This window comes from Neovison vison, chromosome 10 (assembly GCF_020171115.1).
Source record: "Neovison vison isolate M4711 chromosome 10, ASM_NN_V1, whole genome shotgun sequence".
Classification (NCBI taxonomy): Eukaryota; Metazoa; Chordata; class Mammalia; order Carnivora; family Mustelidae; genus Neogale; species Neogale vison.
Window position 1 is genome coordinate 12,831,026 of NC_058100.1, and position 288,358 is coordinate 13,119,383.

Sequence of the window (288,358 nt, forward strand, 5' to 3'; positions counted from 1 at the left end):
TTAGTTTTTTGCATTGCTATTCACACACGATACTGACTTTTCACTTTCTTTTTTAGTGCAGTCTTTGTCATAATTTTGAAATCAATGTTCTTTTCATTTTATAAAATGAATTTAGAAGATTTTCCTCTCTTCCTGTCCTCTGGAATAGTTTAAGTAGAATTGAAATTTTCTGTTCTTTAAAAGTTAGACTGAATTTCCCTGTGAGTCCTTCTGGGCCTGTTCTTTATTCCTTCTTGTTCATTTCTCATGATTGTTTAAGATTAAACTTTCTGTTTCAACTGGAGACTATTTGGGCAAGCTATGATCTTTTAAAACAACAAAAAAAAATCATTTCATCTACATCTCCTCCTCTACATTTTCTCCTAAGCTAGAAACTTTCCAAAGGCAATTTTTTGATACTGATTTGGTATCCAACCATATCAATTCAATTCTAAAAATAACACTATATTGTAAACAGCTACCTGGAGTTAGCACAGACTCACAGGTGAAAGGGCTCAGTCCTCTGACTCTCCCCATTTGAGATGCCAGCTACAAGTTCTGTATACTCAGGCTACTTGTAATTCTGACCAATTGTTTTGACTACAAATTCACAGGAACCTATGACCCCTCTTCTGGTTTGATAATTCTCTAGAACCATTCACAGAACTGACCAAAAGTTGTACACTTAATGCTTACGGTTTTATTATAAAAGATACAGCCAAGTGGAAGATGGAGCTGAGAAGACAACTTTGCCTTCTCCAGGCCTGTCATCTTTCTAGCACATTCATGTGCCCACTATCAAAGAGGCTCCTGGAGCCTCATTATTTTAGTTTTTATCCAACCTCTAATCAGGCTCTTGGTGTTATTTCTAGGGTGGCCAGCCCCTCCCTAGAAACTATTTAAGAGCCCACCATGAGTCACCTTCAACATAAGCGCAGGTATGATAAAAAGGAGCTCAAGATGTATAACAAAAGATACTTCTATCTCTCAGGAAATTCCAAGGGTTTTAAGAGCTCTGTGCCAAGAACTGGGAACAGTGACCAAATGCATTATTTATTGTTATCACAGGGAACATACTCTGTATTTCTTTAGTTCCTAGCTAGTATGGTTAGCACCCGTAGTAAGTATACAATAGTTGTATATTAAAGTAATGAATACAAAAGTGAATGAACTATGCAAGCACCATTAGTAAGCCTGTGTTTTATTGCAGGAAGGAACTTGAAGCATCCTTTGTACATGATAATGCTAATTCACTGAATTCCCTTATGGACCTCCCAAAAGTGCAGGTCTCTCCAAAGCCCTGCAGCCTATGGACCTGAAATCCTAATTTTAGAATCACCAATGTGATCTTTTGATCACAGCTTTATTTCTTTCTCTTTTTTTCATATTTTTAAAAATAATTTCTTTTCAGTGTAACAGAGTTCATTGTTTATGCACCACACCCAGTGCTCCATGCAATATGTGCCCTCCATAATACCCACCACCAGGCTCCCCCAACCTCCCACCCCCCTCCCTTTTAAAACCCTCAGGTTGTTTTTCAGAGTCCATAGTCTCCCATGGTTCATCTCCTCCTCCAGTTTCCCTCAACTCCTTTCTCTCCATCTCTCCATGTCCTCCGTGTTATCCCTTATGCTCCACAAATAAGTGAAACCATATGATAATTGGTTCTCTCTGCTTGACTTATTTCACTCAGCATCATCTCTTCCAGTCCCGTCCATGTTGATACAAAAGTTGGGTATTAATCCTTTCTGATGGAGGCATAATACTCCAGAGTATATATGGACCACATCTTCCTTATCTATTCGTCCGTTGAAGGATGTCTTGGCTCTTTCCACAGTTTGGTGACCATGGCCTTGCTGCTATGAACATTGGGGTACAGATGACCCTTGTTTTCACTACCTCTGTATCTTTAGGGTAAATACCCAGCAGTGCAATTGCAGGGTCATAGGGAAACTCTATTTTTAATTTCTTAAGGAATCTTTATAACTTACCAAGACTACAGCATGAAAGCATGCATCCTGCATTGTCTCAAGTGAGAGAACATCTGGGATAACATCCAAACACCATTTTCTTTATCACTTTTTTAAAAAGACAGGTACATTTTGAGAATTTTTAATTATGTTTTCCCTAAAGATTTTAAAGTCTAATTACAAATGTGTGTTTGTGTGTGTGTGCGCGTGTGCACACCCATGTGTGAGCCCTCATATAGTTCAATGGGAGAAGTGCTAGTGTACAGTTAGGCACACTTGAGAATAGGAGCGGATTCAATTTGACAATCATACCCTATACTCAGTTAATCCTCAACATTGTAATCATGTGGATTTTGTAACTCTGTTGTGTTTTGCAGGACAAGCATCTGTGTTATGTGAGAGATGAAACTTTGTATTTTTCTCATGTTTTTTTTTTTTTTTAAGTCTGTCTTAGAATTTTTCCAGCTGGATGACTAATGCAGAGGGATTTTTTTCTTCCATTGCTATCATCCTTATGTGAATTATTAATATATATTTTTATTTATAATTCATTACCTTTAAAAAAGAATCATGGATGAGCAAAACCCAGCTGCACTCGGGCTCATCAAATGTCCCCAACTATTTTTCAAAGTTTGAGCATATTTCCAAACATGTTTCCATGAACATGTTCCCTTTATTTACAATCCCTTGTGTGTTTAAGGGAAATGTAAGCCTTATGTTTCTTTTTCATTTATACTTAAGTCATCAAAATGTTTTGTAAAGCAATTTAAATGTCCAAGAAGATTTTTATTATTGATTTTCTTAAAAACAGAAAGTCCTATTTTGCCAATAGTAGGAGAGAAAAAACAATATAAGCCCAATGACTAACATTTAGTTTAGAACTTGAAACCGACAAAATTTGAGTGGTTCTGAACTTGGCAAATCTCGCCCTAAATCACTTGTAGGAAATCTTCATTTGCTAACTACAGATAAGCAGTTACATTTTAGAACTGGTAATTACAAGCCTTCCTGCCCAATTTCCTTCTGCTCAGATCTAGCTGTGGGCCAAACTATAATGTTTCAGAAAAAGTAAAAGAGAGGGACAAACCATGTGGGCCTGTTACAGGAATGCATTTATCAGCTAAACTGGGATGGAGAAGATTTAATTTCTGCTTTGTGAAGAAACATTAAGAAACTGATTTATTCTGTGTCCTTAAAGAGTTTTCCCTGGTAGTTAATTAAAAGAATAGGATTGAGGTGAGTTTTAGAGATGTTTCATTCATTTAAAAGTTCAAGAATTGCTTTTAAAAAGTAGGCAATCATAACAGCAACTCAGATTAATCCTAGACTAGTCATTAAAGTAAGCAAATTAAGACCTCAGTTTGGGGCGCCTGGGTGGCTCAGTGGGTTAAGCCGCTGCCTTCGGCTCAGGTCATGATCTCAGGGTCCTGGGATCGAGTCCCGCATCGGGCTCTCTGCTCAGCAGGAAGCCTGCTTCCCTCTCTCTCTCTGCCTGCCTCTCCATCTACTTGTGAATTCTCTCTGTCAAATAAATAAATAAAATCTTAAAAAAAAAAAAAAAAAAGACCTCAGTTTGGCTACAATGTTAATAGAGCAAATGAGTATACTGGGGAGTAACATAGAGATACACCCTGAGCTTCTAGGGGGGAAAATGATACTTTCTATGAAACACCCTTGATTTACCCTTTAGTTTATTCAAATTAGTGACAATTATTATGATTTATTAAACAAGGAATTTAAACAAGTAGGTCTATTTCATAAATTTTCAGGTCTGGGTTTGTGGTAAGGCTGAGATTTATGACATCACAAAAAGAAAAAATAGATCTATAATGATATAGATGTATATGATTTCAAATCCTGGCTCATTTGTTTAACTCTTTGATTTTCCCAACTGTAAATAGGGGGGAAAAATCATCTTTGCAGGGTTGCTGTGTAAGGGGTCTAGCCTAATACCTGAAAATTGACCGGTGTTCAACAAATGCAAGTTCTCTGACAGCACGAGAGCCCCCACGGATGGTGGTACTCATGCCTCAGGGAGACCATTATCTGGGGGAAGTATTGTAAAATGGCCTCAGCATCACCTGGGTTGGTTGGGCTTCATGATTTCAAGTCTCCTTTCAACACCAGTCTTTTTTTTTTTTCCATCCAGGGATGAGTCTGTAACTATTTTTTTAAGTTGAGGTGTCCTAGACCCCCCATGCCATCATTTTGACAATAGGATCTATAATAAACCCCTTATACAGCTGCTAAGTTCAACTGAGAAACTGCAGTTGGCTCTTTTTTTTTTTTTTTTAAGATTTTATTTATTTATTTGACAGAGAGAGATCACAAGTAGGCAGAGAGGCAGGCAGAGGGAGAGAGGAGGAAGCAGGCTCCCTGCCGAGCAGAGAGCCCGATGCGGGACTCGATCCCAGGACCCTGAGATCATAACCCGAGCCGAAGGCAGTGGCCCAACCCACTGAGCCACCCAGGCGCCCCTGCAGTTGGCTCTTTGACACAGGTGAACACTCCAAGTAAAGGAGTTTCTATTTTAATAAAACCTGAAAAGAGTTTGTAAGGAGGCTTGGTGAAGTGTGTTCCTCTCTAAAAGACACATTTTGGGGCGCCTGGGTGGCTCAATGGGTTAGAGCCTCTGCCTTCTGCTCAGGTCATGATCCCGGGGTCCTGGGATCGAGTCTCGCATCGGGCTCTCTGCTCAGCGGGGAGCCTGCTTCTTTTTCTCTCTCTCTCTCTCTGCCTGTCTCACTGCCTACTTGTGATCTGTCTGTCAAGTAAATAATGAATAAAATATTTAAAAATTAAATAAAAGACACATTTTGACTATTGCAGTGCTGGTTGGAGATGTTTCTAGCTCCCTGAGAAATGTGTATTTGTTTCTTCGGTTGGCTTTGGCTAGGATTTTTAAAAGCATGCGTTCATTAAAAATAAAACAGAACGACTTTCTTTATAAAGTCATAGAAATAGAAGATCCCCTCAGGGGAACGGATACCAGGGTATCTGTTCTGAACACACAATGCTCCTTTACTCATCTCCCCCCACCACCAGGCAGGCTTTACAAGTCAGCCAGTCATGGTCCTTTCTCCCAATGAGCTTTGCTAAAAGCCTTGAAGTACTTCAACTAAGCACCTCATGCCATGAGGCTACTACAAATCTATGGGTGCTTACAAGTAGACTTTGTTTTTTGTTTTGGTTTGGTTTGGTTTTTTGGGACTTTTGTTTTTAATCTTGGCTATTCTTCGACTCACAATCTATTCTAAGTCACCTTTTTATCAACTTCATCCCCAGGATTATCAGAAAAATAAATTTGTATTACCAGCTCTCTTTATAATGAAAATTTTCAAATGAGAAGTTCTGCAAAGAAATTCATCTCTGACAGTTGGCATAATTTACTCAAATTGGATGCCATGATGTGTCCATAGCATGAAGATACGTGATTAGAGAAATTATGGATCAGTCTTGGCAACTATCCACTTGCTAACAAAAATGTATACTTTCTCTTTTATATTATAATAAGAATTTTTTTCAGTGCTATACTTGCTATGTGAGATACACAACATGGCACTGACATATTGTGGTGACTGTTTTTGCTAAGTGCCTAAAAATGTTTGATGAACAATACCGAACATTGAACATGAACAATAACAAGAAACCGGGAAGGAAAAAAAATGGCAAGTTTTAACTGCCTGAAAATTTAAAACTCATTACCTCAAAAAAGACCAAAATCAAAGTTCAAAGACAAAAAGTACGGAAAGAAATATTTATAATATTTAATTAAAAAAATTAGAAATATTCTTTTAAAATAGTTCTTACCAATCAATAAGATAAAACATAACGTGTCCCCCCATGAGCCAAAAACATGAATGAACAATTCACAAAATAATGGATAGAAATGGACTTTGAGGGCGCCTGGGTGGCTCAGTGGGTTAAGCCGCAGCCTTCGGCTCAGGTCATGATCTCAGGGTCCTGGGATCGAGTCCCGCATCGGGTTCTCTGCTCTCCGTCTACTTGTGATTTCTCTCTGTGAAATAAATAAATAAAATCTTAAAAAAAAAAAAAAAAGAAATGGACTTTGAAGTCATTTGAAGTGTTCAGCTTCTTTAATAAAATAACTTCCAATTGAATGAACAATGAGATCCGTTTTCTCACACATTCAATCAATAACAATTTTGAAAATATGGCAGTCACCCGTGTTGGTGAATGTGTCACTAACTGCAGACAGCCACACCCTGCTTGGAGGGAGGGAGGAAGGGCAGCCTCCCAAACTTCTGAGAGTCAGTTGTGAGACTATGTGCCAAGGACCTTTAAAAGTTCAGTCATTTTGACTCAGTCTTTAAAAATCTCAACAAGTCTCCTTAGAAATAATCAGAGATAATAACAAATGGAGTTCCCAACAGCACTATCCACGATGGTGAAAAATTGGAAGCTCTCTCCATGCGCAATAATAAGGGAATTCTGCAACAGCGTATGCCCACGTGATAGAAGATCTTAACTTATGTAAAGGGAGGATTTTGATACTTTAGTTGCAGAGACAATGAAAATAAGTTTTTTAAAGGGGAAAAATTGGTTAAAAAGACATTTAACTAAAAAATTGGTTTAAAAGACTAACTGACATTTACTGAATACTTACTACATGCCATATACTTATCTCATTTAATCTCCAAAATTACTGCAAGAAGTATGTGCTCTCGTTTGCACTGTTGTGCCGCTAAAGAAACTGAGGGTCGCAGAGGTTGGGTAACTCACCCCAAGGCGCACCTGCAGAAAGAGACACAGGCAAGATTCTGTCCCAGGCAGCCTGGCTGTGGGAGAGCCTGCATGCTAATATTAACTCTCAGCCCTGTCTCTGGTCAATATTCTAGCCACTGACAAAACTACATCTGCATGTTTACTAAAAATAAATGTAAATATAGAGAGGGGAGTGAAAGGAAACACACAGGACTGATCAGAGTGGTTATCTCCTGTGGCAAGGTTTTTAACTTCTTTTTATATCTTTTGTATTTTCCAGAAGTTCTAATTTAAATAGGTATGACTTCTAAAATTAAGTATAGACAGAAAAGTGTAATTCTAGTATAACGTGGTTGGATATGTGCAGAATTCTGAAGAGCACATCCTCCTTCTACTTTGATTTCAGAGTGGAGAAGAAACAGCTTTGCCATTTCCTTGCACTGAATGGAGTCAGGTTGATGGCCGGATTGCAGAAGGTAGGCAGACGGGGTCGAAGCAGGCAGGGTTTTAAATCACTGCTATCTGTTCGTCATTACGAATTGTTTTTCTTTCCCCCTAAGACCTAAACGTCTTTTAATTATAGGTCAACTGATTCTGTAACTGAAAAGTTGAGTAGCAGATTAAATGCAGCCTGCTGTTCCTGTAATGAGGACTGATTAGGATCTGAAACCGTTTCTCCCTTGCATGGAAAAAAAGCACCAATTAGTATTAATGAATCACTGCTTGTAGGAGGCAGCCAGGTTTCTATTTTTCCCCAAATATGAGAATGACTTAATTTTGGCCGAGATACTTTTTTTCCTTCTTTTTACTTTATTTGTATTATTTTTTAATAGTCTGTGTATAAGGAGATTCTGAAGTTTGGGGGATGCTCTTTAGAAATGATGATTAAGAGGAGGTTTAAATCTCTCACATTGAATACAAATGTACTGAGGCTAGAAACTAAGAGGTTTTTGTCTGGTTGGTTGGTTGTTTTTTTTGTTTTTTGGGTTTTTTTCTTTTTGGCTACACATCTGGAATAACCTCTGTACTTTTATTCTGCTAAGATTGGTTAAAGGTGAGTTTCATCTTAATCAATGAAGATACTGTTTGGCAGGGAGTGTCAAAATGGTCATGCTTGTTTATTTGTAGTGTGTGATATGAATTCTGTGGGCCTTTTGGAAGGTAATTTAGTATTTTTGTCAAAAAACAAAAGCTTAAGAACGTTCACACCCTTTATGCAATGAGAGCATTTCTAGAGATAGATCCTAAGTAAATAGTTATAAACACATGAAAATTTGTAGTTACAATGTGGAAAGTTGGAAACAACCTAAAACGTACAATTAGAGATTCCTTGTTACGGAGGTAGGAATTGTTTTCATCTTGCTCACTATAATATTGCAAGTGCAAGGAACAATGCCTGTTACTTAACAGATGCTCAATAAATATTTGTTGGGTGAATGAATAAATAATATGCAACAAATAACCGTCTTTTTTCTGAAAATATTTAAGAGAAATTTAAAAAACTAAGTGAAAAGGCAAGAAAAGTTGTATGGATTGTGTGATACTAAGCTTACTTAAAAGTCACTCTATTTGTACAACTTGCATGCTTCTGTATGCCTGGGAACATTGTGTGAGCCACAGAACTGAATACAAACAACAGTCACCTCTGCAAAGCAGGAGTGGGGATGTGGGACAGGAAAAAAGGTTACATTTCAGTATATAAGCTTTTGTATTGTTGGTATTTGATCTGGGCATATTCCTTTTAATTTTAAAGAGCTAACTAAAAGTATATGTGCATTTTTCTCTGTATATAATATTTTCAGGTTAAAAGCCAAATTTGAAAGATCCACACAAATTTAAAAAAATATTAATTTGTAGTTTTCTGCTTTATAAAATTTTTTTCCTCGTTAAACTTTCCAACATTCTCAGTGAGCCCTATTGCATTATAGTAAGACTTAAAAGATACAAAAAAGACAAAATAAAAGGAGACAAATATCTTTCCTCCCAAGCAATTTACCTGAGCGGTGAGTTATAATTCATGGTGTGGAGGGAGTACGTGGGGAAAGGAAGAGATTTTTATACTTGAGACGCTTTAATTAAAATTAATAGAAAAAGTTCTGGAAAACAAGAAGTAGTGAGAAATCTCTAGGGGCTATATTAGAGGATGGAGAGGTAATGGGCAAAAGAGATTGGGGGAGAAGTTGTATAGCTTGATTTGGATTGGTCCCTCTGCACCTCTGGTGGATCAGCAGCTCCTTAGGAACTCTGAGTCCTGTGCTGATTGCTGGAACAACCCTAGTAGAGTTGGAAAATCTGGCGAAGAGATGCAAGTGAACAGTTGAAATAGGGAGGTAAAATAAAAGCAACAGAATGCCCTTTGGAGGCCATGACTCTAGGAGACCTGATGCAGTATGAGTCCATTTTTACATAAAGTGGTTTGCAAAATAGTCTCTACTGGTGTTTTTCTAAAAACTTTAGGTACTACATTTGAAACACACCATTGGGCTTCTCTGCTCTAATTGTAGCTGTAGGTTTAACATGATATCCAGGCAGGATTTTGTATGCTGTGGATGGATCTGGGGAAATGGACAGCTTCATTCTCTCGGGGGCAACACTGCAGTTTGCTCTTATGCAAACACTTTGCTGGAAGTGAAAATTCTCCATGTTTGGAGTTCTGATGGTACATCAGGGAGGATGTGACAGGCTTTGGCAGAGGTCAAATGGAAGAGCTTTACTGTCTTGTCTTCCTTGCCTCCCCTTCCTAGCATTGCCCAATGCACTTGGGCTTCTGCAAACATCAGGAGCTGTTGATGCTACCACATCCATTTGCCAAGTTGGGGAAATGATAGCTTTCATCTGTCTCTTACTTCATCACTCTGGGACACATGCACCATTGATCACTTTCTCTTTCATTAACTTCTCTTTTTTGCCTTCCTTATTAGATGTAGTGAGTGGTCCCACACTGGTTCTTTCCCACTCTAAGTGTTTACCCTGGGTCATCTCAAGCACTGAGCTATAACTACCCTGTATACTCACAAGTCCGTATCCAGTCCTCATGGTTCTCAGTTCAGTGCTCGCAGTTCTGATTGCATAGTGACACGGTGACCCAAATGCTTTCAGACATTCATACTTAACCCTTTAAGATCGGATATGTGCCTCTATCTTTATTTCTCTTCATTCATGTAGAAAACATCCAACGAGTCTTCTAATCTAGGATGCTGAAGTCTCCTTTCTCTCTCCAGTGGCTTTTACCCACTGTCTGGCTGCAACCCCACCACCCCTGCATATCACCATCCGGATCGCAGTCTGACCTCATGCCACATGACGGCTCCTTCCCTATGGCTTCCCTACAGAGTTTATGCTTCAGGCCCACTGGACCTCCTTCTGGCCCCTGAAAATGTCACATTATACAATGACACATAAGTAACTTCATTCTTCTGCCTAAACTAACCTTTGCTCCTCAACTGATGAAGATTTACTTATCCTTCCCATCTTGGCCACTTGTGCCTTCTTCCTGAAGTCTTCCCAGACTTGCACTTTAGGAGGAATTAAATACTCCCATAGTTCTGGTTCTGCTTGGAAGAGATAGCATACCATCCCAGTTCACATTACATTGTACTTTCTGTGCTCCTGTTGTGTCTTTATTTTACACAGTTTCATGAAAACAGGGATCAAATTAAAGTGATAAACTTTCCAAAAATAGAAAGGAAAAAGGAAAAAAAAAACAGGTAAAGTGATGAAAGTGTATGAAAGAAATGAAGACAAAGAGCAGGCATCTAATGTAAGGATTCTGGGTACCCCACGACCAAAAATCAAAATAACTGGAACAAAAGGAACAGCATAATTAAAGAAAATCTTGTGGAGCTAAAGCATGTTTGCTTATGAAAAGGCCCCAACACATGCTTGGCAAAATTAATTTAAAAAAAGAATTTGCATATTATTTAGGTAAAAATATAAGATGGTAAGAAGAAACAAACAAAAAAAATCGGTCTGGTTTTTAACTTCTCTGCCATGTTTACAATTTTTGAAGGGGAAGTTTTGTGATATAAACCTTTCATTCACAGCCATTGGATCTTTCATATGTGAAAGCAATAGAAACACATTGCCAGACATGCAAGGTTTGAAAATAAATTGTTTATGAACATTTTCAGAAGTTTCCTTAAGATGTATCTTAATTCAGCTGTAAGTGAAAATGAGTGCTCAAAACTGGGTGGGGGGGTCATATTATAAGAGGTCTGGCAGATCAACCTAGGAGACTATCACCAGCCATAACATACTGTCATCTCGGGAGCTGTCATGCTAGTTTGAGTGCATCAGCTTCACAAATGACTGAACTGACCCAAAAAGAGAGTCTACAGCATGCTAATGCCTTTTACTGTTGTACATGACTAAAGATTAAACTAAAGCAATTTTGTTGCATGTTCTTTTTCTTGTTATGGAAATGAACTGGTGATTTGACGTGTTTACCACTGGTGTGACAGGAACCTCTCTCAGACAGAATTTATCTTTGGATTTATAGTCCTATTAAATAATATTACTTTATTTTTTAATCCTGTGACAGAGCCCATTTTACTCCCCAAATCTACATTACTGTCTTTTTAGTCACACAGCCAGACTATGGTTTCCAGATTCCCTGGCATTAGGTACGGCCATGTGACTGGGTTTCAGCAGCTGAATAAGAGAAGAGGTGATTTATAACAGTTCCAAGTCTGGTCCATATAAAACACGCACTCTTGGCTTTCTTTGCTCACTCACTGGCTGAGTGAGGAAAAATCCAAGAGTATAGAAGAAGACAGACCCTCAAGATGTAAGGAAACTGTCCCTGAATATATGTGCTTGGGTCTCTCATTAAACTGTTTTTGAGTTAAGCCGATACCTGCAAATCAAACAGGGGTAAGATAGCAAACTGTATTATGGTTGTGGGTTTTGTGGGTTTTGTTTTTTTTTTTTTCTCACAAATTTTTTTCTTTCCAGTTGTTATTTATATTCCTATTATTAGTATAATTTAAGTGAAAAAAAAATAGTTGGGTCCTCCATAGGATAATAAGTAAGATTGGTCTTATAGTGCTTTTTTTTTTTTAATTTTTATTTCTTTTTTTTAATTTCTTTTCAGTGTTCCAGAATTCATTGTTTCTGCACCAGGCCTTATAGTGTTTTAAATGTCCCACACTTGAGCTACTGGACATGGATATTCTCCATTCTTCAGAGCTCTTATTATAGAGCTCAGCCCGTGAGAGTTTAGTCATTGACATTCACATCTCACAGTTGTCCGTAGGGAAGATTTATATTTTTCTGGAGCTCGGTATTGAAACGGTAGATCCCAATCTTCCAAAAGAGACCAAGCCTTATTTCACACACGTAACATCAAACGTTGAGTGCTTTCTGTGGGGAAACACAGTGCTGGTTGGAGGTATGGTAGGAAACAAAAGTAAGTTTGTTCTGTCAGGATGCTTATGTACAACTAACGGGGAGGCAGACGAGGAACGAATACATACCCACATAACATAATCTCAGGGAGTAATAATTTCTGTGGGGAAAAAAAAAAGCAGGGTTAAGAAGGACTCATTTTGTGAGGGAAGGGGATTGTTTTAGGCAAAAGTTGTCTGAGCAGAGACTGGAGGAGTATAAAGGAGTCTGTCCTGTGAATTCTGGTGGAAGAATGGCCTGGGGGAAAGGGAGCAGCCATGTAAAGTTCTTGAGGCAGAAAGGAGCTTGGAATGTTCAAAGAGTTGAATGAGTTCCAGCATCAATTATAAAAACAATGGGAGAAGATGGTTATCAGAGAGACAGTGACTCATGGGCCCCAGCAATGAGTTTGGACTTTATACTACATGACAGTTTCTTTACACATAGAACTTTATTTCATTGTCACAACAAACCTGAAAGGTGTTAGTGTTTTTGTAGTTTCAAATGGGGAGAAATAGGCTGGGGGTATTTAAGGAACATACCCTGAAGGACTAAATATAAGAGAGTCAGAATTCAGATGAGAGCCGCAATCTGGTTGCATCCAAATCGTGTTATTCAAGGAACCACCGGGGAAACTCTGTTTCCAGAATTTTGTCAGGCCCTTTACTGTGCCTAAATATATGTTATGTGTAATATGTTCAACACTGCAACCACTTATGTGTTCCTTAAACAGTCCCTGGTATTCGAGAGCATTCCCTCCTCCCCAAAGAAAATTAGAAGTTCCTCCTCCACACACAAGGTGGGGGAAATCTGTTGTAAATCATTGAAACCCAATTTCTTTGTTTTGATCACTGAGAGTATTCTTGGGTTTTGAGAGTTCTCTATAAAAACGTGTAAATTTTACATTTTTGTTTGAATGCTATTTTTTTTCTCCATATCCCAGATTGTCTGATCTCCTTGTGAATTCACTGCCTATGTATTTAAGTTTAGGATTTTTAAGGCACTCAAGCCAAGCTGAGCTTTATTGTTGAGCTAACAGAGGTAGGGGAATGAAGGTAACCAGCACTCAAATGATGGTTACTAGCAAACAAAGCCTAAACGATATGAAGGTGACCTGTGGGAAGAGACATTTTCAGTACTTCAGGCTGGAAGAGTTGGGTGGGGTGAGAACAGAGCCATGCCAGGATACTCACAGCCTTCTAGTTATGCTTACTAGAAGGTGACCTGTCCCATGGAATTTAATTTTAGAAAGCAACACTATTTGGCAGATTTAATAAACTATTCATTTGAATTGTACAGGTCCTAAAGTTTTACTGATATCAGTTTGTTCTGATTTTACAGCTGTGTAGTACTGTAGCACTAGTAATTTATATCTGCATCATGATTGTATGTATTAAGGAAGCACTTCATAAAAATAATTTAAATCCACGTTGGACTCTGCAGAAATGTTTTCCTCTGAAAGAGATTCACATATTTCCAAAATTTAAGAAACATTGGTTTAAAATGTCCATCACATGGGGAGGAGAGAAATATTGATTTTCTTTAGTAGCTTTGTTTGCATCAGGACTATACCACCAACATTTATACAATTAATGTAGCTTAATCAAGATGACTTCTGATTGGGCTATGAGGCTGTCCATTGCGGTGCTCTTTAGGATGCTAACTATTAGAAACAATTTAAACTTTTATCATTACAGAACTAATTAAATTGATGAGAAGCACTATACAATTGAATATGTTTTACACTTTGAAATGATATTATAGATACATTTTTATTGGCTTGGAGAAAGCTTCACCACATCTTAATAAAAAAGACCAAATAACAAAAATGTATATATGATTTCATCCTGTTTTTGTAAAAATATGTGTTTGTGTGTATGATGCATCCATGAAATATAAAAAGATCTGAAAAAACATACACTGTGGGATTTGTGATCCTCTCTGGTCTACGGGTTTATGAAATTCAGCCTTTTCCTCTTTTGATGTATCTGCATTTTCTAATTTTCCCATTAGGAAACTGCTTTTGCAATGAAAAATAACTTAAATTTAAACATGTACTTTTAATGTTCTAAAAAATTATTCAAAATAACCATATAATTTTGGAAGGAGGCACCCAAGAGAACTTTCATTGATGACATATGAAACATTAAAGACTGGGTGAGGCAAAAGATGGTTCACAGATTTTGATAATTCTTGGAGAAATATGAAATAATACCAGAAGTATTCATTGAAAGTAACAGGATGGGGCATCACAGAACCACACCTGGGAATAACTTACTTAAACACTTTAAAATGTGAATCATTTCTTACAGTTCTGGGATATAATTCTACTCTTTTATCTTCCCTAAATGAAAATAACAGGAACTAGTAGAGTCAGGTTGCAATTTTCTACCAAGAAGCTAAAGACATTTTTTTGGAAGAGGAAAATTTTGATAGTTCTTTCCTGATAAACTATGGTTATTAAAAAAATCCTAATCATTTATCTATTGAATCACTTTGAGAAATAAAATGGCATGCATAAGTCCAAGAAGTTATACTTAAAATGACAATCCATTTTCCCTAATTATTCCTATACAAACTTCATGAAGTATAGAAAATTTCAAAATATAAGCCAAAACATTTATATTTTTACCAACCAGGAAAATTACTATTGATATTTAATATATATGCTGTTGCTCATTTCCATTTTTACATACATTTTAAAAGTATTTGGATCTAACAAACATGCTGCTTTAAATAAAACTAATTTTTCATTTAAAAGATGCCCAGAACATTTTTCTGTATCAGCAAACTCTTGAGAAAACAAAAATCTTATTTCCTAGTAATCTTTTATTAAATAATTTCCAGCCTGTTGTATGGTATTTTAAAGTTTTCCTCTTACAAACAATACTGAGAGGGTTTTGTCTGTACATGAGACTTCGAACAGCTCATTAACTATTTTAACACAAATTCCAGAATTAGAGTTATAGGGTCAATATGTAGGCAGTTTAAAGGTATTTCCACATATTAACCACTTTCATTTCCCTCGTGGAAGACTGTGTCTGCTAATACACCCATCCTTATTGAACACATCACAATTTTCCCTGCCCATGCTAAGTATGTTGAAGGAAAAAACTCTGGAGATTGTGCTTTAATCTCTCAGTACCTCTAGGCTTCATATTCAGACCTGGAGAGGAAATCGAAGAACTGTAATAATTTTAAGTTCTTACAGAGTTTCATCACTGCTCAGAAAGAATGATTGAAATACTATGAAGGAAAAGTCTTCCCACCTCAGTTTTGCAGATGGCAGAAATCAAGTTTGACAGTTACCAGAGCTGACAACTCCTTCATGATACAATTTCTGAAGCAAATGGAACGCAGGGCAGGGACCTCCAATCCCTTTGCATTTGACAGAGTCATTTTCCGGAGTACAATAACCATCTCAGGATACGCTCTTGAACTAAGTTAGAAATAAAGACCCCAAGGCCTGGAAACCATTTAATTGCTATTCAAGCATTTCTGGACGTGCTTGGAGACCCTCACAGGGAGGAAATTTCCCTGATGTACAAGATGAGGGAATTGCTACTAACAGAGGGTGGGAGGGAGACCATTTTTAAAGATAAGAAGTGCCTTGAGATTCTGGAATTAAAACATTCAACATGTTAGGTCAACCTTTATATTAAATTATATGTATTTATAATTTCCTTTTCAGAAGCAAAAATAGTTTTATACTTGTTTGTTTCTTTATTTTTAACGTGGAATAAGAGAAAAGGTGCTTGATTCTCTGACCCTTGTCCTGTCCCCTCCTCTGGCAGGGGGGTTCTACTGTGTAGATATTACATGTTCACACCAAACTATGCCTTCTATGTCACGTCCACCCCAAAAAGATTGGATTTCAGCCTTGCTAGCCCATGTCTCTGCCACCGGATTTGGTGGGGAGTGGCAATGTATGTGTACCTTACTCTGCAATTGTACATAAAGCCCTCAAGTGTTTTGACTGCTTGATGCTTGTTCCTCCTTGTAATGTGCTCCCCGGAGACCTGGAGTTCCATGGGATCTGGGCATGTCTGTCTTGGTCACTGTGTATCTGCTACATAGAAATACTGTTGAACTGGTGGTGTGTAAGAGGACCTGTTTCCCATAATCTTACCATCACAGCAAATTCATTTTGGTTTTTAACCTTTGCCAATTTGATAGCCAAAAATGAAACTCATTGTGTGATGCTGGTAAAGTTGAACATAAACTCATATGTTTATTTTTCTTTTGTAAGTTGCCTCTGTGTCCTTTGCCTATTTTTCAATTAAGTACTCCTCTTTTTCCTGTTGATGTAAAAGAACTTTTCTTTAAATGAATTAAGGATGGTAACCCTTTGTCTACCATATATTTTGCAAATGTTGCATCCTCGGTATATTATTTAGAGTGCTTTAGGTATAGAGAGAATCGTAACTCTTTTTTGAAATATATTGTTTTCCTTTATGGTTTTGCTTTATGCTTAGGAAGCATTTCTCTACTGCATGTGAGTTCTTTCCTTTTTTGTTTTTGTGGCTTAATTTTTAAAATGAATCCCACCCACTACATTCAACAAAGAGTTGTCTAAGAACTTGATTTTTTTGCCTTCAAATAATTTCACTTGTGTAGTTGAATTTTTATATTTTCGAGGTTGCTAACCTTCAAATTCATAATGACAAGCAGTCCATACTGTAATGTCTTTTTATTAGCCCCCAATGCTAAAAGGAATAACTCTAATAAATATTTCCAAGTCCCCACATGACTTCCTCCATGCAAGGAGTCACTTCAAAGAAGCCTTGAAAAATAATTCTGATTTGTCCTTTAGTTTTTCTTAAAGGGTATAAGGCAGGGGTTTACTCTGAACAGCATGACAGAAGCTTCCTAGAAATAGTCTCTTGCTATTTTTCCCTTTTGCTATAATTTTTCCCTTTCGTTATAATTTTTACTCATAATGACAGCTAAAAGAACCTAACACGATTATTCTTACTCAGATAGTCCCTCCACTTACTATTTCATATTTGTCCTATCCCTGCTCCTCTGAGTCTAGGTGCCAGAAAATAAAATTTCCATTCTGCTTCCCACTGACTATCTGGAGAATCAACCTGTCATCCAGATTGTGTGTGACAAAAGTAGAAAAGATGACATAGTTATCCAGAATCCTCCCCATTTAAAAAGTGAATGCAGAATTCCAGTTTCTGGTTTTGCATTGAAGAATCTTGGAAGTCACCACACCATCATATTAGTAAGTAAAAAGCTGAACAGACTGAAAGTTGACAACTCTTCATGGGTTTATAAGAGAGGGGGACACAAGGCAAACCATTGTGCTCAAGGTTGGAAAGACAGATGGGCAAGTACAGGGAGTCTTGGCTTCTGAATGCAGAAACTCACAAGCAGAAACCATCTTAGGAACCCAAACCCCGGATGGTTGTTGACTAATTGCTGGAGGCTTTGAAAGACCCTTCCCCCCAGTTAACTAATTAACTGCTCTTTTGCCTTTCTGTAACCGCTTGGCTTTTAGGGGGTGATACTGGATGTGGACAACTTTGAGAGTTAAAAAATGCAGGGGCATCCGGTCATAGGGGCACCACAATATTGTAAGGTTTTTCTCCAGGAACTTCACCAAATTCCCACAATAAATACAAAAGAAAAATCTCCCAATACATCCAGCAGGTGGAAGGGAAAAAAACATTTTGAAATATACCTGAACACTCTATTCTTCTTAAGAAGGCCAGTCCTCAACAGGAACTAGTTAACCGGAGCCTAACGTGCTGGAGTACGATCAGAGCCTAACTGACCCAGGGAAGAGAAGTACCTAAGTCTAGCCATCCTGTGCCACCAAATGGGTCAGAAAAAAATTGAGAAACGCTTGCAAAGATCACAGTCCAGAGGTAGGGGCACACTAGAAGACTGAGACCTATCATAGGACAAGAACACCTTCCCTTTCACCTCCACACAAAGTTACTAACGCCTGTTTACAGCAGTTCCTCTGTCCAGTACATGATGTCTTGCTATCAAAAGGCAGGAACATCATTTGAAGAGGGAGAGCAAGCACCAAAACCATGCATGGCAGAAATGTTGGAATTATCAGATGGGATATTTAAGACAAACTACGATCAATATGCTAGCGGCTGTACTAGACAAAGGAGACAGCAGGAAAGAACAGATGGGTAATGTAAGTTGAGAGATTAAGTGAAGGGAGGAAGCTGAAAAGGAGGAAATCCAGAGATACTGACTCAGTAATAATTCTCAGTGCTATCACAAAGTAAAAGCTACTGGTAATGTAATTTAATGCCACCTATGGTGAAAAATGGTAATACACATAAACTCTGCCTCCTAAATAATTAGATAAAGTCTCTTAAACTCTGATTCTCTTTCAATTACCCTTTTCCTAAAGGAAGATTTTGACAAAACATTTCTTGGCCTGATTTTGTTGTATTCAAAGGCAAATTTGCTGATGGCCAAACCCCCAGCTGGCTCACCTAGCACCTTTGATCTAATTCAAAATAGGTGCCCTTCTTTCAGGTGGATGCAAGGTGAAGTCCTTGAGTGCAGGCCAGATTTCAGTCTCTTGGTCAGGCCCTTTTACACAGGGCTAAACCTACACAATGATACAGAGTGGCAGGGATCTTGATGCCTTCTACTTCTATGTAGAACGTGACACTGAACAGTGGCAATGTAGGGGGCAGCCAGCATCTTCTTCCAGGAAGATGAATAAACCCCATATTTATTGAAGTGAAGGGAGGAAGTTGAAAAGAAGCCATTTCTGTACCTCTATCCTAATAGCCTTTCCCATGGGCCTCACTTTTGGTCTTCTCTATATTCTGCTCACTGTTGTCTTCATGGCTGTCTGTGCGTCCTTCTAGGCAACTCACAATTCTTTGAACATTGGCTACCAGTTATGACAGAGCTACAGGTTAGTAATGCCTCATGAGCTCTCTTCCCTATTCATCAGTAAAGATGAACTTATCCCCATTCGAGGTAGAAAGGACCATTTCAAACTTTCAGTAATACTAGAAAATAGGCTATAGAAGAAACTCTATGTTCTCAAGGAGTTTATATATAGAATCACTGAGATTATCAATCATTTTCTGTGCTTGTCTCACTCTCATTCTCAGGTTGGTCAACACTTTGAGAGGGTTTGCATCAGTTTCATTTAAGGATTGGTATTGTGTTTAAATATCTATGCTAGTTTAAATAGTCACACAGAAACCAATATCGGAGAACAATTTATTAGCAGGGATATTGGACTAGGTATCAAAAGACATTAGCTCTGATTCTGGCTGAGTCTCTCATGAATTTTGAGGAAGACTTTCGACTTCTCTGTTTCAGTTGCTCCATATATGCCAGGAGGAAGAGAACGGTTGCCTTACCTACTCCAGAGGCTTGTCCTGAGAATGTTAAATGTGAAAGTACATTTGCAAACCATAAAGCCTTCCTTAAATGCATGGTTTTCTTATTAAGAGGCCCTCCTACCTCCCTACCTGAGGGAACCTTTAACAGAACCTCCCTTCCCCCACCCATCACGGGCACTTCTGCTGCTCTGTTTAGAGAAACACATTTTATGGCGGCACAGATACAGACATGGATCACGGGGTCACTGCTGTGTTTCCATTACAAACACAGGCTTCAGGCTTCAGCCCTTTCCACATGCTGAACTTCATCGGGGTCCCATGTGTTGAGAGCCTTCTGGAAGAGACCCAACAATTACAGAGGAGTGCGCTCTACAGACTTGGCCTGAATGTAATTTCAGCCTGAACTTTCTGGGGATTGTTATGGGGTCCCATCCTGCAGTCTTTCAACATGAGAAACTCTCCTGGGCATGGAAGGTTTGGAAAATATTCAGGATTGAGGAGTACCGCCTCTAGGATTGAACATCAGGGAGGACCCTGTAACCAGAATGGACCTTAAATCTCGCTTCATGAACTTGGTGCTTTTTCTGTGTCTGTGTGGGCTTCTCCTTGAAATAAATAAGCAAAGGATATAGTTTTAAGTACAGTGGTTTTCACACTCCTAGACCTGAGTTTTTCCTCTGCCTCCCCAGGTTGATGTAGTAAAAGAAATAGATCCAAATGGATTTTACAGAGATAGTCAAAAAGCCATGCCAACTTGGCTTCTTTTGTACAGTAAGTACAGTATAAGGGAACTGCCAGAAAGAGAGGTTCCCAAGTCAATTATTGATTGCTCTAGCTCCTCCTTGGGGTCATCCAACCACAGTTGCATGTGTTCGAGCACCCAGAATGTGACCATGGAGAATTAGGGGCATGGTACCCAATATTCTGTCAAAGCAGGGATGTCAGCCCTACTGTAGAATATATGATGGAATTGGGCTCTAATGTACAAGTCAGGTTTCCATGAACCTATCTCTTTTGTCACATTGTTGTCCAGTATCTTTTCGTGGTGATATTATAGCATAGACTCATTGACTGAGGGAAAGACTGGAAATGAAAATGAAGTCAGCGACATTCATGTATTACCTTGTGGCGGCTCTTGGTGCTGTCATGACACTGATAGTCAGCATGGAGAGGCCGATACCGGGGACCCCGGTTCATCCTCTGCCTTATGCTTCTGTCTATCCATCCTTCAGGGTGTCTACTGTTCCTCATAAAGTGTCTCTGCATATTCTAGGCACTCTTTATTCCCCCTTTTTAATAAAATCAGGTTCTCCTTTGTGGGAGCCCAATGTGGGACTTGATCCGCAGACTCTGGGATCATGACCTGAGCTGAAGGCAGCCGCCCAACCAACTGAGCCACCCAGGCATCCCTCAGATTCTCCTTTTAAAAAAGCAGTAAACCAATAATTTCCATGGAAAAAGGAAACAATTACATTAAAACATAAATCTTCAAAAAAGTACATGACACCTGAATTAGGGAGTTTATCAGGAGACCCTCTATTCAGGCAGGAGTAAATAGGTAACTCAATTCCATAGGCCAAAGTTTGGTAAAATTTCAGTACAGACCAGGGCAAGATAGTAACTATTTTTTGGCTTTGCAGACCATAATGGGTCTCTGCAGCAAATGCTTCCCTCTCCATTGTAGCACCAAAGCAATATAAATAATGCTGAAACAAATGGCTATGGCTCTGTCCCAAGAAAACTTTATTTACAGAAATAGACAGAGGGCCAGATTTGGCCCACAAGCTGTAGTTTACTGACTCCTATTATAAATAACTCTGCACAGTAATACATGTGTGAAACATAGAAATTTCAGCAGACAATCATTAGTGGCTATCATACGTTGCAGTAGATATAGAAATAAATTAGGACCCAGTTCTGTGCATATATATTATCTTTTCCTTGCTTCTGGCAGGGTGGGATCGGGTCATCTCTATGACAGCATGTCTTTGCAGTGTGCTAGCTGTTCATCACTGCCCATCTCCTGTGCCTGTGTCCCATACTACGTTTACCCCCTGCCATTTGAATGCAGAAAATGGTGGTTTCATCCCTGAAAAAGATAACAGATTTATATCTAGCTACAGCTCACACTGTGTTCCCACATGCCTTGTCTTTAATCTTCAATGCAGTTCAGTGAAGTAAGCGCCATTATTCTTACTTTACCAACAAGACACTATAGACTCAGAGAAGTTCAGTTCTGTCCCCCATGAATTCTACCCTGGTTGGTACTGGAGCTAGGGTCCAACCCAGACCATAAGAACATTACCACAAAACGTCCCACATGACAGAGTTTCTTGAGCATAGTTTATTTTGAACAAGAGGAAAAAAAGATAGGAAACATCTTTAATCCAAAAATGGGAGCTGAGAAGAAGACAACTGGGTGTCCAAGACCATTTTTAGGGTGGGTTTTTGTTTTGTTTTGTTTTGCTTTGCTTTGTTTTAGCATTAACATTGTGGCTATTTGCTGGAATAGGACATGCATTCTTCATTCTTTTTTCATTACACGAGAGTTGTTGCAATCATTATGCAAAACCAATAAAGGGAAAACTTTAAAAAAAAAAAAAAAAGTCATTTGGCAGGCAATGCCCGGTTTAGGAACAGCACAGGTCTCACGGGAGAACAATATGCATTTTGTAAAATTTCTTAAGAGACAATTTATGGTTTTGAGAAAACAAAACAGGAAATTGAATTAAAAGGAGAAACATATTTAAATCATGCTCTAGTGATGACATAACTAACCGAAGCCCAGCAATCACAACCTAGAGTCAGGGATTGTTAGCTGCAAGACTCTTCTGGCATTGGTTGGTTGGGTCCTTAGGTGAAGAGAGAGGTTTTACGGTTTAATTGGCCCTGCATCACAACTTTTGAGTGGATGAAAGCCCATTTCTTAAATTAGAAATATGGCCCTAACTATAAGGCTTCTGTCATTTCTTTACTGAAGACAATGAACTATGACCTTCCTCCTTACATCATCAGTTTTGATGCCTACCTCGGGATTGGCAGAGTTTTACCCTGGAGTGACTTTGGGGTAGATCAAGTACGTGTTCTCTTTTCCTTTAACCCCAAATGTTCAGTACCTCTTGGGAAGTTAGGGATTAAAAACAACCAAACAAAAAACATCCATCTCAAGGAAGCAGAGTTTCTAACAGAAAGAAAGGATATCAGGAGTTATGTGCAACCATCAGTATTAAATACACACACACACACACACACACACACACACACTTTTTTTTTTTTCTAGTAAAGAAAGTTGTTTCCTAATTCAAACCCATATGTTACATCTACAACCTTCTATTAATTTCTATTTGGGTGTTTTGTTTTGGCCACAAGTTGTGTTCTGTTTTGTTTTTTTTTTTCATTAAACATACAAATGATTTGCTATAATATCCCAGGGCAAACTGGAGAATGTGGCAGCCTGTTTGGGGGGTGACCCGCAGGCCGGTGGTATTGGCACAGAGTGCCCGGGTTCACAGTGCAGCTTGTCACTCGTGTCATCTTGCAGGCAGCTTTTCTTCCTCCACATCACGACTGGGGTGTCTCGAAGATGACGGGGGCAGAGAGTCCTCTAGGTTCTTAGGAAATGTCACTCTGCTTCTCCTGCTCAATGGTCTCTTTGGTCGGCCGGGTGTTCTCCTGCATCTCTATTTTCTTAGGCTTGGCCTTTATCGAAGCTGGCGATTTCCCCCATGTCCGGCTTGTCTGCCATTTTCTTAAAGTGATCCGTGGAGTTCCGCTCCGAGCCCAGCGGCTGGTGCTCCCACTTGCATTGGTGCAGCAAGAAACCTCTATTTGCTTTTCCAAGATCTCTGATGAGCAGAGGGTAAAGGGGAGAAACTGTGGACACTTACATAAGTTTAAATTATGAGTCTTTATTCAACTGTTTCTGTCCTTTTTCTTTATTAATTATAAAATAATACTGTCATATAGGAAGATACAGGTTTTTACACTTTGTGTCTTATTTTCTCTATTCTATAATTTAATTAATTATATGAGATAGATTACAGTGTAGCCTCTGTTTTATAGGGAAGATATTATACTATATTATTATTATTATTATTCTTGGTTTTTTTTTTTTTGCATAGCTAAATTCTTAACCAATTCCCTAATCTGCCTCAAATGGGGATCAAAAACCTGTATAGTCATTCAAGTATGATGACAATGTAATTGACTCAGTGTCAGCAAAAAAATATTTCATGACTTGCTTGATTCCATTATTTTGTTGTAATGAGGTTGGGTTTATAAACAACACATGTAAACTTTCTTGCTCAGTCCATTTTGTGCTGAATGGAACACATCTCTGGAATGCCTGGCCAGGTTCAACAGTTCAGCTGAATGCAGCTAACCACATCACGTGTTCACCAAGCCACTCACCATCTCGGAAGTCCACTGACTTTCTTTCTTCATCAGAAGAAATGAAATCCCTTAGGGCAAGATTTTGTAAATATATATGCACCCTTTTGTATCACCAGCACCTGGCATATAGTAAATAGTTAAAAAAAAAAAAAAGTCTGCTAAACAAATAAAGACAATGACTAGAAATCAAACATAGCTGAATTTGTTCTTACAAAGGTTTATAGAGCATGATAGATTATTTGCAGCATGGCTGCTATAATTCTTTTCTGTGTATGTGTGCCTCTGGTCTTGGCCATGTGACCTTCTTTGACCAACAGAAAGAAGCAGAAGTGATGGCATGTGAACTTATCTCGAGAGGTCTGCTGTCTTGGAAGCTAGCCATTAGCTCAGACTAACCAGCTGGAGACATTTGGCGCAGTCAGAGGGACCACCAATCTCCTGAGAAGGCAGTGAGGCTGATTTAGCCCATAAAGCCCCAGGTCAGCCACTGGACAACTGTAGCTAACCTAAGCAGAAGAGTTTCCCAGCTGAGCCCAGCCCAAATGGCTGACCCATAGAATAATGACCATATAAAATGACCACTCCTTTAAATCACTAAGTTTGGGGGTACTGCTTATACAGCAACAGATAATTGATATCAGTGACCTTTGGAAAGCTGAATATTTTCATCTACCACACTTTTAAAGTGAGTAAAACCAGACATTTTAATAAGAAACCAATCAGAAGCCAACCTAAAACATCCTTTTGAGAAACCTCTTACAGGAGAACATATTATCATCACATTAGGGAGTTTCTTCAAAGGTAATCAGTAGGGACACTCTGTGCTTATTTTGTTTCTTTTTCTTAGAGGAGTCAGTGATATGAGACCAAATTTGCAGGTCAGACTACGGACACTTCTTACAGATTGAGGTCACATATTTGGTTAAACTTATGTTTTATATGGTTTGATAATATATTAAGTGAAAAGAAATCTACTGATCTTGTTTTTCTTTGGAATTTGATTTACAACAAAAATAGTTCCATAGGACATATGCTTGGATTTGAGGAGTGGTCATTAGGGTAGACTGCAAATGAAATAAAACATTGGGACAAAGTCCTGCCTACAAAGGTATGGAGCACTCCCACCACTGAGGGGTGTATGAGTTTTGGGGGAAGGAAGGTTGAACTTACTTAAAGAATAGTAATAACGTATAGACTGGGTGTAGGAAGAGGTCATGAGCAGTAACCACGTGCTAAAAGGCTGAGGATCTTGTCCTGGGGGAAGGACAAAGGGGTTTCCACATTTTACAAGGCTTATAGTTTTTCTTAGCCAGGTTACTAAAAGCAGCAGAAAATCACTCTCTTATTATAAAAACTTTGCCAATTTAATATGAAATACAGTGCAATTACCATATCCTTGGCAGTGAGCAGAATACTTTATACACATTGCCTCAATTTCACAACAGATTATGATGGGAGAAATATTGCCACTATTTTATAGATAAGGAGACTGAGGCTCAGTTCTGGTTGAGAAATTTGCTGATGTCACAGTTGGTGATGGATTGATTGAGGACACAGGTCCAGGCTATCCTACCCATGGCCCCTTCATTTACCCACAATTCCAGTGTTATAGTCCTAGAAAGTGTAATGTAATGAGACACCCAAAGAGCTGAAACATCAGTCCATTAATTCCATTATGGAATTGCAAGCCATTTTAACTAAAAGGTTATTTTGACCATCTAAAAGGTTACTTTGACCACTAAAAGGTTATCTTTTGCCATCATGACATCTAACTCATCTCAGATGAAAATGTAACTTGTTTTGAGGAAGACACTAATTCTTTCCCTTTTTTTTTTTTTTTTTTTTGCTTCAAAATACCAAGCGGAAGGTTTTACTTGAAAGATCTTTTTTTTTTTTCAAACTAAAAACAATATTATTTTCAATTAGGATTTGCCATTGTGTAGAAATATGTTTTGTTCATTGTGTAGACTGTAATCAAGATTGAAACAAATTCAAAAATCTGTCCCAGGGATATTGTTGGAAAGTACTGTTGTAAATTCTCTAATAATGCAGTACTACTGTTAGCTATGTTTTCTATTTCCAGCAAGATTAAGAGGACTTTATATCTGAGAAAGCAAATTAAGAAAATAAGTCCCTTAACTAAACCATCTCCACAAAGAAAACTCTCCTTGTTATACCATATACATATAATTCTTTTTGTAATTCAACCGCAAGGCCTGTATTCTAGTAGGAAACTCTGGAATATAGAGTCACATAAATATGGACTAAATGGGGCATTATTACAGATGGCAGATGAAATCAGTTGAGTGGAAAAGCTTTCTGAACTTGTGTTTATACAACACCAAACAAAGATGATATCACATCAGTTTAAGGGCTTATAAATGAGAGTAGAATGTGGGTAGCTCTGAGAGGTTTTCACCTGCAAATTTCTTTTTGTATTTCTTTTTTATTACCCACAAAGATAGAAAAGGTTCCTAATCCTCAAACAAATGGCTACTGATTGAGATGCTCATACTCTATCCTGAAGCAAATCTCTACTATAATAGATCCTAAGATATATGATGTGTAGGACCTATGCTATTAATTAATCAATCAGTTCAGGATGTCCTTCTGGCATGCTTTTGACATCTACCATATTTGTTTTTCTTTTAATTGCCCACTTGCTGCAAATACAGACAACCCAGAGACAGGAAAAAAAGAGAGAGTGTAAGTGGGGCAATTTGAAAAGCTTGCATTATGTAACGAAGTAATATCTATGCAATTGAAATGAACCAGACAGCTACTTGTGCTGTGACTTAGGTGATCTTAACTCCGTAAGATCATGGCAAAGGGGAACCCCTGAGTACCAGGTGTACTCAACAGTCCTGCCTTGGGGGTGAAGGGGGAGCTGGCTGACTCAACCCAACTTCCCAGTTACTATCCCCTCTGGCTTTTCAATGATTCGTTTCTCAAGTTTTGTTTCAGTTTGAGTAATCCTTGATCATTTTGAATGTAATGGTTAATATTCTTATCAGATAGGAAAACATGGTTTGGCCAAATCCTTCCCATATCTCTTTCTGTATGCTTGGTTAAGGTGAGGAGGACAGTGAGCAATGTGAAAATGAACTCACCATGTTCCAGGAGGAGGGGGTGTGCATCTTGGGAGAAGGAAGATGAAAGGTTAAAACAATGGGTTTTCTCACCAGTGTAGATCCTGAAATGTACAGAACACGTTGTTTACAGCATCTCTGGGCTGGAAATCAGCCGTGATTGCAGCTGGCTGGGGCAGAGCCCAAAGGGCAGCAGCACCAAAACCCAACTCTTTTTTTTTTTTGAAAACACAAGTCCTTTTCACTGCCTGTGGACGAAATTACTGGCTGACATGCTAAACCTATTAAATATGTATTTTGCAAATTTTGAAATGAGGAAAAATGCTATGTAAAAATTTTTACAGATGCTGAATGATTGTAAATGTGGTTAAAGATGTGGGACTCACTCCAACTTTGTTCTTTCGTGGATTGCTATTAGCTTACATTTGAAATCTCTGTTGGCCACGTATTTCACATTGTTCTTCCAAATGTAATCATTTCTCTCTTTTATCTGATCTCCTACAGTCTCTCTGTTTTCATCAATATCTGACAGCAATTCCCAAAGATCCAATATAGTCCACTCTAATATCCTTATGTGTACTCTCTTCTCTCTTTGAAATCTAATACCTTAGCAGTGAAATAATTTATTGTGCTTTATTTAGACTTTTATTTTTTGCATGTGTTTTGATACTATCCTTTTGAAAAGAGTTATTTGGAAATTTAAACCAACTGTTCACCAAAAGTTATGAAAGCATGATTAAGAAATTTTCTCTCTTTTTAAATCCCTCTTTAAGCCTTCACTTTTTAATGTGCTATGGCAAATGCCACAAAATCCATGGGTCTGGCAATAATGAGGAAATGAAGATGAATACTTCTTGGAGCCCAGCTAACGGGTAAGCCATACAGAAGATCAAATGAGCCAGAAAAATCAGTGACAGTGCTATTTTTTCTCAAAAACCCTCTGATTATGTGGTTGTCAAAACCTGGAGATGTTTAATTCATTGAGGTTGACCTTCTGGTGAGACGATGGTGGCACCAATATACTCGCCTAAGAAAGAAATGGCAGCTACTCGGTTCCAAATTGCATATATTGTATTTCTATTCATCTTGAGTCCTAAAGAAATGCATTTTGTAAGCATTATCTGAGAAGAAGTTTTTATGGGCACATTACAGCCTAATATGTGCATTGTTAAATTAAAGGGAAAACTTGTTCCAGTGAAGTAGTTGGCAGAAAAGCATAAATCTTAATGGATAGGAAAATGTGCCTTTCCATAAAAAGGAAGGAAAGAAACAGACACACAAAGCAAGCAAGCACACAAGAAACCCTGCTTACAGACTCAAAAAAAAAAAAAAAATCAGGCCGCCGAGCAGCAATGAGCGGCACTCTTCCCTTTCTGATGTTAAGCTCGATCACTCCATGTGCACATTACCATTTTCCTCTTTGCTCTTCCCTCTTCCTTGAGAAAAATTGTCCCCTGGTTGGGCCAAACATTTGAGGCAAGAATGAAAAATATTTTGCTTTATTCTAACCTGTGAAAATGCATTTTTTTGCCAGTGTTGTGGTGGTTGGGACTTTTTTTCTTTTTTTCCTTTCTCACATGGCCCTAATCCAGGCCGGGTAGATCTTAACGTGTAAATAAAATTCCATCCTAAATAAGTAAACTGTGTTTTTTAGTGGAATTCTGAAAACACTCCTTACTCTTCTGCTCAACACAAGATTGAAAACTCAAAAGTGTTCTTTCCACCAGGATTGGGATATCTTTTATACCGTATAATCTGCAGTGTGGAAGCCTCGTCCTGATCACAAGTGGGTTAGGTGCCCCTTCTCTCATGCACCACAAGTGGGTCCTGTTCTGGGGCTCCTCACACAGAAGTGCAATCACCTATTTTCATCTCAGCATCTCCTACTGGACTGCACAAAATGAGGGAGCCAGTGTTATGAAATATTTGAGTCAGGCAGTGCACATAGTAGGTATGTAATATTTGTTCATTTTGAACATTGACTCCCAGCACAGGTTATAGCCAAATGTTTAATGATCATTCAATTGAACTTTATAGCAATTTTCTTAACCCTGGTGATGGATTCCAAGATTATTATGATAGGAAATGGGTACTAGACTTTAAAAAGTTCTATTAAGGCATAAAACTTAAAAAAAAATTATGGTGACCAAGTAAAGGATTTTTTTTTTTTTAAGTGCTTAATCTTAAAAATGTATACTTCCACTGGCTGTGATTCATCCTTATGCTGAGTAGACTTGCCACTTGAAGGGCCTCATTAAGTTATCTTAAAATTGGGACATCAAGGAATAAATGTGAGATGTTTGCCACATTTGAGGCAAAGGGAATGTAGCAGACATTCGCAGGGAGGAAATGTCATCTCTGATCACCTTGTAAACTGCTAACCTCCCAAGATATGTCCAAGGATAAAAATCAAAACATTTTTCAACAGGGTTCTATTTAGGAGTTACATTCTTGAATATTTCATCTTGCCACTATTTTATCCCCAGTCAAATGTAGAAAGTGGCCTCAAAAGTTTTCTTTGTTTTTCTTCCTGCGAGATGAAGGTGGCCAGACTATTTTTGTGCAGATTGGAGTGGTACAACTTACTTTTTCCTTAAACTTTTTGATAAGTTAAAAAAACAAAACAAAACTGTTTTCAGCCTAGAATATCTTTACCTTCCTTCCAATAAAAATGGTAGATAAATGAAGAATGAGCAACTATTTGTGTATTTAATAAATATTTATACAAACAAAGGTATTGGGCGACTACTATGTGTGCGAGAACAGGACTAATTATCATACCAAAAAAAAGCAAGTGAAAGCAAGTGCAAAATGAGCTCAAAGGGATTTTCCTTAGAGGTCTGCAACTAATGGAGATGGCGGACATACAAACAATAACTATCTTATAATTTATGTAGTCCATAAATACTTATTAAGCACCAACTACATCCTAGACATGCAGCTAGGCACCAGTAGTTTTTAAAAGTGAAAATATCCTCAGAATAAGCCTCAGAATAAGCCTCAGCCTTCATGGAGCTGACATTCAAGTTGGGGAAACAAGCCATAAATGAAGGCATACTAAAAAAATGACAAAATGCATAAAATAATAAAGTAGATGATTAGCTCTAGGAATAAAATGAAGAGGGACCTGTGTCAGAGAATGGTAGAGTTAATCTTCATGTGGTCATGCCAAAGATTCCTGTAACTGGGTAACCCATAGACTGCTAGCACAGGAATAGTCATCAGAATAGTCTAATCCCAAGGGGGGAGAGGTGTGACTCAGTTCAGAGAGCACGTCCTTGTATTCAGAACTTTCCTGAAACCCTCCAGGCAAAGTAGCAGAGTTAGTGCTCCTTTCCGGATATTTGATTATGTTGTAAATCAGGCTGCTCTGATCTGTTCCACATTATGCTAAAATTACTTGCGTATATATGCTTGACTTCCCACTAGGCTGTTTTCATCCGGGTTGATCTGCTGTCTCTACTGCAATACCTGGTGTATGTGTCACAATGTTTTTGTCTTACTTTCCTCCTTCTCCTTTCTTCTATCAAGTTTGAACATGTGCTAGGTGAGAAGATGAGAAGGGTGCAGACTCTCTTGTATAATGCCAGTGGAATAATTAATCTAGGCGGTGTGAAAAACTTTTCTCACTGATCCCACACCCTGAAAGCAGAATAGATTTCTTTCCTGCTCTTCTTCTATAAAAAAAGAACCTATAATGAATGACTTATGCCATTGCAGTAGGGAGCCCTGGGGAGCAGAACTAGAGCCAGTGAGGGAAGGTGGGACCACAGGGCTGAGAATCAAAAGGATATAGAGTAAATGAAAGAATGGTAAGAGATAGGTGGAGGTAAGAAGATAGAAGAGGTAAAAGATAGGTGGAAGCAAATCTTCTCTGTTTATCTCAAATGCTGGGAAGATATCTAAGAATAGAGAATTGAGGTTCAGAATCTATAAGACTCTGGGCAATTCCCATTTGTCTAGAGCATTTTTTTAATAAGTTAAAATAAGTGATCCCAATGTATAAAGTTGGATAATGTTATTTAATTCTAGACACTGTGTGTGTTATCTACTAACACTTGGAATATGTGAACCACAGGTAGCCCTACTCTTGCCTACCAATCATGGATTTGTAAACAGTAGGGGCCCAGTAATTTAATCAGAGAATGTTAAATAATTAAAAGTTTAAAGCAAAGCTATTTCAGTACTATTCTAATTCTACTGGATTATTTGAAATAAAATCAGCTATATAAGTCTAGAATCTTCCAATTGGAGGGGATTTACATAGACTATAGAAAGGAAAAAGCAGCCAGGCACCATTCTAAAATGAAACAAAATACTTAGGCAAAGAATGAACTGATTTGGTCAAAAGTTTTAAGTATTATATAAAATAGGAAATATAAAATGTCTAGAAAAATGTAAATTGTGAGAAAAGAAAGTTAGGATGACTCAAGGGGATCTTAATGCGCAGGAAGGTATGATACTAATATTAGGAAAATCAATTATGAATAAAATAATCTTTCACACTTTGCAGGGGTTATTTTTCTGAAAAGTACTCCAACTGACATATTTTATTTTCCAAGTTCAATGTCCCACAGAAAATTTATGGAAGCCAATAAAAATGACATTATATTTTTAACCACCTTAAATATAAAAGGTCAAGAAGCTCTGCTTCCAAAATAAACTAAACTTGAGTATTTTAAAATCAAAACAAAAATACTACAGTTGATACCTTGTATTAATCAAGATAGCCTAAATCGTGCTGCATTACAAATCACTCCTAATACCAGTGTGGAACCACACAAAGCTTATCCCTCACGGATGGTAGGTTTTACTTCTCATAATATCCAAATAGCTTCTATTGAACTAACCCAACGGCAGGTAATTCTTGTAGGCACTGGACAAAATATAAATAGCAAATACCTGAAGGCCCTTGAACATGACCAGACCAGGGAAATACTGGAGAGAATTCAGCTCTCAGAAGAAGGAACAACACTGGGTGGTTTCCAAATGTTTAGGAAATCTTAGCCTGATGGCAAGCCTCAGTCTAAGCTCTACAGGGCTAAAATTCAGATAGAAAATCATCAGACTTGGTGGTTTCCATGCAGCATAGCAAAAGCTAAGAGAATGGAATTGAGATTCTACTGTTGTCAAGTGCGGGGGAGAGAAAATTTGTAGTTTGCTTTCTAGTCAGCAAATATCTGCCATAGAATGATTAATAACCCATGAAAGAAATAACCAAATCCAGAGTCTCCACAAAAGAACATTCATAATATCCTGAAAGAAAAAAAACAATAAAACAAAAAAAAACAACAAAATTTGAAGTTAGCAGACAAGAATTTTTAAGCAGCTATTACAACTGTGATTAAAAAAAAAAATAAAGAAAACTATGTTCAAAATCAGTGAAAAGATGTGAAATGCTAACAGAGAAGTGTAAACTATTTGAAAGAACAATATAAATTCTAGAATTGAATAAAATATTGGAAAGGAAAAAGTACTATATGAGTTTAGTAGTTAGAAATGATAGAATAAAAAATATAATAAACATGAATATAGATAAGTTAAAATTACCCAATATAAAAAGCAGAGGAAAAATTTTGTAGAAGAATGAACAAAGTCTTAGGGATGGGTGGGATAATTTCACAAGCTCTAATATATATGTAATGGTAGTCCCATAAGAAGAAATAGATTTTTTCTCATTAATTTATCATTTGAGATTTTTTTATATTGAAACAATTGCTGAAATTATTTTAATTAATAAAAATGGGAAAAATAGTTTTAGATTCAAAAAGTTTTATGAATAAGAAAGACATAAAGACAATCAATTCTGCACATCATAACAAACTTCTTAAAAGAAGATAAAAGAGAAAATCATGAAAACAGAGCAGAGGAAAAATACGTTACGTATAGGAGAACAATGACTTGATTAAAACTACGTGTGGCTTTTCATTAGTCACAATGGAGGCCAGAAAAATAGTGTATCTTTAAAGTCTAGAAAAAATTCTCAATGTAGAATTTTATATGAGTAAAAATATTCTTCAAAAATGAATTATACTTCATTAAAGCAGGAAAAAAAGAATAAAATCAAAACAAAAACATTTTCAATTAAGAAGCAAGTTGGAGAATTTGTGCTGAAGGAAAGTCTTTAGGCTGAAGAAAAATAATGTCCGATAGAACTCAAATCTTCAAGAAAGATTTAAGGGCCCTTGTTGGAATCATAAATACAAGGGCAAATTTAAAAGATATTTTCCTCTTAATTAAAAAATTACATATAATTTTAAGTAAAAATTATAATAATTTATTATGGAGTTTTATAATAAATATACATGTGATACATGTGTGAAATTCAACATAAAAGACCAAGAAAAGGGTAAATGGTCATTTGTAGTTGCAAGCTTCTATTTTTTTTAAGATTTTATTTACTTTTTGAAAGAGAGAGTGCAAGTGAGTGAGAGAGAGTGCACAAGCAGAAGGAGAGGCAGGCAGAGGGAGAAGCAGGTTCCCCACTGAGCAGGGAGCCCAATGCAGGGCTGGATTCCCAGGACCCCAGGATCATGACCTGAGCTAAAGACAGTCACTTGGCCAACTGAGCCAGCCAGGCACCCCTAGTTGCGAGCTTCTTAACTTTTATGGGAAGTAATGCAATATTAATGCTAAAGAGACTAAGAAAGCAAGGATATATGTTATAATTTATTAACCTATAAATATTAATGAAAAGTCGTATTGCTAAAAATCCCATAGATAAGACTGAGTTCTAAAAATACTCAGTTAATCAAGAGCCTGGGTGGTGCAACAATGCCTATTTTATGTCTCTACCATCTCAGTGTAAGGTTTTCTTGATCATGGAGATAGGGAAGTAGAGAACTGAATTTGCTCTGCTCACCACACTATTCACAATTTATTGGCTAGAACACATCATACATCTTCACCTATCTTCAAGCAGTTGGGAAACAGAGTTTTTTATATTTCCAGGAATGTGGAATATGAAACAGGTTGTACTGAACATTTAACTTTTCTCTGACCCAGAACTCTTTCCAATAATCATTTTTGACAATTGATCAGAAAGTATCATAAGAAGTTAAGCAAAATTTTCCATAAATATTGGTAATTTAGACTGAAATTAGAAATTTATATATTAAATTTTCTAATTAGCTTTCTTTTTCCATTTTTATGAATCTTTAAAAAATTCCTGATTTTTTTTCTCTAATGATTACTTAAGGACAGTTTTTTCTGGGTTTGACCTTCTTGTCTTTTATCTGTATACTGAATGGATGAGGCATGAGAAATATTGCTGATTCTTTGTCATACTCCCAGGGATCTACTCATGTGCTCTGTGATGGAGGGGGAAGGGTCCTTTTGTTTAAGAGAATGAAATGAAATCAAATTTTGTCATGTATATGTATTTATTGTTAATTTTCAAACTACAGGTGGCAGGTGAGTACTGTGTTAAGAAAATTGAACAGGTGTCTTTGTTGAGAACTTCTGCAGCCACTCTGCTCTGAAAAGGTTATGGGGAAACCATTATCTGCCTTAAATACAAACACACTGAAGAAAGTATTGTAATGAAATGTGTGGGAGCATAAGCCTACGTTGCCTTTTCTGATTTCATAGCTTAAATTCTTTACTCTGAGAAAAATAAAGCTGTTAGACATCAAGACACACACGGCATAAAGAGAAATGTGGTTAAGCACTAAGGGGAGGGGAGTCATTGACAGTGCTGGGTAGACAGTATAAACCAGAGAGTGGACATGCAGCATGAGAAAAATAGTATGTCAGACAGTCAACCCTGAGTTCAGATCCTGATTCTTCCTCTTGGTATCTTTGTTACTGGGGTCAGTTACTCTACTCTTGTTAGCTCAATTTCCTCCAAAATGGCGACAACCATGCTTTCTTGGGAAGCCTATTCTGGGGATTAAATATGCCTGTGTCTGGGACACAGGAAATGTTAAATAAAGCTAGTGATGGTTATTGGGGGAGAACTCAGAAATGATCAGTGTTTTTGTAGGTGAATTCAGAAAGCCTTTGCCTAAAAAATGTTTTGAAGTTACAGGGACCTAGTAATGGCCGCGATTTGCTCTATTTCACAGAATATGAATACTCAGAGCCAGAAGCAAACAAAGTCAATTATATTATACTTTTCACAGTATCAACTAGTATCACAGTCCTGATTAATCACTATTTTAAGGTACACACACACACACACACACACACACACAAGCGCACACACTCATAACCACACACGTCTTCCTATTTTTTCCCTTCTCTGTGGTGGTTAGCGCATGACTGAACGGAGACTCGTTGAGACAAGTGAGGCGGAAAGTGAAGTCCTGAAATAAACAGCGTGAACATCAGTAATACTTTAATTTCCATGTTTCATCGTTATGCAAGCCCACGGCTTTGGAATTTCAACATAACCTTGAACCATCACCAACTTTAATTTTCCTCACACTTACACCAGTAGTAATTGGGCCCTCCCTCCTGCTGCTGCCGCCGCTTGTGTTTTTATTATTGCTTTTCCTTTGCTTTCATTCACTTTGTTTAATTCTTTCTGGCAGCTGCGAGAGCTGGATGCCAAACCTCTGTGTTTGTCACATCACGACTCTTCATTCTTGCAGTTCAGCGGGCGGAAGTAGCAGAAGTAGGTCCTCTGACGTTGAAGACAGTTGCCCCAGCGTGCCATCTCTGGGTTCACTGAGAGTTTCCTCCCAAGTGGACGTTAAGAGCAGGGACTTTCAGGTTGCATACACTGGATTCAAATCCTGGCTCTTCTCATTACTGAGGCAATACTGTGCAAGCTACTTGATCTATGGGAAGCTCAGCTTTCTCTTTTCTAAAATAAGGATAAAAATAGGATTTTTTCCTCAAAAGAGTTGTTTAGGATTAAATGACCTAGTGTAGGTAATGTGTGCTCTCCATACAAATTAGTATTTCTGTTTCTTATGGTGGATCAGTTGGCCCCTTCAGTTCACCTCTAGTTGCAGTGCTTTGGTGTCCCTGTTCATGGTGGATCTAGAGAAGCCTGGGGACATTCTACACATGGTGTGCTGCTTCATTCCCACACACATAGTATATGAGTTTGCGTAACAAGGTACCACAAACTGGGTGGCTTTATTCTCATAGTTCTGGAATTTAGAAGTCTGAAATCAAGGTGTTGTCAAGCTTCTGCTGAATCCTGTGGAATCCTTCCTTGCCTCTTCCTAACTTCTGGTGTTTACTGGAAATCCTTAGCGTTCTTCGGTTTATAGACCCATCACTCCTGTATCTGCGTCCATCATCTCGTGGCTGTCTTCTCCCTGGGCCAGTCTGGATCTGCATATGACACTCCTCTCTGTGTGTCTCCCTTCCCCTCTCCTTATAGGACACTAGTCATATTGGATTAAACACCACCCCCCCACACACACACATACACATATTCCAGGGTGACCTTATCTTAACTAAGGGCATATGTAATGATCCTATTTCCAAATAAGTGCACATTCTGAGGTTCTCAGGGTTAAGACATATCTTTAGGTAGGGGATACGGTTCAGCCCACAAAATGTGGACTCCTTTGGTTTTTACCATTTCCTTGTGTTGCTTATAACTATGCCTCATGGTAGATAAGTGCTGTCAGGATCTGGTCATAGGAGGCAGATGGAGAGGACTTTGGCTTGGTTTAACCAGAAAAGACTGTGAATGACTGGGTTAGGACGAGATAGTAGTTCTTAGACTTCAGTAGACACTGAAATTGGCTTGGGAGTTTCAGAAATGAAGATGCCTAGGTCCTGCCCCAGTGATTCTGATTAAATTGGCCTGGGGTATAGCCCAAGCACTAAGATTTTAAAAGCTCCCCAGGTGACCGTAATGTGCAAGCAGGTCTAAGAACCACTGAACTAGAAGAACTCAAAACTAATGGAGGCAGATTTTCTTCTTGATTGGATTAATCCTAATTGAAAGAATAGGCCTTTATTTTCTTTTCCAAAATCCTTGGAGCCAGATGTATTTGGGAATTCATATTTAGGATTTTTTTTTTCAGAATTTAAAAAAGTAATAGGGTGCATAAACAGTATATAACATAAAACTCTCAGTGTTAAGGAGTGTCTGGACAGCACCCCTTAACCAAACTTAATCTTTTTTCAGTGAAGCATGTAAATATTCACATTATAAAGAGGGCTATGTCTGTTCAGGTCAGGTTTTGCTACCAGATGAGAACGAGTTTCACACTTAGAATAAAAGTTTTCGTTTTCATTTCTTTATAGATTCTAGAATGATCTGTAGGGGCTAAAGAATTGTGAATGTAATTATAAAACCCTATGTTATAGAGCCCAAGAATTATCTATTAACATGTATCATTAAGACCTGATGAGGTCTAAGATAAAAGTATAATATGCAAAGAGAGAGTTCTGGTATATAGCCAGAAAAAGAACTCTAATCATCCCGTTCTTTCTACCAGAACATAATACCGAAGCCTCTACAGAGTTAACTTAGTTTTTTGCACACTTGTCCTTAAAGCAACAGAGGAATGGCAGGTGTTGATTTCTGGCAGCTGCCTCCTAGGGAATCTGTACAGGGTTTAATAGTGGGCCCCCCAAATTCATGTCCTTTCCAGAACTTTAGAATATGACCTCTTTTTGAAAATAAAGTAATTGCAGATGTAATGTGTTAGGTAAAATGAGGTCATAGTGGAGGAGACTGGGCCCTTAATCCTGTATGATTGTCATCCTTATAGGAGGAGGGGAAGACACACAGTGACAGACACTGTGAAGAGACAGGAGATAGTCAAGTGACCACAGAGGGAGAGGTTGGAGTTATTCAGCTATAAGCCAAGGAAGGCCAGGGATTTCTGGCAATACCAAAAGCTAGAGAAGGGCAGGGAACAGATCCTTCCATAGAACCTTGAGAGAGCCAGTCTCTGTCAACACTTTGATTTTGGACTTCTGGTCTCCAGAAGTGTAAGGGGATAAAATTCCGTTGTTTTAAACTGTATAATTTGGGGTACTTGGTAAAGAAGTACCCCAAAACAAAACAGAACCGTGAGATTGGCACTCATGAGAAACAGAAACTGTGTTCTGTGCTGTGTTTGATAAAAATCTTCTTCACTATCATTCCTTGATGAGCCATTTGATGAGTTGCACAATGAGAGTGGCCTCACTGATCATTACACAACCAATATTATCTGCTTATATATAGATGTAAAAGTATAGTTCATCATAAAATGAGAGAGAGAGCACGACAGAGAGAGAGAGATGGTGGTGATATTTTTACTCTAAGGAATTAAAAAAAAAAAAAAAAAGGTAGTATTTCTTTTAGCTTCCAGCTGGAGTACAACAAGGAAGAGACCAGAAAAATGTTCAGGTGTCCCAAGAAATGAATTGATTTCACAGATATTTGCTGAACCGATCATTATGGGCCAGTCATAGAGAGAGATGATAACCAAGGCAGAATGTGTAAAAAGGGAACTAGAGAAGTAAATCAGAGGGGAAAATAACAGCTTCCACCTGGTTATGATTATATAGCTCAGAAAAGTTGGCCAAGTCAATTGATTAACAGAAAGAGAAGGATAGAATAATGCTATGGAAAGGAAGCCTGGTAATAGTTTCATTAGAAGAGACATAAGCCAAAGCTATAGGAGTTAGTTCTGCTAGAGTTCCCCCTTTCTTCAACCCACACCTCCCCCAACCCCTAGGTGCCTCACCTCACATCCTGTAACTCCTCAGCACACCCGGAAATCAGGGGCTTTGTGCTGTTCTGCTCTGCCTTCTCTCTCCAACGGACAGAGGATGTACTAGTCAGATAAAATAAATATGGAAGAGTGAGTAGGGTGAGCTGGGGAGGGGTTTTTCCATCAAGCAGAAGATTAATTCTGGGAACAAATGGTCCCAAGAAATAATAGGCCTAATTTCCACCATGAGGAGCTTGCCATCCATTTTCAGCCAAATAATATCTGTGCTAAAAGGTGACTTCAGAATCCTTACAAAATAACATAATGCCATGCATTTAAATAGTCCTTTGCAATTGTGCCAGCATTTTCCATGTGTTATTGAATTGGATGCTGATAAGGAAGGTAAAGCTAATATCATTAAAATCCATTTTACAAAATGCGAGGAAAGGTAGATGACGTGCCAGTTGTTGGCAGGTCACAGAGGCCAAAGACTTGGGACTAGGCCTGGTGACTCTGGGTTCAGGGTTCTTACTACTGTTCACCAGTAATTCCTTATAGCCACTGCAGTGTGAGCGGGCTGTGAGCTCTGTAGGCTCATTTTAAAGAGCTTAGACTTTGGAAGCCAATGCACTGGGACCTGGGTCTGCAAAATACCTGTCTTGTAACTACCTAGGTACTTGGAGCATGTTCTTTAATTAATTTCAGCCTCTGTTTTCTCAGCTGCAAAATGAAGTTTCTTCTAAATACCCCAGGATGCTCGTGATGATTAATAGGCTAATATCCACAAAGGGCCTGACTTGAGGGTAAGAAGATGGTATTCATAGTTGAAAAAAATAACACAAGAACTTGAGAGGCACTGAGAGTATCCAAAGTAATGAAATGATCTCATGACCAGGTGAGATACTCTAGGACAAGAAGCCCTATGTTCCTCCCGTAGGGCATCTGCTACCTATAGATATTTGCTTTTATATGCTCTTCTAGGTTTTACATGTGCCACATATCTTCTCTTGCCTGCTTTACCACCCAGTTTTATTTGAAATAAAAGATGTAAGTATTGGCATCTCTATATAGGTATTGTACCATTTTCATCACATTTTTGATCATTGTTATCATGTGGCAGAGGCCCACTTGGTTGGTAATAGTCTACCACCCTGATCCCCACAATTTATCAAACTAGTTTTGTGACCAATAACTCTGACACCAGTCAGAACCACAACCTTTGTTTTGATGCCGACTACTTTCTAATTTCTGACTGTGTGAGTTACCTTGGGATATGCCACTTGCTCATGGGAAATAATAAATAACCATAGCTGTGAAGAATGATTTCCCGGATCATGAATTGCAAAGAAGAAAGTGTCCAGTGAAAGGAAGTGGTCTACTCAAAGAAGAGTGTTCTTGACCTAATAGATATAATAATTAACCTGGACTTTCAGGAAGTACGGTGCCTATCTCTAGGAGGTAGACAAAATCATTCCATGGATCCCTTCAAAGGAGAGACCTCCATTTTTGTGCAAACAAAATTAATTATCAGGGGATTTCTGTGGGCAGTTAGCTGGTCCAGGCTGGGGGGAAAAATAATATAACTGGAGAAGTAAGACTAAAAAGCACAGATATTATATAGTTGATAAATATGCAAAAAATAGTGGGTTGGATTTGTTTTTGAAAAAATTTCCTTTCAAAAAACAATTTTTTTTAAACAGATACAATTAGCAGAACTGTGTGTGTGTGTGTGTGTGTGTGTGTGTGTGTGTGTAGGGAGTAGGTAGATGGTAACCAGTCTTCATGCCCTCTGTCATGTGTATGGTGCTTTGGGATTCTTGTTGTTTGGTCATGGAAAGACAGCTGAATGGCTCTAAGAACAAATAGAACAAATAAAAAAGAGAGTATTTAAGTGTTGATGAGTACATTTATCTTAATCTTGTTATTCTTTGTATTTTACAAATGCAAAGTTGATTGACAAATGCCATGTGTTTATTTATAACATCAAGCAAAAGATTAATTCAAGTGCCTGCTGTTTGTCAGGTGCTGGAGATTCCACCCCATGCTTCATGGAAGAGCAGGGGAAGTCAATGAGAAAGTAAACACGTATGTCTTATAATCTAAAGTTAGCATAAATACTAAAAAGAAAGAAATTAAGAGCTAAGGAAATGGAACATGAGTGAGGAGTGTCCATTCTAATTTAGGGCAATTCAACTGCTGACTTTCATAGTAGAGATTAAAATTAAGCCCATAGAACCCATGTTATGTGGAGGAATTCTAAATTAAAGTATAGACAATAAAAAGCTGGTAAAATAGCATGCTATGCAGAAACCATCATCAAATACAACTGCCCTGAAATGGTGGCTCAGTGGGTTGGGCCGCTGCCTTCGGCTCGGGTCATGATCTCGGGGTCCTGGGATCGAGTCCCGCGTCTGGCTCTCTGCTCAGCGGGGAGCCTGCTTCCTCCTCTCTCTCTCTGCCTGCCTCTCTGCCTACTTGTGATCTGTCTCTGTCGAATAAATAAATAAAATCTTAAAAAAAAAAAAAGATTTTATTGTGTTAAGGGAAGAGTAAGAAATCCATGATGGCTGGAACTTTAAGAAACAAAGGAATGTTTTTCCATCTCTTTTTGTTTTCCTCAATTTCTTTCATAAGTGTTCTATAGTTTCTGGAGTATAGATCCTTTACTTCTTTGATTAGGTTTATTCCTAGGTATCTTACGGTTTTTGGTGCTGTTTAAATGGAATCAATTCCTTACTTTCTTTCTTCTGTCTCATTGTTAGTGTTTAGAAATGCAACTGATTTCTGTGTGTTGATTTTGTATGCTGCCCCGTTGTATGCATTCTAGTAATTTGGGGGTGGAGTCTTTTGTGTTTTCCACATAAACTATCATATCCTCTATAAAGAGAGTTTGACTCCTTCTTTGCCAGATTGAATGCCTTTTATTTATTTCTGTTGTCTGATTGCTGAGGCTAGGACTTCTAGTACCATGTTGAACAAAAGTGGTAAGAGTGGACATCCCTATCCTGTTCCTGACCATAAGGGAAAAGATCCGTTTTTCCCCATTGAGCTCTGTTATAAACTGTGCGCTTTTCATAGATGGCTTTTGTGGAGCATAAGGAATAGCAGGGAGAACCACAGAGGAAGGGAGGGAAAACGGAATGGGAAGAAATCAGAGAGGGAGACAAACCATGGGAGACTCTGGACTCCAGGAACCAAACTGAGAGTTACAAAAGGGAGGGTGTTGGGGGGCATGAGGTAACTGTGTGATGGGTATTAAGGAGGGCATATGTGGTAATGAGCACTGGGTGTTATATGCAATTAATGAATTGTTGAACACTGCATCAAAAACTAATGATGTACTATATACTGGCTAATTGAACGTAATAAAAAATAATATATTAAAAACAACAATTTGCTTGCTCTTAGTTTTGTGAAAGTTTATTAGCCTCTGTATTTATTAATTTTTAAAATATAAATTAATCTATATGGAGAATGATTAAAATAATAAATGCAATCATTTATAACAATGTTTAAAAAAAAAAAAGAAAGAAGGGAGAGCGTGATAGGAGAGGAAGACAGAGACGTAGGTGTCAGAAAGACCACAGAAAACTTGTCAATTATGCTAAAGGTTTTGAAGGAGGTGCCACTAGATGGGTTAAGATTTGAAATGGACATAATTTGTTTTATGTTTTGGAAGATCATGGTGATTTTGTGAAGAATTAGAATGTAGGGTGACAAGCACAGAAACAGTAAAACAATAGACTCTAAGAGACTATTCTCTTGTCCAGATGAGAGATGATCACAGTATCAGAGGGGGTGAGAAAATGTTGGATTCAATATATATTTTGAAAATAGAGTGGATAGGTTACTGAGTGTGTGGGAGAGAGAAAAAAATCAAAGATGACTCCTGGATTTTGAGCTCAAGGCATTAGATGAATCGTAGTGCCATTTTCCAAGATGAGGAAAATTACAGAAACAGGTGTGGGGTGGGGGAAAGTCCAGTTTTGTGTATTTTAAGTGTGAGATGCTTATCAGATATCCAAGTTGAGTGTTGAAAAGGCATTTAGGAAATTTATTCCAGAGCTCAAGGGAGAGATCAAATCTGGGAGTCATTGGCATATGTGCAACATAAAGAAGAAAGCAGCCCTTAAGACTAAGAATTTAACCAAAGCAGGAAATTGGACCTAAGATGACTAGGCGAGGTGGCTAGTGGAAATATAAGCCCCCCTCCATTCCATACCACCTGTTCCCTTTCTTCAAGAATCCTTGGAGATATCAGGAGGGACATTATATGGTGTGAGACTTTCAGCCTTTCCTCCCTTTGATTATCAAAGAATTTCATATGTCTGGAGATCTGAGGGCATTCAGGTTGCATACACTGGATTATGATTATAAAAACCACTTTAAAAGCATCTGTAGCCACGTACTTACACTTTTTATAAAAGCAACATTGCCTGAATGTTTCACCTAAGGTGTTTTGGACACGGTTCATCTAAGAAGGCATGGGTATATAGATTAAAATATCAGCTAATTGGAAATAGGAGTCTGACTCTCAGAAAAAGAGTTAGGATCAGAATGTGAATTTGGAAACTATATATGTAGAAGTGAAAGCTGAGATTTAGGGGGATATCGAGACAAGGGCAAAGAAAGAAAGAAAAAAGTTGTCCTTTCAGGGATACATGTGACGAGAGTCTGGAAACAGCAAGAACATCAAGAAAACATCAAAGAAGACAAACAGTAAGAATGAAGAATGTAGTTTCAGTAAAGGCAAGAGAGAAGAGATTTAACATTCTATAACAATAGCTTTAATATGACAAATATTTTCTGCAGTGGAGCCCTGAATGATCTTGAACTATCTAAGGTTTTATTATGTTCATTTTTCTGTGTTTGCTGGCAGAGTGCAGTGTAAGGCTACACCTTTAGATAATGTTTTCACAATAGGGTCTAAAGCACTTTTTCTGGTTAAGCTTTAGCGTAGGACTTGCTGAGGTGGAAAGAGAAGCAAGATGCCAAATCCCATTTCTGGTGACCTTCATAATAGTGTAGAAATGGCATCCGCCCTAATGATTCCATTCAAGTGATCTAAAATAGAAACTCAGAAAGTCAGCAGCTCACAGCCCACCTCCACCCTTTTCTCATTTTCCTTTGTTTTCATTTGCTTGTTACTGGGAGCCCCTGATCTAAGGAGGGTTCCCATCCTTCCTGGCCAACCCCTGAACTCTGGCATTCTGCCCAGTGCTGAATTTGTAGTTCAGAATCCTGTTACCAGAGAGGTGAACAGAATGTGGATGGGACAAAAAGGACTGCTCTTTGGTATCCATGGTTCATCTCTTGTAAATAAAGGCAGCATTGGATATAAATGGGATCATTTGCTTAAAATCAGTACTAATGTACTGAAACTCTCCAGAGTCTTCTGCTTAAATAATACTTCAGAGTTTCTGCTTTTTGATGACGATTTCTATGTGTCTAATTTTTTTAAAAAATGAGTAAAGAAAATCACATTTTTGATTTAGAAAAAAAAAGTTTTCCAATTTGTAAATTCCAACACAATTTTTAGCTGTTTCGGACTTACATAAGTTAGTACATTCTTCACTGTTAAAGTGAATTGAATTGTTAATGATATTACTTGATAATTCTCTCACTGAAAATTTCCATTTATTTCATTTATTCATTTCATAATTTATTATTATTCACAAATCATAAAATGAGATGATGCTGGTGGAAGAGAGTAGTAAAACATGGAACATGACTGGCTTTAGAATACATAAAACTTGATATTTTCTCATTTCCTTTTTTTGGGCCCATTTGGAATCTTCCACTTCCAACATAGTCCTAGGACCATCACCATGTTACATTTGGTGACTCAAAGTCCCATATATGGCTATGCAATCTTTCAAGTACCTCTGTAAGCAACTCATAATTGATCAGGTGAAATGAACGGTTCTCCTTTCTCTTTGCCTTCAGTTTCTGGCTCTATTATACAACTACATTAATTTGATTAGGTTAATTTTTACCTCCACAAAGCATACAAGCAGGGTGGTTCATAGACACATATCAAATCATTAAAACAACACATATTGTTTCCCCTTCTTTTTTTCAACCACTTTTTACATTTTATTTTTTCTTAGCATCCTTCCATGAGCTTTAAATAACAAAGATTTTAAGGTAAGGTGAAGAATGTTATTGAATATGGTATTTGTGAGGACAATGACTCACGCAGTTTTGGGGGAAAAATACACTAGAATGCCATTCTGTGATGATTTGATTATTTTATCCTTATTGATTTAGAAAGATCTGACTAACTACCAAAAAAAAAAAAAAGCTTAGTATTTTAATTGTGATCTTAGAATATTTAAAAATTAACTCAAGGAGAATTGCATCTTTTTTTAAAAGTTTTATTTATTTATTTGTCAGAGAGAGAGAGTGCGCGTGCAAACACATAAGCAGGGGAGTGGCAGGCAGAGGCAGAGGGAGAAGCAGGCTCCCAGCTGAGCAGGGAGCACAATGTAGGACTGCATTCCAAGACCCTGGAATCATAACCTGAGCCAAAGACAGTCACTTAACCAGCGGAGCCACCCAGGCATCCCAAACTGCATCTTTTTGATGTTAAATTTTCTGAAGCAAGACCCTGACATGGCTGTTCATTAATTTAGGTCGATTTTTGTGTCTTCTATACAGTTTTAAAGTTTTCATTATATAGATTTTAACATTCCTTGCTATATTTATTCCTAGGTATTTTTTTGTTACTATTAACAAATAGGACAGTCTACTCAATTATATTTTGTAATTGACTATTGTTTTTATATAGCAGGCACATTGATTACTCTAGTTAAATTCATATCCTACTTTTTTTTTATTACTTTTTAGAAGTTCTTCCACTGGTATTTAAAGCCAAAATTTACTGGATGCTTGTTGTTAATGGTATGTCATTGTTCATAAACGCTATCAGTATGGAAGTAGTAAAATTACATAATTATGTAGACACACATACATCTCTCTGTATTTTTCTCTAATATCTGATGTGATAGAAGAAATTGAATCAGACTTTGGCAGTGGACTTCCATTTCTGACCATGGTAGTTAACAGAAACCCTACATGCCTTTTACATTGTAAACAACTATAAAATTGGTCAGAATATCTGAGGAAACTGTTTTTAGGCACTGAACAGCAGGCAGCCTGGGGACTGTGATCCTTGGAGAAAGAGAACACATATGGCAAACCCCACTATTATTCTTGCTAACTGCCTAAAAGCACACAACGAAGGAAGCCCAAAGATTTGCAGTCATGCTGAGTAGAGGAAGCAGAGATAAAAATTCCTGATGACTTAAGGGCTGACATTCCCAGGGCAGATGAACATGGATGAGAGATGCACAGAGGGTGAAGGAGGGGAGCAAAAAAGCTTAAATGTCAACTCACCTCGGATCCTTGGCCAAGGCCTTCACTTAATACATCACAGCAAGGTGCTGAAAATCAAAGAAACTCTAAAAAAAGACACAGAAAAAGACACCTTAAAGTCTGTGGAAAAAAAAAACTAAAGAAATAATAGGTAACCTATCATCAGAAACAGTGCATCACAGATCCATTATTGTTATAAAGGAACAATATCTTTAAAAGTGATGAAAGGAAAAAAAAAAACAAGCAACCAAGAATTCTACAGCTAGTAAGAATAATCTTCAAAATAAGAATGAAAGTGGATGGGTACCTGGATGGCTCAGTTGGTTAAGTGACTGTGTTTGGCTCAGGTCATGATCTTGGGGTCCTGGGATCGAGTCCTGCATCAGACTCCCTGCTTGGTGGGGAGTCTGCTTCTCCTTCTTCCACTCTCCCTGCTTGTTCTCTCAGTCAAATAAATAAATAAAATCTTCAAAAAAAGAAGAAGAAGAAGAAGAATGAAAGTGGAGATAATTCATTGCCATGAGAACTGAACTATAAGAAATGATCAAAGAAGTATAGAAGACATAGAAGAGGACAGGACACATGTTTTATTTTTAATTTTTATTTATTTTCTTAGTTTCTTTTAAAGACAACCTACTGTTTGATAATATGATAATAATAATATAGCTTTTTAATGTGTGAGAACCTAAACTATATGACAATATTAGGAAAAAGTAATAGGAAGGATACAGAATTTCACTAATGTAATGTTTTCGTATTTTTGAAATTTTCAAGTGTGAAGCATTAAATAGAGCAATATTTAAGTAAACTCTGATTATTTAAGAATACCTATTATCCCTATGGAGCAACTGCTAAAAAATGAATAAAAAGAACTAATTCTATAAATATGTCCATAGAAGGAGTAAAAGTAAATATTAAAAATATTCTGTTAACCTGAAGTTTAAGTATAGACACGGATAATTTGAAATAAAAAGGTTGGAAAAAGGCGTGCCAACAGTAAGCACAAGAAAGCTGGAATATAGTGTATTTATAACAGAAACAGCGGATTTAAAAACAAGAAATATAAGCAGAAATGAAGAAGAACATTTCAGAATGGTAAAAGCATTAGTCAATTACAATGAATATTGTAACAATCCTAAATATGTCTGTACTTAGTAACAGACATACAGAAATACATGAAGCAAAATTGACAGAATAAAACAAATAGATGAATTCATAATCTCAGAGATTTTAACACCTCTCACAAGCAGTTGATATAAAAACTAAACAAAAATTTTAAATAGCCCCAATTTAATCAAATAAATTGTCTTTGTAATAAGGAAAAAAGAAGTTTTCACCAGGAAAATTCCAGATATGTGTATGTTCACCTATTAACTATATCAAATCAGGTAGGGAATAATGCCAACTTACTCAAATACTTAAAACACACACACACACAACTGAACATTCTCAATCAACTTGCCCTAATAAACATTTATAGAATATTACATTCAACAAAAACAAAATATACATTCTTTCTAAGTGCACATGGTACATTCATCGAGATATAACATTGAAATTCCATTAAAATCTTATTGACAGTATTTTCTGATCATGATGAAATTAAGTTATAAATCAAAACTAATGAGCTATTAAGAAATTTCCCAGATATTTAGAAATTCAAAAACACATTTCTAAATAAAAAATTAAAGGAGAACTCAAAAGGAGAAATCAGGAAAAAAAATATCAAATAATAATGCAAATGTAACATATACAACTTTGTGGTGTGTGATCAGGAAGTACTTCAGAAAGAAATTTATAGAAAAAATAGCTTTATTGAAAAGGAAAGAAAAATAGGAAAGAATGACTTAAAATGAATCACCTAATTTTAAGAAATTAGAAATTAGAAAAATCTTGAAAAACATTATTATGATTTCTATAATTTTTTAATTATATACTTGAATAATTTTATGTGAATTGTGTCCAAACTAAGTGGCAGGATGGAAATAATAAAAAAAATTAAAATATCAATGAAATAGAAAACAAAAGGCAATAGAGAAAATCGAGGAAGCAAACATTACTCTTTTGAAGATGAATGAAATTAATAAATCCCTATGCAGACCTATCAAGAAAAAGAGAAGACACACGGGCTGCTGGAGTGGCTCAGGTACTTGGGCATCCGACTCTTGATTCCAGCTCAGGTAATGATCTCAGGGTCATGAGATTGAGTCCCACATGCAGCTCCGTGCTGAGTGTAAAGCGTGCCTAAGATTCTCTCTCTCTCTCCCCCTCCCCATACCCCCTACCCCCACCACTTGTAACCCATGTGCATACTTTCTCTCTATTAAAAAAAAAAAGAAGAAGACACAAATTATCACTATCAAAAAATGAAAAAGGCAATATTATTACCGATCCAACAGATATTAAAAATATAAGGGACTATTATAAACTTTTTGCCAATAAATAAATCGACTTAAATAAAATAGATGAATTCTTTGAAAAGCACCCCATGCCAAACCCAGTGGAAGATGCTATTAAAAAATCTAAATAACCTTAACTCTACTGAATGCTTTGTGTTTGTAATCAAGGAAACTTCCCACCAAAAAAATTCCAGACTCAAATGATTTCATTGGTAACTTTAATGAAAAATTTGAAGAGAAAATAAAGGCACCTTACCCAGACTCTGTAAAAATATGAAGGGTGAGGAGATATCATTTTCCAATGAATTTTTAAGACCAGCACCACTCTGGTTGCAAAATGTGACTAAGAAGTTAAAGAAAAGAATACTATAGAATAATGTCCTCCATGAACATAGATACAAAACAATTAGCAATATATGAACAAATCAAATCCAGTAATGCATTTTAAAAAGACAACATATCGTGACTAAATGTGGCTTATTCCAGGAATCCAAGGTTGTTCCAACATTCAAGTGTAATATATCACAAGGAATAGTGGAGAAACATCATGTCATTTTTTCAATAAGTATGCAAAAGGATCTGACAAAATCCAATACCTACTCATGATAAACTTTCACTCTTCAAAAGACACTATTAGGAGAATGAGAAGGAAACCACAGACTATGAAAAAATGTTTGCAATATAACTGACAAAAGACCTCTACTCAGGATATAACAAAATCTCTGCTGTAAGAATACAGACATCTCCATTTAAAATATGGGCAAAATACCTGAACCGACACTTCACAGAGTTATGGGAGCAGCCAGTAAGTACATGAAAAGATGTTCAACATTCAGCAGTGACTCAGCATTGTTGAGCCCATAGTCATTAGGGAAACACAAATTAAAAAATACTGAGGACATCTGGGTGGCTCAGTTGCTTAAGCAGCAGGCTTTTGATTTCAGCTCAGGTCATGCTATCAGGATTGTGAGATCAAGTCCCTTGTCCCGCTCCATGCTGGGCGGTGGAGATTCTCTCCCACTCCCTCTTTTTCTGCCCCTCCCCCGCCTCTCTCCCTTAAAACGATACAATACAAAAGAAAACAAAACAAAACACCGAGATACTATTTCACATTTATTGGCATGACTTTGAAAAAGAGTTGTGGGTAGAAATGCTGTGGAGCAACTGGAACTCTCATAGTAAAGCCTTTGGGAAATGACTTCTTACAGTGTTAGAACTATACGCATCATATGGCTAGTAATTTCATTTCCAAGGGAAAATGAGTCCATGTATACCCATATGACCCACTAATTCATTCTGAGACATGAATCCATACATACACAAAATGTTCATAAATGTTCATAGCAGTATTATTCATAAAAGTTTCAAATTAAAAGTAACTGAATTAAAATTTAAAAAATAAAAGAGAGTTTAAAAGTAATCCAAATGCCCACCAATAGGTTAAGGAATACAAAAATTGTGGTTTAGTTCTACGACGGAATACTGTCCAGCAATAAAAATACATCAGCTGCTGATACCTGCAACAATAAGGATTAATTTCACCAATGTTATGTTGAGCAAAAGAAATCAAATGTAAACCAGAAAACATTCATGCTGTAGATCAGATTAGTGCATTCTCCTGACATGTGGATTAATTGCAAGGGGCATAGGGGAAATTTATAGAATGTTGGGAATATTCTGTATCTTAGCTAGATGGTTGACTGTTTATATGCATTTGTCAAAATTCATGGAACTGTATACTTAAAATGGTGTGTTTTATCCTAGGAAAATTAACTTCAATAAAGCTGATATAAACAAATATCAGACCGTTTTCTTACCAGTGTAGCCTGCATTGATTATTGATTTCCACACTTTTCTGAGGGAAAAAAAAAAAAATATATATATATATATATATGAGCAACTCTACTGATTTTTGTCTACTTTTTTTCTTAACAAAAGTACAGAGAGCATAACTTCTTTGACAAGTACAATCAATATCTGGAGATTTTGGAGATGAAATTTATTGGCAGGTCTTAAAGATATTTCATTCTGAATATAAATGCATTGTCTTTTGGTAAGGTTACTGCAATCTAATTGAAATAAATGAGAAATAAAAGATCCTAATAACTTTGGGGCAATTAATTTGTTGCACTGAATATATCAGGAGTACCTTAAGGACAGAAAATGAACATGCTGCCTCATTTAGTTTTCCATAGAGCAACAGAGCTAGTAAGACAGGAGGAGAATAAACACTTGCTAAGCACCAAGCATGTGTCTGGTCCTTACTTATATGATATCAAACAATTCTAGAAGTTCAGAGTCATTATGCCATCCATTTCAAAGATGAGGAAACCAAACTTGAGTCCAATATGAATTGTGAGAAGCAGACCTATATCCTGACTCAGACTGTGTTCTTGATCTATGCAGTGAGTCTTAGATTTTGGTCAAAAGAATGTCTGCATCAGTATAGTCTAGGGTGTTGATTAACATGTAGATATATTGGCCTTACCTCAGACCTACCAATAGAATTTCTAAAGATAGGGATCAGAAGTTTTGGTAAATTCTCCAGGTGATTTCTAGTTAGTTCCAATGTTTAAGAACCATAGTTGCACACAACGCTCAAAGCATAGTCAGCACAGCAAATGTCCAGTACATAGCGACTAACTGCACACATTTACTTGTTTTCCATCTGAACTTTGCATGGGAAGTAATTACTTCTCTTCCAGTCCAACTTTCTGTATCTAGGACTTCTCAGTGGACTCTGAAGTTCTTTGCTTTGGTTAGTATGCTTTATTTGCAACAATTAAAAAACAAGGATTTTTGATCGTCATGAAACAAGCTCCTAGCACATTAAGTGCTAATAACCTCCATAACCCAACCTTCTGAAGAGACAAATAGTACTCTCTCAGCAGTTTCTATTGTTCACTGTCTTTTATTGTTGTGAATTTTGTTTTATTTTCATAGTTTGGCTTCATATTTTTTCCCAGTTCTTAACCAGAAAGGTCATTTCTGGGCTTGTATTTTTTCATCTAAGATTTCCTCAGTCTGTTTCCACATGAAAGAGAGCAGAAGAGTAAGTGAACACTGAATTCCAAGCATTTTTGCCCAACCTTACCTAATAAAATAGTTTTTATGTTTCTTAAACATAATCTGATCCTATTTTTCTTAGTCTTGCAGATAGTAAATTCATGGTCCTAACACCTTTTTATCATGCTCCTCCTACTTGAAAACTTATTTGGTCTATCATTCTGTGTTGTCTGCCCCAAAGCACCATATCCACCAAGAGCCACAGAGCTAAGTGACAAACATTCTTGAACATATGAACTTCTCCCCACTTTAATATCATTCTCACCACACATGTCTTGCCTTTTGTTGCAAGGTATTCTAAATGTATTGCACGTAAATCATTTGCTTCTCTATTTTGCCATTGAATCTGAAGTGAACTGAGAAGAGATTTAATGTATAAACCATACAGTACACCAATGGACTTTTTACTTCTGACAACTAATTCCTCTGTGTGTATGCATGTGTTTAATCATAAAAACAGCCACAGTGACTCAAACAAGGATATTTGTAAATGCCATAGACCTAAATACTTACTAGGATGGGAAGTTTATACCCAGAGAAGATAATAATCAGTTCAATTTTAAATGTCCTTTATCTAAGAGGCCAGAGCATTGGAGCCTTATACTGCACTAAGTTTTAAAGTTTCCTCTTTAAAATGGAATGGTCAAATGGAATGGTCATTAGGTAATTCTACTATAATTCCAAAGTTTCTCCAGTTGACTTCAAATTTTTACCAAAGGCCTGTAACGTGTTTGTTTCGGGTTCATCAGTTCTACTAAATTCTGTTCAGGAAACTGTGTTCATAGTCTATTACATGGCTTTTGAAATGGATTCAGGGAACTCCCATTCTCCTCTCTAGATTCTTCCATGTATGCATTATGTATCAACTTCCAGATTTTTTCACATGTAAAGTGAACATATTGATAGTTGTTGTAGTCTTCCTGGGAATTTATAAAGGTTAATTTTTTAATTAGATGAAACACTTCCAGATCTTAGAGAAAGGAAGTTTCATAGATAAAGTATTAAGATACCATTACAATTTGTGTGAGGTTCTGCTTTATGGGTGGGATGACCCCCTCTTGAAAAGGTCATAGAAATGGACCAAAGGCATGTGGAATGACAACAATCTAATCTTCCCTATTGCACAGCTCCCTGTCCTGATACCATTGTCCCATGTTTCCTGGCTCTCCACCGGCAGAAGCCTTAAACATTGAGCAACCTTTTGGCTTGGAGAAAACCTAAGTGCATACTTGCCTGTATTCCAAAACCAAGATGACGTATACTTCCAATTGAACAGATGTGGTCAGCCGTTGATTGGACCCAGAAGAGTAGAAATTAAAAGCATCCAAAACAACATTAAGTAAGAAATAGGGGTGAACAAAGGTGAGAAGATGCACAATTCCTATCCTTTCTTGTCATTGTGTTTTCTTTCCTCTTACTCCCTTTTTTCTCAGCAAGGAGGTTTTCCAAGTCTTTTCCTCTCTTTGGCTTTCTTTGCTTGGTCATAAGGATGGGTGTGTCCAGAGTAGCAAGTCTTTCCCATTACCTTCCAAGCACTCATAGTTGAGCAGGAATTTTGAATGATGTTTAACAAATATCGCAATTTCCATAATTCAAGGACTTATATATCCATTAAGAGGTTCTTCCAGCCCCATGACCTTTCTCATTCTGCTTCCAGGTGCCCCATGTCGGTTAGTGATTTCATTGAAAATCAGCAACTACATTCACAGAATCATGGAATAATTGAGTTGGAAGAGGATGGGAATTTCTCTGTCTAAACTTCATCTTTCTTTCTCCCCATATAAAAATTCCCACCCTGATATCTCTTCAGGATTTCATTCAGCCTCAGCTCATACAACTGCAAGCCTGGGGTGCTTACGTTCTCAGAAGATATGTTTGTCTGACTCTAGAGATTCAAAAGTTCTTCATCTTGAGCCAGAATCTGCCTTCTGACTTCTACCCTTCATTCTTAGTTTTTCCTCTAGAGCACCATAGAATCAATATAATCCCCTTTTCAACTCAATTTCTCCTAATTCATCCTGCATCTTGTTCAACTTCCTCAGTTATTCCAGTGTCCTCTGTGTGACTGTGTTGTCCACATGACTACACACTGAACTTGTGGTCAACTATAAGGCTGTCATCTTTTCCATATGCATTACTGTAATCCATCTCTCCCTCATGGTACACTTTATCTAGGTATTTTTTTGAGCTAAGTGGAAAGCTTTTATATTTGTCTTCTTCAAATTTCATTCTGTTAGTCTGAATCTATCATCCAAGCTTTTCTCTAGTCTTGATCCAACTTATTTGGTTTTCCTCCTACCTTTTTGAGTCATCCACAAATTTCATGTCTGCTTTCTTTACAGTCTCCAAATGGCTGGCAAGGATGCTATAACAAATAAGGCCCAGGCTTTGGGAGGGAAAATCTCCTTTGAGGGACTGGAGCAGCTTCTGTCAGGACTCAGCCCACATCCCCTAAATCCCTGAATGCTGGCCTCAGGTGCACTTTCCTCTTCTCAACCAGCAACTGTCTTTTGGGTGGTGGGCTACCTCATGCTTCTGGAGCCCATGTTGCCTATGCTCATAGAGAGAGAGCCTTTCTGGGAAACAACAGTTTTCCTGGAGGCAACCCTTCGCCAACAGCCATTGTATACATTGGAGTATAAATACCCCAGCTCTCTTGTACCTAATGCAAGCACATCTGTGGTGTGACTTCGTTTGTTATCAGATCATCTTTATAGGGCTAAGTCAAAAAAGCCTCCATAGGACTTTGTCAGATAACATGCCCTTCTTGGCTTCCCAGGGTGTATGAGTGTGCATGCATGCATGTGTGTATAAATTATATATAAAATCAACATCCCTAATTTAACAATCTATTCTTTCAATATTTGTGTGCAGTGGCTCTTTTACAAGTATATTTGTTTTTTAAAATAAACTATTTCTTCTGTTGCTTGATCTGTTTATTCTGTCAGTTAATATTGACAGAAGAATATGTGGAAGCAAAAGATTTTTTTCTTTTAACCATAATGATATGAATACCTTTTTAATTTGAAGACTATTCTCCTGAATAGAGAATATAGAGCAAAGTGGAATTAAGAAATGCTACCTTGTTATTGTCTCCTAATGCTACATGTATATGTCTCTAGCTTTAAGGCTCCTTAATTTTTTCTTTTCTTCCCAATGTAAATTTAAAAGGTGTTTTCACTCTTGGTACCATACATTTGTAACAAACTGAAGTCATTCTGGAATATATCAGTTCTGTTTTGTTGTTGTTGCTTTTACTGTGTGATAGGCAAAAAGTCCATCAAGGCAAAAATCAAAGAAGTTTTAAAAGCTTATCAAGATGAGGTGTCAGAAATATATATAGCTATTTGAAGTTCTCTATTTATACTTGCCCATGCTCTATATGAAGAAAGCATGTACCATATCTTCCTTCTGATTGACCAGCTTATAGACTATTTTGACAAAAATAACTTCTATTTTTGTAAATAGTAAACACTTTGTGTCATCATATCATGTGTGTTTTATTTTTCCACAGTGATTACATCCTTAGGCTTAAGTGTTTCCAAACAGTCAAAGATAGTGCTAGTCCTTTATCCTTCTAAGAGATATTTCTGGATTGTCCTAGGTAGAATGTTCCATTGTCACATCCTAGCCCTGGGCCAATTATTTCTGTTATTATCCTTGACATTAATAGTTTAAATCTGAATCCTTGTATTAGGTCCCCAGACGTTGTTTTCTGTTTTTTTTTTTTATTCAGTGAACCTGAGTATGTCCTCCCTTGCTATCCTTATTTCTAGATCACATCACTTCAATTTTTTTAAATTTTATTTTTATCTTGTTGGCTCAAAGTGAACTACCTCATTTTTCTTTACAATGTGAAAGTATAAATATACACATGAATAAATATACATGTACACAGATAGATAAGCCATATACCTTTGATCTCTATTATATCCAGATTCATTATTTTCATCTTTTTAAATCAAATTTTAGTTTTATACGATAATTTTAAGCATCAAAATCCTTCAGATAAAATTTAACCCAACCCCATAATACTTTTTTTTTTTTTTAAAGATTTTATTTGTTTGACAGAGATCACAAGTAGACAGAGAGGCAGGCAGAGAGAGAGAGGGAAGCAGGCTCCCTGCTGAGCAGAGAGCCCCATGCGGCACTCGATCCCAGGACCCTGAGATCACGACCTGAGCCGAAGGCAGCGGCTTAACCCACTGAGCCACCCAGGCGCCCCCATAATACTTTTTTTGATGCAGAAATCGAGAGTAAGAATTTATGTAACTTATTCAAGTTAACTATTATATTGGATGGTCTAAACTTAGAATTCTAGTTTTCTGTTAAAAATATATTCTTCTTAATTTACCATATTGCCCATCCCAGCCATTACCTCAGGAAGTAGGTGACCATGAGAACAACAAAAAAAAAGAAAAAGAAAATTGGCGATTTTATCTTGCTGGCTAAGTAGAATAAATATACTAGGATATGGCACTATCTGAAAAGAAACATTTTAAAAAAATTTTTTAAAGATTTTATTTATTTATTTGACAGACAGAGATCAAAGTAGGCAGAGAGAGAGGAGGAAGCAAGCTCCCCGCTGAGCAGAGAGCCCGATGCGGGGCTCTATCCCAGGACACTGAGATCATGACCTGGGCCGAAGACAGAGGCTTTAACCCACTGAGCCACCCGGTGCCCCTGAAAAAAAACATTTAAACTAAATTCAGAAGCTGTCTTCTACAGATTTTCAGTAAGAATGCAACCGTTGTACGTCATTAGGTAAAAATGATAAATTGCAAAAGTGCCATATTTTAGAAACAAAACACTTGCATTTCATAGATGTGAGCATCACTGTAGAGTAGCAACATTATGGTTGCGGAAGCACTGGGTGAAAGCATGTATGTATTTGTTGTGTCCCCTGTTTCCTCTTTAATTAACCAACTAGCAGAGAAGCAACAGATCTGAATGCATGGGGAAACCCAGTTGTTCGAGCTTGTCAAAATGCATACTGACAAATTTTCATCAGCTCACTTTGAAAAATACTTTATAACCTAAACCCAGTGTCACTGAGTTGCAGCAGGTGTTCCAGATGGTAGTATAAAAATGTCTGTGGGAGACATGGAAGTAATTCAAACAGAATAGGGACCTTTTTCTTTTTCTTTTCCTTTCTTTCTTTCTTTCTTTCTTTTTTTTTTAGTTGGAAGAGGGGTTGATGGATCCATTTCAGGCAGAGGCAGCATTCGTGTTGAGTTTGAATTATAGAGGGAATGGACATTTAGCGTTCATGCCCAGGTTTGGATTGGACCCCAGAGAACTGACTGGACCAGAGGAAGTTCATTCTGTATTCAATCACCACAATTAGGCTGAGAAAAATCTCAGAGGAATATACTCACCTCTCTCCCTGGTCCCAGCTGACATGAGACACTGTGTATGCTTAAGTTTCCCTATTGATCTCAGTATGTGTGTGTTTTGTTTACAACTGATGAGTGGAATGACCTGACAACACTCAAACTGAGAATTTTCTCACATATCCACGGATATTTTTCTAAAAACTCTGCATGTATTTATTTTCATCGAATGTATTTACTACAATAATAAAGTGGTTTTCCCATTGAAAAAAACATAGTGACTCTTTTTACTAATCAATATTAATTCATATGGGTACACTTTAGATAAACATGAACTTTTCAGTGTACAGTTGGTTTGAAGTAGAAAAGGGTTTCTCCCCATTCAGATTTTGCTAGGAGAGTAAGTAAAAACGGGAACATAGATATAAGTAAATGGTGGGGAACAACTACGACTCATGCTCTCAGAGAAATGAGCATCTAATAATATGTGAACGGATTTCAGCTGATATCAAAATGGTTGTGAACATTGGTTTTGTTTCATCCTTTGAGGGAAAGAATAAGAGGAGAGAGAATAATGTCCTTTTTTGTCCTACTTGGTTGCGAGACTGTCATCAACATTGGCTTTAATCCCGGATAACCAACTTTTCTAGCAAATGAATACAAGGAAGGAGGGATTGTTAATGATTTGAACAGTTTCCAAACTAGAATCAGCTTAGTTTTTTCTATTTCCTGACATATTGGCAAATCATTTTTATGAGCCCTTCTGTGATTCATTGAGCCATTTGGGGAGGGTCAGAGGGCAAGGGTGCCATTTACCAGAGCAGGTTTAAGCTGGGGAAAGCGAGGTCAGAGGGGAAGAGAGACCCTCATTACTCTGGGAGGATTCCGGGGGCCAGCTCTGAGCCTGCCCAACCGCGTTAGGCTCACACTGGGTGTTTGTTAGCACAAAGCACCGAACTGCAGGTGTTCTGCACTCTACAGAGTCTTCAAAGATCAGCCTCAAATGTTTCTGTTACTATAAAGAGGATTAAAAGGATTTAAAAACATAGCAGGCCTGCCCAACTGCTAGCATATTTGCCAACATTTGCCAAGAGGGAGGAAAACAGGGTAGACGGTATCAGCCATAAGTCCTGGTAGTTGGGGGAAGCATACTTTTCGGGTTTCTTTTTTTCCTCTTTTTCTCCATTTTTAATAGCCCGAGTGTGGAACTGTAGCACTTTCAACTGGAACTCATTAAGAATTCATGGGGCAGAAAATGTAAGGGGTTCTGGAAACGGGGACTTTGAAAGGCCAGAAGTGAGCTATAAATAAACTGCTGCTGATATTCCTTTTTTTCTGGTGGTTAAATATGCTTATTACACTGAAATGCTCACATGGAGTATACCAGGTGATTTTTGACCCGAAAACCCAGTTTACATTGAGGGGCACGTTGACATTTATGGACTTACTTACCACATATAGGTATCATAACAGCCATTACACATTCTCAGAAAGCACTTTTGGTATCCTGTACAGGTTGCCCATATTGACAGCCATCACCTGCAGGTGAAAGTATGAGGTCCAGGCATCTGGAATCGTTGTTAAGGCACCAATGGTACTACTTACCATTAATGGTTTTTAACATCAAATTCCAATTTCCTTGCTTTCAGCTTTGCCTTGGTTCAATAACTTACCTTGGGTTGTCCTGGTTCCTTTATACAGCACACCCTTTTTCAGCAAAGTCCAGTGGAGAGGCTGAGAACGGAGTTAGCTGTGGGACCTTGGGTAGGTCAGATAACCCCTCTGAGCTTAGCTTTCTTATTGATCAAGTTGGAGTAATACTATACTACTCTAATCCTTCTCGTAAGGCTCAGCATTTTTTTTTTTTTTAATAGGGATGAGTCTGGAACTAAAGACTTCCTTGCATGTGTTGTAGATAACATACACAAGGTATGTGCACGTGCACACACATGCACACACACCCATATCTCCCATTTACATAATGTAAGTCTCCAATTTCTAGGGTAATTTTGTAAGACTGTGCTTATATAATGGGTGTTGATTTTGGAGCACACTACAGAAGCCTAGTATTTGAATATGTCATATGTAATGTTTGGTATAGAAATTCCCAGCCTGGATCCATGGACACTGCACTCTCAAAGATGGCCTTAAATGTCCGTGATCCAGAAAGTGAATGCAAGCAGTTAGTCTGCAATGCATGGATTTTCTGGGAAGAAGCTTCACCAGTTTTATCTGGTTCTCAAAGGAGTCTACAAGCCTCAAAAGTACTTAAGAACCAAGCTGTAGGAATATAAGGCAATGGGTGACAGACTACAGCCTGCCTTTCCAAAGACATAGACAACACTTGTTTTTTTTTCATGGCTCTTCCTTTTTTCTTTCCTCCATTTCATCACCTGTAAAGAAGGTGTAAAATAATGTATATTTAAAATTTAAGCTAAATAATGCACTTTCAAAACACTGTTTAGAAATATTCAATAAGTGTTAGCTGTGGTTTTAAGATTTTAGTACCATATAGTATCTTGATAGGTGATAGAGCCATCCAGGAAATATTGCCCTTGATTAATATGCCTTGGAGGAGCTTGAAGGGATCAGACACATTGGTATGTGTCAAGAAACAGTGAGATTACCTGGGAAGTTTTCAAAGAAAGGATACAGAGAATTTTGCATGTGGTCAAATTCGATAAAGAGCAATCTCTACTAGCTGAGATAGGAACACCAGATGAACAGAAGGTAGCCACTCTACTGGGAGGTTGAGAGAGGACTGAACTGGCGTCCAGCTGAGAAGCATCCAGAGCTAAGTTTAGCCAGACAGGTTGAATGAAGATTGTGGAGAATCCAGAGTGGCATGCCGTGGAGTTCATATTTGACCTGGAGGTAATGGGAGCTATAGATAATTTTGAGCAGAAAAATCTCATGATGAAAACAATATATTCTAAGCATTAATTTGGCATATGTGGGCAGGACAGAGCCATGTGAGGAGGGACCGGAGTCAGGGAGGGAGCTGGGAGCTATGGCAATAATCAAGGTGTGAGGTGATGAGGGCCTGCTCCAGGATGGGAATGTTTGTGGAAGGTGCTGGGGATGGGGGCGGTGGGGCATGTATCCACCTTAATTGCTTATTTGCTATGATTTCTGCTTCCAACTGCAGTTTCCCTTGGCTACTAAACCTTCCTGACCCTGAAATATTCACTCCAGTCTTCCAGCAGGGGAAGGAAGAAGGGAAAGGAGAAAGGGAGGAAGGGGATTGTTAGAGAAGTCAGACTGGGGTTTCTAGTGTGGAAACTGGATTTTAATCAACAGACATAGTCTCAGGGAAAGAAGGAGGAAAAGGGTAAGGATGTTCATTTGGACTTACTCAATTTAAGAATAACTTCCTTGCAAAGAACCAGTATGACTGCAGAATGAGTGGCTTTATTCTCCTCTTTATACCAGAAGGGGCCATGAGATGAGGAGCAAGAGAGGCATTTGCTTTTCTAAGTGAGCTTCAGGTTCACCTAAAGTGATGGCTTTCAACCTTTTTGACCAACACTCCATAAAAAATAAATAAATAAATAAATTTACATGGCAGGCAAACACACACACACACACACACACACACACACACACACACAAATATGAACAAATACAATTGAAGTAAAAGTTTCCCAGAACATTCCTGATATTTTTTCTAATGTATTTATGTTTTTATATATACATGTATTTTTTAAAAAAGAAAATTGTGATTCAGTAAATTGATTTTTTGATCAATAATAAATAGGTCACAGCCTGCTTCTTTTAAATCATAGACTTCTAAGGACCTGGACTTCAGCACCAAGATCAGGAAATTCATGTATCCCCAGGTGTAACTTTAGTGCTTTAGTCTGCTTCTGTTTCCTATCCACCTGCCTCACCCGAGCCTTTTTTCTCTCTGGAGTTTCAAAAACTGAGAAAAGCTGGAGGCCCTTGCTCTATTTAGTTTAGAACTCAGGTTCAAACCCACTCTCAGATTCAGTGCCTGCACCCAAACCTTCTGGAAGTGCCATCCAATTAACTAGCTTGATAGTCCTCACTTGGGACTTAAAGCCCACACACAAAGATCCATCAACAAGGTTTGTTCCCTAATGAGACCTGAACCCAGACACAATGGCCACAATTGGGACAGACATTTTAATGTCTTGGGCTGGTTCCTTATATTATCCTTGGCTCTAGTGGACCAATGCACACACAGTAACATTCTTTACCTGAAGTTAGCTGTAATTTCAAACTAGGTGGAATTCTTTCCTACCTTTGAAACCACAAAATAAAATCAAAGAAATAGGATCTTTTGCAGACTGTGGCTTTGCATTGACGAGAAGTGGTGGAAGGCAAGCACATGGCCTCAGGTTGGAAATAACTTTTAAAATGTCTGATTTTGATCATAAGGCCAAATTATCTGGGCACACGGTGGTCATTAAAACCTCTTCTCTGTAAGCCCCTCATGTGTGTATATGCATACCTGTAATTTAGCATTCTGGCTCAATAGTAAGTAGAACATCAAAGCAGAGAAGGAAAAGTGAACTAAGGCAATGAAAATCAATCTGATTTAAGGGAATTGGGTCTGCCTATGAAGTCAGCTAGTTATCAATAACCTGGAAAGAAAAATGTAGAGGACCAATTCTAGGAGCCCTAAATCAAAATGGGGGTGTAATTGTTTCCACTTATGTGCTCCTGTTTTTAAGAATTCTGATGTTGTGAGAATAACTCTAGTGGGGATGAACTCTAATATTTTGCAGTGACCATTCTTCTTTTATGAACAGTGGCCTACTTGTAACCTGGTTTTGACCATTTCCCTGGAAATTTGAGTGTGAACTGGAGACAGTGTTGAGTGTTTTGGTGGGCCCCGGTTTCCTTTTAGTCTAAGGATTGGGTGGATATGTTGTCTGCTCAATTTCCACGTAAAACCCCAAGTCCAATGGTTCTAGGACTGTGGTACATTAATCCCCCAAAAGAAGTCCATACATGAGTTTTGAAATTATATGGAAAATTTTGTGTATATGTGTGAGAATGAATTTTTCTAGGAAGAAGGCCATAGCTTTCATCAGTTTGCCAAAAAGATCTGCAAGAAGTTTAAGAATCACTGAAGCAGAATATCACTAGCATCTAGAAGTGTCAAAGTAATATAATCATCAGACTCAATCCTCAGGGACTGCTCAAATCATGGGTTGGAAAGTGAAAACACCAAAGGCAACCACAAACCATTTGACCACATGGCAAATGGCTTCAGTCAGAGTAGAGGGCTGGGGTAGGCTGGGGCATGGTTTGGATTCCTGTGTAAGCCAGGTTCCTTCTGTCATGTGGCTTTCCATTGCATGACAACCAACTCATAATATCAAGGACCAACTGTAAAAAGGGGGCTATTATGAGAAATAGAGTATAAATCCATCTCTGCCCCTGGGAAGTCAATTCAAAGCTCATGTCCAGTTGACAGCAGCCTGTATCCATGAGATAATACCAGAGTTTTAGTGTTGGAAGAGATGGATCTCCATTCAATATAGCAATCCTTCAAAACTGTTTGGAGCCCACTTTCTCTACTTGCCCCTTCATCATTCTATTGTTAGACTGCTCTACGTCCTAGAGCTCTAGGTCTTAATTATCCTAGTTTCTACTTATTGGTCTTAATTCTGTTTTCTAGAAATTCATAAGAGAAGTCTACATCTGCCATGTGAAAACTAAACAGAATGTCTTAATAACATCATACCTTAATTCTGTTTTCTAGAAAGTCATAAGAGAAGTCTACATCTGCCGTGTGAAAACTAAACAGAATGTCTTAATAACATCATACCTTTATTTAGCCAAATTAATTTGGTAGAATTTTTTAAATTTAGCATGTTAACTAAAATTTATGATTTATAAAATATTTTTATGTAAACTATTACCCAGCAGGAATTATTATACCCATTTCTTTTTTCTTTCTTTCTTTCTTTCTTTATTTCTGAAAAGTCAAGACTCACTAAGATTAAGTGATTTATACAAAAACCTACAACAAATAAATGGAAATCCAGGATCAGACCTTGCATCTTTAATTCCAGGTCAAATGCTCCTTCCATTTCCTTACACTCTCATGATGATTCTTTCAGTCATTCAAACATTTTGTATGTGAGTGCTAGTCTCTCACTGAGTTGTTTTCTCCAGGCCCAATACCCCTGCCTTCTAGATTTAGTTCTCAAAATTGACATATGCAGTCCCTCTAATATTGTGACTCCTACTCCTGGAAATACTCTGCACTTTGTCAATTCCCCATTAAAGTGCTAGACCCTAGACAACACTTCAGATGTGAAGGGCAATAAGGGCTAGCTATTAACCACTTTCTCTTTCCTTCCAAGGAAGACAGAGACTAAGAAAGATGTAAGGTTTATAGTATCTAATAGTACAGGTTGTTCTCCTGATACTCTGAGATCTATGTGACAGCTTTGCTCCAATATGGTCCTGAGGACTTTTTGCTCCTCCTATTCATTCCCTTGCGTAGTCCCCTGCTACATTAAAAAATACTGATCTGTGGGCGCTTGGGTGGCTCAGTGGGTTGAGCCGCTGCCTTCAGCTCAGGTCATGATCTCAGGGTCCTGGGATCGAGTCCCACATCAGGCTCTCTGCTCAGCAGGGAGCCTGCTTCCTCCTCTCTCTCTCTGCCTGCCTCTCTGCCTACTTGTGATCTCTCTCTGTCAAATAAATAAATAAAATCTTAAAAAAAAATTGATCTGTGTAACTAATGGAATATCGTGGAAATGATGGAGTGTGATCCCAAGGCAAGGTTGTAAGTCATTTCATTTTTTTTTTTCTGCCTCCCTATCTTTTGTATAACCTATTCTGAAAGAAACAAGCCACCATGTTGTGAGGAAGCACAAACAGCCCTAATTTGAGGTCCCCGTAGCGAGGAACTGGGACTTCCTGCCAGCAGCCAGTACTGCATTACTAGTCATGTGGGTGCACCATCATGGAAGTGAATTCTTTAGCGTTTGTCAAGCCTTCAAATCTCTTGACCATGGCCAACTTCTTGACTGAATTCTTTTGAAAGACTCTGAGTCACATCCATCTAGTTAATCCACTCTTAAACTCCTCATTTTTAAAGATAGTTTGTTGCAAAGCAACAGATAATTCACACATCTATTCAATAAAATAACTGAAACCTAACTCCATCATGTGTTTTAGAAATATTGATCATCTAATATAATGTCATATATTTTGTTAACTGTTTCAAAAAAATTATTTTGTTCACTTTTTATGGTAACATATTATGGAGGTATAATTTTCTTTTCTTTTTTTCATTTTATTTTATTTTATTTCTTTTCAGTGTTCCATAATTCATTGTTTATGCACCACAACCAGTGCTCCATGCAGTGCATGCCCTCCATAATACCCACCACCAGACTCACCCAACCCCCTACCCCTCTCCCCTCCAAAATCCTCAGTTTCTTTCTCAGAGTCCACAGTCTTTCATGGTACACATTTTAATCCCTAAGGCTCAAAGAGGTATAGCAATTTTAGAAAGTGAAGAATTTAGAACTTATATCCAGTTCTCACTGATCAGAGTTCCCACCTGCTAGGGTATAGTTTCAAAGGACATATGAAACCAAAAGGGTCAAAGCAGAAGGCTGTCATTCTCAGCTGAGATAACACTACATCTTTTACTTTCCTATACTGGTACAACCATTTTATACCTTGATTAAAAATATGCCATTGCTGCTTAATCTATTTTCTTTCATGTTTCATTTTATTTTTCCAGAATTCTTTTTAGGACAAAAGATCAATGAAAAAATATTGATTATGACTATAATGAAGGAGTAAGATTTGTGGAAGTCAATATAAAAGCTATTATGTGTTTTATTTGGGTATGTAGACAGAGATATAATCTTTATCTTTTCCAATGATCATAAAGTCACACTTAACAGATTTTTCAGACATCTATATACTGAACTACCATATTACATAAAAACAAAATCCACATTAGAGCATAAGCTCTGTTTTATGTTCACCACTGTTACCCAATGCCTAACTCCATAGATGTGGTAGATACTCGAAAAAATGGATGTTAACAATTACAACATATTATGGGTAGGCAGCTTTATAAAATGGACTTTTACTTCCAAACCAAGATAAAGACTGTCATTATAACTTTTACATATATATTTGCTAGTATATAAAAAGAAAAATGCAAGAATCTGAAACAAGTAATTCAAACATGAACACATTTCTTCATGGGGATTATTCACATTTTATACAATAGTACTGGTGAATGGCACTCAAAGTCTAAAGCCTATTACTTTTAATCACATAAAAGAAAAAGCTTTAAAAGACAGAACAGTGAGATATTATTCTGTCTTTTTTTTTAAGATTTTATTTATTTATTTGACAGAGAGAGATCACAAGTAGGCAGAGAGGCAGGCAGAGAGAGAGAGGAGGAAGCAGGCTCCCTGCTGAGCAGAGAGCCCGATGTGGGACTCAATCCCAGGACCCTGAGATCATGACCTGAGCCGAAGGCAGCGGCTTAACCCACTGAGCCACCCAGGCGCCCTATTCTGTCTTTTTTATGCCATGGCTACATGGCTTTTTTTCCCCCCCATACCTCCTCCTTCATGAACTTACTTGCTTTTCTCATTTATTCTCTGTTAACATTGAGGTCCTGGATAACATTATTATCTTGATAAGATAAATATTTCATGTAGAAGTATATGCAGGCAGTATTTAAACAAGTTAAGCTATAACCCACGTAAAAGTTTCCTTGTTTGTTGTGTGAACACTTGAAAAGTATGTAGTTATAAATACAAGCTTCAGTGTTTTCTGTCAGTTAAGGTAGAAAAATTAGGAGATTTTCTATTGCAGGTATAAGTATTTTAATTATTCTAATTGCTCTTCCATTCTTTTCCACTATAGTCTGTCATGAGTCAAATTCTATTTGGAATATAAGGATTTTTCTGTTGAGAAGAAAATAAAACATAATTGCTTAACTTAATGTTTTATTTCAAATGACTTATAATGGTATCACTGTATGTGATAATGATGAAATGATTCTGCGCTCTCTTTTGAGGACTTTTAGCTCACACAATTTCCTGCAGAACCAGGATCTCCAAAGATGATCCCTTTCACTAAAAAATAAGTAAATAGGAAATTTTAACAAGACAACTCTTGTTTTACACTTAAACAGATTAATAGAAAGACAATAAAGCAGTTTTGTGCTGATGAGTCCTTGATTTCTGGTCTTTCAGGAAAAAAAAAAATCTGCCTGATAGTTTTTCTGTGTAGGTTAGACAGAGGGTCTGAAAGAGGGCACATTGCCCAAGTTAGGTCACTTAGTTTTCTTTAATTTTGAGGAGGAAAACTTGAAGTCAAGCTGCCTGAGTTAAGATTTTGGCCCTGCTACTCACTAGCTGTGAAATTTTAAGCCATTTGCCTCGCTTCTCTGTGCCTACATTCTTATCATTAAAATGAAGTTAATGTACCCCAATGTTTATAGCAGCAATGGCCACGGTTGCCATCTGTGGAAAGAACCAAGATGCCCTTCAACGGACGAATGGATAAGGAAGATGTGGCCCATATACACTGTGGAGTATTATGCCTCCATCAGAAAGGATGAATACCCAACTTTTGTAGCAACATGGACGGGACTGGAAGAGATTATGCTGAGTGAAATAAGTCAAGCAGAGAGTCAGTCATATGGTTTCACTTATTTGTGGAGCATAACAAATGGCATGGAGGACATGGGGAGTTAGATAGGAGAAGGGAGTTGGGGGAAATTTGAAGGGGAGGTGAACCATGAGATACTATGGACTCTGAAAAACAATCTGAGGGGTTTGAAGTGGCGGGGGGTGGGAAGTTGAGGGAACCAGGTGGTGGGTATTATAGAGGGCACAGATTGCATGGAGCACTGGGTGTGGTGCAAAAAGAATGAATACTGTTATGCTGAAAATAAATTTTAAAAATATAAATAAATAAATAAATTTTTTTAAATGAAGTTAATGGGGGGGGTTCATTTAGTGAACCATAGGACTCTTGATCTCAGAATTGTAAATTCGAGCTCCATGTTTGGTGTGGAGATTAGCTAACATTAAATTCTTCAAGATGAGGTTAATGATAGTATTTTACCCCATAGGGTCATGGTGAGGATTCAGTAAGTCAACACATGCAAATTGCTTAGAGTAGAAACTGACTCAAGTAAGCACTCTATGAAATTTAGCTACCATTCATTTATTCAACTATGACAGTATTATCACTGTTTAATAATTCTGTAACTCAAGGAATTAACATCAGGATCTCTTTCACAGAAGGTATCTTCTTGCACCCACTATGGCCACATGAGGGCTTCAAATTGCCATAAAAGTTACTATAACAAAAGAAAATTCTAATAGATTCCCATAGAATTTCTCAAGAGGTAATGGGAAAATTCTTCCCAGCCCCATGAGGTTGATAGGAACTTATTTCTCTTCCCTGGAGCCTCTGTACATATGGCTAAATAGCCTTCACACGTGTTGAAGAGAGACTCTCTCCATGTCAGGAGCAGAGAGGTGTAGGAGAGAATTTTGTCCACTCCTTCCATGTGGTAGAATCTCTACTATATTCCTGACCTCTCTCTACCCTCATTCACTTAAAAGTGAAATGGTTGGATTTATAGAGTGAAATAGACACACACATTATTTTGCAAGTTGTTTGCATTACCCCTGATATTTGAAATCTTCTGTAAACTCATTGCCCCTTTCACCTGCGAGTTTCGCTTAGTCAGCGGGCAACAAGAAGGTTGACGCAAAGGATCCACAGTAGGATTGTTTCATTTCACATTAGGAAAAATGACAGAGGCCAAGGCCAATGGAAGGCAAGCGATTTTCTCAAGACCAAAAAACACATGCATTAGTAATACACTAAAACTGAATTCAGTCGCTTCTGATTCTAAGCATATTCTCCAGAATGATAGATTATTTTATTCATTTATGTAGCGGGAACCGTCTAATCAGTTATTTAACTTATTCTCTATAGGCCCCTGTTTTCATATCTGTGAAGTGGGAATATTCATAGGAAATATTAAATCAAAAGATATAATCTATGTGATGAACAGTACTATTTTGGTTAATGATGATGATGATGATGATCATTATTAATAGCATGCCAGTCAAGAAAATATCACTTGCAAAGGAACAGTGCTATCAAAGAACATAGGTCCAAGCAACAGAAAATTATTAGGTGAATTGGCCCATTGTGTCCACACTTCATAGTATCAGGAAGTGGAGCTATAACCTGAGACTGGAGCATTTTGAATTTTTTTTCTTTAATGTCGAATTTCATTTTACAAAAAGGGGAAGCCACTGATATTTTGATGTTAAAGTATGAGAGTTTGGTTTTAGAAAGATAATCTGGCAGCAGGGCAGAGGCTATACTGAAACTATAATCATCTGGAGGCACTTGGGCATTGAGGTCCAAAAGATCAAAGACCTAATCCTTTTTTTTTTTAAGATTTTATTTTTAAGTATTTCAACACCCAGTGTGGGGCTTGAACTCACAACTCCAAGATCAAGAGTCACATGCTCCACCGACTGAGCCAGCCAGACACCCCACATTCTAATCAATAAGATACAATACATAAATATCTTAGAGTCTCCAGAAAAATGATAAAAAATCCTTAACAACTTATTCCACCAAGAAAACTTATTTTTTTCACTAAATTATTGAATTGTTTTAAAGTTGAAGTAATTACAGTCAGCCTAGTCCCCTCCCCACCTTTATTTCTTAGACGTCAAGGGCAAAACTTAACCAATTACACATGAGTTATTCCCTCCAAGGTTCTGGTGTGTTGACATATACTGTAATTGGAGTCTAGCCATACTTCTTTGTTACTTTTGGGTGGCAGATTCTGGCATGTGAAACTCACCAAATTGAAAAACAAATCTCTGATTGCAGCTTCAAACCTGTCAGGCAAACTATTAGGATACTTTTCTTTCTTAACAAAATGTTGCAAGAGTCAGAAGCTATGAATTTTTTTTTAAAGATTTTATGTATTTATTTGGGAGAGAGTGAATGAGAGCATGACAGGGGAGAAATTCAGAGGGAGAAGCAGACTTCCCGCAGAGCTGGGAGCCCGATGCGGGACTCGATTCTGGAACTCCAGGATCATGACCTGAGCCGAAGGCAGTGGCTTAATCAACTGAGCCACCCAGGCGCCCGGAAGCTAAGATTTTTATTAAGTTTTTAAGCTAAGCAGGTTTTCATCATCATTATCACTACTTATATGTACTTTGAGGGAATGTCAGGTTTGTTTTTACATTTGTGTTTCATTTGGTTTGGCTTTATTTTGTAAATCTCTCCCCAGAAACTGAGTTTGACCCCTTGAATAAAGTCAATCCACAGACTGAACTGTATATGTTTCAGGCTATGCTATTTAGACATTTGTCAATATTCTGTATTTTTGTTTTTATTGAAGTATAGTTGACATAAAATATTATGTTAGTTTCAGGTGTACAACATAGCGATTCAACCTTTATATATGTTATGGAGCGATTGCTGTGATAAAAATCTAGCTACCATGTCACCATACAAAGTTGTTATGTATTCTAACTACATTCCCTATGTTGTACATTGTATTCCCATGTCTTATTTTGTAATTGAAGTTTGTGCCTTTTAATCCTCTTCCCCCATTTTACCAACCTACTCCCCATTTCCTCCAGCAACTGCCATATTGTTCTCTGTATCTGTGTTCTCTGTTTCTGTTTTGTTCACTTGTTGTTGTTGTTTTTAGATTCCACTATAAGTGAAATCATACAATATTCCTCTGACTTATTTCATTATTTCATTTAACATAATACAATCAAATCCCTCTATGTTGTCACGAATGGTAAGATTTCAAGCTTTTCTGTATGGTAATATTCTGTTATCTATATAATATACATATATATATATATATATATATATATGTAGGTTTTAATTTGTATGGAATATCTTTTACCAATCTTTCACTTTTGGTATGTGTGTGTTTTTATTTTTATTTATTTTTTTAAAGATTTTATTTATTTATTTGACAGAGAAAGAAACAGCAAGAGAGGGAACACAAGCAGGGGAAGTGGGAGAGGGAGAAGCAGGCTTCCGGCAGAGCAGGGAGCCAGATGCAGGGCTCCATCTCAGGACCCTGGGATCATGACCTGAGCTGAAGGCAGACACTTAACAATGACTGAGCCACCCAGGCATCCCTGTGTGTGTTTTTAGATCTAAAGTGAATAGGCAGCACGTATATGGGTCTTGTGTTTTTGTTTTTTGTTTTTTTAATCCATTCAGCCCCCTCTATCATTTGGTTGGAGCATTTTGTCCATTTTCATTTAAAGTAATTTTGATATATATGTACAAATGGTCATTTTGTTAATTGTTTTCTGGTTGTTTTTGTAGTTCTTCTCTGTTGCTTTCTTCCTTTGCTCTCTTCTGTTGTGATTTGTTGACTTTCCTTAGTGTTATGTCTGTTTTCTTTTCCCTTTCTTTTTTGTGGATCTATTATACTATTTGGTTTATGGTTACCACGAGGTTCATCTATAACATCCTACAAATATGGCACTCTATTTTAAGTCGATGGTAACTTAAGTTGAACTGCATTCTAAAAGTACTACATTTTTACTTCCCACACCAAAATTTTATTTTGATGACTATCATATTTTGTATCTTATTATTTTGTGAACTCCTCGATTAATTATTGTAGGTCTAGATAATTTTACTTCTTTTGTTTTTTAACTTTCATGCTAGTGATGTAGGAGGTTTATCTGTTATATTTATTATATATTTATTATATGAGATTTTTTTCTTTCATAATTTTCTTACTTCTAATTATGGGTTTTCTTTTCCAATTTAAGTCCCTTTAACTTCTTGTAAGGCTAGTTTGGTGTTTATGAACTGTGTCTCTTTTGCTGATCTGGGAAGCTCCTTATCTCTCCTTTAATTCTGAATGGTAACCTTGCTGGGTAGAGTATTCTTAATTGTAAGTTTTCTTCCTTTCAGCATGTTGAGTATATTGTGCCACTTTCTTCTGGCATATAAAGTTTCTGCTAAAAAAACAGCTGATAGCATAATGAGGGTTCCCTTGTATGTAACTAGTTATTTTTCTTGCTAGTTTTAAGATTTTATTTTTGTCTTAATTGTTGATGCTTTTATTAAAATGAGTCTTGGTGTGGGTCACTTAGGGTTTCATCTTGCTTGGAACTCTGAGTTTTCTGGACTTGGATATCTGTTTCCTTTACCAGGTTAGGGAAATTTCAGCCATTATTTCTTCAGATAGGTTTTCTGTCCCTTTCTCTCTCCTCCTAAGATGTGTTAGTATACTTGATGTTGTCTTATTCTTTATTTGGACCATCTTCCTCTGTCTCTTCATTTTGCTTCTATGTTTGTTTCTATATACTAGGTAGATCAGGGGAAGGTGTCCTGTGGGGCCCAGTGTGCAACCCCTTTGATTACCCAAATCAGGTGCCCCAGGAGGATCCCCTATGTGGGCTGTGTGCACCCTCCTATGTGGTTGGTTTGTAAATTATGCAGACTGTCTGGTGTGCAGGGCTGTTTCCCAGTGTGGCTCTTTGTAAGGCCTGGTTGTGACTGCTATGGATGTGCTGGTGAGTGGGACTAGCTCCTGGCCCATTTGGCAGAGTGGCTGGCCATGACTGTTTCAGACTCACTGGTGGGTGTGGCAGGCCTCTGGCATGACTTGCTGTAGGTCTGGCTGCAACTGTTCTAGGCATTCTAGTGGACAGGGCTGGCTCCCCAGGGCAGGGGCAATTGAGAGGAGCTCTGGTGCTGGCTGAGGGAGCCTGCCGAGAGTGATGGGTCTAGGAGCTGCTTGGCAGGGTCTCTGGGCTGGGCAAGTAGATTGGGCAGTGTGAGTCCGCACGGGGACACCAGGGAGGGATGAGTAGTGCTACCATAGTAGATGTAGATTGCCAAAAATGTCCCTTAGCCAGATAGTTAGAAGGGGAGAGGGAGAGAGAAGAGAAGAGAAGAGAAGAGAAGAGAAGAAAAAAAAGAAAAGAGAAGAGGTGCCACCAGAGCTTTTGTCTTCAGAGAACATTCCAAAAGAACCTGGCCCCTCCCCCGCATGCCTTAGTCATGTGGATCTTCTTCATGTGTCAGTGGATCTTGTTCTTGTGTCACCCAGGCACCTTTCACTTTTCAAACTGCTGCCTCTGCTTTGGAAATCCAAGCAAGTGAGATTTCTGTGCATAACCTATAAGAGCAGAATCTCAACTTACTACTACCCTCCGGCATTCCTGGACATAAGCCACATTGGTTTTCAACACCAGACATTAAATGACCTCCTCCTCCCAGGGCAGGTCCCCAGATCTGTGAAGCTCAATGTGGGGTTTGGGCCTCTTTTTTATCAGGGAGGGCCTGTATGGTGTGTATTCCTCTTATATGCGCGTCATCATGCTGGGTATGTGGGTCCTGACTAGACTACGTCTCTGTCCCTCCATCTCATCTCAGTGTGGCTTTTTCTTTATTCCCTTAATTGTATCCTTGGTTTGTGTCTCATAAACATTTGTTCTATATGTACTTGGAAATTTTGGTGTGTCCTGAGGGAGGTGAGCTCAGGATCTTCCTACTCTGCCATCTTGACCCAACCTCCAGACACATATTAGTTTTGAGAACTCATAAACACTCACTGACAATCATTATCACCTTAAAATATGGATGATTATCTTTTTTTTCTCCTTTAAATTTTCTTTATTTTCTAAAAATTATATAAAGAGTAAATAATAATCCCTCATAATTTAGAGCCCAACAACTTTTGGAAGGCTTTCGCAGATATGGGCGATGTCCTGTGTTTGAATCCCACTTCTCTAAGGGGAATCCAGACAGTTAGTCTTCCAGTCTTTCTTACATCTAGGGTGCAGGCTATTCCATCCAGATGTGCTCATACAACACTTTACCTTGGAAGATAGTAACGTGAAGGAGATGCTCTCTGGAATTGCTTTTTCAGTAAGTAGTGGCAGAACTAAAGAAACACTTCTGATCCAGGATCTGCTAGGAATCCTGCAGGTCCTCGCCTGGTACAGACCATGACGGTCACCACTGAACCTGCCCAGCTCTGCCACTGGGGTGTGTTCCGGCTTGTCCAGCCTCCATCCTCCTCCCTCCATCCTGGATCCTCTATCATATTCTCTGAGTTATCTCATATCATTCAATACATTTATTTTACTTAAATAGCCAGAATGAGTTCCATTGTTTGCAACCAAGTATACTGATCTGAATATTTATTTGTCTACACAGAAACAAGCAAATATCTTCTAAAAGACATGACTGCCACCACCTTTCCCTTCTCAAAGAGTAATTATTTTTTCATTTGGTTGGCCAAAAAGAAAATGTACTGAATGCCTATTACGTGTGAGGCACAACACTAGGCATTGACACTATAGACATGGTCCCAGCCCTCTTTGGACATAGAGCCTGTTTCTACTTTCCTGTATAGTTCCTATATCTACTGTCATATTGATGTCCGAGAATAATTTTTTGCTATAACATATAAACATGTGTGCATTTGATAACAATATTTTAATAAAGTTGGTTTTAATTCCAAGTATTATAGTCCCTCTTGCAAGTTTTCATGTATGTATCAGAGAGCGTGAAATAGATTAACAGGAACATTTAGTGAGCTACTGATACAGTAATGTTGTTTTCTAGGAAATAAAAAATCTGTGTTTGCTTCCTACTGCATGGAAGCCATTTTAACTTGGCTTGTGCCTCTTCCTAAAAGCATTTAAAACAGCTTTCATTTTGTCTGCTGGGAAAAGAGAACTCAGCTTAGAAGGATAATACACATCAGCAATCAGAATAGGGAAATTTTTATTAGTTTGTTTTGTATCTTTCTATATTTAAGAATATCCCATAAATGACATGCATTATTTTTTATAAATGGAAATAAAATATCATTTTAATGAAAATTAGGTGAAGAAATAAAGAAAGATAAGAAAGAAAGAAAAAGAAAGAAAGAAAGAATTAAGAAATATAAGAAAGAAAGAAAGATAAGAAAGGGAAATAAGGGAAAGAAGGGAGAAACTTTACATTGTGCAGACTGGCCACAAGCAAAAAATCACATGAAACACAGAAAAGTATCATCAGAATTAGGAAAAGAGAACAGACCAAGTGAGAAGATGGCAATCACTTGACTTATACTAGCCAATAGTTTACATAAGAAATTTGGTGAGAAGAAGCTGGAAGTTTCTATCAAAACCTCACATTAATGCATTTATAATTTGAGGTTTGATGAGATTTAGGGGGATTTAAGCTAATGTCCATTTCCCTGTAGATAATGTTCTTCCACAACCTTTGCCACTAAGGCTGGGCCATGTCTTATCACATATAGCAAAGATGACATCATCCATAGTCTTGTGGTGTCAATACAGACCTTCAGAATGCCAGATGCTGTGGAGAGGGAAGGTTCTTTTTTTTTTTTTTTTAAAGATTTTATTTATCCATTGGAAAGGCAGAGATCACAAGTTGACAGAGAGGCAGGCAGAGAGAGAGGAAGCAGGTCCCCACTGAGCAGAGAGCCCGATGCAGGGCTCCATCCCAGGACCCTGGGATCATGACCTGAGCCGAAGGCAGAGGCTTTAACCCACTGAGCCACCCAGGCACCCCGAGGGAAGGTTCTTAAATATCTTTAGATTCCTTCATATCAAAAGCCCAGCTGATTTAATCAGAGTTTTACATGAGAGAAGCCTGCCAAAGAAAAAGAAGCGAAAATCCTTCTATCCAAGTGAGTTGTGGGAAGAAGGGAGTTGAAAGTAGAATGTGGAGGCATTCTTATATCCTTGATTTCTCTCTATTACAATGGAAATCCAAGGTGGAGCTACAGGTAAAATATTTAAATTAATAAACAGGAGATCAGGAGATAAGGAGAGAGTAAAATAATGAGGGTTTCAGACCATGGTACAATCTCATCACCATGAGGAAAATAGCACAACTGGTGGGCAGCAATAGCTAAAGAGATGAACCCCACGTAGTATCCCGGCTCCTCTAGCAATGTATGATACAGAAGAAATTTAGGAGTTCTTACGTGTTCTTGTGATGGAGAACATTGTGCTGAGAAGTACAGGGGCTGACAGAGACCTAGAGAAAAGATGCCGCCACATGTTGGGGACTCTAAGGGTGGGACAAATGGCCGGGGACACTGACTGCCAAGGCAAATGCTAGTGTGTCGGGCAATCTCAGTTTTATTTCAGACATCACTAGTCCCAGGAGCCAGCCAGAATAGCCACTTCACTTAGAAAGCACAGGGATCCAAAATGTATAGCTTCCATCCTTTCCACAACTGGGGAACAAGGTGCCACAAAGCACCCCCACTTATGTGCCAAAATCTTCTAGGAGGAGCAGTGGAAGGAAGGGGATATCTGAAACAATAAAATAAATTATTGGAGAGAGCACCTTTCTCTGATCAAATGCCATTTTTTTTTCCCTATTGACCATGAGATGGAGGCTCCCAAGGAAGAATAGAATTAGAGAAAACTACAGAAATTAGTTTTCTTTGCACATCTAAAAGTAATGTGAGTAATGTGATTTTTTTTAACTTCTCTGTAATTTTATGCAAGTGTACACCATAGAATGCTATGTCCCTCAATGTCAGTAACTGATTTATAGCATTTATAGAATCTCAAGGTAAAAAAATTGATCAAATAGTAGTTTACCTTTTGGTTGGTCCTCCTTAAATATTTTTTTATCAAGATTCTGATGCCTAGAAGGAGAAAAATCAGATGAGTGGCACTTGCTAATAGAATGCTGTCTTATTGGGTGCCTGGGTGGCTCAGTTGGTTAAGTGATTGCCTTTGGCTCAGGTCATGATCCCAGGGTCCTGGGATTGAGTCCCACATCAGGCTCCCTCTGCTCTGTGGGGAGCCTGCTTTTCCTCTCCCTCTACTTGCCATCCCCTTGCTTGTGCTCTCTCTCTCTTTGTCAAAAATGTAAAATATAAAATCTTTAAAAAAAGAATGCTGTCTTATCTAGGACTACTTCAAATTGCTAAGATTATAAATGAAAGTTTTAGTAACCCCCCCTATATCCTACCCATTAGATACTTCTTTGTCTAGTTATGTCTTTCTTTCAGAAATTCCCAAGTCTCAAAGGACTGTTTAGTGATTGCCATGATTGTGGCTATCAGAATTAAGTTATTAATATTTTCATTCTTTGAAAAGCATTTAAAATATTACAGCTCTTTTTAGACAGTTAATATAGTGTGCACTGATGTTCACAACATGTCGTAAGTTGAACCACAGCTAAAAGTTCACTGTATCCTCCAAAAATCAATCAAAGGAAGGGTAATTGAGTTAGCCTCCTCGTGACTTAACATGGCATGTCCATATTAACAAATTTGCCTTAATAGTGTAGTCATGCATTGTCCCCAGGACATGGGGTAATGATTTAATAAAGTGAAGCAGACAGAATAAGATCAATGACTAACATATGAATAGTTGTTTATGCCAATTGTTTGGTGTCGAGAAAAAGGGCCTGGAACTCAGAGTCAGATAATCTGGATTTGAGTCCTTGCATTTCCAATTTTTTATTTGTGTGGCTTGGGTAAGTCACTTATTCTCTCTGAACTTCAATTTGTTCCTTTGGACAAGGAGAATCATAGCTCACAGGACTGACGAAACTATGTAAACCACGCCTGGAGAGTAGAGGCTCTAGGCAGTACTTTAAAACATGTCCTGAAATATCCATGTGCTTACGTTCATACACGCTTCCACCAAAGGGAAGTGGTTCTGTTGTCCAAGGTGAGGTGGAAGTCTCTCTTCGTTTCTATAGGACACTGATGAACACTTCCTCATGCGGCTTTAAAAATTACATTCTTCAGGGCGCCTGGGTGGCTCAGTGGGTTAAGCCGCTGCCTTCGGCTCAGGTTATGATCTCAGGGTCCTGGGATCGAGTCCCGCATGGGGCTCTCTGCTCAGCAGGGAGCCTGCTTCTCTCTCTCTCTCTGCCTGCCTCTCCATCTACTTGTGATCTCTGTCAAAAAAATAACAAAAAATAAAAAATTACATTCTTCAAATGCCACTTTTGGTTGTAAAGCCACATGTTGTTTGTAAGACCCATGCATTATTTGAAAAGAGGCATGACCATATAATGAACTTGTTAAATACCCAACCCCTGTTCTTCACCAATCACTGGGAAAGGGTCTACTCCTCAGAATATAGGAAAATGGGAAGAAATTTTTAAAAATGATGAAAAAATACAAAGGAAACTGTTGTTTATCTCTTTGAGTTGGAAAATATGAGGCCATCTGGAATTCCACAAGACTATTTTATTTTTACCAGACCTGGCTCTTCAGACATCTTACAGGAAATACCCTCTTCCTAGTGCCTAACACACATTCTCCAGCCCATCTTCCCCAATATTTTAATCACCTAATTTTCTTTCTTACGTCCCCCTAAGGGCTTCCAGTTCCCTCTTGAATCAAGTTAAAATCTTGTATTCATAATGAATATTGCCCTCTTACCTCCCAAGTCATTCTGATTTCCTTTTAAAGATTGATTGACCTGCTTTGAGAAAGTCACTCAGACTTTCTTCTATGTGTCATACCTCCTGGCATCTCTCAGACAATCAGAGTGCTGTTTTCACTGCCCAGAATGACTGTTCTCATCGTCCATTGACTAAATTCTGCTCAAGGGTTATCATCTCCAAAACCTTTATCAAATTACCGTCTTCATTCACTTGGGTCTCTTCACCCTTCTATACTTGGATGCATCTGGTTATATATGTTTATTCCTGTATTACCTGTGGTATTCTGTGGATTTTCTCACTTAGATTACATGCGAGACCCTCAGAGACATGGAACAAAGTAGAAGAGTCTCTCTTCTGAAGTCTCTCTGAGGTTCACAAGTTTCTGTGAGAGAAAAAGTCAGCTTTAAAAATCTTCCAGTTGCCAAGAGTGGACAGCTATCTCCATACAATGCTAGTTTGTGAGGCCTGTCCTGCCCAGCCCACACACATTCTCCACTCTTTTGCCAGAGAGGCCAAACATGGGGGAAGGGGAACAGGGAGTGAGGGGAAGAGTCATACTTGAGCTCCTTCTAGATAACCCCAAAGAGCTCAGGCACAGAAGTCCAGCTGAAGGAGGGGAGAACATTTAGATTTCAGTCAAATTCAAAGTTTTGCTTATCACAAGAGACTGTCGCTGGATAACTAATAACTGACTTGAACAATGAAACAGTAGCTAATTACCAGTTGCTGAATTGAGATTGTGTATTTCCCTTTCCTATATTTTCTAAGGGTGACCAGGAAATCATAAAGCTGCTCAAGTTTTTATACTAAGGCTGGAGAAGGAATATCCCCCTTTGAGCCAGTTTAAAGATTCTGTGGAAGAAAGAAATAAAGTTTCTTTTATGACCAAGTCCTCATAAGTTCTGCTTGTATAACATGACATGGTTTTTCCACTTTCAGTAGGATTTATCTTTATGGTGTAGGGTCTAGAAATGCACTGAAACTTTCCATTCTCTCCTACCTTATTCTTCTTGTGCCTGGAAGTGTCTATGTATGAGATATCCGACTTAAGATTAGAAGCTGAGAATTAAATGATTTACAGCTATAATATCAATTCATACTCAACGTTGGAATGAATTTCTGTTGAAATGAACCCTGAGCTGAACTGAGCATCATTTACAAAGAAGTGATGCCAACATTTTTGTTTGTTTGTTTTAAAACCCAGTGAGAACTTCTGAACAGAAACCAACCCTATATTTTGAAAACCACTGAACCAGAATAAAACTAGAGCATCAGAATAGTTTCTGAAATAAACTTGAACCAAATTGATATTTTATTAGATCCAAGTCCCTGGTTAAGATAAAGTGTGTGGTCATGTAACAGAACAAAGTTAAATAGCCCACCCAGAGATTAACAATGTGGCCTTTCACTCATTAGTACCATATTTTAAAACTAAAACAACTGAGATGGTTTTCCACAAACCACTACAATGTACACGAATAGAGAGTTATGGATCATTTTTTTAGGAAGGAAGGTTTGAGTCTAAAAAGGTCCAATGATTTACCCAAGACCATGTAGAATGTCAAAGAGGTGGGATATTTCAAACACAGTTTTCCTTTGGGTTTTGCCTAAGAAGAAACAGGCAGGCTCAAAGCTATAATCTAATTCATATAAAACTCATTAACTTTGGGATACTTCAAGTTATTGACATTGATGGTTACCAGTGGTAGAGGCTGTCAAAAAGAGAATTTGCATTCTCTTTACCAAATGAGTAAAACCGTTAAGGAAAGCTCTACTGATTCTTACTTAAACACAGTTAAATCAATGAGGGTTCTTTTTCTCCTAAGAACAACTCAAAAAATGAGTAGCATTTTCTTCCAGATTAGTCAATTGGTATTATCTCCACCAGAAACTTAAATGTTTCCACAGTGGACTGACCTGCACGTGTCAGAAAGTGTAACTTTATTCTTGCTGCTTGTGATTCAAGAAACTAGAACCATGGCCAGGTTCAACTAGAAGGAGGTCTAGGTGTGCCATTGGCTTAGTTATATCATCCCAGGCCTGACACATCTGGGAAGGCTTCTGTGTGACTGTGAATTACATTTGCCACTGTTTCTTTTATTTATTAAAGGTAATAAAGTGTTACCTACGCGTCCAAAGCAAGTGACTATTTTTATATACTTCTTAGAAGTTGCCAGTTTGGGACCTTTAAATACAAGAGATTTATTCAGTTCTTTTCTTCTCATATTATACAAAAGCAAAGATTGTTTTTTAAAAAAAAATCATCCATTGATGAAAAACAGTGGCCCAGGTTGCTAATTAACAAAGTGTGCATGTGTGTGTGTGTGTGTGTGTGTGTGTGTTTTCCCCTCTAGAATATTTCAGTGTGCAATATCAGAGGGATGACTCCGTTTTAAGTAATAAATCCCTTGAAATTATAACCATTTTCAAGTAGTGGTTAATTATTTTAAATGGGTAGGAAATAAGCATCCATGCGCCGTTTTCTCTTTAAAAACTGGTAATTAGGGGTGCCTGGGTGGCTCACTTGGTCAAGCATATGCCTCAGGTCATGATCTCGGGATCCTGAGATCCAGTCTTATGTCTGGCTCCCTGCTCAGTGGAGTCTGTTTGTTCCTCCTCCTAGGCTCCTCACCTCACTCATGCTCGCTTTCTCTCTCTTTCTGAAATAAATAAATAAAACCTTTTTAAAATAAAATAAGTAAAAGAAACCTAGTAATTGAACTATTTTGCAGAAGTTGGCTAAAGAGCCTTTAGTGTGTCTTTGAATTCCTATATAAAAAAAGCTGCTCCTCTTTGAGAATAGAAAATGAACATTATCTAATCCTGAATGTTCATATTAACGAGATTATTAAGAAATTCACTGAACACTTTTATTACTTTATTGTCCCAATAGATTATAAATCTGGGTAATATAGTACTATAGAATTTATTATTTTTTCCTTCCGATATTCAAGTGGGATACATTCCTAATCCTATAAGTTGCTTTAGCAGCAATTCTTTTCATGTTTACCTCCTGGATCATCATCATCCTGTACTTCTAATCAACTTAATTGCAGGACAACTCACGTGTAGCTCAGGTATGCACCTCCCTGAGTGCTGTGACTTCAGTGGTTCCCAAATAGAGTCAACAGCACAAAATGCCTCTCCTTCCTTTGCATTCCCCTTGTATGCCTTCCCTTGTATGTCTACAACTAACATTTATCTGACCAATGGATAGTGGACTTTCTGTTGCTTATGAAGGGAGGTCCACTTCCCTTCAATCTGGGATCCTGCCTCTTAAGTGCATTGTGTGCTCATCCAGTTGTCTTCCGCCTGCCTTTGCAGCTCAATTGTGGGCTCAGGGATCAATGTGTCACTAAGTAGAAAGAAGATAAGGAGACTCGGATCAAGAAAATGTAACATGCATTTTCTCTACCTTACGGGAACCTTATTCCATCTGTGTACATAGTTTCTATCCCAACAGGAAACTTAAAAAAGCTAGAGCAAATTATAGGCTATGAAAACACTGGCTCAGATAGAGGGATTTCTTGTAATTGTGTCTTACTCTTATGGGGTAGACTCTCTGCCTAAGTTCCAATTTTCTGTTGCCTAATTACTAATGGTGTAATGCCCAAGCTTACAGAATGGCATAGTTATTACTTACTCTTAATCTTTGAAGTTGACCTTGTCTTTCACAACGTGCTAACACCCAGAAATGTAAATGTGGTATCCACCACCCCTTGTGATTCTTATGATTATTACCTATTTCTGATGCTTAACACTGCTTTCTTGTTAGATTTATGGATGCACATTCACACTGGAGGGATTACATAGGTCCAAACAATCTGTATCCCTCCCTCCCTCCATCCATCCATCCATCCATTCATCCATCCCAGTATCTGACAGCTGCCATTGATTCTGTATCCCCTTGCATCCAGTCTCCCTAGTCTTACCCTTCATCTCTAGACTTCAAGTTCCTTATACTAAGTTAATCACAAATTTTTGGGGTAATCAGTCCAAGGAAGAAAACATTCAGTTATAATAACACATACTAAGTGAATAAAACATAACTCTTACTGTAATATTTGCCTCATAAGAGAATACACTTGTTAACATAAATACATCTCTACATGATAGAATGTCCAGCACTGTGTGAAAAAAAAGTGTGAAAAATTTGGATCTCCATAAAGAATGCACTTGGGGTCAGGGGACTGAGTCTTTCCTAAAGCTCTGTGCCTTATCCTTGCTTTCAGATCAGCCCATGGTCATCAGCATTATACATACCCTGCCTTGTGCCAGAAAAACAAACATGGGATCCTGTGTAAGCTGTGTGTGCAGCATATTCAGGCTTTAATTCTTACTAAAGTGCAAATGTTCTTGGGCAAAGTTTATATCAGCTTATATCAGCTATTTCATGCTTTTGGGTCAAATTTCCATTTTTGTTCTGGTAGACAGGGGCAGAATAGATAGATTTAACACTTGGGATCTGGGAAGAGATAGAGGTTTAGAAAGAAGCAGCTGAGGCAAGTAACAGTAAGCTTACCCTACATTGAAGCCTTGCAGAGGTTTCAGTTGCAGGAATAAATTATATGGAAATGCTTAACCAAGTACTATTCTGAATCTACATGAGTCAGTGGTTGAGGAAAGAAGACTTCCACGGAATCATGAGCATTGCAGGGAAAACTATTTCCTGGTCTTTGCTGTAGCCATTGCAGTAAGAAATAGCTTGCAACTATTTTTTTAATCTGTAAATCAATTAATTCCCTTTAATGGCATTCATTTCAGCTGCATTTGGATTAATTCTGGAAAGTAATTTCTGAGGTGTAACATTGGTGTTTTTAATTTGGTTGTCAACTTGAGATATTTAATAGTTACAGCACTAGAAATTGCTTTCCTAAGTGTTTGGCTTTTTAATAGGGTATCCTATGTGACTAGTCTTGTAATGCCAAGTGACCACGTATTTACCTTGCTTCTGTGGGTAATCCCAATCTGGTGGCTAACTGGCTTTTATTTCTTCTTATTACCATGTAGGATTTTACTGATGCATTAGCACTGGATCATGGTATTAACTCCATTTTTGTCAAAAAGATACCATTCTTCAGGAATACTGCCTCCTCCTCTTCTCTCTCTCTCTTTAACACACACACACACACACACACACACACACACACACTTTGTGAAATCGATGATTAACTGCCAGTAATCCCACGGTTAACAGAGCCTGACAGTGCCGCTCTGTTTATAATCTTACGCACTCTCACCACCAACTCACACAAGACAAATTGTGCTGTTTTGTGCTATAGCATGTGGCTTCACATCTTGGGAAGATTGTTATTATAAGAGTAATAAATTATGTTGATAAGGTTATTTTCAATTTATGTGATATTTCACATCATCTTGTTCATTCTCACTGTAACAGTGATACACACAGTGCAAACATTGTTCACACGCATGTATGTGTGTTCGTGCATGTGCGCACACACACACACATACACACACACACTCAGACTATTTTGCCCAAGTTTATGCAATTAGATAATGGCAGTGCAGGGTCTCTAATTAGGTTTTCCTAACTTTCATTCCAATAATATATCTGTCCAATTTTCAGCAAGATTTTTATTATGGTATAATCCAATAGATATACAGGTATAATATGTTCCATAAAAAATATGTATACAGGGGTATCTGGGTGGTGCCATAAGTTGAGCATCTGACTCTTGGTTTCAGTTCAGGTCATGATCTCAGGGTTGTGAGATGGAGCCTGGTGTTGGGTTCCACGCTTAGTGGGGAGTCCATTTGAGATTGTTTCTCTCCTTCTCCCCCTCTTTCCTGTGCTTTCTCTCTTACACTCTCTCAAATTAAACAACAAAAAAACTATACAACTTTAAAAAACCAATTTATTCTGAAATGTATTTTCTAAACTTAATACAATGCTTTTTTTAAAACGTGAAAAATGTCTCCCTAATTTATTTTTTGCAACAAAAACAAAAAATTTATTTTCTACACAATAATTTTAAGAGTAGGAGTAACTCATTTATTTTCTGCTTGAATTTCACATACATTTGATACCAAAAATGAGCTGCAGGCTAATATAATCATAGAAATAGTTTAGGACACAAAAACAAAGTGTATTCTTGATTTTCTACTTGACCTTACCTACCATACTTAACCTTTCTGTTGAAACTTCCTCCATCTGCAAAAAATTCTGCATAATTATACCATCTTATTATCTCATCAGTATGCAGGAATTCTAAGTTCTTTTGGAAATAAGAGAATACCACAAACACCAGGACTCACTATACCCCAAATCAGGGTGGTAAGATTCATCATGATTGTCTAGGGGGTGGCAAAAACTTGACATTATTGGAGATAATTCAAGATGGCAGCATATGAAGATTCTTAACTCACCTCCTTCCATGGATGGAAGACAAATCTACAGCTGCCCAGGAAATAATTCCCTTTGAAAAGGACCTGAAAGCTAGCCAAACAGCTCTTCCACAACAAAGAATAAAAGGGCCACATCAAGAGGAGTAAGAGAGGCAGAGATGCAGTCTTGCCATCAAACCCACCCCAGCATGGTGACCCACAGTTGGGAGGAATCACAAATACAAGTTCTCCCTGAGGAGCAAGAGGTTTGTGCCCACATCTGGCACCTCAACCCTTGGGATCTGCACTAGAGAGATGGGCCCTCAAAACATCTGGCTTTGAAAAACAATGGGGCTTATGTCCAGCAGAATCATGGGGCTATAGGGAATGGAGATTCTACTCTGAATGGGTTCACTGGAAGACCGATTTGCTTCAAGATTCAGCTCAAAAGCAGCAGTTTGAAAAGCACCTAGAGCATATGTGAATGAATCTTAAAGCATCTTCTGGAGGAACAGGAGCCTGTTAGCACTGCCTGAGGACGGGGCTCCTGACAAGCATCAGTTTTGTGTTCTGCCTTTACCTTGGTAGGGCCAGCAGTGATGGGCATCATTTCTACACCCCACCTCTATCATGGTAGTAGTGTCAGGGAGTGTGCCTTGCCTTTGGGCTGCCCCTGTGGCCCCAGCGATGTGATGCATATCACACCTGTTGGGATGTCTGTTATTGAAAGGACAAGAAATAACAAGGGTTGGCAAGGATATGGAGAAAAGGGAACCCGTATGTTCTGATGGTATGAACCAGGGCAGTCACTATGGAAAGCAGTATGGAGATTCCTCAAACAATTGAAAGCAGAACTACAGTGTGATCTAACAATTCCACTTCTGCATATTTATTCCATGAAAATGAATTTGAAAAGATAGAGGCACCTTTATGTTCATTACAATGCTATTCACAATAGCCAAGATAGGGAAGCAACCTAAGTATCCACTGATGAATGCATGAAGAAAGAAGATGTGCTATATATCCAATGGGATATTATTCAACCATAAAAAAGAAGGAAATCTTGCCATCTGCCATTGCATGGATGGACCTTGCGGGCATTATGTTAAGTGAAATAAGCCAGACACAGAAAGACAAATACCCTATGATTTCACTTATATGTGAACGCTGAAAAACAAAACCAACCAACAAACAAAACAAGACTTCTACAGAGAGCATATTGGTGGTTGCCAGAGGGGAGCAAGGTTGAGGGGTGCAAAGTGGGTAAAGGAGATGGAGAGGTATAAACTTCTGGTTATAAAATAAATAAGGCATAGGGAAGTCATGTACAGCATGGTGACTGTAGTCAGCAACATTGTATCACAGATTTGAAGATGCTAAGAAAATAAACCTTAAAAGTTCCTATCACAAGGAAAAAAAATGTAACTTTGTGTGGTGACAGATGGTAACTAGACTTCTTGTGGTGATCATTTTGCATTGTATACAAATGGTGAATTGTATACTGGAAATTATTATAAGGTTGTATGTCACTTATCCTTTTTTTTTTTTTTGAAGATTTTATTTATTTATTTGAAAGAGAGAGAACAAGAATTGTGGAGGGGCAAAGGGAGAGAGAGAGAAGCAGACTCCACTCTGAGCAGGAAGCCCAGTGCAGGGCTCGATCCCAGGACCCTGAGCAGAAAGCCCAGTGCAGGGCTCGATCCCAGGACCCTGAGGACAAAATTGTGAAGGGGCAAAGGGAGAGAGAGAAGCAGACTCCACTCTGAGCAGAAAGCCCAGTGCAGGGCTCGATCCCAGAAATATCTATGAACTGTTCCGAAGGCAGATGCTCAAAGGACTGAGCCACCCAGATGCCCCTGTATGTCAGTTATCCTTAAAAAAACAGAAAAAAAAAATCCAAAAACCAAAAAACAAAAACATGACGTTGTTGCAGTTACCACCACCATCAATGCAAAGTTCACTCGTAGATGGCATCACTTTTTCTCCAAAAGCCAAGAGTTAGCCTCAGAATCTTTTTTTTTAATTTTTTTATTAATATATAATGTATTATTTGTCCCAGGGGTACAGGTCTGTGAATTGTCAGGCTTACACACTTCACAGCACTCACCACAGCACATGCCCTCCCCACACAGCACTGTAAACCACCACGACAAAACTGATGCTCAGGATCTTCACATCTCAGAGCACAGGCTGAAGAGCAGCAGTATTGCTCAAGCCCTTATTAGAAATGTAGAATTTTAGGCCTGGTCTCAGATCCACTGATTCAGAACCTTTTTTTAAAGATTTTATTATTTATTTATTTATTTATTTGAGAGAAAGAGATCACGCCTGTGCACAAGTGGGAGGGAGGGGACAGCAGGAGGCGGGGGGTGGGGGGATCAGACTCCCCACTGAGCAGGGAGATCACGGAGACCATGACCTGAGCTGAAGTCAGATGCTTAACCGACAGAGCCACCCAGGTGCCCGCCTGATTCAGAATCTTTATTATACAAGATCCCCAGGTAGTCCAGAAGGGCTTTAAGGTTTGGGAAGCATTCTGTATATTAAATATGTGTTCTATTCTTAAACGTGTCCATGGCTGGGCCCTCTGAGCAACGTGTCAGCAGGGATTCATGCCATCTTCTGATTGGGAGCTATTTTTTTATTGCACACGAGTTGGAGAGAATCCTTAAGACCGCCCTTGTCTCTCTGTTTGATTTTGATAGAAAATAAAATGGCATGAAGGACCTTCAATCCTGGTCCCTCTTGGAACGTTGCAACCTTCTGAGACTTTGTTGCCAGTATGGGGTAACTGACAGCTCTCACTCTCTTTGCTCCAGAAGAAAGTGCTTGAACTTGACACAGTTCTGGCTGCCTCCGTTATTACAGAAACACTAATGGTTAAATCACAAACATCCTTTAAAAAAATTTAATTCTGTTGCAAGATGAATTAGGAGCTAAACTTAGCTCCAAATGGAATTAAAACGGGGGTGTTTCTTTTCAAACCGTCAGTTTGTTTATGCAGTGGCTTGGGCTCTGAGTAGTATCACCTTCAAAGAGAAAAGCAATTCTAGCTTAGAGCTGCCAGTTCCCATGAAGCAACCCTAGGGGCCAGGATGCTCTGGGCCCTGATTTGTTTGTGTGGTGTAAACTTGTATTTATACAGTAACACATACATAATACATACCCGTCATCTTCCATTAACTTTAAAAAGTCAAATGGGTTAACAACTTTTGCAAGAGCCATTCCCTCTCCTAACCAAATTTCCAGTTCTTTCTAAAATTACTTGTTGGGCCTCGTGGTACATTTTTAGTTATTCTGCAAGTTTTCTGATTAGAAGGTGAGACTGTTCAGGTCCTAGGAGATATTTCCGGGCTCTCCTCACCATAATTCTGGGATGATTTCCCTTATCACAGTGCATCTCTCTCTAAATAATCAGGTAGCAACCAAAATTTATTGAGTCTAATTTCACTTGAAGCAGCATAAGTGCAAGTGTTAGTGGAAGAAATATCTATTTTCTGCTGCAAAGGAAATAACCTCTTTTGCATTCGAAAACTTTCTTTTTGGCCTTGCTCTCCCTCATAACAGTTTATCTATTGTGTTGCGTCTTTGTAATCATACTACAGGTTTTTCTAGGATTATCTAACAGTCATGGCAGCAACATCAATGCTTACAAAGAGTTTTAAAGGAACTTCTGAATGAGGGTTGCAATGTGGGAAGCAAGTGTTGACGTCCTCACCCTCCATTTGAACCTGGTTGGAGCCGGTGTGCTTTGAGCCTACAGAAAACACTAGAAGCCTATAGAGGATGAGACCAGACTCTAGTATCCTTCCCCACACATCCACATTGGGATCATTAAATGTTTCTGATACAGGAGAATGGGTACAAGTGTGCTCAAACTTCTTTCTTTTTTACACCTGTAGCGGAGGCAAACACACAAAGTCAAAAACAGCTTCTTAGCTGGCCATATTGTAAATTTTAGTACATTTGAGTACATCTGATTGAGGACATCTGATTACAAAGTAATATTCATGACCAAATCCCTTCTCTGAACAATTCCTTTGCCTCACCAGAATGTCATGATATGGATAAGAAGCAGGTGTTAACTGACCTAAAAGCTTTTTTTGGCTTGGTTTGATTTGGAGAATCAGAACCTTGCAACCCCATGTTTCATTAAAAACAGTTATATTTGGGGGCACCTGGGTGGCTCAGGGGGTTAAGCTGCTGCCTTCCGCTCAGATCATGATCCCAGGGTCCTGGGATCGAGCCCCGCATCGGGCTCTCTGCTCAGCAGGGAGCCTGCTTCCTCCTCTCTCTCTCTCTGCCTGCCTCTCTGCCTGCTTGTCATCTCTCTCTGTCAAATAAATAAATAAATAAATATTCTTAATATTAATAAATAAATAATCTTTAGAAAAAAACAGTTACATTTGAAAAGCAAATGGGTTCAACTAACAATCAAGAGAAGAAACTGTGGTTAGCTGCTTAATTTTCAGATGCTGTGCTGACCAAGAGTTTGTAGATTTTTTTTCAAAGCATCTTATGGTGATAAACCAGGGACTGTTGATGATGTGTTCTCTCTCTCTTACAATGTTGGAAGTGAAGATCAGAAGCCCATTGTGCTGGTAATTTATCTCAGGTATTTTGCCCAGGAACAAAATTCCTGAAAAAGTTACAAAGCAAATCTTCATCGTGGGGTTTGGATTATTTCTTTGGATACTTGGTATTTTTAGCCACATGTATGGGGGTTGGAGAAGGGTGGGGTGACAATCATTTTAAAATCTTGCTCAGTTTAGAGTAACCCTCTAGTTTGTAAGCTTCACAATCGTGGAAACCTCATTTTTAGAGCCCATTCACTCACCCTCAGTACTTAGCACAGTTTCTGACATAATACTATAGTCCCAACAAAGGTCTAGTGAATAAATCAATTAATAATGATCAATTAATGAATGCCTAGGTCCAAACTGATGATTTACCATAGGAATCACCAAACATTTTTTGTAAAGGGTCAAAAAATAAATATTTTTGACTTTATAGATCATATAAGATCTTATGATCTCTGTCACAACTACTCAACTCTGCCACTATAGCAAAAATATCCATGGACAATATATATGTGAATGTACATGAAGTGTTCCAATAAAACTTTATTTACGAAAAGAGCCATTGGAGAGTATTTGCCCTATGGACCATTATTTGCCAGCCCACAGTTTCTAGGATACCTCTCCTCCATTTTGGGGTCAGTTCTCCTATCCTTTACTTTGTTTTCTTTCCCTTGACCTTCAGACATTATATATATATATATATATATATATATATATATATATACATATACACTCGTAAGTGTCTTCATTGAGTAGAACACAATCCTAGGGCTGTGGACAATATCTAAATATATAAATATGCTTTCTGAATTCGAGAAACTTTCAGTAGAAAATCCCCTCTTCCAAACTCATGAATCAGATAAGTCACTCCTCACTCTAGAGTCACAGTAAGAAAATGTCAGGATTACACCCACCACTTATCAATTGATAAGAAACTATCAGGTATGAGGATACATTTACCTCCTAAAATATCTTAACGTGTTTTCTTTCTTTCTTTCTTTCTTTCTTTCTTTCTTTCTTTCTTTCCTTTTTAATTTTTAAGTGCACTTTCTACTGAAGTATAAAACTCATATAGAAGTAGGTTGCAATCGTAAGTATGGTTTGGAAGAATTTTCACGCTGTAAACAGCACCTAAATCAAGAAATACTTGATTTCTTACTAGAAATCCCCAAAGCCCTTCATACCTTATTCTAGACATCACACTGAACCCCTCTCACCCCCCGCCAAGTTAGCCATTATTGTGACCTTAACTACATAAACCTTATGTACGACTTATGAGAATGACTCCATTCTCATGGAATTCAGGTGGATTCTGAAGCATAAACCAAAACATTCCATTTATTCTCATTTCAGGTTCTGTGTGCTTCAGAACAAACAGGGAAGTGGTTTCTTTCTGGTTGGACCAGGAATGATGAGGATGTGATTCTGATGCTTGCAGGGGTCACGACATCATCTCAGGATATAGTCAACTCCAAGGGTCTCTGAATATAGCTGTGCTTTAAATGAACTCTGCTTCTATAGGGTTTAATGAGTCAATAAATACTTCCCTCCTCTTTTTTTAGGCTTAAAGTAGCTGAGGTTGAGAGCAAAGTTTCTGAGACAGGAGACCAGGCTAAAGTGTATGCTTACTATGGTATGGCTTGAAAAAAATTGAACAGAGATATGACTTGTAAGAATAAGAAAAAATAGAAGAAAGTGCAGGGAACAATGATCTAGGAAAGAAAAACCAAAACACTTGTATTCAGTGATGTAGGAGGAAAACCAGAGAAATGAGGTGACATGGGTGCTGAAGGACCAAATTTAAATCTTCTTCACAAATGTTGCAATGAGGTAAAATATACCACAGAATTAGATTATTTATTCATTCACTTGTTAATATCTCTTGTGTACTTTTGTGTGTCAGACGTTCTGATAAGTGCTGGAGAGACGCCAAGACCTAAAAGAAACAGAGATCTTGCCCTTTGGCAAGATTTTAGTCTGATTTTAGTCAGATCAGAAAAATCCTTAGATCTGATCTTACGAAAAAATCCTATAGAGAGCTGTTTCATTAAGAAAAACACACATTTCCAAGCTTACTGGGAGCGAATGAAAGTTTGCAAGGAAGTGGAGACAGCACATTGCTTGCTGCCAGGGCTGACTCCACTGCTCACTGATTATCCTGTCACCATTTTTTATGGTAGTTATCTTTAATTGTACTCGTTTCCTTTTACATGACACCATGGAAGTGCAAATATTTATTGTTTTGGCTATTTCTCTTTAAAAGCCTTTAATTCCAGTGGGTCTATCAGCATGTTGACTTTATTTAGTAGCCCTGTGTGGGAAGGTCTCCGGTCTTTCCCGCTGCCCTTTATCCAGGGCCCACGGCAGTTACCACGACGGCCAGATTGTTCTCCCGCCTGCTTCCTGTGAAGAGCACCACTGACGTGAATCATGCTCGCAAGTTGTAGCTTTCAAAACAGGCCCAAGTGTGATGAACACACAGGAGATGACTCTCATAATCCTAAAGCTCTTCTCAGATTTCCAGAAGGCCGGGAAGGCTCTTGTTTTTTTGTGACAGTTGAGGGGAGTGGGAGGAAGGAGCGTGCGTACGTGTCTGTTGTTCATCCCAGGAGGTAAAAAGATCAGGAGAACTGTTGTTGACAATTCTATACAGGTCCATCTTCTGTTGCATTATAAATGTTTTGTCAGGCAACATTTTAGTTGTCTACCTGTCCAAAGGGCCTCTAATTGGTTACTGACTGCCTCCATTTTATAAATGGGCTCCTAAGCAATGAGCACGAGCCAGGTGAATAGATTTTATTATTCACAACGCATCTATACTCCAGTTCAAAAACACATTTCATACAGCATAGGAAGAGCTTTTGCTGTATTTTATGGGTGGTGACCATGTTATTCAAATAGATCATTTGAGGGTACCTGGGTGGCTCAGTTGGTTAAGTCTGTCTTCAGCCTAGATCATGATCCAGGGTTCTGGGATCGAGCCCCGCATCAGTCTCTCTGCTCAATGAGGAGCCTGCTTCTCCTTCTCCCTCTGCCTGCTCCCCCTGCTTGTTTTCTCTCTCTCTCTCTCTGTGTCAATTGAATAAATAAAAATCTTTTAAAAAATAGATCATGTGCTACCCAATTACTATGTAAAAGATATGTGAATTATCAATTCCTAAAGAAGCAAAGTACAATAAAGATACATTAAAACTCAACTGAATCCGATTTACTCATTGATGATTCAGAAGTGGCTCAAAGATCCAAAATTATTGAATTAGGGGCAAGGAATGATGAAGCATCTTTATATTGAGCTTCACTTAACTTATGCTCTACAGTTGAGTAGAAGTGATTGTTCTCTACATGATGGAATGCCAGATAATCCAACATTTGCTATGGATCTTGAAATGCACACGTCCAGCTACAGCATAAAGACAATATTCCATAATACCAATGAGCTTTTTGGAAGTATTCAACTTCTGATGACTCAAATAAGCTGACTTTAAAGAAACGAATGCAGATAAGTTTTGTTAGCTAGAAATTTCCAATTCATCTGGCTTAGTATGCTATTTGGCTTGAAACAAAACATTATATTACCAGTAAACATGGACTAAAACAACTGTATACCCTAATTAAAACAGACTGAAAACAAAAAGGCAAAACAACACAGAACAAAATTTGAATGTTAGATGATAGTTTATCTTAGCTTGTTCTATTCTCTTATTGTAGGTTATATAGATTTTTAATATGTAGATTATTGTCCCCCTATTTTTTTTGTTTTGTTCATTGTTTTTGTTTGGTTTTATTTTGCAAATAGATTGGATTAAAATATTCTCAGTGTACAGCTAATACACATGGAGTTGGGGTCCAGGCTTGAAACCAAAATCTGTGACCTTAATCTATCTGGAGGCCTGTTAACTTAGTTTTCCTCAAGTCTATTTGTATGAGAAGCTAATGGATCCCTTCAAGGTATATACAAAGAGGAAAGGTGCCTCAATGAAGGGGTAGACTGAGTTCACAGTGAGCACTGAGCACAGTAACTATCATTTGTTTTATTTTTTTTTTTAAGATTTATTTATTTTAGGGAGGGAGGGGTTACAAGAGGGAGGGCCAGAGGGAGAGGGAGGGAGAATCTCAAGCAGATTCTCCGAGATCACAACCTGAGCCAAGATTGAGAGACAGACTCTTAACTGACTGTGCTACCCAGGTACCCCAGCTGTCATTTGCTCTTTATACAACAAAGCCCCAGGAAGTCCTAGGCAAAAATGAAAGTCAAACAGAATAAAGGGGATGGCTCTCACTCAAAACTCTACAAGTTATTGGGAACACAAGGCAGCTGTCTTTTTGCAGGATCAAAAGGGAAAGCAGGATTCATCGCATTTGGGGATCTATAGCAACTCCGTTCTGCTATTTTCTGGCAACAGTGACATTGCAAAGGTTGCACTGAGTCCCCACCCCAAAATGGTGGCTTTGGAACCACAGAACAATCTGACACCAAAGACGGTAGACTGTGCTGGATGCAAAAGACCCAGATCTGACTCAGCAGGTAGCAGAGCTTAGATCCGGAAGAAGGGTTAGTGACTTCTGCCCCATGAAGCTCTTGGAAATAATAATAGAGCTTGAGGCTCTAGGTAGTACCTTTTTGGTCTCAAAACAGAGGACAAGGGTGAGCCAAAGAAATTTTATTTTGTTGGTAATGCAACTTAATTTTGTACATCTGAGAGCCTCCACAGCTTCATCCGAATTAGACTCCTAACATGCATCTATAAAGCCAAAAGATCAGAGAGATGACCAACATGATTTCTTAAGCGCTCCATTTTCTAAGAAAATACAAGGCTATCTCTCCTTAATTATTTGTAATTAAAATCATTCAGGTAATTATATTTAATGAATAATATCTCTCTTCATCTCAAGGCATCCTGAATGAGTCAGAAGATAAACACACTTGCATCTCTGCGTGCACACACCCTTCTCTCCCCACCTTTCCCTTTGTCTCTGACCCCTCCACCCCTTCAAGGAACAAGCGATTCCATTATTGGAAGCAGATGAGTCCAAGCCCCCGGGTGGATAGACAGAGGTGCAGTTAAGGGGACCCTTGTCTGGTAAATCAGACAGCCTCCAGGTCTGTGTTTATGAGATTGCTTTCCCTCACGTGACTGATACACAAGCCTATTCACCTGTTAACCTCTATACTCCGTGCCTTAAAGCTCATGGTCAGAACTCACCAAGAAGCACTTGATATGTGGAACCAGATTTGCCCTGCCCCTCTGCAAGAGTCCTCAGCTCCTGCCTTGTCCAGCTTGCCCCTCCCCCACTTCCTTCCTCACTGTTTTAGGACACCAGCATTCAGCAGCCTGCCAGACACGCATTTTCCCTAAGAATCCACATAGAAGGAGAACAGAAAAGAAACGCAAAGTGTCTTCTGGTCCCCTGAGTCCACCAAATGCTTTCATGAGCCTCTTGCAGATTTGTTTGGGCCCACATTGCTCTTTCCAGGACCTGAAGCTCTAAGCCAGTGCCTCCGGCCAATGGGTACTGCAAAATCCTTTTGAAGTGTGTGCACACTCCGCTGCAGAAAGAGCCTTTCTAAAGGGATCTGAACTATTACTTTTCAAACCTTTGAGACCCAGATGTTTTCATGGGCCAAGAGCTGTTCTCTGAATTCAAAGGAGAGCTGGTGCTTTCACGGAGCTGAGTAGTGGCAGATGTCCAGCACAGCTCATGTGGTGAGGTCACTGTATTGTGATTTATAAAATGTCCCCAATAAAACGAAGAAAAAAAAATTTAAAAAAAAAGAAAAATCTGTTCCTTATTTACCCTACAGTGGGGGGGGGGGAAACACCATAATACATTTCTAAGAATGCTTAATTTTATGTGTGTGATCATAATCATTTAAACTCTTGCTAGCATTTTTCCAGAAGCCTTTTTTTCTCTTAGAAATGCCAAAACATTTTCCCCACCCTGATTGTCACAAGCAAAAAGCAATAAATAATTTCTTCTATTAGAAGCCTGAAGGGCACTTCACTACGTGGCATACATTTTAAGGGAAATCTGAGAGATGATTTTTTTTTTAAATTCAGACTTTCCAAGAAAAGTCGAAAGTGGATCACATTTAAATTAATATTGGAAATCAGCACAGTTGGGGAGGAAGGACAAAGGAAATTCCAATTTGCCTTTCTCCCAGTTTTTGCATAAAAATTTCTATATATATTTTTAAAAGAATAAGTATCCATTCATAGAACACTGTACACATGTTTTAGTAACTATTTTTATATTGCTAACAGAAACTAACTTTCCTTGGTCTATCCAAAAACAATAACATGAACCTGATAGAGATAGAGACTTTGGGTCAGGGCAGAGGCAGAACAGAAGACAGGAAGGAAGGAAGAAAGAACAGATACCCCATTGGCTCTTTTCTGCAATCAGCTCAGTTCCCTAGAGGAACCTGAGCTATAAAAGAAAATGACCAACCACTGAGCAATGAAACGTTAACTTATCATCAGGCTAAAGTAAACTGAAGGCTTGGAAATTTTCAGGGAAAAAAAATTATAACAGCAAGGCACTTTACTTAACCAATATCAGATCTTGATATTTTAATTTCAAGTGTGATAACTTTACTTCAGTTTTGTTGGATACTCAGAGTGTTCCACCCTTTTTTGGGATGTAGAACAATTTGGAAATAAAAACACATATAATTAATACTGATATGTGGGACAGATAAGAGGAGGACATTAACAGCTATTGTGAAAATTCTTAAGATATATCTAAGACAGTGGTTCTCACCAGGGGAGTTCTTAACCCCATGGAGGACATTTGGTAATGTCTGGACATATTTTTGATTGTCACAATCTGAGACTGCCACTGGCATCTAGTAGGTAGAGGCTAGGGGTGCTGCTAAACTTCACACAATATGCAGGACAGCTCCTCACAACAAAGATACATCTGGCCCAACAAACCAATCATTGGTATGTTGAGAAATCCCACTGTAGGAAGACAAAAATGTTCATTAGCTCAATAGTATAAAGGTGCAAGGTCAAAGTCACGTTAAGCAATCCTTTTCTCAAATGAGCCAGAGTGCTAACTATCAAGACAAACAAGGGATGCTCGCTTTGGCAAATGTGCATTGCTACTTCTTAGGTAACTACAAGAAATCAGCTACAGATCTCCATGATGGAGAGATGGAGGGGCTAAACTGACATCGGAGTGCCACCATCATCAATTAAGACAAGAACCTATCTCTTGCCAGTAGGAATGAGCAGTGTTTAGACCTAAGTGTATTTTGAATAGTATTTAGGGAAAGGCCAAAGTGCTTGGTTGGCAGAATTCAAAAAAGGACAAGAGAAGAAAAATCCTTAGGAATTTCTTGATGGGGGAGAAGTGGAGATGATATAAGACTAAAAGTTTCATACGTCTTTGGGGAAGATGACAGAGAGCGAGACATCTGGATGCCGGGCACATCACTTGGGACCTTACTTTTGGAGTCACTCTTCTTGAAGACCTCGATTTCTAAAACTTCCTTCCTTATACAGTAGTAAGGAACAATTTATGTGAAATTGCAAACTCTGTTCATCCTACTTTGTGCTGGTTTTGAGATAAAACACGCTTACAGTAAAAGCACTTCTTCACATCCAGGACTGGGGAAGAGCAGCAAGTCAGGGAAGTCCTTAAGGATCCATCCTTAAGGATGGATTGTGACCATTTGCCTATGTCACTGCAAAGGCCCCCATCTCAGACCCTTGAGCAATGACTGAAAGTTTTTGGCACAGATTGTAGGGCCTGTAGACAAGGACAGCAGACAGTGATCCTTCTGGAGAGGCAGTATGATCCATTTCCCTCAGTTCTGTTGCTCTCCCCCAAAATACTTCAGCAAGGGGCTATGCCACCTTAGAGAACAGTACGCCCTGCCTAAGTAGCAAGGGACTAATATGTATAAATTAATCATTCAAGAGATTCTGGACACTTTCACAAAAATCACAAACTCCGAACGCAGGCTGCAGATGAATTTTTATGCCATTTAAATATTTTGTATTAACATCCTTCTGACCTTTGCCTCATTACTGATTGCTTAGTTCCTTTTCCTTGAAAAACCATTTCAGTCTGGGTGCGTGGGTGGCTCAGTGGGTTGAGCACCAGGCTCCTGATTTCAGCTCAGGTCATGATCTCAGGTTTTGAGATCCAGCCCTGTGTTGGGCTCTGCACTGAGCGTGGAGACTACTTGAGATTTTTTCTGTCTCCCTTTGCAACTGGTGTGCTCTCATTCATTCTCTCTAAAATAAAGAAAAAGAAAAGGAAAGGAAAACTGTTTCAGTCAACTTGGTCAGTTGTGTGCAAAAAGTCTGAACCCTTAATATAAAACCAATTTCTTTACTTCCCAATGGTCCACTTGGAATCATAACATTTAAAGCCAGAAGGGGGTAGCCTGGGTGGCCCAGTCAGTTAAATGACCAACTCTTAGTTTCATCACAGATCATGATTTCAGGGCTGTGAGGTCAATCCCCACATTGGACTCTGCTCAGTGTGGAGTCTGCTTGTCCCTCTCTAATCCTGACCCTCACCCTCTCTCTCTGCCTCTCAAATAAATAAATAAATAAATAAAATCTTAAAAAAAAAACCAAAAACCTAAATAAAGCCATAAGAGAATTTTAAGACTGTATGATAATAGGAAAATGAGGTCACAGAAACCCTGAAAGTCAAGTGTGTCACCCAAGAAAATGCTGAGTTTAACTGTCTTCTTAGCTTCTGACTTTGATCTGTATATTCATTTTCCCACCTAGAAATAAATCTCTCACGAGAGGAGTAATATAATCAACTTAGGTTTCAGATCAGGGAAACCATCATCGTTCTTACATATTCTTCCATGCCGAAACATTTAATTTAATTATACTTGTGGTAAACACAAACAGTATTTTATATTTTATATTTATATTTGCTGATCTTATGTTTCTTACACCGATCCCTCAAAAATGAATGAACTGAACCCAGCCCATCAAGTTCAGCAAGCACATTAGAAAAGGTTTCTTACTCTTCTCTAGGCATTTCTAAGATATTTTTCTCTTGGACAGATTTACAAAGTTAGCCTTCAAATCACATGTAATTACATTTAATAGAATTCAGAACTAGTTTAAAAACATCTCAAAGTGTTTCAAAGCAGACCTATCACTTGCTGACATTAAACACCATCAGCTATCCAGCAATCAAGAGAAGAGAAATGCTACTAAGAAATCTGCAAATCGGAAGAAAAAGCTGCCAACAGAGGTCATTATTTTGGAAACTGATAGAACTAGAAGAAAGCTGGATAATTCACTTAGCCCATCCTCATGACTCTGGTGTCCTAATAACTCTGGTGTCCTAATAAGCTGCACAAAATGTTCAACATTTTCCTAGGCAGACTATTTCAACGAACAGCATTTGGCTCCAATTCCAGAGAATAACCATTTTTAAATACTTACTATGCCTCCCATACTTGACACATTTAGCGTTCCAAACAATTTTATAAAGGGTACCTGCAAACCATATATAACAAAAACAAGATGAGGTCACCAGAAAACTATTGGAATGCAGTCATTTAACAACTTTGAAATCATGTATACCACTCAGTTTAGGATGTTCCAATGGCTCATTGGAAATAGTCACAATTGGCAAGGAGACTGATGGGTGCATAAAGTATTTAGGACCATTAAAAAGCTTTAGGTCATCTAGGTCAAATTACTCAAAAGTCTTCAGAGCAAAGCAAAATCCCAATGTCTCAATACTCGATCCATTGCAATTATTATTTAATTTATTGTCCAGATAATTTAATGGCTTTATTTCCAACAGACTTGTTCTCAAGTATGTTAATATTTTAGTTAGTGCTGAATGATCTTAGTAACTTTGATATATCTTTATATCATAAATGATTATACAATTTGCAGGTAGATGCACGGTTTTTGACTACAAATCATTATACAGATATGTATTCTGGTCATTGGGGAGGGCATTAAAACATTACAAAAGAATAAGGTAGGTTACTTTTTAAAAATTCTTTTATTGATTTAAAAAAAAAGGAAGTCTAAATGTGATTATTGAATCCATCCTGTTTTCCTTAAATTCATTTGCTTATATTCTCACTTAAGAAATGAGTTTTCTATGTTGTTTGAAATAAACTTTATCGATTTTAATGTTCTAAGTAATGATTTTTTGTATCTGATTTTTGATACTAAATTACATTTGCAATGGGCTGATTCTTGCACTTGATCCTCAGTGATAAATATAATTACATGAAGGCTGGAGAGAAGAAAATATGAGAATAGTATTGTAGGAATTTTGAATTGATTGATATTGACATGAAATCTACCCTAATGTTATGCAGAGGTAATGAGAATATTTATGTCTCAATTAAGTTTCAATTCTTAAATTTTAAAAACAGAATTTAAACAGAATACTAACCAAAAGAACTAATGAAGGGCCCATCTGACTTTAAGGAAAAGACCACATTTGCTTGGTTTTCTGGCTCAACTTATCTTTATCTCACTTATATTTGACTATTAACAAGTCTATATTTTATCTCTCAGCTTATTAGTCAGATATTGCCACTTCAAGCAAGGAAGATAAACATAGTGTAGTATAATTTGCTACATTGCAGACGTATCATAAATATAATGACTGCGTTCTAACGTTTACTTCCCTCAACTCCATGTTGGTATATCTAAATGACAATGACAGATGATAAAATTGTTTCTACCACTTAAGACTAAGTTTTTATTACTTCTTTCCAAAGCATTTAATAGAGCCAAACATACTAATACATGGTGCTTGGCTCAACTACTAAAAGTGATCTCACATTATATTGATATAAAACCCAAAGATGGATTTCAGCTTCATTTAAAAACTAATAAGATAATTACTTTACCTTGTAGTAATCTAAGGTATAATCCAAATTACATTTTGTTTTCCTATTTTTTTTGAAAAGCTGACACTATCAGGCAGCATATAAATCTGTCTTCTAGATTCCTAAGCTAAGCTTTCCAGAGAGCTTTCACAGTGTCTCCCTCCAAATCCTCACTGTTTATCCTTCATTATCCTCTCATGAACCCCTCGTGGGCTTAGACACATGACAGCTAAGGAGAGAAAGCTAAGAACCTCAAGCCCAGTATCAATTAAAGGTAAAAACTATTATCTCAAGTGGAATTTTCCAGAAGCTACAAGAAAGATCCACCATCTTTTCAATTTTAAGTAGGTTTATCTTCCAGACTACTGGAAAGAGCAAAATAAACTAAATTTTGTGAGATTATTCATATGGAGCAAGTCAGAGTAAGATGTGATTAAAACCCAATTCTTATCTTTTTAAAGCTTAATTAACCATATGGTTAAAGGGTAGAATGTGCACGTGTTTGCGTGTGCATGTGTGTGTGTGTATGTATGTGGTTTGTGTAACCACTTCTTTCCAACTCTGCAGCCCCTACCCTGAACACCTGTCCCTATACCTGCCACGGTACCTGACCTTGCTCCTCCCTTTTTTCCTCCTCATTCCTGCCTCTCCCCTTCCTACCAAAAATTTTTTCCATCTGGTTTCTAAGTCCTGAAACACTGACTTTGCTGGACTGGGTGAAACTGATCTTGTCATCTCGCATTTAATTGCGTTAATACAGAGAGTCACTATCTATATTAGATCTGTGAGGTCCTTACATTAATTTGGGACTGTTTGTATCAGATAAATTAGCTAATCTTCACCTTTTTTTTTTTTTTTTTTTTACCTTTAACTGTGCCGCCTAAATGGAACTCCAGTTGTGCTTTAGTCTTTCCTTTCTCATATAGCATTAGGGAGTGAAATATTTTAATATTTTACCTTGCTGATAAAGGGTTTTCCATGTGAAAATACTTTTTCTACCTAGAGGACAGAAGATTACTCCTTAATATTTTCAACTGTGAAGATTTAGTGGTACTTTGGCTTTTAAAAGGAGGAAAGAAGATGAATATTTATTGTGGGCTTAGTGTGGTGTAGAGATAGGGGATCTGCACACACTATGCTATTTGGCCCTTGTAACAACTGTGAGGCTGCTACGGATACTTTTTGCAGATGAGTGAACCAAAGAGGAGAGAGAACACCAACTGGCAGAGCAAATTCAGGCATGTCTTTCAAGCTCAGTGTGTACTATCAATGTTTAGCCCTGTAGATTCTACATCAGGATTCCTTTCTTTTCATTCGGTCAGTAATTCCATTGCTTTTTGGAATTATTTTACTTTACAGGGCTTTTTTGTACGTCAGGCAAAATTGACAAAAACAAAATTTTACCCATTAATTATTTTTCAAAACCTGTTTATTGTATCATTTCTATGATATACCTAGCACTGTGTTAGATGTTGAGGCACCGAAGTCATAGCCCCATTTCTACCTGTAATAAGCCTGCATTTCCGGAAAAGAAGGCAGGCAGGTATCCGATCACGGCGGGGAGGCGCCTGCGCAGACGCTCGCTCTCACCAGCAAAAGCTGTCTTGGCAAGGTTTCAGAGCAGCAGAGCTTCAAGTACCCACCCATACTAGATTATTGACTTTCTCAGAAATTCTGAGAGCCCCCTCCAGACCCCTGGACCTCGGATTTTGGCTTGCTCTTCTATAATTCATTATGGGCTCTATGGACTTCTCTTCTTTTCCCAAAGAAAGACATGAAGAAGCCAACTTTGTGGAGGCAGTCTCTTTGTAGGAGTCAGTCTCTTTTCCGACCTTTTATTTCCTATATACCTTCAGGCTGCCTGCTTAACCCTTCTTTGCTTTGGTTAATTATTTGCACAATGCAGGTAATAGCTACCTTAGGAACTGCTGTAGGGCTTAATTAATTAATGTTTATAACAGCTTTGAAAATGTAGCATTAAAGCTCCCAAGTAAGTGCAAATTATGACCATTATTGACATTATCATCATCATCATTGTCAGTCTCTTTCACATATAGCCGAAGGCGAACTCCAAGAGCTGAATCATTGTGGTGCTCCTCAGGCCAGACTCCCTCTTCTGAGCACGATTGCTTGATCTGAGAATCTGAACCTACTTGTACACAGAACAATTGCTGCAAGTTCTTTCTGGCTCAGAAAAGAGAAATCATCCCCTGATCCCACTTCCTTGACTCTGTTTCTGCTGCTCTTTGCTCACCGTTCTGCTGCCACTCACTAGATCACATCTGTGTATATGTAAAATATGTGGAAATTCTCCTGAGCCAACTGACCATTGCCTGAACCCCCAGACAACCATGACAGCTCATCTTTCTAATTGTGTAGACCAAGAAAGTTGGATCATAGATTTGAACCTGAAGTGGGAATGAACCCACCTTTGGTTTAGCAGTTGAGGCTATACCTGTATGAGTAAGCCTGTCTGGAAAGAGAAAAATTATCTTAAGCCACATAAACATCACTTTGAATATAATTATTAAGCAGCTGGTTACTACATGGTTAACAGACATTCAGATCTGTGGTTTCTAGAAGAGTGCTAATTATGGCCCCCCCAAAAGTACTTACTTTAAACAGTGGAAAAATTTCATGATTACTGATGCATTTCCCTGTGCCAAAACACAACAAAACAAAAAATTATTTTATCTTTCTTTTTATTTTTTTTTCCTGGACAACTCATCTATTCCTCATGGTCACCTAAAATTCTTCCTCATTTAGGAAACCTCCCTGTATCAGTCAGGCCTAAGAATTCACTCCCCCACCCCAAGATATGATACTTTGTCTACATCACTTACTTGGTAATTATTTGCTGCTCTGTGATGTCTCCCATATTTTCTTTTACGGTGTTTTCAACTGTTTGTATCTTCTTTTCCCAATTACATTATGCAGCCCTTGTGGGTAGCAAGAAAGAAGTGTTCACATTTGCATCCTCTGTCTAGGTTAGATCCTTGGAGATGGGACTCAATGGACATCTGTTTATTTCTTTTTTTCTTTCCAATTTATTTGAGAAAACAGCTCCAGATTTTATATTGCAAAGACTTATTGACACTCCCACTGGATTTTATGGCAAGATTGCTATACCCTTTCCTTTTTCTCCTGAGCACATAACTAGACTACACTTCAGAGTCTGTCTTGCAATTAGTCTAGACCATGTGACTGAGGTTGGCCAATGTGATATGGTAGACATGATGTCATTGCCTGAACAGGTCTGTCTGTATGTTTTTCTTTCCCAAATCTCATACTTGCTCCTGCTGTCTTTATTCATTAGCAGACTGATTGGAAAAAAAACCCTAAGGACCTAAAAAAGGTAGCGCCACTGGTCATGATCTCAGGGTCCTGGGATCGAGCCCCACATTGGGCTCTCGGCTCTGAGGGGAGCCTACTTTCTCCTCTTTCTCTCTGCCTGCCTCTCTGCCTGCTTGTGATCTCTGTCTGTCAAATAAATAAATAAAACCTTTAAAAAAAAAAAGGTAGAGCCAGAAGATAGAAAAATGGGTCCCCAAGCCACCAGGTGGAAAAGTGCTTCTTAGAAGAATTATATGGCCAGGAAGATACATGGTGGTGTGCTTTATAAATGAGAAATAAACTTTTGATAAATCAGGAAAATTAGAGGATTCTATGCTTACAGAAGCCTAAATTACCTCATAAACATATCTTATAATCATCTCATTCTTAATATATTACAAATGGAACTCTTGTTTCTCCTTTATTCCCCAAATACTGCTTCAACAAGTATTATTCAAACATATATCACATACCCATAGAATTTTTGTGAATTAAATCTTTTCCAATATATCTCAAAACACATCAGATGTGTCCATTCCTCTCTATTTTTCTCCATCACCTTCATGATCTTATACAAAGCTCTCATTATTTCTTAAATTTCATCATAGCCTCTAAACGGCTACTGGGCATCCTGTTCTTGCCTTTCTCTTTCCTTCAATTTACAGCAGCCAAACTCATATTTCTAAAACACAACTTCAACCACACCTCTCCCTTATTTTAAATCTTTCAACGGCTTACCACTGCACCAAGAGTAAAATCCAACTCCTAACCTTGACCTGCAAGACCCTGCACGTTCAGGCCCCTGCTAGCTCACCAGGTTTATCTTAGGACAGTTTCCAGTTACCGTCAAAGTCTAGTCACCTGGAATTCTTTCAGTTTCTCTAACAGCCTAAATTTGTATCTCCTCTGGTATCTTCACCCCTATAGTTTCTCCTTGCCCTTAACACAATCAGTTCATATCTACATTTAAATATCCTTTCCTGGGTGCCTGGGTGGCTCAGTGGTTAAGCCTCTGCCTTCAGCTCAGGTCATGATCTCAGGGTTCTGGGATTGAGCCCCACATCGGGCTCTCTGCTCAGTGGGGAGCCTGCTTCCCCCTCCTCCTCTGCCTGCCTCTCTGACTACTTGTGATCTCTCTCTCTGTCAAATAAATAAAATCTTAAAAAAATAATAAATATCCTTTCCTCAGAGAAGTTTTCTCTGATCACCAGGTCTAAGAAAATCATTGACCCTTTCTTATCTTTTAGTGCACTATCTTGCTCTTTTCTATTCTAGCAATAACCAGAATTTTTAAATTACATATTCATATAGCAAGTAAGGACCTCTGGTCACAAGTTATGAAATACAAGAATTGTAGCTCCATTTTACATAAATGGATGCAATTCCTTTTTCTATTCTATTTCTAGATCCCATTTCATTTATTTATGGATTAGGATATAGATTCCAGATACTCTAACAAAGAGCCAAGTAAAACAGTGGCTAAACTGCCTTTAACTTTAGTGAGTCTTGAATATTAGAGTTTTATTTCTCTCTCTTTTATCAGTCTGAGGGTAAGCAGTCAAGGCTGATAGGGCAGTTCTGAAGTGTTAAGGATCCGGGCTCTTTTTGTATTGTTACTCTGTGTCCCTCAGTACGAGGCTCCATACTTGGGTGCAAGGTACAAGGTTAACTGCAATTTGGTGTGGTAGGTAAGAGCAGTTCACGGTTGAGGCAAGGGCTAGATGCAAAACCAGCCCTGGGATGCCAATTCCTCAGGCCAGTGAATGCTCTTATAAGGACAAGTTCTTTGAAGGTTTACCTCCTATCACATCAATTCTCTGCACTGTGATGTCCGGTCTTTACCACTTATCTGCAAGTTTTAATTCTAGTATTACATCTCCTCCCATTAAAGGTTTATAAAGGAGGTAAGATTTTGAGAGGAGATAGACAAATTGCTAAAAGGCATGCATGAGGAATAAGAAAAGGAAAGGGTTGTCTAAATGTAATGGCAGCATTTGAAAATCTACGGTTTGTTTCTTCCCCTCTTAGTTTGGATGCATAGTAAAAATGCTGAAAACACTAAGGAAAAGTGCATGATTTCTTTCTTTCCTTTTTTTTTTTTTAAGTGCATGATTTTAACAGAATGAAAATAGATGTGATTAAAAATACAGCAAACAGTGAGAAGATTCAGAATATAGGTGGAATATGGGAAGAAACTTTTGGCAAGAAGAATGGTTCTGAGCAACAAAGAATAGCTTTTACAACCTGGAAAAAGGGTTGGGGCTTTCGAGTCAGCAGTTCTACAGAATGAAAGACAGAGATTGTTGGGGAAGGTTAAGTTTTATGTGTCTGACATATGTGTCTGACATATGTGATCAGCCCTGAAGTCAGAGATCCAATATTAATTGGAAAAAAAAAAAAAAAAACCTGGAGTGTGAGAATTTTGGATCCTTGGTAAAAGTGCTTTGGTGGAAACTTGCATCAAAAAAATGTAACACATTTAAGGAGGATCACCTTGAATCTGCACAACTGGCAAGATACTTCATCTTTTGCGGAGCTTTTGGTTTTGTTTTCCGTGCTGTGTTATCTTTAATTAACCCTCTGGGAGCTCGCCAATCATATCACCTGTAGATCATTTTACCACTGCTTTGTTCGTCACCAATCTCCTTCTCCCTTCAGTAATGGTGAAGTGGACACCTTTCCCTTAGTTAAGAGAAATCCATGGTTTTTTTGTTTTTTTTTTTTTTCATTTCCTGATAACAAATATGTTGGAAAGACAGGTCAGCAAAGCCACTGGCATCTCTTACATCAGCCACATCCATGATGCCCAAGTTACTGGTTACTTCAATTCCTTCCAGGTTTACACCTCCAGTTACCACACCATCAATCGAACTTGATGAAATTGAGAATATTCCCAGGTTCTAAATTAATCTGAATGTTGTAATTCACTCTGGCAAGGGGATGAAGGTAGAAGGTAATGGAAGCCTCATGGATCATCAGATGAGGGATTCCTTTTGTGTTCACAATGATCTTTTTCTTAAGATCTTGGGCTTCTCAGGCACAACACAATGAACAGCCAAGAGACTCTTCGTGTCGTAGATCAGATGGTAAGACTCTCTGGTCTTGTCAATCCTGATAAAATCCATAATACCAGAAGGGTCACTTATATCAGTTTAGACCTTTCCATCAGTTTTTTATTTTTTCCTAGCACAGGATTATATACAGACAGGAAGCTATGCATCTGGATAGATCAATATCTCAATCTTTACCTATATAAGCATCACTGTAGATATATAGATATAGGTATGTCAAAACTCAAAGCTCTCAACTATTAAGGTAATAGGTATGATGTGGCAACTTGTATTCAACAAAACTATTTTAATTTTCACTTTAAATTAATACGGTAAATTTGTATTCTATTGCTTTTTAGTGTTTAAGATAGAATATGTAAGTTTGATTTGGCTTAACTATATATAAAATGTATAAGCTTAAGGAGCCTACAGTTAATTTTATGTACAGTATGATTCACATGTGAGTATTCCTTTCTTCGGACCCCACTCCCAAAAGCGAAAACTCCAGATGAAGTTGGTTCTGAGCAAACAGAAAAAACAACCCCCTGGGAGTAGAACCCAGCTGACTTGACCCCACCAATCCTAATGAACTACTACATGCAGATCTTCACTTTATTTCCTATCAGGGTATACTTGAGTCTGTTGATTTTGACAGGGAGCCATTCTCTCAGCTTGTGGGGACTGCTGGGTTGACAAGAAGCAAGCACACTGCTCAGTTTGTCCAGTACCCAATATCTTGAGGCTACTACATGCCTCGGATGCTCTTTGGGACCACAAGCCACAGGTCCGCTAGGCACAGAATATACTTTGAGGAGTTTCAGACAACCTTGGGAGCAATCATCAAAGAAGAAATAATCTACCTCCATGATTTCCAAAGCTGACAAAGGTCTATTTTGGGAAAAGTTACTTAGCAGGCAATATGGTAGCAAGGAGGAAAAAGAGTTTAGTGTGTATAAAAAGCTTTAAACTACTGATGTTCCAAATGGAAGAGGTTAAATAATCTTGGTCTCTTTGGAGGGCAAGAGGGGCCTCTCTTGTTGGATGGAAGGGTGTCTCAGTTTGTATGACTGAAGTATCAGGCATTTGTTGGGGAGAGCAGAGGAAGAAGGCAAGAGTTAGTGAGGAAGAAGGCAAGAGTTAGTGAGGAAGCCAGGTCAGGAGGGACCAATATTCAGTCCTGGGCAGCCATAAAATTTTTGCTAAATCTTAGTGTGACAGTTTGTGTGAATGGAATATCCACCAAGTAACTATCACTAAATATTTATTTACAATCTCTTGAGTTTCCTTTTTAAATTTCCTCCATGGATCCCATGTGGCATGCTTTTTTTTTTTTTTTTTTTTAATAAGAAACGAACTTTTTTTTTTTTTTGTCCAGAGGAAATACTCCATTTTCTTGTCAATAAAAAGAAGATCCTTCTTAAACTTTCTCCATACAATTTCATTAATGGTGAAATATAGAATAATAGGTTAACAGGCCATCAACATTTTTTTCATGTTCAGAGACTAAATTGCTAACTAATTGTGCCTAAGTATGCAGACCTTAATTACAAGCATTATTAGTTTGTTCATGGGCTAAATCTAGTAATTATCAGATTTGAGAATCGTTTATTACCATCTACCACAAAATGCTAAATATAGCATTTCCTTCCTTCTATAGGAAAAAGTGATAAATGTTTTTTAGACCACACAGAAAGAAGAATTTGCTGTGGCTTTTAGGTATATTCCCACATCTAATGATAAAAACAGAAAGCAATTTAAGAACATTTTCCATGTGTGTCCAAATGCAAGACACAACATCCTCTTTATAAAAGAGCCAGTGGTTACTAATGTCTCAAAGAGGCAGTTAATTCATATCTGTGTGTAGAAGGGGCTTGGGTGCATCCATGCACGTACATACACACACACACACACACACACACACACACTCAGTGAGCATACTAGAAATTTAACATTGTTTTTATTTATGTGGTTTTCAAAATGCAATGTATTCCCATAGGAAAAAGAGCTTTCCCAGTGGCTTCTACATACATATTACATCAAGGTGGCCATTTGATTCCTCCCAAAGGATGCAGAGAAAATGACCAAACAACACAGTTGTATAAAATCATGTGACTTCTCCAGAACTGTGTGGAACATGGGAAAAACTGAGAAGTTATTACATCAGCATTTTCCCAATCCCACAAATGGAACTCACAAAATGGGAAATATCCAAATGGGATTAGATAGGTTTTGATGTTTTGAGAGTGTCAGAGGGCAATTATTTCTTATGGGTGGTTATTGGTGATCTTTCTTTTTTCTGGAAAAAAAAAAACACGTTATTTTTAAGGCTTACTAAGTTTACACATTTTGACTATGAATTCAGCGGCTACTTTCACAACTATCACATTTTGGGGGTTGGGGTGACAAAAATTTCAATTTCCTCGGTCCTTCTTCGACCCTACTTCGGTCCTCTACTATCACCACTAGTGAACGGGGCTAGACAGTAGGGCTGTTAGGAGAGTGTTCCATCTTCTGACAAGGTAAAGTAAAATAGCACATCATTACATATCATGAGTGTGGTTTGCATTGCGACTCCACAACTCAAAGATGAAATAGCTTGGGGCGACTGGGTGGCTCAGTGGGTTAAGCCGCTGCCTTCAGCTGAGGTCATGATCTCAGGGTCCTGGGATCGAGTCCTGCATCGGGCTCTCTGCTCAGGAGCCTGCTTCCTCCTCTCTCTCCCTCTGCCTGCCTCTCTGCCTACTTGTGATCTCTCTCTGTCAAATAAATAAATAAAATCTTTAAAAAAAAAAAAAAAGGTGAAATAGCTTGTATGTTTTTGTTCTAAGTCTCTTATTTATATTGACCCAAGGCACAAATAAGACCGTGAAAAGAACAAACATGTTCCCTGGAGGATTTTTCTAAGAATTTCAACCAAAGACCCAAAGATAATAGCAGAAACTGGGTTCAAAAGAAATAAAGAAGGGAGAAATGATACAATGTTCTGGAAAAGCAATTAAGGACTCTGATCATCTAAACACTACCCCAAAGAGTGGGTATAAGGCTGAGAAGTAGTTCACATTATGCGAGGGAACAAATACATGTTTTGCAAACAGGTGTCAGTCATCAGCAGGTTCAGGAAGCTCCAGGGCTCTTAGAGATGGTTTAGGCATTAGGCCACTTTTCCATGAAATGATTCTAGCAGCTTTCAAGATGGGAGAGATGATCTATTATTTTTGTATAGAAGCAAACTCTGATTTATTAGGGAGAGCATAGGTTGGGAAAGTGACCACCCATGTTTTCTTTTTTATCTCTTTTTCCAGATGTATCTCGTGTTTGTATTCTGTTGCTCTAGTGAATTGGACTATAATTTTGCAAATACTTTCACTCGTAATAACATATAATGTTTATACAAGACTTTTCCTCTAGAAACCCTAAAGCACCTTTCAGACCTTAAATGACAAATCTGCATCAGAAATCTAGTTAGGAAGTGACAGTCATTGTCAGTAAGAACTCATTGAATTCTTTCTAGGAGAATGATTGTTTTTTTTTTTTTTTCCTGCACCTTCCCCTGCTTATTAACATAGAGAATTTTAATTTTTCACTCTTCACGGCAGAAAGTTAGACAGTCACAGACATGTTCAGTAAGTTCAAGTAAGGCCAAGATGGATCTGAAGTTCGGTCAGTTTAATTTTTGGCGATTCTTTAATTTAGTTTAAACCACAGTTATCACTGATCCGTTCAATTGCATAACTCATTCAACTGAAGAATGTTCACTTCTCCATGCCACACAAGTAGAGCTGGCTGCACTTTCTCAGAAACGGGGATGCCAAGGACAGTAACATGGGCAGGGTAACAGTAGGATAACACGGGGCTACCAAGAAATGTGCCATAAGCACAAACATAGAAACCTTCTGAACTATTTTCAGAATTGTTTTCCTTGAGATATAGTTATGATTTTTTTGAATATGTACATGAGATAAGTACTGTAGATACATGGTCTCCTCCATGAAGAAAAGGACTGAGTTATTTTTATTTGGGTCAAGATGGATAATATCCCAAATATTCTACAAAGAACTCTTTGGAATTCTGGTGCTTAGAAATGAGAAAAAAATATGTAAACTCTAACTTTCACTTGTATTTGGAACAGTCGGGGAGAGGAAAAGGGATTAGTCTAATTTTAAAACGTTCTTCAATTAAGTTGGCATCATTAGAGTATCATTGGATTTGCATACTTTCAGCACAGATGGGGACATTACTGGATTAAATGAGGTGGGGGAGGGGCTCAGGATAAATTACCCCTGCCTTCAAACAATAAATGCAGCTTTGTTAATGCAGAGTAATGCTCTAGTACCTTCGTAACTCACTTAGAGATTCTAACAAACAAGACGTCATACAGCTATATAATATTTTCATTGCCCAAAAATGTAGATATTAATGATGTGCTGTTTTATGTTTTCAATGTATGTTTCCATAATACTTGCTCTATGTGAGTAGCTCTGGTTAAAAAATGTAAATTAACATTAAACGGAGGGCAATTCTTTTTTCCCAAGCCTGTCATCCCAATAAGCAAACCAGACCTTGCTACACAGCCTGGTCTGCAAGTTTTATCCCCTCCGAGACTTTACCCTTGACTTGGTTGCACTTATGGTATTAGATTCTAAGCTCCAAAAGGCACCTGAAACATGATGAGTTTCACTTCTGTATGTTTCGTACCTGCCCAAGTGCTTGTCACATGGTAAATTCCCACGGTAGTGGAAAAGAGGGAGGAAGGGAGGAAATGAGGAAAAGAAGAGGTAGAAGGAGGGAGGGTTCTATATTATATGCACACTGTGACCAAACTGGACACTGTTCGTAGCTCAAATAGTCATAGCTATCTCCCTGTGTCCATGTCATTTGACTTATCCTGTTCTTAAGGTAACTATAACTAGGAAGACAGCCATCATTTTAAACATTGGATTGCAACAAGTATCTACTCTGATCTGGTAGACGGTGCTTTCTAAAATTCAGTGTTCAGAACATTTGAACTTACCCACCTCAGGCCATTTAAAAAAATTTTTTTAAATAAATTTCCTTAAAAAGCAATGCATCTTTCCTGACTCCAAACACAAGGTAACACTGCATGCTTTCTCTGTTCGGAGTAGTCTCATGTTGAAATCCTGGATTCAGCCAGAGCAATACTTACGTCATGTTGCCGACACACCTGTACACATAAAGGCAGTCCCACGGACTGAAAGGAAACAGGCAAAGGATCTGGTTGTGAAAGGATTAGGTGACTGTGGAAGAGAGGGACTACTGGGCATGAGCCTCACACTCTACTCTCATGGTGCACCTGCAGCAAAGAATTCTACAGGGTTCTTATTCCCCCTGCAGGAAACCCCTCTATGTTTCTGGCAGCCACAAGTTTAGACAAGAACTCTCGGCACTCCAAGTTGTCATGTATTCCTTGAGCATGAGCAGTAAGTGCCTGCTGGGGTGTCTCCTCACTGTGGAAGTTTAAGTTGGCTCAGGCTACATTCCTAGTGTTGCCAGGGAAGATCAGCTGGCTCACCGCTGAGTGCTCCCTAGGGTGCATTTCCTGGAGCGAATTTTTGGTCAAGCAACTGGTCCATGAACCATCACTTTCAGAAAGTTATCTTGCTACTATTTCATAGTTTACTGGACTTAGGGGGATATGGACATTCGCTAACAAAACTTACACGAAGGCAATGTATTAAATACTACCAATTATTAAACATAACCTGTAATATGACTATCCCATGGGCCAAAGGATCAGAATCCATGTTGCGGTGTGATGGCACCTCTGTTCCTATAATTAAACCATATAAAAAGCCAAATTTGCAGTCAGAATTGTGTTTGATTAACATGGGGTCAGAAAATGGAACATTAGCTTATATAATTCAAGGAATTATTAACTTTCCAACCGATAGTATTCAGCATACCTATTTCTATAATATATCATATCTAGATGGATGGATACACAGACACACATACATAGATACAGATATACACACACACGTGTATTTTATACATACATATATTATATATTCACATAAGTGGAAAAGTACTGTAAAAAAGTTCCAGGAGCACACTGGGACCTGGGAAGTGGGGTTGCTTTTGCCCTTGGCTCTCAATTTAAAAGACCCCCCCTCAGACCCTCTTATCCATATTCACAGGGCTAGGAGTCTGTGGGGCCACCGGGGCTAGTGCCCACCCCCACTTTTTAAGACAATGTTTCAGGTATTCAAACTTTAGCGTTTCTTGCCTGCTTGGCCCTGATCCTTCCCTCCATCACCCTGGTCTTCTACTCCCACACTTGATTTCACAATATCAAAAAAGGCCTTTTGCACACCTATGTGCATGCCTCAGTGCACATTTCTTTCTTCTTCTTTTTTAATTTAAATTCAATTTAATTAACTTAGAATGTATTATTAGTTTCAGAGGTAGAATTTAGTAATTCGTCAGTTGCATTTAATACCCAATGCTCATAACATCAAGTGCCTCCTTAATGCCCATCACCCAGTTACGCCATCTTCCCATCCCCCAATCCCTCAGTCCACATTTCTTAGCTTGGTTTACCCCTTGACGACTTTGAAATCTAGTGGTGTGTCTAACAGTGGCAGAGACCACCCTCAGGAGGACAGACCTAGGCAAGAGGCCCTTGCAGGTCCTGGAAGAAAGATCAGGGCCAAGCAGGAGTTCTAGGACTACTTAAATTCTAAGTTGAAACCTTCCCTTCCAGATCCTTATGGAGGCATATTTTGTCAGGATAAAAAGTACAACATATGTAAGCCTGTCTTAACTAGGTTTACCTTGCCCAGATATACTCCTAAGACATCTTGAGCCCCATCCCTCTCTTTTTTCCTCCCTCAGCACTTTTTTCCCTTAGCTATATTAATATCTAACTTTTTTCTTAGATACGTTAAGATCTAACTCTTGCCGTCTGTTTTATGTACTGTTGTATTTCCAGTTTCTAGAATAGTGTCTGGCACATGATTAAATGCTTAAAAATATTTATTGATTGAATTAATGAATAAAAGCAAATATAATAAATCTGGTTCAGGGCTAAGACATAATTCTATCTTTTCAGGGAGACTTGGTTATTATGATTGAACTATAGTTTAACTTATATGTGGAAAATTATTCATGACATTTGCATTTTATAAATAAAGTATTAGGTGTCATACTGATCTGCTTCCAAGTTCATTTGAAATTGTTGGGGTATTTCTTTCTTTCTTTTTTCCTTAAGTTTGATAAACTTGAAGAAGATCCTATGGGAAGTGCCAGACTCCAGATGGAAACTGAAGGAAGGAGAGAGATTCCTTATCTCACCCAGATGAAGTATGTTAGGCCATATAAGTTTGGAAGCAGGCAGTTTCCAGGTGCTTCTGCCAGTAGCTCCCTGTATAAATGATGGACAGGCAAACAGTAAAAGGCTGTTCTGAAGGGACATTGGACAAGGTGAATGGTTGGTAGTGCATAACCAGAGCTTGACAGCAGAGAGAGATGTAATTCATGAGGAACTGAGAGACAATATTCACATCATTTACTAAGAGCAGTTAGGTAACAGGGAGACCATCGGAAACAAAATGTCCTCTTTAAATGGACAGAATTACATTTATTTTCCTGCCTCTTATAAATAGGTCATTGTCTGTCTTTTTTGGATTTTATTTGGAGTTGAAGTAGGAAAAGTCTAGTGGATAAAAAAGAGTCATAGAGTTACAGTCTTGTGTAACTTACCAGTTCCTTTATATATTTCTTATGTGACACGGTGAGTTTCAAATCACCTTAGACTTTGTCATTGGATACATTCTAATTGAACTTTGACCCATTAAAGTATTTTACTGTGTTATTAAACATGCTGTAGATTAATTTAATTATTAGTAGTGCATGACATATCAATAGTATGATAGCAAGATTATATTTGTTCTTTAAATTTGGCAAAGAGCTAAGATCAGACATCCACTGAAGTAAGAAAAATCTTTAAGAAATCAGAACTGTCAAAATATTGAAATATTCAAAATATTGAATTTTGTGAGAAACAGTAGTTCACTCACCTCCTTCAACTGTGGGAATATATTATAATTTATTTGTCCATTCTACTGTTGGTGGACATGTTGTTGTTTTTTTTTTTTTTTTTAGTTTTGCACTATTATGAATAGTGATGTTATGGATATTCTTAAGTATGCCTTTTAATGGACATATGAGCACATTTGGGTTTGCTATATGCCCATATTTATCTTCAGTAGCATATTCTCTCTTACAAAGAGTATATGAGGATGAAGAGAGCCAGGCCAAAAAAAAAAAAAAAAAAGTTACATAAATTATGATTCTATTTTATATAAAATTTAAAGCCAGGTAAACTAATTGATGGTGACAGATAATGAATAATGGTTACTTCTAGGACTAAGTGACTGGGAAAGGACCCCCTAAATGAAGTTTTTGGGATGCTGCTAGTGATCTATTTCTTGGTAGTTAAAAGGGGATTCCATTACAATTGCATCAAAAAGAATAAAACATTTAGGAGAAAATTTAACCAAGGAGGTGAAAGACCTATACACTGAAGACTATAAGAGCTTAATGAAAGAAACTGAAGACACAAATAAATGGAAAGATATTCCATGGTTATAGGAGAATAGATATTGTTAAAATGTTTATACTACCTAACACAATGTAAAGATTCAATAAAATCCTTATCAATAATCTAATGACATTTTTCACAAAAATGAGAAAGAATTCTAAAATTTGTTTCTAAAACCACAAAAGTTCCCAGTCCAAGCATAAGAAAAAAAAAAAACAAAAAAACAAAAAAACAAAGACATCATGCTCCCTGATTTCAAATTACTAAGCTATAGTAATCAAAGTAGTATGGTATTGGCATAAAAACAGATATAAATCAATGGAATCTAATAGAGAGCCTAGAAATCGACCCACACATATATGGTTAATTAATTTACGACAAAGGGGCAAAGAATATACAACGGGGAAGAGTGTCTTCAGTAAATGGTTTTGGGAAAACCAAATAGCCATATGCAAAAGAATGAAACTGGGCTATTATCTTACACCAAACACGAAGTATCATTTCAAAATGGATTTAAGACTTGAATGTAAGACAAGGAACTACAAACTCCTAGGAGAAGACAGGTGGTAAGCTCCTTGACATCTTTCTTGATGACTTTTTTTGACACCAAAAGTAAAAGCAATAAAAGCGAAAGTAAACAAGTAGGACAACATCAAACCAAAACAACTTCTGCATGACAAAAGAAATCATCAACAAAATGAAACAGCAACTTACTAAATGGGAAAAAATATTGGCAAATTATACATCTGGTAAGGGGTTAATATCCAAGATATATAAGAAGATCATACAACTCAATAACAAAAGAACAAACAATCCAAGTAAAAGATGGGAAGGAGGACTGAATAGAAATTTTTCCAAAGATATGCTGACGGGCAACAGACAAATGAAAAGGTGTTCTACATCACTCACTCAAGGAAATGCAAATCAAAGCCACAATGAGATATTACCTCACACTGATTAGAATGGCTGTTATCAAAAAGACAAGACATAACAAATGTTGACGAGGATATAGAGAAAAGGGAGCTCTTGTGCACCATTGCTGGGGATGTAAATTGGTAGAGCCACTATGGAAAAAATTATAGTTTCCTTAAAAAATTAAAAATGGAGCTACCATATGTCCCAGCAATTTCGTGTTTGGATATTTATCTCAAGAAGATACCCACACCCCCACGTTCACTATAGTATTATTTATGGTAGCCAAGATATGGAAACAACCTGCATTTGCACTGGTGGATGAATGCATAGAGAAAACATGATGTATATCATATATAAAATGGAATATTATTCAGCCATTAAAAAAGAAGGAAATCCTGCCATTTGCAACAACATGGATGGACCCTAGTACATTATGCTAAGTGAAATAAGTCAGACAGAGAAAGACAAATACCATATGATTTTACTTATATGTGGCATCTTAAAAACAAAAACAAAAACAAAACTCATGAATGCAGAGTGCAGATTAAAGTTTCCTAGAGGTTGGGGGTGGTGTGTGTGGCAAAGTGGATAACACACATCAAAATGTACAAACTTCCAGTTATAAAATAAATGTTTTGGGATGTGATGTACAGCAGGGTGACTACAGGTAATAATACCATATTGTATATTTAAAAGTAGTTAAGAGAGTGGATCTTAAATGTTTTCATCAAAAGAAAAAAAAGTTGTAACTATGTGAGATGGTGTATGTGAACTACACTTATCATTTGGTGGTGATAATTTCACAATATATACAAATATTAAATCATTCTGTTGTACATCTGGAACTAATATATTATATGTCCATTATACCTTAATAAATTAAAAAATAATAAATCATATAGACAGATGGCTCTCAAGAACAGACAAAAAAAAGTGGGAGAATGAGTTCACATTCTGGACATTTATCAAGCTATGCATTTATGATTTGTGAAAATTTCTACATGGTGATACTTCAGTAAAAACTTATTTTAAAATATTTCTGTTAAATATGCTGCTTTGCTGTGAGAGAGAGCTTGTCTTCATTAGACATATTTTTAACATAAGGTGGATAAGCAGTTGGTAGAAAATTTACATGTTTGATGGTAAATTGGAAGAAATGACTTTCAGGTTTCCTTTTACCTTTGATTTTGTAATTTTCTGATGCGAGGCAAAAGTTTTCCAGTATCTTCACTCATTCTTTATATAACTTGGTTTCCTCTCCATTGACCAAGTTCTTCAGAAGGCAAACCGTTCTCCAGGAACAGAGTTTTTGGCTTTTTTGTTCTAAATACCATGCTGTGTCCTCAGATTGTATGAAATTTTATTGACGTGTTTTGGTACACTGTCTTTTGTCAGACAGTTCTCAGTAGCAGAAAAACAACAGCCCATTCACCCTTGGTGTGCACGCTCCTTTTCCTCACTTTCCAGGCTCCGCCAACTGTTCAGTGTGTCGGGATTGCTGTTGACATGTTGTTTGCTATTTCAGTCCTTTAAGTTTTGTGCGTGTGAAGGGAATACTAATAGAAATGGGAAACAAACGAAAAGTAAAAAGGAAAGAAGATGAAGTACAAATGTAAGGAAAAAATCCTTTTCTTACAAAGAGAAGCTAGAAGTAATTTGATGGAGTAAGCCACAGTACAGGAACCTAAATGTTATGCAAAGGGTGAATTTAAAGTGAGAACAAACTGTGACAGAGGGACATTCCCTTCTTGAGATGCCGTGGTAGACTAGAGTATGGAGTATCACTACATTTTAAAATCTTGCTTGGAAGCTACTAAGAGAACCTAAAATACAAACAGTGTATAATAAAAACAAAATAAAGAGTTCAGGAATCTTCCTGAAGATTAAACTGCAAAAGAAAGAAAGAAGGAAAGAAAGAAAGAAAGAAAGAAGAAAGAAAGAAAGAAAGAAAGAAGAAAGAAAGAAAGAAAGAAAGAAAGAAAGGAAAGAAGGAAGGAAGGAAGAAAGAAAGGAAGGAGAAGAGAAGAGAAGAAAAATAACAATTTATACCTTTATGGGCGAGTTGGGGCTTAGAAGATGTCATGCATTAACACAGCTTTTGTTTATAAATGCAGTTGACTACTTTTGTCTTGTCTTCTATGAGACCTTCCTATGTCCATACAGTCTGAACTTCCCTCTCCCGCCCCCCTTTTTTCTGGCATTAATGGATTTCTGTCACTTGCAACCAAAGGAGTACTAGTACTCAAACTGGCAAGTGTATGAGAAAACAAACTCAGAGAAAATATGGAACGGACTCATGAGACTGGATACAGAGCATTTTCCTATTCCAGAATGAAAAGCTGTAAATCTTTAGAAGCAATAACCTGATCTTTCTCTTGGACTCAGATATACTATGCTCTTTGAGGATGAAAGTGTAAGAATTTTGTGGTAAACTGTTAGATTAGCATACATTACTGAATATTTCTGATGGCCTCCATTGATATATTTCAAAAGGGCAAGAAGTTCCTGTCCAGTTACTTTGCTAAGAAATAGAATCAGAAACAATAGGAAAAGTATATAACTTTGTTACAAGGAAGATCATTAGTCTTTCTGAGCTGCAATATTAGTATAGTGTTTTCTAAAGGATCCTGCTTTGGATGGTAAGGATAACATAGGATTGGGGTTTGAAATGGGAATATACAGAAAAGGAGGAGTTGAATCAGAGAACGCCAACTTCATATTCTCTCTTTCCTCATACCTCGCAAAGCTCATCTTGCTGATTGCTATAGTATATAGTTCTGGTTGGAAATTAACCTTGATATGTAGCTACGTGGATTTAAATTAGTTAAAATTAAATAAAATTAAGAATTTAGTTCCTTGCTGGTACTAATCACTTGTCAATGTCCGTAGTACATGCCATATGGGACAGAACAAAAGAAGAACATTTTTTTCAGTGTATAAACTTGTACTGGACAGCACTGATCTAGAACAAATGAATTTATAAGGAAAAATTTTAGCTGCCCCAAAACAGTCTATCAGGCTTTATTGGTGCTCCAAAGCTGGTAACTTTAAGCAGAAACTAGGATTTTGGACACAGTCACTTGGGTTTGTAGCTCCGCCTAGATTAGACTGTAAGATTTTCTATATTGCTCGTTAGCTAAGAGTGTCTACAACAATGATAGTAAGCAATGGTTGCTTAAATTCTTAGGGTGGTATATGATCACAAGACTGAAAAAAAAATGACTGTTTTTTCCAGCTTCATTAAGTAATTTATAGTCACCAAAACTACCACTAGGAAAATTGAACAGCTAAATTAGGACAACCTAAGAGAGTATTACAATGCCTCTTTTATGGCTGGCCCTGAAAAATGCAAGGGAAATCTTCTTGGGAAGCTATTTTGGGGTCTATATTAACCAATTTTAGGATTTGTCAATTTTCAAAGATGTTAGTCACTTATCCAATATTCATTTTGCTATTGCCATCTGTAAGTGTCCAAGGTCTGGTGTGTTCCCATTTTTAATTTTTTAAAATGGGAACATTCACTTCTTCTATCCTTCTCCCCCCCACACACACACTCACTATATATTGGACTACACTGGAGAAGGATCCATATATTTTGTGCTCTTCAAAAGCCATGTCTGGGTCTGAGTCACCTAGAGAAGGAATCCTGAATTGCTGAACTTAAAATGATCATATCACTCTGTAATTAACAGAATGCAGTCTTGAGGTATCTCATTTTTAGTTGGGTTGAGTAGATTTGGGATTCTATATGGAACAGGTAAATCATGTTAAACATGGCCTCATTAGGAATTGAGTATGAAAAAGAGGAGATGCTCATGTTAAAGTCAGCCATAGAGTAGAATGAATAGTGGAAAACATTTTAGTTGTGGGAAATCCCAGATTGGGTTCTAACGTCTCTCAATGATCTGACATATGCTTGTTTGTTTGTTTGTTTGTTTGTTTTTAAACATAACCCTAATTCTTGGCTCCTGTATATTGGCTAAGCAAGAGCTTATCCTAAAGCTTTTCTTAGGCTCTACCCTGTAGCCAGAGATGATCCATCTAAGGATGAACACCTGATCTGGGCATGACAAAATGAAATATAAAAGTCAAGAATATGATCATGACAGTCCACCAGGGAAAATAATATTGGATTAGGAACAAGGAAACCCAAGTTTTAGTCATAACTCTGTCAGTATATTCAGCCTGGAACAAGTCACTTTATCTCCCTGGACCTACGTTTCTTCACATGTAAAAAATGAGTTTGGTACTAAAAATACCATTATTTCCTAGTGTGTTTTCTATGGAATGTTAATGAGCACCATACAAAACAAAACAAAACTGTGCTGGTCAGATCTATGTTTACCAAAGTTCCTTTGCAACAAGACTTCTCAGATTATTTAATTATAATAACACGCATTGTGAATCTTCTAGAAAGACCTAAATATGCAATTTTTTTGGTATCATACCATTTTCCCCCATGGAGCCTTCAGGGGGTAGTGTTTCCATTTGGAGAAATGTAGGTTAAGATCTTTTCTAAGATCCTTCTGCCTCAAGATACCATGGATTTCATGATCAGCTTTCACTAGCTTATGGTACAGCCCAGTGGGGAAGAGAGCATTTAATGTCCTGCTATATAGTTTGAAAACAGCCCTTTACTTCAGTCAGAAATCTTGTAAGCTACCCAGATGTGTTGCTTGCATGTTGCCAAACAGGCAGCTTGACTGGATTTTTGTTCAAATCAGGCGAGCCTGTTGGCATTGAGTAGACACAGAGAGAGTGTGCATTCCTGGGCTCCTTTTCCATTAGCCACGCAGCAGCTGAAGTTCATGGCTAAACTGTTCTTCATCTTAACTGGGCATGTGTCCAGATTAAAGAAGGGAACAGAAGGGGTGATATATTCCCCCTTTAGGATCTGAAGGACAGCAGACTACTACCCATTTTAACTAAAGGAAGACTAGGGCTTGTGCCCAGGATTCTAACATTTGGAGAAATTTGAAAGGTCATCTCATCCAGCTACTCATGGATGCTTGACTTCTTTCTGCCACTGTGTTAGACGCTTCCATTGACAAAAGACACACTATAAAGCAAACCAATGTACACAAAGAGATGGAATGCAGAAAAGGTTCCTTTATTTTTGGGTAAAATGTGACTCCCTCTGGATTTTATCTGTTTGTTTATTTTGACCTTCCAGAGTCATTCAGAATAAGCCGAAGCTCCTTTCACTTGATGGCCTTTTAAAACTCAGAGCATGGGTCACCTTGTAGTTCTGAAAATCAGATAAAACACCAGTGAGCCTTTTGTGGAACAGTTCAGTAGCCTGAAGGACACATATAGAATATCATATTTACTATGTCATACAGCCTTTTACACTGTCTTCATCTCCCAAAGTTTGGGTACACAAATGCTTTCTTAGGTCACTGGATAACTTAATATTAAAAGAATATCTCTATAGCTAATTATATACTGTGTGTATAACATAGTGCTTTGGTTAGCATATAATATAAATAGTATAATCGACTTTGAGCAACAAGATAGAAACTTTAAATTATATATGCAGCTGCTGAAATAAAACCACATACTGACAGTGAGTTATTGTCTGAAGGTGAACTATAGAATAAGCTCTGTAATGGTCAGTGGTTGAAGAACTCAGAGGAGGGGCCCTCCCAGGGATTTGATATAGGACACTGTTTGATCTGTTGCCAGCTTGGTCACAGATATCGATTACAGCAAATTCTGTGAGATATGCATATCATTAACTTAGTAACATAATATTTTGGTCTCTGTAGTGTTTCTCTTAGTGTATAAATGTAGCTAACATGTGTCTCTGCCAGTGAGAGAGATTTTTTTAGGTGAATCACCATAAAACTTGGGGGGAGTAAAAAGTTTTCAAATGTTTTAACTACAGAAACTAGACATGCATTAATCAATCCTTTTTGAAGTTCTTCATGAATCACTTTATACTCTAATGAAGTTGAGGGAAAAAAAATTAAATGCTTATGGTTACAATGAAGAGCTGTTCATTTGACTAAAGCTCTTCTCAAGACTCAAATGCCAGCATGACAACAAGTAAACGTTTCTAGAATCTTTGGTTTAACAGATTTTGTTAATTTTTTTTTCCTGTTCAGAGGAGAATTCAGTATATTTTGAACATGTCCTGAGGAAAATTTAGACCAAATGATTTTTCTTTCCATTTCAGTTATTTTGAGATCATCCTTACTAGAATCCATCTGTATTGCCTCAGAATAGAGGGTCTTTGTTATTATCTTAAGTCATTTACTTCAAATCACTATGCCATTTATTGAAAAATTGTTCACTAATGATTTATCAGAGATAAACATTTCTCTTTATATTAAGAAATTTGCATACTCTCTAGATACTTTGAATTCAAAAATCTTGCCAAATCGTTTGTCTTCATTCTTTTTCAAGAATTGAATTTTGTTTGTTGTCATGGGACTGAAAACATCACTTAAAATTACCAACGATGATCTGACAAAAGTATTTATATAATATAAATACAAATAAAACATATCTATTTAATAAGGATATTAAATAGATAATAAATGTATAAAATATTATATATATAATAACATGTATCTAAAAATTGAATAGGTCTTTATCATTATCTGTGAATTTTCCATCCAGTGCAGGAATATAAAGAGTTCCTGACAGAGTTCCTAATACCCAATCTTCCTTTCTTCTTTCCTTCCTTCCTTTCTTCCATTCATCTGTTAAGTTGATAGAGAGAAAGAAATTTTAGCATCAGTTTTCCAACTCCACTGGACAGCACAATGAGGACAGATGTTCACGTGAACATTTACCAGGGTTCTACCATAGGAGAGGAGCCCTGAAACTATGAAATTCAAAGCTTATATAGGGTGGCCGGCACCTGAGTTCATCCTCTCTTCCAGAAAGAAGGTTTTCACTCTGGAATGTAAACAAATCTTCCCTGGGAGAAGAGGAGAAATTGCCTGGGTTTTTACTACCCTAGGAGGTAAACAAATGGTGCTGGGGTGGATACGTCCTGAAACTTATTCACCATATACTATCACTTCCATCTCTCACATGTTTTCTATTCAGTCATCCTTTAACTGAGTTTACTTATATTGTGTCTCAGATAGCCTGGTCCATGGAGAAACATGGAAATATTCATGAAGGTCCAAAGAGCAACCATTCATCCATGCAACCAAAGGCTCTTGAGCTCTGTATAGGATCTTCTTCTAAGCATAAACATGCCACATCTATTAAAGGTAAAGAAACATAAAACAGTCATTGCCCTCTGGATATGCACAATATGGAATTTGTTTTCTCCACTCTACAATGTAGAGTTGCAGAGGTTATTACTTCATAATGCAATTCATTATATTCTTGAAATGTTCAAATTGTTAATAAGTTCTTCATTACAGGAAATATAAGTCTAGTTCTCTGTAATTTCAAAAGCTTAATGTTCTTTTTAGACCCACTAAAGTAACTTAAAAAATCAAATTCTAGCTCTATTGGTAGCTACTCAGCTATTTAAAAAATTTTAAAAATGTTGACACTCTCTCACCTAAATATTTTTTCTCTTGTGCTAAACATCTCTAGATCATTGGACTGCTTCTTCTTCTTCTTTTTTTTAATCAGTAAAGCTTATTTAAGTGTTTCTTGTTAAAAATAATTTCTAGGCACTTCACCACCCTGGTTATTTTATTCAATATGCTTCAGTTTGTCAATGATCCACTTAAAAGAAACATTTCTTAAAAAAATAAAAAAAAAAGTTTTAGGCATTTTTCTGACCAATGCTGGATACAGAAATGCAACTATTACCTCCTTTTATATGCATCTGACACAACCTATCTTGACTGTCTATCACCGTATTAAATTGCTTTTCAGAGCTATCTTTTTTATAATTAAATAGATTATTTATAAAGGATCGTGACTCTATTCATAAATACTGCTTGATAATAACCATTGCAAAACAGTAGAAAATATTACTTAGAGTTGTTATTATGCTAAATTCATTCTTGGTAATCATCGCCATAATGTAAAAATAGTTTGTAAGTCATCATCAGTTCTTTTGAATAGTATGTTGCTTATAAGTATTGATTGATCCAGTTTAATTTTACTCCTAATATAACTAGACCAAGTACAGTTTTTTCAGTTATCAAGTTACCCTATTGAATATATTCATGGGTGAAAATTATGTGTATTTTTTTAAACAAAGCATTTGAATTTATATTCTCTATGTTTAATCTGATTTTATAGACACTATAATAATTTATTTGGAATCTAATTTTCAATTCATAGTAGAAATATAAGATCCATTTAAGGTAAATTGAATATAACAATTATTATGAGATTATGGAAAAATACTTAAAACACATTAGCATGAAGATTTAAAATTCATTCAACAGCAAATATCTGCAAAGTACTTGTACGTTCAGTACAACACTTGAGGAGTAAGGATATAGAGAGAATCTCTACCACCATGGAGCTTACATTCTGTTGATGGAGACAGTGTAGACAAGATCAACTAAATAAAGTGTATTGTATTTAGCTAATGAAAAGTGCTAAGGGGAAAACTAAAGCAGAGAAGAGAGAAAGAAGTGCAGAAGTCGGGTGGAGCAAACTGAAATTTTAGAGAGGTTCCAAGGTCTCCTGGAAGCTGCCGTCCTAATGTTGGCTTCACTTTCAAATTACAGATCCCTTTGAAATTAAAGATTTTAGGAAATATCCTTTAATAATTTAGTTTGTTGTTGATGTTTTTTTCAATTCAGGGATTCTCTTTTCTCTTCTCTGGTCTTTCTTTTCTTCCCTCCTCATAAGCTTCGCCATTATAAGAGACGGTTCACGTGGGAAAATGTAAGGTCCCCATTTGATGGGAATTCTTAGCAATTTTGTAAGTGGACACAAGTTACACTAGAAAAAAAAAATCTCAGTCCAAGAAAGAAAGAATGTGTGAAAATATGACAACTTGGAATTAAAATGAGGAAATCCCAGATGTTCTGAGGCTGTTTGTGTTTAGCCATGACAACATGAAATCAATTCAGAAGCATTTGTCATTTTTTTATCCTAGAATGGCTTTCCCCCAACATCCAGTGCTGAGCCATATATCTCTGTGCTCTTGCATGTGTGCTCAGAAAATGCAAGTGTATTTTATATTAGCCTCAACAATCCAAAATAAGGAGGACAAACAGACTTCAAGGAATATAGCACATTTTATTACAATTCCAAAACAAATTGTTTTTGAGTTATTCCTTTCCCTGGCACAAATAATTATGAGTTGATTGAATGCAGATATGTTTGCAAGTGACATCACTGGCTATTTTGAGGAAAATAGGAGATAATATGAGCATGACTCTTGATATTTCACTGTACCCACATTTTGAAATTCTGCACAAAACCTCATCTCTGAGGTCACATCTTTTTTCCCCCATGCAGTCTATGCTGACCACACCAGGCTACCTTGAAATCTCCATCCTCTCCTTCACTGGCACCCATACATGTCGGGATTTGTGAAATGTTCATGTTTTGCCCTATTCTTCTATTATGTAAGGTCCTTGACGATAACCTTCTCTTATGCATTTCCCATATCTTCCATTGTACCTAACACTGAAGTCTTGCTCAACGATTACCTTCTTGTCAATGAATTGATTCTTCTTACCTTACTTGTAGCAGCCTACTTTACGCTCAGCTTGCTATCAGTGCAGTGTAACTACTGATGGTTGGGAAATGACAGCAGCAACTTGATCAGTTGGAGTCCTGAAATCAGGGATGGGGTTGGGGATGAGGGGGAAAAGAAAGACTTTAACCAAATCTTCAGGCAACTGCCTTTCTGAAGAAGGGAATCGCAGACAACAGACAGCAATAGTTTCAGCCTCAATCAGAACAACTTTGCTCTCTTTCTTCTCGTTTCTTTCTTTTCCATAACCATGGGAAATTTAGGAAAGACTTCTAGCATGATTCTAATCTTCCAGCCATCCTGACACCATCAGGAAATAGTCATTCTAGTGCCAAGGCAAGCCATGACTCCAGGCCAACACAGAGAATGAGTTAAAAGCAAATATATATTGGAGCTTTGACATATGATTTTATTTTCTTTTTGTAGATTTAGCTCCTCCCCCATAATATGTAACTTGGATTCCTATTTATAAGGTGGAGTCTCAATGATATGCTGTTCTCAAGACCTGTGCTTAAGAGAACTTATGTAAAATTATTATTCAACAATATAAAATATTTCTTCTATTGAATTCTATTTCGTATTAGAGAGAAAAGTTGGAAGATTCCATTGTAAAACTGAAAATTTTCCATCTTTAATCAAACTTTTGGGGAGAGTTAGCTGGCTGGGGGTACTATAGCAATGCAATTCTCTTACTTGTCTCTTTCCCACTTGCCTCTTTTTTCACCTTTCCCAGACCTACAGTGTAGTCACCCTTCTTCTTCCTTTTTTTTTTTTTTTGAAGATTTATTTACTTATTTATTTGACAGACAGAGATCACAAGTAGGCAGATAGGCAGGCAGAGAAAGAAGGGGAAGCAGGCTTCCCACTGAGCAGAGAGCCTGATGCAGGGCTCAATCCTAGGACCCCGGGATCATGACCTGAGTGGAAGGCAGAGGCTCTAACCCACTGAGACACCCAGGAACCCCTCTAGCAATCCTTCTAATTGCTTCCCTGAATCATCTTATTTTGTGATTGTTTCCTTCTCTGTGAATCCCAAGCCTCATATGCATCATCTAACCATACTCCTACTTTTCCATATAATTCAGTCAAAATTTACCTGAAGATTCTCAATCTTGATTTAATTTCATCATTCTCCATTTCATTCCCCACCCCTAAACTGCTGAGGATAACTGCTTAACTCTGGAGATGTCACCGAATATATGACCCAGTGCTGCTGGTCCATTAGGACTACTCAACAATCCGTGAATAGTTCTGTAGTTATTCCCCTCTTCCATCTCTTCCTTGTCACATTGTCAAGGTTCTTTTGGAGAGAGGAGTTCGTATATCTCCTCCCTCTGTAAGTGATAGTATGTTCATCTGTAGTCTTGAGCTTAAACATCTAAAGCCATGTTTTCTCCTGTTCCTGCTAAGGTTTCCCTTTCTGATTTCCTTTTCCCAAGTTCCAAAGAAAAATAGACTCCTGCCCTTGTTCAAACCTTGCCTTTCTATCTCCTTCTCTCCCCGTACTTTTAAAACTGAGGTTTGCCACTGGTTATCTTCTCCACTGTTTCAAGACCTCCCGTCTACTGATTCTGTCCATATCACACTTAAGTATGTTCAGGTCACTTCTATAAAATGTAAGTTCCTGCTCTCTGGATACTATCTTGAGCTTCACTTCCATTCAAACTTTAGCTTATAAAAAGAACAATCTACATGGCTTCCTGTTTAACTTCCTTCCATTTTATTAATTTAATAAAAAGACATTTTATTTAAGTACACATATGGAAAGTACAAAAGTCAGGTACAACTCAATGAATTTTCATAAATGTATCTCCTCCAGCACCAAGAAGTCCCTTCTGTGTGGGACATATGGGTGGCTCAGTAGGTTACACATCTGACTCTTGGTTTCAGCTGAGGTCATGAACTCATAGGTCATTAGGTTAAGTCCCAGGTCAGGCTCTTCCCTCAGTGGGCAGCCTGCTCGAGGATTCTCTCTCTCCTTCTCTCTCTGCCCCACCCCCATTCATGCTCATTTGCTCTCTCTCTTGTTCTCTCTCTCTGTCTAAAATAAATACATAAATCTTAAAAAAAAAAAAAAGAAGTCCCTTTTGTGGTTACTGGCAGTCATTATGACTTTTTTTTTAACTTTTTTTTCCAATTTATTTATTTTCAGAAAAACATTATTCATTATTTTTTCACCACACCCAGTGCTCCATGCAAGCTGTGCCCTCAATAATACCCACCACCTGGTACCCTAACCTCCCACCCCCCCACCACATCAAACCCCTCAGATTATTTTTCAGAGTCCATAGTCTCTCATGGTTCACCTCCCCATCCAATTTACCCCAACTCCCTTCTTCTAACACCCCTTGTCCTCCATGCTATTTGTTATGCTCCACAAATAAGTGAAACCATATGATAATTGACTCTCTCTGCTTGACTTATTTCACTCAGCATAATCTCTTCCAGTCCCGTCTATATTGCTACAAAAGTTGGGTATTCATCCTTTCTGATGGAGGCATAATACTCCATAGTGTATATGGACCACATCTTCCTTATCCATTCGTCTATGGAAGGGCATCTTGGTTCTTTCCATAGTTTGGCGACTGTGGCCATTAGTGCTATAAACATTGGGGTACAGATGGCCCTTCTTTTCACCACTTTTTTTAAACCATTCCTTTTCTTTATTTTTTTTTAATTTTTTTTTAAATTATGAAATATAACATAAATACAGCAAAGTGAACAAAATATAAATGTACAGTTTACTGGAATGTTATAAGGTTACTGTGTAACTAGCATCCAGGTAAAGAAATAAGATACTGTCAATTGCCCAGAAGCACTCAGCCACGGCCTACTCACAAGCTATCCAGGGAGAACCATCACCTTGGCTTCTACAATAATCACTTCTTGCTTGTCTCTACATTATTGCTGCTTATGTGTTTCTCCATAAACAAGATAGTTCAATGTTTTTCTTTTTTTTAAAATATTTTATTTATTTATTTGACAGACAGAGATCACAAGTTTGTAGAGAGGCAGGCAGAGAGAGAGGGGGAAGCAGGCTTCCCGCAGAGCAGAAAGCCTGATGCGGGGCTTGATCCCAGGACTCTAGGATCATGACCTGAGCTGAAGGCAGAGGCGTTAACCCATTGAGCCCCCCAGGTATCCCTAATGTTTTTCTTTATATTAATGGAATCATATGTTGCATATATTGGGGTATCTGACCTCTTTTGTTCAATAAAAATTATGTTTAAAGGTTTATCATTTTTTGATAAAGAACTACTTCATCCTTTTTGGTTTTGTTCCTGTTCTGTGGCACCCTATATCTTTAAAGCGCACTTTTCTACGGGGTCTAAATATATGATCACAATTGTTAAGGCATGAGATCTATAAATCTCCAACTTTACAAAAAAAAGACAGATGATCTCCCAAGGGATTTAGCCAATTTGTGTTGTTCTCAGCAGTGAATTTACTGCTTGCTCCACATTCTTACCATTTGATACTGTCAAATTTTCTTTATTATTGTTCAGCCAGTCAAATTCAGATTGACTTTCTTTTGGACAGTCTGCTTAAGCTCTTTCCCTGTGTTGTATAGGCTTGCTCTTTGTTTTTCCTCTTTTGCTTATAAGTTTGTTGTACTTCTTTGTATATTACATCTCTTTGTATGTATCTACAGATATGACTCTTTGGTCAGCTATATGTATTACATGTATTATTTTCTGTGACCTGCCATTTCACTTTCTTTGTTGTATCCTTTGATAAATAAATTTTACAATTTTGAATATCATGAAAGTATTAATGTTTTTGTAGCAGTCTGTCGCTAACACAAATACCTGGCTTTATCTATATCATTTCTTTTTTGTTTTGTTTTATTTGGGGAGTTTTTTGTTTGCTTAGTTTCAGGAATAGAATTTAGTGATTCATTAGTTGCATACAACACCCCTTGCTCATTATATCCTTAATGCCCATCACCCAGTTACACCCCCCCACCCACCTCCCATTCAGCAACCCTCAGTTTGTTCCCTGTAGTTAGAAGGCTCATAGTTTGCCTCCCTCTCTGGTTTTATCTATTTTATTTTTCCTTCCCTTTCCCAATGTTTGTGTTTTGTTTTTTAAACTCCACGTATGAGTGAAATCATGTGGTATTTGTCTTTTTTTCACTAACTTATTTCACTTAGCATTATACCCTCTAGTTCCATCCACGTTACTGCAAATGGCAAGATTTTATTCTTTTTGATGGCTCAGTAATATTCCATTATATACATACATGCATACACACACACACATGCGCCTGTGCACACATCTTCTTTATCCATTCATCAGTCAATGGACATCTGGGCTTTTTCTATATTATTGTGGACATTGCTGTTATAAACATTGGGTGTACATGCCTTCTTTGAATTATTATTTTTGTATCCTTTGGATAAATACCTAGTAGTATAATTGCTGGGTTTGGGGGTAGTTCTATTTTTAATTTTTTTTGTGGAACCTTCATACTGTTTTCCAGAGTGGCTGCATCACTTTGCACTCCCACCATCAGGGGAGAAGTGTTCTTCTTTTTTGGCATCTTCACCAACATTTGTGGTTTGCTGAGTTTTTAATTTTAGCCATTCTGACCCCTGTGAGGTGGTTTTTCATTAAGGTTTTGATTTGTATTTCCCTGATGATGAGGAATGTTGAGCATTTTTTCATGTATCTGTCAGTCATTATGTCTTCTTTGGAGAAATGTTTGCTCATGTCTTCTGCCCACTTCTTGACTGGATTTTTTTGGGGTTTTTTTGGGTTTGAGTTGGTAAGTTCTTTATAGATTTTGAATACTAACCCTTTATCTGATATGTCATTTGCAAATATCTTCTCCCATTCCATAGGTTGCCTTTTAATATACCATTTCTTTAAAAGACTGTCATGTCTCTGATTCCTCTGCAATACCACATTTGTCCTCTTTAGGGGCCTTTATATGTGTGAGTCAGCTTCCTAGTTTTCCATCTTATGTCATTCAACTCTTTATATATTCCTGTACTGATACTGTACTACCTCAATCACTATAGCTTCATAAATCTTAATACCTATAAGACAAGACCTCCCTTACCCACACTTTGGAGGGAAATGTTTTGGAAAGAAGATTCTTGAATGAATTTACTGAGATAAAGTAGGTATTCTAAGGCAAATATCATAATGATGACAGAGGTATTGTATATCGCCAAAAGAGCATGTACTATATATTGTCTCTTTCTATAGAAAGATAAGTAAATAGAGATACAAATACAGATATAGATATAGATGCATATATTAAATTGGATATGTAGATATTATGTGTATATATATATGTTTTGTGTGTATCTTGTAATTTCAATATCTGAATCTTAATAAATAATCTTTGTATACTCACTGACTATAGTTTTCTAATACTCCTGGTCATCTCTGCAGTGTGCTAGGTGTTTTAGGTGAAGTAATAATTTATAGAGATAATTATTGAAGTCTGCAATAAGTGAACTTATCTATATATGATTTCAGATTATTCTGCTAGGTTGCTAGATCTTTAATATTTTGAGATCACTTTAAACCAAGGTCAAAAGGGTATTAAATGGTCTAGTATTCCCTATGAGAATATTCAGTCAAACCTCTGCTCACTTTAAGGTGATAGCCCTTTAGTGCTTTTGGGGACAGGGGAGGTCTTCTGCTCTTATTTATGCCCTTCTCACCTGCAAGCTTATTTATTTTTTTTTTTGCAAGCCTATCTTAATTCAAATTCAAATTGTGAGAATCAGTGAATGCTCTCAGAAGAAAACAATTTAAGTACTCATTTCTCTGTTTTGTCATTTCCCTATTTGGCCTCTTGAATTCTAAGATGTTCTTCAACCCCCATTTGTTGTTCTCAGTGGAAGGAATGAGCCAAATGACTTACCATTAACTGTTGACAACTTTTTTTTCTGTTTACAATTTTTTAAATTTTTTTGAACAAATGATATAATTATTTCTAAGTTCTAAATTTGATCAATATTGACAAATTGCCCTGCACAGAGGCTATACCAATTTGTAGTCCTACCAACAATGTATGAAAATGCCTCTTTGCCTCATCCTCATCTATATGGTATGCTATCCAACTTTTGAATCTTTCATAATCTGTGAAGTAATTGATATCACTGCTATAAATGTAATGATAATTTTATGTCATTTTAATCTATACTTCTTGTATTATGAGTAAGAGTGAACATTTTTCATTTGTTTAAAAGCAACTTGTGTTTGATCATTTGCTCATTCTTTTTTTTTTTTTTTTTTTTAAGATTTTATTTTATTTATTTGAGAGAGAGAGAGACAGTGAGAGAGAGCATGAGCGAGGAGAAGGTCAGAGGGAGAAGCAGACTCCCCATGGAGCTGGGAGCCCGATGTGGGACTCGATCCCGGGACTCCAGGATCACGCCCTGAGCCGGAGGCAGTCGTTTAACCAACTGCGCCACCCAGGCGTCCCCCATTTGCTCATTCTTTTGGACAGATGATTACTTTGATTTGAAAGAGTTATTTTCAATAAAAGGAAATGGCACGTTTTTGATGTGGTATTATAGTTTCACACTTTTATCACTTATGTTCTGATTTTTTCTTATACTGGTTTGGTCAGAATTTAATATCTTAATTTTATGTAATTGAGTTTATCAATGTGATTTCTTATGGCCTTCTTATTTGTGTCACACACATAAAAGTCTTTAATACACTGAGATTATAAAATAACTTCTCTCTGTTACTTTTATGCTTTGATAGTTTTTATAGTGCGTCTTCAGTTTTCTCAAATTTATTTTAAGTGATGAGATATGAATCCATTTTTGTCCAGATGGCTTCTCCATTATCCAAGAATCATTTATTGAATCATAATTTTCTCCTCCATTGATGTATATGACATAAATGATACAATGTCACCTTTATTATATACCGAATCCCTATTTTTTCAATTTATTTCTGGGCTTCCATCTATCTCTCTGTTATGTACTAGCACTGTCTTATTTTAATTGTTGAAAATTTTAATACTTTTAAAATATCTGATGCTCTATCACCTCAACAATACTTTTTTCCCTGAATTTTCCTATTAAAATTTTTGCACATAAACTACAACTAGTTTTACAGAAAAAATCTTTTACTATTTTTATTAAGATCAAATTATATTTGTACATTAAGTTAAGGAAAATTTATATTTTTATGTTGTTATCCCATCCAAACACATGATACCTTTTCTATTTGTCTAAGACTTCCTTTCCCCATTGATACCATTTTCACATTTTCTTCATATGGAGGGTGTTTCTTGTGAAGTACATTCTAGCGTACTACCTTACTATTTTTTCCTAAAGAGAATAATGACAGCATAGCAGTTAAAATTATAGCCTATGGATTAAGACTCCCTACATTTAAAATCCAGGTCTGGGGGCACCTGGGTGGCTCAGAGGGTTAAGCCTCTGCCTTCAGCTCAGGTCATGGTCTCAGGGTCCTGGGATCGAGCCCCGCATCGGGCTCTCTGCTCAGCAGGGAGCTTGCTTCCTCCTCTCTCTGACTGCCTCTCTGCCTACTGTGATATCTGTCTGTCAAATAAATAAATAAAATCTTTAAAATCCAGGTCTGCCACTTATGAACTTTAGAAACACAAGCAAGCTATTTAAACTCTCTTTGCCTCTACTTTCTCATCTGTAAAGTGAAGTTGTTGTAAGGATTAAATTAGTTGAGCCTGTGAAAGCATTTGAAAAGTGCCTAGTACATAGTAACATTCAATATTCATCCAATAATAGCATTTGATATTAACTCTTATTGCTATTACATATGAATATCTTTGTCCATTAAATCTTCCAAATTTTTATTGCTTGTATAAACAGAAACTATTTGGTTTCTGTATATATTTAGTATCTATCCAGCTTATCAAATTATTTAATGTTTGCAATTATATTTTCAAAATGATTTTCTAAGTATATAATCATGTAAGTTTCAAGAGATACTTCATTCCTTCCTCTCATAATTCTTATATTCTAATTCTTTTCTCTTTTCTGTTTACATTGGCTAATACTTCCAGAAAATTATTCAAAACTTTAAAAGATGTAAATAATAATTGCAATCTTTCTTCTCTTGAATTCTGAGAGTACAGTTTCTCTTGGTGATATGCTTATAATTCTGAGCAGACTTTTTCCATATTCTTTTTCGGGTCTTCTTTCTATACTTACCTCAATGCATAAACTTCCCAGAATACTCTTTTTCAGCACTACTTCTGTTCGTACATATCGTCTTTGAATAATTTTATCCAAATTCTTCTAGACATATTCCCTACAACTTTAAACCTATATGTTCAATTCCCATTGGATATTTCCATCAGAATCTCAGAAATACTTAATATATCAACATGCTCAAAGTGGAAGTCATTCTTACCTGTGCACACAAACTTTCCTTCATGGCAACTGCATAAATATAATAATTAGAACTAAAAACATGGGTTTTATCTTCAATTCATTTTTTCCTTACTGCACTTAAATTCCATTATCGATTCAGTCCTATGTATTTTCCCTCAAGGTCATTCCTTCTTCTTTAGCTGAAGTTCTTAATTTCCTTTCACAGGGTCTGTTGCCCCAGTCTTACGACTTTCAAGTAGGATGACTGACTGTTCCAGTTTCCTTGGAATTTGAAAGTTTTCCCAGGATTCAATACTCTTGGTACTAAAACATGAAAGTCCTAGGCAAAGTGGGATGAAATGGTCACCTTACTTCCTGGTTGTCACCATTATCCCCTTTCGGTGATTGAAAGTCAAATGTATGTTGTGAAAGTTCTCCCCAGAAGTAGTGCATAAGCACACAAATTTTGCATTCAGTTGTAGGAGTTTAACAGATCTTCTGAATCTGTAGTTCAACTGATCACAGGATTTGAAGATTCAAATTTGAGTTTTTAACCAATTCTTGTGGATGTCAGAATGATTTCTCTAAAACTACAAATCTGACAATGTCATTCTCCTTCTAAATGAATTCCAGTAACTCTCCATTGCTTACAGACTGAACACAAAGTCTGTAACATAGAAGATATTTTGTGATCAAGGACTTGTCTTCATTTATCAATGCACCTCCTATGACTTTATTTTTATACCACACTCTTGTCATATCAAATGACTGAAACTTTTTGAAGGTGTTAAGTTCCTCCATGTCTCGTATTTTGCACATGCTCATCATATAGTATAAAATATCTCCTCACAATTATCATATTTACCTTAAAATACCTACTGTATCATAGGAAATCCATGCAAAGATCTTGTCCTCTTTGAAACATTTTCCTCCCAAATTGTTCCAGTAAATTAAATATATCTGGAGTTGATGCACACTTGTCATACCACTTATCTACTGAAGTTAAATTTTACAAACTTTTCTCTGCAAATACATTAAGATTGTGGAGCAAGGACAATATTTTATCTCACCCTACTTTAAATCTCTAGTACTAAGCACAATGCCTGACACTTTCTAGACAATCAATAAACGATTGTTAAATAAATGAATAGATAGGCAGAAATACAAGGATCATCTTACTCATAGAAAGGCAATTAACAGCAACAAACTACACCTCATTAATTAAAATTGTGTGTACTTTTAAGAAAGATTGTATGAGTTAGCTAAATGTCACCCTTACTAATTTTCTCATTAGCATGGTGGCCTGTGATAACCTATGTCTCTACTATCAGCTTTCACACATTAAGAGAAAATGCACAAATGAACCAAAATTGTTGCTTTATATCTTGCAGCTGAGCCTTCCCTAGAGGTCTCATACCAGACTGGCAGCCAGCTCCAAGCAGTTTGTTAAAGTAGGAAAGATCATAGCAAGCATAACAGAAGTAATTTCTAATTCTACAGAATTACATTGTTCAAACATATAAAAACCATCTTTGTAATAGTTTTCTGATGTTCCCACTTTGTCGGAATTCAAGCCCTTCAAAGAGTGTTGCTATCATTCTGAAATCTGATTTTTGAATCATTGTAAAAGCAAAGTAAACATATAAATGATGGTACTCAATTCTGTGTGTGACTTAAATAAGAATTATTTCTCTCTTATTAGGTCCTTTGATTTCCAATGCATTAGTGTAGCACACAATTCATTAAATGTATATAGAACTAAGTTCATAATTCTATAATTTGGATGAGCTCACAGTTTATTTTGGTTTCATTCTGGTGGGCACTGTTATGCTTCGCTAATGAGCTCTGTATACTGTGTTGCCCTTTGTTGTTTGCCTACATCTCCCAAACGCTAACAAAACAAGTTGGAAAGTAAAATAGCTAATTGACTGTTCTGCTTTATTCCATGATGAAACATGCCTCATTGTGGATGAGTGTTGGCAGGGCAGAGGGTAAGAGCTTGGATATTCATGGGAATCATCGGGAAATATTACTGCTCCTCAGAGTGGGGAGCAAATGAGAAATCAGTGTTTTCAAGAAAGAGTTGAGTTGAAACTATATGTCAAGTACGATATGTCAAGTATAAGTAAGCAAGATGCAGATAAACTCTTGTAGGGAAGCAACAGATTAAGAAGAAAGAAGACATTTGGGATCAAGTGTACAACTCATATGATAGGTAAAAAGAAGAGAAAAACATCTCAAGACTAAAATCATAAATTACAATATAAATTGACTAAAGCTCAATCTTTACTTTCTGCTGTGCTTTTCAAGTTCAGGAATCATAGGGAAAGTATACTAACTGAACCATAACGTCCACTTAACATTATATTCTTCAACTTCAGCTTGGACAGGTTTAAAGATGGCAGCCTACAGTAGAAAAACTCTCCCATTCCCTTCCATATCTGCTAGTTCTTCTTTATACAGTATGACTGTAGCAGAGGGAAATGAAGACAAGGAATAGACTCATTTTTACCTGACCTGGATGGCTTCATGCTTTCTATTTGGTAGCTGGTTAAAATACAGTCCTGGAAGATAATTTGGCCTGACTCTCTCATTGGTGGCTTTTTTGGGCTTTGAGGGTTCTGCTTTTATGCTCACCCAAGAAGATATATCTTTATTCCAGGTGATCACCTGCAACTCACACTTTCTGTCTGAGAATACACCTCCAACCTCTTTCTGCTAAGTTTTGTTCATCTCTCCTGTTAATCATGCTGGTCAGGAACCATTCAGGATCCCTCTCCCATGTCACTGCTATTCTGTAAAGAAAAATACTAATGGCTTTCTTGCCCTGACAGACTCTGAGAGGCAGGCTGGTTCCCATACTATAGCACTGTTCATTCCACTGAGAGAGCAATTGGCTGATGAAAAACAGACTCCAGTCTATGCTTGATAAAGTTTTCTTGTTCATGGATCAGATAACAGTCTTGTGTCTCACAGTGGAAGGAAATCAATTCATGGCTCTCTCAGTGTATCCATTAAAGTACTTTTCTCTATGTTTGAAGAAAAAGGTAGCATCCACCATGGCCCTTTCACAGAAGGAAGACGAAGATTCCAGCACAGAATCAGCTCTCTCATTAATATTATCCTTTAATCTTCTCTGTCTCCCACCTATATATCCTTGAATTTGTTGAAGGTTTCAGAAAATTATTAAACTCTTGGAGTAATTTCCTTTGCAAATTTGCATGCAGTGAGAGAAGTGGTCTGTCTCACACTCACTTTGGTGTCCTGATAGTTATCATGAAGTATTTAATTCTAAACTCCTACTTCTTATCTTTCTGTAACCAGTAGTTCTAAACGTGAATGCATATTAGAATTACCAGCAAAGCTTTAAAATAAAAAATGTGGATGCCTGCCACTCCCCTCCCTAATTTTTTAAAATGTTCCCCATTTTTTAAAATGTTCTTGATAGTTTTAATATGCAGCCCAGGCTGAAAACAACACTTACAAGGAAATAACAAATTATGTTTTCTACTAATGGTTTTGGATGGAATAGATCTGCATTTTTTTTTTTCTGTTATGTTTTTGGACACAACTCTAGGCTAATGACTCTAAAAAGTATTCCTGATAATAAATTAATTTCAAATATTTCTCCCAAGGGAGTATCTCCCAAGAACTTATTATATTTATAGAATGATTAGTTTCTGTACCAATTTTAACTCAAATTGTTGATGTATTTTAAACTATTTTTATTCAGTCAAAGCGAAAATCATACTATTAGTTGCTGATTAGTTGTATTTGTCAATACAAATACAACATTTTCCATGTACGAATATTTCTTCTCTGTTGAATAAGTAAATGCATTTAAATTTTCTCATGCTTCTTATTATGCTAAAGCAATACAAAATTAACTCAAGAAGAGAGGGAAGTTGAAGAAAGTCAATAATTATTACTTTTTCTTTGGGAAAAAAAAAAACAGAGAAAACCATCCACACATAGAACAAATCTCAAAGAAGCACATTTTTATTAATTCTGTCATGTTTGAGATGAATTTTCCAAAGAAAGTAAGATGGTCCCCTAACATTCTTATTCTAGGAAGTCTATTAGATTTTCCGTAAAGCCTTTCCTATGCTAAAAATCAGAAGGTTCACATGTACAGACTGAGCCTAGTTGTTTATCCCACCTTAGGTGCCAAGTGTCTTCAATGTCCAATTTTAACTTTAATAGGAAAAGAAATCTATTGATTATCTTTCTGGGTAGAGCTGATAGTCTCAAACATTATTAAAACAGAAAAATAAATTTAATAAGCCAGTTTCCCTGCTTTCTGGGGTTAAATCTTTTTTAACCTAGAAATTCTACTTTTAGGAATTCATTACTACAGATGCACTCAGGCATATAAATGTGTGTGTTTGTGTGTATGTGTGCACGTGCACAGATATGTTCATGTGTGCACATACACAAATGAATTCATTGCAACGGTATTCAGAATAGCAAAGAAAATAAAACAAACTATCCATCATTTTGGGAAAACAGTTAAATGGATGGTAGTGAAACTATTAAATAAGATGACATAGATTCATGTTTGCTGATAAAGAAACATTTCTAAGATATGTTAAGTTTAAAAGGAAAGAAGTGTCAGTATACTCCTGTCTCAGTCTTTGGGCATGTCTGTCTGTCTGTCTGTCTCTCTCTATATATATATAAACACACATACATGCATACTTATGTATATATGTATCTCTGCCTATATATGTGTGTGATTTCTGCAAGGGTATACAAAAAGTTAATCTTTTTTGTTAACTAAAACTAGTAACTTTTAGAAAATTTTCTATAAGGCACAAGTCTAAGCTATTGTATGTAGCCGATACTTGCTTTTCTTTATATATCTTTTTGAACTATTTTGAGATTTTTAAAATCTTATTCATGATGCAAGTCTTAATTTTAATTAATTAAATTAATTTAATTTAATAAAAGACATTTTATTATGATTAATAACAAGTAGTTTTAAGTCACCTTAGTGACTTTAAGACAGGTTTATCTTTGAAAAATATGCAATAAAAACTACAAGACTCTAAAAAAAAAAAAAAAAAAAAAAAAAAAAAACTACAAGACTCTGATGAAAATAATCCGAAAAAGAGACTAATGAAAATATATCTCATGTTCATGGATCAGAAAAATTAATGTTGTTAAAGTAGCCATATGATCCAAACTGTTTATAGATACAGTGTAATCCCTATCGAAATTCCAATGGCATTCTTCACAGGAAGGGAAAAAAAATCCTCAAATCTGTATGGAGTAACAGAACACCCTAAATAGTTAAACCAATCCAGAGGAAAAAGACAAAACTAAAGGCAACACATTCTTGATTACAGCTGGAGAAATCAAAACAGTATGGTACCAGTATAAGAATAGACACATGAACCAATAGAACAGTCAAGAGCTCAAAAATAAACTCCCATATATATGGTCAACTACTTTTTGACAAGGGAGCCAAGAATACTCAATGGAGAAAGGATAATCTCTTCAATAAATAACAATGGGAAAACTAGGTAACTACTTGCATAAAAATGAAACTGGACCCCTATCTTAAACCACTTACAAAAAAATAACTTGAAATAGATTAAAGACTTAAATGAAGACCAAAATTATAAAACTTCAGAAAGTAAACATTGGAGAACAGCTCCTTGACATTGGTCTTGACAACAATATTTTGGATATGACACCAAAAGCACAACAAGCAATAAAGGCAAAAATAAACAAGTGGGAGACATCAAACTGAAAAGCTGCTGCACAGCAAAGGAAACCATCAACAAAATGAAAAGGCGATCTACAAAATGGGAGAAAATGTTTGTGAACCATGTATCTCATGAGGAGTTAATATCCAGAATGCATAGAGAATTCACATAATCCAGTAACACACACACACACTCACACACACACACACAATTTAAAATAAGCAGAGGAACCGAATAGACATTTTCCCAAAAAAGACATATGGGTGACCAATAGGTCATGTAAAAATGTTCAACATCACTAATCATTAGGGAAATGCAAGTCAAAACCACGATGATATATCACCTGTTAGAATGGCTGTCACCAAAAAGACAAAAGATAAAGTGTTGGTAAGGATGTAGAGAAAGGGGAAGGCTTGTGCACTGTTAAACATATACATAGATGTATTAAGAAGGAAATCCTCCCATTTGCCAAAACTTGGATTGACACTAAGGGCATTATGCTAAATGAAGTATATCAGGCAGAGAGAGACAAACACTGTTTATCACTTAAATGTGGAACCTACAAAAGCCAGACTCATAGAAACAGATAAGAACGATGGTTTACTAAAGCCTGGGGGTGGTAGAAATGGGGAGATGTCAGTTAAAGAGTACAAACTTAGAAAGAGTAAGTTCCATGGATCTAATGCACAATGGCATGATTGTAGTTAACAGTACTGTTTCATACACTTGAAAGTTGCTAAGAAAGCAGATCTTAAATGTTCTCGCCAAAAAATATAAATGATAATTATATGACATGATGCCTCGAGGAGTTAGCTAATGCGATGCTGGTAATCATATTGCAATATGAAAATGTATCAAATGCATATAAGTATATACTTCTATGTATATGCGTATCAAATCAACATGTTTACACCTTAAATTTACATGATTTTGTATGTCATTTAAATCTCAGTGAAGCTGAAAAATAAGGAACAAGTTTAACTCCACGTCCATTCATTGCATTTACATATTAGTTTATTCATTTAATATATATTTACTGAATGCTTACCCAGTTAACTGAACAACCACCAGTTCCTATTGCTTTGACAGGAAGTTGTGAGGAATAAAAAAGAGTTACATAAGAGTCTGAATATTGGCAGTCATTCACTCATTCATTTGTTGACTCATACAATAAATACTATTTTATAAATATCTATCATGCACCACATAAACCTATACAAGAGGGCTGGCATATCTCCTCTAAAGACATTGCCAAAAATGGCCACAATGAGGACAGAACCTACGATGTCCGTCAGGTCAAACTGACACCGTGTCAAAAAGACTAGACCAGGAAGTAGTATTTACATGACCCTCATCACTGGGGCAGAGGAACAGGTACATTTATCCATTAACTCATTCGTTAAAGACTTATTGTTTTACTCTCATTCTAAGGGCTCTTTCAGAATACAGAGTTATACAAGACATAACTCTTACTATTAGGAGTTTAGTTAAGGTAGATCTGCATTTCTTTTTAATATTTTGAAATTTATAAAATATTTTCATTTGTTATTTCACCTGATTCTAAAAAAAAAAAACAAAAAACTGTGAAGTAAACCTGATAAGTTTTTTTTTCTTTTTTCATAAACAAAAAATCAAAATTTTGAGAGAACAGGTATCTTGTTCAAAGCAGCTGACATGAGAATATAAACCAGTATGGTTTTTGCTGTATATACCATAGACTTCCTTCAGGCATTTCTATGTCTTACTGTGAAAGTAATTGGGTCTGTTGTTCTTTGGCTAAATGTAAGAGCCTTATTAAAAAGAGAATCACAAAAGTGATGTGTGCACACCTTAAACTGTTTATTTCATTCTAATAAATGTGCATTTATTCTCTAATTTTTTCATGTACACCATGCCTTTTCTTTGTGTATGGGCCACCTGACTAAAATTCCATGTAGTCTTTCTCATAAACTCACACCCATAATTCATCATCTGTGATTTCTCAATTTTGGTTCCTTTAAAGTAAGGCCAAAATTATAGAGACATGCAAAGTATTCTGAACCCAGAGTCCTTCTACATGTTTAACATTTCTCCCAATCTTTGACAATGATCTTGCCCACACATAATTTATCAGAAATATTTGGAGACCCTCCTTTTCAAGGCTTTCCAAAGTATTCAGTGCAGTTTTCAGAGAAACTGTAACTCTCCTTTGGGGATTGTATTTTATTGTGTTATACACCACTTAGTTACAGAAACATAGTTGGCACAAACATAGTTGGGAGCAAGCATGACTGACTTTGAATAAGCATGCAAAGCAATGACACAAACAGAATTGTTGGGGGGAACCCAAAACTGTGAACTACAGTTATCAGTCCATATGATTTATAAAGTGAATGATGAGAAATCACTAACCTGGTGGGCTTTTTAAATAGAGCGCAATTAAGAGAACTTCTGTAGTAGGAGGCAAAGAACTAGTCGCCCTCAAAGCATGATTGAGTGTGACCAGAAGCATCTTACACTTGCTTTGGCAGTCTGCAGATTCCTTAAATGGTTATCAAGTTGCATCTGCAACATCGGACAGTCCTAAAGAAGAGAAATCCATGTCAACTAGGCAATCATGCACTTGACTTAGAGAAAATATTTGCTACGTGGCATTCAAGAATATTTGCCCATCTTAAATGTGAAGCTGATCTTCATTACAAATACTTCAAGTTCTTAAAATACAGATTCTCTATATAAAATTAATAATGACAACACTTTTTAACTTTATTCTACCTTTATCAAAGAGGACTGCTTCTCTACCTCTCAGCCTAGGGCTTATTACATGATTTGCGCTGAAAATGTGTAATGACACATTTGCTGAAACTGTCCCTAAAACGCTATCCTTAGAATATTAACAAAATCTAATTTGTTGGAGCTTTTAAAGTTCAGATTACTTTCCTTATAAATAAAGACTTCTGTTCAGTCTGTTCTACATTCGGTGGAGCAGTGTGGGGAAAATAACTATACTAAATGGGAGATGCATTGGGGAAGGTAGATGTTTATCCAGATCATTAAGAAAAATTTCTTTTGATTTCCTCCTAAGAATTTTAGTAGAAAATATGAACTTTAACCATTGTGTGGTCATCTGAATACTCTGACCCACGGCTAAAGAACTGGCAATATATCTAAATATATATATATATATGAAATACCAGCATGACTGGCAGTCCTAGACTGTTGTTATTTATTAAGCTTTTGGGCACCACCTCCATGGAAAGTTGTGTGGCCTGTCTTATCATTAGAGTTTCTCTGTCCTATCAGTCAGAGTCATTAGAAAGGTGTGGTTTTCTCGGTAAGCCACTCTCTGGACTAAACTCATTTGTCGTTTCCACAGCCAAGAGCTTTATCATAATAATTTTTGTCTGGAACAATTTTAGTCAAGTTCCCTCGAGTCACAAGTATGTGATTTCTCTACAGAGTGTCAAACTAAAGCCATTCTTACGGGACATTTAAGGGATAGTTTCTCTGCTTTTCTGCTAAATGGGATTTCAGTGAATAATTCAAATAGAAATAAAAGAACAAACAATATCACAATTTGCAGGCAAAGAATAGGAAACTCACTCTGTGAAATGGTTGAATTTCCTATCTCTCCTCCTTGCCTTTTTCTTCTCCTGTTCTTTTTCCTCTTTATCTTTGTCCCTTCTTTCTCATTTTCCCCTTGATTTCTCATCCCTTCTTTATTTTTTTTCAATTTATTTATTTTCAGAAAAACATTATTCATTATTTTTTCACCACACCCAGTGCTCCATGCAAGCCGTGCCCTCTATAATACCCACCACCTGGTACCCTAACCTCCCACCCCCCCGCCACTTCAAACCCCTCAGATTGTTTTTCAGAGTCCATAGTCTCTCATGGTTCATCTCCCCTTCCAATTTACCCAAATTCCCTATTCCTCTCTAACGCCCCTTGTCCTCCATGCTATTTGTTATGCTCCACAAATAAGTGAAACCATATGATAATTGACTCTCTCTGCTTGACTTATTTCACTCAGCATAATCTTTTCCAGTCCCGTCCATGTTGCTACAAAAGTTGGGTATTCATCCTTTCTGATGGAGGCATGATACTCCATAGTGTATATGGACCACATCTTCCTTATCCATTCATCCGTTGAAGGGCATCTTGGTTCTTTCCATAGTTTGGCGACCGTGGCCATTGCTGCTATAAACATTGGGGTACAGATGGCCCTTCTTTTCACGACATCTGTGTCTTTGGGGTAAATACCCAGGAGTGCAATTGCAGGGTCATAGGGAAGCTCTATTTTTAATTTCTTGAGGAATCTCCACACTGTTCTCCAAAGAGGCTGCACCAACTTGCATTCCCACCAACAGTGTAAGAGGGTTCCCCTTTCTCCACATCCTCTCCAACACATGTTGTTTCCTGTTTTGTTAATTTTGGCCATTCTAACTGGTGTAAGGTGATATCTCAATGTGGTTTTAATTTGAATCTCCCTGAGGGCTAATGATGATGAGCATTTTTTCATGTGTCTGATAGCCATTTGTATGTCTTGATTGGAGAAGTGTCTGTTCATATCTTCATCCCTTCTTTCTTGACGTTTTAGAACATTTCTTTCATTAATTCTACTACTCTTTCTTTCATTTAGTCTACTTTTTCTTTCATTTAATCTACTTCCTTTTTATTTAATCTACTTTCTTTCATTTAATTCTACTCCCTCCCATCCCAGACACTCCCTGGGAGTTTCTGGCAAAGGTTCCTCTGGAATGATGGGGAAACTCACAGCAAGTGTGGTGTTCAACAACTGAACTTTAAGAGGTATGATTCAGAATGGGGGGTCTGACTCCAGTCTGACTCCAAAATCTGTGCTTCATCTGAGCCCGTCTTCACCGCCTGCTCCAAGAGGGGAATGGCTAGATCAATACCATTCCCACTCTAACTGTATGTGTAATGCTGACGACCTTTCCCTCCAGTAGATGAATTGCTACTCTAGACTGATTATGACCTCTTAACTTATAATGGCAAGTATTAGAGTAAAAAGGCTTAAAATTGTTATACTATATTAAGGGAGGAAAAAATAGAACTTCATGGCAATGTATAAAGTGTTTGAACTCTTCCATAGATGACTGAGAACTTGCTCCAAGGCTAAGAATGGTATTCATTGATTGCCCAACTGTTGAAGAGAAAGAAAAAAGAACACTGATACAAAGCTTTGCAATGAGCTAAAAGAAGAGAGGCAATAGCTAAATTAGGTATTAACTTAAACCTCAGGCTAAGCCTGGGGGGGTCTTCTAAACTCTCTCATATTTCTTATATAGATTCAGGATTTTTTAATTCCTTCATAATGATATGGTAGTTTTGCTTAACTGTGGCAGTTGCTAATCCAACACCAATGACAATAACATCACAAATCAATGTAGTCACTCTGTTCAGAGCTTCTAAGTCTTTCTTTTGCAATATGTGAACTTTCTTAACCTAGAATTTATGAAATGGAACCATATGTGACCTCCATACTTTCCCCATTTTCAGAACCCTATCCCACTGAAATAATCCTTTCTAATACCTGCTAAGAATAATTGGGTAAATCATGTTGCACACATGTTTATGAAAAACTTTAACTTTATCTGAGCAACTGTCTATTTCCTCACTTATTAAAGAATTCAGAATGTAAGGAAAATTGTAATTTCATCATATAGTATATCTTCAATTTCTTATTATGTCTGAACTCTGACAGTGTTCTTGCCCAGTGAAGAATTCAAATATTAATATCCTGATTTCTCAATAATACATTTAATATTTTAATTCCCTTTTTTTAAAAAAAAAGTATATTTGAGGACTTTGTTAAAATTCTTTGTGCCTCTTCCTTTTTATTCTCACTGCTGGTCCAGCCTCTTATCACTCATCCCTAAATTATTGCAGTAGTCTCATAAGCCATTCTCTGGCCTTCGGTTGCTTTACATATCCAATTCATTCTACACATTGAAGCCATTGGATTACTAATAATCTTAAACCAGATCTTTGATTGTGCACAGAAAGCATCCATGGTTTCCCATTGCCTAAGTACAGGATAAAGTCCAGATTCCTGAGTTATCCATAATCTGGCCTCACCCAATCTTCCAAACTCTCTAGTTTTACCTTTAAACACTCTTCACCTGTGAGCCAGCCAAACTAGTTCCCTGAACTTCTGCAGAATTTATTATCTATACAATTTCTTCTTATCATTAATCGAACATTCAGCCTTCAGTTGTCATCCCAGGCCTTAAGCTAAATGCCCAAATAACTTAAGTGTTTGTCATTAAATTGATTATTCATAAAATAATTAATATCAATGTTGTTTGCTTCCTTGTATCCCGCACAAGAGTTAATAGAAATGATTATTTCTTTCAGGAAACATCTTAAAGTTCCCTACAGAAGACACAAAGGTAAATAAGACATGACTCCTGCCTTTAAACCATTTACCTCTAGAAGGAAGATGAAAAAGTACAATAGTAAATATAATGCAGTATGAAAGTTCTAGTCTAAAGGGATGAAGAAAGGTGTGTGAGAACAAAACTTAATGTAGGTAAGGGATGTTGGGAGTGGAAGGGGGGTTTTCATATGACAAAAAGTCATAGAATGATATTTGAATTGGACTTTGAAGGATAAATATAAATTTTCCTAGGCAGAGAGGAGAGCTTGCCATTGAAATTCCAGTGTTTGCACTTTTGTACATCTATCCTTTTGAAATAATCTTTGAAAAAAATCTCTGTGAAGATTCTTAATGGTTCCCACCAGGAACCTGCTCCTGTTACAAAAGAATGTGAATGATAATTTCTTACTTCAGGCCAGTCCTACCTTTAGGGTTACTGGAATTTGAGACATTTGCACACTTTAGGGTTAAAATTCTGACTAATTTGGAGTAATTTTTTTTCAACCCATGACCAAAGGCCAGTGGCCAGTTCTCAAATACCTTTTAGAGACTTTTTGTGGAGCTTTAATGGACACTTCCAACTCAGCTTTATAGAGGGGACTCAGCTGGAGTTCCTCAAAGAACATCGGTTCAGAGACTAAACTCTGTACCTTCCTACAAGTGGGAGTTAAAACCAAGCCAAGATTTGAGATCCTGAGGATCACTCAGCTTTAATTCAGTGCTCTGCTTTAATTCAGTGTTCTGATTTTGAGATATTTCTTTCTATGGGGATTTTTCTTTCTGGTTTTAAAGCTTGGGGATACCTCTATCTATGTACGTCTATAATTATCTATAATATTATATCACATATAAAATCATATATATATATATAATTTTTGTTGCAGTTTATCCAACAAATCTTTATATCATCTCAGCCTGTCATACTGATGAGAACTATTAAAATTAATTTTAGGCTTATTGCCTTAGGATTACTTTCTAGGAGTGAAATACAGTCAAATGGTAATTATATTTTTAGTAGTCTAGGATATTGCTATAGGTTCCAGAGGAAGACATGTGTCAATAAAAATAATAATAAGATTATTCATTCAACAGAATATTTTGTTGAGTTGCCTTGTCCACAGGCAGGTAAACATCTTGAGAAGTATTAAGAAGAAATGAAATATGGGGCACCTGGGTGGCTCAGTAGGTTGAGTATCTGACTCTTGGTTTCAGCTAAGGTCATGGTCTCAGGATCATGAGATCAAGCACCACATCAGGCTTCATGCTCAGGGGGAGTCTGCTTGAAATTCTCTTTCTCCCTCTTCCTCTGCCCCTCCCCCTGTTGATGCTCTCTCCCTCTCTCTCTCTAAAATAAATAAATCTTTAAAAAAAAAAAAGAAAAGATAAAATATTTCATTCCATTTCTCTCCAGAAACAAGACCCTTTAAACAAGACCCTTTCTCAGTTGCTGTAGCAGCATTTTATCAATCCTTGAGGCCTACAAAGTTTACCTTACAAAAGGATGACATACCCCTTGATGTCATAAAAACTTACTCTAATTCAGGTGTCTATGCTTTTTCTGTAAAGGTCCAGATAATAAATATTTTAGGTATTATGATCTGTTGCAACTATTTAATTCTGGTGCTCAATTACAGCACAGAAACAACCACAATTCATAAGTAAAGGAGCATGGCTATTTTCCAATAAAACCTTATTTACAAATATAGGTAGCAGGGTGGATTTGGTAGATGGGCCATAGTTAGCCAACCCTGATGTAATTGAAGAAACAAAGAAATGGGGAATGTGTATGTATTAGTTAGAGTTTTCCAGAGAATCAGAACTGATGGTGGATAGATAGATAGATATAGAAATAGAAAGAGAAACTTTAAGGAATCAGCTCATATGACAGTAGGGTTTTGTAAATGTGGGTGGGCTGGCAAGCTAGAAACTCAGGTAATGGTTGAGGTCTTGGTCTTGAATCCAAAATTCATATAACAGGCCCTGGAGGCTGGAAATTCAAGCAGGAAGTTAAACTGCAACCTTGAGGTCAAATTTCTTCTTCTCTGAGAAATCTCAGTTTTTGTTCTTAAGGCCTTCTGTGGGTTGGATTAGCTCCCCATCCCCCACATGGAGGATAATCCACTTTATTTAAAGTCAACTAATGGCAAATGTTCATCGGATCTAAGAAAAACATACCATCACAGCAGTATCTAGACTAGTGTCTGGTCAAACTACTGGGGGTCATAGCCTAGGCAAGGTAACACATAAAATTAACTATCAAAGCATATGTGGCATAGTAAGTACAGACAGAGAAATTATATAATTACATATCACAAACTATATCAAATAGGGGCCAAAATGCTTCTGTAAAAGAGTGATATATTGAATAAGGCAATGAAACAAAGTTTTTAAAATTATAACAATATAGTTTAATCATAAGAACAATGGCACTTATGATAACATTTTATATGTATCAAGCAGTGTTCTAAGCATCTGTCATGTACTATCCCATTTAATTCTCATGGCAACCTGATTGTGTAAGTCTTGTCCCCACCTTGCAAAACACATTGACAAGATAGCTTATGCATCTATTGTTGACCAAGTGATTGTAGTCTGAAGACACTTTCTACCATGTGATACTCTGGTTTCTTGAAAAGGCTCATTAAAAGATGACACAAAGCAAACATGTAAAAGAACTTTTTGAGTCATGGATTTTCTAAATGGTCTTTGCTTGTAAGAATAAAAAGTGTAGGGACGAAAACCACACTTAACTGTAGATCTATTATGAGCTGAGCAATTTAATTATTATCACAACCAGTCCCCAAATAACCCTAGAAGGAAGTACAAGCCCCACAAAGCCATATTTCTTGCTGGAGGTAGACAAAGCTTATATGTACTGCTGGCCACGCTTATAAGTGAAGGAATAATATTAAATCCAGTTCTGTGAAATTCATGCCCTGGGCACGCTATCCCGCTGCCTTGTTTTAAAATGCAAACTGATCTTCAAGAACTTCAGGGTTATTTTGCAAAAAGATGCCACTCAGTAGGTGAATTCATAGTCCAATTTCAGCTCATGTCTACTGGACTCTATGCTCCAGGCATGGTGCTAAGCATTCTGCATTTTTGATCTCACGAAGTTTTCTCAACCAGCCTATGAAAGAGCAGGTGTTATTGTGTCCATTTTCACATAAGGAAAGTGTGGTCTAGAGTAGTGAACCACCTTTTCTCAAAGACACACTTAACAAGAGGTTGACTTATATCTGAAAAAATACCAAAGCCTGGAATTCTATACCCTCTGCCAAACTTGAGTCACAGTACTGTTCTTAAATATTTCCCCAAATTGTTATCTGAAGGACTACATCCTCCTCATTCCAAGAACTTTTCTCTTTTCTGTTTCAGTGTGAGCAGCAAATGTGCTTTCTACCTGTGGGACAACATTTGAGGGGCTCAGGGGCCTCCACAACACAGAAGGCCTGGAAGCATATGTCAGAGTATTGATGGCATTCTCTTCTTGGCTTTGGTTTTGGGTTTTGGTTTTATTTTGTTTCTGTTTTTGTTTTGGAACTTGATGCCTCAATTTCAGTAAAAGGGGTGAGGAGACAAGTGACCAGTAGGTTGGAAAAAGAAATACAAAGAGAAAAGAGGGGACCAGTAATGATGATAACCCTGCCCTCCAAGAAGAATGAAGGGCTGAAGACTCACATTTGTGTTTTGAAGATGAAAAGAATGTATTTCATGTGTGTTATTTCATGATAGAGCCAAAAGTCTGGTTTCCCCCATCTGGGGAAAGCCCAGCCACTGACTGCCAGCTGCTTTCTATGGGGCTCTCTCTCTGACTGCAATGAATCACCCCAAGGAGGATATTAGAAAGCCCAGAGGGAAAGAGTCTTCAAGAGCATAGCTTCTGCATATAAAGTGAATTTATTTACTTATTTATTTGTGCCACAGCTGTTATACTTTGGTATTCACCTAAGCAGAAAACTCCCAATGAGGAAAAAAAAAAAATATATATATATATATATATTTTTTTTTCAGGGACAAATTGGAAATGACACTGATCTCAATAGCAGGCACTGGTGGTGGGGGGTGAAATTATTTTTCAAACACTTTTGCTTCTCCTGGTAAAGTAGTTAGTGTTGTATTTTCATGCTAGAAGGAAAAAGTGATGAAAAGTTTCTAAACCCAAAGAAACAAAACCCTTGATTCATGTCCAGATTTTCTGCAAAACAGGATCCCACATGGCCAGTGCTGGTCTTAGTAGGTCTGAAACCAATAGGGTGATGCCTTTTTTAGGTTTGGCTTTTGTGTTTCCCCCCATTTCTGTTAGGATTATGCTGCTCAGTATGCATATCAGCCTTGCTCCAAGCACCTTGGGACCGGGGGGGGGGGTCCATTTCATAACACTTTTAGTATCTGTGGTTCCAAACTCACAGATAGGCTGGCTATCACTGCAGTCTGCTGTGCAGGGTCATGTGTGTGTGTGTGTGTGTGTGTGTGTGTGTGTGTGCAACAATGAGAGGTCATAACCATAGGACAGGGCAGAGGTGGATAGGGGAGGTCTCGGGCACACCCACAGTTAATGCCACACACACTACAACGAGTCACGACACTGAGCAGTTTCCCAGTGCCACAAAGGAGCATAGGACCCCTACCAGCTTTCTGCTGCTCAGGCCTTAAAAGGCTCGCAATTTCCAGTCCCAAGCTGAGCCACACAGTCTGTATTAAAGGGGAGAATTATAGAGGATAAAGGGAGAATTTTCTTAGCAAGTTTGTTGCTTGTGCCCTCCCAAGTTCAAAGAGAAAACTCTGTCTCATTAAAATGTCTTCTGGTTTTGCCTCGGAGAAGTTCAGGCTCAACAGTTAACTTTTCTGGAGTTAGAACTTTCATACATTTCTCTTTTTATTGGGTAGACATTATGATTGGTTTTACAAGCAAAATAAACAGCTTAGGAACAAATGAAAGACTTTTTTATTTCTCTTTTAACTGTAAATTCAAGAGCTTGAAATGAAGTTGGCAAATAACTCATATTGCTGGGAGTACTGTGGCCGAAAGGCAAGATTTCCAAAAATTCTTGAAAATCCAAGTAATACCGGGAATAAATCCCAAATTCAACTTGTTGAGCCTTGTGTCTCTCTTAGAACACTTTTTTTTTTTCCTCCCTAAAAGCAAGGGGGGAAAAAGGAGAAATCAATCACAGAATTCCTGTTAACTCCTGTCCTGTTGTCTCTTTGCCACAGAGGCAGCGCTGTGGTCTGCCCGTGGCCAACCGCTCTGAACACAGCCAGAGGGAGCTGGGCAAGCATGTGGTTCCCAGGGAGCTAAGGAAGTAACTCCCCCCATGTATGAGCTAAGGCCTCCTGAAGTGCACTTGAGAATTACAAATATCTAAATTGCCTCTTTATACATCTCATATTTATTTGATCCTTTTTTAAAAAAGTTATTACCTTAAATTTTCAACCTGAATTTTTTGAACCTTGATGAACTTACCTGTGACCTTCTAAGTAATCTAGAATGATGTAAAAGCAATCACTGCAATTAAAAAAAAAAAGTATAACAGGCAGATGACCCAAGAATGGTTTATAACTAAAGGCCTGGTTCAGACCCAGTCTTCTGCACAGAAATCCTTCCTGAATCAGTTCCCATCAAAATGACCTGCATCATCTTCTATGTAATCGCTACGTTCATTGAATGATGCTGCATGCTAGGTAGCACGAAAGTGCCTACCTTTTCTGTAGGTAAAATGTTACTTTCGGTTCTTCCAAGGTAGGTCATCCTTGTTATCTGATGTCGAAGAAACTGAAACCTAGAGCTGAATTAACTCCTCCGGTGGTTAACAGTCAAGGAGACTTTGAACCTAGATTTGTCAACTTCTATAACCGGTGTTCTTTCTTTTATTTTTTAAATTTTATTTAATTTTTTTTAAAGATTTTATTTATTTATTTGTCAGAGAGAGAGAGAGAGCGAGCGTGCACAAGCAGACAGAGGTGGAGAGAGAAGCAGCTCCCCGCCAAGCAAGAAGGAGTCCCATGTGGGACTCGATCCCAGGACCCTGGGATCATGACCTGAGCTGAAAGCAGCGGCTTGGCCAACTGAGCCACCCAGGCATCCCTAATTTTATTTTTTTTTTAAGATTTTATTTATTTATTTATGCTAGAGCACAAGCAGGGGGAGTGGCAGAGGGAGAGGGAGAAGCAGGCTTCCAGCCGAGCAGGGAGTGCCATGTGGGGTTCAATCCCAGGACAGATTCAGGTCAGATCATGACCTGAACCGAGAGTGGACGCTTAATCCACTGAGGCATCCCGGCGCCCCAATGAGTGTTCTTTCTGCCACTTTCACTTCTGTGGGTACACAGCACCAATTTCTACATTATGTTTTCCACTCATGGCTCAGCTCCTTCAGAATGAAAAACAGGTTTCATTACTCTCTATGCAGTGTTTAAATGACTAGCACCTGATAGATGTTTGAGAAGTTTGTTGAAATAAGTTTATGATCTTGGAGTCACAAACAGGTTGAAAAACTCTGCTTTGGCTAAGTGTGATTTGTTAGGTTGTGGGGGAATTAGAGAGGGCACATGGTTGCACAACAGGCATATAGAATCCATATAACAACCAGCAACTCTTCTAGTAGCAATCAACATTGTCACTTTGCATTGTGTAAGTTGAAGTTGTGAATTTTTTTTCACTGGACACTTTATATTAATTTTCACAAATTAACTTGGACATAATTATGAGAGATTACAGGGAATTATTTGTTCCCATGTTGCAACTGGGGTAAGTAAGTCTTAGAGCTATATAATAATTTGCCTAAAACCACACAGACTGAAAAAACTAGCCATGCTCTTATCATCACCCTGGTAGGATATAAATGAGTTCTGCTCTATCTACTACATCTGTTCCTCACTAAAATATGGTACTGGTATGATTAGACCAAAGGGCAAGAGCAAGACTAGGAGTCAGGGAAGAAGGGCCTATGAATCAATGAATATTCATCAAGTGTTTAGTAAATGATGGAACACAGAATGGAGTTTCTCCACTTATGGCAGGATTTGAATGAAGTCCCTTCCTGGGAGCCCATGTTATGTGTGCACTGATTCCTTCATCCTCCGGAAAGCCCAAGGAATCAGCATGATGTGCACATAGGATTTTTGTTTCCAGCACTTTAGAAATATTCTTAATAATCTAACCCTTTGGGGCAAAAGGGTACCAATATCATTGTTTGAAAAATAGATATTTTATCAAATAATAGGACTTACCGATTTTCTCTCCCAATGTGTTTGTTGCCTTTTATGTTTGGGATGGCCACACAGTCATACGACCAGATATTTGATTAAAAATTTTTTAAAAAATAATGTCATGCCATTCACTTATGAAGGCAATGCAGTCTTCTGTATTACCATAAATGTTTCCAATGGGTACATTAGTGATAGAGTTTTGGGGAATAAGGGAATGATGTCAGGATACTGTGGAAGAATTGCTGCCATATATAATATTTTCCCAGTGTGTTAATGTTTCATGCCGTATCGTCACATCAACAGAATGCAAAGCACTCTACACCAGCGGGGTGCAGCAAAGCATGAAGGAGTATAGCATGATTTGTAATGCCCAGTCATCACATAGAATTCCTCCTGACTCACGTTAGCCATGTTCTGTCTAAGAAATGCCCCCGGGGTGGTTCTTCCTGCTTTTCATGCATTTCACCCTTGTCTCTATAGCTCGACACCCTTCTTCCTTATCTTCTCCTTCATCTTCCCTCCATCAAGCTCCCTCCCTTTTACCTTATTTCTGAAGTTCAGTATTTCCCATGTTATTTACTTAATTCAAATTTATTTAAAAACTGCTTCTCTTTTATTCATATCATGATGGTTTTTGTTAGTAATCTGTTAGAAGAGTACATGGGTTTTGACAGTGCATCCCTATTTTCTCAAAAAGGGGGCAATTTTATAAGACCAGAGGTAGTTTTCTAAACTGTGTATGCCACATTATGGGAGAAATATTTGCATGTCCAGCAACGTCGTCCATCCAGATCATAGTGGGAGAAGCACGAAGAATGCAAAATGAAGGTCTTGAGAACATTCATAGCACTCATGTGCTTTATACAGAGGAAAACCACAAATGCATTTATTTACTTTAGATACCACCCTAACAGGGTCATAAATGAGTATATGAAGATGACTTAGCTACCTGAGCCTCTGTTTGCTCACTGGATAATGAGAGCTAATAACGCCTACCTCCTAGATAGTAATTAGGACCATATGGAACAACACATGTCATTCGGCTAATGTGGTAGGTAGGACATCAGAAGTACTTTTAAGGATTTTTTTTCTTATAATCTGTTGATGAATAAGTAGATAAAGTAGGTTAAGAGCTTTGGAAGTGGGAGTGTTCATCTCTTTAGTAGATAGTCAGTGACAGCAAGACAGAATGCCCATGGCATGAGAACAATGAAGAAACACGAAAATGTAAAAAGTGAAAAAATCTAGGACTATCAGAACATAAGGAATAGCCTTATTTCTGATGATATCATGCTGTTATAATGTCATTGTAATGGGTCTGAATAAAAAAAGTGTTCATTTATGTCCAAAATACTCTCTTCCTGAAGACAGAGAAATATATCGTTCACTTAAAAAGGGCTTCCAGACAAATAATTACTGTTTTTACATTTTGATGTATGAACTAGATGGCTAACCAGTTGAAACACCTCGTTTTCCAATGTATAGTTTGAAGAGCTATCAAACTCTATATCTCATGACCTCTTCCTTTTAAAAAATGATGATATAATTCAGAATTTCACCACCACTATTAAAGAAGGACTCCAGAATTAAAATGAAGCCATGCAGAATAAAAGGTAGATATCAGTTATTCCTGGTTTCCTTCCGAAAAAGATGGAGGGGAAAGGAAAGATATTTAAATGACAGCAAGAGTGACATTGATTAGGGACATAAAAATAAAAAAGAGTTCTGGATTGACAATTTTTTAGAACAAGCAATAAAGATGGTAGTCTTTTCTCTTTTTCAAAGAAAGTAATCATGAAAGAAAATTACTGTATTTGTACCCTATTTAAATGTGTCTCAGTTCCTTACTATACTGGTTTCTACTCTTGATAATTCATTTAATGAATGGCCATTTTTATTTTAAAGTGAAAAATAAATCAAATTATTATGTGTGTCAGCTTGAAATTAAAATACCCACTCCCTCAGTGGCAGCAAGGTAATACATGGTAGTGATTAAGAGTCTGGGCATAAGTTAGCCTTTACAGAGATGTTCAGGTCCAAGCTTTGTTGCTTTGAACTTCAGCTGATTACTTACAACTTCCTCTGGCTCATTTTCTTCTCTCTTCTGTAAATAAGATTAGTGCTTCCTATCGCTTAAAGTTGTTTCAAGGCTTATATTGAACATATGGGTCTATACACTTGACAAAGTGCCTAGCACAATGTGGTAACTCAGTAAATGATTGTTATATAAATTATAAATTGCTACGTGCATACATACACATGCACACACCTATATTTGTATATGTATATTAAACCTCACACTCTTTGTGAGAAGCTAACAATGTATGAATCTATTGTGTTTTGCTTCTTCTTCCCCTCCCCCTCCTCTTCCTCCTCACCCTCCCTTCTCCTCATCCTCCTCTTTCTTCCTCTTTTCTTATATAATTACACAAAATCTCTAATGAATGAACACAGGAATAACTAAAACAGTCCCAGAGTAGAGTATAATTTGCATATGAGCATTAATAATGATGAATTACACTGTGTATATTTCAACATTATAAAACTTTAACATAGGCAATTATATATCATGAAAAAATACTTTGGAGATATATAGCATCATTTTGATGTGAAAAGTAATTGAATCTCAAGTCATATAGAAGATTGTGAATGAAAACACTTTGTACGTTTCATTTTTTAAAAAGCTATATTCTGATTCATATTTCTAATTTTCTGCAAAATTTTATTTATCATATTTGGTTATATATGCTTTATAGTAGGAAGTTTGCTTTGTGCTACACGCATGAGATTTATTTAGTGTATTTTGATCTATGTTTGATGTTTCAACTGGCTTACCCATTCTAAAAATCTAAAAAATGAAATGAGTGTCAGCTTTCATTTTGGATTTCTTATTTCATTACAGACTACTAGATTATTTCTGGAACACTGTCACACCTTCAAACTCTAACTGTAGCCTTTGACTTAATTCCCAAGGATAACTTGGGCTTCACTTTTTGATATTTCATAAAGCTTAACTTAGTATTTACAAACGGAGAAAAAAATGCATTCGGCTCTTTACAATTTCTAGGACTTTTGGTAAAAGACTCTCATGTACTAAACTGTTGTTATCTCTTGAAGTACAGTTTTAAAGTTTTCCTCAATAACAAATCTAGTGCATATTATCTGGAATTACAATTCTGTAACTTCCACTGCCATCACTGCAATAGAATACCCCTTATAATTAAAAGGCATGCAGTCATGCTGGGCAAAATGGAATAGGAGATTAAATTGTCCCCTAATGGAGGTATAGTAGGCCTTGCTCGGTTGCTCTAGGGGAGGGAAAAATGTTTTCACTGTGTGCATGGGGAAACAGGAAAGACTACATAAATAATTTGTTTTTCATCACTCATCTTAATGCCAGCTCTGAATCCAAATAGTAAATCAAGTGCAATTTCATGAAGGTACATCAAATGACATTTTATCCTTTTTTAGATCTAGAGAAATGAATTTAAGGATGAGGAATGGCTGACTTTAGCAAACAGATTAAAAATAGCACATTACCTAAACGTTGAGTAACTCCACTTTAAAAAGCACACAGGCCTTCACATGTAAAACCAAAGTGTTTTTGGCCTTGAAAAGACAGGTTGTGACCTGGCTTCTAGCCTGTCTCCATTCTTGACCTCCTTTCTTTTAGTTCAAAGAGATTAAATCCATTTGCCTGGGCCAGCCATGGATGAGAACACCATGGACACTTTGGCTTTGAGACAGAGAAGGAAGAAATGGAGAAAAGGGACGATGAGCTCATAGGTCCTTTCCATCCCTGTAGTCTGGGATTCTGCCCTTCCATCCCACACAACCCAGACTCCAGCCACCCAGCTCTCTTGCTGTTCCCCAAACAGACCAAACATTTAGTTAAGTGCACCTTTGCACACACTGTTCTCTCTAATACTACCACCCTCTTTTCTGTTTTGCAAACTCCTACTCATCCGTCAGGAAGTTTCACCCACTCCATGAAACTTTCCCCAGTTCAAAAGCAGAGAAAAATAGTCTTTCCTATCAGGCTCCACACTACTTTATTTATTCCTACTCTTACTCCATTTAATCGAGACCTGTCTTAACGTCTCTGTCTCTTACACTCAGCTTCTTCTGAAGGAAGGGAACTGAGCCCTGCTCATCCTTCAGGTCCAGTCCCTTAGAGAGCAAGTACATAGAGACTTCTCCATCCATACTTGAGGTGATGTACGTGTAGACACTGATGGAAACAGAGAACAGGACAAAGACAGATCTAGCAATAGGGATAAAGATGTAGAGATCGTGGCTTAAGTACCTAAGGGAAGAAGTTCAGAAACAGGATGGGACTGGATCTTACAATTTCTCTGAGATCCAAAATTGGGATAAGTAGGGGAAAAAATGGAGTAACTGTACATGGAGTTAGGCTGCATGAACACTATGTACATTGTAAGGGTTGGGGGTAGGAAGCAGCAATATTCCCATGGACTTATGGTAGATTTATTTGATTTAACTTGTCTTTAACTAAGTTCTGACTCCAGGGTAGGAAGTATAGAGTGCATTTGAATAAGTGTAAATAAAAGTGAATTGTCTTAAACAGAGGAAAAGCTATTTGTTTTCAAATGAAGTGATAGAGTCTTTTGTTACGTTAAACTGGATAAAAATAGAGCCTGAATTACAATAATGTCAAATATAACTTCCAGGAAGAGGAGGGCCTTCAGAAATAATTGAGAAATAAAGGAAAGTAATCTAAAACTCCCTCTCCCTTTCCACATAAATCCACCTGCTATAGATACCAACAAGAGAATAAATAAAAAATCTGGGAGTTCCTTCCACCAAGAAGGTCAAACACATGATGTAAAAGAAGATCAAACTCATTAAGTACCTGCTATGGTTGTGAATGCCTTTAAGGATGAAAATTAAGATGTATTCAACACTCAACACCTACGCACAAAAGAACATAACCCAGATGAGCTAATCTGCAAAACTGGAGTAAAAAATGAGCTAATGCTGTTAGGGGATTGTATGCAAACTATGGCAAGAGATCAATAACAATTGAAAAGAGGAGGAGGAGAAAAGCTGCTCAGCTGCTAACAATAAAAAAGCAGCAAAAATGCATTAACTGTTTCAGTAACTGATAGCATAATGTAGGAATACTGACTAGATTGACCATATAGTTATAATTACGGGATTTTTTCCCCCTTCCTTCCTTCCTTCCTTCCTTCCTTCCTTCCTTCCCTCCTTCCTTCCTTCCTTCCTTCCTTCCTTCCTTCCCTTGGGGAGTCAGTGGGTGGAGAAAAGGAAGTGGAAGATGGAGGATTTGTTCATCTTTTTCTCATTCTCCCTGCAGCTGACCTATAAAAACTATCTTCATCATGATGAAGAGGCATGCATAACGTTATTCAGGCTGGCAGTTGAACTGACAACACATTTTATATATTACCCAAAATGTTGAAGAAGAAAATTCGCAATAACCTAATATTCATTTGTAAAAGCATGAAGTTGGCTTCATCAGCAAAGAAATTGAATTTGCGAGCTGTTAAATGTCAGAGCTGACCCTTGGGAGTTTTTGAGGTGGGATGATGTGGTGAAGGGCAGGCTTCAGGTCATGTTTTATACAAGAAGTTTAATTGTTCTGGCTAGGAAGTAGAAGTGACTCATTGAGTTGAAGTGGTCTCTATCTCCCAACACAGATTTCAAATGAGGGAGGATAGTGCAGCAGTAATATCTTAAAAAGAATTGGACTAGTTCACTTCAGTCTTTTAACTACTTCCATCCAGATTCATTTGTTTTGGACACAAAATTTGATCAGGGGCCAATGATAGCAAAAAATAGTGTCTTTGTCACCCCTTTTGAACCCATACAAACCTTTTCACTGTGTTTAAACCAGGCTTTTTTGCCAAAGAAAATTGCATGCTATTCGGCCTTTTCTGAGCTTTTATTGAAGGACGTTAAATGGTTTATAGCTATAAAGAATTGTAAAGTCATCATGACACCAGGTTCGTGGTATGGTATTTTCCAGTCCTGTTTTGATTATTCTCTCAGAAACTTTCATCCCACTCAGGTATGAGTGCTTTCAATTTCATGTCAGAAGATCACTCATGGTAATTTCTTAGCCGTAAGGTCTAGAGGCTGGGTTCTTACATGGCTTTAAAGCAGCAAGGACCAGCTGGGGACTTCTAATACAGCAGGGGATTTCTTTCCTTTTTTTTTTTTTTAAAGATTTTATTTATTTATTTGACAGAGAGAGATCACAAGTAGGCAGAGAGGCAGGCAGAGAGAGAGAGAGGAGGAAGCAGGCTCCCCGCTGAGAGCCCGACGCGGGACTCGATCCCCGGACGTGAGATCATGACCCGAGCCAAAGGCAGCGGTCCAACCCACTGAGCCACCCAGGTGCCCCCAGCCGGGGATTTCCAATCACAGCATTTGTTAGTTACCTGCCATGCTCTTTAACCACTCTTCTTTTGTCACTGATTCTGCTACATCTGAAGCTTAAATTTAAGATATCTGTTTCTTGTTCAGTGAATCTTGGTTCTCTGAAGAAAAATTTATTGCCAGAAGAATGTTGTCACTAGTTTACAGTAAACACTGTCTCTTCAATCCTTACCCCCCAGCAGACAAACTAAAGTCTTAAAACAAAAACAAGCAAACAAACAAAAAAATGAAACAAATACTCTCAAAGAAGGGAAATAACCATCTCTAGGAAAGCCTATATAAAAACAAAAACAAAAACTGACCTAGACAATTGAAGTACGCTCTGAAGAAAACAAACAAAATAAAAGTTGATTAGGGAAACAGGTAACTGTTGCACTCAGGACAGTCTGTACAGAGGTTTTGTGGTGGGAAGGAGCTTGTTAGTTCATTAAGAGAGGTATTATAAAATATAAGGTCAGAAAAGTATAGTAGAGTGAAATCATAAAGGATCTCAAATTGCCAGGCTTAGAAATTTGGATTTGATTCCACCCATAATGGTAAAGTCAAAGTAGTCAAAACGTGGTGGATTTGTTTTAGAATAGTTGGAAGGTTAGGAGGGCATTTTGATTTCCCAGACCTAAGGCAGAACAATAGGAATGGAAAGAAAGAAGTCAAATTTGCTGGTCATAAAGGGAGAATTCATAGGATTTGTAATGGATTGAAATGGGAAGTAATGAGGAAACTGAGAGAGTGAAAGATCTTTCTCAGTGGGAAAGTAAAATTTGTTTTATTTTGGTGAAGATGAACTTGAGGCACCTGAATTTCACTCAGCATGGAACCTTGATGAAGGAAGTTGAAGCATCAACTCAGAAACTCTGTAAAGATCAAGGCTGTAGGACCAGAATCAGGACACCATCATGAATGTAGTCATAGAAGTTTGGGAAAAGTGTGAGCTCAAAATGAGAGTGGGTATAATAAGATAAAGAATTGACACTTCTAGTCAGGCAGAGCAAATTGAAAAGATGCAATGTTATTTCTGATCTCTCCTGAAACACCTCAAAAAAACAATAAAGGGATAAAAAAAAGAAACCTCAAAACCCCCAAAGCAAAGAGTGACAGTTAAAAAGAGAAGCACAAAGGAGATGTATCAACATTTTGAAAACTGAAAAGCAGGGCAACAAGTTGTACTTGAATTAACATCATGAAAAAAGCTAAGTACATGGTTGGCCATGCCAAAATATAGAGCCAGATTTCACAGCACTATTTTAAAAAGGCTCAAGAATTGGAGGTGGCTGGTACCTTTGAAGGTAAAAGTGCCAGTGGGTCTGAATGCAGGAGGACTGGTTTTGATACTGAAAAAAAGAAATTATAAGACTGTCTTCACCAACCATATCCTTTCTCAGTTCTATGCAGCTAAGAGGCTAAGTCCTTTCCCAGTGAGGCAGGAGGTTAAGTGGTTGTCCAGAATGGTTGAACGAATGAGAGAAACTGAACTCAGGGTATCCAGGAAGTGTTCTGACTGGGGAGTCACTCCAAAAATAAAGGGGTATGTAAAAATGACAAAAGTCTAGCTTGTCTCCCCACTCAGCTGGTAATGCTTAGCTTAGATCCCCTTGTAGAAAATTAGACAATTTCTCTGGGATAAAGTATGGTCTGAGAGATTAGACCAACACTAGTGACACTTGGATGTCCCTCCATTAATAATAACACTGCCTAATTATCATATAGTTAGGTTCACCCCTTGACAAAAGCCTTTGCTTTCACACATGAAGTTTCTAATCAGCTCTTTTGCGAAGTATTGAAATGCAATACAGAATGTTTGGAAATGAAGATCAGGTACATAAGTATTCAATTATTATTAATTTTTATAAGAAAGGTAGGGGCTTGGGGTCCCAGGGTGGCTCGGTGGGTTGGGCCCCTGTCTTCGGCTCAGGTCATGGTCTCAGGGTTCTGGGATCAAGCCCCACAACAGTCTCTCTGCTCAGTGGGGAGCCTGTTCCCCCACCCCACCCCTGCCTGCCTGCTCCTCTGCCTACTTGTGATCTCTCTCTCTGTCAAATAAATGAATAAAATCCTTTAAAAAAAAAAAAAAAGGAATGTAGGAGCTTGAGAAGAGACATAGGAGCACAGAATATCTAAGTGGCAAACTATAAGATAAAAAGGGATTTTTTAATGATATGGAAGATAACAATGAATTGTGTAGGGGACAAAAGAGAAAGGTTAAAAATCCACAAAAGAGTAATTATTTATCTGTCAAAATAACAAACTATTTGCTTTATAGCATTCAGATAAAACCTATCCATTCATTCGTTCAGGCATAGAGTACTATCACTGTGTCCAAAACTGGAGGCTTGTGTGACAATGAAATACAGATAGGAATGAAATGATATCTTAATTTGCGCACATACTGAATCAATACTGATAGCCTGATTGGGGGAGAGAGGTAAGTCTAATGCTCTGTCTTTGCATTTAGGAGGCAGCTAATGATTTTTTCTTTTATAAATGGGGGCATAGTGTCATGGAGTTTGGGGAATGCTCCATTGGATCAGGCCATGCCTGCCTATTTAATGCTGGAAGTGAATTTTGGGGGAATGCAAAACTTGTCTCTATGCAGTCATCACCTCAAGTTTAAAATGTGCCTAGAATAGCTTTAGCCTCCCTTCCTGTGCCTCCTGGTGCTAAATCTTAAGTAACACCAATGACAGGTAAGTCAGGTAGAAATATAATGCAATGAAACACCATTGTGCTATAAAAGAAAATTTTTACAAGAGCAGGAGAATAACAAACTCTTCAACCATGTTCTGGACCTGTCATAGTTACAACAAGGAGAGTTATATTTTAAGAAAACAGTTCCTAATGGCAAACGTCAGAGGCATCTGAAGGGGATGTAAGATTAGGATTTGCTAAGCAATGAGCATAATGAGACTAAGCCCTGGAATAAGCAAGGATGAGATGCAAGAAAACCCAAGGCAAGGCCAAGGGGAAAAGAACAAATAAGCAAATCTGTTTGTATGATCCATACCATGCTGGGGGAAAAGGAGGGATACAGTTGGAAAGGTTGGTTGAGCACTGGAGTTGGAATTGTGTCTTTTAAGTATTGACAATTTTATTCTTGAGAAAGAAATGGTTAAAAAAATGTGTGGAATATAAATTTTTCTGTTAGATATGAGTGAACTGGAGGAAAAGGCAGACAAGGAAGATTGATCAGGCATCTTCTGCATTATTATGCATGAGAACCATCAACATTCCATAATAATAATAGACATGGAAAGGAAGGGGGAAACAATCTTGGGAATAAATTACTATTTTCTTGTCTCTGAGATAACTTTTAAGACTCTAATTAAAGGGGACACCTGGGTGGCTCAGTCGGCTAGGTGTCTGCCTTCTGCTCAGGTTGGGATCCCAGGTTCCTGGAACTGAGCCACATGAGGCTCCTTGCTCAGTGGAGACCTTGCTTCTCTCTCTCCTTCTGATGCTCCCCCTGTTTGCATGCTCCTGCTCTCTCTGTATCATATAAATAAATCTTAAAAAAAAAGAGAGAGAGAGAGAATCTAACCAAAGGATTTTCTAGAGATATATACTTACATTTTTGAAAGGGTTTTCAAACTTTTTTCTGTTACATGACTCACTTTATTTCATATTCTTCAAATAGATCCTCCACCTGATATTTCTCTGATAAAATTATTTTAAAAATCAAGTACTAATCTTCCATAAATAAGAATGAGTTTGCTATTAAAGGAGAGGGACCAATTACATTTATTGTCTTCATTATACTTTTCTCAAAGGTACAGCATATTCTCTTGCCTTCTTGTCTCCAAAAATGTGTGTGTGTATGTGTGCATGTGTGTACATGTGAGAGAGAGAGAGAGAGAAAGAGAGAGGCAGAAACACACAGAGAGAGGAACAGAGACACAAAGATAATGGAGATGGTGAAACAGAAGAAACAGAATGGGAGAAGGGAGGGAGAGACTGAGCATAAATATTGTATGTATTGTAGGGGGAAGGGAAGGCAACTCAAGATAATATATCACAAAAGGAGAATTACATTTCAAATCTTGTCAAAATCACATATAATAATTTAAATGAATACATGTGGTATTATATAATATTTAAATCAATAGTTAACTTAAGAGACAGATTCTCTAAATATCTGCATTATAACATTTTCAGGTTTTCCTCAGCCATATGTCCCCTGGTCCCTTGTTCCTCTTTCATTACATTCTGGAAACATTCCCTCAGAATGTTGCTGTGTGCTCTATTCAAGTGAAATCTGTAAAGAATCCCTCACTCCTTCTCCTGAGCTTCTCTTTTACTCTCACATGAGGGCCACACTTACACTTCTGACACCAGATGTGGAGTTTTCTCCCCACACTGAGCAATTCTGTGACACCAGTCATGTGTCCTAGAGTTTAACTCAGTTCTGACCCTATCTACCTGGGTTAAAGCCTCAGTCCTATAAGACCATCCCTCCTCATATGTCAAGCTCTGGTCAGGTTGCCACCTATAGCCCATGTGCTATAAATCGGAGGTTCCTACTCCTCTGATATGATTCATGTGCAAGAGCAACTCACAGAACTAAGAAAAACCATTAGCTTACTGTTTATATTATTGTGTATAATAGATGAAATATATTATTCATAAACAGATGGAAGAGAAGCATATAGCAGGTATGTAGCAAGAGGCTCAGAGCTTCTGTGCTCTCCCTGAGGACACCACTCTCCCAACACATCCACATATTTGCCAACCTGGAAGCTGTCTGAACCCCATATTTCTGAGATTTCTTTTAAAGATTTTATTTATTTATTCTTATTTATTCTACAGAGAGAGATCACAAGTAGGCAGAGAGGCAGGCAGAGAGAGAGGGGAGTGGGTAAGCAGGCTCCCTGCTGAGCAGAGAGCCTGATGTGGGGCTCGATCCCAAGACCCTGAGATCATGACCTGAGCTGAAGCAGAGGCTTTAACCCACTGAGCCACCCAGGCGCTCCTATTTCTGAGATTTTTATGGAGGCTTCATCATGTAGGTATGATGGATGATTAACCCTATTTCCAGCTCCTCCCCCCTCTCTGGAGAATGGGGGGGCATGGCTGAATATTCCAAGCTTTTAACTGTGGCTTGGTCTTTCTGGTGATGTGCTCCATCAAGGAGCCTACTAATGATCACCTCATTACAACAGAAGACACTGTTAACAGTTAGGGAATTCCAAGGAAATTGGGAGCTCTGTGTTAGGAACTCCCAAATATCAGAACAAAAGATGCTCCCAGTGCTCTCATCACTTAAGAGATTACAATGGTCATAATAAAAAATATATATATACTACTATAAGAAATCAGAAAATTTAATTAAAAAAATGTAACTTTTGAGGAGTTCAACTACTATATTTAAGTGAAAAGATTTTACTACATATATGCTAATTAAAAATCCACCTCATCTAAACAATTTGAGTTGTGCATATCACTAAAGATTAAAAAAAAATCACACTTTTGATGCACCGCATACATTCTCTTCTATAATGTTCATTATTTTTTTTTATAAAATAGAATTTAGGCCTGTAGTGTCTTTTTGAGAGTTAGAACTGCTCAGTGCAATAGATATATACATAGTATATATTGTTTTCTTTTTTTTAACCTTTTTCCATTGTATTTTATTTCTTTTCAGTGTTCCAGCATTCATTGTTTATGTACCACACCCAGTGCTCCATGCAATATGTGCCCTCCACAATACCCACCACCAGGCTCACCCAACCCGCCCTCCCCCTCCCCTCCAAAACCCTCAGTGTATTTCTCAGAGTCCACAGTCTCTCATGGTTTGTCTCCCCCTCCAATTTCCCCCAACTCACTTCTCCTCTCCATCTCCCAATGTCCTCCATGTTATTCCTTATGCTCCACAAGTAAGTGAAACCATATGATAATTGACTCTCTCTGCTTGACTTATTTCACTCAGCATAATCTCCTCCAGTCCCGTCCATGTTGATACAAAAGTTGGGTATTCATTCTTTCTGATGGAGGTATTAATACTCCATTATAGATAAATATAATTTATAATAACAACAAATAATATAACATAAGAATAAGTCTAATAAAATGTATGAAAAACTTTTTTTTTTTTTAAAAAAAAGAGGTAGCAGTGCTGTTAGGAGCTCCGTGCTAGGAATCAAGGGTAAAGACCAACATATATCCTCTCTATTATTTCACAGGGCCCTCTACAGTTTAGTTAGTGTGCATTTTTCCCTAATCATCTTCTGCATATTTTTAAAATAAACTTTTTATTTTAAAACTGTTTTGGACTTACAGAAAAAAATTGAAACTACCATAAGAATTCTTATAAAACACCAACACCCAGTTTCACCTGTTATTAGCATCTAACATTAATATGGCACATTTGTCACAACTAATGAATCAATAGTGATACATTATTGTTAATAAAAGTCTATGCCTGATTCTGATTTTTTTTTCTCTTTTGTACTTTTTCTGTTTGAGGACTCCATCAAGGATACAATATTACTTTGTCTCCTTAGGTTGCTCCTGGCTGTGACCATTTCTCAAACTTTCCTTATTTTTGATGACCCTGAGAGTTTTGAGAAATACTGGTCAGGTATTTTGTAGAATGTCCTCAACAGGGATTTCTCTGTTGTTTTTCTCATGATGAGACTGGGACTAAAATCACAGAGAAAAAGTTTCATTTTCATCAAGAGCATATACTATTAACAGGAGTCATCAGTGTTGGTATCAACTTGACCACTCAGCTGAAGTGGTATTTGCCAGATTTCTCCAAGTAAATTTCCTCTTGCTCCTCTTCTTTTACTATCTTTTTTGGAAAGCAGTCACTAGTGCAGCCCACACTTAAGGGATAAGGAGTTAAGCTCCCCCTCCTTGAGGGCAGAGTATCTGCATTAAATATTTTGAATCCCTTTGTATGGGAAATTTGTCCATTCTCCCTATTTATTCATTTAATCATTTCTTTGAATCAATATAGACTCATGCACATTTATATTTTAGGTTATTACTGTGCATTTTAGATTAACTAGCTTCTCTGCCTTTTAAGACCTACATCATTCAGGTTGAAAACACCTTTTCCTTTCTAGAAAGTAATAGCTTACATATGACTCAAGGAGAAAAACTTGAACAACCCAGTAAGCAGCATTTTATCCTAAGAGAAAATCCTAAGAGCTGATGAAGCTGAAGGACTTGATATTTATCTGGATACCTTGCAAAAAATTATTATTTGTCTCCTTGGACTTTATTGCTTCAAATATGAAAACAAACCTGACTCCTTGGTATTCTAATTTTACTGTTTCTTATGAGTGATTCATTTTTGAATTTTGCTATGTCTTTTAATGATTTCGTGTTCCCCATTTGCACCCAGTATTCTGGCTTTTTCTATATGTTTAAGAAATACGCAATATAAAGACATTTTTAGGTTTCTAATGGCATAGGATTAGAGTTCTGTTGCCCTTAAAATAAGATATTCTTGGTATTCGTTCTTCAGTGATTCACATTGTGTTGATGTGTATGGTTATCTGCCTGGTTACTAGGAAAAAAAAAAAAAACTGCCAAGAGTTAAACTAATCCCCTGTTACTGCTAAATTTATAACTGAATTTATTTATTTAATCCTTATAGAATATCTGGGCTCGTTAGGGCTTATTACCTTAATTCTAGCAGAAGAGGAATCTTAATTCCTCCACCAGGGAAGTGGACATATTATTGGAAGGCAGTACAGTGCCTGAGGCAGCCATGCCTCCTGTTCCTGGTGGCCTTCCCGGATGGCCACGTATAGCATCATACCTTTCTTCTCCACTTAGTACATGTCCTCATCTCTATAATTAAGCTTCTGACTCGTATCTGACTCGTATCTCCACTGATAGAATCTTTAGGGACTACTGTAAGGATAAAGTTTCCAGATCGTCCTGGCCATCAAAATTGGCCGGGGGCATCTCTCTTCAAGCCCCCCATATCCCAGCCTGTCCAAGCCTTGTGGGCATAATCAACTCTCAAGTTCCCTTTTCATTTAATCTAATTATCACTCTTCATACTAATACATCAGACTTTGCCCCATCATATTTTTCCTTCATCATAATGTTACCCACATGAAAAAGATTTCTAGGAACAACCCTTGTAACAAAATGGTCATAGGCAATGATTGCATTTCTTTTTTAGCTGATGTAAGTTCAGCCACCCATACATACACACACTCACATCCTTGGTTCTGTGATAACAGTACAGGTAGATGTGATCTGTAATAAGATGTGATCTGTAATAACAGTGCAGGCAGAAGTGAAGAAAAACAAATGGGAAGAAAGAGAGTGAAATGTTCCATGTGGTCATTCTTCATCTCATTCCCCAGCCTGTGAACTGGCCTCTCGAGTAATGTTTCTGGTCTTAGGCTCCTTTCTCCCAACCCAAATGCTTTGGAATTTAAGGTCAATCTACCTTTATTCTTCTTGTGCTAAAAGTCTCACTATAAGACAAATTAGACCTTCATCTTTCCCCATCAGATTTCAGAATGTGAGGGGAGAAGAAGAGAGGAGAAAGTCTCCCAACACACTCTCTCAGAGACCTAACAAGAAAATAACAAAAACCATTTGAGAGGGAAATACAAGAAACCTTTACAAAACATCTATATGTGACAGGCAATATTCGTCATGGACTTTTACAAAGGTGAATAGGACATAGAACCCACTTTAAAGACACTCATGGTCTATTTAGAGAGATGGGCCATTATGCTGAAACACAAAGAATTCTACTAAGTACTGTCACTTGAATATATGTTATCCTATAGAAATGCAAGGGTCTGAAGCAAAAAAGACTTCTTTGTGTAGCTCTTAGGGCCGTGTGTGTGTGTATGTTTTCAGAAAGAGACCACAAAGTAAAATGGGGAAAAAATGGGGCTTGAGGTTGAATCATAGCTCTGCCATAATCTGAATAACTATGGAGAAGTTATTTAAACTCTCCAACCTTCCATATTTTATATGTGAAATAAGGATAATTATCCTCCATTTACATCTTATATGGTTATTATAAAGATTAAATTAGAGAATGTAAACAAATCATCTAAAATTATTTCTGAGACTAAGTTGGAACTTTGTAAGTATTTGTTGAATTTAAAGGCATCATTTAATTTGGTGATCAAAATGAATTTTCTCATAAAAATATGATATAGTTTGTGGTTGTTTAAATGGGACAATTACTGCAACAAATTTATTCCCATTAACTATACCTTAAATAAATCTACTGAATGGATTACATACATATTACAGCTATTTTTAACATTTTCTATGGTTACTGTTCGTGCAATTTCTAAGCAAGCCATTTAGAAACAAGTTTTTGAAAAATTTAAATTTCTCAGACTTATAGTTACTTGAAAGGCTGCCTTCATGTGTGATATTATCTGATTTAACCACAGACTGCCTTCAGACTAGAACTGCAACATAGGATCTTTCTGGGTCTTCAGTCTGCCAGCCCACCCTGCAAATTTGATTTGCCAGTTTTCATACTCAGGTAAGCCAATTCCTTATAATAAATATCTTTCCATATAAACATTCTATTGGTTCTGTTTCTCTGAGAGACACAATTTGGTTTTAGGTTAGAAGACTTAAGATGTCAGGTGTCCTGAAAGTGATCTGTAGACTTAATGAAATCCCAATGAAAATGCCAGCAGGGATTTTTTGGGGGGTAGAAAGTAATCAGTTCATTATACAATTCATATAAAAACACAAAAACCTAGGGGCGCTTAGGTGACTCAGTCAGTTAAGCATCCGGCTCTTGATTTCTGGTCAGCGTGATCTCATCCTCTCTCTCCCTCTGCTCCTCCCCCTCTCGTATATGAAAATATACTCTCTCTCTTAAAAAAAAAAATTGCCAAAACAGGGTTAAAAAGATCAGTTAGAGGACTAACACCACAAGATTGCAAAACTTAATATTATGTTATAGTAATTAAGATAGTGTGGCATAGGTGTAAAGAGAGAGAGATGGGGAACTAAATCAATGACATGGCATATAATTTAGAAATAGACCCAAACACATATAGAAAAGAGAGTTTTTACAAAGGTGCAAAAGCAATTCAGTGAAGAGCACATTATCTTTTCAAAAAGTGAGGCTAGAACAATTGGGTATATACATAAGCAAAAAATTAACTCCAATCTACACCACACTACACACAAAAATGTACTCAAAATGGGTAATAGATATAAATGTGAAGTCTAAATCTATACAATTTCTCATTGAAAATGGAAAAAAAATTCTTTGTAGCCTTGTGTTAGGCACATTTCTAAAGTATAATCCATAAGATTTTTAAAAATGATAAATTGCACTTGATCAAAATGTAAAACTTTTGCTCTTTGAAAAATACTCCTAAGAGTATGAAGAAACAAGCCACAGATAGAGAAAATATTTGTAGAGACTACATCTGTTAAAGGGCTTATATCTGGAATATGTGAAGAACTTCCAAAACTCAGTAACAAGAAAAATAAAGCTCAATTTTTAAAAAATGGGCAAACAACTTGAATGGACACTTCCTCAAGGAGGATCTATAGATGGAAAATAAGCACATGAAAATGCTCAGCATCATTGATGGGGAGGGAAATGCAAATTGAAACCATAACGAATAACCATGACACTGTTACCTAGAAAGGCTAAAACGGAAAAGACTGCCTATACCACATGTTGGTGAGAATGTAAAGAACCTGGATGGATCCCTCACACGTCGCTGGTGGGGATGTACAACGGCACAACCACTTTGAAAAACAGTGAAGTAATTTCTTTAAATGTGAAATAATATACCTACCCTGCTCCTACCATTCTACTCACAGGATTTACTCAAGAGAAAGGGAAGCATATATCCATACAAACACTTACCCAGAAATGTTTATTTGTGATAGTTAAAAACTGAAAGCAACCCAGTCGTGTATGAAAAAGTGGATTTAGAAATGAATGGTGGTGGGGCGCCTGGGTGGCTCAGTGGGTTGAGCCGCTGCCTTCAGCTCGGGTCATGATCCCAGGGTCCTGGGATCGAGCCCCGCATCGGTCTCTCTGCTCAGCCGGGAGCCTGCTTCCTTCTCTCTCTCTCTGCCTGCCTCTCTGCCTGCTTGTGATCTCTCTCTGTCAAATAAATAAATAAAATCTTTAAAAAAAAATAAAAAAAAAAGAAATGAATGGTGGTGTATCCATACAGTGGAATGGATACCCAGCAATAAAACTGAGCTGACTACTGATGAACATAGCTATACAATGACTCTCAAAATAATTATTCTGAAAGGGGAAAAGTATGCACGATATAAGATCCTATGTATATACATCTGTAGAATATGAATGCTTTCTATATGTGTGGTTTACCATGTCTATAATATGTCACTAAACTCTTTTGTTTTGTTTAATTGCTTAAGGTTTGAAGGGTATCTCTTCATGCTATTACAAAGGGATTTCCAGGGAATATTGTTAAGTTAAAAAAAATAAAGGCTTGACAACACATATATAATATGCTTCTCTAAGAAGGGGGATAAGAAGAGACAGAAAAATCATATATACATATGTACATATATGCGTATATATACACAGATATACATATATTCATGCTATTATAAAGGCATTTCCAGGGAATATTGTTAAGTTAAAGAAAATCAAGGTTGGAGAACATATATGTAATATGCTTCTCTTTAATAAAGGGGATAAGACACATAAAGATCATATATACATATATATGCTAATATATCCATACATAAAGTATATATGTATAAAGTGAGTGTGTGTGTATTTATACACATACACTTCAGGAAAAATAAATGGAAAGATAACCTATTAAAAAATGTGATGGTTACCTATGAGAGGAGTGTGATCTGGGAAAAATGAGTTTTACTCAACACTGATACACAGCTGGTGTAGTTACTAAATTTTAAGAGTAAACAGAAGCATGTGGGTAACAAGTTAGAGAAAACTGTTTACATAAAAGTGAGAAAAAAGTCCACACCAGACTTAAAGATGCCAAAAGATACTTGAACAATATTTACAAATTTATAAAGAATAGACAGTGGGACCCAGAAAGTTTACATCAAGACAAATTCTCTTCAAAAGGCCTAGATCCTCAGACATGCAGGAACTCAGTGAATGCTGGGCATGTCTTGATAAACACACTTGGAGATAAATTCCTGTCCTCAAAGATTAATCAAGGTAATTCAGGACTGGAGAAACTCTAACAAAAGTATTGTTCGTGAGCAGTGAATGAATGTCTTTTTTTTTTTTTTTTTAAATATTGGACCTAAATGAATATGGGGAATGTGGTTTCAGAATTGTATGTAAACTTTATAAATTTTGACAATGGAAAAGTAGTGATATAACTGAATGAACATGAGAGGGGCACTGGAAGTCTAAGAGCACAGAACTTTCTCCTTTTTGTTCATAAGAGATTGATAAATATTACATACAGCTACAATATGTCATTAAACATAATGATCATAGCTCTTTAGTGTTTTTCAAACTGTTTGAAAATTCTGAGTGATCTTTTTGAAACTTTTAACTCGTGGCTTGGAGGAACAACATTCAAAAGTTCAGCACTTCCTTTGTTTTCATGTTTCTTTTATTGGTAAGTTTAGTAATGATAAATTTAGCATTTTCAATAAAAATAGTATCCATGCACTTTTTTATAGAATTGCCTATCTATCATATTCTATCTATCTATCCATCCGTCCATCCATCTAATTAATTACCTACCTATCCTCTCTATTTGGACATATACATCTAGAATGATGTTTGCCAGATATTAACTGATTATTTTGGTTTAGAGAAATTTGGGTAATTTTATTTCCTCTCTATCCTTTGCATTTTTAAAAAGATGTATGTATGTATGTATGTATTTATTTGAAGTAGAGAGAGAGAATGTAGGTACAAGTTGTGGTCGGGGGCAGAGGAAGAAAGAGAAAGAATCTCAAGCAGATACCCCCCTGAGCACAGAGCCCGAGGCGGGGCTCAATCTCAGGACCCCAAGGTCGTGACCTGAGCTGAAATCAAGAGTTGGCAGCTCAACCAACTGAGCCACCCAGGCACCCATCCCTTGCATTTTTTTTTTTTTTAAATATGTTTACTTATCAATTAGATAGAAAGAGAGAGATCACAAGTAGGCAGAGAGGCAGGCAGAGAGAGAGGAGGAAGCAGACTCGCTGCTGAGCAGAAAGCCTGATGTGGGACTTGATCCCAGGACCCTGGGATCAGGGCCTGAGCCGAAGGCAGAGGCTTTAACCCACTGAACCACCCAGGTGCCCCACCATCTTTTGCATTTTTAAATGTTATATATTTATATGATGAATGTGAACCATATTTTAAAAAATTAAGATTATTTTGTAAGGTACAGCTAAACTGATCAATAATTCAGGTATGTCAACCATTGGAGGAATTGATGAATATTATGAGCTGAAATGTGTCCCTCAGAATTCATAGGTTGAAGCCCTAACTCCCAATGTGACTGTAGTTGAAGATAGGGACTTTAAGGAGGTAATTAAGATTAAATGAGCTCATGAGGTGGCACCTTAATCCACTAGGATTACCACCCTTTTAAAGAGGAAGAGGCACTAAGAATGTGAAGGTGCAGAGGAAAAGCCATGTGAGGACAGCGATGAGAGACCTCTCTGGAAACCAGTCCTGCCAGTATCTAGATCCAGCCTCCATGACTGTGAGAAAATAGTTGTACTCTTTAAGCTACCCAGCTGGTGGCACTTTGTCATGGCGGCCCTAACAGACTAATACAGTGAGTAAATCCATCTTTACGCTGCCATTGCAAAGAGTAATTCAAATACAGACCTAGAAAGTATCTTCGATACATCAATAAATGACAACAACAAATTTTAAGATAATACACATGTAGTAGGATTCAATTTCTGTTTCAAAGAAAAAGACAGCAAAACGTAATAAATTCTGTGTGCATATCTTTTCATGTGTTTGTAGAAAGAGATACATACCAGACTGGTTTCCTCAGCGATGGAACTATTAGGGAAAAGAGGTCACAATTCTTTAATACAGTTTTGTATTGTTTAAAATGTTACAGTAAACATGCATTCTTCTGCAATTAAGAAAAAAAAAGGGGGCACCTGGGTGGCTCAACTGGGGAAGAGTCTGCCTTCAGCTCAGGTCATGATCCAGAGGTTGTGGGATCGAGCCCTGCCTTGGGCTCCCTGCTCCATGGGGAGAGTCTGCTTCTCCCTCTGCCCCTCACCCTGCTCATCCTCTCTTTCTCTTAAATAAATAATAAAACCCTTAAAAAAAGAAAACAATATTAATGAAAACATCATTTTGGAAACAACACAAAATATTTTTAATTAGTGTTTGTGTGGTATATACATACTCATATTGATTTCCGTCTACATGTCATGTGTCCAGCAAGACTTTGTCAGGGATTCTAAAATCTTTCTAATGGAACTGTTCTTTTCTCATTAGTGCAAGTAACATAACCATGTCTCTTCTTGTGTTCCTGGCAATAATTCTCAATGTATATAGTTACATCTTTGTTTTCAAACAGTGATTTTTTTTCCCCCAAGATGTGTGCATGTAGACACACACATGTGTACACACAGTGTTTAGGTGGGTAAATAGGTGGTCTACATTATTGTATTTTAACTCAGAGTTGGCTATGAAACAAGAACAACAAAAAATCAAAACAAGCCCTTTTTTTTTAGAGAATTGCCAGGGCCTCTGTTACGTATTATAGTCTACATACTATCTAACTGTGGGTAGTAATTAATATTAGACTGCTATCAAAATAATTGAAACTGAGAAATCCAAGCAATCACGTATTACTGGCAAATCCCTTTCTTCTTCTCAATCCAACAATTACCAGTCTGGAGAACTGGTAACTTACCTAAAACCACTCTGGTGGAATGGGAAGGAGAAGCCCAGGGCTGAGCGTTTGCCTGTGGAAGATGAGATGGCATTTTTCAAGTAAAACAGGGGCAGGGGTCGCAGGGTCAAGAAGGAAAAACAAATGCAAATCTATGAGCTGTTATTTTAAAACCGAAGAAAAGGAGGTTACACAAGCCACTTCCATGTTTAAATGCTACCTCTCTCGTGGTGTTGGGGGAAACCTTTGCTCACTTGTCCTTTTTTGCTAAAGATGCTGTTTTTCCACGGAGGCAAAGAGTAATATTTGAGGAAGAGGCTTTACAGATGCAATGATAGCAAAAGACACTAAAGCACAGGTTTGCACGTGGGTAAACACGTGCTTTCTCACCCAGAGAAAAGTTTAGCTTGGCAGCCTTTTCTGCAAAGCATGACTCTGATCTTAGAGAAAGCCAAAGCTACAGAAAACCAAGTCATCTCCAAAAATAACACCAAAATTACGGCCTTGAAACTCCTCAGTCTGGTCATGCCGGGAATGATGATACCCTGATGGTCAGGACCCACGAAGCTACTGAACCCTCAACGTTTGCTTTGTACATTAAGGCTCCACTTGGCATCTCAGCCTTTAGAAGAGGCTGTATTCTGGAGACGTGCATTTTGGAGGTGAGTTGTGCCGCTTAATTGCTTCTGGAAGATTCTAGGAAAACAAACAAACAAAAAATAGAGTATCATTGAAACCTTTTCTGAGCAAAGATATCTATAGGACAAATAATAAATTGAGCTCCATAAAAATCTATGAAATAATCTGCTTATCCAAAAAAAAAAAAAGTCTTTGGAAAGATAGAAATGCAAATCCCCCCATGAGAGAAAAAGTTTGCAATACCTATATCTGAGCTATTAACTTATAGGCATGGTATATATAGAGCTCCTACATATTCAGTTATTAAAAATACAATTCAGGGCATCTGGGTGGTTCAGTGGGTTAAAGTCTCTGCCTTTGACTCAGGTCATGGTCTCAGGGTCCTGGGATCGAGCCCCACATCGGGCTCTCTGCTCAGCGGGGAGCCTGCTTCCTCCTCTCTCTCTGCTTGCCTCTCTGTCTACTTGTGATCGCTGTCTCTGAAACAAATAAATAAAATCTTTTTAAAAAATAATAAAATAAAATAAAAAGACAACCCAATTTCTCAAATACCCAGGGGAAGATTGAGCAGAGTCGTTGTAAAGGAAGATACTCAAATGCTCAATAAGCAACATGAAAGAACAGTATCATTTCACCTTGAGGAAATGCAAATTAAAATAAAAGTAAGGTACCATTTACCCCACTAAGATGGTGGACTAGCCTGAAAACACTGATAGCAGAACAGTGATGAACTATGGCACTGAAATTGCAGGTGGGAGACATGAAGATCTTCCTGACACGATGAAAATATTCTGGATCTTGATCGGGGTGTTAGTTACATGTTTATGTATACATGTCATAATCCTCAACATTTTACTTACAGCCTCTGCCTTTTTATCTGTTTAAATTTGATCTTAACTTTAAAAATTAGATGCATTGCTCTATTATCCATTTAACCACTTGGAAAATATCAGTATGCTGTTGAAATGTGGGAGGAGGAAGGGGAAAAGCTCTCATAGGCATGACTTTTGCTTGCAGTAAATGATTCTGTTTTTCATGGAATTGGGAGTTTTCTAATATTTTTTAAAAATAGAGGCAAAAACATTCTACTTACCAGAGAGAACAAGTTTTTTTGGAGATATATATAGATAGAGAGATACATAGATATATAGATATGGACCAGGGACCCAGTGGGCCCCGGCTAAGTGTTTCTCATTTAGTCCAACAATAGAGGGCTTTTAATATTAAAGAGCTTCTTATGGCTGTCTATATTAGGCAGCCCTCATGGACAAGTTTTCTTAGGATCTTATTCTGCAGTGACCATTGGAGTAACAGAGTCCGAGAAAGGTACTAGGCTCTGAAGACTGGGCGGCCACGGAGGGGCTCCTGTTTCCTGCTCACCCAGGCAATGCCAGGGCAAAGAAAGCCTCTTCTTAGGTGCTGTGTGAGCCAGCTTGGCTGTCATTGCCTTATAAGCAGTCGGGGGTTGGCATGACAGTGCCACCCTCAGGGTGACTTTCTTTCTTTTCCCATGATGCATCTTATTGCAAGTTCTATGAACCGCTCATTAAAAGTTGACAAGGAATTTACTTTACGGCTGGAATAATTTTTTTACTCCAACAAACAGCACATTGGACTGGAATCCACAGAAGTAGCTTCCGTCCATCTGTAAGTGAGATCTAAAGCCTGTTAGCAAGTAGGAGGGCAGGGGAGAGTCTTCAATGGGTATGTGTTCCAGGGCTGGTGCTTGCTTAGGTCTGTGCTGGGGCTAGGACCTGGGGTGGAATGGCACCATTTTCCACCCAGAGCTGGTATTTGGCTCTGGTATTTGAACCTGGGTAAAAACCTCCACCTTTAGCCCCCCCGCCCCCCCGCCACCAATCATCAACACTGTTCACTTAAAGAGGATTTGTAGCATGGATATTGGTGGACTTCTGAAACAAAGTTTTCAACGGACCCTTCAGTTTTCAGAAGCTTCTTAGTTTCCCTAAACAGAAATCCCTGGCAGCCTCTAGAGAGCTAGTATTCAGATCTGCAAACACATTTGTGTTGCAAATTCAGAACAAAATTGGGAATGATGTGGCTTGTGTGCAGAAAGCAGACTTCAGAGAGCACCACAATTTTAGGCAGTTTGGGGAATTTTCAGCAGTATGGACCGAAAGAGCTGGAGAAAACAGCAGCAGCAGATTGGACAGACACCTTCAGGGAAGCTCTGAATTTATGTCCTGTGATAAGTGAACTCTCTTTATTCTGGTCAGATGGAAAGCCTCCCTGCAGAGCCAGACCTCAGAAACATCTATCCCACGTGGGAATTTGCCTGGGAAATTTTTTTTTTTTTTTTTTTTTTTGTGGGGAGGGCAATCTTTTTTATATTTGACTTAGCCTGCTCAGTCTTTTCCAGAGTGAAGGTTCCATTTCCATGGTAAAGGTTATAATCTTGAAATATTGACCATAATTTCAGGACCCTGGTTCCACCTTTGTGAATACCTTGAGGCCCTAGAACTCAAGGGTGAGCATCACTGGTTTAACACAAAGTGGTCAGCATCATGAGGGGCAGGAGAGGTAACTCACAGGCTCCCTGGGGATGTGAGCTGTTTTGCAGGTCAGAGAACTCCAGGCTCCAGGCACAGCTCCCGTTGTGAAGCGGTGCTTAACCTGTGTGTGTTGAACTTCCCTGAGCTGAGCCAGAGCTTGAGCAAAGGTCTTTCAACTAGAGATTATTCCCTCTTTGCATTAAGCCAGACATCCTAACATTACTCACCATGCAAGTTTATTATAAAGATTTCATAGGAAAGCACTTTGTAAACTAGGGAGCACTTTCATGGAAATGTCAGGAATGATGATGACGATGAAGGGGCTGGTGAGGAGCGTGAAGACAATGAGCTTGACACTGACATTGGTGGTAGTGTTTTAAAGATGGTCACAACTGACTGTGAGTCCTGGATATGGTAGCCAGCTGGTACGCGTAAGGGAAAGGATATGGGCATGCGGGGGTGAAGGTGAAGGGGTAGTGAAACGGAGTTGGGAGAGGAAGAATACATCTACCTACACCAGCCCTGATATTACCACCATTTCCACAACTGGGTCTCTGCCAAAGTGATCATGAACAAGAAGCTGTGCCAGGATACCAGGCCTGGCCTGGAGACCTGTGGAAGGTACTTGCCCAGAGATAACTGGTTTTCCTTTGTGAACGAAGAGAAAACTATAGTTTCCAAGATTGCCAATCAAGACGTTTGGATTTATCTCCCCATTTGTATTTCCTCCTGACATTTGAAACTTTCCATATTTGCATATTATATTTGGAAGAGGCGGTTGCCACTCCTGGGAAAAAATATCTACTGTTGGATGAGCTGCTTAATCCAGTTGGTGCCAATGGGAAATGTCAAATGAATATGTTTATTCTCTTTTCCTCCAACTTGGCATGAGTAGGATTACATGCTAGGCTCTGAGCTCTAGCAATTCACTCAACTAGGAAAAATAGGGTTTCTTTTTTCTCCTTTTCCTTTTATGCAAATGCCTCTACTTCCCAACTCCTAGCAATTACATAAACAACAGTAAGAGAGAGAGCATGTTTGTGAGAGGCGAGGGAGATAGAGAGGGAGAAAGAGAATCTCAAGTAGGCCCCACACCCAGCGCAGAGCCCGACATGAGGCTCAGTCTCATGACCCTGAGATCATGACCTGAGCCAAAATCCAGAGTAGGACACTCAACCAACCAAGCTACCCAGGTGCCCCTAAAATATAACCTCTTATATTAAATCACTATTTACAAATTTTCAAATCAAAACAACTCTGAAGTAGATAAGATGTACATATTATTTGCATTTTTCAGGGAGAAAAATCAAAGGCTTAGTATTTAAGTAGCAACTTAAAATCAAAATGATGGGGGCGCCTGGGTGGCTCAGTGGGTTAAAGCCTCTGCCTTCAGCTCAGGTCATGATCCCAGGGTCCTGGGACTGAGCCCTGCATCGGGTTCTCTGCTCAGCGGGGAGCCTGCTTCCTCCTCTCTCTCTGCCTGCCTCTCTGCCTACTTGTGATCTCTGTCTATCAAATAAATAAATAAAATCTTTTAAAAAAATAAAATCAAATCAAAATGATGTTAATGGAGAAAACCAAGACGAAAGCCCATATATTCTGGCTAAAAGCACCATTACCTTTTTTCTGAACCATGTGGCTCCTTGCACAATATGAATAAAAATTAAGTGTGGGACACCTGGGTGGCTCCGTGGGTTAAAGCCTCTGCCTTCAACTCAGATCATGATCCCAGGGTCCTGGGGTTGAGTTGGGCTCTCTGCTCAGCTGGGGGCCTGCTTCCTCCTCTCTCTCTCTCTGCCTACTTGTGATCTCTGTCAAATAAATAAATAAAACCTTTTAAAAAAATTAAGTAAAAGCTTTGCAGGAAAGGATACATTAATACTTATTATGGGGTATCAACATAAAGCAATGCTGATTTAGAGGAACTGCAATTTAAAACAAAAACAAAAACAGAAACAACCTTCAGGTTAGAATGTATATAGCCCTTTCTGCGAAATGCGAAATAAAGGACCATGATACCCCATGAAATCCATGTCAGGGTCATTGCTTTATACTCAGAGTATAGACAGCAACTGTGAGCAGCGCACCATCAGAAGCAGGAGAGGCCCCAGCAGTAAGTTCTCAGGCCCTCGGGTCACACAGCTAAGTCCGAATCCCCTCTCAGGATTTGAGCAACCTTAGGCAAGTCGTGTATCTTTCTATGTCTCAGATTCCTTCTCTGTCAAATGAGAATGGCTGCCTCTGGGGATTGCTGAGGAGGGAATTGGGAATAGTATGTCCAAGAGTGCAGCCCATAAGAAGCATACAACAAATGTCAATTATCATTTTTTTTAAAGATTTTATTTATTTATTTGACAGACAGAGATCTCAAGTAGGCAGAGAGGCAGGCAGAGAGAGAGGGGGAAGCAGGCTCCCCACTGAGCAGAGAGCCGGATGCAGGGCTCGGTCCCAGGACCCTGGGACCATGACCCGAGCCCAAGGCAGAGGCCCAACCCCCTGAGCCACCCAGGTGCCCCATCAATTATCATTGTTAATGAGAAAAGAACATTTGACCAGAAGTCTAGGACACATATTCCCACTTCACAAATTAACTGTGTCATTTTCAGCAAGTACATTAAACCATGGGCCTCAGTTTCCTAGTGTTGCACTGAAAGGCTTTGGTGAGTGGTTTCTGTGTCATTTCACACTCTTTTAGTTGCAAGTGACAGAAAAGTCAACCAAACCCTGCCTAAATGGTAGAATGTGTTATTGCCTCAAGGAATGGAAATTTCTAAGCATGACAAATGTCAGAGTTCAAATGACAGAGTTAGAATTTGGTTTCTATTTCTCGGTTCTTCCTTTCATCGCGTAGGTTCAGAAAGCCAGTAGAGCCAAGAGCCGCAGGCAAGTATAGTTGATAGGTTATCATGAAGATTAAATAAGTTAAGGCCCAGAAAGCACTTAGAACTCTGTCTTAGGATTTTGTGCTCCGTACAGAATAATTAACGGGTTTATTTCCACCTGAGGCAAGATGATGGCAGTAGCTTCAGAACTTAGACCCTTTCGGATTCATGCCTAAAGAGAAGGAACGGTCACATGAGTTCCAGAAGTCTAAGCAACATCACATGGTCTTTTCTGGTGCTAAGAGACCTGATAAACATCCCTGAATATAAGATTTTGATTGGCTGGCCCTGAGTCATAGGCAGACTGTAACAGACACTGTTGGTCACTCACACAACACACATCTGTCACCTTCCTCCTTGTTAAAAGAAAGCGAGTCTGATGAATGTCCACCCCACCTGTAATTGTACCTGATGGTAATCTCACCCTCCTTGCCAGGTATTGGCTAAGATATGAGCATATGGTAAAAGCTGGACAAAGGATATATGAAGTTAAGTCTGCTGCAGGAGTTCTTAAAAGCTTTCAGAATAATTTAGTTCCACGTTGCTCTTTAATCTCAGATTTGCTAACCGTGTTGAGTGATAGGAAAAGGACCAGAAAGTCTGAACTTACTCGAACTAAGAGAAAAAGGAACTGAGTGAAATATCATCTTTCTCCAGGACTCTATATTGTTCCAGGTTTAGAGACACAAAGGTAAGCCACAGGCTTTGAGATAAGAGAACTAATTTACAGAAAATCAGGGCTGACCAGGAGTAACTGCCTAAAACATCAGTCAAAGGATTTATCAGAGTTTTTTATACAATGTTGCAATGAACATAATTTGAATTTAGTATTAACAGTCCGACTTTATAGGAAACACATTTTACCATTTACTTAAGATGGATATGCAACATTATAAAAAGTAGAAGATTATAAATTCAAAGAAATGTGTTAACTAAAATATTGCCAAGTTGTATTTTGAAAGCAACATGACAAATTGAGATCATTATAAGTTCCTAGACACACAGAGTTGATGTTTTATTCTTAGGACCTTTATGAAATATCCGTGAAGAAGACCTAGCAGTATGCCTATGTCTGTGATATTTAAAAGGCACTCAGTAAATCATTTACTCCTTTCAGACCTTCTTTTCTCCTGAAACCTAATGGAATCTTTTCAAGGGCATTTGTTACAGCTCCCACTGAACAAACTTTACCTATAAGGAATCTCTAATGTGTAGAATACAGAGGGACATATGGTCCAAGGGCTTAGTCCATGAGGATACTACAGGCAGGCAACAGATCCTCCAAGACAAAAATAACCAGCATCGTGGATAGAAACCTCAGCTCAACCAGCGTTTCCCCTGACAACAAAGGTATTACTCATGTGGCACTTGCAAAAAGGGGATACAGTTGGCAAGAAATGACACAAAGTATGGGAAGCTAAGATTTTAACATCACACACACTACACTCATACTCAAATATCAATATAAAGGATCTCATTAAAAAAATAAAAGTCCTGCATAAGATTGAGGTATGATTCACAGAAACATTTCTGCTGGTGTAGGATTTCTCTGATCCTCTACATTCAGTTGTTTTTAGTCCTTGATTTGCAGATTTCAGTTTCAAATCACTGCTCACGCTGCCACTTCTCTGCATAAAAAGCTCCAATAAATAAAGCCAGGGTTGTTTGGAAAATGCTTACCATGAAACGTGTCGAGCCACTGTCTTTTATGCATTTAGCTTTTTAATTGACTTTGCATGCATCAACTCTGCCTTCCAGTAAGTAGACACAGTTCCCAGGGATTGTCAAAAGACGCCTGGCTCGGGAGCAAATCTAATCCAGTTGGTGCCATTGAAAAACCTTAAATGGCAGCTTTCATCTTATTTGCAAAAACTCCCTTGGTTCAGGTTACATGTTAATCCCAGTTGCTATATCAGCTTTATGGCAGCAGGGGTGGGGGTGGACTTGGGGGCTGTTTTTGGCTAAGCCTTAGTTTTCCTCTTCTTTTATGTAAATGATTAGCTCCAGCGAAATCCTATAATGGGAGTGGTATCTAAGTCTGGAGGGCAGGCCAGCTCTGGGCCCAAACTCCTCACCAGTTGTTCCTGAGAAATAGCTGTCAAACACATAGCGATTTAACACTCACCATTCTTGCTTTGATGAATACGGAAGGCTACAGCCTGTGATAGAGACATAAGTTTATTTGTGCGTCTTTTTTCAACACTGCTAGGGAAAATTCGATCCCTCAGATGCATGCATAGATCTCCGTGACCCAACGCAAAATTATGACCATAGGGGTAACACTTTAGCCCTAAGTGACTTTCCAGAATAAACAATGTAGCTTTTTTTTTCTTTTCTTTTCTTTTTTTTTTTTTTTAAATAGTGAAAGCACCCCAGGGCTTGTTGTCCTTGGATGCAATTCTTAGCTTCCTGTCCTGTCACACACTCCTTATGTGCATTTGTCCGTATGCATGTTGAAGAAAATGATACCAGTCGTCTTGAGTTTTGTTCCCATTCATCTCCCATATAGGATCTGGTCAGTCCACTTCTATTTCCACATGTGAATGGCGGAGTAAGAGAGGGGAACCACCTGCCGTGTACAGAGCATGGACATTGCTCGTTCTATAAATAGTACCTCCTTTGGTACACACAGTAGCTCAGGGAGGGGCTGGCTATTATTAGTCTCATTTTACAGATGAGTAAACCTGAGGTCCAGATGGTTTAAGTGATTCTGTCAAGGTCCGACATCTAAAGAATGACCTGGCTGGGATTCGGTGCCAGGTTGCCTCCTCCCTCAGAATATGTTGCTTCAGATCCAGGGATTTCATAGACACTTACAAAGAAAAGAGCATGGCTTTTCTTTGTCTGCTTCTCTCACTTCTCTGAATCCTGTGTGTCTGTATTCAACTTGTGCATTGTATACACAGGACACTCAGCAGGGAGTTTAAAGATCAGTTAACAAAAATCTGTTACTCTCATGTCTCAATCAGATTCCACCTTTAAGGCCATCATATGGTAACATATAGTCTGATTTGAAGGTTTCCTGGATGTAACTTTCATTTCCCAACCACTCCTGCTGAGTGTCATTAGACTTATACTCCTTGTGCATTAATCATTACCTTCTCGAACGTCTCTTTTGCAATACTCTGGATGACCAGGATTAGCCTCTCAAACCATGTGCTGCCCTCATAATTGATATCATTTCACCCATCAGAGCTTCACCCCAGTAACGAGCTGCCATTTGAACAGCTTTAGAAGAAAGGCATGTCGGGGGTTATAGAGATGGCAAGATAAAAACTTAAATAAGGGGGCACCTGGGTGGCTCAGTGGGTTGGGCCGCTGCCTTCGGCTCAGGTCATGATCTCAGGGTCCTGGGATCGAGTCCCGCATCGGGCTCTCTGCTCAGCAGGGGGCCTGCTTCCCTCTCTCTCTCTCTCTCTCTGCCTGCCTCTCCGCCTACTTGTGATTTCTCTCTGTCAAATAAATAAATAAAATCTTTAAAAAAAAAAATAAGTCTGGTGTCTAGAGACAAGCTAAACAAGGTCCAAGTCTCTGCCATCTGACCTTGGATGAGTGACATTTCTTCCACAGCAAAGTGAAGATAATGGCACCTTCCATTTCCAAGTGTGGCGTGGGAGTAAATAAGGCAGCAGAGATCTAGCCCTGGGAGGGATCCATAAGTGCCATGGGCTCTGATCAATTGTAGTTCTCAATCCAGTGATCTCTGGGAAGAGAATGGTGAGCTACATCTAGGCTGGACAGAACCTTTAATCCATTTGGACTGCTCTAATAGAAATACCATAGATTGGATAATTTATAAACAGCAGAAACTTATTTCTCACAGTTCTGGAGATCAGGGAACCGGCACGGTTGAGTCTGGTGAAGGCCACCTTCTGGGTTACAGTCTCCTGACTTCTTGCTTTGTCCTCATGTGGCGGAAGAGGCAAGGGAGCTCTCTAGAAACTCTTTATAAAGGCAGAGGCCTCAAAGCACCTAGGACTCGCCCACGCTTTCACCCCTGATACCATCCTGTGAGAGGTTAGGATTTAAACATATGAATTCGGGCAAGACACAAATATTCATACCATAGCACATGGGTCATTCTATTAGTCACCAACACTGATGGCCAAGGGCTCTTGGTCTTCTCTAGAAGCCTCATGCTTCTAGCCTTAAGTAGTTTCTGACATAAAAGGCAAGAAAACTCAAACACATGAAAGATTAAAGAAGCCCTAAATAGACATGTAATCAAGTAGAGCCCACCAGCTCACTGGAAGTCTAAACATATACGTGCCAAGAAGAAAGTAGGGGTGAGAGAGTGACATGATCCAGGTAGGACTGGTCTAAAATGAGCAAGGCTCTAAGATGCAGGAGAGTTAGGCAGACCAGTTACCTTACCTTTGGGTACTGTCTTATCCTGTGCAATGATAAAGTACCAGAGTGCTGCACGGCCTAATTTTCAGGGGATTCTTACCTTATGAACAGAAGGAAAAACCAGCATTTTCAGAACAACCCTAAGAGTGATATATTATTCTCATTGTCCATATTCTAAGGCTGAGACTCAGACAAATTACATAATCTGACAGAGATCACAGAGCTAGTGATGGAGAGAACAAAATTTCTTCTGAAGTATGCCTGATTCTGAAGCATATTCTTGTTAAACTCAAGAGAACAGCCCTATGCAGTCACCCGGACATTTGAACCAGGCGTGTGACTTCAGATGCCCACGTGTGAATTGTTGGCCTAATATTGGGCCACCTGGTTGAATTTCATAATGGAATTTTCCTTGAAACCTGCTTTATCCACCTACTAGGGCCTTCCCAACTGCTGATAAAATAAAAGGACTCAGAATTCTGCAACCACCTCTGGGTGATGAGAAGGCGCCGAGGTTTAAAACACTTCATGAAGATGCCCGGTTCCCCTTAAATTCTTTCCAACACAGTGAATACACATTCAGGAGTTATCATGGGAGTGGCTCAGTGGACTATTGGAAAGGCACCCTGTGGTGGTTTTTAGCAGGGCCCAGACCCAGGCTTTTTCCTTTGGATGAAATAGGTTGAGGCTCTGCTTCCCAAATCCCTGCCCACAACCAGAGAAAACCTTGAAAGACTTTCCCCTTCTTCAGTGACAATATTTAAAATAGTTAACACCAGAGCTGGCTAATGGCTGAGCCGCAGAGGAACCAGGGTGCCCAGAGAAGGTAGTTGGAGGACCCATCCTGGAAACTATGTTCCAGCTGTTACAAAAGCATTTTGGTGTTTTAACAAGTCTGTGGCTGTCCTAGTATGTGGCAGCTAAATACCATTTCTACCCTCCTCCTTGCTTTACCCATTCTCTTAGAAATACCTGTACTGCTGGGCACTCTCGAGGCTTGGGAATACCACAGACTGTCATGAAGGTCTCTAAAATGTGCTCAGCATCCTCATCTGCAGAAACGGACTGGAGTCTGTCAGCCTCACTTCTTATCATGGCCCCATGTAAACAGAAAGACCGATGCTAGATGGTTCCTAACTAAGTAGCCAAAGACTGTGCAGTCCGCAGGGCAGACCGTACCTACAGAGCCTTTCTGTGAGAGACAGTATTTTCTAACAGACTGACAACCATAAGCCAAGCCATGCAGTCATCAAAACAAACAAATAAAAAACCCCCGTGTTTAAGAGTAAACGCAGATCATGTGATAGTCAGTTTGATATGACCGGGACCCCTCTCCCCAGTTAGTGCAACTGTTTCTAATCTTAGGTGAAGAGGAGTTGCTGGAGTGAAGCTATTTGTATAACCCACGAGAAGACCTCCCACCCCCACATCTTGAACTGCATTAGGTCTGGAAAAGTTAAAACGATTTCTAAGTGTTCCGTCAGAACCAGGATGCTTATCACTCTGGTGTGGCTACTTGCCTGCATCTAGCTCCCAGTTAATCTCAATGCTGCTGAGCCTGTCTCCCTTGGGGAAGGGGGTGCAGACTCCCTGCTGTGCAGAAAGGCAGCATATAGGCAAATTGAGGAGCAGATTAACCCCTTGTGTTCCAAAGTTGCCCAGAAAAAGAACTCAACTAGAGTAGTGGAAATCCCCATTATTGCAAATAGTCAATGTTTTAAAATTCATAAAGAAAAAATAAGTTCAAAATCTTAGAAATGCCTCAAAAACCAAAGTCTGAGGAACCAGTTAAGTAGATGAGATCTGCTGTAAGCTGCCCATTTGACAAGAATGACAGTTATGCGTGAGATAAGGAATGTTTTTAATGGCTTCTTTACCTAAAGCTTACAGTTTATCCTAGTATCGTGGATGTCTAAGATGCCAGGCAATCTCATACCGTTTATATTTCTGGGTTCAAATCATACTAATTCTATTTGACATTTATGTGACTTGAACAGATTGCTGATCCTCTGAATCTCAATTTCATTGTGAGGAAATTAAAAATACCTTTCTCATAGCCTTATAAGATGGTTTTAAAGACTGAATGTAGCTCTGTAATGTATGTTAACAGTACATGGCATCTAGTAGGTTCCACATAATTGCTAGTTCCATTTCCTAATAGTACTTATAGTAAGCCATGCCATGGGAAGCCCATGAACATAAATAGAAAAGTCGGAGGTGCTGCAGATAAAGGGGAGTTCCATAAGTATGAACAATCTGGATGTCAAGATCTGGAGGCTGAACCTGAGCCCATGCTGCGTGGGTATACCCAACAGGGAGCAGGGCAAGGGGAAGCTAAATGCCAGGGAGCTCCTAGTTCCAGACTCCTTCCCTAAACTAGCAAATTCCTGCCCCTCAGGGCTTCTGACCAATCTCTCCACCATGGACACATCCCCATGAGGGATAGAAGGCAAGGATTTACTCAGTTTCCTCTTTCCCCTAAGCCACACTCAGATCCTTGGACGCTTGACAAGAGCTGAGGTAGGAATGCTCAATATGCACAAACTTCCTTTCTACCATCTTCAAATCCAGGCTGAACTTTCCCAGACATTAGCTTACAGCACACCTATACAGTGTGCACACCTATACAGTACCACATATGGCACGTAAAAATGACTTTTCTTCAATCAAAAATATCCCCTCAACCAAAAAGAATGAGTTTTTTACTATAGTCTCACATAATTTATTGCTTCAAATCTCTCCTAAAAAGTTGGAAAATAAGGCTGATAGGTCTTTTTTTTTTTTTAAAGATTTTTATTTATTTAACAGAGAGAGATCACAAGTAGGCAGAGAGGCAGGCAGAGAGAGAGAGGAGGAAGCAGGCTCCCTGCTGAGCAGAGAGCCCGATGCAGGACTCGATCCCAGGACCCTGAGATCATGACCCGAGCCGAAGGCAGTGGCTTAACCCACTGAGCCACCCAGGCACCCCAAGGCTGATAGGTCTTAACACAGTATTATACAAAGATGTATCATTAAGAGAAAGCACTACCAAAATGATCTGGATTTCAGGAATGCACATGCTAAGTGAACTTCTGTCTCTTAAAATGTCATAAAGAGACAGGGCCCCTCAAATTTACTAATTTACCTAGCTGATGTTTTTGGTTGTTTTAGAGTTTTGGGTTTTTTGTTTGTTTCTTTGTTTTCTTGGCAGCTAAACTAGCAGAAGAAAATACTCTGTTTTTCTCAAGTTTTCATCTCCTGATGCCCATTCTGTTCACAGAAAGAAAACAGTAACAAAACAAAAACAATGAAAGCAAAACAAAACAAAACACATAACATCTCTCAATGTGTTGAGCACAATAACACCCCCTTTCGAAATATGCCCTCCCTGTGTTGTGTTTAATGGCTAAAGGAAACTTGCCAGTGTCATTAGGACTGTGGACCTTAAAATAGGGAGATTACCCTGGATTCTCCAGGCAGGCCTAAACAATCACATGAGCTCTTCAAAGCTGCTAGAGTCAGAGGGATGCAGGGAAGTTGGGGCAGAGGGGCGGTCACAGAGATTCACAACATGAGGAGGTCTTCATCCACAGCTGTTGAGTTTGAAAATGGAAGATCTCCCATAAACCAAGAAATATGGTTGCTCTCTAGAAAGATTGCTGCCTGACAGTCCACAAGGAGTTAGGGACCTCAGTCCAACAACCACAAAGCACTTAAATCTGCCAGTTACCTGAATGATCTTGCAAGTGGATTCTTCCCAGAACTTCCTCATAAGAGCCCAGCCAGGTGACATTTTGATTCTGGGCTTGTGAGACTTTGAGCAGAGAATCCAGTCAAGACCACTCAGACTTCTGACCCATAAAACTATGAAACACTAAATTTGTATTGTTTTAAGTTGTGAAATTATGATAATTCGTGACAGCAGCATTAGATTAATATTTCTATTAGACACTTTCTTCTTTCTGGAAAGTGGTACAAATAAAGTGATCAAACCCTTGTGCCTTTGGAAAATTCATTTCTTTTGGGAACTGAAATCTGGGCAAATCTTCATTTATTTTTTTTATTTTTTTTTTATTAATTAATTTATTTTCAGAAAAACAGTATTCATTATTTTTTCACCACACCCAGTGCTCCATGCAATCCGTGCCCTCTATAATACCCACCACCTGGTACCCCAACCTCCCACATCCCCCCGCCACTTCAAACCCCTCAGATTGTTTTTCAGAGTCCATAGTCTCTCATGATTCACCTCCCCTTCCAATTTCCCCCAACTCCCTTCTCCTCTCAAATCTTCATTTAGAAGTGAGAAGTGGAGAGGAGAAGGAGAAAAGGCATGCTACGTGCGTCCATCTCTCACTCAAAACTCTCTCAAGCAAGGATTGCTCATTAAGGATAGCACAAGCATCAATACATAAGAAGAAAAAAGAATTCCTAAAAACCTGCTTTGAAATTGTTAAATAATACTAGGACAGATTAAATAAATAATGTTATTCCTTTGGTTCTACATTATGAAGGATGACTATTGTTAAAGATTTAAATAATGACTTGAGAACTAAAATATGCAAACTGTCTTTCAGTTGAATTGTAAGCCTGAACTTATCTGATGTCAATGAAAATTCTACTAGAATACATTTCCAATCCTTTCTTCAAATGTGTCATCCAACACTTTGGGGAGATAAGAATTTCCTCTGAAAAAAATAATACAGAGACATTTTCATCATTTGGATATTGAAAGGAAATATGTTTTCTGGAAAGGTAAAATATAATTGTGGTTAAAGGAAGTTGAATATAGACATTAGGGTAAAGGAACAGTTAACCCTACATAAGCAAACAGTAGGTGACTTATGTAAGAATTACATCCAATGGGAATATATAAATCTGAGAAAGTTAACTAACCCAGAAAACTCACATTGCAATAACATGGTTTTGATTAAGACTTTTTGATGATGTGGCTAGTGGAGAATATGAGTCATCTCTTATGAGGTGCAGAAATGGGTAAACCAAAAAGTCACTTGTTAGGGAAAAGAAGGTATGAGTTACAGTAAACAAGTTACTATATATTGTCAGCAAAGTAGCAAAACAACTACTTGAAACCAGTGAAACTCTTTGGTTGAAGCTGAAGGGAGGCATGTGGGTAAGGAACCTTGACTGAGTGCAGGCTTTGAGTTCCTCTTCCCTAAGTTTCTTGTAAAAGCTAGAGAAGACAATAGAACAGAAATCGAATTGAGTAGAAATGATGGCACTAATGATACCTGGTGTGAACGTGGTCTTTCCCAAACCCATTTCACACAAACCTGTAGGCACAAGCCTTTTGAGGTAGATACGTCTGAGGTTTACCTGAGTTCATTGTGGCCATATTTCTTGGTGCAACTTACACATATGCTATGCATTTTTAGACCTTGTATATCCACAAGAAACAGATGCTTCTTGAAAGTATGGACATGGAGATTTATTTTGTTCAAGTCAACAAGGTGAAATAAAAGAATAGAGCATTTTGGGTCAAGTCTTTAAAATTTTCCATCACACCATCTGCATTCTCATTCAGTCCCCAGATTACTTGGGAAAGCAGTAAGACTTCACTTTCAGGCCAAAGTTACTCAAAATCAATTACTTAAACACTTCCCCAGTGGGATTATCTGAATTTGCAAGACCATGTGTGTCTTTTATACTTACAATTTCTTTTCTTCTTTTTATTTAAGAACATCTGAAATAGTTCAAACTTTTAGAAAAGTGCGGAGAATAATTTATTGAACCGCATTGTAATTACTACGCAGCTTTATTAAAAATTACTTTCTTTTGGTCAAATTCATAATCAGATCATCTAACATAAGACTTGCTGAAGGTGTCTGATTGGTGCCAGACCCTTTATGTATATATATTTCAGTCCTGCTTTTGCCCTCTCTGTGATTTCCTCTTTCCAAAGCAGTCAATGTGAGTTCATTCTGTTCATTCTGTTTTCTAAATGGAAAGGAAGGATAGCTTTACTGGGGATTTCTGTATAATGGTTTGTTTTTTTTTAATTCGATACTTAGTACTACATCTTTAGTCTCCTTGATCCTCCCTACATCAAACGCTATCTCCCTTTACTTAAAATGAGTCACTCATCTTCTCCCACACCCTCCTCCCACCGTAATGAGATAGTCACCGCTAGACTACTAAGAGCTCTAATACATCCCCACCCATTCTGCCGCCTCCCTAAGCCTGGCCTCTCTAGCTTTCCCTTGCTGTGTCCCCATTGCAGGCCCTCAATCCTCCTCTCCTCCTTCAGACTGTCACCCACAGACAGATTCTTGTTGTCAGCGAACCCACCTTTTCCTGAAGAGTGTCTCCTTCCACTCCCTGGTCCCATTTTTCTTCTCATCTCTGATATTTCTCAGCATATTTGAATTCTTTGTTGCCAAAGAACATACAAGAAAAATCTTTAAAAACAACAAAGGGAAAGAAGGCCTTTTAAAATTAAGCTCGAGTATCCTCTTCAAAACGCACACTACTGTTCAGGAATGGTTGCCTGGTTCTGTCAATGGTAGAGCAGGTGTCAAAAATTCATGAGTTTGTTCCGATTCCCATAGATGTAGCCGTTCTAGCTGCCTCTGAGTGTTCTTTCTGCTGTGGGACATTCACTCCTAAAGAGCAGGCAGTTCTGTGGTCTTGTTTCAATGAAAGGGTTGAATATATAGCTTCTCTCCTGGTAAGAGCCAGTAACCTATTCCCTCTTCCACAGCCACAAGATAATACCACACACCAGTTGTCTTTTATTTCACTGGCCAGACGGCACAGATGTTAAAATGATCACTCGCTCTTCGAAAAGCTTGTGGGACATAATCTATGTAATGTTTAATTTCTTTCTTGTGACAGTGGCAATTCCTGTATGATCATACATTGTCAATTAAAATTTGTAAATGGTCAATTTCAAAGGCTTGGTAAATTATTTTATTTTATTGTTTTAAAGATTTTATTTATTTATTTGAGAGAGAGAGAGGGAGCATGAGTAGGGTCAGGGGTGAAGAGGAAGAGGGAGAAACAGACTCCCCACAGAGCAGAGAGCCTCATGTGGGGCTCGATCCCAGAACCCTGGGTTCATGAACTGAGCAGAAGGTAGATGCTCAACTGACTGAGCCATCCAGGTGCCCCTTATTTTATTGATTAAAAGAAATTTTAGGATGAATTGATGTTAGGATAGTTTGATTCAGAGCATATCTTTGATCCATTGAGACAAGGGCTCATAAACTTCCTTGAAGATTTGTTTTTAACCACATTAATGCTGATTAAAGTTTCTGGAGGTCATGGCTTCAGCAATGGCTCAGAAGGAAAACATCCACTCTGACACCTTGCTGGTCTTCAGGGCTGTGCACTAGCCCTGGAAGGAGAAAAGGGATCTACCTGTTCCTTCGACTTCGATTCAGGCCTCCATCAAGACACAATTGGAAGAGGATAATACGTAACATAGAATCAGGATTTCCTTTTAAGAAAATGTCTATTACTGAGTACAGTGAACTTTGGGAAAAGTTCAGTTTGGAGTCATTTTTGTTTAGGTGAGGGGTTTGGTCATGTCTCATTTCCCCCAAACTAGTTCATCCGTCTCAGCTTCTGAAGCTGAAAGAATTGAATCCTGAAACACGTTTTATTGCTGTTTCTTTAGGATAGTGAAGAAGTCTTGGAATTTAACATCTCCCCAAACCTGAAGAACTTAAACGCCCACTGTGTACTCCAAAATCAAAATCATCTGTTCAGGGGGGACTGAGACTTCCTGTGGAAAGTACAAACTTTTAAAGTTTTCCATTTTCATTGCTCATCTGAAATGATGTAGGATTTATGATTTCATACTACATGCAAGTACGAAAGCACCCTATCAGATGGGTAGGTTATTCCCATGGGTTTTGTGAGTGTCAGTCTTAGGATGGAGGGCCAGGTAGTCGAGGCCCAGATGTGTGCAGAAACAGATGTGCCTGCCTCTCCTGCAGAACCAGAGATTTGCTGCTGTGGGTGTAGGGTTTGCTTTTCCACAGCAGTTCCCCTGAATTATTTTAAAGGTTAATATACTGGCTGTTATCTTTTCAAGAGTTTTTGCCCATTTTAGTTTCTCACTGTTGCTTTTCTGCTATTTCGGATTTTGCCTCAACCTGATACAAATAAGTGAAGACTTTACTTCAGAGACCACATAAAATTGATTTCCATACTGTTTGTTGGTATGTTTCCCTTTAAACTCTGTGTGTGTGTGTGTGTGTGTGTGTGTGTGTGTAGGGGTGTAGGGGGTGGACTGGGGAACTAAAGCCATAATTATCTCTACCCCAAAGAATGTCAAATATATTACATAGCACTTGCCAACAAGCATACAACAGAGCTCTAACAGCTAAGTTGTTTCTCTCTGCTCGATTACAACAAACAATATATCTACAGAGCAAAATGAAAATGCTGATTAAAGCAGCATTTCTGTCCATTTGGGCATCAACCTCATCCTGGCCTCTTGGGTAATATATCTCAATGTCCTGACTCTCTTAGCCTATGTAAACAAAGCAGCTTTGAGAGACATTAGAAAACTTAAATATAAATTTAGGATCTAACCTTTGCCCTCTTGGTTGCTTTTTCCAATTTCCAAGACAGCATGGGTACATAGAAGATTGGTAGTGGATAAATAGTGATTAAGAAGAGAAAGATCTAGAATGCTACCATATCATTCTCAAGAACTCTTACAGAAGCAGAAGAATATGTTAATGGCCATTTATATTTATCCTATTTTATATAATTACTTTTCTTAAAAGCACATAAAATTACATGAAAGATAATCTGGACTAAAAGAACTAAAAACACCAAATACATTATCCATATACCAAACACTTTTTTTCTCCTTCCTAGACTAACATTGTTTAGGTCTACAATTTTAAAACATCGCTAATTGTGTGTGTGTGTGTGTGTGTGTGTGTGTGTACATATAATACTGTATTTTTCACTAAACTTGCAAGAATTTTTAAATCTTTCTTTAGTCTTTATAATGATCTTGAAAGTAGTTCCATTGAGCTAATGTAGCAAAATTCACTTAGCTATTGTTGAACATTTCCCAGCTGTATGACCTTGAGCATGTGACATTAACTTTACGTGCCCAGTTACCTCATCTGTAAAATGGTAGTAATACCACTTACGTCATGGGGTTATTGTAAAAGACTAAATGAGCTAATGTGTATATAGCATTTAATACAGTGTCTGGCACTTAAGAAGAACTCATTATGTATTAGTTTTTAAAAATTGTTTTTATTGGACATTTAAAACTTCTTTAGTGAACATCTTCATTCAGGAAACTTCTCTCTCTCTCTCTCTCTCCTTCTCGCTCTTGCTGTGTGTCGTGTGTCCCGAGCGTGAGATTCCTAGGTCAAATAAAAAATGTTCACCATGGAATTGAAAGTTCTTTATGAAGATTGTATCATGCATTATAAAAACTGTCTGCCTGCCTCTCTGCCTACTTGTGATCTCTCTCTCTGTCAAATAAATAAATAAAATCTTAAAAAAAAAAAAAAACTGTCAAAAAGCAGCTATGAAGTATCTACTTTGCAGTGTGTCGTACAGAATACCACTCCAAGCAAATAAAGTTGACTCAGTCTTTGACTATTACATTCTACAATGACACAGTAGAAGAGATATGTTTGCATCTTGCTGGTTCAAGTATGGACTAAAATAAGATAAGTAGAGTATCAAGCCATCTAGGACACATCACTGGAGCATTGCTAGCTTTAGGTTTTTTCAATTGTGGGTAAAAGACCATTTTATAAATAAAACAAGTTATATGAGCAACCCACTCAGAACACTGAGCATCAGAATAAACTGTAATAGCTAATAAAGAACAAGGAGAGGATGAAATCAGCTCTTGTCTGAGTAATCAGCAGAGAAAGATCAAGAGTTGTCCTCTATGGCTCAAAGAGTTTCCTATCAACATAGCAGTCTCCCTCACACATCTGGGACTTCTTTCCTTCTGTACTTCATACTCTTCCCCTTATTTGAAATTCCCTTTCTCCTGTATACATCTTCCCAACTGAAATCTATCCTAGCTCTAAAACTTTTGCCTCCTCCATGAAGCCTCCCCTGACTGTCCCAGGACTAAGGACATTAACTTGATAATTACTTGAGCAGTTACGAAGGTAAAAGAGCAGTAAAGGAATAAAGAGGTTCTGAGGAGACGGTCTTGGGAAATGCCACCCGGGATGAGGCAAAAAAGAAAGTAAAACAGCAAAGAACTGATGGTCAAGATGGAGCCATGTCTGGAAAACCCAAGGGGACGAGCATTTCCAAGGAAGTTTTATAAATGGAACTGGGATTAGAGTCAAACTCGGTTTAGATCCTTTACTCATTGTTCTTCTTTCAGGTGAGGATTTCTTTAGACTTTATGGATGACCACGTTTTTTTCATGAAGGCAAAGACCAACCACATCATGTCCATAACCAAGGAGCCACAATCTCTTCATATACAACAAACATGAATGTCTTTTCTCTTCCATTCTTCTTTATTTTTTTTTAATCATTGAAGATCTCTTTCATGTTTCTTAATTAGTTTTTTTTTTCCCTCTTTAAATACCGAGATAAAAAGCACTGATTGTATTCTTTTAAGGTTGAGAAAATTAAAAACTTTTTCCAGAGTATTGTAAAGGGTCAGTGACAAGGATACTTTTTGTGCCCTGAAAAAAAAAACCATTGTGGGCATTCTGTAAGAAATGGGCTTTTGTGCCTTTCATAGATTACAGTTCTTTATACAATGGACTTGTCTAAGTTTCTTCCTGTTTTCCAATCAGTTAAATTTAGAACGATTGTTTCCATCTCTTATAAGATATGATGTCTAGGAAAGTGAATGCCTCAATGTGATACCAGGGCCCAGCAAGTCTGTGAAATTCAGTTGTAACTAGGGATATCACCCAACTCCTGGGCCTTTCTCTAGGCTTTCCCATGGGCATCCAAAGGGTATTTTTCCGTATGGTTGCTAGATTGCAAGTCTGGAATATAAATTTTCTGTCACCGGAACACAAAAGAACTCCATTTTTAATATAAAACCACTTATTTTTAGAGACTCTTCTTTATTTTTAGCTTATATAACTTTTTGAACACTTTGTGATTAATACAGTAAAAATGGGAAATAACATTTAAACCAAAAGGGAAAAAAAGCACCCATTTTCCTATCATCCACATATAATCGCTGTTAACATTTTTATATATGTCCTCCTAGATAGTATTTATACACTGGTTCTACCTCCATATTTTCATTTAAATATATATTTTACACAATTGTATGTGTCCTTTTTAAAAAGATTGATGCATATTGTCATATAGCTTTGAAACTTGTTTTTGTCTTTCCATGTCAAGAACAACACTTTCACCACATTACTTTATGACTGCGTGGTTTCTAATTGCATAGGTGAATCATCGTTTATGTACTTGTTAAATTAATTAAAAAAGGAGGCCATTAGATTGAGGTGGCTCCATTAGACTGAGATGACAATGATGGCGTAACTTAGCAGACCAAAATCTAAGCCTGTAAATGCCTCAAGGTTATGAAATCGAAACACTAAAGCAAACAGTCACAAACAGCCAACTAGATTTTAAGCTAAGGCCAACCAATAATATCCTTTAAAAAAAATAATATCCTTTCTTTGTTTCCACACCTTTCCTATCTAAGTCTTTGCCTTGGTTCCTGTCAAGGAATGTTCCTAATAACTTCTGGTTTGGTGCTACCTGATCGGAATTGATATTTACCCAAGTTAACTCGTAAAATCTTTACTATGCCTTGGTTTATCTTCTAACAACCTCTCCTCTATTGTTGGAAAGCCAGGTACTGCTATGCCAGTGTGTTTTTAAGGTATTTATGTACTTTAAATATTACATAAACCAGTAAAATATAAGGACAAGTTAGGATTGTACATTATTAAAGTTTAAATCAAATACTTTGGAATGGATTCATTAAGGAAAGTCAGTAAGAAAAACAGAGTGAAAAAAAAGAAGAGAAATCTGTCAGATTAAATGTGGGCATGGTAATTATAAAGATCGGGGCATCAAATATAAAACTCTTACACAATAGACATAGTTTGGAAACAACTTTGCATTTATACAAATACCTATGATACCATTTCTTATTAATATTATTCTTAATTTTTATTATTGAGCTAGAGTTGACATACGTTGTTATATTACTTTCAGTTGCACAATGTAGTGATTCAACAATTCTATACATTACACAATGCTCACCATGCCAAGTGTAGCTACCATATGTCACCATATGATGCTATTACATTATCATTGACTCTACTCTCTATGCTGTGCTTTTCCTCCTCATGACTTACTTATTTTATAACTGGAAGCTTGTACCTCTTAATTCCCTTCACTGTTTGGCCTATCCCTCCACCCCCACCCCTCTGGCTAGCATCAGTTTGTTTTCTGTGTTTGAGTTTGTTTCTTTTTTGTTTTGCTTATTTGTTGTTGTTGTTTATTTGTTTGCTTTCTTTTTTTTTTTTTAAGATTTCATTTATTTATTTGACAGAGAGAGATCACAAGTAGGCAGAGAGTCAGGCAGAGAGAGAGGAGGAAGCAGGCTCCCTGCCGAGCAGAGAACCCGATGCGGGACTCGATCCCAGGACCCTGAGATCATGACCTGAGCCGAAGGCAGTGGCTTAACCCACCAAGCCACCCAGGCGCCCTGTTTGCTTTCTTTATTAGCTTCCACATATAAGTGAAGTCATATGGTATTTCTGCCTGACTTATTTCACTTAGCATAATGCCTCTAGGTCCATCCATGTTGTTGCAAATGGCAAGAAGTCATTCTTTTTTATGGTTGATAATATTTCATTATATATATATATATATATATATATATATATATATACACACACACACATATATATATTCTTCTGTATCTATTTATCTGCGGATGGGCAGAGTACCTGAACAAACATTTTTCCAAAGAAGACTTTCAAACCAACAGAAAAATGAAAAGCTAGTTAACATCACTAATCATCAAGAAAATGCACATTAAATCCACAATGAGCTAACACCTCACACCAGTCAGAATGACTAGTATAAAAAAGACAAGAAATAGCAATTGTTGGTGAAGATGTGAAGAAAAGGAATCCTTGTGCACGTTTGGTGGGTGTGTAAATTGGTGCAACCACTGTGGAAAACCATATGTCATTTCCTCAAAAATTTAAAAATAGAAATACCATTTGATCCAGCAGTTCCATTACTGGGTATTTATCCAAAGAAAACAAAAACACTAATTTGAAAAGATATATGCACTTCTATGTTCTTTCCAGTTTTATTTATAATAGCGACGATATATAATCAACCCAGTATTTTTGAGGTGCTTTGAAACATTAAACACTAAATTTTATCACCTCTCTGTTTTATTTAAAATATAATCTGAAACTGATTAAAATTTTTCCAACCTGATTTTTGACATTTCATTCATAAATTTAGTATATAAAAACCCATCTGGCAATCTGGTTAAAAATGCAGAAGCTGGAGCCTTGAGCCTTCTAGAGATTCTGATTGAAGGTCTATACTGATGCCCAGGAATCTAAATTTTTTAAGAAGATTTTCAGGTGATTCTTATACAGAAGTTAGAAATACCAAGATTTGACATTTGTGTCTGGTGATAAATTCCAGCCCCTTAGAACCTCCTCATTTTTAGTAATATTTGCAGAAACAAAAAACAAACAAAGAAAGAAAAAAAGAAAAGAAAAAAAAAACAAAGGAAATGTTCTTTGGACAAGCATTTCACTCTCTCAGGGCAGCTTACTTTTGAATATTACCTTTCCAAATTTTCACTCTATCCTATTTTTCTATAATTAAAGAATAAGGAAGTTTTAGAACTCAGATTCATAGTTTTGTGATGGTAGTGAGTAAAAACATGCACTTCTCAATTATCTTAAACTTATTTGACATTCATTTAGTGAAAAGATCGACACTTAAGTTTCACTGATGGAAAAATAGCCAAATATTGCAAACATTTTGAGAATATTTGGCATTGTTCTATAAATCACAGATGTTGAAGACAGGAAAGATTTTGCAGGTTCAGCCGGTCATTGGCTTCTGTCCACTAAGGCTGGTCTAGCACATCAGAGACTAGATCTTAGTTCTGGGAAATTCCAAAGTCTTTGAGCCTTGAGGTATTATTTGTTCAATTCTCTTATTCCAGGAATAATGGCTTTCCAATCACCCCAAAGGTTGTATATCTAATATTTTCTCAGTATTGTTTAAATTTTAGTTTCTGCATTACCACCTCAAAGATTTACCTTCTTGGTAATTCCCATGACCTTGTTTGAAAATGCATTCCAGGTTTTTACAGATCGTCCTAGAGTTTATCCTAAAACCATCCTGCTATCATCTAATCTCATTCCCATATTCCTGGTTCACAGCACAGTTGGAAAAATAACATTTTGTCGCTCACATTATATCACCCTGTACACTCAGGGTTGAAGTAATATAAACATGATTATAAGTTGACATCCTGTTCTCTATTAAAATGAAGTGGTCATCCAGATAATCTGATAGAGGGGATGATTTTAAACAACAAAAAACTCTACTTTTTCTTGGAGTGCTTTGAATGTTTCCCCCCTCCTTTGGCAGTGGTTTTATATTCCAAATTTGTTGGGCTAATGGGAAACAAGTTTTCCTGTGTGTTCACCAACTAACAGTGGAGAAAGCCAGCTCCAAGTTTTACAGATCGACAAGGGAATGTAATCTGATTTAATGCTCTATTAAATAAATAAGTGATAGAGAGACAGTAGATGGATGGATAGAAAGATAGATAGATAGATACATTGTTGAATTTTGAATGAAAATGCAGCATGAAAATCAATGCCTGGATGCCTTCACTAGAAGGTTGACTATGTCTTCTCCTAAACTGTCCTCCCACAAAATTTTCTTCTTCCAGAAGAAATGTTTTCCATTGCTCTCTTGTTGACCTGCCTCTGTGAACCCCAGACATGAGTCTTTGTTTCTTGGTTTAGAAGCAATGAAGTCTACCTTGAAAAAAGTACTGAACTAGGTACTTCAAGTACATGTAAATATCAGTTGTACAATTGCTGTCCACAAAAGCCACTTGTCTTAAAAATGAAAAGAGGGTAGATAAAAGTAATGAAAGTCTGGATAAAAATTTCCAATCATGTTTAGCTTTTTATTAGCTCCTCATCCCAATTTGTACAAATGCATGTTTATCCAAATAAAGCACTTTTAGAGCTTTTGAAATTTGAGAGTATTTTAGGATTTTTCTTTGTGATTCATCTGATTTTTAAATCTCATAGATGAAATTCTTAATGAGATACATAACATTTCTACATATCATCAATCTTCAAGGGTTGCTGATATAATCAGGCTTTGTCTAAATCTAGTCATGGGTCTACAGAGTTCAGTACTGGGTTCTTGGTCTTAACTGTCTTCGTGGATTGTATGTTCATATGAGTGTGTAGAAAATATTTGTCTCTAGGCCACACTCTTTTGAAGAGACTAATACTGTCTGAGTCCTCTCAGACCTACCACAGATGTTCACGCCTCCTGAACCATTGTGTGGGAGGATCCTAGAGTCTGGAGGTATGTTTACCTAAAGATGGGGCAAAACCACACCTCTATCCTCATTTCTCTCAAAGTGGAAACTGCTGGAGAAGAGGGAAAAGCAGGGCACAAGCTACTTCTCGGGGAGCCAGCTCAACTTCCAACTTTATGATAGACCCTCTGATTTCTTCCTTTCTGTTCGTAGTGCATGGAATCTTTATATACGTCAAGAGCCAGAAAAAATAGCTGATCTTTTAAATCTGGTCTTCTACATCCTGATTCTTTGGGCAAATGCTTAAGATACTCCTCCTCCCAAGCCCAAACTTTTAGAACTTTCAAACTCTACTTTTTGCCATGAGTTTGAAATTTTTATTTTTAAACTGAAAAATCGTGGGACTTTCTTCCTGCATTTGTTTCATGTCCTGTCTTCCCTGAGAAAACCAAAAGCAGGATGATTATTTGCCTGACTTGGGATGGAGTTCAGAGCGGGGCAGGCGCCGGCCAGTAAATGGAGTGAGGGGGAGGTGTTAGAAAATACTGGAGAAAAATCACATTCTTTAGGAAAAAAGACAAAAAAATAAAATTATAAGACAGAAAAGTATTATCTCACTACTATGAAATGAAAAGAACTTACAATGTCTTCCTAAGCCTTCTGCCAAGAAACTTATTTAATTCTTAGAACAATAGCAAATAAAAGCCATGACATCACAGAAATGCCACAAATTCAGTACGTTGCTCTTGATCATAAGTTGGGCAAGTTCATGACCAAGAGGTTTTAAAAACCTGTCACCAGAACTTTGCTTATGGCTCTAACCCCCGCAGACTGAAACTCACTAATTTCTAAGATGCTTTTTATTTTCCACAGACCTAAAAAAAAAAAAAAAAAAGTATTTTTTAGTAGGCAAAACATGAAATGCAAACAGAAGTCAAAATGAATTCAACAAGATGGCAAGCCTCTTTATATATGGCTTTGACGCCTCTTGCAATAATATTAGAGGAACTAATGAAAATGAAACTGGAAGGCTTGCAAAATGCACCTGGTGAGCAAGTACATAGTCTCCGTCTCACACTCCCTCTTATATTATAAAAATGAACAGGCTTACTTCTCTTGCCAAGGGCAGCTTCCCCCCACTTATCCTGTTACATTAACATTTGTGCTGGCATTCATTTTCTGCTTGCTCTCCAGAGTGGGGTTGCCACAGTGAGACTTGGAGGTGGTCTCTCCTTGGTCAGAGTGTCCCCCTTCAGCTTGTCCTAGACTGCCCCTTCCTTGCCTCATCCCCCCATACATGGGACCTGGGTTTGGTCTGACCCTTTGGGCCAACATAGTGTGATATTTTCAACTGACATTTTCAAGTATGATATTTCTTTAGGGAGACAAAGCAAAATAAACGAGACAGGGAGGGAGAGAACGTTAGGGCACTCTCTCCATAGTATGCTTTGTTTGTTTGTTTGTTTTTGTTTTTGTTTTTTAACGGTTAATTTGAAAACCACAGTTCTGGCTGCCTTTTTTTTGAAGTGGAGCAGATGAGATTCTAGTCAAAGAACCGACTCCCACCTCCTCTGTCCCTCCCGCCCCCCTTTCTTCCCTCCACTGTAGTCTCCTGGGTTCTCCACTTCACATACTGTTTTCCATTCCAATGACTGGCAAAGAGCTTGGAACGAGTAGCCACCACCTAGGGTGTTTTGAACAATATCAATGCCTGGAACCTCAAAAAGGAAGACAGAATGTTCAATAGGTTTTATGAGTTCTCAATGCTTTTAGTACACTTCTTGAGGCGGAGGAGGTAACAAGGAATGGGAAGGGCAGAGAAGGACAAGGAAAGCCCTGGTTATCTCCCACGGCATCTCAGAACTCTCAGGGACTTTGTCCTGGCATGGGAATCACTGGATTATGGTCTGCATCGAAATAAATGCCTTTTATGTTCTATGGCAAAATAAATAAATGGAAAGGAGGGAGAATAAATCTGTAATTATTTTGTTCTTCGGGAACTTGAATGGAACTTTTGGGACTTTTGTTCTCATGAGTCCAAATGACTTAAATAGTACAGAGGAGATGGTGAGGACTGAGTCCAGTGGACAGAGTCAAAAGGTTCTCAAGTCACTTTCCTTCTTCTCCCATCAGAGTAATAGTTCTCCAGTCCCTTCCCCAATAACCAGATGCATAGTAAGCTTCCGGGCCATTTGATACAGTTAAACTCCTGTCAGTGACTTTTGGCCAAACTTCCCTACAACATCTAAACAGTCTTATCCTCACCATTCTTAACCATAATCTTAGACCTCCCTTTGCCTTCATATCTTCCTGACAAGAAGATAAACTGTTTGATCATCTATATCCAAACAGACTCTAAAGTCTGTTTGGAGTCTCCGTAGCTCTTATAAATTCGCAACAGAGCAGATTATGCTTCTAGATATACTACTGGCTTGACCTAATTGCAGATTACTAAAACACTCAGGATTTATGAACACTTTAAAAGGGTGTTTTTTAACTTCCAACATTTTCTTATTATGCTGTATACCACTTCCTGAAAATCAACAATTAAAGGAAAGAATTAAGCATTTGTTCTGTTCTGTTTTTATAACATGAAGTTTATTTACAGTAGATGGAAGAAAGTGTTTCTTTATAAAGAATAATATGGGAAAAAAGAAGAATGTGAGCTTATAAATGCAAGTGGAATGATAGAATTAGAAAATCACCACTGTGCAAGGATGAGGCTACGAAAAGTATTTCACTGAATATTACTGGGGAGCAAAGCATCCCCATGGGGCCCAATGTCATCCCACACGTGACTTGCCAATCCAAAAGGAAAAATATGCCCTCATTAAAGGAATATCTCATGGTCCTGTTAGATCATGTGATCAAATTGAGCATCATTAATAGCAGGACCCCTTCGCATTATACGCTCTAAAATACACAGCAGCATGCATGGAGTATTTTTGCCAAAAGCTTTAATACGTCAGTGTGCCTACCATCCAGGTAATGGAAATGGGATAGTCACAAGTTAAACCTCCCCACAGGGAATAAATAGACAAATCTAGAATGTGGGACAGTCTACAAGAACACTAATGTTGTCTCTTCAAAAAGTTGAAGTTAAGGGGAAGAAAAGGTAGGGGAACTGTTCTAATATAAAAGAGATAAAGAGGGGCACCTGCAGGGGTCCCAGTTGGTTTAGTGTCGAACTCCTGATTTTGGCTCCAGTTTTGATCTCAGGCTCATGAGTCTGAGCACTGCATGGGGCTCTATGCTCAGCATGGAGTGTGCTTGAGATTCTCTCTCTCCTTCTCCCTTTGCCTGTCCCCCCACTTGTGTGCACACATGCTCTCTCTTTCACCCCCCAATAAATAAATAAAATCTTTATTTTAAAAAAAGGGGGGCTAAAGAAGCATAATATCCAAATCCAGTGTGTGAGGTTTGACTGGACTATGTTTCGGAAAAGGAAAAAGAAAAGAAAACTGCAAATAATATTGTGTTGACAATTTGAGAATTTTGAATATGAAGTCAACATTGGATGATATCAAGGAAATACGGTTAATTTTCTTAGGGGTGTGAAAAGGGTATGGCAGTTGCATAGCAAAGTGTCTTCCCTTTTGGAGAGACAAGCTGACATGTTTCAAAGTAAAACCTGGTAATTATCTGCACCAACTTACAGATAGTTCAACGAATGAGTATGACAATCATGATACTCATCTTTCAACTTCTCTATACATTGGAAAATTATTTCAAAGTAAAATATTGGAGTGGAGAGACCAAGGCCAAGGAAAAATAATGCCTTCAATGGGAAAATATTTCTCCTTAACTTTCTGTGAGCCAGGGGTTCATTGTCCCCTTATCTCAACTCTGCTAGAGGAAACACTTAGTGTCTGGATGATTTACATAAAACATTAACCTTAGCTTTTTAATTTATGTTGCTGCAGTACTTTTTCAGTCAATGCCCTTATATAATCCATGTTTGCAGACATGTACAATTTGATAAGCACTGCAAGGAACCAGGAGCCATTCTAAAATGAGGCTCTTTGCTCTGGCTGCCTTTCAGATCCACACCTGAGAGTGAAATGCCAGGTAGATTCTTCAAGAATATTCCTCAGGATAAATATCTGTTCTTGACATAGCTTTCCCCGTGGCACCTTTAATACTCTAATTATAGGCCTAGTATTACTGTGCTCGGCTACATAACCCAGACCCTCAGAACCACGGTATTTTCACATACAAGGTGGTGACTACATCAACTTCCCTGCTCACCTCACATGGTTGCTGTTGGTCAAACGAAAGAGGCATGAGACTGTGATCTGAAATTTGCTGAAAAACACACACATACACACACCGGATTTAAGTAGTTACCTACTTAATTTAAGTAGTTGCTTATTTAAGTAGTTGCCACAAGAATAGTAAACAGAATTTTTCATTTTACATTGTCCCATTTCTGGTACCGCATTCATCCTATTAAACTTGATTTGTAAAGTGTCCTGGTATTTTAAATCTATCTATATGAGATATTCATCATTTTTAATTTTTCTCTCATGATAATATCATCTTCATATTCCTGGAGTGTTCTCATAATATTCTTTTGAAATGAAAGTAATTATTTTTGTGTCTGCTTTTAAGATAAGAAAGATTGGAAGGGGTTTCCCACCTTGCCCAGGGTCACAGAACACTGGAACAGTGAAGCTGGTCCTCAGAGCTCCTGGTTCCCTTTTTTGGCTGCAGGCTGGGCTGCTTACATTCGATGTGTCTGTACAAATCAGCGAGAGGTCTGGTAAGTTTTCCAAGATCACTTGTGATTTCGTCAGGGACAGGGTGGGGACATACCATGAGATTCCTTTTACAGCAGCTGGATTGGATCTCTGGGGGCTCTTTTGCCAGAGCCTGGTCCTTTCTTGCTGTGCAGCATTGTGCAATAGCCTCTTCTCAGCCCCACGCCCAGACACCAGCTGGGCAGGGGGAAGAGTAGGAAGAGGGTGGGGGGCATGGAATCCTGGCTAAGCGTTCCAGTAACAAAGCCAAGTGGACCAAGCACTGTACCATAGAAAGGAAATATTCTGGACTGACTTTAACATGACTGAAGAGGATACATCATTTTACTGTGAACCCTCTGTTGGATTAATCTTGGCTTGGAAATTATGGCATTGCACCCCTTCCTCTTATTTCCAAACTGATTTATTTTACAAAAACCATGTTTGCCCTTATATATACAAAGGAATATATATATATATATATATACATATATATATACACATATATATATACATACAATATATGTATATATAAACAAGAACATATATATTCTTGTTTATCTGCATTTTAAGATTTAAGTGGAGCTTTTTTACCTATGATAGGTGTTCAATAAATGTTTCTTTCTTTTTTTTTTTTTTAAGATTTTATTTATTTATTTGACAGAGAGTTAGAGAGAGCACAAGTAAATAGGCAGAGCGGCCGGCAGAGGGAGAGGGAGAAGCAGACTGTCCACTGAGAGAAGAGCCCGATGTGGGGCTCGATCCCAGGACCCTGGGATCATGACCTGAGCCAAAGGCAGTCGCTTAACTGACTGAGCCACCCAGGCGCCCCTCAATAAATGTTTCTTGATGCTGCTGCTGATAATGAAGTTTGTATAATATTTTATTATTTCACATGATTGTGATGAACATTTCCAAATTCAGTGTTATTTATGGAGTGGAGTGTTAAAAAAAACTGTATTGCTACAATGACAACATCTGTCACTCGTGTTGAATTACCTGCTATGGTTGAATTATTAGGATGTCCATGAGTTCTTTATTCATCAGATGTCTGTAACTTGAACCAGAATTTACAAAGCGCCTGGGTGGCTCAGTGGGTTAAGCCGCTGCCTTCGGCTCAGGTCATGATATCGGGGTCCTGGGATCGAGTCCCGCATCGGGCTCTCTGCTCAGCAGGGAGCCTGCTTCCTCCTCCTCTCTCTCTCTCTGCCTGCCTCTCTGCCTACTTGTGATCTTTCTCTGTCAAATAAATAAATAAAATCTTTAAAAAAAAAAAAAAAAAAAAAAAAAAACCAAAGGATTATTTTATCTTTGTAAAGGCCATTTTCCCTCATTTCTGACTGATTCCAGTGTGCACTGTGCTCTTATGTGTCTCCCTCATCCCAAAGCCTGTAACAAACAAATAATTGTTTGACCCTAACTTAATCTTCAAAGATGAAAATGTTCTCTTTGTAACAATTTGTACTTTTCATAATATGAATCTCCAATTCCAATCAGCCCGTTTTATGGCACTGCATTTGATGAAGTTAAACACACTTACACTGGTGAATACTTCCATCTGGCTACATGCAATTTTGTTTCAACTAGAGGCTTTACTTGCTGGTAAATTCAGAATTCTAAAGTAGGAACTAGATTATCAATGAAAATAACATGTAATGGGCAGGAAAATCATTATGTGCCTTAGAAATCCAAGTCAGATAATAATCATGATCTCTTATATTTGTCAAATAAATCTTGTTTGTCTTTGTCATTTGTTAAACAGATGTTTTGATTTCCACGGACAGTCTCAATTGCCTATCATTTAATTATTTTAATAACTAAATGAGACTTAATTGTTATAATTCTGCAAAAGGTTAACATAAATTAATTTTTAAGTTAAAAAAATCCCCTGCAAAATTGTGTCTCTATTTTTTGGTCTATTTTTCACACCAAAAATTGGTTTGCAAAGTAATTCAAACTCCATTTTAGTCTCCAGGATAAATATTCCCTCTTCCGCCTCAGACCTAAGGATCTTTTCTCCCACCCTGTGCACAGAGTAGAGAAGGATACAAGTTTTTGTGTGCTTTAAATGAATTAGTTCAACTGTAAGATTTCCCAGGAATGTTCGAGTGGGTCCTCAGGAACACTAGGCCCTCTAGTATTTCCTGGGACCTACTATCCATATTGTGAAGAAAGTCGTGTTTTACTTAGTGTAAGTGCAATTCTGTTGAACTAACAAGAGTCTTCAAGTCAGAGTGGCCCCTTCTTCTCATTTATGTTGGGTATCACTCCTAATCAGATGCGGGTCTTTCCCACTGAGACCAGACACGCAGTTAGTGGTCTTCTCAGCTTAATGCTGTAGCTAATAGGACAGATTGAGGATCACATACAAGACAAAAGTTATTTTCCTCTTCATTGGGAGAGTAAGGGCTAGTAGGAATGATTGGCCTAAATTTCTGTTATCCAAGAAGAAGCGAGTGCCTGAAGAGATTTAGTAATTTTACTGAATACCCTTCTGGGTTTTGGAAGAACAGATTAGTGAAGAATAGCAAAAGGTGAATCCCCAATCCCCAGTTTAAACAGCAGGAATTTCTCTGTGGGACTAGCCTGACATTTACTATAAAACCTGGAGTCTATCTATGCCTCAAAAGAGGCCAAACAATTAAGGTAAAGTGAAATGTTGATTATTTGGATCCTAACCCACTAGAACCCTCAATTAACTGTAATTGGCCAGTTTTTGCTTCAAGAAGAAATGGGAGAGTCATTAGAAAAATAATCAATGTCAGGAATTTGATAACAAAACAAATGTCAATCAAAAGTTATATTTTGAGGCGTAATATTTTTTCCTCCAAACCTTTACCCTATATCCGCTGTTCTCAACTGCCTCTACCTTTAGTTTCTCCAAGCTTTTCTTTCTGTATGTCACCCTAGATGGTCTTATCTCTAAGACTCATTCCATACCCTTATTCTGTACTCAAGGAACTTTCAAGAGCTTAGGTGATGAAACCCAGTCCTTAGCCTGACCTTCCTGGCCCTCCTCAGTCCAATCTGGACATATTTTTCTGTCTTTCCTTTTATAACTGTCTCATTGACCTCTCCACTGTCCTCCAGATGAAACTTGTATTTTTCTACCTAAAGGCTTTCCCTCACCCCATCAAAGCCAGGAAGGCCTCCCTACTTCTTTCTTTTCAAATCGTATTCATCATTCAAATGCAAATCAAGTCCCACCTGACCTCAAGTCCTTCAAGGACATCACAGTCCACAAAGATTGTTCTCACTGTACCCTATATCCTTATCCCCCAGTTTTCTCAGAGGAGATGACGACATTGAGTAGTTGGAGACCTCGGCATAAAAACTCAATGTGCGTTGCAACAAGAACTTGTAACTCAATAAAAAATTTTGAGCTCCTTATCTTCAGAAGTAAGCTTGTTGCTCCCCTAGAAATAGGGTTGGTACTAGAATTATATTTAATACTAATCTATAAAGAACCCACCTTACTGACTAGAACGACAAATAATACACATGTAGGATGGGAGTGTTTTTGTTGCTGTAATCCTGCCATTTTGAACATTTCATAATGGTACAGGACTGTGTCAGTAAATAGATTCCGAGCCACCATGATATTCTTTAGTTTAATACTCTTCTGCGGGCTCCACCCTGCTATCCGAGAACTTATCATATACCCACACTGTCAGTCACTACATATTTCCTTGCAAGATTATCACATAACAAGAATAAGCTGGATACATGTTTATCTGTTAGGGATTTTTGGTGGCAAGGAACAGGGACTAAGTCTGTCTAACTCAAGTAAAGGAAATTTGTTAGAAGGATATGAAAGAGGACACACACCTGGAAAGAAAACCATAAAAACAAAATCAATACAGACAAAAATCAGGGCAACACTGAGATTCTTTCTACATGGCTAAAAACCACTGCTAATCTTTGCTGGGCACCACTAGTAGGTTGAGATAGCTCTAATCATTTTTTTTTTTAATTTGTTTTCTTTTTTTCTCCAACCCCCAAGAGAGTCTAATTGAATCCACATGGGTCACATGCTTATCACTAAATGTTCTGATTGACAGTATTACTTAAACAGCTTGCAATGACAGAGAAATCATTCTTTGAAATCAACTATGGGTGCTCTTACCAGAATAAGAGAGAATGGATGCTGGACAGGAAGCTAACAAATAATCATTACAACTTGGAAAATTTTTCTAACTGAGGGAGTTGACAAACTACTGGAATACAATGGCCAAAAGAAAGACCCAATAGCTCTTTTGGAAATAAAAAATATATACTTTATTTTTTCATTTGCTGAGATAGTAACATTTTTTTGGACAAGGATAATGACCAGCTGACCCATTGAGTGCCTGTTTCTGACCCTGTTTCTGAGCTCTTTGAAGCCTTTTCTAGCTATCTCTGCTTGCGTGTAACCCAGCTAAACTTCCAGTTGCTTTTTCTTCCTCTGGATCAGGCTGGACTTACCATTCCCCTTCCATTAACCTTTTAGTTCATCTGCTTCTTGTGTCTGTCATCGACTGCAGGAGATGCTGATTATGTTGGGAGCCTCTGGAAAAGGGGATGAGACAGAGAAGCACCAGCAGATAAGGAGACCAACAAGGGAAAGATTAAAAACCTCTCCGCACTAAGTGCAGTTAGGTCAGAGTACTGCTGCAAACCTTCGCAGTTGTTGGCTTTGGACAGAGGGAGGATGAATCAGTTTAGATAACTCAGGAATGGGCTTGAACCTTTGCCCAGACCTCAGAATGAACCACTGAAAAAACCTCCGAGTTTTCCCAAATTAAGACATTGAGAAAAACATTGAAAGTGAGTTTTCCTTTCTCGCCCATCCCCGAATCCCAAGGGAACAGTTGGGACCACAAGGCAATTTATTAATAATAATGGATTAGATTTTCAGTACAAATTCCCCTCTGGCCATTTTGATGTGTCAGAAATGCTTTATAAATGTTAAGTACTATAATTAATCTCCTGAAAGGGGGAGGGAGAAGAGGTTTGCCAGCTGTAAATGTTAGTGATTTCATTTGGTTAAGAGTTTGCTATTCAGTTTTAGGATGTGTTTCCCCAGAGAGTCAGCCAGTCGACATTAATTTATTGGGTGCCCATTATTTGCCAAGCATTGCACTTGGTACTGGGGACTCAAGGCAACGGGTATGAACCAGAGTGCTGGTCCCCTACAGCTTCTAGAGAATTTAAACACCAGGTTGGATGTGCAAATGCCCCTCGATCCATTTACTCACACATCTAGCCACTGGGTATAATACGGTAACGTTCTCCCCCTTCATATTTGTGGTTCAATAGGGAGGACAGGGCAGTGGGGAGAGTTAAAAATCTGAATAGTTGTTTTTTTATATTTAACTCATTTATGAGCCAATTTTCCTTTCCCTTCAGTGTCAGGGACGTCATTATTATTCTTGTACCACTCTTAGAAGCAGTGTGGCTTGAGAGGATGACCCAGTCACCTTTTGCCTCCATTTGACTTGAGAACCAGCCCACGGCATTTACCCGTCTTGACCTGCCTGCACAGAACTAAAAGAGTTTTGAATGATATCTGAAGGAGCTTGTGAAAGTTCCAGACCCCAGATGATGGCTTTTGGCAGTCGGTCGTTACACCTCGCATTTCCTAGTCCAAATGTTGGATGCAAACAACTATCTGTTGTTCGGATCGTATCCAACTACTCACATTCTTCCGGACGCTACTCAGACACTGTCCCTATCACCACCTCTCATCTCTCAAAAGGGGAAACGTCTCTATAAACTGCTACCAAATGTGAGGAAGCTCACATTCCTAGCTTAAGAAGCTATTTGCTGTTATCTTATTTATATACTTAGGAAATTATGCCTTGTGGCAAGAGAGGGATTTTTAGAAGTGACTGAGTCAATCTCTGACTGTGTGAGGGATTATAGGTAGGTCCTTCCAGAAGGTTTTTTCTTGTTTAAAAAAAAAAAAAAGTCTATGAATTTGTAAAACTCTATCAGAGTTGGTCTTGTGGGCTCCTCATCCAGATCTTACCTGTTTGAGAAAGCTGCCAAAAAGGCCAAAGACAAAGCCACTGCTTGATTTGATTCCATTGTCTAAGTTTTATTTAAGGAATATTTGTTGAAGTCATTATCAATTTAACTTCCTGATTTGTTGAACACCATCTGTGTTTCACTCACTCTGCTATGACTCCAGATAGAGAAGATCTTGTTTGCCCCTGATTAGATGAAGCCCACCCAGGAAAATCTCCCCTTCCGTTAACTTTCCATTAATAGTCAGTTGATTAAGGACTCTGGTTGCAGCTATAAAATCCCTTCATCTTAGCCATATAAAATATTCTAATTACAGGAATAATATTCTGCCATAATCACAGGTCCTACCACACTTAAGGGCAAGGGATTATAAAAAGGTGTGGTTCCTTGCATTCATCTTGGCATTCTACTCAGGTGAATAATGGGCAAAAACGCATTACAAGCTGATACCACAAAGCCATGTGAACATCATGATTCCTTACTTGTATTGCTGTAAGAGTTTCCTGCCTTTAACTCACCAATTCCCAATTTTTCTTCCTTCTCCACAACTTTCTCCCTTCTCCGTTGTCATCACTCCATTCTGATATCTACTCTCCTAGCACAGCTCTTTTTGTTAAGCATGGATCTGCTCAAGTGAGTGTCTGCTTACAACTCTTATTTATTTATTTGTTTGTTTATTTTTAACTTTTTTAAAGATATATTTATTTGCTCGAGAGAGAGAGAGAGAGAGAGAGAGAGCATGCATGTGCAAAGGGAAGAGGGGCAAACGGAGAGGGAGAGAGAGTCCCAGGTAGATTGCCTGCTGAGTGAAGAACCTTATGTGAGGCTAGATCTCACAACCTTGAGATAATGACCTGAGCCAGGTACTCCAGCTTATAACTCTTTGATTATTTCATCTGATCTCCAAATTCCCAAGCATGGCATTCATGGTTGGGCCCTCCAGCCTTGAGTTCACCTTTATTCCTATGAGAGTTGGTTTTATGTGGCAATTTCAGTGGGTTATAAGTCAAATATTTTTCTGAATGTTTTTATGAGGGATATTTTTTACTGCGATTTATTGGGGGTTTTAATATTTTTTAAGATTTTATTTATTTATTTAACAGAGAGTGCACATAAGAGAGAGAGAACAAGGAGGGAAAGGGAGAAGCAGGCTCCCTGTGGAGCCAAGAGCCCAATATGGGGCTCCATCCAGGAACCCTGAGATCATGACTTGAGCTGAAGGCAGATGCTTAATAAACGGAGCCACCCAGGCACCCCTATGGGTTTTTTTTTTAAACTACTTTATTAAAGTATAATTGACATATAAAAAGCTATACATGTTTAATGAATAGAAACTAATGTGTTTGGAGGTACATATACATGTATGAAACCATCACCACAATCTATAAATATATTCATCACTTCCAGAAGTTTCCTTCCACCCTCTTTACTTGCTTTATTTTTGTGACAAGGACACTTTACATAAGATAAACCCTCAGCAAGACATTAGGTGTGCAGTGCAAAATGGCTAATAATGGGCAGTATGCTTTCGCATCTCTAGGACTTATTCATCTCATACAACTGAAACTTAGTGACCTTTGACTAATAACTCACCCTTTACTCCTCTGCTAGTTGCTGGCAACCATCATTCTACTCTTTCCTTCTATGAGTTTGACTACCTACGTAAGTGATATTTTATAATTTTCGTCCATCTGTATCTGGTTTATTTCACTAAGTAAACTTTACATCTCAATCAGTGGGCTTTAGGGCACCTGGGTAGCTCAGTCAGTTAAGTGTCTTGATTTCAGCTCAGGTCATGATTTCAGGGTCCTGAGATCAAGTCCTGTGTTGGGCTCTGCATGGGGTATGGAGCCTACTTAAGATTCTCTGTCTTCCTCTCCTTCTCCCTGTCCCCTTTGCTCTTCTTCCCAGCTCACACATGGTCTCTTAATTAATTAATTAATTAATTAATGGACTTCAATTGCTCTCCATAATGTAGGTGGGCCTGATCCAAACATTTGAAGGTCTGAAGAGAAGGAAACACTGATCTCCCCCCACTTGCATTCAGAGAAGATTCCTTGGCTATTCAGAGAGATTGGATGGCCCATGGAAGAGAAGCACACTAAAGTAAGAGATTATTGGAATCATCAAGGAGAAAAATAATGAGGACATGAAATCTAAGAGTGGCCGTGCAAATAAACAGAAGGGACACATGTGAGAAAGACTTAGGAAGATTTTGTGTCATACTAGATGAGATGGAAAGAGAGAGAGAAGTAAAAAATAATTTCAAAGTTTTTGACTTAAAACTCTATGTAACTAGTGCCACAGAGTGAGAGAGAAGACAGGAGGAAAACCATATTTGAAAAGAAAGATAATGAGTTTGGATTGATAATGTTGTCTGAGGTAGACATCTAAGTGCCAGTTGAATATTATGGTGGCCGTCAGCATCCATTTCCACCCCTTCTAGTTGGTCTTCATATACTTTAGAAGCTACAGTACTAGAAGTAACATTGCCCATGTGCACTTGCACCTTTCAGGTTAGCTACAGGTTTGTTTCCACCAGTGTGTTGCAGGGCCATAAAATTTGGCATGCAGGGGTGAGGCCAGGGGCACGTTCTTGCTACCTGAGTTGATTTCTGCTGGCAAGCACCATCCTGGAGATGTGGGTACTTTCTGCAGCAAGGATCCAGGGTGCAGGCCCTAACTTCACGTCTTTTAAGAGGCCATTGATGTGGTGATCGATGGTCAGGGTTCCAGCGTCCAGTCACCAGTTTCTTGCTTATCAAGAGCAAGTTGTGGGAGTGATAGTGGTAATTTCTCACATTTTATGATGCTAAGGAATCTTACCACTTGATGGTAAGTCTCACTGCTCTGAAGTTATTGTTTACTATTTATGTCGTTTCATTTCTTTTAAACAAAGAAGTTAGATTGTTTTCTAACTATTAAGGCAAAACATAAGCATTCTAAAAGTTTTAACTAATCTTTCTTCAATCAATGTGAGATTTTAGGGAAGATGGGAGGTGCTATTGACTTCTTGTGGCTCCTGCTTTCTGTCCTGCGAAATTCCTGACGCAAGGAACTAGTAAGGGCCCAGAAATTAGCCTGGAAAGTGGAGACAAGAAATACAATAGAAATAATGAAATATAATAGCTCATAAAGCTATTCTGTTGCAGAAGAGGTGGTTGAGAACGTGCACCAGAACCTCTGTCTTCTGATGTTAAGTCTAATGGTCCTTTCACTATATGACTCCTTTTCAGCAAAGTTTTTCTTTTGTTTTGTTTTGTTTTAGATACTACAAAAGTATCTGTCACTCTCCTTTCTGAATTTCTAATCAATGGAGTGCAAGACAAAGATGTTTTGTTCTTTAGGGAAGTCTATCCTTGAGAGAGTCAGATTCTCTCTGGCTCTCTTGATGTTTTAAAGCACCATCAAGAATATCAGATGTTTTGGGGTGCCTGGGTGGCTCAGTGGGTTAAAGCCTCTGCCTTCAGCTCAGATCATGATCTCAGGATCCTGGGATAGAGCCCTGCATTGGGCTTTCTGCTCAGCAGGGAGTCTGCTTCCTTCTCTCTCTCTCTCTCTCTGCCTGCCTCTCTACCTACTTGTGATCTCTGTCAAATAAATAAATGAAATCTTAAAAAAAAAAAAGTCAGATGTTTTGATGTAGGATTTAGAAAATAGACTTCCCCAAGTTCACCTCACTAAATGTGTTCATGTTAACACCCTCTTCTGCTTGTTGACAACTTGGGTTCCTAATTGCCAAGATCTCTGCAAACGGCCTGGATCTTTGGCTAGAGGATCAGTTTAAACTAGAGAGCCCTGGGCTGTTTAGAAAGATGAATTCAGTTGGCTAGCTTGGAGTCATACTGGGTAGTATGGGTCCAGCCTAAGGGTGAGGAGATTGTTCAGCTCATATGCTGAATGTGCTCAAAGCATCTGCCCCTCGGTTTTCAATGCTTCTTTGTCTGAGTTGTCCAGGTATAATAACCTGCCTTTGGCGCCACTGGTGATACGCAAAGCCTGTCCTAGTAGAGGGGACCCTGCATGGGAAGGAAGAGGGGTAGGCTGCACATAATCCCTTCTGGGAAAGAAAAGAGAGCCCCAGGAGCTGGAGAAGTTCTCTACCTCGTAGAAACTACTAACACTTTGAATTGGGGATAAATCAATGCAAACTTTATTTCGTGAAACTAAGCAAAACTGTGTTGCCTTTTCTCTGTTACAAACTGAGAAATGAATACAAATTTCAATTAGAAAATAAATAGCTGCATGATCAGAATCCTTTCTTTTGTACTATGCTCAAAATCAGACACATGTCTCCAACATAGGTGTTATAGGGGAAAGTCCTATGGACCTCGTTGGAACCTACTATCAATATTAACTCTGTCTACTATAAAAAATAAGTCCCCATTGGTTTCTCTTCCTGTTCTTTGCTCAGTAGTTGGGAGGCATATCCTAGATCTACCTTAGGCAATAATTCCTTAATGAACTGAGAAGCATCAAACCGGGTCATGCTTCCATATATGGTTGCCAAAACAATGTTGGCTCTACTCTAAGTACCTATCTTCAGTATTTTCAGTAGACACTTCAAGATGGTGGGAAATTAACTTACTATCCTCACCCTGCAAACTTGTGCTTCCTCCCTCTTAAGAAAAGAAAAAGCAAAATGACCCTTGTTTGACACTGATTCCTCACACTCACCACCTTCCATTCACTAACTGCCAAATCGATACAACCTTCTTAGACTCTCTAACTGGCCATGTTTCTTCAATGTCCCCGTAACGTAGTTCATGTGCTCATCTTTTCTCACTTTAATTTTGCAACCAGCTCCTAACTGGTCTCCTTTTAAGCTTATCCACTTCTGACGCATTCTTTTGTTTGTTTGTTTGTTTGTTTGTTTTTGTTTTTTCAATTTATTTATTTTCAGAAAAACAGTATTCATTATTTTTTCACCACACCCAGTGTTCCATGCAAGCCTTGCCCTCTATAATACCCACCACCTGGTACCCCAACCTCCCACCCCCCTGCCACTTCAAACCCCTCAGATTGTTTTTCAGAGTCCATAGTCTCTCATGGTTCACCTCCCCTTCCAATTTACCCAAATTCCCTACTCCTCTCTAACACGCATTCTTTAATTGCTATCAGATGAAGGTTTTTACAACAAATCTGTCAGTTCTGTCCTTGAAATTGTTCAATGAATTTTCATTGTTCTGTTAATAAGTCTTAATTTCCCAGCTTGGCATTGGTACATCCCTGCCTTCTTCTGTAGCTTCATTTATCACTGTTCCCTGGCTTATACACAGTACAGTCCTTCTCTTTCTTTCTCTCTCATGTCCCTTTGTTCTTTGAAACGTATGAGTCAACATATCACTGGGAGAACCTTCCACAGTCCACCAAAACTAAATTAGGAAACCTGCTTATGTATTTCCAAAGCACTGTTTACCTCTCTGATAACATTTTTTTTTTAAGATTTCATTTTTATTTATTTGACAGACAGAGATTACAAGCTGGCAGAGAGGCAGGCAGAGAGAGAAGAAGGGAAGCAGGCTCCCCTCAGAGCAGAGAGCTCAATGCGGGACTCAGTCCCAGGATCCTGGGATCATGACCTGAGCCGAAGGCAGAGGCATTAACCCACTGAGCCACCAGGCGCCCCTATGATAACATTTTAAAAATATTATTGGAAATCTATATTTTGTCAATTTCTCCCACAATATTGTAAGTTACTTGAAGGCAGAGGAAAGGTCTTACGTGTATAATAATCTCTAAAACAGAATAGTGAGCTTGGCACGAAGTAGATACTCAATCTCATGTTAGTTCAACGAACAAATAAATATACTTTAGGCCAGTAGCCTGGGGCCAGATCCTGGACAGGCAGACAGGTATTTGACAGAATAAGCCATGATAGACAGATTGCCCATTTTTTTGTTGACAAATAATTCATATAATTTTTTAAAAATTGACACTTGGGGTGCCTGGGGGGCTCAGTGGGTTAAGCCTCTGCCTTTGGCTCAGGTCACGATCTCAGGGTCCTGGGATAGAGCCCAGAATCCAGCTTTTTGCTCAGCAGGGACCCTGCTTCCCCCTCCCTCTCTCTCTCTGACAAATAAATAAATAAAATCTTAAAAAAATATATTTAAAAAAAAATTGACATTTAAGAAGCAGAGAATTGAGCTAATCCATTGTTCTCAAAGTACAGTCTATAGGTCCCTGAAATGTACTGAGACTTTTTAGAGGGCCTGCAAGTTCAATTGTTTCATAGTAGTACAGAGACAGAGGTTATCAAAGCTCTTGGTCCATAGCACCCTTAACATCTTGATAATTTTCCACAGCGTTTCTAGACCCAAAGAAATACTTAGCAGTCTGTTTATTAAGTAATTAAGTTGAAAGAACTTAATAAATATTTATGTCCTAAAACCTTCGTAAGTATTTGAAAAAATAATGAAAATTAATGGCACATTTTTATTTCATTCTTTTCTTTCTTTCTTTTTTTTTTTTAAGATGTATTTATTTATTTGAGAGGGGTAGAGGGACAGGGAGAGAGGATCTCAGGCAGACTCCTGCTGAGCACAGAGCCTGACTCCGGGCTTAATGCACTGACCATGAGATCATGACCTTAGTCAAAATCAAGAATCAGACTCTTACCGGACTGAGCAATCCAGATGACCCTTGTACTATTCAGATTTTCTATATCTATATCTCTATTCCTTTACCTATCATTTAAATCTGGAGCGGTTATTTTTAAACTCCTAACTAAAATTATTTACTCTTTTAAAATTTTCACTGTGATTCTGATAGGTGTTGCTTTATATATTTTGAGGCTACGTATATGGTCCCTAGTCATTATAACCTCATTATTTTTAGTTTTATGTAGTTTCTATTTGTCCTTTGTTATTTTTTCACCTTAATTTTTTCTGATATTAAAATTGTTATCTGGCTTAAATATTTTCAGTGTTTTAATTTCTTAATTTTTTCTGATGGTAACATTTCAAATATTTTAATTTTCTCTTGGTTATTCCAAATATATTAAAATAATTGTGATTATTTTATATTCTTTCTTACTTTATATTCTTTCTTTCTTATATTCTTTCTTAAAGTTATATATATTTATATCTTCCCCCTAAAGAAGTAACTTAGCACAATATGTCACATCCTTCAGTTCCCTTCACCTAGAATTTCAGTTTTGAATTATTATAAACATTAAATTTTACTAACTTTACTAATAGTTTTGTGCCTTTTCTTGTGGTAACTCCCTGGTCGTTTTTTACTTTTTTTTTTATCAAACTACTTTCTCCAAAGTGTCCTTAAAAAGGATCTTTGTGCAAGAAACTCTCCGATTTTATCTATGTTTGAGAAGCTCTGTATTTCGGGTCTGCATTTAAAATAGATTTTTCTGGACATACAATTATAGTTTTGAATTATTTTTCTTAAACATTTTGAAATAGATTTATTTTCTTACCTCAAATGTTGTAAAGGAAAGTCTGTAAATCAGTGAAAGTCTGCTATCTGATCTGATTCTTGTTCCTATATGGCCTTATTTTTCTTCAGCAAGTTTTAATTTTTTCTTATTTTGTTTATTTCCCCTTACTACAAGCCCTGATACCACTGATCTTTTTACTGTCTCCATAGCTTTGCTTTTTCTAGAATATCAAATAGTTGGAGTCATACAGTAGATAGCTTTTTCAAATTGGCTTTTTCACTTAGTAATATGCATTTAAAGTTCCCCATATCTTTTCATGGCTTGATAACTCACTTGTTTTTAGCACTGAATAATACTCATTGTCTGGATATACCACATTTATTTATCAATTCACTTACTGAAAAACATCTTGGTTCCTTCCAAGTTTTGGTAATTGCTCAAATAGTTCTCTTTTAAAACTTTTTGTCCCTATTCAAATTATTCTATCCTTTGATATCTTTTTGAATGTAGTTATTATTAGTTTTCTATCTAATACATTCATTCTGGCCCTCCGGAAGATGATTCAAAGTATTGCTTTTCTTTTATAGCAGGTAACTCCTAAGATTTCTTTCTACCAAGAGCTCATATTTCTCTGGCAGCATCAACTCCCCTGGTCACTTGGATGCCCAATGAGACAAACTAAGCCCTAAGCCCTGACTTCTGCCTCTTCTGAAACATTTAATGGGGGCAGGGAGAGTTGCCTTCGAATGGAGAACACTGGTATTAAATCTAGGCCCATTGCCCATCTTCCCAACCAGTAAAACCTGCCCCTCTGTAAAACATCCTGTTCCTTCACCCTTAGTACCATTCTTATCTAAGAGTTCTTTTCCTTGATTGTGACAGCTGGATCCATGAAATAAGGAGGGTGGGGAGGAGAAAGGTTGTGGCTAATCTTCCTACAGCCCTTAGTTCCCCGTCTCACACACGCTGCCTTCCAGCCTGGGCAGGCCGGACATGGTGCTTCGCCGTGAGGGTGGAATGGACAATGGTCCTGTCAGGGCAAGGCTGTAGTGAGCTCAGAGCGCGGTCACTCGTCTTCTCTGAACCACTGTTCTCTCCCATTTCGAAATCCATTCCTCTTCTCTCGTTCTAGGAGGGTCTCAAAATCATGGGATTATTTTCTCAGAGTGATCAACTTCACCTCTTTCTCACACGTTTTGGCATATTCAGGATTGGATTTGAGGAAGGGGAGAAACCTCTTGACAGGAAAAGGAAGTCTCTGTCACACTTTTAGATGAGCAGTTTAGAAATATCAGAAATTGGGTGCCTGCGTGGCTCAGTCAGTTAAGGGTCTGTCTTTGGCTCAGGTCGTGACCCTGGGTTCCTGGGATTGAGCCCTGTGTGGGGCTTTCTGCTCCACAGGGAGTCTGCTTCTCCGTCCCTCTGCCTGCATTTCCCCTGCTTGTGCCCGTTCTCTCTCTCTCTCTGTCAAATAAATAAAATAAAATCTTTAACAATAACAACAACAACAACAGAAAAGATAGTGACACTTTATTTCAATACCCACAATATTTTCCTTTTCAGAGGACAGAATGTGAATGTCTTCCTCCTTTTTGGATAACAGGGCCAAAGCGTTCGAATTTAAATCCAGGTCTTTCCATATTCAAGTGTACGCTCTTGCCAGCACTCTCTCCCAGTGCTTCTTCCTTTTGAATATCTTAGGCCAAAGTGCCTTTTCATGGAAACTTATTAGAATTCTCTTCGTGGTTAGGAGATCTCGCAGTGAAAGCTGTTTTCCTGGTTTTCTCAGTCTCTGGGAGAGGATTTACTCTGTGGACAAAATGTATGCAGCTGTCAGAGCTGTGCACCCTGGAAGAGGCCAACAATTTTACAGTTCAAGACCACATGTGGTCGCATGTGTTGACAAAAAGTAGGGTCACAAGGTCAAGTGCCAATTTTCCAGATCAATTTTTAAACTGTCTCTGCTGATTATGGCAATGGAAGTATCCATACATTTCTTGGAGAAGGTATTGATCAGGGAACAGAAGCTAACATAATTCATCCCAGCTTAGAAAAATCGTTCACAAGGTATTCTGCTTGATTCATCGTTTCTTTTTTTTTTTTCCCCTGCATACTTGAAAACATTTTGGAGGGGAACTGTGGGAATCATCTTCCCCAGAACACTGGCAGATATTTCTTAATTCCATTAATAGGAGCTTGGTGCCAGGTCAAAATGCTTTGTTGAATATCATCCTAGCTGGTGCCTTTATTTGTAGCAGTCCATTGGCTCCGTGTTTAGTACCCAATTTTCTACAGACATGTTTCAAGGTAAGGAGTAATTATTTTTTTCTTTTCCCTGGCTGTTATCTGGGAAGTTCTGAACTCAGAGTAGCTACCGAGTGGTGCTGTCCTCCATGAAAGAATAGAAGGAGGTAAGTTTTAGCTTCTTAGTCTTAGCAAAGAGTTGCGGTTCTGGAGGCTTTCCCATGTTCATTCTTTTCAAAATGAGGAATCCTGAAATTCAGCCTATAGTATAAAATTACTCACATTCCAGTTTTCTTTCCAGAAAATGGACAGGGCAGGATATATTTTGCATTGCTAACTAGACAAAAGCAATTTTTTCCTCCAAATCTCGAGTCCACATCGTTGTCTATGTACCATCCAATTACCTCTCGTGGTTTTCATCAGCACTGGGTACATCTAGAATGGTACTAAAAAACTGGATTCACTAGACCTGGAAACTCTGTGAGTGAGACCCGAGTTGGCTCTCAGGTGGCAGAATCAAGCCCATTAAATGTGGATTCTTTCTACTTCCTTTGTAGCAGAAAATTTCCCAGGGGAAAACAGACGGTATAACTAATGGCCATTGAGAAATTCTTGATCTCATATGGAGGCCAGTGGTGCTCTTGGTTTATTATTTTATTCCATTTATGACCAACACCAGCCTGTTCACTTGGACAAGAGATGCAAAATAACTGTTAAGTTTTAAATATAGAATTGTACCTCTTCTTCAATATCTTTCTGCTTATTTTGTTGAGAATGTTTTCTCGTGGGAGCTAGTCCTTTAAGAGCAACCAGGAATGTGTAATGAACATGAATATTAGTTCTGATCTTATGTTTGAAGCCTTATGTCGGTACCACTGGCATGAAGGGCCTGAGTTATTGGATGTACAAGGGTAGTGTGCAAGGTAGAGGGGATTTGTGATTGACCTAGCATTAAGCCTCCCCTCTTCCTTGGGAAAATATTTCCTGTTAGACAACCTACCATGCTTCCCTTCAAGTGTAAAAGGCTTGGGCACAGATGGATAATTAGACCTATGTTGAGAAAAATACACAGTGAAACTATGAAATGGACTTCAGGGAGGGGTCGTACAACTGGGAGACTGGTAAGGGAACTATTGTGATCATCGAAGCCAGAAGTACTGTAAAAACAGAAAAGAAGAGGAAGCTCCTGGCCATATTTCAGTGACCAGCCTGACTTGTGGGCCCATTTGGTTTCACATTTATTTTAAGTTCCCCTCAAAAAAACAACAGAATTGTAGGCTCTCCAGCTGGATGAAACCTGAAGGAATCATCTGATGATATAAAGGCCTCACCGTAAGCTGAGAAAATATCAAGTTGCTCAAATGAGAATAAGTGGTTAAAAGCAGCATCACATGAGTTATAAGATTTTTTTCAAATTCTTTTTGTGTGTGTATGTAAGTCCTGTGTTGACAGCATAACATTTTGGTTGATTCATGGCCCTGTTTTAAGGTAGAGTAGATAAAGTATATACAAAGTTGAGATACATCATCTTGTCTGGCCTCCTGCCTTTAGACAGGCAAAATATTATTATTCCCATGAAGTCATTGAGGTTGAAGAGGCCAACTAACCTGTCACCAGGTAATCAGCACAGGGGAGAGGGTGACTGGAGCGCCATTCTTCAGACCCCTGCTTTTCCCATTATTCCACTGATAGCAGGCCAGGAAGATGATAGCCCTGGGGCAGCTGGGACACAGCTTAGCTACATGAACAAGGTCACAGGAGAAATTATGTGGGTGGAAACGTCCCAGATGAGTCTGGGAATGATGTGGACCTCAACAAGCATTTTTATTCTGAAGCCTTTATCATATTTAGTTTGACTGTTTAAAGTCTATTGGATGATTCTATCCGATAGGAAAACATCTCCCCTCTCAACATGGAATAGTGAGCCCGTTTTGCTTCAAGCCCACCAGTTTTCTAAAATAGACTCAGATTCCAACTTAAAGAACTATGTTCAGCTTTTTTCAGTAACCCAAAGCTGACATTTAATTGTGCCTAGGGATTCAGCAGCCCGAGTGTACCTACTGGAATGATCCCTAGTAATCCAGGTGTTGCATATTAATATCATGATAACCATTACTGTCAGGACTTCATGCAGCATTTTTATTTCTTGTAGCTAATCTTTAAAAAAAATAGTTTCATTCTTTGAGGTCCTTACTTAAATGAAACATTTGCTTTTGCATTTCAGTGTTGTTGGAAACACTGTGGTTGGAACAGAGCACAGTAGCCCATCTTTGGGGGCTCCTTCCCGGCTCCCTTTGAAGTCACTAGGAACATTGTACAGAACATGGACACTGTTCCTGTGGAAAGGAGTAGATAAAGATCAACATGGTTAAACTAGGATAGAAATATCTTTGATTTTCCATTTATATTCAAACTCTCAGAGAATCCTGGAGGAATAGCCCAGAGGCAAGTGTCTGGCCTCTAAGGAATGGAGCATTTATTGCCCTGGTGAAAGGATCACCCATCCAGTGGGGGTGTCCATGGTGGCTGAATGAATAAAAGAAAAGATAGAAGGTTATCAGTTGGGTCCTGGCCCTAGTTGAGTGGGATATCAGCCAAGGGAGGTTTTATTTTTCCTTTATGTTTAACTATCTGTTTCTTTTCTTCTCTGTTAGGAGGTGAGGTAGAGCACAGTTAACCCAGGCCTGCACTGTGGGTATGTCTGCCAGGGGCAGCACTGGTTTTCCACTCTGGATGTATGCCATTTTCCTGAGGCCCCAAAGAGCCAGTCAGTGCTGTTTGTGCTTCTTCCAGGTGGTGCTAAGAAATGTCTCCTTGACACTCCAGAAAGGCTTCTTTTTGGTGGATCATGCTATTCCTGGGGATAATACAGAATTTACAAAAGGAATCAACATGTTGGACCAGATTCCAATATGAGACAACACAGTTAGATATAATCCAGCCTAACCTTAACAGAATGTTACATCATCATTAACTTGGGAATTTGTTGTTTACATGTTTAGACTTAATCATATTTTAACCCCATCGAATTGGCCACACACAGGAAAAGCTTTCAATCACTTCCCTTCAAGCATAGTTTGCAAGAAGAGCTCTGCTCGGTGCCAGCTTTGCCTTTCAGCCCTTGTGCCTTATAGTAATTACTACATCTTTCCCAAGTTCTGACCTTAACAGTGGTAGAGGTTCTGCCAAAATCCCACAGAGCTGCAGTCCCACAGGCATCTTGCTGAGATCCCGTAAAGTCGTACCACTGGCATAGCTAGAGAATGGACCACGCCCAGGAAAAGAGCAGAGCCAGAGAGCTCCCCGATGCCCATTATCCCTTCTCATCAAAAACGACATGAAATCAAGAACTCTTAAAGAGGAGGGGAGGAGAGGGGAACAACAGCTTAAAGAGGAAATGCTCTGTTCATCCTTTAATGTCCCATATTGCATCATCTTTTGGAAGCCTTATCCACCCCTCCCTTACTCCCACCCTGTTTGCTGTTACACAGTTTTATGATTTCCTGTGTTATTGAACTTACTATTCCGTATGATGCTCACATGTCTTTCTCCTCCACTCGACTTTCAACTTCTTGAAGGCAGTGATTATGCTGCTTAATCCCATCAGCTACTATTTGTTCAGCTGCCACTACATAACAGGCATTTTTCCAGACACTTCAGGCCTAATAGTGATCAAGGCAGAGAAGATCCTGTTCTGATGGAACTTATTTCTGGCTAGACAAACTTATAGACATTTTTCTAAAAACTTTTATGTTCCCAGATTATATTTATATACATGTGTATATGTGTGTATTTATATATGTATATATGTGTATATATATAAATATACACGTATAGGTATGTATAAGTATATGCATGTATATATACATATATAAAACATATATTTTTTTAAATAAGCAAAAGGATCTATAACTTTGAGGTGCATGAAGGATGATGTGCCTTTAAAATGTAGATCAAGTGATCCCATTTTTTCCTGTATTACTCCAAAAGTATTATGGTCTTCACGCCCATCTGCTGACTATTGAAGGACTCACCAAGGAGTGCTGTGGGGTTTAAATCCAGCTACAGACCTGGCTGTGGCTTCCATCCATCACCCTGACCAGTGGGTATATCAGGGAGGGCACCCCAGCCCCCATGAGCAGTGGCATGCGGAAACTTTTTCAGGGGATTTTATGTGCTCTGGGGGAGTGTATTCTTTTCCCTCAGGAGTCATGATTTGTAGGGAGTTGTAGACAGTAAACTGAACTAGAAGATTTCATCATGTAATCAAATGAAATTTGTTTATTTTTGTTTTCCACTTAGTTTTCCACTACCCTTTGAAATTTTATATTATCTATGTAAATAGATATACCTATAGACCAAATTTCTAGTCATGCTTAGATCCTAAAGTCACTTTAAGTTACAAATGCAGTTCCATGTTAGAAATTGCAGTGTTGAGTCCAAGATGTTAATGAAAACTCTGAACTTGATTTAAAGTAAACTATTCTCATTTCTTGACATAGGCCTGCTTCAAACTGGGAGGCAGTGAGGGAGAGGGATGGGGAGGAATGGCATGCTTGACTTTTTCCTGTATTTCTCTACATTAAGCTTCTAACTGTCCACTTCCCAAGCTTGTTAACTCATTCCTGACCCTTTTGGGATCCTTTTGGGTGGAGAAGGAGGAACATTAAAGAGTGAAGAAAATTCTTTCTTAAGACATTGTTTTACCAAGCTGGCTTCATGCCATCTGGGTGGCAAATGTTTAAAACCATCCCTCCCTCCACACTGTTAAAAACCATGGGTTCTTTAGATGTTGCCAGTACTGGAGACATTTCCTGCAGTTCCCCTGACCCATTTAGATAGATTTCTTGTGAGTCTTTCCTTCTGCAGAGAATACATCATTCACTTCCAGTTTTGGGTTATTGAGGTTCCCTCCACCCTTCCAGTAAGGCCCAGAATGGCCTTACTGGGCAGGACCCAGGCTGAGCCCACACTGGCTCTTCTAGCACCCGGCATCTCAATAGTCTCTCAGAAACCCTCACACATCTCCTATCTCAAGAAACTCTGGGTGGGATAGGCTGTTCCAAAGGCAATGTCCCTATGTTGAGCTTATGACAGGTTTAGCTTGTTCAGTTGTGACTCAGACATCAGCTGTCTCCATCTTCTAGTTCTGAGGGACCCCATCGATAAATCCTCAGTAGGCTTGAGGTGTGAGAGGTAGCCCACAGGAAAAGATCCTGGAATGGCTTTCTGGCCATTTCTTTGCAAATTCTGCATGGGATGATCTGGCTTGGGAATTTCACCTTTATTTTACCTTGGTGGCTCACTGGAAACATTAATGTAAAACATTTTCCAGATAATATGGGGCCTAGAGATATCAGGGTCACTGTGGAGAGATTCTACCTGGGAAGACAGAAGCCAAATGGCTCAGAGAGAGGGGCAAAGACTTGACACTTTCTGGAGCCCTGGAATTAGAACTTGACATTGTGAACTAGGAGCTAGAACTACCTCTACAACTTCTCCTCTGACCATCCTTTTTAGCCTCTGCTGGTTTGCATTTGGTTTCTGTTACTTGAGGATGAAAAGAGTCCTTGCTAATGCCTCCAGTCACTTTTCATGTTAAGCTATGACCAGGCAAATTAGACCCATCCATTGCCCCTGAAGTTATCCCACGCTTTTCTCTTGTCACTACTTTGTTGCAACCTTTTCTTCTCAGGGAATACTCCCTCCCTTCGCCCACCCTGCCCTCAGTCACTCTTGTAGCAGGAAAGCAAAATCCCCATGTCCCTGCCTGCACCTCTGGGGGGGCACACATGTGCACACACAGGGTGACCCAACGGCTTGTTTCCTCATCAGAGGAAACTATGTCCATAGTTTTCCATGGACATGTGTGCTTACCTTCTTTCATAGTAAAGGAGACAGGGCCTGGCCCATGGCTACCCGGGGAGCAACTATACTTCCCAACCCTCTGCAGTTGGTTGGGTCTCAGGACTGACTTCTCACCCACAGAACTGGAGAGAAGTGGTCCGTGTCACTCCCGGCAGCGCCACGGGCAGTCATATTCTCTTCTACTCTGTTTCATTTTCCTGTAGGCTTTAACCACCGGAAGTGTGGCGCCCCCAAATAGGACGGCGGGTCAAGTATTTCCTATCTCTGAGATGAGCAGGAAAGTTGGATGGGGAATATGTGATATAAACAATAAGATGTTGCCAATTGTCGGTCATGCTGCAGCTCTCCTTGGATTTCTTCAAATCCAGACCCTGAGCAGCCTTTGTGAGGGATGTTTTGAGAAACGAAGGATAGGAGTGATGTGGGGCAGAGAGAGATGGAAAAAAAATGGCTTGACATGGTGATACACAGAGAAGAGACTGAGAGATTGTAGGAAGGTGTCCAGAAGAAAGCTAAGCCCCTGAAGACCTCTGAGGTACACTGAGGAGGGCACCAGGCTCTCCACAGTGGAAGATGGAAATGCAAGCCAGTTCTCTTCAGGAACTAAAGAATAACTGCAGCCAGCTGGAAGATGCCAAAAGGCACTTGGGTTATGTCCTGCTCTTTTGTTCATATCCTCTGTCTGTCAAGGTCCAATTCAAATGTCATTTCCTCCACAAACTCATCTCCACCCTGGGGTCAGCATAAGGGGGCATGCTTTGGGAGTATTCTGCAAAGTTTCGTGGACAGAAGCCCTGGTCTCTAGTGGGATCTCTTAAGGGCCCCCAAGTAGAAAATATGACATTCATCTTTGCATCATTATAAATTCAAAATATAATTTTATTAAAAGAGTATTTCACTGAGGACAGGTTGGTTTTCAAAGTGCCATCGTGGTCTACCCTCCGAAGGCCGTGGATCAAGCTCAGATTCTTTTTATTATTTCCTTCAAGGGAAATTTGTTCCTGTGCCCAGGGGCATGACAAGTGCCTCATCTCTGAGGGGGTCAGTAGGCTTTATTGATGTCTGAAACGTGGTCCTCCATTCCAAGATGACATCCCAATATGTCAAATTACAAAGTTGCTTTTCTTTTCGTTTTTCTTTTTTTTCCTCTTTCAGGAAAGAGCTCCCAATTTCACCTTCCTTAGCAGTGGAATGAGGGGCTGAAAAACAGCAGTTGCTGATGAAATCCCAACTTCCAAATACATTCCACAGCTTATTTGTGGAGGGAAATGTTCTTTACCTTTTGAACTTTCAGAGAGTTGGCCAAAGCACGCGGGTAAGCTTTTTTCTTTCTTTCTTTCTTTCTTACTTTTTTTTTCTTTTTAATTAAACAGGAAAAAATATCACACCCTGGCTTGGCTGGTTTCCAAAAGCAGGGGTTTCACAGCTATTCCTGAAGGATCACTTTGCAGATGTGAGGCTAGGTGATGGGAACAAGGACCCAGCCCAGCGACTGTGAGAGCAACACCGTCCATGTCCATCCTAGAAACCAGCCACAGCCCGGGTTTCTTTCTGGAAGGGGATCCCAAGGAGAAGCATAAATGATTCGTTTTTCTGTGTATCATAACCTTGCACCTTATTGCCTATAAATCAAAGCTGTTTGAAAATTTACCACATCCTTTTTCTGTCCAGGCCTGTGACATGGCTTCCTTTCATCCAGCAGATAGATGCCTGTGGTTTCAGAGCCCTGGGATGTTCCACTCTGTGTGGTTAGTTAATGACCTGGGTGTCTACTGAGGTTTGTGACCACGGGTTGTTGCAGAGCTCTACCTGACTCCTTTCTTCTCCTAGAGAAGATGAGAACATTCTGACCGTGTTAGTCATGCTGGGACTTCCTCTTCTTCTTCTTCTTCTTCTTTTTTTTTTTTTTTTAAATACACAGGAAATATTCCTCTCCAAGAGCACATAATTTGGCCAATAACAGCTTCCTAGGCTCAGAGCAACTCCTCATTCTATCATGTGTTCTCCAAGATAAAGTTTGTAGTGTAGCACTTTTAGTAGCTGGAATGTCACCGAATTGCATAAACTCAAGGCAGGTTTGGGCGCTCAGTCGAACTGCAAATATTGATGGAGTGGAGTTCACTGGAGTCAGTAAGGCGAATTGCATGGTTCATCTTTCATCCTCAGAATTTACCACGATTCACACAAAGTCACACAGACTTTATTTTGTTCGTAAAGAGGCATTTCAATAATGAATTGTGGAGAGCAGAGCAGACAGTACTGCTCCTCTGCTATGAAAGTGTTGGCAATGAACGCACCAACAGAGGTGGACGTGAGATCCACGTGGCTGCTGTTTGGGGCTGAAGTTTAACCTCTTGGCCCTGGAACCTCCAGCTGGAAAAGCCAGGCTCCTAGGGCTAATAAGTTTGTAAGCAAGACCATGTCCAGTCCTCATAATCAATTTTTTTGTCATGTGAAAATGAACTGTAGCCTATCAGACAGAAATTCAACTCTGAGGCTGTCTGAATTATATAGTACTTATAGGACTTATAGTACTAAGTGATTCAATCAAGTGTTGCTCGAAGGTATTCCTAGATATGATGAATACAAGCAGCTGACTTTATATAAAGGAGATTCCTGGATAATCTGTGTGGATCTGGTCCAATCTTTGAATGGTCTTAATAACAAAATGCAGATTTCCTTCTGGAAGAAGAAAGTCTACGTTTGGACCAGAGCATCAGTTCCTGCCTAAGAGTTTCTACCCTGCCCTTCCTGACAGCCTACCTTCAGATTGTGGATTTGTCCAGATAGCCTCACAATCGCAAAAAAAACTAATTCCTTGCTCTCTCTCTCTCTCTATATATATATATGTCATATATGTGTGTGTATACATATAATTAACATATATTCATATATAATTGATATTAATGTATCCTAATACATATCATTAATCTTATTAATGTATATAATTAGGAATATTTACATGCATATATCTATTCATATTATCTCCTATTACTTCTGTTACTTTGATACTGATACATAATCTTATCATTGACCTAGAGGTAACAAACAGCCAGCTTGATTTTTTTTTCACTGAATCAAGTGTCAGTGCCCAAAGATAGCATGTAAGATTAGCAGTAACCTTTGGAATACGTCTATAGCCTGACTACATAAAATTTTTTACCTATTCTCAACACAGAAGCCAAAGCTATCCTACAACAACATGGGTTAGATAATCTCCCTCCACTGTTTAAAACCTTGACTGATAGTCAATGTCAATGTCTTTATGTCAGCCTACACACCTAAAAGATCTGAGCTCTGATTCCTTGAACCATGTCACTTGCCTTTACCCTCCTACTCTCATGCTGTAGCCATGCTGGGTTTTTCTGTCCCTCTCAGATGTTATTCAGGGCTAAGACATTATTCCCTGGTTTGATTATCCTTTCTACATAGCACCTATAACCACTTAAAATATTCCATATTTACTTACTGCTATGTCCAAAATCTATCTTTTCTTATACTACATAAGAGCAGGGAGTGCTTCTGTTTTGTTCACTGCTATGTATCTCTAATGTACACATAAGTTAGACAATCTGTTAATATCTGTTGAATGAATGAATGAGCTTAATAGTGATGAAGTCAGACAGATGTGTAAGTTGGTGTTACTTGAAAAAAAACAATTGATTCATCAAATTTTAATTTTCTGAAAGGCATTTTTTTCCCCATGTAGGTACTATTTCAAAGGGAACTGATGTGATCAAACATTGAAAATCTTCTTTCTTCTGAATATTTCTGCAGTGGTGGCCATGTTGGTCCTTCTTCCATGTTGAGCTCCTCTCCTCTCTTAACGTCATGATTCTGCACTGCTCATCTACCAAGATCCATATTTAGTTACCTTTTCTGTGAATTCTTCCCTAATTGCCTTAACAGAAGTTATCTTGGCATCTCCTGAAATCCTCAAAACACGTCAACTCTGATCATGGGATATAGGGCATTAGTTGTCTGCCTTCTGCAACTACATCTCTATGTTCCAATCAGTTCTGGGGTATTGGAACCATGCATTACACTTCCATGATTCCCTACATTCACCAGCATTGTGCCCCACAAAGGCAGATTTCCAGTTCCAATCTATTGGAGAAATGAATGAGTAGGTATCATTAGTCACATGTCTCGTCAATGAAATGAAAGAAGAAGAGGAAAAGGAACCGAGTTATTGAGAAACAGAGGAGAGCAAAGAGAAAGAAATTCTCCACAGTCTGACACACTCAGCCTCATCTTCAGAGCACGGTAGCTCATGACCTCATGTACCAAAGAAAGAACACAGCAAGGAATGAGGTCCAATGACTTGTCTGATAAATAGGGTTTCCATTTGAAGAAGGTTTCCTCCTTCTCTCTCTGCAATATGGTAAGTGAAATTGGAAAAAGGAAACCAAACTTGCTTTTATTTGTCTTATTCATATTTATTTCCACCTTTTATTGAATATTTATCAGTGTATAGTCTGTCTCTCCTATTAGAATAGAAAACATACGGACGTGAAGACTTAGTCTTTATTCACCACAAACCCCACACTGCCCAGAACAATATCTAGAACAGGCAGACGCTTAGTAAGTATTTGTTGAACGAATGAACGAAATAGTTCAATCAAAGTGGCTAGTAGTATCCATTTCTATCATATCATGTTCATTTGTTTTCTCAAAAAAAAAAAGTCAATATTCTCCTTTATAAGTCTGGTTGGACATAATGGCTCATATGTGTATGAAGACAAATGCAATGTCCTGCATATTTTCAGCCCTTCTTATAGTGACCAAATGTTCCTACAAATTTGAAAAGGGTTGTATTTTTTTTATTTTTAGAAAGCAGTTAACAAAGGAACTTTCAGCCAAGTTCTAGAGACGCAGGGTAGTGATGGTTGTACTTAATGCCACTGAGCTACATACTTAATAACGGGTAGAGTGGCAAACTTCATGTTATGTACATTTTACTCCAATTAAAAGGTAAATGATGAAAAAATGAATTTAAAAATTAAGACTACTAATATCATGAGTAGCTAGAAGGTCAGTCAATACAACTCTTTCATCAAGGTGAGCGAGAAACAGAGGATGGTTCTCCATACTGGAACTCATATGCCTTTCCCCATTTAGACCCCAATCTGAAAAGCTGGAGAATGATTTAAATTTTCAAAAATAGCTAGATAAGTTGACAGTTATAGTTCCCACATTGTAAGCATCTATTTTCCAAAGACTCTTGAACAGAGAGTTGTGCTTCATATTATGTTCAATAAAATGAGTACTGGGTGTGGTGAAAAAATAATGAATACTGTTTTTCTGAAAATAAATAAATTGGAAAAAAAATGAGTACATACTAGACTTCAGGACAGCCCATAATTTTATACTGAATGCTGCCATCTAAGAGAATCTCAGCATTCTTCCACCATTATTTATTAGTTCCTACATTTATTGCTTTTTCAAAGCTTGGAAATACAAGTGAAATTTAAAACAGCTTAATTAAACTTCAGATGTGTAGTTCTGATAAGCCTGGCACAGAGCCATAACATTCCAAGATTCTCAAATAGCATAATCTAATTAATTTTTTTTCTAGAACATAGAGATCATAAACACAGTGATCTGAAACACTTAGTGTCCTGCCAGCTGGCATCTTCTCATTTCCAGTCCCCCACACTATAATTTTGCTCCCATTTGTGAGAAACTGTGGATTTCTCCCCTTTAGTAGATTGTATTAAGTTACACGCTATTCAGTTGAGGTATTTTTTAATGAACTAATTACATGTTAGTTAATAATAGAACATTGCATCAACAGTCAACTGTCAAAGATCACTTTTAGAGAAATTACTTAAGTTTTGCAGTAGGAATGTCTGGGAAAAGACTCACCTGTGAAAATAGTATGATTACCCAGCACTGATTATTGAATTATAAATGAATATTTGTGTATTGGGTATCAGTATTCTTAGCAATAACAATGGCAACAATAAATCTATAAAACACAAACTTTAATGTTTCCTACTAAAATAATGTTTTCCATTTGTCCATGCTTAATTTTATCAGCATACAATAATTAAGACAGTGAGGCATATTGGGTAGGCCCATCACTAAAATCCAGTCGAAAGTCCTGGCTCTGAAGGTGGTAGAGGCTTCTATGTGAATATAGAACCTTCTGCAATGTTCAGCCAAAGCTAGCTCCTAATCCTCCCACATCTAATTTTGGATCTGATGGATAGCCATTCCTCACTCTACACAGATCACTGATGGTTTTGTTGACACTGACCATCTTCCCTTTAGGGCAGCAGGATGTGCCGATTTCTAGCTGTGCTGGTTCTGGACCTGTTCCTCCTTGGATCTATTACTCATTTCCCTGTGATCTGCTTTGCAGAGGACTTACCCCGCTGTGCAGGGTTTCCCGGGCTCCCATGTCCACTGGGTTCCTCTTGGATTCAGCCCTTTAAAAAGACCACATGTTGGAGATTGGAGGGTGCAAGGAACTGAGGAGAGGTCCAGGACACCCCTCTCTCTACCCCCTGATAGCATCTCTGACAGCAGTTGCCTTTCTTCTGCCCAGCTACTAGGCTGGCCCCAACCCCACACCCAGCTCAGAGGTAGGTTGTCTTTCCGGTCCTCATTTCTGGGTTGTGTCATTGTCCCATTAGGCTTCTTAGCTCTTCTATCACCGATGTAACAAGCTCCCTGTATTAAAGTCCTACTGTTCTAAATATTCAGTGGTTTTTATTTCCTGGCAGACCATGACTGAGATACCAGATAAAAATTCACAATCTCCTGAGGCTATATCCATTTTTCATTCATTTCAGGAGCTTATTTCTCAAACTTTTTATTATATCTCTTTACGCAAGAGTGCATAAAATATTTTTTTCTTCCTCTTCTAAAGAACACTTTTTGATTTGAGAGGAGAGAGAAGACTGGGGGAAGGGCAGCTATTTATAAAGTATTAGAACTCGACCTAACAGTCTGTATCCTGGAGTTCCACTTTGCCTACACAGCAGGGCACACATTTTTGGTGAGGTCACACACACCCGGGGATATGATGTCATCTTGCACATTGTGTTACAAACAGGTTTAATAATGCATTGTTGCATCTTAAACCCTGAGATGGAATGTTCTGCTCAAACAGCCAAACCCGGGATCCATCTGGTAGACATGTTAGTCAACGACCCCAAGAGCTCAGCACACTTCTCCCTATTGAGATAGAACAGAAATGACTCTTGCAGATTTAAAACTCAGTTTTATAACACAGCAATGATGTCATCACTAGAAGTGTTTTTTTTTTTTCCTCTGTGTCTCTTCTTTCTCTGCATCTTTATTTCTCCCTCCCCTCTACTCCTACTCTTTTCTGTGTTTCTCAAACCTTACCTGAGACCAAGTAGCTTAAAAGGGGTACATACACATGCTGGAAAGTTGTTAGCATTTCTAATAGGCGAAGCAATCTGGAACCTTTCCTACCACTGTCCATCTATGGGCTTAAGGGCTATGTAGAAAGACAATGTATCCTATCACGAGGCAAACTTGTCCATTGTGGAATACATATGACTTAAGATAGAACAAAAAATTCACATCCCAGAGGTTTCACTAATTGTGAGACAACCACTTTTCCAGTCTAGAAACTGTAGAATCTTCTTTGACTCTCTCTTCTCTCCCTCTCTCTATCCAGTTACAGTAAGCTCTTGCTCTTTGCTTCCAGTGTTGCTGATTACTGTCTCAGCCTACCCCCAGTCAGTGTCCTAACCACAGTCACCATTTCCTGTATTCTGTGCTAAAGTTCACGCATCTCTTTTGTTATTTGTGTTGTTTTTCTTAATGCCTCCATTGCTAGGAAAAAATCTTATTAATGGTTCAGAGTCCTCCAGAAATGTCATTTTTCCCTGAAAACATCCCAGATCACACACAAAAATTGATCATCAATTATACACATACACATACACACACACACACTCTCTTCCAAGGATAAAGAGAACAGAGAGAAGACACGATTTTGGAAGCCAGAAAGTAGATAGATGAATGGCAAATGACATAAGCACCCAAGGAAGTGAAGTACTTCACCCACAGTAGGGAAAACTTAGCCAGCAGTATGAAAAACCCAGATTTATACTATATAATCCCCAAAGGCTCACAATTTGGCCTCATCAGTTACCTTGAGAAATTGGAGTGAAGGGGAGTAGACAATTTTTTTTTTAATTATTTGAAAGTATTTTTAAAGAAATGGGCAGATCACCAACTTCCTAGCTGACGATGCCAGACTATCCCTACCCAGTTTATTGTCTAGAAAGCACAAAACACAGGATCTTAAGTAACAGCAGGCACAGTGGATGGTGCAGATTTCTTACTGAAAGAAGTAATCCTATGCATAGTGAAAGCAAATACCCACCACTCTTTGCATCTACCTGACTCTCAGAACACTAGCTGCCAGGCAGGACATTGGAAAACAATCTTTCATGGGAAATATCTCCTTGCTAAAAAGAAGGATATAAAGATATGGGCAGTTGAGAGTCTCCATTAAAACAGCTCAGCCAAATCACTCTACAGTGAACCTGACAGTTAACAACCCTGATCATGTACTCAAAAATGCAAATCAGCTTATGAGTGCCCTATCTTTAAATATAAAAATTAGCAGATCTTGAAGAAAAGCCTCCAGCATGAAGTATACAAAGTTGAAAAAGAACCCCCATACCTCCCTCCTTATCACACAAAGCAACTTGGCTGAAATGATGACTTACAGAAAAGAAAAAACTTCAATATCAAAAAGGTTTTTTATTAATATTATCAAGAATATAAAATATAAATCTAACCACATAATAAGAATCAGAGATTTAAAAAAAAAAAAAAAAAAAAAGGAAGAAGAAGTTGTGAATAGAAGAGGAAAATGTGAATACAGCAAGACCAACATAAGTCGCCCAACATCAAAGAACAGGGTTCGGAAGAGCCATGAAATGAAGAGAAGGAAACATCAACAACTTTATTCAAGAAAAGTTCTCAAAATGGAAGGATGAGATTGAAATAGCCCACCAAAGGCCCAGTAAACTAAATAGACACAGACTTGTGTGAAGGCAAATCACTGTGAAATTCAACAAAGAGAAAATCCTCAAAGTTTCTGAAGACACACGTTTTTAAAAAGGTCATACACAAAGGATCAGGAACCAGAAAGACTTTGGACTTCTCAGCATCCCTGAATGGTAATAAAGCAATGCCTTTAAACTTCTACAGGCAATGATTTCCAATCTAGATATCTAGACCCTGATGCATTATCCATCAAACATGAAGGCAAATCTACAATTTCTCAGAAGATTCTTTCTCAGTTTCTCTCATATGGAAAACTGCTAGAGCATGTCCTCATCCAAAGAGATTGATAACTGTGGGAAACACAGAATCCGGGCAGTAAGAGCAAAGTGAAGGCTATACAAGGAGACCCCAGGAAGGAGTGTGCCCCAGGTACAGAGCCTCCCCCCGTCCAGCTTGAGCAGCTCAGTAGGCTTGGAGAGAAACTCTGGAAGATGAAACTGAATGACAATCAAACGGCTTGAGTGTCTTAAGAAAAGATTTAGACCAATGTTGTCGTGTTTGAGGTTGAATCAATGATAAGGATATAAGAAATAAATTTAAAAATGAGAAAAATAGTAATTCTTGGGAAAATAAAAATTATGCGGAGAAGGAAAAGTAAGTGTATCTTACATGACTCAGCTATGAATATTTTTCATAGACATGATAGCAGAGTATTTGCCTTAACCAAAAATACAGGGAGGGTGAAGGATGGGAGGGTACACATGTATGGGGAAAGGACATAGAGCTAACTCCTCACCTTCCATAAGGGAAATTCGATAGCTAAAGCTAACACTGAAAAATCAAGATGGACCAACACAACCATGCCATTAGAGACATGGAGGTAAATAATACAATCACCAACTAAAAGAGGTGATGATGATTTCTGCTGGGGATAGAAAAACTGCTGGACAAGAGCTACAACATGCTGTTTTAAAAAAATATAAATCTTTCAAAATTATGTGAATGTTTAAATTATGTGACACATAACATTGGTCAAAACAAATCTCTATCAGGCCAAGTTCACTGTTCATTCCACGTTACTGTACATAGGGCACTGCTTGACGAGGATTCCATGGGTTATGCTGGGTTATCTGCCTGTGTTTCTATCATCCAATAGATTCTGAGTTCTTTAGGGCAGAAATTCCTCTCATTCATGTTTATCTTCTTGTTTAGCATGATGCCTGACAGAGTTGACATTCAACAAATGCTGAAAGATTGCTGTAGAACTATGAGCCCTAATTCTACCACAGGGTATTATAAAAATCAAATTCAGTCCCCTTTTAAGTGAAAAACTACAAAATATGTTAATACACTTGCCATACTCACTCTTGATTCTTCTCTTCACTAGACTGAAAGTTCCCAGTGTACCTATTATTTGTGGGTTATTTTAAAAGTCTACTCACGGTCTTGGTCACAGATCTCCAGTTAGTTCTAATTAGTCTTCATCTCTCATGAATACTAGATAAAATGTTACAGCATGTGATCTGACTTGTGCAGATCAAATAGAGCTCTTCCCCCCAATCTAGATAGCATATGTCTATTGATCTAACCCAAAACCACATTACATTTTCTATAAGTCACATTTCCCTATTGTCACATATTTAGCTTGTAGTCTTCTATAAATCCTTAATTTTTTTAAATTTATTTATTTGAGACAGACAGAACACAAGCAGTGGGAGGGGCAGAGGGAAAAACAGAATCCCCACTCAACAGGGAGTCCTACGTGGGGCTCTATCCCAGGACCCTGAGATTATGACCTGAGCTAAAGGCAGATGCTTAAGACTCCCCTATAAATCCTTAATTCTTTTTCTAATTTATTCATGCCAAAGCCATTTTTTATGTATATAGTTCATGTTAAGACTGGTTATTTTTCCTTTTTATATATATTTAGACCATCATTCATTCAGTCTGTTGAGACTATTAAAATCCTGTGAGTCAACATAACTCTCCTTCCCAGCTGCCCATGATGAACATTTGCACACATTTATAAGTTAATTCAATCATTATTGGTCCATTGAAAAGATGATAACCAGTCATTCACACAACATTAAAAACTGCCCTTTAGGTTGTCACTTAACTGTTGGCACGCCCCAAACCCGGCCATCCAACTAATCACCAAGTCTCTTAACTCTTTATCATTCACATGATATATATTCACTTTCTCTGCAACAATACCACAAAAATCCTTGTCAAATGCCTGGTCTAAGTAAGGACAACTATAAAAAAAACAAACAGCAGCTACTGTGCATGCACAATTATATCAATTTACATATTAAAGCTCATTAAATCTTTACAACAATTCCTACAGCTTTACAACAATTCCTACCTGTATTCTTCTAATCTGTTAATCTAGTAATACAGTCTTTTGGCTTCATATTTTTGTCAGGTGGATTAAATAACTATTATGTTTGTATGCTTTCGCTCTGGAGAAAAGCTGGTTAAACATTCCAGAAAACCCTACAATTTTTCAGATTTTAACACTTTTGACACAAACTCCCCCAATAAGTGTAATCATATAACTCCTTTTCTCAAGGATCATGCATTCTGCAGAGGAACACTAATGGAAAACTCTGTGCTGACCCTTTATTCCAGCTTTTCCAGACCTTTTCCCTGACTTGCCATGTGCTTCCCTTCTCCAGGACTTTGTAATGACCCATTTCACCTGAATGCCTCCACCATCCCCCCACATGTATGTCTATAAATTCTACCCTTCCTTCCTAGTTTAAGTGCCATACATTCCACAAAAATTATAATTATCCTCTAGAGGAACTTCTCATCTGAAAAATTAGATTTCCTCCCTAACACTCTATCACACAGAGCCTCAGATTGCTGTTGTGCCAGAATTCCCTAAGCTAGATTCAAAGTTCTTTAAGATCAAATGACTATCTCTTATTCACACTTTTATCCAGAACTTTACCTATTGTAACAACTTACTAATAGTGGGTACTAAATCAAATCTGAAGATAGGTCCAAAACCCAGATCTGTTGATCTCTCAATTGTCACTATGGTGCTTTACAGGAGATTATTTGGGGATAACACAGAATTGATGCACCTCCCAATACATCATGGGCCTACGACCCCTGAGGGTAAGTAAGAAAGTCCATGTCCAAGCAGCACGGTTATCCTTCTCAGCAGGAATGTAAGGCTTCTCAGCTTCTGAAGCTAGACATAAACTTTGGGATTGGAACAGGAGTTTGAGAATCGATATATATTTTGTTCCCATCTAACCAAAAAAAAAAAGCAAAACCCCCAAAAAACAAAATACCACCCATCCAATGAACAGTAATGGGAACCACCACATCTCCTGAGCCAGGCCTTTGAGATGAAAATTAGTGCCCAAGAAGTCAAGGTGCCTGGGGCTGCGTCGCCCCTCTCCACCTCCATGGATAGACTGAGTGCTTTGGTCTCAAAATCACTCATGAGCATTATTGCAATCATTCTGCAGGGATTATTTCAGCTACAAGAGTCACAAGCCCAGAGATTGAAGAGTAATCATATCCATGAGCTCTTTTAATAATAAACTGCTTACATTTCAGCTGAAAGTGGTTGGATGGGCCTCATTTGAGATTTAGCAAACATCGCAAACTAGTTTCAAACGCTTTGATCTTCTATAAGATCTATCAAGTATGTTTAGCTAAGCACTCTCCCCTTGATTTTTAAAACCCACATGTACTTTATAGGAAATGTTGCTCACATTGTTTTGATTCATTTACATGTTAAATCATCAAAATATTATTTGGGAAGAGTGTTTTGATGTCCAAGAAAACTTTTCAAGCATTTTTATGAGCTGTTTTTCTTAAAAACAGGAAGCTTCATTTTGCCAAGGATAAACAAACTGAAGGCTCCAGAGGCAGGAGGTTGCTTAAAAACTCCAAACCCACAAGGTTGAGTGGGCTCTAAACTTGGCACCACACCTTTCCCCATCCCTTTGTTTAATGTGGTTCCCTGTCTTCCTCCCAAAACCAAACCCCTAAAGCCAGGCTAGGATGCAGGGTAAAACAACAAACAGAAAGAGAATATAAACAATGAATGGAGGCAATTCTTAAGCCACCCTTTAGTCCCCAGGCTTCTTGCAGAGAAGCTAAGAACATTATGTATCAGGAAACTGAGGCACTGAATGAGGAAATGTTCTCAAGGTTTCAGGGCAAGTTTGTGTCTAAGCCAAGGAACCAAGCCGGCACATTTCTTGCCTGCTGTGTGAGGCCTTTACCCTCAGCCATCACTCCGCCCCTACCCACCCCCCCAGTTACACAAGGCACATAGTTGATGCCCTTCATTTAAAAGATGAGTCCAGTTCCAATCGTAGATCAGCTGCAAATCACCACGCTTTACTGTTTCCAAAAGGCAAAAAGCACCTCATCATTTGTTTTCAACTTTGCCAAAGAAAAGGGACCTTCCCAGTTTTGATTCTGTTCAGATCCCAGTGAAGTTTGCAATGGTGGGGGTGGGGGTGGGGGCAAGGTGGGTGGGCAACACTGAGCAACTCTGCACCATAGCACAGGAAGAACACTGTTGACTTCACTCATAGTCTTTCTCAAGTATTGGCAGATTCCTTTGCCTGGTGCTTTGGTTCCCAGAGGTAGACATCTCTGAAATTTAGGTCCACTTCCAAGTATTCTGAACAAAATGCAAAGCACTCCCTGGCTTGCATTTCTGAAGCAGCTGGTGCCAGAAACCTATCTGCATTTTTCCTCTTTTATATCCTAATTCTGAACTTAGTTTTCATTTTACATTTGGCCCTAGAATCCTAGGAAAGGGGGAAGGCAGGAGCCAACAAAAAAGCTATTCAGCCCAAGTTAGCCCACATTTAAGAAGTGAAATAATCACTTTGGGAAAGATTTTAGATTCATGTTGCAGGGCATTTGTAAGTAATATGACCATGAAGCTGAAAAACACTTAGTATTTTCCTCATCCCATTTCTCACTCCAAATCAAATTAATACTAAATTCTATCTTTTTTAAAAAAAAATGTAAGACACATAATTTATCTCTTCTCTCAACCATCTCTGAGCCAGTTGAAAATTCCACCACATTTGCAATGATCAAATATGCATATGGAATTTTCATTAGAAATTTAAGGAATATGGTTATACCCAGTTCAGTTGCTAGAACACGCTTTCCACCTGTTGACTTGTAACAAACTCAGTCCGCCCCCAGTACTAAAATTACTATGTTATTTATACACCAACCTCTTAGAGAATCTAGAGGCAAGACAGCAGAATGCAAATGCATTTTGTTCTTTGTGGTTTTTTGCAAACAAAATGTATACTCTTTCCTCCAAATGTTTGTGAGAGCTAAGGGCAAAACTGAATGCTCCACATAAGTTAAGAAAAGACAGGGGATTTTTTTAAAAACTATGAAAATGCCTCTGAAAGGGGTAAAGATTTTATTTCCTTTATCTTACTCTTCATCCCTCTCTTTTAACAGGGCATAATCTTCTAAATTAAGGCTATTTCTCTATTGAAAAAGTAATAATGGAACAGTTCACCAGGCATGTATAGACTGAGAATTACAATCTCGGGAGATTTGGTTCATTAAAAAAAAACAAAAACAAAAAACAAAAAAAAACCACCACAGTTTGGCAGAGTAGAAACAGACGGAGGCCATGTACAGAATGGAAAATCTGTGGAAGGGCAGGTCCTAATCAGTCGAATGGGGGACCTGCCCGGAAGGGAATTTCACCCCTGAAGCCCAACTAGACACAAAACAAATAAACAGGCATAATTTTAATTAATTACATAACAAAAATCAATGTACATAACAAAAAACCCAAAAGTGCAGGTGTGGACCAACCCTGGATAATCGCAAATTTTCCCTCCATCTCACACCTGATCCCCAGGTTTCCTTCCCACTGATTTACATTTTTTTACTTAAATACATGCATGTTTAAAGTGTCTGCTATCTGTGCAGATCTGAACTATGGAGGTGAGGGTAGGCAAGAGGGACCATCAGTGCGATAGTGGCATTTTCAAAATTTAGATGAGCTAAATCTGGGGAAGGGAGGGAATGTGCTTTGAAAATAAACGTAGAGCTTTGAAGTTATAAATGTAAGTAATAATACAAATTCTAGTTTTAACTTACAGGCAAAACAAATGACATATATGTTGTTTTCCTCGTTAATTCATAAGCCCATTCTTGACTCTAGGGCCGAAAGTATTCTAGGGATAGGAAGACAACACTTTACTCCTCTTCCTGGTCATCATCTACAGCAGACATCCATCCCCTCAAGAGTAGCTCCTTGTCTCCCCTTCAGGGCCATTTTTAACTCCTCCCTTCCTTCCTTACTCTGTATTTCCTCTGACAGCCTTTCTGCCCTTTTGACAGTGACTACTGACATCCTAGCTCAGCACCAATCAGCTCCAACCTCATCTCTTGTACTCGTTTCCTGACTGGGATCCCGAGTTCCATTCTTCTCCCCAGCCACTCAAACTGAAATATTCAAATTGAACGTTTATGATGTCTCTTTGCATGATTAATACAGAGCTTTGAGTATGGTACTTCCTTCACAAGCACATGTTCTCAAAATGATCATCAATCCTCAATTCAAAAGCCTTTAACAACCACCCTATTGCCCATTAAGGAAAGTCCAAAACCTTTCCTCTAGGATTAGTAGATGCCTTCCATTCTGTGCCCTCTGGTTTTTAAACCTCATGTCCCACTATTCCCTTCTTTGAAAATATCACTGCAGTAAAATCAGTTGTTAATTGTTTACAAACAAATCATCCACAGTTTGTTCTCCATGTCTTGGTTCACTCAATGCCCTCATCTTTTTTATTAATTAAAAGCTCTATCTACATACAAGTGCTATCTTACATATCTTCACGTAAGAAACACCTTTGCCAGAAACAAACTATAGAATTAATATTTCAGGAAGATCTGATAAGCATCAGGTTCTCGGCCGGGTGCTTTTGTCCAGCATCACGCATCATTCTCACGACAACCCTAAGGGAATAAATATTCCATCCATTTAATAATCCAGGCAGCTGAGATTTAACAAACATGGGAAAATTGCCAAGAATCACAGAGTAGTATATGTAGTATATGGCACTATCAGAATTCAGTCAAGAAGTTATAGAGATAATTAAATAAAATAATGCACACATCTGGAATGGAGGACACTCTTAATACCTGTTAAGTAATATTAATGTGCCTAGAGAATATTATGCATGATACACTTCATTTTCTCCAGAGAAATAAAAGGTGGGGTGCTAGCCAAAGTACCTGAAAGTCTTTCTAGGTTGTTTCCCTAGCGCTTTAAACTCTTAGATCTTAAATGGTTTTGGAAGATAAATGGGAAATGTGTGAGGAAAGACAATATATGGTGGAGCAAGGGAGAGAGTCAACTTCTCTTCCACACCTCCCCCAGTAGAGGGACATATCTGGGCTGAGGGGACATGGATGGGAAGACCTGAAAGGATGATGGGAGAGACTTTGGTGAATTGGGGGCCTGGGAGGACCAAGAAACAGGCTTCTAGGCACTGGAAAAGTCTATTAGACACCTAAAAATGAACAATCCACAAGTTAATGCCTGATCTTTTTTACCAACGTGTTCTTCTCATGGTCTCTGTTTTGGAAAAACAACTTGGAGTCATTTTGGCCCTCTTCTTGAGCTCCTATCCCACATCCAGTCAATCAGATTATCTTTTCGGCTGTACTTTCAGAATCTCACTAGATTTTTGCCAACTCCGAATAGCAGCTGAAGCCTGAATGACTATTTCTGCCCTTTCCTCCCTCTGATTTATTCTCAGCCCAGCAGCCGGAGTGAGTCTCTTAAAACATAAATCAAACTGCATGCTCTTCCTCCTCCTCAAAATCTTCCAGTGGCTGCCACATCACTCAGGGAAAGCTAGTATAATGGCCTACAAGACTTTACATGATCTAAGCCCGCATTGCCTCTGTACCTTCATCTTTTAATATCCTCAAAGTTGGCCTCCACACTGTTCCACAAACACACCAGTGTGCTCCTACCTCTCACCCTTTATCTTGTCCTGTACCTGGAACTTTCTTTATCCCAGACTTACACATAATTAACTCCTTACTTTACCCAGGTATTGCTTTGTAAAAGAATTCTATCTATCCAATTTATTTAAAATACTCCTTTCCCCAACCATTGTTAAGGTAGTCATATAATTTTTTCTGTCCAAACTAAGATACTTTCAAGAATTAACTAACATTAACTACCCTACAGTTACCCTACTGTTGCTCTCCACTTCTTTGACCAGTATTACCAGTATATCAAGCATTTATCTTTTGGTTTTCTGGTTCTTCCCTTTAGCTTACAAGCTCTATGAGGATGAAGGTTCATTTGATTCAATCCCTTATTCCCAGAAACTCTGTAATACCCACTTACTAAATATTTATTGAATGAAGGAATAAACAAACTTGCATTAGTACTAAGATTCTAGAGAAGGAAGTTTGAGTGGATAGATAGGATAAAAGACAAGGTGAAAAAGGATTCTCAAAGAAAGACATGGAAAAAGTGAACAGCTAAGAGTCTAGAGAACATATTATAAAGAAGAATCAATATCTGTGGAACAGTAAAGACCACAGATTATCTGAAGATCCTCCCATGGACAGTGGGTTTAGTGGGAGTCCAGGTCTCTCCCCTTGAACCTGTGTATGGTGGACATTCTTTAAGATGTCTACCAATTATCTTCACTTCTTGGTATTCATACATTACGTAATCTCTTCCCCTTGGATGTGGGCAGGACCTGTGACTTGCTTCTAAGCAATAGAATAAAGCAAAAGTGATTGTGTTACATAAGATTGTAACATTGGTCTTGCTAGCAGACTCTCTCCTTCACTAGCTTTGATGAAGTAAGCAATCTGGTTGGGGAGGCTCATGTGGCAGGGAATTGAGGATGGCATCCAGCCAACAAATAGCAAGAAACTCAGTCCATCAATCCAAAAGCCCATAAGGACTCGAATTCTGCCAACAACCCCATGAACTTGGAAACAGCCTCTTCTCTAGTTAGGCCTTCAGATGAGAACTCAGCCTTGGCTGACATCTTGATTGCAGACTTGTGGAGGACTTGGCTAAGCCATGCTTGGACTCTTGACCCACAGAAACTATGGGATAATAAATATGTGTTGTTTTAAGCCACTTAATTTGTGGTAATATTGCTATGCAGCATTAGAGAACTAATATATTAGGTGAGCTCTGTGATTAATCTGATGAATAGGATATGGAAGTGATTCTATGCCAGCTTCTCAACCCAGACCTTAAGAATCTGGCAGCTTCTACTCTGGGAACACTGTCTCTGTCTCTGTGCATTCTGAGCCACCATGGAAAAGTCTGATCCCACTGAGACTGCTTTTCTAAAGAAGCTACATGGCGATATTCTATTTAACAGTTTCTATTGAACCCAGTCTTCAAGCCACCCTTGACAAAATGCCAGGCATGTAACTAAAGACATCTTGTATACTCTTCTGACCAGACCTTATGCTATCTGAATACCATGAAGTATTCAGAGGTTTAATTTTATATGCCAACTTGACTAGGCCACAAAGTGCCCAGATATTTGATAAAACAAATATGCTGAGTGTTTCTGGATAAGATTAACATTTGAATCCATAGACTGAGAAAAGCAGATTGTCCTCCTCAGTGTGGGGGGCCTCATCCAGTGCTGAATACATCCAGTGCCTAAGTACAACAAAAAGGCTGAATGAGAAAGAATTCATTCTCTGCCTGTCTTTGAGCTGGGACAACAATCTTCTGCCTTTGGATTTAGACTTTGACTAGAACTTACAACATTGGCTTTCCTGGTTCTCAGGCTTTTGTACTCAGACTAGAATGATAACATTGTCTCTGCCAGATCTTCATCTTGCCAACTATAGATCTTGGGAATTCTTAACCTCCATAATCATGTACGCCAATTCATAATAAATCTCTTGATAGATAGATAGATAGATAGATAGAGAGATCTTATTTTTTCTGTTTCTGGACAACCCAGACTAATACAGTAGACAATCCCACATGAAACACAAAAACCTCTCAAATAAGCCCTTTTCAAATTCTTGACCAACAAAACCATGAGATGCAATTAAATGGTGGTCATTTTAAACTGTTAAGTTTGGAAATTTATTATGCAACAAAAAAATTGAAATAATATTTTAGGGTTAAATCAGGAGACCAATGAGGGACAATCAGGAGGGCCAGATAGAATGATGGAATAAGTTTTCCATGGGTTGGGTGATGAATAGAGAAATAGAAGGAATGCCTGGGATTAAACTTCACCCCAGAAAAGGTAGGAATCTTAGAAAATAATTCAATATTTAATATTTGTTAGATACTTGAAATTTTGGATTGATATTTTTAGAATGTTGGTGGGAATGCAAGCTGGTGCAACCACTCTGGAAAACAGCATGGAGGTTCCTCAAAATGTTGAAAATAGAGCTGCCCTATGACCCAGCAATCGCACTACTGGGAATTTACCCTAAAGATACAAACGTAGTGATCCAAAGGGGCACGTGCACCCGAATGTTTATAGCAGCAATGTCCACAATAGCCAAACTATGGAAAGAACCTAGATGTCCATCAACAGATGAATGGATCAAGAAGATGTGGTATATATACACAATGCAATACTATGCAGCCATCAAAAGAAACGAAATCTTGCCATTTGCGACAACATGGATGGAACTAGAGCGTATCATGCTTAGTGAAATAAGTCAAGCGGAGAAAGACAACTATCATATGATCTCCCTGATATGAGGGAGTGGTAATGCAACATGGGGGCTTAAGTGGGTAGGAGAAGAATCCATGAAACAAGATGGGATAGGGAGGGAGACAAACCATAAGTGACTCTTAATCTCACGAAACAAACTGTGGGTTGTTGGGGGGAGGGGGGTTGGGAGAAGGGGGGAAGGTTATGGACATTGGGGAGGGTATGTGCTTTTGGGTAAATTGGAAGGGGAGATGAACCATGAGAGACTATGGACTCTGAAAAACAGTCTGAGGGGTTTGAAGTGGCGGGGGGGTGGGAGGTTGGGGTACCAGGTGGTGGGTATTATAGAGGGCACAGCTTGCATGGAGCACTGGGTGTGGTGAAAAAATAATGAATACTGTTTTTCTGAAAATAAATAAATTGGAAAAAAAATAGAATCTATAATATTATCATCATTATTTTTACTTTAAGTTCAACACTTGCAAGTGATAACTTGTTCTTTTCCATAAATTAATTTCTAGAACAGGGCCCTAAATAGTGCCTGCTCACAAAAATGTTTGTTGCTAATAGTGGTAGTCTCTAGAGTCTCCCAGAGGGCAGAATCACTGCTTTATGCTTTCCATTTAGAGGGAAATAAAGAGGATTTGTTAACGCTATAGAAAGATGTATATTCCTGATACTTGTTTTCCCCTTCTTTCATGATGGAAAGAGCCTGTCTTTTGGGGTTTAGTCTAAAAGAACCACCGTACTAGCCCTTACTACACATCTGTTTATGTTTTTTTTTTTTATATTTGACTTTTTTTCCCAGCAGCAAATAATTAAAACAAACAAAAACAATAACAATAACAAAAAGCAAAAAGCAAAAGCTGAAATAGGCTTGTCAAATTATGTAAATTCATCCTTTCCAGGGAAATGGGTGGTAGACCATGCAGGTTATGCTCAAGGAGTCCTCATCATTTGTCCCAAGATTTCTGTGCATAAGTTCTCACCATGATTTATGCCGATCACCTTCTGATCCTCACTGAAGGACTCTCTGATGAAAACCCCAGCTTTTGACCAAACCTAAGGGAGAATGTACCAGATCTCTTCTTTAAGACTCCTGAGTCTGGCCAACTCAGATGCAATTCTCTCCCACAAACTCTGTTGATCTGTTAAATGCAGAAGCTAATTAGGTATAGACATTTGGGTTAGTTTGTGATAAAAGTAAAGAGGAGTGGAAGCCCATTTAAGGCCTGATATTCCCTGAATTCTGACTATGGGTTTAGGTTCAGAAAGTTGAATTCAAAGTGCCTGACAGACATCCTAGTGGAAATTTCGATGAGGCATTGTGATATACGAGGTGCTATGGAATGAATGTTTGAGCCCCCTCCCCATTTCATGTGTTGAAGGTTAATCCCCAAAGTGATGCTCTTTGGAGGTGAAGTCTTTAGGAGGTGATTAGGTAGTGATGTTGGAGCCCTTATGATATAGGGAGACAAGAAAACTTGCTTCCTTTCTTTCTCTCTCCCCACCATGTAAGGATACAGCAAAGATGTCCATCTGTGAGCCAGGGGGCAGACCCTTTCCAGACATGAGATTTCCAGGCACTTTGATCTTGGACTTTCCAGCTTCCAGAACAGTGAAAAATAAATATCAGTTGGTCAAGCCATGTGGTCTATGGTATTTGTGATAGCAGCCTGAACTGACTGAGATACTAGGGTCCACTTGGGAGATCTCAGGTAAAGTTAGGAATTAGAGAGAATTCATGCTCATCAAAACGATGTATTTATCTAGGAAATACAGCATAAAGAGAAATAAAAAGGGAACCCATCATTTGGCCTTGAGAAATTACAATGTTTAAAGATCTGATAGAGGCCACTCAGTTGAAACAGGGTGCCAAGAATGAGCAACTAAAATAGGAGGGACAATGAAAGAGCAGTGAGTCATAGAAAACAGAGAAGGGAAGTGTTTCGAGAAGGAAGGCATGTTCAACCATGTTAACAACAGTGTCAAATGCTGTGGGGAGATCAAGTAATGAGAGGCATAAAAAACGTGCATCAGATTTAATAACAGAATGAACAGAGGTGATTTTACCAACAGTTATTTCAAAGAGCCTGAAAAGAGCAAGAAGAGGTGGTAAATTTAAACAACTCCAAGTATGTCATTGTCTTAAAATTCATGTCGAGGATGGGTTATGATGGGAGCCAGGCTGGGAATCACAGAGAAGACAGAGAGCATTGTTAAAACTGCAGCTGGAAGATTGGCATCTCATTCATCTTTTTTTCCTTTCCAATTACTTGCATATCTAGCCATCTCAAACAATACGATGTGCATTAATTTAATCCAAAGTTTTCCTAAGTTTGGAACTTTAGACAGAATGACTTGGGTACATTTTCTTTTAAAAATGCAATTTAATTATTTTTCTCTTTCTAGTTGGATAAGTAAACAATTTTAAGGGATTTGTTTTTCCCCCAATTTCTCCTTTAAGCTCTTTTATTTCCTCACCATCTCAATAAACATCCTTGTGTTTATGATTAGAGGGATGATTCACTCCTCCAGTAGAGTAGGTGCAGAAAGATTTTACATTGTTTTTCTCTACACAGCACTAAAAAAAAACTAACAAATTTCAGCACAAATGGTCAAAACAGAAAGAAAATTCATCAAACCAGTAGAATTCACAGACATTTGAATAAGAGAATCATCAGTCAGAATAACTCAAGAAGATGATCTTAAATAAGAACAGAACTCTTGTCCCCAAATAAAATCAACAGCTTAAGCTTTCATGATATATGGCTCCAAATATTCAGGTTAATGAGTCTAACAGATTGATTCTAATGTCTTCTTTTTCCACTTAAATTAACATATGCAAATCTATGTGAATTTCGAAGGTATTTTCCCTGAAGTTCTAACAGAAGCGATTATTTACTTTAAAAGGAAAATAGTAACAGACCCAAGTCTCTACTTCCAGTTCCTCAATGTAAGCACATTGAGCATGTAGGAATATATGAAAGCAAACAGACAAGCAAATTGTTCATGAGGAGAGAAAACCAGGCAGTGCTAGTAACAACATGTTCACAAATAATGATTCACCAGCACTATCACTTTTTCAAAGGGGGCATCATCATAATGCTACTAACAGTGGTAAGAGTGGGAGAAAGGGGGTTGGTCTGCTGCAGAGGCTTGTCTGGAAAAGAGTCCAGGAATGGCAGAAACAAGCCTCTCAAGATGTTGCCTTGATTCTGCACCAATCTAGGGGATAACAATGTAAATAGCTAAGATCTGAGCTCCGTGTCCGAAACACAGGATTCATCTGGACCATGGAAGGAACTGGTGATCTTTTACGGTGTCTATGTGCCATAAAAAAGAAGAAGGAGGAGAAGGAAAAGAAGTAGTAGTAGTAGTTCCAAAAATGCATGCCATGAGGTTAGGCAGGAGTGCATGGAATCAGTGTAGAGTAAGATGACAGATGTCATTTGGAGCCAGAATAGTCAGAAAGAGCCACTGGAGTCAATCTAGTCTTCAGTACCCAATAATTCACAGAAGTTATGTTTTGGGGTGACTACCCAGCTCTCTGCTATTGCTTTACCTAAGGGGGAAACAAAAGTCCTGTGGAAGGAATGGGTCTCTGCTCATGCTGGAATCTTATGATGCACTCAGCTATTTCTGATTGGTCTAAGTGGTGGGACTATTACATGGTAAAACTGATGGGATTCTCGTGTTGGAGAATTCAGTCTAGAGACACAGAAACTGTCTGTAGATAAGGTAGATGTTCATAATGAATGACTAGATAGAAGTAAGGCTGAGCTGAAAATAGAGCTTCCCTATGACCCAGCAATTCTACAGGGTATTTACCCTAAAGGTACAAATGTAGTGATCTTAAGGGGCATGTGCACCCCGATGTTAATAGCAGCAATGTCCACAATAGCCAAACTATGTAAAGAGCCTAGATGTCCATCAGCAGATGAATGGATAAAAAGATGTGATATATATACACAATGGAATATTATATAGCCATCAAAAATGAAATCTTGCCATTAGCAATGACATGGACAGAAATAGAGGCTATTATGCTAAATGAAATGAGTCAGTCAGAGAAAGACAATTATCATATGATCTCACTGATACAAGGAATTTGAGAAACAAGACAGAGGATCATAGGGGAAAGGAGGGAAAAAATGAAACAAGACAGAACATAAGAGAGACAAAGCATAAAAGACAATCTCAGGAAATAAACGGAGGGTTGCTGGAGGGGAGGGGAAAGAGACAGATGGTATGGCTGGGTTATGGATATTGGGAAGAGTATGTGGTATGGTGAGTGCTGTGAATTGTGTAAGACTGATGAATCACAGACCTGTACTCCTGAAACAAATAATACATATGTTAATATTAATTAATTAATTAATTAATTAAGGCTGAAAGACTGTCACTTTGGCATTTGTTCTGATGAGCATGGAGGACATTCCTCTGCAGAGAAGAGCAATGGAATAGACAGAAAAACTAGAGAATATGTGGGCCACATAGAGAGAGCAATGAAAGACTCCTGATGGCTTCCTATTGCAGGTCCAGCTTTATTTCCACGAGATATCATTATAATTTTCATCATATCATTCCTTCTCTCTTTATTTAAGCTCTGATTAGAACACTAGCTTGTGACATAATACAAGGCACTCAGCAACAGAAGCAACAGAAACAATAATAGCTAACACCAATTTTATGTTTATTACATCCCTGACACTCTTAAGGACTGACATGGATTTTTTTTTTTTCATTTAACTCTCAAGCAGAATTATGAGGTAGATACCACTATTTGTCTCCATTTATAGGTGAGAGAGCTGTGACATTGATCCCAATGGTGAGGGAGTTAAGTCAGGGCAAGTAGTACTGCCCCATCACCCACTTCAATCACCAACTGTGTCCTTGTGTGAATCTAATCAAGCCTCACTTTTATCTATAATATGTGGATAATAATAAAGGCTTTGCATGTGTAGATTAAACATGAGGATATAAGTAAAGACACTTTGTAAACTTTAGAATTCTATGGGCTAAGATTTGCTTTTGCTTTGGTTCAATCCTGGTTTAACCTTTCATCCATTCTGATCATTCATTTATCAACCCATCCATCCAAAAAATTTACAAATATTTGTTGAGCACAAGATTTATACTATATTGTGAGATTATGTATACATCCATTAGGCACTTATAATAGGTACGTATAATGGAGAAAAGCAATTACGTGTTATCTACCAACGTGACCTCTCTCTCAGCTTTACCAGCATGATGATGAAGAAGAAGGTACTTATCACCTAATCAGTGTCATAACAACGTAGGTCCCATTTATCAAATCACTGCTAAAATTGTTGAGTTTAAATTTCATAGGATATAATAAATGTGTAGAATTACCATCTTCTAACTTGATGCCAAAATATTATCACAAGAATCAATTAATTTATGTGAAACTACCTAATCGAAAAGATAATAACTGGCCTAATTTCATATGCCTAAGTTTTAGGATTTATTTTTCAGCTGCTCTTCCACAAGAAAAAATTATACTGGAAGATTTCTTTTTTGTGAGTTTATACTTTATCTTTCTAAAAATTGTTTGAAAAGCATATAATCTGAACAGAGAGATATATTGGCTTGATGACTACTTGAGAATCCTAACATATCATTCTGGGGATGAAAGTGCTCATGACCTTAAACCCAGTGTTTCAGATCCATGGACAATACTGGGTAAATACTAAAATCCTTTTTCCTCAGAAACCACTGTTTCTATGCCCCATGATGATCATATCCCTTCTAGTAACACATTCTTTCTTTGTATATTTTCAATTTGGTTGACTCAGTTTTAGCTCAGCTAGTTAAGACCATATTCTGGTCTATCACCTAGAACTAGAACTTAGTCTCCCTATTTTGAACTTGGCAGTTTGCAGGTGTCCTCCACCACATATTTACAATCTCCTGAATTACTACGATCACTCTATCAGTGCACCATTTAGTAATTTATAACCCAGGCAACATTATCCTTGTCTTTGACCCACCAATAACTATTTCTACTAGGATGTTTTCAGGTACAAGGAAAGGAAAACCCAACGCGAACTTGTTTAAACAAACAAACAAACAAAAACATCATTTCATGCAGCCTCTGGTCTATTTTCAAGTGGTTTGTTCAAGCATTGCCCATTTTTTTTTCTGTTGTATTCTCACTCTTGTGCTTCTCCATGAGCTGGCTTAACCTTCAGACTGTCTTCCTCCAAAGTTAGTCAAATGGCTACAGTGGTTCGGGCTTCAGATCTACAAAACAAATAATCCAGAACAATTCTCCAATAAACAAAAGTCTCCTCATATGGTGTTAAGTTGGATTGCCTTGTGCTTCAATTACTGAACATTCCTGAGCCAAATATTGATCACTGTGGTCCCAAAGGGGTTGAGACAATGCTGGTGAACTTACCCTAACTGCGGTTTACCCCTGAAAGAGGATGTGGGGGTCAAGCCTACTGAAATTATGTGGGCACTATGTGATGGTGGAGGCCAATGTAATGGTTGCTGGAGAGACAACTTCAGTCTTCCCTTTGGGCACACAGCATCCACTTAGACTCTGTTTCTGTACCTATGCTCTCAGAAATTCTCAGTTACATAAACTATATGAAGTCCCTTCATAAAGAGACAAGCAACTTTCTTACCTATTTAGTGAATCCAACTCTGGGTCCAGGATTACTATATAAGAGGTAGCCCTCTTCATCAAATTCAGGTACGTTGCTCACCATCCTGAAAATATTCCTGAAGTGTTTCAAGTCCCTATTATACAGCACTTCATAGACAGTCAGCTTTGTCTGCCTCTTTTTTTTGTCCGACTACCACCACATCATATGCATCATGCTGTAAGTAGGATTTCATCAATATCATGCAGGTGCAAGCCAGCACTTCCTCCCCTCCTCTCCTGCCCTGTGGCTTCTCTGTCGATACTCAGGTGTGGGGTACCATGAGTCTTTACTTGGTATCCATGTATACAAAACTCAGAATGCAAAAATGTTGAACTCCAAAGGGTAAACTTTTGACTGTTGGGAGACAAGAGCTAATGGAAAACTTTCCCTTCTTTCTACCCTACTCTTCCTCCTCACTTATGTCTACTTAGGAGACATGCTTTATTTGATTCCCCAGGGGATGACCATGTAAGAAAAATAAGATAAATGCACCGGTTCATTACTATAACCATGTATTGTCTCTCTCTCCTTACCTGATTCACTCCCTTTGCCTCTCAACCCTGTACCCATGGTTTGTAAATCTTAATAAAGTAATAGTACATATGCTTTTGTTTCAGGTTCTCTATTCTAGGGAACACAGGCTAAGATAATGTGTAACAGACCTCTGGCATTTCCATTAATAAAAGTTAATAGAAGACCAGATAAATAAAACAAAACTTACATTTGGAAAAGGAGGCAGTGAGAAACATGCAGAAGTCACTGGTACATGGCAGGTATCATAATCTTCTGGCCATAAATAACAAGGACAACCTGCCCTGGCATTGGAAGGCATTCCTTGGTCAACTAATCAGAGCATTCCTGGTTCTAACCTATGAATGGATTTCCCTTGTCCATTGTCTTCCATGCAGATAGACTTTGGAAAGAATACAATATCTGGGGTCTGACCACTTAAGTAGCCCACTTCCTGTTGATGTGATTCCTGGATCCTTGGGATTATCTTGGGTTTGAGAAATACGGGTTCTTTTGGCCAGTTATTGGGGATTTTTGGCAGTACTACTCGCTTAAAAATTTAGTAGGCTGCTGGTCTATTTGCTTTGGGTCTATGTGCTCATGATCAATTCCATAGGCCAGCATCAAAGCCAACTTCCTTGTCAGTTCATGGCTATATGAACCTGGGAAATTTTGTCTCCTAGAAACATAGCTCTGTGGGTTTTTTTTTTCCCTCATGCAGATCCTTGTTTAATGGCTGCAAATATATTTCTGGCCTATGCCTCAAGGCAATTGAATATTATCTTTATGGATAGATCCCCTAATAATATACTTCTTATACTCGGACTACGTCATATCTGTGTCTTCAGAGCGTGACTCTTCCCTTTGTCTGGCAAAGAATGTTTTGCAGGATGAAACTTGGAAAAAACATCATTTCATTCATATTTCCTCCTAAATTTCCCCAGGTTTCTGCTTTTCTTGTCACCAGCCTTGACTATTGGAGACTATGGCATTTCTGTCCTTGAAAGATTCCAGATTAGATCAGTGGACTCTCTGGCAATATGTCTTCTTAGGTCTTTTTTCTCTCTCACACTTCATACCTAATAAATAAGCAATTTATCAGCTCTACCCTAAGGACATATCTCAAGTTGGAAAACTTCTCACCCCATCTACCACCAGCCCCAAGATGGTCCAGTCATTCCACCACCATCTTCTCTCTGTAATAGTCTTCTGATGTAAGTTTACACACAACACCCATGTGATCTGGTCCACCTTCTCTGCTCCTACTGGCCCTTGTTCACTGAACACAGAATTTATATCGGCCACCTAGCTTTTTATTCCTTGAAACACCAGGCCTACTTTTGTCTCAAGGAATGTCCTTTTGCTGAAATCTCTGCTCAGGAACTTTCTCTCGGATATCCTGGTCATCCTATCTATAAATAATGGCACATACCAATTTCTTTGCCCTTATTTTGCTTTATTCTTAAAAAACCATTTGTCACTACCTAACTTCCTATTTTTTTTCCCCAATAGTGTATCTCTATGAATTAGAATGTAAGATCCATGAAGGCAACAGCTTATCAGCCATATAGCCCCTGCCCATGAGGAGCACAGTGCTTGGCAGACTAGGCATTCAATAAATACTCTTTCAGATACGCTTCCTTCAGCCTGGGCTTATCTCTTTCATACAAGATCTCTCTGCACGCTGGGAGAAAGACCCTCTCAAGTCCCCAGATGCTACAACTTCATCAGGTCTGAGTACCAGCACATAAAAGCCACAGCCTAAGCCCTTATCTTGCTTGTACATAACAAAACCTACCAACTTCCTACTCTGGTGTGGTGGGGATTAAGGGGCCCTTGCTGCTCTCCTTTTTATTTCCTCCACTCAGCAAACTCCACAATAAGACATGGATGTGTAACCACGTCTGCCACCAAAATATGGATCTGCTAGAATGCTTTGGGATGCAAGCAGTAGGAAGTGCAGTTCAACCTGGCTTGAACAATGAAGGGAATTTATTTATGGAAATCTTACCAAAATAAAGTAAAACAAAATGTCCAGAGATGTGTAAGCTCTAGGAATGATCTGATCTGAGTTCGTGCTCTATTCTTCCTGTGTTCTGTGGATTTCACACTCCCCCAGGTGTGACTTTCACCTCAGGCGGGCTGCCCTCACGTTAACAACCCACCTGGAGCAGTTCTAGCTTCCAAATATGCACACTAGACTGTCTAGTAATTTTAATCCCACCTGAAGGTTTCTTCAAGAACGTATAATAAATTATTATTCCACTGTACATGATACTACAGGATTTGGCCACTGCTGAGACTGAGTAATAAAGTCCTTTGCCTTCCGCCGGCCAACTTGTGAGCTTGAAGTAAAATACTGAAACTTTTCATTATGCTAAGTGAAATAAGACAGAGAAAGATAAATACCATATGATATCACTTATATGTGGAATCTAAAAAACAAAACAAATGCACAAACAAACAAAGACAAAGCAGAAACAGATCTGTAAGGACAGAAAACAAAGTGACAATTGCCAGAGGGGAGGAGGGTAGAGGGATGGGCGAAATGGGGGAGCCAGAGGGGGAGGTACAGGCTTCTAGTTCTGGAATGAAGAAGTCATAGCGATAAAAGGAGCAGTGTGGGGAAATATGGTCAGTGATACTGTAATAGCCTTGTATGGTGACAGATACCGGCTAGACTTATGGTGAGTAGAAGATAACATATTCCTCAATTAAAAAATGAATAAAAACAAATACATTTTTAAAAAACTTGACCACTTCAAGTTATTTAAAATCTTTCCCTCAAGTCTCTTCTACTTTCTGTATTCCTCATCTCATCTACTCTTACTAGTTACTCAAGCCAAAACCTTTGGTGTTATATTTATATTCTCTCTCTCTCTCTCTCTCTCCTCTGTCTCTCTCATCCCATATCCCACATCCCCTGTATCACCTGTTCCATCCTTCAAAATATACAGAATCTGGGCACCTCCAAATACTTTCACGGCTTCCACCTCACCTAAGACACCATTATTTCCCTCAAGCACATTATCACAATAGTTTCTAATTAAGCATCAGCTTCTGTTCTGTCCCCCTATTATCCACTGTTGGTAAGCCAGCTAGAAGGAGCCTGTTAAAACATGAGTTAGGCTAGGCCGCTCTTTTACCTGCCTCTTTTAATACGAGGGTTTTCCCGAGGACACTACTATTTAAAAATGGAATCTCTTCACTTCCAGCTTTATTTTTTCCTGAACACTTATTACCTTCAAACCTACCAACTTCATTATTACTATTTTATTTTTTTTAATTTCAATCTTTTACAAAAAGACAGCAAGCTTCACAAGGGCACGATCCATGTGTATTTGCTCACTGCAGTAGCCTTGGCACTTAGACCAGGATCTGGCATATAAATGTTTCTATAAATAAATAAAAATATTTATACTTACTCATATCTATATTCATTCATGCATTCATGGTTTGGATTATAGCATCATTGAAGTCAGGAAGAGAGGCGATTTCAAGTAAGATGGATCAACAGTGTCAAAGATTTCGGAGAACTAAGGGCCACCTGGCTGGCTCCTTTGGGAGCACATGCAACTCTTGATGTCAAGGCTGTGAGTTTGAACCCCATGTTGAGTATGGAAATTACTTGAAAACACATTAAAAAAAAAAAAAAGGATAACTTAAAAAAAAAAAGATTTCGGAGAACTCAGGTATGATAGGCTGATGCATGTTTCAAGGGAAAGTACAGATGGCCTTATAGCAAAGCTCTTCAGCAAAATGAATGAGGAAATGGGAGGAGAAGGGTGTCTCTTATGAGGTCCATGGTATACAAAAAGATATTCATTTTAGGCAGGAAGACAGACATCCTTTCCATTGTAGTTAGAGGGAGAGAGAAATGATGGAAATGGGTTTGGTGAGGCCAAACCCTCACCAAAACCCCCACCAAAGGTTGGGGAGCAGAGTTTGATGGAGAATCTATCCTAGTAAATCTACCTTCTCCATGAAGTAGGGAATTGGGAAGTTAGATTATCTTTTGAAAAAGGGGGATGACGGACTCAGAAATGTGAAGACCATGGAGATTTGAAATGCAGAGAATGAGAAACGAAGCTGAAGGGAAACAGGATGTCTGAATTGTTCCTTGCAGCACTTCTTTCATTGCTTTTTCCTTTGTTCCATTCTGTTTTCCTTTTGAAGAGAGGCTATCATTTTTAGATCATTTCAACTCTAATAATGGATTTTGTGCATGGTAAAAAAACAAGATCTTGAGAACTGGATCATGAAACATACTTCCTGAGCACCCTTAGAGCCATCTGTATACATGCGTCTGGAAGCATGCATGTGTGCCAGACGTATGTGTGTACATACAGGTGGTCTTCACGCACTTAGCTCATACATCCCATCCTCTCCTACAGTCTCCCATAGATAGACTTCGCTATGCCAAACATGGACCTTCGTTCATCTATCCATCAAGTAAACATTTCTATCCATCAAGTAAACATTTCAAGCTATTACACAGAAGTCTTATCATCTGCCTTGGAAATGACTCCATTTTGGTTACATATATAGCAATTTGTGCAATCATTTCATATTTCACTGAATTGGGGCCTTACTATTATAGACATGTGAGTGAAAATGCAGAAACAAGATAATAAAAATTAACACGATCAAGACAAATGAAATCATTAGGTTTTTGGAAGCTGCTGGTCTCTAGTCTTATATGCTCACTTACAAGCAAGCAAGTGAGCTCAATGGTAAACAAAGAAGGAAGAGCAGGAGAAGCAGCTAAATTAAAGGATATGAGTAAAATCCTAGAAGTTTGTCCCACTAGGAATAAGGAAAGGCTATTAAGGCTGATGCAAAGACTTTCAGATTCAGACTTGTAGTCAGAACCAGGAAGACAGGGGAGAAGCAGCTCGTTCTCTCTTTCGTAGAACACTACGATTTCACTACCTCACATTTCAGATCTTCTAAACCTTATCTGCCACTGTCTGTTCTTCCATTTCCCAGAAAAACTCTTTCAGCTGCCTGACCAAACCTTTGAATTCCAACTTTTGTGACAGACTGTTGCCCTTGAACCGGGAAAACTCTGCAACTGGAACTTTCAAATCTTCCCGGGAAGGTTTGTACATGTGCATGAAACCCAAAAGGCTCGATTTAGTTGCTGAGCTCATGGGCACTATGGCTATTCATTCCCCAGTTTCCACCCCAGACCATGGTTGAGGCCAACCATAATTACCTGTTTCTTTCTACTGGGAAGACCCAACTTGTCATTTGGACAGGAGCGGCCATCTGGAAGAGTTATTCTAAGATGCATTTGTGCCCATCCTGATTCTGCCCCACTTATACTCTGAATTTGTCAGCACATATTATTTTGAAAGATCCAGTAAGAAGAACTATGTCTGGAGAAGACTCTGAGTGTTTCCACTTGAGCTCCAGTTGCTGGAACAGAATGACTAAGTGCAAGGACACACAACTCCCGTGGTTATGGTTCAGTCAAATTGCCATGAGTTTTACTTACAAAATTTAATGAGATAGCACAGTTCATTCCAAATTATCTAATAAAAGAAATCACAGAAGTGATGCTGGACTAGTTAAGACTGAAATGACTACCCCCTGATGCACGATAGTCTTGTGCAGCCACCAGAGGGGAGACTCTTCTTGGACAGGGGAAGGGAAATGAGCTGAGAGGAATGCATGAAGCACTCAAGGACAGACAGAGCCATGTGCGTGAGCTGCCATCTTTTTTCCTTCTCAATTTACTGACCCTTATTTTCCAACATGAGACACCTTTTTAAGACCAAAACAGGATGCTAAAATAATTACGTGCAACAACCCATGTAAACTGGGCTATCCCAGACAAACTTAGAAAACGGGACTTCCCTACCTCCTTGAGTGTGGGCCCAAATATCAAGGCATTGTCACCCGCAAATCCCAAACCTAATTGTTATTATCTCCCTTTTACAAATATGAAAACTGACAGGTTTGCTAACTCTGTGGACTACATATTAGTATTCTCACTCCACAGACAATGGGATTGAGAAGCAGAGAAACTAACTCTACTTTACACTAACAAAAGTATCTCTTTGTTAAGTATCCAGTTAATGTGATAAAAAAAAAAAATATCGGGAGGGCATGCCATCTGTCTTGACTTTCTCTATCCTAATAAAACACGAATAACTGAAAAATCTCTACTTCATTGGCAATGTTTAGACAGAGAATAAATATTCATACCACTCAAGTTTAAAATGCTTTGCCCCCAAGCTTAAACATTTTCAGCATCTCCTGCAAAACTATGACCCTGAGTTTTTAATTGTTGACTCAAAGACTTGGGGTATTTCATATCTGCAGCAATTGAAAGAATGCTATTCATGTTAACCACAAGAGGCTTAAGAGAGAGAGCTAACTGCTGCATCCGCATTCTTGGAGAGGTCTGAAAGCAAAAGAGGCTCTTCTGTTGCTTGACAGCAGCAGGGGTCTGAGGGCCCTCTCAGGGAGCCTGCCGGCAGGGAGGTGAGTCATGGAGGAGTGCCAGAGCTTCTGAACTCATCCACTTCAGGAACGAGGAACTCAGCGCCCACAGGGAATGAGATCAGCTGCTTTTAAGGACAATCTGGTTGTCAGGCTCAATGAACACCCACATTAGACATCACTGGACATGTAAGAAACAGGACATGTGGTTCCTATGTTGTCTCTGAAATCCTGGCTCCACAGGAACACTTGGAGACATATTTTCCCCAAGGCCTTCCAAGGAAACGAGGAGTGCTTGTTTTCCACAAATTTGTTGAGTTTTAGGACACTATAATTTCCAACTATTATTACCTTCCCTCTGAATGTGAATTTATTCTAAGGCGCCATGTTTGATGCGTCTCTCAGACGTTAAAATTGTCTCCTTTAGGGGCGTCTGGGTGGCTCAGTGGGTTGGGCCGCTGCCTTCTGCTCGGGTCATGATCTCAGGGTCCTGGGCTGGAGCCCTGCCTTGGACTCTCTGCTCAGGTCAGCGGGGAGCCTGCTCACTGCCCCCCACCCCGCCCCCGCCTGCCTCTCTGCCTACTTGTGATCTCTCTCTCTCTGTCAAATAAATAAATAAAATCTTTTTTAAAAAATTGTCTCCTTTAAGAGAAATGTAGTGTCTTTAGTGGATTATCTTATTGTCTTTTAAGACCTCGAGACTTTCAGAAATCACTTCCTCAGACATAAACCATGTGTCCTAGGTTCTCTGTTTTGTACTAGGCATGTACTAGTGAATATCAAGTGGTAACTCACATAATGAGACAAGTCTTCATCAGGTGGCAGAAAGAAACGTGTACCCTATCAATTTTTGATCTACACTACATGAAAAAACTTTGTTTATTCAACCCACCCAACTTTGTTGTACATGATTTCAAATCTATTTATCAAAGAGATTTGTATTTATATAGACAGACACAGCACAATTTAGGGCACCACAAATCTTTCCACTTACCCAGGAAGTGACTTTTGACCTGAATTTTGATCTGTCTTTGGACGTTAATCATCAAAAACAGCGTAGGAAACATATGTAACCACAGCCTCAGTGACTGAATATTCTCTAATGTTATAATCAAGTTTCACAACTTTATAGACTTTCACAAAGTCTATCTTTGTGAAAGTATCATAAAACTGATCCATTATTGGCACTGGACTGCCATTAATGCAAAATGAATAGCTTCATTATAGAAGAACCTCACAAAAAGGAGAGAAATTAAATCCCATCTTCCCTCCATTGTTCCCAAAAGAAAATTTGATTTGTATATGTGGAATCCCTGCTCTGTTCTCAACTACCCTAATTTCCTTAACCTTGACCAGCCCCCAGGATAACTCTCACCCCACTTTTTGCCCCAGGAGCGTTTTGCCAATATGCACTGAAGACTGGCTGGTGGAAAGCAGCCTGCCAGCCAAATCTCTGGTAGTCATGGAATTCTGACTTATATTCACTCTTTGGGGCTCACTGGCTCCGAATCTCAACTCACTTGGCCTTTATTTATTTATTTATTTATTTTTTAGTTCCACTGTCATTTATTCAGGACACATTGCAGCTCTCAAAAAATGTAACACATATTTTGAAAAACAATTTTTACTTCATAGATAAAATCTTGATGACACATACAACTGTCTCTAAAATATTTCATAGAAATGTATAAACTTGTAAGAATAATATATTTTTATGACCATATTAAGATACATATATTTAATTTTTTATGTAAATTTAGTTATTATCAACATCAGAACTTATACTTTTTAAATATGCATTGCAAGTCCATGTAAAAGCATAAATTACATAAAATATATTTCATGACCCTTAGGTAATGATTTTTTTCTTTTATAATTAAGCCCTAATATTTCTGAAACTATAGTAGTCCATTACATCATGCCATATATATATATATATATATATATATAATGCTTTTTCTTTGTTCAATTTTTTGTTTTCTTTTTTTTTAATAGAACTTTTTATTTTTTCTTTTTTATTTTTCAGTGTTCCAAGATTCATTGTTTATGCACCACACCCAGTGCTCCATGCAATACGTGCCCTCCTTAATGCCCAGAACTAGGCTCACACAACCCCCCAACTCCCCTCCCCTCCAAAACCCTCAGTTCGTTTCTCAGAGTCCACAGTCTGTCCTACTTCATCTCCCACTCCGATTTCCCCCAATTCACTTTTCCTTTCCTTCTCCTAATGTCCTCCATGCCTTTTCTTGTGTTCCACAAATAAGTGAAACCATATGATAATGAACTTTCTCTGCTCACTTGGCCTTTAGATACCCGTGGGCCTCAGATTGATAATGACAGTTAACATACCCCAAACCTAATATCTTAAATATTCAGATACAGTTATTATTCCATCCATGCTACAAATAACATTTAGTTGATTCATATTCAGAGTCTTTCATTCTGTACAGTAAGTATACACCTTCTAGTTAAGGTAAATTTTTTAGCTTACATCTTATCAATAAAATATTTCATAATGTTTATTTTAAGGATGAAATTAAATCATATATCTTTACATATAGGATAAAGGTGAGGGTTTACAGACCTTTTTAATTAAAGGAAAACTATGGCATATGCTGCCTAAGATCCATGAGACTGTGAAAGACAGATGTCTTCACCCAAACTTGTATAACTTTAATAGCATCTAATGAGTATATCATTTTGTAACCTAACATGGGTACCTTGTATTTTTAATTCACTGCCTTTGATTATTTGTATTTTATCTCCCTAAATATCTTGTCAGCTGCTAGAAGACAGAGGCTGTGCCCTATGCTCTCATTCTTGCCCATAGCACTTAACTGAGTGTTCAGCATGAGCACTCAATCAGTATCATCTGTCTGCTTTGCATTAACAATATCTGATCACAGGTGTCGCCCGGGAAAGCAGGTCTTCTGATCCTGTTGGAGATTCAGTGTGAGCGGTTAAGTGATTGCCTAGAGTCACATAACCTCTGTGTGGCGAAACCAGGATCCAAAATAACGTCTGTGTTCCTCCATGGGCCAAACTTCTTAGGGATTGACAGATTTTGTGTGCCCTCCAAGAAGCTCTCACCCCCACTAACCTGGACCTCCAAAATGGAATGAGCCTGGAACACTAAGAAATGTTTAGGAACTCCTGATTTCAAATATTGAATTTTCTTTTATCAGTACTCATATACATCCGATATATTCATTCTATATTCAATACATGAATTTTCTTTATCAAGACCGTGGGTGGAGTTCAGTCCATCCTCATGAATCTAGCTTATTTGCAGACATAAAATTTTTTAAAAGTTCTCAATATCTTGTCCACCAGTTCCTCAGCAGAGCAGTGGTAATGGCTATATTTAAACATCTTAACACTGTTCTGTCAGAATGTTTTAAGAATTTAGAAAACATTTGCTATGCGTATTAGCATCCCTAAAGGTGTCATCATTATTAAGATTAATTTGGAAACAATTAGATGAATATTTTATTCAGCTTGAGAATCGTACTGTTCACGCTAACTGAACAGTTGGTTTGAAGATCAAATCCACAACCTCAATGTTACCTTTATTTTGTTAACAACTTCTATAGGATATGCCCGTTCACGTGTTCATTTAAGAACCGTATTTGGAGACACCGATACTTTCATTCTACCCCCCAAAAGCAAGCCTCTCATTCTTTCTTTCTATTGGCTCTGACGCTCATTCTTTCTTGAATCTCCATGTGCACAAACAGAATTTTTCAGAGGAAAATGCCATTAGCCATGGTTTGGGATTCCTAGTGCCAAGTCAAAAACTCTGCAATGGTTTTTTTCTACACAACAGATGTGCACGATGCCATCTTCCAGCAATGGTTTGTTCACCATGAACTTAGAATTACCCGCAGGTTATCAGATGTCCCCTTGGAGCAGGACCCCTCTGGGAGCGCATGTACTAGCTCATTGCTTCTGAATTCTGTGCTCCCTGTTTCCTGTACCCATCTGGAGCATCATGTGGGAGCACACAAACAAAGCCCCTGGCTTCCCAGCAAGACTGTCAGCTCACCTCTAGTTAGAGGTCACGCATTGGCCACCCGAGGGTGAATCTGGCTCCCAGATGCCTTGCCTTTAGTGAGTGTAGTATTTGAACGTACTCATCCCTAGCTGCAGATTATTGCTTTGAAATCCAGCTACTCATGAAAATCAACTGGGAAGTTTTTATCTTTTATTGTATTTACTTTTTTTAAGATTTTATTTATTTATTTGACATACAGAGATCACAAATAGGCAGAGAGGCAGGCAGAGAGAGGAGGAAGCAGGCTCCCTGCTGAGCAAAGAGCTCTTAGTCCCAGGACTCTGAGACCAAGACCTGAGTCAAAGGCAGAGGCTGAACCCACTGAGCCACCCAGGCACCCCTGGGAAGCTTTTAATATTCATGCCTGAGACCTGTACCCATATATTCTACTTTAATTGGTCTGCAGTGGGACCTGGCCATCTGAATAAATTTCAACCTCTCCAAGTGATTTTGTGCAAACCACAGTTGAGGACCACTGCAGTCTCTATTTAGGGCCCGAGAGCATCGCTGACAAGGAACTCTGCAACAAACAGCAGGGTGGAACTGGGAAATCTGGGGATGGAGAAAGGAGCAGGAGCACCCCTGGGCCAGACTCATGATGGGTGAGCAATCCGACGTGGGTCATATGGAAGAGTCAAAAGGCAGAGCAGGGTTGTTGTCCAGACCAGATACTCAGAGGCAACACTTTCAAGGTAAGAACGATCAACAAATCTAGAATTCCTATGAGTGCAGCTTATAGTGCCAAGGTAAATATAGTCAAATCTCTGCCATTGGAGGCAGCACCCAGAAAGATCCCAGGGCCAAGTAAAATAGACTAGGGTATTTACTGAAGGTGACCAAAAGGACAGAAAACCAGAGTTAAGGAGGAGAGACAAGACAAGGACCCAAAAGGTAAGGGGAAAAAAAGCCCCAAAAAACAAAGAATCAGTTTGTTGGATGAAGTGGGTTAAAACTAAAGCATGAATGGTGAGAGTTTTTAGTGCCTTCCACTTACCTAGTCCTTGTGTATGTTTGTTCTAGGAACTGTTGTTGCAGGTTAAAACAAGATAATTCATGAAAACCACCTTGAATCAGAAGCAAGGCCGCAAATCTGGTACAGTGGTTCAGTATCAGCAGCAACAAACGTGAACAGAATTTCTATTCCCATCAGGGGCCTTGGTCTTCTGAGTGCTGTCAGTGAGACTTGTGTATTGGGAGCTAAAAGTGACAGTTGGTCAAGACACCATAGCATAAGGGACCGGTGTTGGAGTCAGTGCATAATGCAGCCTCGGGTAGCTAAATGGTGAGTCAGAAGGACAATTATTCCATTGGATTCATTGTACCCAAGTAGACTTTAACAACATCATGAAGTTCTTCCTGTGAAGAATAAATGGGACCTGATCAATTAGTTATTATTGTCATTGCTCTACGGTTGTATTAGTTATCTTTTGCAGCCTAACAAATTACCCTAAAGCTTTGTGATTTAAAGTAACATTTATGATGTCACAAAGTCTCTGAGGATCAGGGATTTGGAAGAAGTATAACCAGACAGTTCTGGTTCAAGATATCTTCATAAGGGTTGAGCTCAAAGGTATGACTTGGGCTACAGTCATCTGTGTGCCTGCTTCCAAGCTCACTCTTGTGGCACTGGTTGATGGCTTCAGTCTCACCACATGAGCCTCTCCAAAAGTTGCTCTCAACATGGCAGCTGACTCCCCCTAAAGAGAGAGAGAAAGGAACAGACAGATAGGAAGAGACAGACAAGAAGAGAGAGTGAGCATGCCAAAGACAGCACTTTTATAACCTAACCTCAGAAATGATATACCACCACCTCTGTATCTGTGGTGGGCCAACACTGATACCAGGTGGGAGGGGTGCACAAGGATATAAATACCAGGAGATGAAGATACTGAGGACATCTTGGAGACTGGCAACCAGTGGGTGTTGCTGCCATCTTTACGTATAATTTATTTAGTCTCTCAAAAACATTCCCATTGTATAAGTGAAGATGCTGGGATTCTGAGAGATTTGGTGATTTGAACAAGACCACATTGCTAGTAAATTGTTCTTAGTTGCAGGAGTTTTCCTGGTCATGGTGACAGGGAATTCACTGGCCATCCATAAGTCTTCTACTATTACTCAGTGGTAGCTCTTCACAAACTGCAGTAAAATAAGACATGAATTGAAAAGTTTTCTCAGTCTGTTTGGATCTGGTTAGCATACCTGGCTTCAGCCCAGTCCCTTATAAGGAAATATCCTCAGGCAGTAAGGAATCAGATGGATTAAATCTTTTGTCCATGTTCAATTCTACTACATAAGTCAAAACCATACTCCTGTCTCCACTGACTCTCAGAATAAGGCTCCAGGTCTAAAATCTCATTCAGTCTCCTGTCTGTTTAAATAAAATCTACAAAAAGGGTTTAATGTTGTTCAATCTCGCAGCAAGCTAATGTATGCATCTATAGATCAGTAGAATAATAAATACATAATTATAGGACAAGGAAATTAAGAGCAGAAATGTATTTAGAAAATTGATGAGAATTGGAGACAAGAAAAGGGCAAAGTTTGAAAAGCAAAATATCAAAGATGGCATGTGTAAGGGTGGTATAGACTACACGTCTGCCTCCCTCAAAATTCTTAACGTTGAAATCTTAACCCCCACGGTGATGGGAATTAAGTCATGAGGGTGTAGTCTTCATGAATAAGATTAGTGACCTTATTAGAAGAGACAGGAGAGAGCTTTCTCTCTCTCTTGCTCTCTCTTTTGCTTTTTCTCCCTTTCTCTCTCTCTCTCTCTCTCTCTCCCCCTTCCCATTTTCTGCCACAAGAGGACACAACAAGAACACATATGCAAATCAGGAGGCACGTGCTCACCGGACACTGGATTGGCTGGTACCTTGATCTTGGACTTTCAGCCTCAAGAACTTGAGAAACAAATGTTCTTTAAACTTCCCAGTCTATGGCATTATATTATCACAACCCAAACTAAGACAAAAGAGATTGGGAAAAATTGGCAGTAATTGTTCCTAGTGACACAAGCTATAATCTCCTTATTCCCACCACTCTTTTGTATTTGATCCTTATAATTTTTCATTAGTTTTTTTTTTTAAATTGGGAGAGACATTCACCTTGCATAAACATTTTTAACACCCTGGCCATGCTATTGCCTTTGTATGAGAATTTTTGTATTTCCTGCCTTGAGATATCTTGTGCAAATATAAGCAAATAGGTACTCTGTATCAGTCTATAATTTTTCCTACTTTTTCTATAGGTGGAAATACACCATAGATAGTATTATGTACCTCAGTTTTTTCCAATTAGTAGCATGTCTTGCAGAGCTTTCTATTTCAGTACACAAAGAGATTCCTTGCTCATTTTTAATAGTAATAATATTCCATGTGGTTATCTAAAATCTTTTGTTATAATAAGCCCTACCTCAAGAAATAACTATATATATGCCATTTTACACACAACGGTGAGGATACATCTGGGATAGTTTTTTAGAAGTAGAATTGCTGGGTCAGAAGATGTGTGCACCTAGAGTTTTGATACATTTTGCCAAATTGATTCCTTAGACGTTTTAACCATTCCTATTCTCGTCAGCATGGTATAGAAATGGCTTGTCATCCACAATCTCTTTTTTTTTTTTTTTTTGAAGATTTTGTTTATTTATTTAATGGAGAGAGAAAGAGAGAGCGAGAGAAGGAACACAAGCAGGGGGAACGGGAGAGGGAGAAGCAGGCTTCCTGCTGAGCAGAGAGCGTGATGTGGGTTCAATCCCAGGACCCTGGAGTCATAACCTGAACCCAAGACAGACACTTAACCGACTGAGCTATCTGGATGCCCCAGTCATCCACAGTCTTAGCAGCAAGACTCAAACATGGATCTTGCCCCATATAATAAGTAAAAAATGGCTTCCAGAGTAACTTTTCATATATTTAAAAGCCATTTTAATTTCATTTCCTTGTAGTTTCTATTCACACATCTTACATTTTTTTAACTGAGTTATTGATCCTTTTCTTGATATTTGCAAGAGATTTTTGTATGTTAAAGAAATTCAGCCCTTTGCCTGTGACATGAGTTTCAAGCATTTTTCCCTGTTAAGTTTGTCTACCAACTTCACCTGTAGTGATTTCTAACTTTTTTTTTCTTCTTTTGCGAGGGGTGTGCAAAACATTTTTATTTTTATATAGTCACACCTACCAATATCTTTCAATGATTTCTGAGTTTTGTGTCACACCATTTCTTAACCAATTACCTTTCCTTGCATCTACCTAAACTCAGGAAAGACACATCTTTAAGTTGAACCCACAAAAAGTCAACTTCTGTTCCAAAGCTCAAGATGCTCTTGGCGGGGGGGAGAGTGAAAGAAATTTTAAAGAACACAAAGACAGTTTTAAATAAGCCACAGTCGCTTTTCTTGTTTCGTCTGTTGGTGATCCATGGGTGCGAGTGCCTTCTCTAATTCCATTTTTGGCTGGATCACTTGCCAGGTCGAAAGAGAAAGAGAGAAAAGGAAAGAATAAGCAAGCAAGAAGGCAGGCAATCATACCTTCCACTCTGAAGGTGTGGTGTGAACAAATGAATCAGGCAGATCTGGGGAAGGGGAGGGTGCCAGGATTTATGGCCAAGGCTCTCCTCACCTAGGCAACAGTTGGTAGGCAGCATTTGTGGCAGTGGCTAAAAGCTATTTCAGGGCTTGGCTGGGACAGTATCTGCTGAATAACTAGGCCAGTCTTAGAGCCAAGATCCACAGCTCAGCTGCTGTTGCTGCTGCTGAAGAAGGCTCAAAACTCATTTTTGCTGAGTCAAATCTCTCTTCGGGGATTTAGAAAACAAATGAGGCTCTGAGAAGTGGAAATTCTTCTGGACAATTCTTTGGGAAACAATGCAGTGGGTCTTTCAGGGTTTCCGTTCCTATATAATGAATTCAGTCAAAGGTAGAGACCCCCTCTTTACGATTTAAAACTAAATCACTTTGGAAGAGACTTCCCTGGTTTTAGGCAGAAACCATGGGATTGGAGAAATAAGCAAATGAGAAAATGAAAAGGAAAGGGAGAAAAAAACTACTTATAGATACATATTTCAGTATGAAAGACAGATGCACACAATTTTCCATGCCAGCCAGTCTGCTGTGTATAAATAGGAGGAGCTCAAGGTAAACTACCAAGAAAATGACTCATCGGGGCAAGAATAAGGAAAGAGATCAAGTGTTCCTGAGTTATTAGTAACTTGAAATTACATCCTTATGCAGAGAACCTTCAAAGCTGCATTCTCTAAGCGTGGACCTCTGGTAAATGCCTGACCCAGCAGTGACTTTGAGTAAGTAGAGCCAGGATATTTCAGGGAATGTTTCGTATGTCTAGCCCATATACGTTTTTTTTGTTTTTTCAGTTTTTTCCCCAATATCTAGGAAATACCTTAAGCATTTCATAAAGTGCTTTCACTAAAGCGTGGGTGTTTGAAACACTAATTCTACTTGTCGCCTCATCACTACCTTAGCAAATATTTGTTGAGTACCTACTGTGTGGGGGGCACCATGCCAGTGTGTTAGCAGGAATTTAAAGAGGGATGATTGAGTCAAAAAGACACAATCATGATGAAAAAGGAAGTGGATGGGAGGGTTGGGGGAAGGAGAAACAATATGGGATATCAAAATTCTAATATATACAGCCAGAGACAATGCAACTACATTTTAACTAACATAGTCCAAATTTCACTGAACTCAAGGTCAGAGCGAAAGTCCAAGTACAGTGTACCGGCATCAACAGAGGCACTGGACCAAACTTCCTCATAGACACGTAATGAGCATAAAGAGGTGACGATTTCACAAACTACGAAAGTTTTTTTTATTTTACATTTCCAAGGGGGTCTTTTCTCTGAATATGTCACTCGTGGGCTAAACATCCGGTACTAGATTCTCAAGGTTTCTGCTTACTTAGACCAAACGTGCTCTCAGGATTTTATTGTTCCATGGATTCTGCTTTCGAGGGCTTCTGATATCTCATCTCTTCTATTCATTGTTTTTTTCCTGTGATTTCCTCTGGTTCTTGGTTTCCATGCCTCTCTACTATCTGCTGACTTGCCCTCCAACTGGACTTTTCAAGAATAATCAACTCAGCCCTTTACTTTACAGTATGGAAGAGATATATGAAGGTATTTTGGGAGTCATTGGTCAAATGTACATTTCTACCTTTGTATCAGATGCTTCTCCAGCCTCATCTGACCAACTATGATCAGAGCAGCGAACTCATATGATGAAAAGACTATCAGTACATACAGAAAAAGCCCTTGGAGGTGGCTTTCCAAAACATAACTATGATGATGATAGATATTCATCGAGTCCTTCTTGCTAAGAAACAATTTACTATTGAATCAAGTGCCTACTGGTACTCTAAATAATAGATTTCTTTCTATGTAATGTAGCTTGCTTGGAATGAGGAGTATTTTAGACAGAATTGTAGATCACAGCATTGAAAGGGGATGGGGAAGCTCAATCTATCCATTTTCCTAAATGAGTCACTGGACCCTTAGAAGGACTAAGTAAACTTACCTAGCTCAGGACTAGGAATAAAGCCAGAATCCAAAGATCCACTTTACAGTGTCCTTTCCACTCACATACTTTATTTGCTTTGCATGGTCTTAAGCTAATTTCCCAGTTTAAAAAAAAAGTGTAGGGGTGCCCAGGTGGCTCAGTGGATTAAGCCTCTGCCTTCAGCTCAAGCTCAGGTCATGATCTCAGGGTCCTGGGATCGAGCCCCGCTTCGAGCTCTCTGCTTAGCAGGGAGCCTGCTTTCTCCTCTCTCTCTGCCTGCCTCTCTATCTCTCTCTTTCTCTGTCAAATAAGTAAATAAAATCTTAAAAATAAATAAATAAATAAAATAAAAGAGAGTGTAGCTTTTTGTAGACATTTTTACACTAAGATTTCGTAAGTTTTTTCTAGCTTCAATCAATCAGTCATCAATCAATTACAACATCAACAATTTTAGTACTGATAAAAATTTCATCTGAAAGGAACATGCCAACACAAGCAAAATAATTTCTCAGTGCCAAGAAAAGAATAATACGTCGCTGAGAACTTTCAGTTTGCCATGAACCATAAACATAGACTTCAAGTGGTGGGAGCCTGGACTCATTCATTCCTCTGATTATTTTACCAACTTAGTTGGCTATGGTTAAATTAAATGACCTGTAAATCATGGGAACATCAAAAGGAAACCATCGCAAGCGAATTACGACAAACACACCTAGAGCATGGGAAGTGAGCAAGAAGTAGAATAACCCTGAAGACGTTTATTACATACATGTTGGGCGGAAATGCACACTATAAATCATTATTGGTTAATGTATGTGATTACTTATAAATTTAGATCTCTAAATTAAAACTAGTGTCTTTGAAGGTTGACAGAGGCAGATAACCCTTCTCGAAAAGAGAGCTTGAGAGATTTTAAAAACTGTGAGGCTAAAACAAAATACTTTTCATGAATTAAAAAGAAACTTTAACTTCCGATTTTTGAGCTCGATAAAAACAAACTTTCAACTTCTTTTAAATGAATATCATTTTTGCAAGCTCTAAATCTGGCATTCTCCATCCCTGCCATCTGGCAACCTCTGGACTGGGAGAAGAAGCAACTACTCTGTAGACAGGCTGCAATCTACATATTCCTGCAAGCTAGTAAAAGCCTCCTATATCAGTAAAAATATCAACTTGCTGCGGAGATGAATTTCGTTTGGAAAATTCTCCTTTAGTCTTAGGAATGATACTAAACCATCTCAATCTGCTTCTAATTTATATTTAATCTTCAGTATTAAATGCATGCATTTACCATCAGGAGGGTTTAGCTAATTCCTCAATCTGCCCCTTACCCAGTCTCCAGCATCATGGTCACTCTTGGAACACACTGGCTTCTGGCTTCAGAGACTGAGACTCTATCTCAGACACCAGTAATGCAGCTCTGAACATAGCAGGCACTCAAAACTGTTCCTGTAATAAATGGGGCATGGAGAGAAATTTAATAGATTCATTTCTTTCCTGCCTCCTATGGTCGTACTCCAGACCAGACAACAGACCCTAAAGCTTTTACTCTAAACCAGGTTTTATTAATCTCTCTCCACTATTGACGTTTGGGTCCAGATAAGGCTTTGCTGTAGGAGGGGCTGTCCTGTGTCTAATGGAAGGTTTAGCAAGATCTGTGGCTTCTACTCACTGAATGCTGGTAGTGCCACTGTGATGAAAGTATGACTGCCGAAAACAAATGTCTGCTGGGGGAGCAAATTTGCCTCCACTTGAGAACCCCTGAGTGAAATAGCTTGAATGATAGTAGTAACTAGAAATCAGAAGAAGGCTGGGACAACATTTCTAATCACAGTAAGAGTATTTTTACCCACAGAATTATAGAATCTAGCTAATCTAATCTAATCCAATCTGATTTATGGTTAGTTGATGTAATTGATTAGAAGTAAGATCAAGGTAACAGCTTTTCTCCTCAAAATAACCTCAGTAGTATGTTAAATACATCAGATACATTGTTGCATTCAACCCTTGCAACAACTTTATATACTCAGTTTGCAGAGGAAGAAATAAATATTTGGAAATGAAGCATACCAAAGGTGAGATGGGTATGACTTGGTTCAACCTGATTCTTCTCATAAGTACATGTTCTTATTCACCGCATCATTCCTTTATAATCTGTTACAGTCCTGGACTACCTCTAATTCTAAATGCAATTCTAGATGCAACTCATTTCATAACAGACCTTGGTGAAGAGTATGAATGAGTCAGTGACAATACATTCCTCTTACAAGAAAAACATTTCAAGGGCTATGATGTACTGAAGGTGAGTCATTAGAAATCTAACTATAAAGAAAGAACAAAATCTGTGCTTTACAGGGACAACGGAATAAATTTCTGCAATTATTCCATTTTGGGTCACACTCCAGTTTATGGAGCCTACCAGAAAAATAACATCGGGAGAGAATGGTGGGATCTCGGTGGAACTTTCTCCAGGAAAAGGTGAAATAGAATCAGCAGGAAAGAGAGTTCTGTCACTTTCATGTTTGACACTCACAGACCGTGCTAAAGAAAACATTTCTGGCATATTTTTAGCCTTATTATGGAAAAATGGACCCTGCTGGGTCACATGGACAAGCTTCCAATCCAATAAGAGTCAGAAATGCAAAAGAAAAATACCCTGGGAAAGTTTTCTCCCTGTTCATACACAGCAGAGCCTACAGTGCATTCCCTTGTCCAGCCTATAATTAAGACGAAAGGCATGTTCCCCTCCAATTTGCTGCCTGGTGGCATGGTTCACATTCCATCCGGGCTGCAGCGGCCTGATTCGTCCTAATGCGACACATTTTTAAGGCAAGGGAAAAAAAAGTAAAACACACATTTTACTCTTAAGTGTTTCATAGGATGAGCTATTTCAGTCTATACTATTTTTAACTCAGTTAAAAGAAAACATTTTTGAATTGACCATTTCTTACAGGAACTCAAGTATAAGGCTGCCTGTCTTTAGAGAGTAGCTGTCTTGTTTGCTCAAGGTGCCGTCCATTTGGTTGAGACCCTTAGCTGTGATGGGTCAGCCCAAAAAGTTTTGTACAGTATGGTATGTGCCCAGAAGGTCAGATGCTTTCCTCAGCCTCTTGGGGTATCAAAACTTAGCCAATGAACTTTTGAGAAGAAGGTTGTTTGTGAAAAGTCTGATACTTTTGAATTCCACTCAGACTGAAAAAACATGAGAACTGTCTTTTTTTTTTCATAGAAATGCCTCCCTTCTTACCTCTCCTTAAACCCTTCAAGCCCAGGCAGTCAACTCTGAATAAAGCAGAGCTAGAATGAGATCTCAAGGTTGACCTACATAGATAAACACACATGTATGTTTTTCTGAAATTCATATAAATGTATATAATTTTGTATATATGTAAATATATATATACATTTATATACAATTATATAAATTTCTATATATATTAATTTCTGGAATTTATACATATACACATGTATGTATATAACTTCCGAGTTTCATTTTTCTTTCCATCTTCTAGAAAAAATCATCAGTGTCTTGTCACTCATTTGGTAACATTTTTGAACTGAAATTACTTCACTCACAGTGAATAGTAATACTATTTGAAATACAATTAAATTTTCATTATTCACATTACAGTGCTATGGTGTCAAAGCACACACTCATAGACCATTCTATGTCTAAGGAAATCACCTTTAAGAGGGCTTAGAAACTTAGGGGTGCCTGGGTGGCTCAGTGGGTTAAGCCGCTGCCTTCAGCTCAGGTCATGATCTCGGGGTCCTGGGATCGAGTCCCGCATCGGGCTCTCTGCTCAGCAGGGAGCCTGCTTCTCTCTCTCTCTCTCTCTCTCTCTCTGCCTGCCTCTCCATCTACTTGTGATCTCTCTCTCTGTCAAATAAATAAATAAATAATCTTTAAAAAAAAAAAAAAAAGAGGGCTTAGAAACTTATAGGTCTGACTGAATCAAATCATTTCCACAGTAGCTACATTCCATCCCCCCGCACCGTGGGACCTTATCTCCAACAAATAATTGAATCTTTATAAATTTTCCCAACTGAAAACTTAACACATCAGTCTCTAAGTTAGAACTCTCAGAGAGAGTATGACAAATAGACGAATCCGCTCTCTGTGTATTAATACTGTACTTACTAATTGCAAGCTCCGTAATTATCTCTTCCAGATGTGTCCCATCCTGTACCTCAACTCCATGCCTGGGGCCTTTTTAATAAACAAGCATTTTTTGTTTTGTTTTGTTTTGTTTAAGAGGGGGTACAACAGACAACTGAGTTTCCCAGCAGCTCTCAGAGCCCTAGTAGTCATTTGGCTGCAGTCTAGCTTCTCTTTAAAAGTTCTCCCCTGCCTACTGGATCACCCCATTCCAGCTCACCCTTGCATGAGTCATGAAACTGCTGTTCACACCCGTTGCCTAACGTTCTGTGAAGCATGAGGGTTCTGTGGTCCCAATCAGGGATCACGGGAGTCACTCTGCCAGAACTGGCTAAGAGTTCCCAGACTCATACTTCCTAAAGTTAGATTCAGAGGCTGTTCGTTAATGAGCCTTCCTACTTCTGAATGGTCCCCCTTTATAATTCCGAGCAGTGAGATAGAAAATAGCAAGAGAGGAGAAGGATTGGTTTCCTGTCAAGCTATGTTTTGTAAATGCAAGATATTATTCCTAAAATGACTACATCCTGTTATAGGTGAAGTTAGTTTTAACAAGTTAATTAGATGAGAAACAAGAAAATATGAGAAAGCTATCGATTCCTTTTAGTAACTAGTACAATAAAGCAAAGTTATTTGTAATGGCATGAACTCAGCCTGAGCTGTTGCTTAAGGAAGGAAAGAAATCATACCTTGCCTAATGGTTAACGTTAGTTAAGGGTTAGAACTAGGACAAGAGGAGCTCAGGCCAATACAATAAGCAACAAGGAGACTTGCTCTGAAATCCAGGAAATCCTTTCTGCACATGGTATGCACCGCAGCTCCTATTGGCTCTAACACAAACCACTGGAAGAAAATTCCTTTTTGTTTAGGCTCATTGCTTCTCAAGTATGCAAAACTGTTAACTTACAATAGGAGAACAATCGATATTCTTACTGGCTCATGTAAATAAGAACCAAATTCAAAAATGTCCCTATTAACATGACTGGTATCTGTGTTGAACAGCTTCCCAGGATAGCAAATGGACTCGGCTGGCCTGTCTCACAATTCTTACCTTCACCCCCCTTGGAGTGTGTAACTATTCTACCACAATTAATAAGCAATTGCTCCAGGAATGAGGTAACAGAAGATCAAAGATGGGTCCTCCTGATGTTTCAGAGAACAGTTCCATCAGAGGCCAGGCCACCCTCTTGGCAGGAACGTTAGAGAAGAGACCAGAACAAAGGATGGTAGTTGTATGAGGTAAACTTTTCAGATCTCTTCCAACCTTGCAATGCTAATGAAATGGCCATCTTCCAAATGATTTTCCAATGATGGCTTCTGAATTAACTCAAAAGAGGGTTTCAAAACACTGCCTCGTTCAGCTAGATATTTCAGAAAAATAAAGGCTAGAATCTACCTTAAAGTGTGATGTGACCAAATAATAGTAGTCATGGTGGCAGTGGTAGTAATAGTTGTAATTCTAGCATTAGTGATAATAATAATGGTAGTAATAGTAATGGAGGATCAAAATTACTGCTCTCTTTTCAGGTACCTCCATGGAATTCATTTTTTTTCTGTAGAGCAACCTACTAATTATATTTTATGGAAGTTAGTATCATTTTTCATTATCTTTGAGAAAAACGATCCACTAAAGGAGCTGATGGCATTTGGAGCTGTCTTGGGGGCATGCTGAGTTTGGGGAGGGGAAATTTGGAACAAAGAGTAGATAATCCAGAATGAAGAGCTGATTTTTCCTCAGTAGAAAATGCCATCGACTTTGATTTGGATGCTGAATGCACTCAAGGTGAACATTTCCAAACTGTATACAGCTGGACCCACCATACTGGGAATATTTTCTTTTTGAAGAAAAAAAAAAAAAAGATATTGCAGAGTTGGCAGAACAAAGAATGGAAATACAAGCAGAAACAATATCATGGTCCAGAATGTGACTGCTGGCAAAATTAAAGGACTTCGTTGATGTATAGAAAGTTTGTACTAGTTGCCCTTTTCTCGTCGTGCAGGAACACAAGGATGGTGACCCAGAAGTATTAGCAGAAGCTGACCTGATTATCACAATTTTGTGCCCAACTGTATGTACCACCCGTAATGCAGACAAAGCATGTTACACTTGAGGGTTCAAGGAGCAGGGAGGATTGGTGTTTGTCCACACACTGGCTGAATATACATATGAAACAATCAAGATTTCCAAGCAAACTGGAGATAAGAAAAGAAAGAGAGAATCGATGTTCTCAAAAGAGAAATTAAAAAGTTCCTACATCTGAAGATGTTCTAAGAATGAAAGATGGATTCGGCAGTTCAAGAACATAGATCTAACTTTAACCCAAGACAAGACCTATCAGGGCTGGCAGTGTATATATATATATATATATATATATATATATATATATATATAGTTCAGGGGTGGGGGGCAAGTGGCTGGGAAATGGAGGCAGGGTATAGGGTAAGACCTCCAAAGCCATGCCCAGATGGGATTGTTTCCAGATATCTGTCCATGGAAGCTCAGTGTCAGGAAAGAGAATGCCTGTCAGAGTCTGGGAACCAGAAGAAAGGCGCAGATCCTAGAAAGTAGGTCACACCATGAGTCAAGCTGGAGGAGCTGAGCAGGAAATCAGCCATGGAGTAAGCAAAGGTGGGTGACCAAGGAAGGAGTCAGTGAGGAAACATGGTGTGGATAGACTGGCAGGAGGATAGCACAGAAACTCATGCCATGAACCCCAACTGCCATTAAGTCCTCAGTGCTGTTGTTTCTCTACCAACCGGGGCCTAAGCAGGTAGCAGATGCTCAGTTGGATGCATCTCATATGATTTCACCAAATGAGCCACATGGCCAAAATCATCTAATAGGTTTCATATGCTGTGTGCATTATTCACTGAACAAATAGGTATTGAGTTCCCGCAGTGCACCAAGCACTGTGCTGGGTGCAGGAGGCACAGACATGGGGAAAACCTGGCTTAGATTCACCCAGTCATGGCTATGCCTGTAAATGAGTCTGTAACCAACAGGCTATGGAGAACACTGGGATAGAAATATTTTTAAAGGTTGCTTTTTATTAATTGTTTAAAAATATAGTCGAAGTACTTAAGAGCCCTATTTGACAGTGAGGCTGGCAGCTTCCAAGTAGCAGAAGTCACTAAAATGTGAAATATCTCAGTCTATGGAAATCTAGGGGTGAGAAGCAGTGGGAGTAAGATCATTCCTACACCTCCTCCAATTTCTTGAGGAGTGAGAAAAGAAACAGTGTCAGGCAAGAGAAGCTGGAAAACGGCATTTTCTCCACTGAGTCACTAAATAAAAACATAATAACTGTTAAGATTTTGTTATCATTCATCCATAACGACATTCATTTGTTTATTCAAGCAAAAAAAAAATGAAACTATTGTTGAGAGCTAAAGGGAGGACTTTATTGTTCTCATTGTTATTGGTTTATCCATTATCTTAAAGGCTCTTAAAGGCAGAATAATGGTAACTAAGTCAAGAACACAGATTCAGGAGAGAGGCAGTCTGGATCCACAGTCCAGATTCACACCTTCACTGGCTTGGGGAACTTGGGCAACTCCCTTCAACTCTTTGTAATTCCCTCAGCCACAATAGGTGAATTATAATAGATTCAACCTCTTAACCTTGTTGGGAAGATTGAAGGAGTTAATATATGTAAAGCACTTAGGATAGTCTTTGTCTTTCTTCAGTGTTGCAAAGTGCTGGCTACTCCTATTTATTGAGTAACCTTGAGGCTGTGACCATAACTAGGAACAAGGAAGACATAGTCCCTGTCAAGAAGCTTATATCCTAGTGAGAGAGACAGACAAATAAATGGATAAATCCAATTATGATGATTAACAGAAAGGATAAGAAGGAATAGACAAGAGCAGGAAAGGACTGTGTAATTATCACAGGTAGTTAGGGAAGATCTCGGAGGTGATATTTATGTTAAGACAAGAAGGCAGTGAAGAGAGCAAAAGGAGAGTATATGGTCCAAAGGAACAAGTTCGGTGGATTCTAGGCACTGATAAAGGTCAAAGTGACTGACCCACATGAGTGAGGGGTTGAGGGCTGTGCTGCCATAGTCCTACCAGAGCTGGGTGACAGGTTTGGAAACTTTGAAGTCATGTGTGTTCTAAAGAGAGTCACACTGGGTTTCTAACCCAACAACTGGCTTCAAAACCTGGCATCCAGCCAGCCAGTCTGGATACCACCACCTGAGCCCAAGGTCATCTCTTGTCTAGAAGACTTTCAAAATGCTGCCCTTTCTGACACTCTTGTTCCACCACAAGGAGATACATTTTCATGAGACAATAAGAAAGACTTCTTAAAACATGAACAACCCCAGTTCAGAGCCCTCCAGTGGTATCCCCTTGTATTTAAAATGAAACACAAACTCCTTTCCAAGGTCTCTGAGGTCCTACAGGATCTGGCCCTGTTTTTCTCACCTAAATCTCCCCTCACACTCTTCCCTTTCTTTACTAAAGATCAGTCACATTCTGTTACTTGAAAAGAGCAAAATTACTCTCATTTTTTTCCTTCACTGAATTTAAACTAGCTGGGACAACCTTGTTTGGGTATTTATTTTTTATCTCCCTACCTCCACTAGAATGTAAACTCCAAGAAGAACAGTATTTTATATGTCCTGTTGACATACAGACTGTATTATCACATTGAAGATCCTGAATGCAAATACATCTAGGTATCCTCAAACTACACTTTAAGTCTAATGGTTCCAAAACCTAACATGAACATCTCATGGTGATTTACCTAAGATAAAGACTCATAGTCCCTGGTGTCTAGAGATAATCGCAGTAGCTACACAAATTAGTTCATCATTGGACTCATTCAGTCTTCCATTGACCTCCTCCAATAAGAAATATGCTAATTACTGATATAAAAAATGTATGATACTTCCCAGACTTAGAAACTCAGAGTCTTATTGAAGATATAAAACATAAGCTTATGAATGTGATGTATTGAAAGCATAACTCAAGACGTGTATCTGATCACAGCAAACTGACAGTTTAGGCCAACTGGTATCATTCAAGGAGTTTTTCTGGGTACAGGATTCTAGGTCGAAGATTATTTTGTGTCAGCACTTTTAGAGATATTATTACACAATATTCTTAATTCTACATTATTATGCAGACAGATTCTATAATCTGTCGTCCTGTTGTACACAAACTGATATTTCTCTCTTGCTGCTTTGAGATCTTTTCATCTTAGGCATTTTGCATTTTACCACAATGTATGTCTTATGAATATCTTTTTATTTATCATTTGCTATAAATTGTGATTATTTTATATGTAAATTAATGCTTTTATCAGGGCAGAAAAAAAATCATTGTCTCCTTAAAATCGTCTCTCTTTTATTACCTCCTTCTGGGACTCTGATTAGATTTATGTTCAATCTTCTCATTCTGTTTTCCATATCTCTTCATTTTTCTTATACTTCCCTCTCTACATTTCCCTGAGCTTAATTCTACATAATTCTTTTTATATCTCTTCTCTGATTCACTTAATTTTCTCTTACGTTGACCTAATCTGCCATGTAAACCAGCCATGAATTCTCCTGTGCCAATACTTTTCATTTCTAAAAGTCATATTGATTCTCATTTGGATTTATCTAATAATTTTATTATAATCTTTTATTTCATACTAATTTTTGTGAGTCCAAATTTTATTTCCTTAAGCAAGTTAAACAGAACTATTTTATATTCTGCATCTGAAATCTTCACTATCTTAATTGCTTTGGGTCTAAATACATTGTTTGTTGTTTCTAATCATTCTTACTCATGGTGGCTTATTTCCTCATGTGTTGGTAATTCTGAACTGTGTGCTATTTATTTGGTCTTATTATATGGTAATCAAGAGCACTTACTCAGAGAACGATTTTGTTTTCAGAACATTTTGTTGTTCTTGTTCAGAACCATTTGCTTATGCTAGGAACCAGTGGATGTTACTGACCTGGTGCCATGTCACTTCCTTTGGAGTCCAGAACGTTTAGTGCTTCAACCCTCCCACCCTTCTGCTGGCCCAAGCTTAATATTTCAATACTGGCATTTGCCCCCAAAGTAAGTCCACTTGACATTTGCTTACTACTCACTGTCCACCTTTAACTGGTTTTTGTTTTGTTTTGTTTTGGTTTGGTTTGGTTGCTGGTTGCTTTCTTTATTAAGTTATATTTGGAGGGTGTTGGGAGAAGTTTATCCATGAGTCTTTCTCATTTCTTTGCATTCCCTGAGTAGAAGCAATGACAGGTTTGTTCTGAATCATTTTTTCAAGGATTTTTGTAGAGCAAACAGCCTTGGAAGATATAGATGCTATCTTCATCTAGGGCAGAGAGCAGATGTATCCAGAATAATAGACATAATTTCTCCCTCCAGGGCAAAAGTTGAGCAAGTTTGCTAATAGCCCTTTTAAAAAATTGGGTTTTCCTAATCTGAGCTTTCCTCAGCTATGGTAGAAACCCATTCCATATACTGATCATCCACCTGGGCTTCTCCGCCACCCTATTAGGTTTTCAGGAAAGGGAACTTAGGAAGACATGAAACTCGTGCTGCCTGTTGTGTGGCAAGTAGTAATGTCTACTATCTCTGATCCAGGTATCTCGTATCTTCTATCAGGATCCAGGAAATTGTGACAGGCAACTCGTTAGCTGGAAGGAGGGTAAACTCTCAGATTCTTAACAGTTCCTCACAGTGGAAAAGACATGGTGAAGTTTCCTCTTATTTTCTGTAAAGCTAGCAATTTATTACAAGGTATGACTAGTTATTTTGTAGCAAAGTCCCCTTAGTATCTATACTAGCAGTTTTCCAGAGTAAAAATGGGATATCTTATTGATATTCATGTCTTCTATGCCCAACAACAAAGTTGTGTTGAATGAATGACTACATGAATGAAGGCAAACCCTCCAATCATAAAACGATAGCAAAACCATAGCATGTCAGATTTAATTAAACAATGTATTAATCATTTATGAACCATTTACTCAAGTCAGCATTTGAATGACAATGAAATAGCAATATGCTTACATTTAATTTATGATATTCAACTGTATGTGTTTGGCCCAAAAGAAAAGTCATCAAGTAAGGAAGTACAAGTAATTTTACTAACTGCTCAAGCTCAGAGTCCATATCCAAAGGAGCCTGAGAAGGGAAACAGGTGAATCTTCAATTCCTCACTTGATTTCATTCACAAAGGCCAACACCCTACAATGAGTGGGATATTTATAGAGCAAGAGACAAATTTTCATACAACAATAGGCCTTTCACCCAACATTTGAGATTGAGGGCAAGACTACAAATGGAGGCCTGTAAACCATATGTTTAACACTTGAAGGTTACACGTGAAGTTAAGAAAGAGTTAAGCACAAAAATTCTATGCTCTGAACCTTGCAAATTATACCTTCATACTGACAAAAGCTAAAAAATAAATGTGAATAAAGCTATGGTTTTTATGACTAAAAGTTGGCAAAACATCAAAGACAACAGAACTTAATTATTATTATGCACATAAGGGTATCCTGTTTATGGGCTGGTGATGTCTGGATGAGTAATAAAGCAAAGACATACACAATACATAAAGTATTATGTATTTATCCCATAAAAGTGTACTATTCTTTTCTTTGTTTCAGTGAAATCACTAATTATATTGTTACAAACAAGATTTTCAAAAAACGTTTGTTGTCATATATATTATTCTACCACTAAGTAAAATATAAGTATATACCAAGTATCTACAAGTATAAATTAAATGTAAGAAAAGTTAAAGTTATTGGTGTGTATGTGTTTTAAAAGTTGTCCTCCTATTATATTAAAAGTCATCCATGGCAATTAAAAGGCAAAATATAAGTTACAATTCATGTTTATCTAAAATCTGAACCAAAATATTTAAGTAAACCTGAAAAGGTTTGAACAATGAACTAAATCATTAATTTCTTTTTTTATATAAATTTGATTATATAATTCACTTTTTACAAAGTCATTTATGGAACAGAGATATTTTGTTGAGTGCAAAACATTGAAATCAGCATCAGTGTCTTTCTTTTGTATAATTTGAACTCAATAATTTCTTAAATAAAAAGTCTACTTGCATTTCTAGCATTCAGTGCTATCTAGCTGTCTGTGTACTAAGAATAATAGAATGAGAATCTCATCTGATACACATTACACCTAGGTCCATGGTTTCCAAATTTAAGATCAAAAGGAATGCTTAATAATGTGAACACATTTCTCAGCTACTGTGCCTACGACGCTACTTCTGAAAAGTCTTTAGAACCATCACTTGGGGGCAGGGAGGGAAGAATACTGTGGGTTCTGTGGACACTCAGCACTGCTGGGAAACAAGACTTCCTTGTGGAAGATTCCCTCTCTTCCCTGCACAACCCCAACCAGTATCTCCATACCCAATGCTCCCTCACCTGGCTCCAAGCCTGGGGCATGAAGGATGGGGGATGGAATCTTCTCTTCCTTCTTCTGACCTCTCTGAATCTGGCTTGTGTTTTGGCTTTCCTGGCCAGCTCCAGGGGCTGAGCCACGAAATGCGGATTGTGTAATTGCAGTAATTCTGCATACGAGCTCAATGCTCCAATGTTTACATTGCCAACTTGGCCTTGCACAATATAAAGATGAACTATGAGATGCATGCTAATAATTTAAAATTTTAAATTTCCTTGCTTGGGACAATGTTAAAGAGTAAGTCGAAAACACCACTGCAAGTTAGGACAGAGAGGGAGACTGGTGGAAGAAGGAAAGAATATCTTCATATCCATCTTTCATAGCCTTTCTTCCTGCTTTTGGAAATAGGGACATTTTTACGTTGCTCTTGGCCCCGCAAATAATGTGGCCAACTATGGTTATGGACCATGCTGGACCAGCACTGTGCTTTGGATCCCAAGGGACAGATGCAGCTATGCATTTTTAATATCTTTATTTGCCTTTTTTTTTTTTTTTAACTCTGTGATTTTTAGGGAGGTGGTCTAAAATACCTGCTTCAGGACAGGTAGGTCCCTCCTCGTGCCCAGGTTCAAGGGCAGAGCTGAGTAAAGCCCCTGAACACAAACCAGCTTGTATTGCCGGACACGGCAAGCAGCAATGATGATACTATGAGAAGGTAACAGGGTGCACAACCAGAGGCAAAATGAGATTTTACCATTTTCATTTTTCCTCTGACTTAGAATCTAATCTCTTATAGAAACCTATAGAAAATCTGATTTGACAACATGAACGTCAGAAAATCTCCACCTATAGAAAATCTGATTTGACAACATGAACATCAGTAGAATTTTTGAAATCAATCTATATGCATAATCACAACCACTAAGGTTTTATATTAAACTTTTTTTTTTTTTTTACTTCTTCTCTTAGACTCTGTTTTGGACATTAGTAACATTGGCTTTTCTCAAAGGAGGTATATAATGTCTTTATTCATATCCCCCATGACACAGTGACTTATATTAAACACAGCATTTAACATAAACAGATTGAATTAATTTGTTTCTTCATTTGGTCATTGGAATATTTAATTACAAGAAATTTCACATTTTAGAACACACTATCTCTAATGAGATCAGCTCAAGTATTTGTAAATAATTGAAGGGCACATCTCACACACTTTTGTGAATTTTATCTTTACGTCAATCCCATACCACCATTCTCAGCCCCAAAAAGAGTCCTTAAAAAAAAGTGCAAGTGGAAAAACAGCCCACTCAGAAGGCAATTGAGTCTTCGGGTTACAAGGCTCCACGGGCAATTATTGAGCCCTGGAAATTAAATTTGACACCCCTTGCTCTAAATGTGTCCCTGTGTCAGGCATTGCTAAGGCAGTGCTGAAGTTAAATAACAGTTAAATAAGGATATATTGTTGGTTGCATTCTTGAAAATATATGCATTGTTCTTTAATCAATTTTTCTGTCGATATTTAAGGAAAAAAAAAAAAAGTCGTCCACCATATCCTTTCCAAGTTATTTAAAAACATACTCTCTCCCTTCCCCTACATACGTTTCATCCACACTGGCCTACAGGATTAATTAGAGGTTACCTTTTTAGGATTCCAAGGGAATGTGTGAAAGGATCTGGCCCCGTTTTTCTGGACATCTGCTCAAATTCCAGGCAGCGTGGATAAAGAGGTTCCTTTTTTGAATGGTTGCTTGGCAACACCTTATTTCCAAATACACTGATCCCTGGACAGATACAGAGCTGTGTCCTACTTCCAACAATCCTTTCAATGCCCGACCCAACAGAGGAGTGCCCCACTCGTTCAAAATCCAGTTCCTAATTCAGCCTGCCTTGAGACCCTGTTGTGCATCAGCCATTGTCTAAAGAACCTGACTGCCCCCCCGAATTCCCATCAGAGAAATAATGGCAGGCGCTTGACTGCTCGGCCATTTGCACTCCAACTTTTCACAAGCTCTTAAGGGAAATGGGAGCAAATGATGGATGACATATTAAAGGAGACGGATGATGAGTAAATGAGAATGTCAGCTAGGTTTTCATACTCTACAGGGCATGGTAAATGCGGTGTTTTGTTTGCATTTTTTTAAAGCATGTCCATCTGTCGAGGTTCAGAAATTGATGCATGAACCTCTAGGTACTCTGTTCATGTTTTTGAGGTCAGGTTGATGAACTTGAACAGGGCTTCGGCTTTAGTGTTAAGAGCCATGAGGGCCAAACTCACACTCTTTAAATCTGTCACGTTTAGCAGCTATCAGCAGAAAAATGAACTTTCAGTTGTCTCATTGAGACAATTAACTTGTTTTTACTGCCCTTCCTCCAACCAGCCAAATCCTATCTACTCTTCAGTCTTCTCCCCAAAATCTTCCCCAAACACTGCGGACCAGAGCACCTTCTCCCTTCACTTCCGTCACTTGTTTTCTACAACACTTAATAGAAATTAATCTTTAATGCCTTGCTCTAGCTCTTATTTTATTTAAGTTGCTTGACACTTTTAACCATTTAACTACTTATATATTCATGCCTTGTTTCTTCTACCAAATTCTTAGGTCTTCAAGTTCTACCATGACACACCAATAACTTTCATTATCTGACATTAGTGTATTTTGTATTTATTTGTTCATAACCTTTATCACTAGAATGCAAGTTCTAAATGGGCATTGATTTTGTTTCTTTGTCTATATCTTCAGAATCATCAAGAACAGTGCCTAGCAAATAATAGGGTCCCAACACATGTGTTAAATGAGTGAATGGATAAATGAGTGAATAATTTAAGCCTTTACTTTAAATTGTAAAATTTTTAACATAAGTTTTAACAAAGCTGGCAGCAATCAGAGCCTTTTTGGGGGATAAAAGCCTGGGCTTTGTAGTCACACAGGTATGGATTCAAATCTACTTTGTTATTTACTAGCATGCTATGGCTATCCAGTATTGAGCAAAGCACTAAACTCTGTGCCTCAGAACTTTTTCCTTTAAAACAGAATAATAATACCAACTTCTTTTTTTTTTTTTTTTTAGATTTCATTTATTTTTTTGAAAAAGAATGAGAGAGAGAGAGAGAGAGAGAGAGAGCATGAGAAGGGCGGAAGGTCAGAGGGAGAAGCAGACTCCCGCAATCATGACCTGAGCCAAATGAAGTTGCATAACCAACTGAGCCACCGAGGCACCCCATCTTCATCAAGTTGATGCATTAAATAGGATGTAGTCATTAAGATTCCTGACGTGCAGGAACTGCTCAACAGTTTATTACACAAACCTATTGTGATCACTTACAATGTTGAGAACAGTGGGTAGGGGAACACTAGTGCTCTCTTAATGCTGCTCTTATAAATATAATTAGATATTGTCTGGCAACAAATTTCTTCCCGAACTTCTCACTGTGACTTTCAGGTGGATCATTCAAACATGGGTCTAAAACCCCATAGTGGAATTCGCAGAAAGACCAGGACTAGCAGAGATGTGTTTCATGACGTTGACTAGATGAACAGGAATATTGGTGGTGGTAAACAGAGGTTACGGTGGGGAGGCAAAAATCTGGATCAGAGGGCATATTGGAAGGGCAGGACTAGCAGACAAAGCAGCAGTGAAGTGTTCAATTCAGAATAACAGATTAGCCAGGGATTAGAGCAGATATGGTGTTGGAACTGAGTAAGAGGGGCGCCTGGGTGGCTCAGTGGGCTAAACCTCTGCCTTCAGCTCAGATCATGGTCTCAGGGTCCTGGGATCGAGCCCCACATCGGGTTCTGTACTCAGCAGGGAGCCGGCTTCCCCCACCCTCCACCCGCCTGCCTCTCTGGCTACTTGTGATCTCTGTCAAATAAATAAATAAAAATTAAAAAAAAAAAAAAAAGAACTGAGTAAGAAATATGTTAAGGGAAAGTGTCTGAAAAACCAGAAGATCAATACAGGAAAAAAATTAAGATTATGAGACAGAAGAATTTAAGTATTTGTGACCAGAGTGCCTAAGTGGCTCAGTGGGTTAAGCATCTGACTTTTGGTCAAGTCATGATCTCAAATAAATGAAATCTTTTATACATACATACATATTTGTGGCCTCAGAATACAATTATGATCCCTTCGATAGATGACTCCTACACATACAGGAACCTCCTCATCTAATGCAATTGGCATTTCTCCATCCCAAAAGGAAAAAAAGGTAATAAAAAAAAAAATTATTTTATTCTAACTAAAATATATAAATGCACCAGTCTTTGAAATGAGACTAAGAGCTTTGATTCGAGTATGAATCAATCGTCTATTGCACTATTCCTTCTTGTATAAACTGCATGCTGCGTTCATAATGTGTGTGTTATTATTTTAAGTTTTGCTTACTTCATAGTGTGGCATGAATTTAAGACAATTGTACAGCAATTGATTTTTTGTGTGTGAATTTGGAATTGAGTATGAATTTTTTTAAGTGAGTATAAAGTTTTCTTAAGTTGTTTTTTTTTAATTTATTTCTCAAACTTTGTTTCACATACACCAACTGGTTAGAAATATTTTAGCTTCCAGTTTTTATCAAGTCTTTCTGAAATATTCAATTTGAATTTCACAGAAACAATAATCTCAGTCTTTTGCACTGAATTTCATCAACTTGCATAAAAGTACATTAAATTGCATAATCACCGTAACAAGTGTAAATTGTAGAACATCATGTTTGGAAACAAACAAAACTAAACCTTGGTAACAGAGATCCGAGGCTGGTTGTATACTAGAGAGCAGCCTGCCAGGGGTGAGCTTTGGCCTACTGTTGACATTAGTCATCATGCTTAACAGGAGAAAGACTATCAGTTTATCGAACAAGTTAGCTAAAGGGAGGCTTATTATCAAGTCCTTTATTCCACCTGGTGACATGTAAATTGGTCCAACTCCTATTCTAGTTGAATAAAAAGGAACAACAGATAAGAAAGGATATCCATTTTAAGAGCTACCAATTATCAGCTTGCCCCAGGGGGTGCCCAGATGCCTGGGCTCAACCCTCTCTGAGATTAAAACAGGATGAAGACTGATGTCAACTGGATCATGGAAGGCCACTGATAACCAAGGTAACATCTTTATTCCAGGCCCGGGGCTTAACATACTTATTCAGAAGAAAGAACTAGTTTCAGGAAAGCTGTGTGAAGTAGATAACGAATAGTACTCCACCAAGGGGTAAGAAATGATGTCTACAGTCACTAGCTGACCTGTGGGTTTTATTGAGTGTTGTGGGTTTGTGTGATATATTCTCCCGGAGAGTCTCATTGCTTTTTACTGGCTTGGAAATAACATAATGGACAAGTCATCAGGCAAAACAAACACAGTTATAATAAATTGTGTGTGAATTGTAATGGAATTGTTAGTAAAAAATGCTTTGATCACCACTATACCTGAAAAACAAACTACAGTTTGGAGAAAATGAGTCTTTTTATAGATAACTCTCTCAATATGTCACCAACTGGTGACCACCCCACCTCCCTCTCTAGGACTAGCAATTTCTCACACCAAGAGTAATTGTAGTGCTTTTCCTAAGCACTTGCATTGTGTCACCAACAAATTCTAATTCTCTAACCAATCAGGTGATGACCATCGATGAAACAAAAATGAGAGGAATTGACAAGATGGAAAATCAATTTTTTCAAATCTTCTTTCTTAAGTTGAAACATCTAAAACTAAACTAAAACTAAAAACATTTGTAGGGGATTGTTTTTGTCATTTCCTTTCTCTTAGGAGCTATAGCTTGGACTTCAGTAGCAAGGGGTATAAGATTTCTTTTGGATGAGGTAGCTTCTATGCAAAAAAAAAAAAAAAAAACAAGGGTCGAGAATCTAAAAGTTGCTACAGATTTCAGGAAAGGTTCATCCTTCTTAGCTTTGGTAACAAATAATCATCAGAACCAGGTATTTTCCCATGTTGCATGCATCAAGAACTCACCTGAGTGTGCACTTTTTTCAAGCTAAGCACCAGTGTCAGCAAAATCAGGGACAAACTCACTCGGATAAACACACTCCGAATGTCAACAAGCCGACAACAGTCTCAGCCAGGTAAGCCTGTCTCTATAGGTAACGTCAACCTACTTATGTCTCTGGAACTCCACCAAATTCTGAACCCCACGCTTCTCAGAAATCCTATACGAGATAAAGCAGTCTACTGAGTGGTGATCGCATCACCCTGTGGCCGAGTGGCTACATAGACCCAGTAATAACGAACAACCACGTATGCATACATTATTATTTTGCTTGAAGCTGATAACAACCATATGAAGTGGATATTATTCCTTTGGAAAGGAAAAACAAATCATATATTATATCCAACATTTATTGAGCCTTTACTGATTTCCAACCTCTGTCTTTAGCATTTAAGTATTTTTTTTCTTTCGTTTAAGCCTTACAAATGTGAAATAGGTATAATCTCTCATTTTATAGTTAAGTATATCAAGGTCAGAAAAATTAGAGCCAGCACTGAAACCCAGGCCTTCTAAAGGCTAAGTCACGAC

The 288,358-nt window shown here is 38.2% G+C and overlaps 1 long non-coding RNA gene and 1 pseudogene across 2 annotated transcripts; one reads left to right on the forward strand and one right to left on the reverse strand.

Moving 5' to 3' along the window:
* Positions 1–7,080: 7,080 nt before the first annotated feature.
* On the forward strand, positions 7,081–191,306 carry LOC122918427. Of its 2 annotated transcripts, none has more exons than XR_006386600.1 (4): positions 7,081–7,150; positions 27,654–27,752; positions 167,837–167,931; positions 191,254–191,306. It is a non-coding gene; the product is annotated as an uncharacterized LOC122918427 (long non-coding RNA). The 2 variants fall into 2 exon arrangements; XR_006386599.1 differs by lacking the exon at positions 191,254–191,306 and adding an exon at positions 169,060–169,148.
* On the reverse strand, positions 23,012–23,185 carry LOC122918426 (annotated as a pseudogene).
* Positions 191,307–288,358: the final 97,052 nt, after the last annotated feature.